The 288,358-nt window shown below is 43.3% G+C and overlaps 5 protein-coding genes across 8 annotated transcripts; all 5 read left to right on the forward strand.

The window, feature by feature from the left end:
• The first annotated feature begins 11,033 nt into the window (after nucleotides 1-11,033).
• Nucleotides 11,034-133,637, forward strand: ERGIC1 (endoplasmic reticulum-golgi intermediate compartment 1). 2 transcript variants are annotated; one of them, XR_014788370.1, is made up of 11 exons: nucleotides 11,034-11,246; nucleotides 47,963-48,024; nucleotides 75,707-75,779; nucleotides 106,990-107,084; nucleotides 109,107-109,231; nucleotides 113,501-113,605; nucleotides 116,377-116,437; nucleotides 118,146-118,246; nucleotides 121,411-121,533; nucleotides 130,830-131,640; nucleotides 133,001-133,636. XR_014788370.1 is itself a non-coding variant. In XM_084838695.1 (10 exons), the coding sequence occupies exons 1-10, from the start codon at nucleotides 11,227-11,229 to the stop codon at nucleotides 130,935-130,937; spliced, it is 873 nt and encodes a 290-aa protein (XP_084694821.1). In that variant the 5' UTR covers nucleotides 11,040-11,226; the 3' UTR covers nucleotides 130,938-133,637. The 2 variants fall into 2 exon arrangements, 1 of the variants encoding a protein (XP_084694821.1); XM_084838695.1 differs by having other exon boundaries at nucleotides 11,040-11,246; nucleotides 130,830-133,637.
• A 5,583-nt stretch (nucleotides 133,638-139,220) lies between these two features.
• RPL26L1 (ribosomal protein L26 like 1) lies at nucleotides 139,221-150,406 on the forward strand. 2 transcript variants are annotated; one of them, XM_084838697.1, is made up of 5 exons: nucleotides 139,221-139,255; nucleotides 140,939-141,055; nucleotides 141,807-141,979; nucleotides 144,033-144,173; nucleotides 150,233-150,406. In XM_084838697.1, the coding sequence occupies exons 3-5, from the start codon at nucleotides 141,812-141,814 to the stop codon at nucleotides 150,359-150,361; spliced, it is 438 nt and encodes a 145-aa protein (XP_084694823.1). In that variant the 5' UTR covers nucleotides 139,221-139,255; nucleotides 140,939-141,055; nucleotides 141,807-141,811; the 3' UTR covers nucleotides 150,362-150,406. The 2 variants fall into 2 exon arrangements, with proteins under 2 accessions (XP_084694823.1, XP_084694822.1); XM_084838696.1 differs by lacking the exon at nucleotides 140,939-141,055.
• Nucleotides 150,407-154,368: 3,962 nt separating this feature from the next.
• On the forward strand, nucleotides 154,369-170,293 carry ATP6V0E1 (ATPase H+ transporting V0 subunit e1). Of its 2 annotated transcripts, none has more exons than XM_084838701.1 (4): nucleotides 154,369-154,440; nucleotides 157,273-157,293; nucleotides 159,482-159,529; nucleotides 169,879-170,293. In XM_084838701.1, the coding sequence occupies exons 1-4, from the start codon at nucleotides 154,396-154,398 to the stop codon at nucleotides 170,014-170,016; spliced, it is 252 nt and encodes an 83-aa protein (XP_084694827.1). In that variant the 5' UTR covers nucleotides 154,369-154,395; the 3' UTR covers nucleotides 170,017-170,293. The 2 variants fall into 2 exon arrangements, with proteins under 2 accessions (XP_084694827.1, XP_084694826.1); XM_084838700.1 differs by lacking the exon at nucleotides 157,273-157,293 and adding an exon at nucleotides 167,528-167,654 and having other exon boundaries at nucleotides 154,438-154,589.
• A 2,002-nt stretch (nucleotides 170,294-172,295) lies between these two features.
• Nucleotides 172,296-220,777, forward strand: CREBRF (CREB3 regulatory factor). Its single transcript, XM_084838698.1, has 9 exons — nucleotides 172,296-172,443; nucleotides 199,649-199,836; nucleotides 208,329-208,454; nucleotides 210,254-211,322; nucleotides 213,013-213,207; nucleotides 214,069-214,258; nucleotides 214,797-214,870; nucleotides 215,467-215,589; nucleotides 217,807-220,777. The coding sequence occupies exons 2-9, from the start codon at nucleotides 199,723-199,725 to the stop codon at nucleotides 217,920-217,922; spliced, it is 2,007 nt and encodes a 668-aa protein (XP_084694824.1). The 5' UTR covers nucleotides 172,296-172,443; nucleotides 199,649-199,722; the 3' UTR covers nucleotides 217,923-220,777.
• Nucleotides 220,778-233,119: 12,342 nt separating this feature from the next.
• Nucleotides 233,120-251,340, forward strand: BNIP1 (BCL2 interacting protein 1). The gene is made up of 6 exons (XM_084838699.1): nucleotides 233,120-233,211; nucleotides 234,870-234,962; nucleotides 237,295-237,386; nucleotides 239,063-239,164; nucleotides 240,836-240,954; nucleotides 249,852-251,340. Exons 1-6 carry the CDS (start codon nucleotides 233,128-233,130, stop codon nucleotides 250,046-250,048), a joined length of 687 nt encoding a protein of 228 aa, XP_084694825.1. The 5' UTR covers nucleotides 233,120-233,127; the 3' UTR covers nucleotides 250,049-251,340.
• The last annotated feature ends 37,018 nt before the right edge of the window (nucleotides 251,341-288,358 follow it).

Consider the following 288,358-nt stretch of genomic DNA (forward strand, 5'->3'; position numbering starts at 1 on the left):
TATAGTATGGTTGCCCCCAGTTCTCTTGTTTACCTATGTGTGGTGCTCTCTCCTAGCACCCCCAGTTGTATGAGTGGAGTAGGGTTTGTTGCTGGGTGTTACTGTTTGTGTCTGGAGTCCTGAGGCAGGAGACCTGTTAGGGTTCTGGGAAAAGAGGTGTTAACAAAGTGGTCAAGTTCCTACAAGTGTTCCGGAGACAGCCTATTTGTGCATCGCATTCCCTTTTTGTGCAAATTGGCCTTCCTTCCTGTTTCCCATTACTAGGGTTCCCCCTTGTGAACACTAAGTGTGCATGACATGGGGCCAGAGACATATAGACTGATGCTGCACACTCTCCCTTGATTTGTGGTCTCCCTGTGTGGGGGAGATATATACACACACACACACACACACGCTAAATGGTGGTGTGCTGCGATTGGGTATTGAGTTACACCACATCCTGTCCTCTGTAATGGTGATGTGGGGGTGGGTGGGGGGCAGGTGGCCACTGATGCAGCTATTTCCCCTCATCCCATTGGGTCTGGGGCTGGTGTAAGGTTGCACTGTCAATGGGGGCATGGCCATGGTCTTCAGAAGTATATGCATATGGCATAAGTGTGCTCCTCCTTTGTGTTGCTCCCATCCCACCGACAACTCCATTTGAGCTGTCCCACCAGCATATCTTTACCTGGAGAACAGTTACAGCAGCAGAGTGTTCTGCTGATGTATCTGAGGTGTTCCACCAGCCTATTTGTCACAGCAATGGCATATCCTGCATTCCTGCTGTGGCAGGGCATCTGCCAAATCCTATTGTCCCTAGCTGGAATAACTTGAGTATAGGATTGCTCTGTTAAGCAGGTGTTTAACTTTCCCACTGAAATCAATGGTATTAAAACCTCTTTGTTTGTTTGTTTCTTTCTTTCATCCAACATCCATGGTTGCATACAAAGTTAAAAATTAAGAATGAATGATTGCTCCATTTATTTTTAGCGGTTTTAATTTAGAAGAATAATGCTGATTGCTGACTATGCCATTATAGAAATATTTAATCCTTATATCCATCTAATCATTTTATGAACTACACTTGAATAATAAAGATATTTAATTTTTGAAATTACTTGTTACGCAATGAAACTACCTGTATCCTCAAATTTTTGGAATGAAGTAGTTACCAACCACTGACAAAACTTGGAGGTATGTGGGTATGTTTTATGCATCGACTAAAAAACTCAATTCATGTCAGAAGATTCAACAGTAATTTCTGTAGCTTGAAAGGAAACAGAATCTTGGTGAGCTGTGTGGCAGTTGATGAATATGATGGTTGACAGTTTGATCTGAGACTCTGATATTGTAGCTATGTTATGTTCTAACAGTATCACTGTTGCCTTGATGCAACTGAAATAGAACATAACAGCACAGAGGAAACTGTGAACAGACTTTATGAATAGAAACAGCCTCAAACATCCTTGGAAGTGCATATATTTTCAAATGGCCCTTAAGTTTTTTGTTTACAATTTTTAAAAATTTAAATGTAGGTGTACATATTTAACCAATGGTTAAATAAAATGCAAAACCCAAAACATTCAAAACTGTACTTCAACTTTTAAAAAACTAGTGTCAAATTCTCAGGTTTGTATTCTCACTTTTTAAAAAAGTAAATCTCTGTAGATAAGATGGTCTGTTGATGGTCCATCAGTGGGTCAGAAGATAGTTTCCTGATAGCAGGGGTGGGAGGAATGTGTGGGGTTCAATGGTATGACCCATGAGAGAAGTTGGAGAAGGTAACACCTTACCTTCAGCTAAAGGGAGGGGGCAGCTGTAGTGTGTACATGTGTGTAAAAAGAGTAGTTTGCAGTTTGGGGTAGAAAGACAGAGAGAGCATGCTGAGTAGAGTAGCCATGGGTTCTGCTTTACTGAGGACTGTCCTCTATTTGAAGGCATCCTCTATTTGAAGAGTTGTCCAGTCCAAGTCCAGTTTCAAGATAAAGATTTTAGATTGTAAGCCTGCAGGCAGGGACTGTCTTGTTTTTACTGTAAGCTGCTCTGGGAGTGTTTTTGGCTAAGGAGAGGGATAAAAACATATTTAAATAAATAAACCCCCATAAGAATGGAGAGCAGGGGCCTTGAAGGTGCCCATTATTTGTCAGCACTCAGACAGCAGACTGAGCAGGCACAGAGATCAAAGCCTTCCCCACTAAGGTGAGATGTATTATATTTTTATTGTAATGCCAGTAATGATTTCTAAATCTCTCCATCTCTTTGTCCATCAGCTTATTCAAATGTGTTCTCTTATTGGTGTTCTCTTTTGTGCTAATGCATTTCCTCCTTTTTGGTGATGCATAAGTGGCTACCCTAGCTGAGAGTTCACTGTAGGCATCTTGAGAGGGTGAAAGTTCCTTCTTTGGGTATCTGCTATAGTGGGACTTGATCTGCTGTCTTTTCAGAGCACCTGCCATTTGCCTCCACCTGTGCTCTGCTTCTTTATTTGTAAATAAAGCAGATGTTATAAAGATGCTGTATGTCTCCAGTGCTCTCTCTCATTTGAAGTTTACTAGCATGGCTAGTAAACATTCCTACATTGCTGGAACAAAATTATATGGGAGAAAATTACAGAAGAGTGGTAGCTTTCTAAAGTATGAATCAGCCCTTTTCAGTTGGCCCTTATTCAGAAACAGAAAGAGTTAAAAATGTGGCTTCTTTTGCCTTTAAAAAAATGTAACTGTTCATGTGGGTCAACTCTATGATAAATGATTCCTTTTTCTACTCACCTGTTCTTGTTCTGCTTCTGCAAATTTATTTTGTGATGAGCTATGGTTGGAACAAATACATAATTACCTAAATAACCTTATTAAAGGGTGAAAGACAGTGGTGTAGTGGAGGCAGGACTTGCAGAGATGCAGCCCCAGCACTTTTCCATTAGCAGGGACTCTGCTGTCATCTGCCACCCCTCTCAGAATTCCCTCTTCCCTCTAAGCATAGCTGCGATCCTCACTGTAGCTATGGGGGGAATGAATTTTCCAAACAACAATATATTGTTCCATGTTGGAATGCAAAGTATTCGGGATGACTTGGTCTGGAATGGGGAATTAAGACCTATTTGCTTTACCAAAGATGTACTCCTGGTGCAAATGTAAACTCCTAGAACTGGTTTGTTGATATGGATCGACACAGCTGCCTGACATTTTTGGACTGTCCTTGGAGACTGTCACAATGAGCTCCTGCATTTCCAAATTTATCACTACACCACTGTGTGTGCATGTGTGTGTGTATGTAGTTCAATCCAGCTGGGTGTGTGGATGTTTCTGTTGGAGAGGGAGGGGGAAGATACAATGAAGGAGCTTAGGGAAGGCTAATGGGTAATGTTGGGGAGCTAATGGAGTGTGCAAAGGGGCTGTTTAAATGAGAAGGGATCTGTCCATGAGGGCTGAGCAGAGAGGGTGAAGCTTCCATAGAGTATCATATTTTGAAAACCTAAAATGTTTGTGTGTGAGTGAGTTGATGAAAAAGATTTTAACACTCCTACATTTTTTCTCAGACGTCCAATTGAAATGCCACTGCCTTACTCTCAGCTGCACTGTTTTTGGGTCCCAGTTGAAGGCTGTATTTCTTAAAAGGTGCTATACTCTTAGGAGGGGGCGTGGCTGTGAGGGGACGTGGCTGTGGCTGTCACGAAGGGACCCTGCACTTCTGAATTTGCCACTACTACTGGTGAAAGGTGGACAATGTGTTCCTTTTTAGTGTACTGGTGAATATTTCTGCCTGTCACACTGAAGTTCATTTCCTTGGTGTGAGACATTCAATTTCGATCCAGCGTGATGTAATGGCTAATGTGTTGGATTTCGATGTGGGAAACACAAGTTCTAAGCCAGGGGTGAGCAACTTGTGGCCCTCCAGATGTTTTGCCCTACAACTCCCATCAGCCCTAGCCAGCATAGCCATTGTTGAGGGATAATGGGGATTGTAGGCCAAAACATCTGGAGTGCCACAAGTTGCCCACCCCTGTTCTAAGCTCAAATAACTGACGTAGACAAATGCTTTGAAATGATAAGTTGTAGCATCTCCTTTGCACTGATTAATTGTGTAATCTCTTGCCAGTGCCAGGGCTTGTGATAGAGGAAGATTGCTATAATTTCCTCTCTGTGGAGAATGTTTTAAACTTTGACGTCCACACTATACTAAAGGTTGAAGACTATAAAAATGCCTGTGGCATGCAGCAAACATGGATGGTAAGGGATGAATTATCTCTTGACCAAATAACTAAGGTCACATAATCAGTTCTGTTAAAAAGGGGTGTAAATATAGCATCATGCCTAAGGCCACAATTTATGCATGGTTACTTGAGACTAAGACCCAATGAACACAGCAGGACTTACTTCCAAGTAAACATGCATAGGACTCAGCCGTGCTGGATCAGACCAAAAGCCTATCTAGACTAGCATTCTGTTCCCACAGTGGCTGATCAGATGGCTCTGGGGAAGCCCACAAGCAGCACATGAATATACCATCCCCACTCCTGTTCCCCAGCAACAAGTATACTGAGGCTTGCTGCCTTTGATACTGGTGGTAATTTATAGCCATCATGACTAGGAGCGACGGATCGCTTTCTCTGCCATAAGGACCGTAAGTGTAAGGTATGAGCCAGGACATTATTTGGGTGTTTCCAGATGGAGGGATCAGAGCACTAACAATCAGAAGGCATTGTGCAGCTATTCTGTCATTTCTTCCTTAACAGATTTTTCCATGGTAAGAAATAAGATAGGAGTAGTGGGAAAACACAGGAGGGCTATGAGTGGAAGACGATGTCTGGACCCCTTGTAAAATTCTGTGAAGGTGGCAAGGCAATGGCACAATAAAAGCCTTGTCTTGAAGCATCTTCTACAGTAAGTAGTGTATCTATTTCTATTTCCAAGCCTTTAATTCTATATGCACTTTGAAATATTCCCTATATGGTTTAGGTCAAACAGCCCTTTTTCAAAAGGTCTAGCCTTTAACAGTTGAAAACTTTTTTGATCTTGTACCTGTTTTAAATCAGACTGTTATGGCAAAGGGTTCCTCTGTATGTGAGCCAGGAAGTCAAGGTCAGCCCAAACCTATGCAGAATTGGGCAGTGATTTCAGTGGGCTTAGGTATGCCTAACTCTGCTTAGGATCAGGCTGACTGACCTCAGACAAGGTACTATCTTTCAATTCCAAACTCAGATGAGAAGTTTTGAACGTCTTTGCATTTATTTAACATACATGTTAAAAAAAAAGAAACATATAGCAGCTGTGAGTGTGTGTGTGGGGGAGGCTGATTATTGGCATCATAGCAGGCAGGGAGGAGTTTAACCGCTTTCTCCTGTAATGTACTGGCCCTCCTGGTTTGCCATACCAGGCAGTGCCTGAGACAACTCTCAGGCACTGCACTTTCCGTTTTTGTTCAGTCTTGACCGCAGCAACATGCTGCATGGCCTGTTCTCAAATGAGCTTATTATAGTTGTGTTGGTTTTATATCATCTGTGTAGCCTTCTATTCACGACACACTTCATCTCCCCTGCTGCGGTCTTGTCTTGACGAAAATCCCTACTTTGAAACTGCTATTTGCGTTGGGAGGAAAGTCTCTGGCATCCCCAGGAAGTGCTTTTTTTAATGTGCACATTAAAAGCAAGGACAACTTTAATGTCAAGTTTAGATTGTCTCTCAGCTCCCCATCTGCAATGTGGGGATAATAAAACTGATTTGCCTTATAGGATTCTTGTAAAGATTACTGAGGTAACAGATGTGAAACATTTTGAGCTCTCTGAAGTGTAATATACATGCTAAATATGATAATGAATTATTTTCTGGCACGTTTATCTCACAAGCACTTAACACTGATTACTTAGCATGCTCCAGGAGAGAGCGCAGGACAGGAAGGCCTGGCGTGCTATGGTCCATGGGGTCACGAAGAGTCGGACACGACTGAACGACTGAACAACAACAACAACTTAGCACTAGACAATTTTGAACATAAACTTTCAGGGGAGATTTATTTATTTATTTATTTCATTTCTATACCGCCCAATAGCCGAAGCTCTCTGGGCAGTTCACAAAAATTAAATCCAAGCAACACACAATAAAACAATTTAAAATATACAGAACATTAAAACCACAATATAACAATACAACCACAATAAAACCTAGCAGCAGTGCAGGAGTTTAAAATACAGATTTCAAACAGCAAAGATAAAAATTTAGAAAGCTAAAATGCTAAAATGCCTGGGAAAATAAAAAGGTCTTCACCAGGCGCCGAAAGGAGTACAATGTAGGCGCCAGGCGAACCTCACTAGGGAGCTCATTCCAGAGCCGGGGTGCCACAGCAGAAAAAGCCCTCCTCCTAGTAGCCACCCGCCTCACTTCCTTTGGCAGGGGCTCATGGAGAAGGGCTGCTGACGATGATCTTAAGGTCCGGGCAGGCACATATGGGAGGAGGCGATCCTTCAGGTAACCTGGCCCCAAGCCGTTAAGGGCTTTGAATGTTAACACCACCACTTTGATTTGGGCCCAGAAATGGACTGGCAGCCAGTGCAGCTGGAAAAGTACTGGCATAATATGAGCTCGCAGGCCAGTCCCTGTTAACAATCTTGCTGCCCTATTTTGGACCAGCTGAAGTTTCCGGACCGTTTTCAAAGGCAGCCCCACATATAACGCATTGCAGTAATCCAGACGAGAAGTTATCAGAGCATGGATAACTGTAGCAAGGCTATCTCTGTCCAGATAAGGGCGTAGTTGGTATACCAGCCTAAGCTGATAAAAAGTGCTCTGTGCCACTGAGTTCACCTGTGCTTCAAGTGACAGTTCTGGATCCAAGAGCACCCCCAAACTACGAACCTGATCCTTTAGGGGGAGTGCACCCCCTCCAGAACAGGTTGAATAAGATGCAATTCTGTGCATGCTTACTCTGAAATGCATCCCAGTGTTCCCTAGGGTTTATTCCTTAGCAGTAGGTGGCTTTTCGATTGCATCTATTCACCAAATTCCTTTGCATATCTCCTCAGAATTAAGCTGTATTGAGTTCAATTGAATTTACTCCCATGTAACTGGACCTACCCATTCATGGATCACTGCCTTGTTGTGGCGAAGGGGCTTGCGTAACTCAGTGAAGCCATAAGCTATGCCGTGCAGGGTCACCCAAGACGGACAGGTCATGGCGGAGAGTTCTGACAAAATGTGGTCCACTGGAGAAGGAATTGGCAACCCACTCCAGTATTCTTGCCAAGAAAACCCCATGGAACGTATCACAAGGCTAAAAGAGATGACGCCGGAAGATGAGCCCCTCAGGTCGGAAGGGGTCCAATATGCTACTGGGGAAGAGCAGAGGGAATTTCCAAGTAGCGCCAGAAAGAGTGAAGTGGCTGGGCCAAAGCCGAAAGGACACTCAGCTGTGGATGTGTCTGGTGGTGAAAAGAAAGTCCGATGCTGTAAAGAACAATATTGTTTAGGAACCTGGAATGTAAGATCAACGAATCAAGGTAAGCTTGATTTAAATTATTTTAAATTGTTTTATTGTGTGTTGCTTGGTTTTAATTTTTGTGAACCGCCCAGAGAGCTTCGGCTATTGGGCGGTATAGAAATGAAATAAATAAATAAATAAATAAGCAAGCTGGAGGTGGTCAAACATGAGATGGAAAGATTGAACATCGACATCTTGGGAATCAGCGAACTAAAATGGACAAGCATGGGCGAATTTAATTCAGGTGACCATTCTATCTACTACTGTGGGCAAGAATCCCTTAGAAGAAATGGAGTAACACTCATAGTCAGCAAAAGGGTGGGAAAAGCAGTACTGGGGTACAATCTCAAAAACGATCTCAGTACGAATCCAAGGCAAACCATTCAACATCACAGTAAGTCAAGTCTATGCCCCAACCACTGATGCCGAAGAAGCTGAGGTTCTTCGGTTCAATGAAGACCTACAACACCTTCTAGAACTAACACCAAACAAAGATGTCCTCTTCATCATAGGGGATTGGAATGCTAAAGTAGGAAGTCAAGAAATCACCAGGATAACAGGCAAGCATGGCCTTGGTGTACAAAATGAAGCAGGACAAAGGCTAATAAAGTTTTACCAAGAGAACACGATGATCATAGCAAACACTCTTTTCCAACAGCACAAGAGGCGACTCTACACATGGACATCACCAGATGGTCAATATCGAAATCAGATTGATTATGTCCTTTGCAGCCAAAGATGGAGAAGCTCCATACAGTTAGTAGAAACAAGACCTGGAGCTGACTGTGGCTCAGATCATGAGCTTCTTATTGCAAAATTTCGGCTTAAATTGAAGAACGTAGGGAAAACCACTAAACCATTCAGGTATGACCTAAATCATATCCCTTACGAATATACATGGAGGTGAGGAATAGATTTCAGGGATTAGACCTGATAGACAGAGTGCCTGAGGAACTATGGACGGAGGTCCGTAACATTGTTCAGGAGGCAGCAACTCAATCCATCCCCAAGAAAAAGAAATGCAACAAGGCCAAGTGGCTGTCTGATGAGGCTTTACAAGTAGCTGAGGAAAGAAGGGAAGCGAAAAGCAAGGGAGAAAGGGGAAGATATACCCAACTGAATGCAGATTTCCAGAGAATAGCAAGGAGAGACAAGAAGGCCTTCTTAAATGAACAATGCAAAGAAATCAAGGAAGACAATGGAATGGGGAAGACTAGAGATCTCTTCAAGAAAATTGGAGATATCAAGGGAACGTTTTGTGCAAAGACGGGCATGATAAAGGACAAAGAAGGCAGGGACCTAACAGAAGCAGATGAGATTAAGAAGAGGTGGCAAGAATTCACAGAAGAATTATACAGGAAAGATCTGAATGTGCCTGATAGCCATGATAGTGTGGTCACTGAACTTGAGCTGGACAACCTAGAGAGTGAAGTCAAGTGGGCCTTAGGAAGCATTACTAACAACAAAGCTAGCGGAGATGACAGTATTCCAGCTGAGGTATTTAAGATGATGCTGTTAAAGTGCTGCACTCAATATGCCAACAAATTTGGAACACTCAACAGTGGCCAAAAGGCTGGAAAAGGTCAGTTTACATTCCAGTTCCAAAGAAGGGCAATGCCAAAGAGTATTCGAACTACCGTACAATTGAGCTCATTTCACATGCTAGCAAGGTTATGCTCAAAATCCTACAAGCTAGGTTTCAGCAGTATGCGAAGCGAGAACTACCGGAAGTACAAGCTGAGTTTCGAAGAGGCAGAGGAACTAGAGATCAAATCGCCAACTTTCGCTGGATCATGGAGAAAGCAAGAGAATTCCAGAAAAGCGTCTAGTTCTGCTTCATTGACTATGCTAAAGCCTTTGATTGTGTGGATCACAACAAACTGTGGCAAATTCTGAAAGAGATGGGAGTACCAGACCACCTTACCTGTCTCCTGAGAAACCTGTACGAGGGTCGAAGCAACAGTAAGAACCGGACATGGAACAACCGATTGGTTCAAAATTGGGAAAGGAGTACAACATGGCTGTATATTGTCGCCCTGCTTATTTAACTTATATGCAGAGTACATCATGAGAAACGCCAGGTTGGATGAATCACAGGTTGGAATTAAGATTGCCAGGAGAATTATCAACAACCTCCGATATGCAGACGATACCACCCTAATGGCAGAAAGCGAAGAGGATCTAAGCACCTCTTGTTGAGGGTGAAACTGGAGCATGCAAAAGCTGGTTTGAAACTCAACATTAAAAAAACGAAGATCATGGCATCTGGCCCCATCACTTCCTGGCATATGGAAGGGGAAGAAATGGAAGCAGTGACAGATTTTATTGTCTTGGGCTCCAAGATCACTGCAGACGGTGACTGTAGCCATGAAATTAAAAGACGCTTGCTCCTTGGGAGGAAAGCTATGGCAAACCTAGACAGCATAGTAAGAAGCAGAGACATCACCTTGCCGACTATAATCAAAGCTATGGCTTTCCCAGTAGCAAGGTATGGCTGTGAGAGCTGGACTATAAGGAAGGCTGAGCGCGGAAGAATTGATGCTTTCGAACTGGGGTGCTGGAGAAGACTCTCACGAGTCCCCTGGACTGCAAGGAGGTCAAATCAATCCATCCTAAAGGAAATCAACCCTGACTGCTCATTGGAAGGACAGATACTGAAGCTCAAATATTTTGGCCACCTAATGTGAAGAGAAAACTCCCTGGAAAAGACCCTGATGCTGGGAAAGATTGAAGGCAAAAGGAGAAGGGGACGGCAGAGGATGAGATGGCTAGATAGCATCACCGATGCAATGAATATGAACTTGAGCACGCTCCGGGAGAGAGCGCAGGACAGGAAGGCCTGGCGTGCTATGGTCCACGGGGTCACGAAGAGTCGGACACGACTGAACAACAACAAACTGGATTGCATTCTAGGAGCGATAAGAGGGGCACTGTTTCCCAATCTTCCACTGCATGTATTTCCATACGTGTGTGTGTGTGTAAAAGCCGTGGCAATAATTCTGGAATAACCGATCCTGAATGTGATCAGATCATATATATACCGGTGTCATTTAATACATGCATCCCTAACCGATGCATATCTACTCAGAAGAAAGCTTAATTGAGTTCTATGGGACTTACAGTGCAGTCTTATACATGTCTACTCAGAAGTAAGCCCCACTGAATTCAATGAGACTTACTCCTAGGTAAGCGTGCATAAGATTGCGGCCTTACTCCCAAGAAACGTGCACCAGATTGCACCCTTACCGTGCAAGCCTATACAAGTCTACTCAGAAGTAAGCCCCACTGGGTTTAGTGGGACTTACTCTCAGGTAAGCAGCCTTAAACCCATACAAATTACCCTCTATAGAAGCATCCATCTCTGCGTACTTCAAGGCATAACTCTCCGGCTCTGGAAGTTTAACCGGTTCAAGCAGCTAGAGGCTTTCTCCATCGTTACAGTTCCATGCTCGAATGTCTCATCTCAAGCACAAGCGGCCGGCCGCCTCTTCCCAGATTCCACGGGGGATCGCCGCCCCCTCCCCGCGTCGCTCCCATCTCTTGCTCCGTCCTTGCGCCCACCTGCCCGCCCCCTTTAGCTCGGCGGCGGAAGCGGCGCGGCGGCCGGTCTCGGGCGCCCAATGAGTTTGTGCAGCGCGTCTTGCGGCCTGGCCGGGTGGGCCCGTCACTTCCTGCCCCTGTAGCCGGCACGACTGAGGCTGAAATCCTGGGAGGAGGAGGAGGAGGAGGAGGAGGAGGAGGAGGGGGGCGGGAGGTTGCGCTGCGCTCGCCACCAACATGCCCTTTGATTTCAGGAGGTGAGTGCTGCGACCCCCAGGGGGGGAAAGGGGGTGCGCGCGCGCGCGCGCCCGGGTGAGAATGAATGAAGGGCATCCTGGCGCATGGGCAGAAGAGCGGAGATCCTCACGGGGAGGGGGGAAGCACAGACGCCCCCTCCCCCGCTCCTGCCCCCTCCAGCTCGTGAAACTGTCACTTTTCTCCTCCATGTGTGGGCACAAGCAACGTTCCCCGGAGTGCAGAGCGCCCCTCTGCGGTGCACGGTGGGATGGGGCCGGAGTGGGGGTGGGAGAGGAGCTGGTGTGGGCGAGCACAGCCATTTGTGACCAGGCTGGGCAGTTGGCATCGTAATGCATGGGGCTGCTCAGGTTGTACGAGGCAGCCCTTGTAACTATGAGTGGCTTCCCGTCTTGAAGCATGGTTCTGAGGTACATAGCTCAGTGTGACAGAGCCCCCGTTTTGCATGCAGAAGGCCCCAGGTTCAATCCCCAACATCTCCAGGTAGAGCTTGGAAAGAATCCCGCCCCAACCCTGGAGAGCTTCTGTCAGTCAGTGTTAACAACACTGGACTAGATGAATCAATCGTCTGACTCATCCTAAGGCAGCTTCCTATGCTAGGAGGAGTAAGCCGCTTTTGCAGGCCCTGGGCCAGATCTGGCTTGAAGAAGGGTGCCACCTGGATCCCCCCCGATGCTCACCGATAAAAGAGGGTGATGGTGGGAGGCAGTGCCTATGGGGAAAAAATGGGCTTGACTAGCTGTTTATGTTGGGGTGTTAAGAGTTGGTCCCTTTCTTCCCCATCCTCTTTTCAAAAGTGGCTCTCTGGCAAAACTCCTTGATGATTAAGGGCTGTAAAAGATGCGCAGAGACGAATGTCAGGCAGTGCAGTCCTAAGCACCTCTTCTTAGAAATAGAACTCTTAACTGAGTTCCATGGAACTTGCTCCTGAGATTGCAGCTGGAAGGAATGGAAGTGAGAGGGAATGCCCACTAGCTGTTTTGTGGCTTGAGAGTCTTTGGGCCTCAAGCTAAATTTATAGGGACTCGGAGGAGGACACTGGGGTACCAACAGGCTCATCATCCTCATAGGAAGTATCTCCTGTCAAGGTTGGAGAGGGAAATAAAGGAGTGCAGGGGAGAGCAGGTACAAAGAAAGTCCAATACCTGCTGTGCACGTGTGTGTGCGTGCACGCATGTATGAGAAAGGGGCTGAGATTCATCACAGCTACAAACTCTTCTTAGATGGCATGCTAATATCCCTATTGACAGTCTGCCAAAGCGGGCCTTGCTGTTACATCAGCTGCACTGGTTGCACTCTCACTGTGCCTATAATACCAAAATGGTGCCATGTGTGCATAGGCATAATTCTGTCATTCTCATCGCCAAGAAATTATATGCTGTCATTTTATGCTCCTTCAATACTTGTCCTGATACCCTTCTTCCATGCTGTTTGAGCCTTGCCAGCCTTCTTCATTATTTTTTTTAAGCACTTGCTGCCATATCTTATGTCCCTTCTATCTCCGCCTCCCCCATTCCTCCCTCTTCTCATTCTACCTGATGTATCATTTCTATTATGCAGTGCAATCCTTGTGCTTTCTTTAAAAAAAAACACCTATCATGGCAAAGTGGCATTTCCTTTCAACCTAGCTATCCTTCTGTCATTGATCCATTATCTTATTAGATCCCCAAATGGATTAGTTGAAACTTGTTATTGCAAATTGTGTTGGTATACAGCAGGAGTGGGCAACTTGTGGCCCTCCAGATGTTTTTGCCTACAAGTTGCCCACCTCTGGTATATACATTGCAAGCTTTTCTTCTTTTCCTCCTCCTCCTTCTTCGCCAAAACAGTTCCATTTTCTGGTAAATGGTAGATGCCCCGAAACAGTTCCACTTCTATAACAGGGTGAGAGGAGTGATTCAGGTTCCCTAGCTGTTCCGCTGGTAGTCACTCTTGAGAGAGCAGTTTCTGGTTGCTTGTCTCAGGCTGTTTGCTTTAAAGGGTTCCACAACCAAGCTTTGAAACATCAGTTGCTCTCATGCTATGAGACAATGCAGTTTGCTGAGTTTTTCCTCCCACTTGCCCCTTGAGAGGGCTGAAGGCACCACCTCTGCATGCATTTACTTAGGGTGTTTACTTCCTTCTCTGAGCAGGGAAAGCACAGGTTGGGATGTCCTTATGAAAGAAAACATGCCTGCTATTATATTACACCTCAGGTGCACCTGATCCTTTGTGAGGTCCCTGCCCCGAGTCCTTATGACATAAGTTAACACACAAGCAACAGGCTTAGAGGGAGGGTGTTGTGGCCTGATAGGTGGATGTAGAGTGGTGGCATAGAAGGTGTATAGAACTTGGGAGGCTGTTCCAAACCTGTTATTATTATTATATAATGTTGTTATATTCCTCTTCCCTGTCAGATACTTCAGGGCATCTGGGTGTGTTAGAGATGGGAATCAGAGGGTTCTATTTCATGCTGCCTTAAATACATTGGGGGTGGCAAAACACTATTATTTTCCAGAAGACAAACAATTACAAGGGAACACTGGACAATGGCGGATGATGTGCTTTTCTTCTCGGTTGGCAGAGGTGCATAACATCTAATCTCCGCAACATTTGATTACCAAATATTACAAACTTATTTGGGAAGCTGTCCAGGTATAGTATTCCTGTGTGCAACTGATGCTGCTTGTGGTGCTCAGTACAAATTATGATGTAGTTTCTTTTGAGCAGGAAGTGGCATATCAAAGTATCAGCCTTTGAGTGATCCAGAATGGTTTTGCTCCTCTTGAAAAAGCATGTATGCTTAGGGGGGCATCACTCTGTGTGCCTTTTGAGTAGTTTGAAACTGATGTGTGGCTGAGGTTGCAGATTCATTCTTGTTTCCTTTCCTGAACATGAGACTTTATCCCCCTATCTCAAATTCTATTTTGTCTATAGATATAAATGCATTTATATCTTTCCTTAAGGAGCTCAGAATAGCAAACATGGGAATATCCAATTATATCCCAAATCAGCAGTATAACTCTTACACAAGAACTCTTCTGAATTGAAACCAGAAGTGAACAGGTAATCCATGGAGTTACAATACAAGCTCTAATAACAAAGGAAACAGTATTATGCCAAGTCAGACAACTGGTCCAATGCATTCAGTATTGTCTACACTGATTGACCATCACGGATTTCAGAGAGCGGTCTTAACCAGCCCTAACTGGAGATGCCAGAGATTGAACCTGAGGCAGTCTGCTTGTAAAGTTCTACCACTGACCTATGGCCCTTCTATATTTCGTGTCATCCAACTGCACTCTATACTGAATGAAACTTCGGAATATTCTTCAAGGGCTGTCCTATGTGGAGTAAATTATAGTAGTCCAGCATATCTGGTTGGTGACAGAGGTAACTTGCCTCTTAATCTTAACCCATTTCTGGTGCTAAGCCAAAAAAGGATAATTATTGGAGGTTTCTCCCCTCTGCCACCAATATTCCTTTAGGGAGCAATCCTATCTAGATAGGCGTCTGCCTCTGAACTCTGAACTCATATCCGAAGTAGGACAGGAGAAGCACAGAGGGGATCGTTCCCTCCATGCTTTTCCTGCCCTGCTTTTTCAGCTAGACAGCCGATTGCGGTGCTGTCTAGCCGCGGGAGGATGGAGCGGGGAAGGAGGCTGCTGTATGTCACATAGAATGTGTTGTACAGGCAGTTACACTCTCCCTGCCCCGGAACGCCCCCAGCCATGCCCTTTTCCGGCCGCTCCACACTCCTCTTGCAGCACAGAAGTGAGGGGAGGTCGGTTCTTTGGGAACCAACCTCGGAGTGTGGGCTCCGAGGTTGGTTCCTGGAAAACAGCATATGCTATGGCCGTCTAGCTGCTGTCTAGCGGCCATAGGATTGCTCCCTTAATCTTTTTATATTTGGAAAGGGTTTGCTGTTTCTTACTTAATTGCACAATCCTGTGCATGTTTACTTTGAAGAAAGCCCCACTGCATGCAGTTTGCTTACTCTTATGAAAGTGTGTACAGAATTTCAGTCTTAGAGAGCTGTCTTAAACCCCTTGTTGATGGATGGAGGAGGTAAGGATGTAATGGAAGTGGCTGTCCACCAGCCTCCGTCTGGGGAGAAAAGCTCTGCTGCGTGTGGGTCTTCACTACAGCAGAGCCATCTGTTTACCAGAAAACCACTCTTGTATAGCTTGTCTGTTTCGTCTACTTCAGTCGGTTACTGGATACAACGGGAGGAGAAGGGAGAAACACCATTAGCTCCTGTCTCTGAGGTATATAAAGAATGCAAAGGCATGCCATATTAATTGTTCATAAATAACTTGGCCAAAGGCCAGACAATCTAGAGGCAATCTAAATGGAAATATTTTTACCATAACCAACGACTTGCATATGCCGACCCAAAGCATGAATCAAATTTCATATAAAATCCTGCATCTGAAAAGTCTATACACCTGTTGTATCCAGTAACTGACCGAAGTAGACAAAACAGACAAGCTATACAAGAGTGATTTTCTGGTAAACATATCTTTATCAGTTCAAGTTGTGTGTTTAATTTAATGAAAGTGGCATAGGGTGACTGTAACCTGTTGTCTTTGTCTTTGTTTTTCTCTTGCAGGTCTGATTTTGATAATTAACAAAACTGAGTGTTTTGGTGTTAGTTATGGTAACACTTTTCATCCCACTGACAAAGACCATTGGGGTTGAAACGTGTCTGGGACAGGTTGATGTGTATTAGTATAACTTACTATATGATTATTATAAATCAGGAATGTCAATATGCTTTTGGACTGTTGATTTTTCATTTTGGTACAATTTTATGTGGTTAGTTATATAATTAAATTTTATAACTACTTTTTAACTTTGTGTTACAGATTTATTATTTTATCAAATGTTATTAACATATATTTAATGGTAACTCCATCCTAATCTTCCACTTCACCAGTTCTGTTAAACCCATTTTGCAATGTCTGTCAAATGCTGGATATTGTCAGATCTTTACAACTTGGGTGGGAAAGTGTTCAGATTTTATTGATTGCACACATAGTTTCTTGGGTCTAGCAGAGTCGGATCAGGAATGGCATAGGGCCATTCCAGTTGTCCAGTTGTCATCTGAGGACAGAGAAAGAGTTCATGTATACTCCTAGGACTTTCCTTCCTTTCCTCACACAAACACACAAACAAACTCAGATTTGCCACCAAGTTCACTCTTAACAGGGAGTTATGCCCAACCACTTGTATGATACATGAGTTTGTTGCATTCACTTACTACACTTTTCAGTGTATACCTAAAAAAAACCCTTAGGTGTATACCCCATCCCCACAAATGTACTGGTGAACTGGACCTGGGTGAGTGTATGTGCGAGAGAGAGAGGGAGAGAGAGAGAGAAAGAGAGAGTAAACATTTCTTAAATATTTTCTCTGCCTTCTGAATCTTAGTGGAGCACAAAAATGTTTTTTTGCAGTCTAATAAATAGAGAAAGCCAAGAGTGGTGGGAGAGATATTGTAACTTGTGCATATCTTCCCAGTGCACTTTCTTTTAACACAATTATCTAAAGTGTGTGTGTGTGTATGCATCTCTCTCTTTCTCTCACACACACAATGATAGTGCCCTGTTAAATCAAACACTCTTTTTGCTATCCCTCCTGCACTCCCCCTTCCCTTATTTGATGTCCCTATCCTGGGAGGAAAATCCAGCTTATCTGGACCCAGCTGACCATATTTTCTGCTAGTAATAACAAAGAATAGGGAAGGAGAATCTTAATCATCTAATGCCATAATTTTCAGTTGTGACATCACAACTTCTGATGTGATGTCGTTGTTTCCAGGGTATCGTGCTTTGGTAACATCTGACTCTAGTCAGGAGTCTTATGGTGTGGGTGAAGGTGAGTGTGAATGCTAAAGAGTTTATCTGTGTTATACATAGGCATGTGTGTTTGCTCATGGAAAATAGCGAAATGTCTCAATGATAATCTTAATCGAATGCACAGTCATGCGTTAGAGTACTTTTTCAGTGACTATGTTGCTAAATTTACTATGCTTCTGAAACAGTTTTCAAAACAGTCACTTTGGCTAGTGACCAGTGCTGTATGTTTGGTGAGTAAGCTGGTGGCCTGAGAGAGCTTGTCAGTAAAATACAGAAATTCATTACAAAGATACCAATTTGAATGATGATGTGATGAATCTTTTAGGGTGCAGTCCTATCGCCCCCTCAATGATCGGAAGCCCCCGAACTTAGAGGCTTCCGATCATCCAATGCAGGGTAGGAGGAGTGATGGAGGTGATCTTCACCTCTCTGTTGTCCCGCCCTGCATTTTTTGCCCCATGTAGTGAGGGCACTTCGGATCGGGAAGGAGGGAGGCTGGCTGGAGAGGCCTCAGGGTAGCTCGTATCCTGGTCTCTCCGGCCACCGAGATGCCCCTTTTCCCCCCTCTCTGAGGTTGCTTTTCCAACTTCGGAGGGCAGCCAACATGGTTCTTTTCACACCAGCTGTGAAGGGAAGGGGAGTTGGTCCTCCGACCCCACCTTCTGAGGTTGGAGCTGGGGAATCCCCAGTACCCTATGGCTCTTCAGACAATATCTAGGGGTTATAGGATTGCTCCCTTAATCTGGTTGCTGAAGTGTACACGGATGGGTTTTCTAAACAAAGTATATTTTTATTTTGTTGTTGTGGCTGCCACAAAAAATAGTGCAGTGGATGAGAAACCACTTGACTCTTGAGTGGGTTCTCTAAATGTCTATGCATTTGCATTAATCTAACGGAGTTACTGTGATTCATAACAAATAACACCATCTCATATTTTGCCTCTTTTGTATTTTTGTTAAGGCGTTATCAGGCTTTTGGCTTGCTTTTTACCAGGGAGCCTAAGGCAGCTACTCTGAAATTACTATGGGGCAGCCCTTAGACAATGTTGTTCCAATGATATTAACTGTGCTTCTTATTCAGCCTTGAATCTAGGCGCTATAGGGACCTGATTCTCATTTCAGGCTGATGCTAATTTGGTAGAAACCTCTGTATAGTGAAATAGAAATCTGAACTCAATTAGGGGGTCTCTAGTAGTATTTTTATTATTGGTTGGTGAAAACTGAAAAAGAGCCAGCTGCCTCCCTCTTTTTACCTCTGCAAAATATGGATGACATCATGTTGGAAACGTGGGTTGTAAACATGTCTGAAAGTCACGTTGTGGTTGACCTGAGGTAATGCTGTGTGTGTGTGTGTGTGTGTGTGTGAGCGAAAGAGGGAGAGAGAGACAGACAGACAGAGAGTGGTATTTAAGGGTGTTTCCCATTGTTCCCTTCCACATGAAGTATATTAGTGTTCAAGTGGATTGCACTGTGTGCATTTTGGGGCAGCATTATGGTTTACTAGGATTTGTAACAAATATCTGTCCTTGATAATGAAAGAGAAATACTTTTGTAGCTGTTCTTCCTGATATGATACTTCTCAGAATGATATTGTTTAGCTCAGTATCTCCTAATGTCCTATCTTTACCAGGACATAAATAGTGCTAAGTTCCTAAAGTAACACAAAAGTAACTTTAAGTATTAGCTATCTACACCTACAGAGTGACTCTTGAGGTTGCAGTCTTATACCCTCTTACCTGGGAGTAAGCTCGATTGAACTCAGTGGGACTTACTTCTGAGTAGACATGTATGGGATTGTGTTGTCAGAGGGAATGTATCTAATGTATGTTTGTAAATCACTTGGCACTGAACCAAGAATGTTGTTCCACCACAATACTATTTATTAAAGAACTCCCTGAAATGAGATTAACTGGAATATTATGACATGGGCTTTTGTAGGCTTTGGTCTGTTTCATCAGATCCATGAAGAGATTGAGAAGATAGCAGGTGAGGCTTAATGTAAGATGCGTTGGACTGAGTCATGAGGGTATCATAATTGTTAGGGCACTCCCCCATCAGCTAGAAAACCGAAATTTGGCACACACATAATCCAAGAACATTTTCTTACTACCGAAGTCTGATAATAGGAACAATTTTCTGTCTAACAGTTGAAATTCAGGACATTACATTTACTTTATAAGAGAGGCCAGCATTGAGGGTGTCCATATGTCCCACTTTACAGAGGGCAGTCCTCTATTTGAAGTGCTGTGCAGTCTAAGCCAGTTTAAAGATAAAGAATCCTAAGAAGGGAGAGCGTGGGGCCGGTGGTGGTGATGGTCTTGAAGTTGCCTATCACCAGCAGTTAGTGTCTGAACAGCAGACTAATTTGTGCAGTTTTAATGCAAATTGTATGCAAATCTGTGTCCTCTTGTCCCCCTTTTTGGTGATGCATGACTGGCCACCCTACCTGCATTCCAGTGCAAAGTAAGACAATACGTGGGGCAGATTGTAGTGCAGTGAAAGCCTAGTCTCCCTTTCAGCCACTTGAATCAGCATCAGATTTATGACTGGGAAGGATTTCCAGTGGTAGCTACAAACAGCAGCTTGCACAATGAAAGCTGAATTTGTTAGTATATATCAGAGTGGAAGTACATTGGCTCATAAGTCAAATTTAATGTGATGAAAACTGGATTCATCCTCGAGTTCAGTGTCAAGGTGGATTAAAAATGCAGAATTTTAAAGGAGAATAAAAATCCTGGTTTTTAAATATGATTAAAAAATTAAATTAGGCTTTTAATTTAAATATATTACATTATATTCCTCTTTTAAAAAAAACAACCCAGCTTAAAATAAAATCTGAATTTAATACAAACCTGTGGAAGTCTAATCTCTGATCACTTAAAACTAAATCAATTACTCTCTGACAAATGTAGTGAGTTAAATCCTACTTTTCCATGCAAAAAAACCAAAACATGGTGGTAATATCTGACTTGGTCAAGTACCATAAATTATAACGGAACAGATAAGTAATTACTTTGTATCTAGAGTTGCCCTTTTACGAACAGAAAGGCTAACTGCATTCAATCCAGTGGAGGGGCAACCCAATGGTGAGTGGGGGGAGGAGATTTTTGCTCCTTCCCCATACAGTCCCCAGCACCCCCCCCACACACACAGTTTCACAGGGTTCTCTGACCCTCCAGAGCAGATTTTCAGGGAGCACAAGGGGCTACAGTAGAAAGGAGTCTTCGATGAAAGTTGCCTCCCCCCACACCTTCTACCAGCATCTCATGAGTGGGGTTTCACTTGTGGAGCTTAGGATCCAAGCCATTGTATTTATAATTATGTCAAATTATGCATATTTATTACTGTACCAGCCAGACAGCAAGAACATTAACAATCTCATGGAGAAGCTCTTGTATGCTCAGTCAGCTACCAGCACTTGCTTATGGAAAGTTCTGGACCTTATCCAGTATGAAAGAATTACTGCCTCTTCCCCATCCCTGTGTTGCTTGCTGCCCTCAAGCTATAATAGAGGCACATCTTAATGTCCTCTATGGGCGCTTCCTCTACCCTTTCCCTCATGATTGTTGCAATAACACATGAGCTGTAGACCAAAATAGGTGACTTGGTTTCTATTTCACTATGGCAGCAACTTTAGTTGTGTCGCTACCTTGAATTAAAGGTTTAGTGAGATTCAGGTGATGTCAAGTTAGCACAGGATTCTGGTGAGCACTGGTGCCTATTGCTTTATAATCTTCATTTTTTAGAGCCAACTGGGAGCTGCTGCTGTTTGTTGTCTTCATTCACTGCTTCACTTGCAATGACGTTATTAGCTTTCGGTCCAAAAATGGGTTGGTCTCCTTGAATACTTCTCCTGTTACTTGAATATATATTTTCCTCTGCGGTGATGTAACCCAAGTGGCTGGCTGCCTTAAAGGGGGAAAAATCCAACATCATACATATATTATTTGTTTGCTCTTACACTCTTGCTGTCTATTAGGAAGGACAGAAGTTTGGCATCAAGCACAAACTGAAGCTGCAAACTTCCATTGGAAAGTCAAATTTGTCTAATGTGGTTTTTCCCCTCAGGCAGGGGTGGGGAATCTTTTCCAGCCCAAGAGTCAGATTCCATTTTGGAGAAGCACTTGGGGTCTGTGTCTGGGTGGTAGGTGGCACCAAAGGCAAAAGTGGGTGGGGCTGAAAAATCCAACCCCCTTTAATTCCATTCCAATGTATAGTAGGAAGCATGTCCACTCAGAAGGAAGCGTGAGCACCATGTCTACTCACAAATAAGCAGGATAAGCCTCTGCATGTCTACTCAGAAGGAAGCAGGAAAGAATCATGCTGCAGCACTTTCAAGTAGCATCCCAAGCCTCTGCATTTCTACTCAGAAGCAAGCAGGACAAGGCTCAGAAGGAAGCAGAACTGAATCACTCAGCAGCTTCCCCTCTGGCCCAGGCCCCACCCCCTCTGCCTTGTAGGGAATAGCTCTTATCTCGGATCAGCAGCTGAACAGAGATAAGTCCTTTTCCCTGCTAAGCCTTGTGAAAGGGAGTCTTTTCAGAACTAAGCCAGGAAAGCTAAATGGCTGCTGATTGGAGATAAGAGCTTTTCCCTCTGTTGCAGAGGGAGTAGAGCCAGGGGAAGAAGCTGGCAGGTTAGATGGGAACCCCATGAGTCTGATAAGGCTCACAGGCCAGAGGTTCCCCATCTTTGCCTTAGAGGAATGGGCTTGCTTTTCTTTTTGCCCCTTGTCCAATCCATTTTAATTTGAATTTGGAAAATATTCTGATCAAGCCATTGGAAGGGTTCTTCTGACATGCCTGCAATGAGGTTCAGAGTATAATGTGTATACATTCACATGCATACTCAAAGACTGGTCTAGCCAAACCCCTAAAGTGCAACTGGAAGAACAAAAGAGAAGGTGTAATGTCAGTTTTATATATAACTTTGAAAGCATGAATACACATAACCTGCTGTAGAGTGGGGGAATTCTTTTTTCTGTTAAGTTGATTGTGAAAATAGTATATGATTATACAGTATGACCCAGAGAGCAGTCAGCAAACTCTTATCAGGCAAGTCTTTGAATTTCAGCTGGTTTAGTCCCTCTGAAAAAAATGGTAGGTGGTTTATGGAGTACATCCATATATAGTATGGAAACCCTTTATAGAGAACATTCCTATGGAATTTTTCAACACATGTGTTCTTCTTCAAGTAGCACAGCACTCATGAACAGCCTGGGTTGATATGGCCACTACTCTGCATAGTAAACCATTAAAACTGAAGGTTTAGTGTGTGCAGTTTAGTTTGCACCAAGAATGAATGTAGGAGACCTCGTGTAACTTTGTGCCTTTTGGTGGAGGAGAGTGGGGTCTTGTTGCCCTCATTTCCAGTTTTGTCAAGTGTGAAACCAGGACTGCAGGTTTCATCTGCAGATCCTACCATAGCAATACATGTACACTTAATTGGCATGGAGGTTGCATTTTGTTTGGATGGAGAAATAGCTCCAGGGCTTGCATTTAAAGACAGTCTGCATCTTTTGGGCCAGTTTGCATATCAGGGCAGTGAATAATGGGTTAATTAATTACTTAGCCTACAGCTAATTAATTAATTAACCCACAATTTGCTGGGATGTGCGCTTTGTTTTTGGTAAACAGCCTCTGATCAGTTTGCGAGCAGAACGTATGAACCAGGACTGATGGGTTGTTTATAGAGGCTAAACAACCCAGCAGTTAACCCAACAACAAACCATAGGTTAACCATTGAGTTATTTAGCCCCCATACAGTCCATCAGCCTGGGTTCGCCTCTCACACTGATAACCTCCAATCGAGCTGATTGGAGATTGTTTACAGTAAATGGAAGTGTCTTGCAGGCAGCGCGCGTCCCCCAAATTGTGGGTTAAATAACCCATAATTTACTGTTGTGACATGTGAACTGTGTCATTGTTTAGCTGGGCATGTAAGTGGCCACAGCCTTTACCTCTCCCACACTCTTCTTGAGGATATACCTCGTTGGTGTTCTGTTGCTCTGTTCTACTCATGTGATTAACGTGCTAGCTGTTTTTCAGCAGAATGTGCTAGTCCCATGTAGCGTTATATCCTGGTTGGCTGGCAGTCAGCACTCCTCCTTGCTTGAGAAACTTCCTCTGTTAATTTCAATCAGGTTTTGGAACTGGAATTAAAAGGGAGGAGTTGACTGTCATTGAATGATGTTCCGGTTCCTCAGTACTGGAATTCAGAGTGGGGCTAACCTCTAAGTAACAATGCTGACGGAGTTAAGGACACTGGAAGAGTGTTCTTATTTTCATCTTATCAGTTTGATGGATGTTAATCCCTTAGTCACTTAATAATTGGTTGGCATGTATAATAAACACTTCATTCATCCTGCTTTGAATAGGTGTTTGGTCAGCTTCATCTAGATTCCTGGTCAAGCTTTCAAAGAAGAACTTCCTATGTTTGTCTTCATGCTTACGCAAGTCACAGCTGTGATAAACCAATATTTACATGCAAGACAGGGCTGCTAAAATAATGACATATTTCCAGTGTAGCATAGTGGCTAAGAGCTATGGATCAGGAAGGTCTCCGGTTCAAATCTTGACTCTGCCATGAACTCACTAGGTGGCTTTTAGGCAAGTCATTCCCTCTTAGCATCTGTTCCCCTACTCTCCATCTGCAATGCAGGGGATAATCCTGATGTACCTTACAGGATTGTCGTCAGGATTGCAACTAGATCATTTATTTATCTATTTATATTTAGAACCTGCTCTTCATCGCAAGGAATCTAACGTACATAATGCACATAAAGCCTTTTGAACACTTGGAAGTGCTACACAAATATTATGTTGTTATTACTTATGTGTAGGAAAAAGCTTGAAATCCTTGGTAATTTGTCATGTGTGACAGCTGCACATCTCTGTATTTCACTGCGTGTACACACACTGGGATGTTGTGTTCAAAACTTAAAGTACTTATCGCAGTGTACAATAAAGTTGTGGAATTTGTTGCCATGCAGTATGGTGATGGCCACAAGTTTAGGTGTCTCTAAAGTAAATATAACAACATCATAGAGAATGAATTTATCAGTGGCTGTGTATCCATGATAGCTAAATGGAATCTGCAGTCTACTGTCTAGAAGGGTCTTCATATTACTTTTATTTATTCATTTGTTTGTTTGCTTATTTCATTTTTATACTGCCCAATAGCTGAGGCTCTCAAGGTGGTTCACAAAATTAAAACCACAAAAATACAACAGAAAATACAATATAAAATATAATAGATTAAAACTACAGAATAAAAATACAACCAGAGTAAAACTAGCACCAGTGCAGATATTTAAAATGCAATAGCAGATTTAAGACAGCAGAGCTAAAAAACTGGAATGTTAAAATGCTGCAGCTATAGAAGAGCTGCTGTGGTGCACGCTGGAGTTCTGCACTATTGTGCATCTCTCTGCCTGCACCCACATGATTTAAGTAAATAGTCAAGGTGTTCCTCCCCTGCAGCTCGCAGTTATAAAGTAGTCAGAGTTCTGTTGCATAGTAATATTTCAGTAAAGCTGCCTGATCTGCTTTCTCCTCTTTTTCTTCTCCTTTGATTTCATGTTGTTTCAAACAGGATTCCTATAATCATATATTCTTTTGGAGATGTGCATAGGTGGTGGTGGTGGTGGTGGTGGTGGTGGTAGTGGGTGGGTGGGTGGGGGGCATACAAGCTGTTGTGTAACCCCAGGAACTTCCATTAGTGCACTGTAGTTCTAAAAGGTGATGTTTTGCTCAAAGGGGCACACAGGCCCTATTCACAATCTTCTCCATTTTTTAAGATGCTGGGGTTTTACATAGGACAGTGAGGGTGAGGAGGAGTCGAGTCTGCAATTGTGCCGGTAATTACCAGTGTGATAAGCAGTATCGGAATCTACTCCATAATACAGAGCACTATGAAAGAGTTCTTTGGCAATTGTGTTTGGCTTTTTGGAGCTGTCTTTTGTAGTTCTATATGACAAATCTGAAAAATCCAAAATGTCTGCCTCATAGGAAGCTGATTTATACTGAGGGCACCTGAGTATAAGGTGCCCTCTGGATGTTTTATACTACATCTCCCATAAGCCCCACACACCATTAATGATCAGGGATGATGGGAGTTGTAGCCCATTGGAGGGCTCTAGGTTGCATATCCCTAGTCTACACTGGGTAGGTGTGCACGTCACTTTAAGCCATGGTGGTTTATAAGCTACTCACAATAGCTTATAAGCTACTGTATCCCACACACAATCAGACAAATAAGCTACTATGCATAGCTTATTTCCCCGCCCTCGCCCCTCCTCTCTCTACAGTCCTCCCACTTGGCCGGGATGGTACCCAGCTTTCTTTGTGCTGGATACCATTCCCTGCCCTCATGCCGCATTTCCTCTCTCCGAGCCAGCCAAAGAAGTGAAAAGCCCGTTGGCACCAAAAAGGGGGTGGTGTCTATAAACCCTTGGAAGTTTGCAGGATCAGGTCAAAACTTCACACACAGCTTCCCTTAGTAGGGAGGCACCTGATGCACCACCAAAAGTCTGCACGATTACACGCACAGGAGTGAAAACCCCGTTTGCACCAAAAGGGAGTGGCGTCCATAAACCCTCGGAAGTTTGCAAGATCGGGACAATTCATACACAGCTTCCCCTAGTAGGGAGGCACCTGATGCTCCATCAAAACTCTGCATGTCAGGACCTGACTTCCCAGAGACAAAGCCTGCATCTTGCCATGTTGTCCAAACAGACGAACTAATGTTAATCTTAACTATCGTTAGTGGAAACAAGCCATCTTCACACCATAGTTTATGAAGCCTGATTGTTTCCACTAACCGTAGTTAAGATTAATCACTTTTTAGCAGTGGTAGGTAACGTGGCAACCATGGACACCAGTGTGTCCCCAGATACCTTTCTTGGTGCCCACCAAGATGCCCTACCTCTCCTGTTGCTTTAAAAAAAAACAAAACTCATTTTCTTGCCAGCATCTGGGATTGCTTCAAAGCAAAGTGAGGGCCTCTAACAGCTGCCATCTTCATTTTCTGTGAATGCCTCTGGGCTACACAGTGTCTAGCCTTTGTAACTAGGAGTGCCTTCCAAGGCATCCATTTTGTGGTGGTACCCAGGACAGTTTCTCAAATTTCCGAATGTGCCCATGGGCCCACAGAGGTTACTTATCCCTGCCTTTTAGGGTTTAGACAGCATGCTAAACTGTGGTTTATCTAAAATGGAAGCAGAAGCTTCCAGTCTTCTCCTTGTGGCTGTGCTGGAAAGGGAGAGTTAGGCTCATTCTTGTAGTGTTACGTTTGAACGGGGCCTGTGAGAAATTCGCTTGCATATGTAAAACATGGAGTAGAGTAACTTTTTATTTTTTTGATGTTAGTCATTGTGCTGTTATGCATTGATTGTAACAATAATAGGTGCTAAGCCTAAGGCAGAAGTTGATAATGACCTATTTATCCAAGCAGCACTGTGCTTGTGAATGGTGGGCTATTTTGCTGAAGCTAACCCCATAGTTCTTACGTCTCCTATATGACTCAGTTTAGAAAACGACCTTACAGAAGTGTGAAAAATAAAGTGGATATTTTAAGATGATGAATAATTTAATGTGTTCTGCGTAATCAGGATAACAAATGTTGCAGCTTTAGTGTGTGCTGTGGAGGGAAAAAAAATTAAATTACTGTAGACTCCCCACCTCTTTATCTGGGAGGAGATGAACAATTATCATATGGTAGCTGCTCGTAAAACTACTTTGTAAAACATTTAAATTGGAAAGGTAGAATGTCAAAACTGTTCATCCTGGAATGGCTGAAGATCGAAAATATTTGTAAGGCTACACTGACTGATCGTGAATTGCCCAAACTGAATATCCATATTGGAACTCTAACAGAAGCAAGACTAGCACAACTCGGTATCTGCATGTGAAGTCAGCTATACATTTTATTGTGGCAGGTACATTGGTGACTTTTGTTGATATGGTATAGGCTTAGTGGCTGGTAATTTACCGATACAGAAGATTAAGAAATAAATGTCATAAGAAGAGCTCTGCTGCGTCAGATCAAGGGCCTATCTAGTCCAGCATTCTATCCCCACAGTAATAATAATATACAACTATTTCTGTGACCCAGTTCAAATAGCCATTGGACATTCTTGATCTTGCCCAGTCTACGATGGCCAAACATAATGGGCTGTGCATCATTATCTGGTCCTGTTGTTGCATTAAAATTGCCAAGGAAAAACAATTTGGGATGTTGGAAAGTCGTTGCAAGAATTTGGGAAGCCCACAAGCAGGACATGAGCATAATAGCATCCTCTCACTTGTGTTCCCCAGCAACTGATATTGAGCGACATACCTTCTCTAATACTGGAGGCAGCACATAGCCATCATGATTAGTAGCCATTGATAGACTTATAATCCAAGAATTTGTCTAATCCCCTTTTAAAGCCATCCCAGCTCGTAGCTGTCACTACATCTTGTGGAAGCAAATTTCATAGTTTTAACTATACGAATGGAAATATCTTGATAATGAAAACTCTGTCATAACTACCAGAATGAACATTCCAACTTTGTATGATCAGTCCAGGAGGAAACATTTAGTTTTATAATCTGTCTGAGAAGATACGACTAACATGTTGTCTTTCCTTGGCAATTTTAATGCAACGGTAGGATCAGATGATGATGCGTGGCCAATAATGCCTTGGCTGTCATGGCATGGGCAAGATCAGGAATATCCAAAGATGATTTGAATTGGAGATCACAGAAATAGTTGTGCATTATTATTACATTGTTATGTTTGAGGAATAAGAAATGGAAGATAACTTTTTGTGTCCATAATGGCCACTAAGCCTATATCAAATACACAATGCTCATCAACGTTTTTGCCACTACAGTAAAATGTATAGCTGGCCTTGCATAGACAGCATGTGTAACTCATCTCTCTTCCTAGAAGGACCATGGTGGATTTAGCTATTCCCTGTCTCAGCCTTCCCCAACCTGATGCCCTCCAGATGTTTTGGATTACAATGCCCATCAGCCTCAGCCAATATAGCTAATGGTTGGAAGTGCTGGGAGTTGTAGTCCAAAGATCTGGAGGGCACCAGATTGGGGAAGGATGCCCTGTCTTAATTATAGGAGGAGTTAACATGGTGGAGGGAAAGGGAAGTAACCTTTGGTCCATGGCTAATATATGCTCTTAATATCACAATGACTTAATGACTTAAGTGGCTGTGGTCGCCATGCTTACCCCTCTGACAAAATAATTTCTCATTTTTTGTTTGCTTAGCAGAAAACAGGGATTAACAGGAGGAGGTAAATGGCTGTTAATGGGAAAACTTTTTTTCTCCTTATTTCTAAAGTGATATGGATCTAAACATGGAAGGCCTACAGTTCGTCAGTTCTTCCAACATAAAAGGTGTTTGACGTTTTCAGAGAGTATTCAGCAGGCTATTTAATGAAAGCCTGCAAGGGAATTCTTATGGCTGATCTGGGAGTACCATTCAGTTCTGAACTGTTAACAAATACGCTGATTTTTCAAGGCTGTCTTCTCAGTACCCTACTATGTTGTGGAATTAATGAACCCCTTTTAGTTGGGGTTCATCGCAGCTTGTTCTGCATCCTTGGCATATCCTGGCACAGTAAGAGCACTAATGTGGTCATCCTGTAGCTTGGGTAAATACATGTGATGCAAGATGGATGAAAAGATCCTCTTGTAATTGTGACTTAATACGCTTGGGCATCTAGTGAGTGAGAAGCTCAGATAAGGGATAGGAACACATGGCATCACAGACTCTAGGTGCTACATAGAATTGTAGCTCCTATAGTCCCTGAAGATATGTGGGCATGGTGTCAGTAATATTCTTCCTGGTTAAGTGTGCTGATGTTGCACACCTGGCAAGTCTTGCTTAATCCAAGATATAGCTCTTTAGTCCCCAGAAGTAATATACTTTAAATTAATCCAAATCATGCAAAGGCATGGTCCAAATCTTACAAAGACTGACGGCTGTCATTTATATCTACAGGTAAACTGACAGGTTGTGCATGCAACCACATAGGCAGCTAGTTGTTCATTGCTTCTGGCAACGCGTTGGGGCAAATTTTACTATGGCTTTGCTACAGCAACACATGCCTGATCACGAAGAACACTAGCATTCACCATGAAGTAAAGGTGGATTGTAGTTACCCTCTGTAAAGTGCTTAGGAGAGCAAAAATTAGGCAGATACAACAGAGTTTATGAAGGAACTTTTAAATTCGTTTTATTTTAAGCTTGAGTGATTTAAGCCATCTCTGTGTCAGAACATAGTGATCTTGCTAGTCCCTTGGTATTGTTTCTGGCTGTCCTTACTGTTTAGGATTTGAGCGCTGTTGACCTAGCTTCACTTAAAAAAAAAAAGCAAAGATAAAATATCCCATGGTCATTGTTTCAGAGCAGTGATCTAGGGAAAGGTCGAAATTTGTTGGTTATTAAATAATTTGCTTCTTAATAGCCTTGATGTTGGGCATAGTTAAATGTTCTCCTTTCTTAAGGGCGCAATCCTATTCAGATAGGCGACCACCTCTGAACTCGGAGGTGACTGCCTATCCAATGCAGGGTAGGAGAAGCACGGAGGGGGTTGTTCCCGCCGCGCTTCTCCTGCCCTGCATTTTTGGCTAGACAGACGATTGTGGCTGTCTAGCCGCAGGAGGGCTGAGCGGGGGAGGAGGCTGCTGTACGACCCATTGGATGTGTCATACAGGTATTTCCGCCCTCCCTGCCCAGGAACGCCGCTTGGAATGCCCCTTTTCGGCTGCTCCATGCTCCTCTTGCGAGTGTGGAGGACAGGGCTGTTCCACACTGCCTCAGAGGCAGCGCAGGAGTGGGAGGAGGTTGGTTCTCTGGTAACTGACCTCGGAGCATGGGCTCCGAGGTCGTTTCCCAGAAAACCAGATATCCTATGGCCATCTAGCCGCTGTCTAGCAGCCATAGGATTGCTCCCTAAATGAAGGATTGTGTGGGCTTCATTTGCTTAGCCTTGGAACATGTTTCCAGTGCTAGGCTTTAGTAACAGAACATACAAAAGAGTGAATGTCCCTGACCATGTGGAAATTGCTATTACTGCACCACTAGGGGATCAGAGTCACATCATTTAGGATTAGGGGGATGGACTTGCAAGTCAAGCAGCATGAACTTCAAGACAGACATACCTTATTTTATAAATGAAGCACATGGATTTGTGCATGCACCATGTACCTCTCTCACGACCCCTCTGATATGAACACACACCCCTACACACACACACACACACACACGCTTTCTAATAGGTTTATGTGTTTGGCAAAGAAGACAGCTGTGAATTTAGACGTATAGTCTGTGAGATCATAACAACCTAAGTTTTGTTATCTCTTACAGCTAAAGATATTGACAGTAGAGGAAGGAAGTCTGCAAGTACCTCCCAATATCAGCGTTCCAAAAGCAATAGTATACAGCAAGCTACTATAGGTAATGGAGCTAAGAAGTCAAAAGTTTTTGTATTGTAGCAGAAAGGCTGGAAGAACAGGTGTTTTTTTATCATATGGCTATAGACCAACCTTCCCCAACCTAATGCCTCCATATGTGTTGGACTGCAACTCCCATCATTCCCAGCCACCATGACCATTGCTGGCTGGGAAAGATGGGAGCTGCAATCCAACACATTTTAAAAGCCCCTTGGCTATTTTATCTGTGTCTTCAAATGACTTATTTGTTGTGAAAAATGCATGGATAGTTTCAGTTTTAGCATGTTTGATTTGCCTTTCAGTAGTTTTTAGCTGAATTTACCTTGTTTGAGAGGATCCTTTCATAGAATCACACGTTTTAGAATTAAACTTCTGAAAAGCCACCCCCACCCCACACACATATGCCATAGTGCATGGCCATTTACCCATCCATCACCCTCCTCCATGTCAACCCACACAACCCAATCCACATTACATTGAAAGCAGGTTCATTTCAGAAAAGGTATCTGCAGAGCAAATAACTCTGGGTGACTCAGCTTCTGTGTCTTTGATCCAGGAGATGACAAAATCGTATTTTCTTCTGTAGCAGATGTGCGTTTGTATGTTAAATATTACCGTACTACTTGCTCAGGGAGAAGAGAATCAAGTATAAGTAACAGTGTGATATGGATTTAATAACCCATTTTAAAATCTGTTTTAGGCATTATGTAGCATACTCTTCTGTGATAACTTTGAGATCACACACAATCTAGCATTGTCCTTGATGGCTGTTTTTCGAACACAGTCGTAGCTAATGTAGTTCCATTTGTCATGTGGGCAAGGGCCTGAAGCCAAACCAGTTCTAAGAAGTCTTTTTAACCAAAGTGCGCCTCTTGCTTACTCGCTGTCCTCCCCTTGTCTCCCCTGCTGGCCCCATACTGGCAAGAAATTCATGTTTGGTTGGCTGGAACAATCTCCTAATGTGCCTTTGTTTTGCATTGTGGGGTGTGGAGTTTACACCATGCAATAACAGTCATCTTGCCAAGCTTCACAGTTTTGCTTTCTAGGGATGTAACTGGGCCTGCAGCATGAGAACAATTCTAGCCTTTCTGTTAGCCTTTTCAGAAAATCTGATGTTCTTACGTTCTCTACCATTCTGCTGCCTATGAATGAAATATCCTTATATAATAGACACTGCAAGAAAGGAAGAACCAAGCCGCCTCTGGTATGTTTGGGGCCAGAGATTAGCATTGAAGAGCTCTGTTGGATCAGATTGTAATGGTATTCAAGTGCATAAGCATTGGTATTTCTCTTCTGGTTCCATTCAGTTGTGCATGTAACACAATGAAATGGCTTTCAATTCCCCAGGAATCCCTGCTCTTAGTGGATTTACCCCCAAGTTTGAAAAGATTTCTAATGAGCAGGATGCTTTGATTAGTTCCAGCAATAGTGTACACTACTGTTGAAGTTCTACTTGGTTGTCTCAGTGTCATGATTGCTCTCCTTTTCTTCCGTCGATGCCAGGCAACCATACTCTCTTAGCAAGAACCCTTTGTTAGGCAGCAGTCTGTAAATACACCTACTCCAACCCGAAGGTATCCATTTCTAATTTGCCCAACGTAGGATATGCCTGGAGTTGGCAGCCTGAAACAGATTGGAGATTATACTAATGTGTCAGCTAAACTGCTGCATAGCTGAATTCTTGACTGAACTTGCTGAGTTGGTCTCAGAAATGATGTACAGGACAGCCAGAACTATTTTCCAGACTGCTACACATCACTGAGTCTGGCTGTGTAGGCCTAATATCTTGAACTTCATAATATCAGAGTGGCATGTGGGATAATAACTGGCTTGAGAACAAGTGACAGTTGTAGGGCATATATGCAATTTGATGTTCTTCTTTGTGCTGCCTGTGAATTGTTGTTCAGTCGTTTAGTCGTGTCCGACTCTTCGTGACCCCATGGACCATAGCACGCCAGGCCTTCCTGTCCTGCGCTGTCTCCCGGAGCGTGCTCAAGTTCATATTCATTGCATCGGTGATGCTATCTAGCCATCTCATCCTCTGCCGTCCCCTTCTCCTTTTGCCTTCAGTCTTTCCCAGCATCAGGGTCTTTTCCAGAGAGTTTTCTCTTCGCATTAGGTGGCCAAAATATTTGAGCTTCAGCTTTAGTATCTGTCCTTCCAATGAGCAGTCGGGGTTGATTTCCTTTAGGATTGATTGAATGGACCTCCTTGCAGTCCAGGGGACTCGTAAGAGTCTTCTCCAGCACCACAGTTCGAAAGCATCAATTCTTCGGCGCTCAGCCTTCCTTATAGTCCAGCTCTCACAGCCATACATTGCTACTGGGGAAAACCATAGCTTTGATTAGACGGACCTTTGTCGGCAAGGTGATGTCTCTGCTTCTTACTATGCTGTCTAGGTTTGCCATAGCTTTCCTCCCAAGGAGCAAGCGTCTTTTAATTTCATGGCTACAGTCACCGTCTGCGGTGATCTTGGAGCCCAAGAAAGTAAAATCTGTCACTGCTTCCATTTCTTCCCCTTCTATATGCCAGGAAGTGATAGGGCCAGATGCCATGATCTTCGTTTTTTTTAATGTTGAGTTTCAAACCAGCTTTTGCACTCTCCTCTTTCACCCTCAACAAGAGGCTCTTGAGATCCTCTTCGCTTTCTGCCATTAGGGTGGTATCGTCTGCATATCGGAGGTTGTTGATAATTCTCCCGGCAATCTTAATTCCAACCTGTGATTCATCCAACCCGGCGTTTCTCATGATGTACTCTGCATATAAGTTAAATAAGCAGGGCGACAATATGCAGCCTTGTCGTACTCCTTTCCCAATTTTGAACCACTCGGTTGTTCCATGTCTGGTTCTTACTATTGCTTCTTGACCCTCGTACAGGATTCTCAGGAGACAGGTAAGGTGGTCTGGTACTCCCATCACTTTAAGAATTTGCCACAGTTTGTTGTGATCCACACAATCAAAGGCTTTAGCGTAGTCAATGAAGCAGAAATAGACGTTTTTCTGGAATTCTCTTGCTTTCTCCATGATCCAGCGAACGTTGGCGATTTGATCTCTAGTTCCTCTGCCTCTTCGAAACCCAGCTTGTACTTCCGGTAGTTCTCGGTTCGCATACTGCTGAAGCCTAGCTTGTAGGATTTTGAGCATCACCTTGCTAGCATGTGAAATGAGCGCAAATGTGCGGTAGTTTGAACACTCTTTGGTGTTGCCCTTCTTTGGAACTGGAACGTAAACTGACCTTTTCCAGTCTTGCGGCCATTGTTGAGTGTTCCAAATTTGTTGGCATATTGAATGCAGCACTTTAACAGCATCATCTTTTAGGATTTTAAATAGCTCAGCTGGAATACTGTCATCTCCGCTAGCTTTGTTGTTACTAATGCTTCCTAAGGCCCACGTGACTTCACTCTCTAGGATGTCCGGCTCAAGTTCAGTGACCGCACTATCATGGCTATCAGGGACATTCAGATCTTTCCTTTATAGTTCTTCTGTGTATTCTTGCCACCTCTTCTTAATCTCATCTGCTTCTGTTAGGTCCCTGCCTTCTTTGTCCTTTATCATGCCCGTCTTTGCACAAAACGTTCCCTTGAGATCTCCGATTTTCTTGAAGAGATCTCTAGTCTTTCCCATTCTGTTGTTTTCCTCGATTTCTTTCCATTGTTCATTTAAGAAGGCCTTCTTGTCTCTCCTTGCTATTCTCTGGAACTCTGCATTCAGTTGGATATATCTTCCCCTTTCTCCCTTGCTTTTTGCTTCCCTTCTTTCTTCAGCTACTTGTAAAGCCTCATCAGACAGCCACTTGGCTTTCTTGCATTTCTTTTTCTTTGGGATGGATTTCGTTGCTGCCTCCTGAACAATGTTACGGACCTCCGTCCATTGTTCCTCAGGCACTCTGTCTATCAGGTCTAATCCCTGAAATCTATTCCTCACCTCCATTGTATATTCATAAGGGATATGATTTAGGTCATACCTGAATGGTTTAGTGGTTTTCCCTATGTTCTTCAATTTAAGCTGAAATTTTGCAATAAGAAGCTCATGATCTGAGCCACAGTCAGCTTCAGGTCTTGTTTTGACTGACTGGTATAGAGCTTCTCCATCTTTGGTTGCAAAGGACATAATCAATCTGGTTTCGATATTGACCATCTGGTGATGTCCATGTGTAGAGTCGTCTCTTGTGCTGTTGGAAAAGAGTGTTTGCTATGATCAGCGTGTTCTCTTGGCAAAACTCTATTAGCTTTTTTCCTGCTTCATTTTGTACACCAAGGCCATGCCTGCCTGTTATCCTGGTGATTTCTTGACTTCCTACTTTAGCATTCCAATCCCCTATGATGAAGAGGACATCTTTGTTTGGTGTTAGTTCTAGAAGGTGTTGTAGGTCTTCATTGAACCGATCAACCTCAGCTTCTTTGGCATCAGTGATTGGGGCATAGACTTGAATTACTGTGATGTTGAATGGTTTGCCTTGGATTCGTACTGAGATCATTCTATCATTTTTAAGATTGTACCCCAGTACTGCTTTTCCCACCCTTTTGTTGACTATGAGCGCTACTCCATTTCTTCTAAGGGATTCTTGCCCACAATAGTAGATATGATGGTCACCTGAATTAAATTCGCCCATGCTTGTCCATTTTAGTTCGCTGATTCCCAAGATGTCGATGTTCAATCTTGCCATCTCATGTTTGACCACCTCCAGCTTACCTTGATTCATTGATCTGACATTCCAGGTTCCTAAACAATATTGTTCTTTACAGCATCGGATTTTCTTTTCACCACCAGACACATCCACAGCTGAGTGTCCTTTCGGCTTTGGCCCAGCCGCTTCACTCTTTCTGGCACTACTTGGAAATTCCCTCTGCTCTTCCCCAGTAGCATATTGGACACCTTCCGACCTGAGGGGCTTATCTTCCGGCGTCATCTCTTTTAGCCTTGTGATACTTTCCATGGGGTTTTCTTGGCAAGAATCCTAGAGTGGGTTGCCATTTCCTTCTCCAGTGGACCACATTTTGTCAGAACTCTCTGCCATGACCTGTCCGTCTTGGGTGGCCCTGCACGGCATAGCTTATGGCTTCACTGAGTTACGCAAGCCCCTTCGCCACAACAGGGCAGTGATCCACGAAGGGGTGCCCGTGAATAGCGCTACAATAATGGCAAATGCTGAAGTAACGCTTTTCATGTCTTTGTCTCATTACCTTCTGGTGAAGGCATAAATTCCTGGTCAGGAATGGTGTTCACCAAACCTTCTGGTCGGATAGATTCACTGCTTCCTTTCTGACCTAGCAACTGTCACAAATTCCCTCTTAACCTCAAGACTAGGCTATTAATTCCCTCTTTGTGACATTAGGGCCACTGTACACCTGGAACAGGCTCCCAGCTCATGGCCCCCTCTCCCCCAACCAGTCACAAGTACCAGACAAATTCAAAATGATCATCCTGACTTCTTGATACTGTATAACAATTTGTACTAGGTTTGTTTTAAAAGTTAAAAATATAAAGTGGTCATCACCCCAGGTTGGCTTTTTCGAGCAGTGACTGGGGCAAAACAAGAACAATTGTGTGCCAGCATGCTACTGAAATTCCAGGTTCTCATTGCTTAGGATAGAATGCTCGTGCTGCTTGCTGTTCGGTAGCACGCCAGCCCAGAAGCTGGGGTGGGGAATGCTGGCAACTGCTGTGCAATCAGCAGTAGCTTGCCGGAACCAAATGTCTTGCATTCTTTCCTTCTATAACAGCAGTGTTCAATTACTGTCTTAGGTTGCAGAACCAAGCCACTCAAAAGCTGCAAGGATAGCCTGCTGACTTTACTGAGCCTCCCAGCTTGTTAATATCTGGCTTTTCATCTGCTCCCTTGAGAATATGTCTGATCAATTCAAACTGAAAAGAAAACATTGCATACTGTAACGTTATTGTAATAAATATAAATAAATATAAATATGACTTTTTGAGCCCCTTTTTGCCCTCCTGCCCAGGCTGTGCCTCTGTTTTCCCACCCTAATTATGCTGCCCTTCCTGAGAGCATAGAACACCAGTATTCCAAGGTTTTCTATGATCTTCCTTCCAGCTGCAGCTCAATGCGCTGGTTTATGCCTTGAATGCCTTGGGCCCTATGTACTTAAAAAAACTACCACTGGCTCTAAGGATGCTTCTAAAATCTAGATGTTGGCCTTCATAGTACTGTTGCGCCATGCTGTTAGGCTAGATGCCTGAAAGCCAACATCAGTTGTGCTGATCCCTGTATGACTGCTGCTAGTTCAAAGGTACTAGCAGGGATCAAAGCAGGTGGCATCTGTGTGTAATCAGCAATGGTTGTGTAAAAGGAGCTATGGTAGCGCCACATCCCCTCTTCTATAAGGTACTTTTATTTAGCTGATTCTATCTTTGTGGTTACCATTACTGGGAAGTATATCTAGAAGTGCCTTAAGGTGAAATCTGTGCACAGTTACGTAGGAGCAAGTCCTATTGAACTCAGTGGGGCTTACTTCTGAGTAGACGTGTTTATTATTGCACTTTAAGTCTTACGGATTATGTCTGCTTGTACTACTATACCAGCTATAGAACAGTATTGGGTTGCCCATTGGACATGTGGTGCAAGTTTCATTTGTTGTGTTGTATGTACTAAGAGTAGAACGAAAAGGGATAATGCTAACTTCATGATGGTTTCCAGGAGACCGCTTGAACATTATAAATGATGATAATTTGTGGTGTTTGGCAGCCAAAAGCTCATAGTTTTTGTATTTATGTATGCAAAGTGTTTTACTATGATAAGAAACTAGTTAGTATTAAAGGGAGAAAAAACTATTGGCTTTCTTTCTCTTTCAGTCATAATCTTGAATCGTTGTTTGCTCAGGCTTAGTCCTAGTTCTCACAGTCTGTGTCTGGGCAGTATCCTACAAACTCACATTATGTGGAGGCTCAGATGAATAAACACTGTAACATAGTAGACAGTTGGTTGCATACAGAAAACTAGGTGTTGTAGAGAATGGTTCTACTCTACATTTGGAATGTTTTTTGTGGGGAGCATGTTATCATGTGAGCAGTTTTACGTGGTACTGCCCAGACACAGGCTTACCACTTCATCATCTGCTGCTTGGGAGAACTAAGTCTTAGTGGCATGTCATAAATGGGTGTCAGCTAATTGACATCAGAGATTTCATTCTCAGATGCCTTGCTGTGACAGTGGCTCTGTTTGCACATAACAAGCCAGGATTTCTGGCTTTCTTTGAACAAGTGGCATGCTGGTACACACCGCCCATTGGCTGCTGCTTCACCTGTCACATTTGTGGTGACAAACCAGAAATGGATAGCTTAGCATAACGCTGTAACTCAGAGGCCTGCTTTGTTGCTGGTTTGCGATCCTAGCTTGTTTGGGAGCAACAAACTAGGATCTCAGATTTGGATGTAATGCTAAGCTAACTATTTCTGGTTGTTGCCCACTCTTGCAATCGGGAGGAGCAAAGCAGAAGTGAATGAGCTGTGTAGACTATCATGCTGGCCATCTTCTATCTTCTTCTTCTCTCTCTCTCTCTCTAAAAGAAAGTGTTTGTTTGTATGTCCTCAATGGACTTGAAAATCATACATCCAATTGTTAGGAAATTTTCAGGATTTGTTCTACCTCTATCTGGGATGGTTTAGGCATAGTGAAAATTTAATCCCGCATCTTGAAACCAAATGACGGCCAATGAAAATTTTTAAAGATGTACTGCTTCAGTGTAACTGTTTGTATGGCCTCCAAGACCTTGAAACCTAGACGCCTGAAACTTGCCACGCAGACTAAGAGGACCTTATGGGTGTACGCTTCAGGGTTGTTTCTTTAAACGCATTACTTATAATTCATTTAAATGGCTCTGTGAGGTTGAAGCCTGCAGTACCATATTTATGCAGTACATGGCAGACTTTCTTAACCAGGACATAGTTCTGCAGTTCACACAATTTTAAGCCAAGAAGAAGTAGTTTGAGGGAAAGAGCTATATGGCTGTCCCCTCCCCTCTTCTGCTGGGCAGCCCCCCCTCAGGGGAATGGACAGACCCCTCCCTCAAGGGGCTATGGCAGGGGCTGTGCCTAGGGGCCAGGGCAGGCATAATGTATCCAACTCAGGCAGCTGCGTAACTGCTTGAAGGCTTTGCTGTATCAAATGACATCCAGAACAAGTAGTCATCTGATAAAAAATAATAAGTAATGGTTTTAATAGCCTAACTTAACTTTTGTGATCTCTCTAACTGCTATCCCTGTCAGCTCCCACCTCTAACTCAACTAATTCTCTCTTTTAAACAAACTGCCTCAGCTCCTACCCACTAACAGACTTTCCCAACTGACACTAATTTCACCCATTATTCCATTTTGCCCACTGCCACCGGCATGTTTCATCCTCTTCCCTCAGCCTCTTTCTCCTCCCTCAGGGGGCTATAGGGGCGCACCATGGCAGGGGCTGTGCCTAGGGGTGTCAGTGGGTGAGGCGTCACTCAGATATGGGTGGGGGGAACAATGTATCCAACTCTGACAGCTGAATAAGTTTGCTTGAAGGCTTCAGTGTAACAACATCAGGGCTATTCCCACCCGTGCAAAGCCGGGTCCGTTTGCTAGTTCACTCTAAGCCAGGAATCCTGGCTTATTGTTATGTGCAAACGTGGCCTGTATTTCCCAGTATCCTCCTTCTCTGTACTTACTGTGGATCAAACTAGACGTGACACCATTCACGCACTTAGCAACTGTATGAATGGTTTTTCAAAAGTAAATAGCAGGTCTGACACTTCACCCCCCACCCCCCCCTTATCTGTATCAGGACTCTGAGGGGCAGGATTAGGGGGAATTTGCTCTCTTCTGCAGTCCTGATCTAGAAGAAAGCAACCATTGGTGTGACTGGGAGCTTTTGATCCAGTGCAAATAACAGATGTTGGGGACCTGATCTATATCAGGACTGCAGTGGTTGGGGGGATTAAAGCCCCCCCCATCAGAATTGGATACCCCACACTTGATTTTTACTTTAGCAATTCTGTGAATGGCTTTTTTAAAATCGTGTCTAGTTTGGCTCTGAGCGAAACAAAACCAGCCATTGTAAGCTCAATCTATTAGAAGGGGGTGAAGAGAGAACTGAGGCTTAAGATTTCTTCTCTCCTTGCCTGCCCTCCATGCTGCAAAAAAAGAAAAAAAAAAGAATTATGGAAATGATATGGGAAAACAAAATCCAAATATTGAATCCTTATCCATGGTTCATGTAAAATAAAGAATGTGGAACTGCCTTGTTCTGTTAATTCACTTTTTTCATATTTTCAGTGCCATGCTTAACAGTTTTTCTGTGTCTTTGTAGAATCTAAGATGCTTTATTATATATATAAAAACTTGAGATGTGAGGGGGGTAAACTGTGAGCTCAAAAAAATAGTCTGAATATATTCTGTTGTAGAAATTTCTCTTCCTCCACAATTCAGCAAACAAGGTTTGTGTGTAAGATCTTCCCCGTCTCCCTTTCTGCCCCTCACACACCTCAGTTTTGTCTGAGAACTGGAGGAGTGTAGGTGGCGAAGGAATTTTGTGTCTTCAATGACTCACCAGAATGATTCACTTGTATGTGGAGAGAAAAAAACGACCTGAGAAGCAGTTAAGTGTTGTGCTGTGTTCAGAATGCTTCGTCTGGGCAGTGTGTACGTGCAGTCCCATGAACCCTTTCCTTTCTGAAAGCTGCCACTCTTGCCTCCTTCCACATCTACCTCTGTGGGGGAGGTATGTCCTAATGAACGGGTTGTGAGTTACACTATCACATTCATTAATGACAAGAGGTCATGTATAACCCTCCTCAGAGACAATGTTGAGTGGACTGCAGTATTTGACAAAATTTAACAAGCTGAGGTGTTCATTACTGGCCCGGCCCAGATCTGACTATACTGTTCTTTATCACAGGCAGCACAGTTGCTTCCCCACTTCTCTTTTGTATGATCCAGATGACTTACAATAGCTTTAATTTGGGCTTCAGTTACCTCAGTGTGGCAGTAGTAGCCTAGTGGTTGACCATATCCCATTTCAAAGCAAATGGCAGGAAAAATGGTGGAAAGCAAACAGTGTTTCCTAGACTTTGGATAAATAACATACTCTTCCACCTGAAGTTGTTTATTTAATGTATAATAATGAACTCAATTATCTGAATGTAGATCTTTATGTAGCCGAAACAGCACCCCACCCCCCCCACAACACACACACACAAAGTATAAACAAGTTTGAGGGAACTCGAAGGTTTGCAGAAGTACAAAAAATCTTTAGGGGGGAAAAAACAGGGTTTCAGGGAATCAAAAGCAGCCCACTGACTGAGCATGCTCAATTGGCACATAGAAAAGGTAGGATATACATGTAATCATACATAAATAAATATATTTTAAAAAAAAATGCTGATGGAGGAGGCATGGCTGGCTGATTAGAAGGAACCCTGAACAGGAGCGCTCTGAACTGCAACTTTTTGTTGCAGGTTCCACTTGGAGAGTATTAAGATTAAGACTTACTTGGTCTTGGAGGAACTCATTATCTTTGTTTCTGTGTGAGTCATTGTTCTGGCCATTCCTTTTCATTGGAAGGAGGCAGAGCCAGAACAGTAACACATGCAGCGATGCAATGAGCACCCTCAGTTGGGCAATTCTGGTGTATCTCTGCATTGTTCAGTCACTCCTAATGATCAGACTGATGCAGAGCTGCACCAGATTTACCTGGTCTCCATGAGGGCTGACTGAAAATAGGCAAAGCCAGAGCAGCATGAACACAGCATCGACTGTGGATTGGCTGCTTTGGGCTTACAGCAGCCTCTAAATTTCTTTATTTCTTGTGTCCAATTAGCATGTTCTGCTACCAAGTTTGAGAATTGTATTGGATTAGAATAATCATGAGGGCATTGGTCTTAAAAAAATATTCTCAGCTCGGACAATGACTGTCATAGATTCCCCAACCCACTTACCCACCCACCTTAGTGCTTTTAGCTTTCCTCAGATGATGTTGAAATCGTGTAGCACAAACCACTATGGCACCATTTTGTCCTTTCTCCCTAAAGCAAGGGTAGGCAATTGGTGGCCTCCAGATGTTTTAGACTATAATTCCCATCAACCACAGCCAGGCTGGCCAATGGTCAGGGATGATGGGGCAGAGTTGTAGTCCAAAAATCTGGAGGGCACTGGTTGCCTGCCCCTGCTGTATAGTGTGTGTCTGTGTCTGGTCTTCTATGAATACAGTTTTCTAAGCCACTTTTCAGTCCTCTGTGATTCACTGTTGTTTGTTTGTCTGCTTATTTATTTATTTAATTTGTACCCCACCTTTCTACCAAAAAATGGCACTCAAGGCAGCTTACAGAAAGAATAAAAATATTTTAAAATGTATGGCAATTCATCGCAACTTTCTCAGGAGGACTTGTTTCTCAGGAGGTTTCTTGTTCTACTGCAAATCCTTATCACCCTGTCTTAGGGACTCTTAAGCTATGTTTGGATGTCTTGCATAGTGTAATGTGACAAGAACGAGCTGCTCTGAGCATCAGGTTTGCACACTGCTCCCCGCCCCTTATGCTGTGACAAGGAGTTCACATTAACTGCGGTTTGCCATGTCATTCAAACACAACAAACTGTGGTTAATCTTAACTATGGTTAGTGGAAAGAAGCCAACTTCAGACCATGAGTTACAAAGCTACCTTATTTCCACTAGCTGTAGTTAAGATTAACTAGTTTAGGTTTGGGACATAATGCTAAACTGAAGTTAATGTAAAATGACAGTGGAAGCTTCTGACCTTTTTGCAGCCTCACCAGAGGAAAAGGGTGTGCGTGGGCAAACTTCAGGCTCTCTGTGGCTCATTCTCATCATGCCAAACTGTGGTTTATTGTGATGTCTGAAAGTAACCTAAGTGGTCTCATGAAACTTTTTAGGTGGTTGCTGAGGCCACAGTGAAAATAGCGGAGGAAAACATGGAAAGCTTTTTCCAAAGCAAATAATGCTAAATGAAAACAGGACTGGTTTTTTTAATCGAACTGTATTGTGAAAAGAAAGGAGATGGCAGGTAGGTTGCTAGCTGTGCATGCTCTCTATGTCAAGATGACTAAATAGTAGTACCTCTTGACTGACAAACATCTCTGGGAGATGGGGCATATGCTGGTTTGACAATGCATATCTGCTAAATAACCATGCTTCCCATTTCTCTTCATCCCACATGATTTATTAGGGCTGCTTGGGAGTGCAGAAAGAATTAATGTGGACATGTTTCAAGCAGCCTACCATGTGAAACTATAACTTAAGAAAATGCAGTGGGCCACAAAAAAACAAGCCAGCCAGCATAGTGGTCCTCAATACAAGTTTAAGAATTGCTACCTTATATGAATTCATCATTTGTGTTGTATTGTCCAACCCAAAACATGTTTCCTTGGAAGTAAGCTGCATCAAGTTCAGTGGTGCTTACTTCATGGCTTAGGATTGCAACCTCAAGAGCTTGGATATTGGAGACATGATTGTTTTACTGGTAATATGTTTCACTGAAGTATCCTGAGCATAGCAGCTGGAACAGAAAGCTCAATGTAAGCTGTTAACCCAGCAAAGGTCTGTGTGAAAACTGAGGACTTATGCTCTCGCTGACCCTGATGCACCAGTTGCAGCTGGGTCTGCTTCTTCATTGGATACAGCTGGGTTTTCCTCCTCACAAGTAGACCTTTGCTCCCAAATAGATCCTCCTGACTAAACTCTGGGTGAAAGGGTTTCCTGGCGGCCAGGTGGGTTCTTTGACGACAATATGAGCTTGGTCTGTCACTGCCAGTGATCTGAAGAGCTGTGGGACAAGGGACGAGAGTCAGGAACCACAGCTGGGCTGGGGTCAAAAGGGATTCCTTGTGACCTCAAGCAAGGCATCCCTGCAACAGGACTCCCCAGGTTGCCCCATGTCTGCTGTGGGAGTGGGCTGTGCTGAGGGATTGAAACCTCTTCCTCTGAAGAGGTCTCCCCTGGGCTTGGGTCAGCTGGGAGCCAGGCCTAAAGTCTTTAAAGTCTGAACTTAGAATGTAAACATTATCAAAAGCTCAGTTATAATGTAGCTCTGGAATCTCACAGTTTATCTGTTACAAAGCCAGGTTTGGTAGCGACTGAAACAGAGGAGCAAATGCCTACAATATATTTGACAAGCCTTTCCCTTCCTTTTTGCTTTTAAAATACATAGTTATGACCAGTAGATAAATGCAGCTGATAGACCACAAGTCAGCTTAATTTTGTTGTTCAGTCGTTAAGTTGTGTCCGACTCTTCGTGACCCCATGGACCATAGCACGCCAGGCCTTCCTGTCCTCCGCTCTCTCCCGGAGCGTGCTCAAGTTCATATTCATTGCTCAGCTTAATTACCTTTTCTTTTTTAAAAAAATTATCCATAAATATTATGTAATAAATAGAATTAATATGTGTCCACATTCCACAGATGATAGTCATTTAAGATGATTTAAATGAAAAGTACTGAGAAGAAGCTGCCTTGTTCCCAGAGAAGGCATCATCCTTCTTTTTAAACCAATCCCAAAATGTTGACAACACATTTCTTAAATCTTGAAATGGGTTGTCTCTTGCTCCAAGAACATGCTTCCTTTTATAGTATCCACATGGTGTTATTTTTACTGCCTTCAGCCTAGAGCTATTTCCTGTTTCCAATTATTTAGTTACACTCCATAGCCCCTCTCTTTCTCCTCCTGGCTTCCTTACCAGGTTTGCCAAGGCATTATTGTCATTTCAGTGAGACGACGCCAGTGCTGAGGTTTTAATGGGCTGTGAGCAGGAAGTTTAGCTATTTCCTCTGCCTGTGAGGCCATGATGTCATGAGCTGCTATGGGGCTCTTTATCATATGCTGCCGTTGCTGTGGTCTGTGTGGAAAGAATGTAAACAGTGCTTTCCAGATGTTCCCAGGGAAGCTGCGGGTCCATAAATGGGCCATTTAGTTCAGGATTATTATTATAAATTAGGGGAAAGATAAATCAGGCTATAAAAAAGTATAGCTCTGAAAATATCAAATGCTACAGGCTTTGTTCAGGTGGTAAAATCCTCTTGTGGGAAATGGGGACCCCAGTTTGTGTGTGTGTGATTTGTTTGTAAGTACATCCCTGCATGCACACTCATAAAAACTGTGTCATGTTAGAAAGCTGAATATCCTTCCTGACCTGGTGAGTTCTGCACCTAGAGGTGCTTTCAGAAACAGGGCTCTCATTTGACATCTCAAGAATGGGTTCTCTGTTTGGAAACTACCATGAATTGCAGAAGCTTTTCATGGCATTCTGGTGCCATACTATTGTGTCTAATTTTATAGGCTGTTTTCACACAAGCTCTGTGGCTTACAGTGAAACAAATACTACAAAAAAGAGCAGAATAATCCCCAAACACATGAGACCTTTTTGAAACAACAGAAGATAATGGCACCCATTGATTTCCAGCTCAGCTTGTAGCCTTTACCAAGACAGGTTAAAAGCCATCCCACATTGGAATGTCTTGAAAACAACCTTTCTTAAAAGCAGCCAAAGAACTGCAACCTTGTATCTTGCAGGAGTGGGGAGGTATTATTCCATAGCTTCAAGGCCCTCACTCTAAAGGTCCTGTTTCTCGTCCATAGTTCTTACTTCCTTTATTGATAGAAGAGTCTAATTTTATTAATGGGATTAGCATGAAATCTGATACAGGGAGAGTCAGACTGATTTTCTTTATCAGATTCCATCTCAGGCATTAAAGGGCTTTAAAGAGTAAAATGACTACCTTTGAACTAGGCTTGGAAACATGGTGGTAACTAATGCAGATGATACAACAAAGGACGAATATGTTGATGCCCCCCTGAAATTCATAAGGAGGTGGGCATCTATATTTTCTCCTAGCTGAAACATCTGGGTGGTCTTTAAGGAAAGTCTCATATAGAACACATAATAGAAGGGAACACACATAGACAGGAAGTCCCATATAGAACAGTAGTAAAAAATGACCACTACAGAAGGTTCAATCAGAACAGTAAGTTGCCATCTGTCCAAGAAGGGCTGGAGCTGACACAATAAATATAGTTGGTAAAAAGCACCTTTGGCTACCACAACCACCTGCCCATGAGGTGCTGGGTCTAGAAGCATTTGAAAGTTCCCTGTCTGTTCAGGTATGGAGTTCACAGATGAGCCAATCCCTTTTAGGGCCTGTGGGTGACCTGTCAGCATAATCTATCATGTATGGAAATGGGTAAATCTAGAACTGTAAATTATACACTTGTGCCTATAGTATGGAGATAGTTTAGATCAACATGAAGGTATCTCCCCTCTATTTTTGTAGGCTGACCCACTTCCCCAATTGCCCCCCTTTATTTGTCCCACACTCTGTAAAACAGGGAGCGGCTGGGATGAGCTTCTGTCATGAATGCTGCACTTGTAGCTGTTCTCTGTGTTCTGGAAGAGACACTTGGAGCTATTTGCTTTCCAGACTTGGATCTCTGAGCTCTAAGGCTGGAAGAGACACAACCTCTTGTACATCTTAATGCACAGTTTGATTGGGTGTTACATAGAATTTCATTCTGGAGAAGCTGCATGTGGAGCTTTTTTCCCTTCCGCCTTTGGTGCCTGTAGCTTGAAGGAATTAAGGAAAGAAGGGAGGGACGGAGGGGCTTTCATTTGCAGCCTTTAGAGCAGAGCTGTGTTCTGTAGGGTGCAGCCAAGGCAGTCTTTCTGGAAGGGGAAATGGGCCTTGCCAGGGCAGCTGAATGTAATTATTTCTTGCCATAGGTGACTGTCAAGTGGCTAACTGCAAGCCTGGCTTAGAGGGCCACTGATTGTGCTGAAGCTGTGTTTGGTAACAAGACTAAATGTAGAAGACACCATTTCCTAACTTGGAAAAAGTCCCAAATCTCGCTTCTTTCATGGATTCGGTAGACTTAGTCATTTCCGTATTTTTTTTTTAATGGGGGAAGTGTTGCTGATTATGAGGTTCTTTAAGGGTATTGTATGGAGTTCCTATTTGATGTACAGTGGGCTCAGTTTACTTCAGACTTCTCCAACCTGGTGACCTCCAGAAGTGTTGGACCACAACTCCCATTGGTCATGTTGGCTGAGGAGTGATGGGAGATGCAGTTCAAGAGGCACCAGTTTGGGAAAGGCTGTTTATACCTACTTAAGCTGACAACCTGGCCCTAGAAACCAAAGGATGCCTATCTGCTGTAATCATTAGTTTTTAAGTCCGCTATAAAGATGTGCAACAGTGTGTGCAATAATCTTGCTGTAGTGCAGAAACCTGTGGAAAAGGAGGTAACATGGGGCAGAGAGGGGGTGGAGAAAAGCAGATATTTCATCCGTAAACTCTACCACCCAAGGGTCTCTTTAATGACACTGCCCTTAGGCCTGAAATGTCCTTCCAGAATACTGATGTGATGCCACTTCCTTAAAATCCATAAAGCCTTTGGCTTAACCTCTTAATCCTCAGCCCCAGCTGAAATGAAAGAAGTACATATAACTGCATTTGTTTGTGGTTTTCTTTTACCCTTGCCTGTATCTCCTGTCTTTGATGTCCTCCTTGCCCAAGCTAAGTTTAGATTATAAAATCCTCAGGGTAGGGACTTTTTTTTTTGCATGTTACTCTTCAAGATACTATCTCTGCCAATGGTGCAATATAAATAATAATCTCTAAATATTCTAGCCAATTCTCAGCATTCTCTGATATACTCTCTCACTCAATAAATTAGGCTCTTGTTCTCACAAATGGCAGATGAGGTGGTAAACCTGTTTCTAGGCTGTAGCACTTTAGACTACAGGTGGAGGTGTGCATGTCTGAATACTTTTCCATACAAAATCTCTGCACATAGAAAGCTAGCATGTCAGGGAGAAGGGTTCTAGCCAGCATTCTTCCTGTCATGTTAGTTTTCTGTATGTGGGTTTTTTTTTTTTTAAGTACAGAGGAGCATTCAGTCATGTAAACCCCAACCTGTAGTTTGAAGTCATACAGCCCAGAAACATGTTTACCACCTCCTGGGTTGTTTGTGAGAACTAGATGTAAGAAATAGGACTCAGAGCAGGGGTCTGCAGACAGAATGGGGCTATGCAAACAGAGGCTGACACTGAGAGTTCTTGGTGGTGCCCATTGAGTCTTGTCATGGAACAAAGTGAATGGGATTCAATCTTGAATGAAGTTAAGAGGTCTGCTTTTCTGTTTGGTGAGTCAGGGTGGAGAAGTAGGGAAAAGAACTTGAATTCTCCATCTCTCCCTTTCCTTCCCCCATCCCACCTGTCAAACTTGATTGACCTTTAGCTAGGAATAACCATAAAAAAATAGTTCACTTACATAATGAAAAAAGATTTTTTTGCTCTGTGGTGTAAAATGAAAAATTATGTTGGAAACCTTAATGGAAGTATTTTCAACATCATTCAGTTCTATGGATTCTGAATAGTGAAATGCTCCACCTATTTTATAACATTTGTGCTTTCTTTTTGGTGTGCTTTTCAGGTTTGACATCTACAGGAAGGTGCCAAAAGACCTTACACAGCCAACCTTTACAGGAGCAATTAGTAAGTATTCTGTGTGTGTGTGTGTGCATGACTTTGCTTTTGCATATCTCAGTCTAAAATGAAAGATCCTTCTGGCCTCTCCTTTAGAACAGTATGATTTTGTTCTGTAAGCTCAGCAGGTTGTAATGCAACAGCTTGCTGTGCTTTTGTACTGAAAGATCTTAAAGGTAACTGGAAGAGCCAATGTGAGCCTGCAGGTAGCATGTTGGTATTTGACCTGGAAGACCCTGCTGAGTCATGTCATGCTGGATGGCCTTTGGCAGGTCTTTCTTCTTCAGGTTTGAGGCAGTGGATGAAGCCAAAAAGATTAAATTCAAGGTAGAAGACAGCTTAACACCAATCATTTTTTTTGCTTATTGCATCTTTGTCCCCGGTCTACTTTGTCCACACATAGCATAGTTGGGGGTGGATATCACCTTTTTACTTGGGACTTCATCTCCTTCTTTTCTTACTTCATTTCAAGACTGAAGTTTGTTGGCTGAGTAATGTAATTCACACCATCATTGCTAGTGAGTGTGTTGCATAGAGTAGTACATTGGATCGATCCTGCCAGGCCCGTAATTAGATGCCTAATGTTGCTTTCCTGTCTTGTTGCACACTAGTTTCCTTTAAGTAAGTGAGCCCCAGTTTACTTATTTTCATAGCTTGGGACAGTGGCCTTGTATATCCTTGCTGATGTGCACAGTATCATGTCCCTAGAACTTAGTAATCCTGAATCATGAAGGTTACAGTATAAAGTAACGGAGAAGAAATGCTTGACCAAAGATGAGATGTTCTACCAAATATTTAGTGGTGATAAGTGGATTATTTTAGAATGTCACTGCCTACTCCCTTTCCCCACTTTGCTCATCTAGTCTTTAAATTACTGCTGTCACCATACTGCAACTGTTCAGATTAGTCATGAGGTGTAGGAGAAGAACGCAATGCAAGTGGCTACTTCCCTTTAACTTGCCCACTCTGTGGTTATGAAGATAAATGCAAGAACTATTATACATGCCAGTTTTAGCAATCTCAGACTTATTTTGGGAAGAGGCAAACTTATTAGACCCTTCTGTTCCAGAGGAAGACAAAATCTAACGCTTCATTTTGATGTCAGGAAATTCAGCAGAAATTTTGGGCCTAGCTTTTCAAACAGGGTAGTGCTTTTTGTTTTTTTAAAATACTGGAGATCATGACCCTATTTATTTATTTATTGCATTTATATCCTGCCTTTTTTTCCTCTTGCAAGGAACCAAAGGCAGCTTACGTTATCCTCCTCCTCTTCCTCCTCCTCTCCATTTTATCCTCACAACAACAACCCTGTGAGGTAGGTTGGGCTGAAAGTCTCTGACTGGCCCAAAGTCACCCAGTGAGCTTCCATGGCCGAGTGGGGACTAGAACCCAGATTTCTCAACTCCCAGTCCAACACTCTCACCACTACACCATGCTGGCTCTCTCTAATGAACTGTTGGTTGTCACCTCTGCTCTGCCTGCTGACTGCTTGAAAGTGAAATGCTTAGCTGATGATGCCCATGATCTCTCCAGTTTGATATTCCAAAATCCTCATTGCATCAGTACTTTTTAAAGACAAGTCAGGAATAAGAAAAAGCAATTGTTCTGTTTAGAATATAATCTTGCATCCTAAGAGATGCAAGATTTTATATGGATATTTCATCTCATTTAGGTTGCAACATGTTTAAAGAGGTTTAAAATGTCTCTTTGTGTAAGAAGTTATTTGGCAGGGATGATACTAAAGAAAATAATAATAAAGAAAAAATCCATAGCATCCCAGTTTCCTCCTTTTTATTATAGCAACTGGGCTTGTCAATGGAGGAAATGCAACCTATAGAATATACTTAGTGGGCTTCAGAAAGGCTTATGACTTAGCCCTGGGTGACATCTTTGTAAGTGAGCTTGGAAATTGTGGCCTAGAAAAATTCACCTACGATAAATTGGCTGAACCAGTCATATGCAAAAGGAAGTAATAGACTAACATCAGATTGGAAAAATATACAGTGGTGTTCTGTAATACCTTGCATCTGGTAGTGTTCAGTATCTTCATACATATCTTGGATGCAATTGTGGCCAACAAACTTTTTAAACTGGCAAATGATAGAAAATTGGGAGAGAGTGGTAGGACTCTAGTGGATAGGCTAAATATTCTTATGATTTTAAAACACAGGAAAGCTGAGGAAATTACAAAAAACTTGAAAATCAAAAGCCCAGTTTGCACACAGTGGTTTAAAAAATGCTGGGTTACCATTGTAGGCAATAAGGACAAATGTAAAGTATTACACATAGGAAAAAAGGGCCAAATGCACAAATATAAGATTCAGGGACTGAGAAGTAAGTAAGAAGCAGGACTTCAGAGAGAAACTTTTCAGGGATTTAGTGGCAACAAATCAAACATGAGCCAAAAATCAATGGATAATGCAGTTTTAGATTGTCAACAGGGGTGTGATTTCCAGTATTTTGAAAGCAATTGCAACATTCTACTCTGCACAGATGAGAGCAAGTCTGGTGTTCTGTATTCAATTTTAGGAGCACAGTTTGAGGAGAATAAAAACAAATGGAAAATAATTCTGAGGAGAGCTACCAAAATGATAGAGGTCCTAAAAGACAAATCCTACGAGGAAAGGGTGGTGGTGGTGGTATATGCTCATGGTATTCAAACATGTAAAGGGATGCCCAAAAGAGGAGGGGTGGCACTTTCTGAAATGGATGGGCTATTAGGAAAGGATGTCCCGACTGTCAGAGCCGTTCAGCAAAGGACAGGATGCCTGGGGACATTGTAGAATCCCCTTTTCTTGGAAGGATTGGATTGGAGACTTTCAAAAGATGAAAAGGGATGATTTTTGGTATAAGCGATCCTGTCTTGGCACAGGGGATTGGACTAGATGATCCTCTGAATCCCTCCCATCACTGTGATCCCAAACTCTTTGCAGGCAGACTGGAGTTCCAATAAAAGTTGAGGAAAACAAAATGTGGGGAAAGTTGGGACTATCCTCGAGAATAAGAGATGGAGGATTTCACAGAGATTATCCTCTCTCAAACACATGAACATTCCAGAGGGTGAGTTGATTCACACTCTAGGCAGCAGATGCATTCACCAAACTGAACACTGTAATGTGTGAACACCATCACACATCCCACCCCAGCTCTGCAGCGCATGTCCCCCGGCTTACCTGCACATACTTATCCTCTTTACGATGTTCAGTACAGCAAATGCATATGTTATGTAAAGTAATTAACTTGCCAACTCCTTAAATAAAAATTCCTTTGTTATTGGCTTTTCAATAGAAGTGCTGTTCTGTCGAGATTGCAAAGCCATCTTTTTGTACGAAACCATTTCTTGCACACCGTACATGGGAAGTGTAGTGATTGTAGTAATTTAGAGACATTTCCTTACAGGAAACATTGGGATGGGAATTTGGAGATGATCCCTGGAGAGTGGGGTGAGGGGGTGGAGCCTGGACTGGCTGGGAGAACTCCAGCAAAGAATTGCTTGTTGTCACAACTCATTTTAATAAAAACCACCATGTTATCTTCTTAAGATATGGACCCAAACTTATTATAGGAAGTTGTTTTATATGAAGTCAGACCACTGGTCCATCTAGCTCAGTACTACCTGCACTAACTGGCGGCAGGTCTCTAGGGTTTCAGGGAGGATTCTTCCTCAGCCCTACTTGGGGATGCTGTGGTTGCACCTGGGACCTTTGGCATGCATCACTGAGCCCCTTCCACTTCAGTAGGGTGTAAGAACTGTGGAACCATCCATTGAGAAGGTGGTATAACTCTGCATTGCTGGGCAGACTGAAATATGTAACGTCGTTGAACAAGTTTCACTTAGCCTCCCAAGTGATACTGAGTAGATTTTAATGTTCTGTTAAAATCCTCTTGCTAAAACCTTTAGCATGTGTTGAGTCCGGGGGTCATTGGCACAAATAAGCCTTCTCTGTTTTATTAACCTGTGCTTGTCAACTGCTGCATGCCTTTCTGGTTTTGTCCTATATAGTGCCTACCAGTAGCTGTTCCAAGAGTGCAATGCATCACTGTGCCAAACTGCCCATGTTTGGGTATGAAGGTTGCAGTGACATATGCCCTGGCATGTGACAGTTATCATCCCAGTGGCATGAACTATATGACATATTGAGAGGCGCAAACAGTCCAGACAGCTGTGCTGTCAATCCTACAGTTTAACAATTCATGCGGATGTGTTGTACATACACATAACAAGATTGTGTAAAAATACTGTAAAGCTGTGTAGACACATGGCTTCTAGATATATACTATAGATTTTAAAATTTTATTTACTACATTTATTTCCATTCATAATAGCCTCGCAAGGTGCTTTTACAAAAAATAAATAGACCAATTCACAATTAAAATATATGATTCATATGGCTTTTGCGATAACCTTGTATTATTATTAATTATTACATTTTATACTGCCCCATAGCCAAAGCTCTCTGGGTGGTTTAAGTTAAAACATTAAAATACATTATACAAAGTTTAAAAAGCATTTACATAAAAACATACAGATAATATATACAAATAACATATAACTAAAAAAACTTAGAACTAAAAACAATTTGTTTTAAAAATCCAACAGTAAAACACAGCTTAAAACAACACTGCTTAAAAATAGTATACAAGAGTCAGTGAAAGGAACAAGAGTTCTCAAAAAGGAAGGCCCGCTGGAATAACAGCATCTTTAATGCCTGCTCAGAAACCTTCAGCGAGGTCGGCAGGCGCATTTCAACCAGCAGGTTGTCCCACCACTGAGGAGCGGCCAAGGAGAAGGTCCTGTTGCATGTGGCTGCCAGCTTCACATTAGGCAGCCACAGCAGAGAGCCCTCAGAGGCCCTGAGGTGGTGGCCTGGAACGTAGGGGAGGAGGCGCTCCCTCAGGTACCTTGGACCTAGACCAGGGAAAGCTTTAAAGGTAAGAGCCAGCTTTTTATATTTTGCTCGGAAACAAATTGGCAGCCAGTGTAAGATTTTAAAATCAGTGTAATATGCCCTCCACGGGGTGTGGAGACCATTGTCAATTTCAGGCAGTCCTTTTGGCATTTGAGCCCTTCTACATTTAGGCTACTTCAATTTAATTTTCTTTTCTGCCTGGACTGCAGCTCCTTCTGCTGAGCCAGAGGCTGATCCCAATTTTCCACAGATTTCAGCAGCAACTTGTTGGATGGCATAGGGAGCTCCAGTTAGAAGAGGGGGTTCAGAGGCTCCTCTGCAGATGTGGCGTTCCTCGTCCTTTGTATTCTTATCGTAATATTATGCTTTTAGGTAAAGTAGCTTCTAAATCTTAACTACTAAATCTTTATCTTCTAAGTCAAGTACTGTATAATATATTTTGCATACCCCACCTTATGCAAAGTACTTCAAAGTAAGGTGAAGGGATGGGGAGAGTGTGGGATGATATGGTTGGATAGTATGAAAAGGCGCGAGGCACCATGCTTTCTGCCCTGTTATTTCTCCTGTTTTTCTCTTAGAGACGAGACTAAAAGGCTCTGTCAGGTATAGGGCTGGCTATTTAAAAACAAAAAACTGCAGAGCTTCTCAATGCAGCAGTAGTGAAAAGTTTGCTGTATAGAATCTTCCTAGAATGTTCCTCCTCCTCCCCTACCCCCTGCCTGAGTCTCAGCTGTCCAGAGGAATTGTCTATTCACAGCCCTTAATTCAGGTCTTGGTCAATATTTGGGAAGCATAACTCCCCTTAGTGCCTTGGTCTTACAGGCAGTTAAAGGCTAGGTTTGCTGCCCCCTAACCACCTTGCCCCACTACAAAAACATTTGTGACATATGTGGGAGAGGATTTGGCTCTTGCAGCCAGTATTGGAAAGCTGCTAAACAAGCATTACGCCCTTAGGATCCTCGATCCGCCAGTGCTGATGTATTGTAACCTCTGTGAGGTATGACACACAGTGGTAAAGTGTCGTGTTGGCAGATTTCTATAAAAACTGGCCCAAATTAGTCCTTGCAATCCTTGTGGGAGCACTGCAAGCATGCCTGTTCCTGCAATGAAACGAAGTGTTGCAATGAAGTGGTTATCTTCATAATCTGCCTCTAGCTTTTAACTCCTGCTCCAGAGCACAGTGCAGATGTGTGGCTGACGGAACTGCGTGTTTGTTCACAACGAGGCAGATGACGCCCATGCTTACAAAGTAGCCAACTAAAGGGAGTTGTGCAGTTATCCCCTCATCATGTAGGTACGTTATGTGGCCACTGGAAAAGAACGTGTTCTATTCCTGGAGCTTTTGTCCTGAATTAGAAGCAACAAACACTGATGTACACAAATTTTTCTCCCTCCTAGGGAAATTTGTCTTCAAAAAGTATGCAGGTATACTATCTTTAAGCTAAGTGGTCTATGTTCTAAAAAGGAGGAAATGTCATTTCCTATCAGATAACCAAGATAACTTTCTAATAATTATGCCCCTTTAATTAAGAATGTGGTATTTTTCCCCTCTCCCTTTTGGGCTTGTAGCACCTCAATAGAGCTGATTTATAATTATGGAGTTGGCATTTAGTAGTTCCCAAAACAATCCATCTCAAAGTTAGCTGAAATGCTCTACTAAGTGACTTCAAAGCTGAGGTCAATATAATTTTACTCTAGTACTAATGCTAGATGTGATGGGGCAACTATGTGTATTTTTATGCATATGCCTGCCTTGTTCATACACAAAGTTGTGTGTGTGCATGTCTTGGCATGTGTGTCCATTCTTGACATGAAAATAAGGGGAGGCAAAACCCTGCCTCCTCCCTCACCTTGCTTTGCTGCACTGCATTGTTTTAAGCAGTTTTCTTTCAGCTCCCACCCCACATGCTCCTTTTTATGTAAAGAATAGACCCCATCCCCAAATTCTGCTTCATCTGCGAATGGGGCAGTAATGTTGACAGCAGCCCCATTGCATCTAGTTTGGTCCTAAGTCAGTAATGGGCAACTTGTGGACCCTCAGCCTAATATCATGTGATCCATGGCCTAATTTCAGTAGACCTCTGCAAGTGATAAGACCTCTTGCAAGAATAGTCTGCCCCTTCCCTGGCAGCCCACTGGGTGAGGAAAGGGAGAGAAGGGGCTGTTGGGAAGAGAGACAGTCAGAAAATGGTGGGTCAGAGAGAGAAGGGGTGATGGAGAGAAAAGGGGCAGCCCTACACTTTTGGCTCTTACCCTGCCTAACATTGGTATGCCCCCACTTCCCCCTGTAAGATTAACCCTGAGGGAATGCAGCCCTCAACAGAAAAAAGGTTGCCTACCCCCATCCTAAGGGAAAAGCTATGCGCTAAAACATATTCCTTCAAGTCTAAGGAAAAATAGAAGTAAGATTTTTCCAGGATGTGAAGTTGTGCAAAGGTAAAAGTGGAGAATGAGGTTCTGGAAAAACAAATGGGAAAACAAACTGCAGTACAGGTTAGTATTACACTGTAAAGAGAAAGGGACCTAAAAATGAAATTGGATGGAGAGAACTGATAGTAGATATGCCCAAGAGGGGGAGAATGGTATGGCTTTCAACAGAATCAAGCTGATAGTAGCCTTGTATTATTACTTCAGTGCTAGTTAAGTTCTTGCTTGAGTCACTTTGTTATATATTGTGTGCCTTTTTTCATGCTTTGCTGGGGACTGATGACCCTATCAGAGACACAATCTTTTTGGTCTTTGGCAGTTATGAGTTGGAAGGATCCTGACTGACTGGCTTGTGCAGCTTTGAACTGGTTTGTTCTGCTTCTAACCAGCCTGAAACAATCCCTGCATTCAGTTGTGTATACAGGCAGAGTCTTAGAAGAATGTCACTGTATGCCTATTAGTTCCTTCTTTGTGTGGCTTTATGTGGGTTGGCCAGTATAACACAATTTTTCTTCCTCAGGAATCGCTTTGTATTTTGTGGGCTCCTCACTTCTGCCCCCTACCTCATCACATGGCCATCTTTTTTTATCTTCTCCCAGAAATTCTAATGTGGTGGATATGGTCTTTCTCTAGCTGAAAGGACTCTTTCACATTGATCATATTCAGTAGGCTTCTTTTAAAGGGCATTGATAGCAAATTATTGTCCTTACAATAATTTGAGGAGGAATGAGGGATCTTTCCCTCAGGTACTTGGTTCCTGAGGCTATGTGTTCACTCCTTGTGGAACTCTGGGGCTGGTAACTCTAGACTGTTATGTGCTATACGACTTACGGGAACTTTGCTACTTCTTGTTTCTTTGGGTTCTTGTGCTATGTTTTGTCATAGGTGGTAGACAAGGGTCATGCCAATCTCTGTCTCTTAACTCAGGTTATCTGTGGGAACCATGTTAAGGGCATGGGTGTGGTGGTATGTGAGTGAGGTGTCGTATTAAAGCACAGAACAAGTAGATATCCTGGAAAATTGTAGTTTGGCCAGTTTGGCCAAAAACATTATAAGAATGTGAAAAGGGGCAAAGCCTGATGTGACAGCTTGCCACAGTCAAGGGCTGAGGACTGCTATGTTGCAAAGGCTGGCATGGTTGGGCACCTGCTGAGAGTCCACACCCCAGCAGAGGCCTACTGAAAAAAGCTCCCTGAGGTTCTCCTTGTCTTCACCATTAGCGCCTGCTTGTTCAACTGCCTCTCACTCTGGCCCAGACAATGATGGTGGTGAGGAGGAGCAGTAGATGCCATTGCCTGCTTGCTCATTGGCTCTCTGTCTGTCAAGCAAGCAAGTAGTAGCAATAATGAGAAAGAGGACAAGGAGCAATAGCAGCTGGTGACAATGGCAGTGATAAGTTAGACTAACTAAGGGAAAGGGCCCATTAAGGGTATCTTGTCCAAGGGCCCTCAAAAATCTCAATCCAGCACCGCATGTCACAGAAAACAGAAGATTAGAGCTGCTAGAGTTCTGGCTTCAGTTTATTGAACAAGCGCTTCCTAAGTTATTTGTTGAGTTGTTATGATGTTAGTATTTTAGCATAACAGAGGTCCTAAATTGCTAACAGAGGTCCTAAACCTGATAACAGCAACCTTGCTGAAGCTAAGCAGGTCTGGATCTGGTCACTGCCCAAATGGGAGGTCTCCCAGGAATCCCATGTATTCCTCCTTGAGTTCATAGAATAATGGCAGAATATAAATATAATAAATAAACAATAATATTCATAAAAATTTTAAGTGCTCAGGGGTAAACTGTTAGTAGAAAGGATGGGTATTGTTTGGAATTTCTGATATGTCTGGGGTTGCCACCTTTGGCTCCAGGCTTTCCTGGAGAGCCAACTGTAATCCAACTAAGGAGAGATGCTTACGAGAAGCCTGCTTTCATGTGTGTATCATATGTGCGGGTCAAGAACCATGGGTGTACATTGGATAAGCATCCAAATGCAAATTGGAATGTGCAACCAAGTGTGGGTGCTGTCTGTCCTTGTTGCATTGGATGCATATTCTAATGCACATTTGAATGCACATTCCCCACCCACAATCTGGCAAAACTAGTCACGCAAGCATTTTTTTTTTTAAGTGCAACTAAAGGCAATCAGGGCAATCAACCTTAAACTGTGGACATGATCCAGAGTCAAGGCCTTGTCCCCCACACATAAGAACAGACAGCGGGAGGCCAGGAGTGAAAGTGTTTCTGGAGATGGATGGAGAATGCTGAAAATGAAAGGTATTAGCCAATGCAGGATACTTCCTCCTTTTCTTTTCCTGAGACCAGCTGTATTGAACAATAGCAGGAGGAGGTTGTAAGTTCTGGGCTAAATGGAGGTGAGGAGGAACTTCCTGGACTGGAAATCATTTTCTACCTCCACCCCAGCTACCCTTTCACTCCCATCTTCCTGTCATCCACATACATGGACTCTGTAGCCTTCCACGCCACCTGGGAGAGGGAGATCTGGATTATGCCTCCAGTTCTTTATATATTTTATTATTTACTTACTTACTTACTTACTTACTTACAATATTTATATACCACTCCACATCAGAAGATTTCGGAGCGGTGAACAACACAGTAAAAGAATAAAACAGCAAGTTAAAAGGGTGAAAACATTTTTTAAAAGTCAAACCCCAATAAAGTGGAATTTAACAAACCACAGCTGGTCATGCAAGGAAGGCCTCTTGGAATAACAAAGTCTTCAGGAGGCGCCAGAAGGAACACAATGTTGGCGCCTGCCTGACCTCTAAAGGCAAGGAATTCCACAGGAAGGGGGCCACCACACTGAAGGCTCTTTTTCTGGTGGACTCCAACTGGGCCATGGGTCCATGTGGAACCACCAGGAACATGCCCTCTGATGACCTGAGTGACCGGTCAGGTTGGTAAGGAAGGAGGTATCTCTCAGGTATCCTGGTCCCAAGTTGCTTAGGGCTTTGTACACTAGTACCTTAAACCTGGCCTGGTTGTGAATAGGCAGCCAGTGCAGTTCCCTCAGCAGAGGAGTTACACGCTGAAAAGGGGCAGCTCCCGACAACAGCCGAGCTGCTGCATTCTGCACTAGCTCCAGCTTCCGGACCAGCCTTAAGGGCAGGCCCACATAGAGCACATTGCAGTAATCCAGTCTTGAGGTTACTAATGCCTGTACCACTGTGGCCAAGCTATCCCTGTCCAGTACAGGCCATAGCTGGCAAACCAGCCAAAGCTGGTAAAAGGCACTCAGAGCCGCAGCAGCCACTTGGGCCTCCAGCAACAATGATGGATCTAGGAGTACCCCCAGACTATGGACCTGATCTTTCAGAGGAGTGCAACCCCATCCAGAACAGGCAATGAGCCTATCTCCTGGACCCGGGAACCACTCACCCACAGGCTTCCATCTTGCAGGATTCAGCTTCAGTTTATTGGCCCTCATCCAGCCCATTACAGAGTCTAGGCACTGATTCAGGACTTGCACAGCCTGTCCTCATTCAGATGTCACAGGGAGATAGAGCTGCGTGTCATCAGCATACTGATGGCATCTAGCTCCAAATCCCCTAATGACCACTCCTAGCGACTTCATATAGATGTTAAACAACATTGGGGACAAGATGGTACCCTGCGGCACCCCATAGCTCAATCGCCAAGGGGCCAAGGAATAGTCACCCAATGTTATTCTCTGAAATTGGCCCTGTAGGTAGGACCAGAACCACTGTAGCACAGTGCCTCCAATACCCATCCCACGGAGTCGATCCAGGAGGATACTATGGTCGATGGTATCAAAAGCCGATGAGAGATCGAGCAGAATTAACAGGGTTACACTCCCCCTGTCCCTCTCTCGATAAAGGTCATCCATCAGGGCGACCAAGGCTGATTCAGTCCCGTAACCAGGACGAAATCCAGATTAAAATGGGTCTAGATAATCAGTATCCTCCAAGAGTGCCTGCAGTTGGTCCACCACAACCCTCTCAAGCACCTTCCCTAGAAAAGGGGTATTTGCAACTGGGAGGTAGTTGTCTAATACTGTTGGGTCCAGAGTGGGCTTCTTCAGGAGCGGCCACACTACTGCTCCCTTAAGGACTGCAGGGACCACCCCTTCCCGTATGGAAGCATTTATCACTCCCTGGACCCACCCAGTCATACCCCCTCAGCTAGCTTTTATCAGCCAGGAGGGACAGGGATCAAGAGGGCACGTGATTGGTCACATTATTGCAAGCATCTTGTCCACATCATCAGGCTGTAACAACTGAAACGTATCCCACAAAATTGGGCAGATGGTGGTATCAGACACCTCGACTGCTACTGCACTAACAACAGCATCAAGTTCGCTGTGGAGACAAGCAATTTTGTCCTCAAAGTGCGATGCAAAAAGGTCACAGCAGGTCCTCGATGGGGCCAGGGACCGATTTACTGGGGAAGATGTTAACAACCGCCAGACCACCCGGAAGAGCTCTGCTGGATGGCTACTTGAGGATGCAATGGAGGCAGCAAAATAAACCTTCTTTGCTGCCTGCACTGCCACACAGTAGGCAGAATTATGCACTCCAGAGCGTGCTCGGTTGTCTTCACTTCGAGTCTTGTGCCATTTGCGCTTTAGCCGATGTCCAGCTTATTTCATTGACCACAGCTTCCCAATATACCAGGGAGCAGAACGGGCTCTACAGTACACAATGAAACACAGAGACAACAATGACAGCAGGTGCCAAGCTGCACAATTTCACACACCATGTTCCATACATTTTACTTCAATTTAAATGCACATTTGTTTTGATCTACCTGAAGTATCTCTAGGTTCTGACTTCTGTAGTCATGGAAGTCACCACAAAACATGCCAGATATTTAACTTGTCCTGTTACTCTGCCTTTACTGTATTATCTTGAAGATGGTTTCATTCATTTGGCCAAAAATTACCCATTATGGAGAAGACACTCTTAACAGATACTGGCAATTATGTACTGCACAGCTTGTAAAAGTTTGGTACAAAGAAAGATCCATATTTTTTCAAATTTTTGTCCATCTATCTTTGTGAATTTTCACTAGTGTCTGTAATGTACATTACTTGCTTTTACACAAGTGAATTTTGAATATAACACACATGCTAAATGTACGTGTGTTCTACTTTAATTTCTGTCAAGAGATTTGTACTGTGAGATCAAGGCTTTAGAGTTACATTCTGAAATGGAGTCATTCATTCAGTGCAGATGAGCTGTGTGGGGATGGGTGGGATGCTGATGCTCTTTCTTCAGGTTGCAGGTAAGCTTCAGGAGCCCAATGAAGGCCTCTAGCCCATATTCCCATAACAACCTAGCCTAGCTTCTCAGAAAGATTAGGCAAATTGTTATAGGATAAATCTATTAGGAATTTCTATAACCCGTGATAAGCTAAATGAAACATCCAGGTTCAGAGGCAATATCTCTCTGATTGCCAGGTTCTGGGAACAAGCAGGAAAGGCCTGTTAGCCTTATGTGCTTGTAAGCTTTCCAAAGCCATCTGGCTAGCTGCTGATGCAAAAAGATCACTTGATTACATGGCCCCTTGATCTGGTATGGGAGTGTTCTTCTTAACCTTCCACCAACCCTGGAGGAAGGACTGAATGGCTGGGAAAGGGAGTGGATTGGTTTGGGCAGTGTTTTCCTCTCTGATCTACCTTCTGCTGCTGACACATGACTCACTCAGGGTTTGTGCTGCCAGGTTCCTCTTTCTCTGACCACAGACCAAGCAGAGTGAGCATGAGCTGAGTGACAGCATAAAGGGGTAGGGTGGAGAGGGGAAAACATGCCCCAGCCCTTAACCAATGTACTCTGTTTTTTTGTCTCTCTTTGCTCTCCTTCAAATTTCCATGTGGAGGTGAATGACATAAGCATGAACCCTTAGTGGCAGCTGGTGCCCACTGTGGCTGGTGGGGTGGAACAAATAATATTCTCAGAGCAATATAGAAAAGCATTCTTTTGAATCCCCAACAGGCAGCAACCCATTACACAGAAAGGGGAAACCAAGGCAGATGAACTTCGCAATCATACCTCCAAACCAGAATGTGATGGTGGAATGGGGTGGGATGAGATAATAATAACCTCAGAGCAACACAAAAAAACACTTTATTTTGAACCCAGCAGCCAGCAACCCATGGCATGGAAAAGGAAAACTGAGGCATATGAACTTTAAGACCATGTCTGCAAACACAGGATGGGGTAATTGACACAGAAATCTTTTGAATCCCCAGCAGTACAGGGAAAATGAGGCACATGAACTTTAAGATCATGCCTGCAAAGCAGAATGTGAGAAGTGGGATGATGATGATATGATGTTGTTGACAGTGCCCTCAGAGCAACACAGAAAAGTTGTCTTTTTTTAATCTTTAGCAGCCAGAAATCCATGAAACCATCCAAGAACACTCTCCACATTTCTCTACAATCCATTGCACAGGAAAGGGAAACCAAGGCAAGTATGTTAGTGCAAAGATCAGGACTGCAAAGCAAAGGTTAGGTTTAAAAAAAAAATAGTCCAAACCTCAAACCAAGGCTTTAAAAAAAGAACCAAAACCCCAAAGACACATCTAAGAAAAATTTCAAGAAGGAAGTTTGAAGGAGATTAAAATACCTCCCCCAGCCCCCCAGTTGCCAACATTTTTTTAAAACCTGCTTTCTGAGATGGCTGATGCTTTGCATCTGGGATTTGATGAGCTGGTTGGCTGATTGACAGTGCAGGCAGAGGTTTTCCACTCACCCAACAAACAATAGAGACTGTTGGGTATGAACACTTTAGTGGATGCCCAAATTCCCAGTATAAATCCTGAGGTCTGCTCAGGCAACCCAACCATGCCTATGCTTAGTATATTGTTAAGATGGGGGAATGTTCTTAACATGTGCAAGCTACTACATACGTTCAGTAGCAGACAGCAAGGTTCTAATGAAGTGAGGGGGAGAGAAGACAGAAGAGGACTAACCACGTCTGGTTATCAAGCTAGTAATTTGCTGGGGCTGGGCTGGGGGGGTCTTTTAAGGACTGGGAGGGGTGGGGGAAAGGCAGGAGTTGCCCTCTGACACACATAACGTAGGGCCACAACTGTATGAGGCCTGCTATGGGTCAGTCAAATAGCAGCAGAACAGGGCTGGGCAGAGAGGGGGAAATACTATGCTAACCAATCTGGAAACTTTTGACCCCTCTTCTTGGCTGGCATCATGAGAAGAAAACATAAGATAATTCATTTGGGTGAATTCCTGCATCCATGAATTTTCACAGGGTTGTCCTGTGATTACAAAGCTGGTACTGCTGTGATGCATAGATACATTGAAACAGGCCCAGATTGTGGTGGTAGGATGGATATTGGAATGTCCTCTCATCGTGAATGAACAACAAAAAGTGTAGAGTCACACACTTCTTAGGTGTGCCCCCCCCCCCCCCCGTTATCCTGAAGTTTGAGGCATTTCTTTCCTGGTTGTTTCATGGTGATTCAGCATGAAGTCAGTATGTGGAGCATGGTTGATTTAATTCATCAGTTAATACCAACCCCGCCCCTTTGGGTTACTGTTTTTGCCACACCCTCAGCACTCACATCTCAATCTGTTTCCCTCACATACAGCAGGTCATTGCTTTGGTGACTGCTTTTGAAGTGTATTGGGAGCTTTCCGGCAGGGATATCTAATAATACGCCAAAGCCAGGCTGAAAAACATAGGATTATGGTTTCCTCCTCAGCAAAGCTTGGATTATATTCATGTTTGGAGAGAGATAATAATCAGAGTTGTTGTGACCTGCATGAACTGTGGTAGAGGAAATGGGCTCCGCGAGTTCTTATGGGTGTTCTTATACTCATTTTATGAGGGGAAAAAACATAACCGTAGCTTGGTTACATTACATTTAGGCTATTGCAATGCACTCTATGTGGGGGTACCCTTGAAGAGTGTCTGGAAGCTACAGTTGGTGCAAAATGTGGCAGCTCAACTGCTCACGGGCACAGCATCAGGACCATATTACACCTGCTTTGAAAGACCTGCACTGGTTGCCACTTGCTTTCTGGGCTCAATTCAAGGTGTTGGTTGTAACCTTTAAAGCTCTAAACAGCTTAGGACATTGCTATCTGCCTGTCTCATTAGCACCCCACCTGGGTTTTAAGATCTTTAGGAGAGGTCCTTTCGAGTGCCCCATTACTAGGTATTAAGATCTGCAGGAGAAGCCCATTTGTCAAGCACAGGGGAAAAGGCGTCCTCCTGTGTCCCTGCTAGGGCACATTCCTATGGCTGCTAGATAGCTTCTAGACAGCCATATGATTTTACAGTTCCCAGAAATCTGACTACCCCCCCCCCCCGTCCCCTGCCACCTCGTAGGAGGTGCAGTTTGTCCCCGGTTCCGTGCTCAGAAGAGCAGTGTGGAGAGGCTGAAAAGGGGCATTCTTTGTGTGGGGGGGGACTGGAGGGGAATGAGAAGCGGTGGTACGACGCATCCTATGTGCCGTCCAGCCTCCCCCACCCCCACTCTGAGGTGCCCCGGTTAGACATCCGAACTTGGCCATCTAGCCACAAATGCAGGGCAGCCGAAGCACAGAGGAGATCCCCTCTGTGCTCTGCCCGCCCTGCATTGGATAATCTGCCACCCCAAGTTTGGAGGTGGCTGGCTATCCCCATAGGATTGCGCCCCTAGAGACGTAACATTTCTGGAAATTTTGAAGCCATGGGGGGGGGGGATTCTGGGGGGTTTCAGAAAAAAATGGAAATTTTGGGAGAAATTGAAAAATAAGCAGTAGTTATTTTTTTTTAGTGTTCTTTACAGACCGAAGTCACTTTCTTGCTTTAGCTTTCCTCATTTTTGGATTTCAGCTCCCATTAGCCTCAGGCAGCATGGCCAATGGTCAGGAATGCTGGGCACTGTAGTCCAAATATCTGGAGGGTATCCGGTTGGGGAGGGCTGCTTTAGGAACATAAAGCAGCCTTTCTGTTCCTAAAGTTATATTATGTATATATTGGTTTCCTCATAAAATTCTCATATTTAAAAGCATTTAAAAGTAAACTCGGTTAAGGTGCAATACTATGCATGTTTAGAGTGGGAAAACAATCCTACAACTCCCACCATTCCCCAGCCAGCATGGTTGGCTGGGGAATGCTGGGAGTCGTAGGACTTTTTTTTTTGTCTAATCATGCATAGGATTGCAACCTTAATACATTTGTAATTATTATTTGAATAAACTATGGTTTTAAATTTAATATACCAAACATGATAATTTTATGAGCAAACCAAGATATACATAACATATTTTGGGTTCCTACTTTATGTCTGACCAGAGGGAACATCAACAAGTAGTCACTGAAACATCCGAATCATCGTAGAAGCCAGAAGAAGCAGGAAAATCTGGAGGTAGAGGAAGATTGATGTACAGCATCTGTTGCTATTTGTAAGAAAATTTAAGGATATTCCTAAACCTATTTCTGTTTGTGGGGTGAAGCTTAGGGAAATCTGATCTGAAAGAAAAGCTATAAAGATGTTATTTAGCTGGGAAAGACTCGGCTTAGGAATGCTAAGCAACCATATTTAATTTAAGAACCTTTAAGCCATCTCAACTTATTATTTGAAGAGTGACATTTTATTCACTGTTGTCAATAATTGCTGTTAATAAAGATTTTATTTTTTGTTCATTTTGAAAGGTGGTCTCTAGTAGTAGTGTCAGTCCCATGCCAACACCATAGGAACCAGGCTACTGAGTTTGTTTTAGGTAGAGAGGGTTTATTCTACTGGCAGCAATTTAAAAGGTTTTATAGCTGAGGTCTAACTGAGAACTTCATTAAAAACTGGCAGTGAGTTCTATAGACGCAAGCCTCAAAGTTAATTTTAAAAAGAAAAAGAAACATAGGTGGGATAACCCATACGTATGTTGTTCTGTTGCATCTGGTGACAGTGGTGGGATAACCTACCCGGTTTATTCATACGTGGATTTTAGATTAGAACTACATTAAGATTAGATTAGATTAGATTAGATTAGAACTACATTACATCTACAGCATCTAATTAGAACAAACCTCAAAACACAAGGCTCTGTAGAACAAAACCCATACTGTCAAGAATGCACATTTTCTTCCATATTGTCATATGGTGACTGCTCACGTGTTGGGAAACTGAGCATGACTTGGAGCATCCCTAAAATGGCTATTTGTAAAAGATACATTTGTTAAATAATTTTAATAAGGAATGGAAGAAATAACTGTTGCCTGGAATCTTACAGAGAGGATTAAAAACATTTTCCCCATGGCTTCATTATTTCCAGACATTTTACATCTCTAGCCTTTCTGTAACAGTGTTCTCATTACGTACTTTATAGAAATCAGTTGCGGGGGAGTAAAGGGTAGGTAACAATATATAAACACCTTGTCTTAAATTCTAAACAAAAATATTTCATAACCCAAAGATGTTCAGTTTTTCCATTTTTTTCAGAAAAAAAAACAAAAACAGTCCTTGGAAAGAAAATGGGGTGGGGGGGAACGACAGGTGTTTTTCTGATTTTTCTGGGTTTTTTTTCCAGGTCTTCGCATCTCTAGTCCCTCCCAAACTGTGGAATGCTCTCCCTCAGGAACTACGATTGGACCCCACCCTCTTGGTTTTTACAATGTTTGTGAAGACATATTTTAACTTAGTTTTTAAATTATATAGTTGTTTTAGAGGGCAATCCTATGGTCCCTAGACAGAGACTAGGGGGCCATAGGTTAGTTTGGATTCCTGGATCTGAGATCAGAGACAGTGCTCCGACTTTGGGCCCAGGAGTCCAAGCTCCCCTTCCCCGCCCCTTCACAGCCAGTACAGAGAGACCCACACTGGTTGCCTCTCCAAGGTCGCAAAGGCGACCTCAGACAGGAGGGAAAGGGGGTGTTCCCAGGGGAGGGGACTGGGGAGGCTGGCTTACACCGTATCCAGAGGCCTCCCTAGCCTCCTTAGCCTCCTTCCCTCCCCAGCGCCTCAGCTAGACGGGCAAAAACGCCTGCCTAGCTAAAATGCAGCGTGGGAGGAGCGCAGAGGCGAAGATCACCTCTGCTGTTCCTCCAGCTCTGCATTGGATGTCCATAAGCCTCCAACTTCCCCTTCATGCATCACTGCCTTGTTGTGGCGAAGGAGCTTGCATAACTCAGTGAAGCCATAAGCTATGCTGTGCAGGGCCACCCAAGACGGACAGGTCATGGCAGAGAGTTCTGACAAAATGTGGTCCACTGGAGAAGGAAATGGCAACCCACTCCAGGATTCTTGCCAAGAACACCCCATGGAAAGTATCACAAGGCTAAAAGAGATGACGCCGGAAGATGAGCCCCTCAGGTCGGAAGGTGTCCAATATACTACTGGGGAAGAGCAGAGGGTATTTCCAAGTAGCGCCAGAAAGAGTGAAGCGGCTGGGCCAAAGCCGAAAGGACACTCAGCTGTGGATGTGTCTGGTGGTGAAAAGAAAATCCGATGCTGTAAAGAACAATATTGTTTAGGAACCTGGAATGTCAGATCAATGAATCAAGGTAAGCTAGAGGTGGTCAAACATGAGATGGCAAGATTGAACATCTACATCTTGGGAATCAGCGAACTAAAATGGACAGGCATGGGCGAATTTAATTCAGGTGACCATTATATCTACTACTGTGGGCAAGAATCCCTTAGGAGAAATGGAGTAGCACTCATAGTCAACAAAAGGGTGGGAAAAGCAGTACTGGAGTACAATCTTAAAAATGATAGAATGATCTCAGTACGAATCCAAGGCAAACCATTCAACATCACAGTAATTCAAGTCTGTGCCCCAACCACTGATGCTGAAGAAGCTGAGGTTGATCGGTTCTATGAAGACCTACAACACCTTCTAGAACTAACACCAAACAAAGATGTCCTCTTCATCAAAGGGGATTGGAATGCTAAAGTAGGAAGTCAAGAAATCACCAGGATAACAGGCAGGCATGGCCTTGGTGCACAAAATGAAGCAGGACAAAAGCTAATAGAGTTTTGCCAGGAGAACACGCTGATCATAGCAAACACTCTTTTCCAACAGCACAAGAGGTGACTCTACACATGGACATCACCAGATGGTCAATATCGAAATCAGATTGATTATATCCTTTGCAGCCAAAGATGGAGAAGCTCTATACAGTCAGTAAAAACAAGACCTGGAGCTGACTGTGGCTCAGATCATGAGCTTCTTGTTGCAAAATTTCAGCTTAAATTGAAGAACATAGGGAAAACCACTAAACCATTCAGGTATGACCTAAATCATAACCTTTACGAATATACAGTGGAGGTGAGGAATAGATTTCAGGGATTAGACCTGATAGACAGAGTGCCTGAGGAACTATGGACGGAGGTCCGTAACGTTGTTCAGGAGGCAGCAACGAAATCCATCCCAAAGAAAAAGAAATGCAAGAAAGCCAAGTGGCTGTCTGATGAGGCTTTACAAGTAGCTGAAGAAAGAAGGGAAGCAAAAAGCAAGGGAGAAAGGGGAAGATATATCCAACTGAATGCAGAGTTCCAGAGAATAGCAAGGAGAGACAAGAAGGCCTTCTTAAATGAACAATGCAGAGAAATCGAGGAAAACAACAGAATGGGAAAGACTAGAGATCTCTTCAAGAAAATCGGAGATCTCAAGGGAACGTTTTGTGCAAAGACGGGCATGATAAAGGACAAAGAAGGCAGGGACCTAACAGAAGCAGATGAGATTAAGAAGAGGTGGCAAGAATACACAGAAGAACTATACAGGAAAGATCTGAATGTCCCTGATAGCCATGATAGTGTGGTCACTGAACTTGAGCCGGACATCCTAGAGAGTGAAGTCACGTGGGCCTTAGGAAGCATTAGTAATAACAAAGCTAGCGGAGATGACAGTATTCCAGCTGAGCTATTTAAAATCCTAAAAGATGATGCTGTTAAAGTGCTGCATTCAATATGCCAACAAATTTGGAACACTCAGCAATGGCTGCAAGACTGGAAAAGGTCAGTTTACGTTCCAGTTCCAAAGAAGGGCAACACCAAAGAGTGTTCAAACTACCGCACATTTGCGCTCATTTCACATGCCAGCAAGGTGATGCTCAAAATCCTACAAGCTAGGCTTCAGCAGTATGCGAACCGAGAACTACCGGAAGTACAAGCTGGGTTTCGAAGAGGCAGAGGAACTAGAGATCAAATCGCCAACGTTCGCTGGATCATGGAGAAAGCAAGAGAATTCCAGAAAAACGTCTATTTCTGCTTCATTGACTACGCTAAAGCCTTTGATTGTGTGGATCACAACAAACTGTGGCAAATTCTTAAAGTGATGGGAGTACCAGACCACCTTACCTGTCTCCTGAGAAACCTGTACGAGGGTCAAGAAGCAACAGTAAGAACCAGACATGGAACAACCGAGTGGTTCAAAATTGGGAAAGGAGTACGACAAGGCTGCATATTGTCGCCCTGCTTATTTAACTTATATGCAGAGTACATCATGAGAAACGCCGGGTTGGATGAATCACAGGTTGGAATTAAGATTGCCGGGAGAATTATCAACAACCTCCGATATGCAGACGATACCACCCTAATGGCAGAAAGCGAAGAGGATCTAAAGAGCCTCTTGTTGAGGGTGAAAGAGGAGAGTGCAAAAGCTGGTTTGAAACTCAACATTAAAAAAAACGAAGATCATGGCATCTGGCCCTATCACTTCCTGGCATATAGAAGGGGAAGAAATGGAAGCAGTGACAGATTTTACTTTCTTGGGCTCCAAGATCACCGCAGACGGTGACTGTAGCCATGAAATTAAAAGACGCTTGCTCCTTGGGAGGAAAGCTATGGCAAACCTAGACAGCATAGTAAGAAGCAGAGACATCACCTTGCCGACAAAGGTCCGTCTAATCAAAGCTATGGTTTTCCCAGTAGTAATGTATGGCTGTGAGAGCTGGACTATAAGGAAGGCTGAGCACCGAAGAATTGATGCTTTCGAACTGTGGTGCTGGAGAAGACTCTTGCGAGTCCCCTGGACTGCAAGGAGGTCAAATCAGTCCATCCTAAAGGAAATCAACCCTGAGTGCTCATTGGAAGGACAGATACTGAAGCTGAAGCTGAAATATTTTGGCCACCTAATGCGAAGAGAAAACTCTCTGGAAAAGACCCTGATGCTGGGAAAGACTGAAGGCAAATGGAGAAGGGGACGACAGAGGATGAGATGGCTAGATAGCATCACCGATGCAATGAATATGAACTTGAGCACACTCCGGGAGAGAGCGCAGGACAGGAAGGCCTGGTGTGCTGTGGTCCATGGGGTTACGAAGAGTCGGACACGACTGAACGACTGAACAACAAGCCTCCAACTTTGGAGACTTATGGCCATCCCCATAGGATTATGCACTTGATGTTATAATGTCTTACTATTTTTAATGTTCTTATTTTTATTGTGTTAAGGTTTTACTGTTTTAAATTGCTGTGTACACTTTGATGGCTTTTTAGCAAATAAGGCAATAAATAAATACATTTGGAGCTTTGTTAGTTGCTGAGGCAATTGCAATAATGTACACACCCGCAGAATGCTCCAAATATGCAAACGTTAAGAAAATATTGAGTTGAATAAAACTGCTTCTACACCAGCCCAATTCAAAATGTTGTTATTAACTTATTAAGCCCTATATCAATGGCTACTAGTCATGATGGTTATACATTACCTCCAGTATCAGAGGCAGTATGCCTCTGAATGCCAGTTGCTGGGAAATATGAGTGAGAGTGCTATTGCACTCATGGTCTCCTTGTGGGATTGGCATCTGATTGGCCACTGTGGGAACAGAATGCTGCACATGATTGGTCTGATCCAGCTTGGCTTTTCTTGCATGCATATGTTCTTACATGGCTTGGGACTCAAGTACCTAAAGCAATGCCTGTTCCCATGTCAGCCTGTCCATATATGCAAATAATTTCCTGAGGTTTTCCTCTGGGCGTCTCTGCTGTTGGAGGTGGGGTGGATGGTTTATTCATGGAGGATAAGGCTGTCAGTGGCTGCTAGTCATGACAGCTATTAGCTACCTCCAGTGTCGGTGGTAGTATGCTTCTTTATAGCAGTTGCAGGGGAACATGAGTGGGAGGGTGCCACCGTACTCATGTCCTACTTGTGGGTTTCCTGTGGGCAGCTGGTTGGCCTGTGTGTGAACAGAATGCTGGACTAGATGGACCCTTGGTCTGATCCAGCAGGGCTCTTCTTATGTTGACGAGGGAGAGGGTGATCTTGACTATAGTGTGCCATCTCTAGAATTCCCTCCCCAAAGCAGTTCACTCAGCACCTACTTTGCTATCCTCTAGGTATCAGGCAACCCCCTTTTTTCTTTCAAACTTTTAGCAACTATGTTGGTGTTTTAATTATTTTAAATACCTGGTGTTCTTGTTTCCTTGTTGGATTGTTGCTATGCTTGTCATTTTCTGTTATATGATTGTACACCATCCTGGGATCATTTTGATGAAAGTGCGGTATATAAATTTCTCGAATAGAATAAAATATGCCCTTGTGAAGAAAAAAAGCATCTAATAGAGCAACAGCAGCAATTGTGGGCAGAGGAAAAGGGCAGAAGCTGTTCAGAAGAGAAGGGCCACTTGACCCCGTTCTAGTGGCAGGACTTTACTTCCTTTTCCTTTTTTGGCCTGGGTGTGCCTTCAGTGCCACAGCAGCCTCAGCTTTCCTCCCTTTGGATACCTGGCAGCTGCACAGGCAGTCAGTAAACTGGTGTAGCTTGGGGAGAGATGGGTTGGAGTCAGCTTGGCACGCTGCAAGGTGACAGGTTTGTGTTGAGCGGTCAGAGAGAAAGTGATGAGAAGCTTATTTCTCCCTCCCACCACTTTTTTTTTTTTTTTTTTTTTTACCACGTTGCTCCTTCCCTCTCTGAGCCTGGTGGGAAGGAAGGCTCCACTTCTCTCCCATTTAGTTCCTTTTTGGAGGCTTCTCACCTGCCCTTCCTTTAAGATTCCAGTAGGTCATAACAGAAGATTCAGACAGCAGCACCCCCCAAAAGCTGCTTTTTTGGAGGGCAGGGTCAATGAATGTTAAATCATGTGCAAATGTTAAATCATGTGCAAATGTTAAATCATGTGCAGTTGTCACAAAACCAGTGTAACTCCAAATGTAGCATTAAAAAAAGAAAGAAAATAAGTTCTTTTGTTATTGTTTGTTGTTTATTCGTTCAGTCGCTTCTGATTCTTCGTGACTTCATGGACCAGCCCACATCAGAGCTTCCTCTTGGTTGTCGCCACCCCCAGCTCCCCCAAGCTGGAGTCCGTCACCTCCAGAATATCATCCATCCATCTTGCCCTTGGTTGGTCCCTCTTCCTTTTGCCTTCCACTTTCCCTAGCAATGACCATATTCTCCAGGGTATCCTGTCTTCTCATTATGTGGCCAAAGTACTTCAGTTCTGCCTTTAATATGATTCCCTCAAGTGAGCAGTCTGGCTTTATTTCCTGGAGTATGGACTGGTTTGATCTTCTTGCAGTCCAAGGCACTCTCAGAATTTTCCTCCACCACCACAGTTCAAAAGCATCTATCTTCCTTCGCTCAACCTTCCTTATGGTCCAGCTTTCGCAGACATAGAATACCATTGCTTTAACTATGCAGACCTTTGTTGTCAGTGTGATGCCTCTGCTCTTAACTATTTTATCAACATTTGTCATTGCTCTCCTCCCAAGAAGTAAATGTCTTCTGATTTCCTGGCTGCAGTCAGCATCTGCAGTAATCTTTGCACCTAGAAAGACAAAGTCTGTCACTGCCTCCATGTTTTCTCCCTCTATTTGCCAGTTATCAATTAAGCTGGTTGCCATAATCTTGTTTTTTTTAGGTTTAACTGCAACCCAGCTTTTGCACTTTCTTCTTTCACCTTCGTCATAAGGTTCCTCAGCTCTTCCTCGCTTTCAGCCATCAAAGTAGTATCATCTGCAAATCTGAGATTGTTAATGTTTCTTCCAGTGATTTTAACTCCAACCTGGGATTCATCAAGCCCAGCACGTTGCATGATGTGTTCTGCGTACAGGTTGAAAAGGTAGGCTGACAGTATACAATCCTGCCGTACTCCTTTCCCAATCTTAAACCAGTCCGTTGTTCCGTGGTCTGTTCTTACTGTTGCTACTTGGTCATTATACAGATTCCTCAGGAGGCAGACAAGATGAACTGGTATCCCCATACCACTAAGAACTTGCCCCAATTTGTTATGATCCACACAGTCAAAGGCTTTACAATAGTCAATAAAACAGAAATAGATGTTTTTCTGAAACTCCCTGGCTTTCTCCATTATCCAGCGGATATTGGCAATTTGGTCTCTAGTTCCTCTGCCTTTTCTAAACCCAGCTTGTACATCTGGCAATTCTCGTTCCATGAATTGCTGGAGTCTACCTTGCAAGATCTTGAGCATTACCTTACTGGCATGTGAAATAAGTGCCACTGTTCGATAGTTTGAACATTCTTTAGTGTTTCCCTTTTTTGGTATGGGGATATAAGTTGATTTTTTCCAATCTGATGGCCATTCTTGTGTTTTCCAAATTCGCTGGCATATGGCATGCATCACTTTGACAGCATCATCTTGCAAGATTTTAAGCAGTTCAGCTGGGATACCGTCGTCTCCTGCTGCCTTGTTATTAGCAATGCTTCTTAAGGCCCATTCAACCTCACTCTTCAGGATGTCTGGCTCTAGCTCACTGACCACACCGTCAAATCTATCCCTGATATTATTATCTTTCCCATACAGCTCTTCCATATATTCTTGCCACCTTTTCTTGATCTCTTCTGCTTCTGTTAGTTCCTTGCCATCTTTGTTTTTGATCATGCCCATTTTTTCCTGGAATTTACCTCCGATGTTCCTAATTTTCTGGAAGAGTTCTCTTGTCCTTCCTGTTCTATTATCTTCTTCCACTTCCACGCATTCCTTGTTTAAAAATAATTCCTTATCTCTTCTGACTGATCTTTGAAATTTTGCATTTAATTGGGCATATCTCCCCCTTTCACTGTTGCCTTTTGCTTTCCTTCTTTCTTGGGCTACTTCCAGTGTCTCAGCAGACAGCCATCTTGCCTTCTTCGTTTTCTTTGGGACGTTTTTTGTTGCCACCACCTGAACAATGTTGCCAACTTCTGTCCATAGTTCTTCCGGGACCCTGTCTACTAAATCTAGTCCCTTAAATCTATTCTTCACCTCCACTGCATAATACGCCATAGGAATATTAGTGAGCTCATATCTAACTGATTTGTGGGTCTTCCCTATTCTCTTTAGTCTGATTCTAAATTGTGCAATAAGAAGTTCGGGATCTGAACTACGGTCAGCTCCAGGTCTTGCTTTTACCGACTGCATAGATGTCCACCACCTTTGGCTACAAAGGATGTAGTCAATCTGATTTCAGTGTCAACCATCTGGTGAAGTCCATGTATAAAGTCGTCTTTTAGGTTGTTGGAAGAGAGTGTTTGTTATGCACAGTGAGTTGTCTTGACAAAATTCTATCAGCCTATGTCCTGCTTCATTTTGCTCTCCCAGACCATGCTTGCCTGTAATTCCAGGTGTCGTTTGACTACCCACCTTAGCATTCCAGTCTCCTGTAATGAAAATAACATCTCTTTTTGGCATATTATCCAGTAGGTGCTGCAGATCCTCATAGGACTGATCTACTTCTGCTTCTTCAGCATCTGTGGTTGGGGCGTATATTTGGATCACTGTGATGTTAAATGGCTTACCCTGCATTCGAATTGAGATCATTCTGTCATTTTTTTGGATTGTATCCAAGCCCTGCTTTAGCCACTTTATTATTAATTATGAAGGCTACTCCATTTCTTCTGTGGTCCTCTTGTCCACAGTAGTAGATCTGGTGGTCATCTGATGTGAAGTGGCCCATTCCGGTCCATTTCAGTTCACTGACACCCAAAATGTCTATATGTAATCTTGACATCTCCCCAGTAACCACATCCAATTTGCCCTGGCTCATTGATCTTACATGCCAGGTTCCTATTGTGTGTTGATCTTTAGAACATTGGATTTGTCGTTCACCACCAGCACTGTCGGCCGCTAACTGTTCTTTCGGCTTTGAGCTAGCTGCATCATCACATCTGGGGCTAGTTGGACTTATCCTCTGTTCCTCCCCAGTAGCATTTTGACCATCTTCTGACCTGGGAGTCCCATCTTCTGATGGTATACCGACATATCTCTGGTTGTACTGATCCATTTAGTTTTCACGGCAAGAATACTGGGGTGGGTTGCCGTTACCTTCCCCAGGGATCATATTTAGTCTGACCTCTCTGCCATGACCTTCCCATCTTGGGTATCCCTTCACGGTTTAGCTCATGGTGTCATTGAAGTGCTCAAGCTCCAGCACCACGACAAGGTACCGATCTCCTTTGCTGGAGTTTGTTATCACTAGGAAACACTTAATGAGAACAGCAATGCATGTGGAATTGTGGGGGTCAATGGAGGCTTTTTTTTTAACTGCTGCGCTGCTCAACGGGTGGAAACAAGCAGCTGCGAGGGGTCCTGCATTCTTAGTTGTAAGTAGAGAGAGAGAGAGAGAGAAAGGCTAAGCTGCATGCTACATATTTAATGTATGTTTTAGTTTATCCCTTAGTAACCCTGGAAGGGCAAGTGCCTTGGAACAGCAGCAGGGACTAGGCATGGGTGAATCTGTCAAGCTCAAGTGCATTGAAGTTCCTGTTTTTCTACCGCCAAGCTCATTCCGATTCACGTCTGTCTCGGACTGCAAGCTTTCCCTGCTCCCCCCCCCCAGTGGTAATTTGTATGTATTTCTGTATCCACGTTTCTAAAAATATGCATTATTTGTATGCATTTCTTGAATGTTTGTCTTTTTCTCTGTCAAGAAAAGCAGGTTTGTGTGCATTTTCCAAACATACACATTTTTTGTGCACACATTTCAAATGTACACTTTTTTTTTTGGTATGCATCCCCCTGCTGAAACTCATCACAAGCCTAGGAAATGTACAGATTTAGTTAGCGAGATTTCTTCCATTCCGTGTTTAGTCTTAGGCGGTATGAATTGGATATTAATGCGTAAAATGGCAAACCCAATGAATTTCTCCCCCATCCCTAGCAGGGACTCTCCAAAGGCAAGGGAGAGAAATGAAATTTGCTACAAGCCCTTGGAAATCTCAAGCCTGTGTATCGCTCCAGCTTGGCCTTTGTCTCCCTTTTCACCCAACATGGTCACATGAGAAAATAGGAGGCAAATCAAGGTATAAGAGAGAAAGGGGACAAGGAAGGGTATTTCAGAGGAAGGTCTCCAGCTGCTGTACTCAAACCATGAAAGAACAGTTGTTTGATAGCAGGGCTCTTGTGGAGTCACGCTGTTTGAGGACAAAACAAATATTGTCAAACCTTTGTCAGGGAAGGCTGAATACTAACTTTTATCCAACTGTGTCTTTTCTAGTCTCTGTCTGCTGCTGTTTCTTCATACTGTTTCTCTTCCTGTCTGAGCTAACTGGATTCATAGCCACTGAAATGTAAGTACAAACCATTGCTATTGGCAGTTTTCACATTTTAAAAAAGTGATTATTTAACCAAATCATTCGTTTGTAGCTCTGATAGCTCTAATTTCACTGTTCCAGTGGGTATCGAACCCATATGTTTTGGTATTTACATGTTGCAGTCTAAGGCCCTGTTTAGACGTGCTGGCAGCATCTGTCAGCAAATTGTGGGTTAATTAATCCACAAATTCTGGGGATGTGAGCATTCTAGGGTTGTTTCCGTGATGTCTGAATAGGGGCACTTGGGGCTGTTCGTGGGTTAAACAACTCCAAGTTAACCCGTGGCTTGTTCATGGCTCAGGCGCTGCAAGCATCCCCACAATTCATGGGTTAATTAACCCATGATTTGCTGCTGTATGCTGCCATTACGTCTGAACATGTATTGATATTGCTTCTTGGTGTTGTTTGTGCCTTCCTACTCTGGGTCTTCTTTGTACTACCCAAGCATAATGCGGGAAATCTTTTGGATTCGACATGATTTGTTCCATCCATATTCACATATACTGACTTTCCTAGAGGATAGAATTGGGCTAAGTAAATGAAGTGACTTCTTTCTGTATTTACATCTACAACTTACGGGTAATAAATTACCCTATCTGTGAATCTTTTTTGTTTAAGTTTAGGGTTTTTTGTAGGAAAGAGGCTCTATGAATGCAGATACTGCTGAAAGTGAAGTGTGTGAACTGTAAGAAACAACTTACGCTTGTTACCCGAAGAGCATCCTTTCGAATTTACAATCTGTCAGCTAAGTCGAGACAACCACACTTCACTTCTAAATGCTGAATGAGAGAGCCTGATTCAATCTACAGTTCACACGCTTCACTTTCTGCAGTATCTGCATTCATAGAGCCTCTTTCCTACAAAAAACCCTAAATAAAGGTGAACATTTCTTGTCCAGCTTAACAGTTATCCTGTTCAGTTTGGGTACACATCGGTTGCTATAAACTATCCAGAATATTTCAGTAATTACCTACAACATGGTTTTGGATACTATGAAGAACAAGAGCTTGAAGTACTTAGGATTCTGTACCAAATGCAGTTACTGAAAGTCATTAAGAGTGGATCCATGAAGGTGTGCAGAGCTGAGGCTACACAGACATGAATGGCAGTTGCCAGTTCTGAACTGTGTATAACTGAAAGTTTTGTGTTGGCTAGTTTTGTGTTGGCACTGGCTAAAGTAAGATTCCCCATGTACTTCACTGTCATTTTGATTTTACTTTGTGATCTGTTTATGACCTGTATATATTGTCTTGATCATAAAATGTTTTCATTTGTTCTCTTTCCCTTCTTTTATTTAATGTGTAATTCACGTGTAAACTAGTTACTGCCTATAACTGAAACAAATCTAACTTGAGTTGTAGAGACCTGTGGCTTTCTTGACAGTGGCTGCAGCCTGGCATTCCAGTCTCGGCAATGTGTGGACTACTACAGGGCTCCAGACTTGAGCAAATAAATGTGGTGGAGTCTCACCAATGATGGAGTCTCTTGCTACAGCCCTTCCTTTCCCAAATCTCACAAGGCTTGCCAGGCATTGTTACTTATGTTTTACATGGATTCCATTTTAATTGGCTTGCCTTCGTTTGGCCCCTGACAATGAAGAAGTGTGTGTGGTTAGTGTACTGAGACCACCCCCACAAAGCTCTGCATGTTCTTGCTCAGTGGCATCTTATATACAATGAACAGGGTAGGGTATAGGAAAGAACCCTGTGTTACCCCATAGGGAAGATCCCAGTATGGTGAGTAATCATCCAGCATTGCCCTCTGAGACCTTCCTGTCTAGACCAAGTGCTTGAACTGCTGTTCTTGAACTGCTGTTCAAGAGCAGTTCCCTCAAATGCTTGCCAGTTCATACAGCCATGACTCCATCGATCAACAGTAGTAGGGACAGCTGAAAGATCTAGCAGTAGCTCTGTTTTTTTAACCTCACTCCAGTTCATTAAGTGATGGTTGGAAGGTGTAGCTGTGACTTTTATCCATAGTTTCCTTCGACCTTTGTCTTTTAATAACTTTTCATAAAGTTGCTTTTACTGCTGCTAAGCTACAACTGAGAGGAGGTGGGAGGATTGTGTGCTTACTGCCATCTGCTGCTACCATGCTGAAAGAGGAGGAAGAGGGTGGGCTGGAGCTGTATGGGGCAGATGCCATAGTGCTGGGGGAATGGCTTGCAGCATCTGGCATGGATCAGTGTGCTTTGTCTTCCTCCTCAGATTCACACCACCACTGGATTGATTATAAGTATTTGGAAAGAACTGTTCCCTTGACAGACACTCTGAGTTCTTTATGAAGCAAAATGGGAGCAGTAATTAAAATGGCAGAGAAGGGAGTATAGATTAGGAACACCATTGTAAGGTCAAGATACTAGTTGCTGACACAAGCTTATTTGTTACCAATCTGGAGGTCTCCTTTGCTTAAAATCAGAAGTGGAGAGGAAAATTTTAGCCTTGAAGCTTAATCAGAAGTGCTTCAGATCAGTATTCTAAAGCAGAGCTGGGCAGGCTTCCTGATGTAGATGTTCTTTCTTACAAGTGGCCTAAGTGTCTTTGGAGATGTTTGAAGGTCTACATATTGGGAATAATACAGAGTTACTGCAATTTAATTATCAATCATTTATGTTTAAAACTGAGAGGCACACTCAGATATGGGACAAAATATCTTTGGTTGAGAAGGACAGATTGGAGGTAAAACAGCACTTATTTTTATATTTGGAGATTCTCCTTCAACATTTCTGGGAAACAATTATGAGGTATATAATCTTGAGGCTGATCAGGGTCCCCAACATCTTTGGGTTGTACTGTCAAATCCAGAATGCTATCTGTTTCATTACTTCAGAGGCTCTAATAGTCCTTCAAGGCACAGAAAACAAATATGCTCTTGTTTTATTGCTGCTAAATCCACATAATCAGTGAAGGATATCAATATCCCAATGTCTGGCTAAGGTTTGGGAGCTGTGGATTTTGGCAATGTTGACACCACTGGAGAGTATCACAGGACCAGACTAAACCAGGTGATTTCCTGAAGAGGTAGCTCCTGTTTCTAACATACATAGATTAGGTATGGATTGTCCATTTGGCAAATTTAAAAACATGTTTGGACCAACATAGTTTGAACAGACTTCCTCCTTTCTTCTTCCCCTCTGCGGTCCCCCCCCCCCCCACACACACACAATTTGCTCCAGAATATCTCCCAACCTTCCAGAGCAGATTTTTAGGGCACGCAGGGGGCTGCAGGATGGAGGGGGAATAGCCCCCTCCCAGTTCTATGACTTAAGCAGTTTTGTTAGCGGAACTACTTCACTGAATTCCACCCCAACATTTTTGCTCTGGCTAGCAGCAGCTTTTCAATGGCAGAAGTAGTGCTCTTGGGATTCAAGATTTCTCCCAACTTTAGAACTTAAAGATTGAGACTTACTATTTGTTTTTGAGGCTTGTGCCTCATTATTGTTTACTGGAGGGATGGGGTTAAAGTTGCACACAAGAAGTAGCATAGTATAATCTAATAGACACTACCACAGCTGCCTGAGGTTTAGGTTAATAGCTATGAGAAGCCGGGCTTCCTTTTGGTGGCACCCATCTTCTGGAATTGTCTCCTAAGTAAGGCTCATCAGGCTAGCTCACTGCTGGCCTTCCAATGATGAAGGCTTTTCCAGAAGGCCTTTGAGTGAGTTGTGAGATTTTAGCAGTTTTAGTTTTGTACTGGTTCTGGGATTATATTGGTGATTACACTGTGATTTTAGAGCTGATTTTAAAACTGTTTGGGGTGTATGTTTTGTAAAGTGTTAATTTGATTCGGAAATGTTACAGTATTGTTTTGTAAGCTGCTTTATGGGCTTTGTTCAGGCCAAGGGGTGGGATAGAAATGAATTTAAATATAGCTGTTTGCAATAACATTAATATTGAAAACATTTAAAATTTATGTTTAAAAACAAAATCACATATGTTCATTCCCCAGACATTAACATATTCATTTCCCCCTTGAAGTTCTCTTCTTACTAAACAGAAATCAGCTTCAGTTAGTGACACTTAACATGAACGAATCTGTCCTGGGTAACGAATTACTCATTGGCATCCGGTGAATATCATGATGAGCTCACTGAGTTGCCCATGACACACAATTCCTTGGGTATTAGACATGAATGAATTACCCTAGAAGAGAGCACTTGAACAGACAGACTGGGACATTAAGCCAATGGGAGATCCTACTTACCTTGGGACTCGATGATGGCAGAAGTAAATAGATGGAGAAAACTGTCCTGCCTATGTTTTCTGTCTTCCAAATAAGTGCTGTTTTTCACATTTCTGTGAGTCTGTGTTGATATAAATGTGTCTCACTCCCCTTTGGATTTTATTTCCATACCATCCCTGTATCTGATCTGATCTTTCGAATCTTCAGTATTTCTCTTGCCAGAAAGTTCTCGAAAGATGAGTGAATTTCTAGTTACTGAAAAGACAAGTTGTTCTTGGTTCTGCTTTTACTAAAAGCATGTTGGAATACGTGCATTTTTAACAGCTTGAAATAAATCCTATCCATGAGCATGAGTTCAAGGAAATGTATTACACTGAGCATGCTTCTTAAAATCCTTTTTTCATTCTGATTGTTTATTCTCTTAACTCTGTCTATATATTTTTTAAAAAAACACCAAAGGTTCTATTTGTGTGTGCGCGTGTGTGCGCACACTCCTTGAAATCTGTAGTGTAGAAGGGAAAAATACTAAGCACATAGCACTAAAAGCTAAATTACACATGACATGTGCAGGGTTTGTTTATTTTTGGACAAATAGTATGGGGTGTCTGATCCAGATTGGAACCTTAGTGTGTGTTTAGGGATAGGGGGTCTTTAACCCCACCCCACTGTGGGCCCAATCTGGATCAGGGAGACTATACCTGCAATTTGCATTGGGGGAAAAGCCCCATTCACTTCAATGGTACCTTTATTCAATGCAGTTTTCAGGCATGGGAGGGCAAAGGGTTAAAAAAAACTTCTATTCCCATGCTAGGGCCTCAATTCAGATCAGCCCTTCTGCACTGGCTATTTGAAAACAAAACAGACCCCCAACACCTGCACTTAACAGTCAAGCTACATCACATATAGTTTCCCATAGGTAGCTGAATTTGGTAAGGAAAGAGAGAGAATTTCCTGATTTAAAACTTTCTATGAATGAATTATCCATGGCCCAGCAATTTCTGTCATAACAGAAGCACCTGCTGAAGCATCAGATGGGTAAATAAGTGGTGCAAATTCCCCTAGGTAAATCACAGCATCAGGAAAGGCCCTTGACATCTGTCACATCATGGGATTATCATCAGATCCCTGTTTTGACGATGTTGCACTTGCCTGAGGAGCTGGCTGGTAAAGATTCAAGGCTATCTCCTCAAATAGTCCAGTACTGTGCTTGGTTGTGTAGTTGTAGTGGAGCATAGGACTGAGCATTAGTCTATCAACACTGACCAACAGATGCTTTGCTCTGATGCTCTTGCTCAGCCCTTAAACTGGCGTAGCAGTCATTTGCTGGTGTGCAAACGCCTGCTATTCCAAGCTATAGAGCAGGCTACAGTACCCTCAGTGTGTGTCAGGGTAGGCAAAAGAGGTGAAGGGGCTGCCACAGGCGCATTGTACCACATTGTAAGGTAGCCCTCCCCAACCTGATGCCCTGCAGATGCCAGCAGGGGATGATGGCAGTTTTAGTCCAACACATCAGGCGGTGCCATGTTGGGGAAGGCTGTTCTAAGGACTATGTGGCTCCTCTCCTTGGGCCCAGCATAATGACAATCCAGCAGATCAGTGTAGCAAGCTTACACTGTTGTGGGTAGATATAAGTCAGGGGTGGAAAACTCAGGCCTGGGGGCCAAATCTGGCTCACCTGGGGTCCCAATCCAGCCCCTTGGGATTCCCCAGATGGCCACACCCCCTTTCTCCCAACCAGTTGTTTGGTGGTTTTCTGGCTTTTGTGCAGTTTTTTCCTAAATGCCTCTTGAAAGGTGTATTTACTAACAGGAAGAGCTTTAAGCTACAATATGCTGGTATTTTCAGAATTTTGGCTCTACCCCCTTTGCCTTTGGCCCCACCCATCACTGGAATATTGCTCCCAAGAGCTTCTCCAAACGGGAATTTGGCCCTTCAGCTGAAAGAGGCTCAACACCCCTGATATAATTGAAGGTTGGGCAGAGCTTGGGAACTGACATTTAGCTCTGTGGTATAGACTGTGTCTAGGAATCTGGCAAAGCTTTTGCTGTTGTTCCTGGAGTCAACATATTATATATCCCTCTAGAAAAGCTTTTCTACCATTTCATTGGTACATCCAGACTTTTTGCAATTTGAGTGACACACTGTGTGTGTGGCCCCCAACTCCCCACCCAATGCCACACACAGCCCTTGGGACCCTATAAGTTGCCCACCTCTGGACCAATGGAAAGATTAAAGGAGCACACTGTAGATTGGAATATCAACCCTAGGAATAAGAAATATCAGGCTGGTGTGATTACTTATCCCCCCCCCTCCTTTTATCTGTCAAAAGAAAAGAAAAAGCAGTACAAAATAACCTAACCTCACAGGACAGTTGTGAGGCTTAGCTAATAATAAGGCACTTTAAATATGGAAAGCATTATGGATAAATTGTTTTAGTTCCGCCTAGTATTGTTACCCTTCAGGCTTTCTGTTTTCATCTTTTGATTTTGTAAAATCTCCCCAAGCAAATCTTTCCTCCATCTCTCCACTTGAAATGGTATACTTGCTCTTAGTTCTAATTGGTATGTATGTGCTTGTGTGCTGCTTTCCTGCTACCAGCTATATATTGAGACTATACTGGTGTTTTTTCTCTTGTGCAATTAAAGAAAACATTTTCCCAAACCAATAACATTCATATATGAAGTGTAGTAATGTGGAAATAACTATACTCTTGTGAGACCTAGAGCTTTAAGCCAGAGGCATATATAAGCCTCCAATCACTAAATTCTAATCATGTGTAAACTCCACAGGTAGAATTCTGTTTTCCTGGCCCCAAGCAATGGATATCCTTAGAAATTCTATCGACCGAATCTTGATTTGCCTGGTCCTGTGTGCACTTTATAGTTTGATTAAATGCATAATCATTTCACAGAATCTGGTCCCCAGATACTGTTGTGCATGTGATTTGCTTGCAGTTACACACATCAACATGGTTTGCAAGTGGATGAAAACATCATCTGGACCCCCACCCTCCTTACTGTTCTGTGAATGAGGCAGGCCGATAGCACATTAAAAGTCTTGTCTAGAAGCATCCCAGCTGCCTTTGGCTCTTCTTTTTCATCTGTCACCTAGCAGTAGCCATTCCATCAGGTTACCTGAACTGTTTTTATACCAGCTGGTTGTTATAAGAACTGTAACTTTAGGAACTGGTGCCTGAATTTGCTTCCCCTCCCCTGTGCCCTCTCCCTATCCCTTTTTCCTTTTGTGTCTTTCCTTTTAGATTGTAAGCCTCTGAGCAGGGATTGTCCTCCTCATTACTATTATTATTAGTCTGTAAGCTGCTCTGGGATCCTTTTCTGCTTAAAAGTGGGCAAAACATGGTTTATATAAATAAATAAACAATTAGCTGGTTGCAGATACACTGTTTTCAAGCAAGGTGCTCCAACTTGTGTTTGCATACATTTGGATGATAGTGATTTGTCTTGATCCGTTTCAATCAATTCAGCCTGGGTTTGGCAAGAGAAGAACCGTGGGAATCCTTCTCATTCTCCTGGACCACTTGGTGGTTTTCAGTATGATCAATTATGAACGGTATTCTTCTGGACCAGTATTCAAGATGGGAATTGGAAGTTTTGTAATGGTTCTGTTCCTTTCTTTATGGCTGCTTCCAAGAGGTGACAGATGTTTGCTGTGCCCCATGGCGGTTATGCTACGAAATGCCACAGTGCTCCATTTTGTCCCCTCTTCTATTTAATATCTGCATGAAACTGCTGAGTGAGATCATCACCATACTGATGATACCCAACTCTATTTCTCCTTTTCATTAAGTTCATGTGAAGCTACAGAGGTCTTGAACCAGTATCTGAAATCAAGGGTCAAGTGAATGAAGCAGAGTAGGGTAAAACTGTATCCAGACAAAATAGAGGTGATGTCAGTTGGGAATTGCTATGGTTTGGGCATTAGCATTAGCATGCCAGTGATTGATGGTGTTTCTGTAATCATTTCTCTCTCTTTTAAAAATGTGTATCTTATTTTATTTTCAAAAATGTAAGTAGAATAGAATTATTATTATCCTCATCATCATTATCCTCATCATTACCATCATTATTATATAGTAAAAGCAAATCTACAAACAGTATTTGAATATGATATAGTGTGTGTGAATTGGTGCAACTTCATCTTGACAGCATTGTGTCAGTTTTGTGATGGTATATTTCTAAACCTGTCCCCTGCAGAATATGCACTGTCCCATTCCCTTGTTGCTGTAAACATTCAAGCTCACTTCCAGCATGACATTTTCCCCTTCTCTCCCTGTATTTGAAAGCCCATCAGTAACTTCTTTAAAAAACACACACCATGATTTGTATTAGCATACAGTGGTTTGGATTTGAAGGGCCTGGCAATTAATAGGTTATGCTGGAGATTTAGAATGGCTTTGCTGCTCTTTCTCTCACACATCACGACTCCAACTCTTCAACCTCTGGCTGTGCTGCAGTACTGCTGGTTTCAGTGGCATTTATCCAGATTTCAGAACAGGGTTTAGGTTATCCAGCATGTGAGATTCTTAAAGAATCAGAGACCTGTGCTGCACAAGAGTAGTTTGGACTATTGACAAGGAGGTGCATGTTGTGCAGGGCCCGTTTGATCTGCACTTCAGCCGCCTGCCACCACCTTCCCTGCTGCTGTCTCCCCACAAGGGCTTACAAACTTAGCCAGAGCAGGAGAAGCGGGAGGTAGTGGTGCTGAAGAAGGGGGTGGGCTCTAGCTTCTCCTTTGCTGCCTCCCCCTTTTCCTGCCCCAGGTAACTTCATGACCCCTTTGGGGCATAGAGAGGGAGGCAATGACTGACACTTTAAACACCCATGAGTATTTTGCATGTGGTCCTTTGGAATGTATGCAAAGGATCAAGGCCTGTTGGGGTGAACATTCCTACAGAAGAGGCATGCTTAAGTACTGAAGAGAGAGACTTCCTGAAATGGCAGTCTCTATATCTGACTATGGTGAGACTGAGATTCACACCGATTAGAAAAGGCCCGTGTTAATGTATTTTTTAAATTATTAGTTCAATATCTCACTTTTCTTCTAGGAAGCTCTTCTAGGGTTCTCAAGTGGTCACACATCCAGGCACTGAGTAGACCCAAATGTGTATTGTGTGCCTTATTTTCCCAGAGCACTGCTGGCTGTTGCTTGGAGTAGAACAAGAGAATTATGTCCAGTTAAATGTGTGTTGTTGTTTTTTCGTTGCTCCCTCCAATTGAGACAAAATATCCCAAAATAAATTGTGTCGGGGTTGGGGTGGGGATAAATCAGTATCAAAACTTTGGTCAGAGGCTTTCAAAAGCATGTTGATGAGCATGTTCCAAAGGAAACGTCATCTTTCAGAGCTCTTATTTTCTATTTACATGTAAAAGAGCAAATAATGGGGATGGAGAACTCTGACACCAAGGGACGGATAAAGGAAATGAGGTCAGTGTTCCATATTTGGATTTCTCTGAAGTTGACAGTCACAAACAGGTACCCTGTTCCACTAAGCGAGTGACTCAAATGGTTAGGGAAATGAAGCTGTAAGTGTAAATGCCTTTGGTATTTCCTGGGCAGGATTGGTGGCCGGTTGAGATCCATCAGAAGACACTCATTGTAATTTTTAACGGCCTTCCCTACCTCATCTTGCTGATACATCATAAATCAAATAGCCTCTTTCGTAGTTAACCCAGATCTGCAGCCTAACTGGTGGCTGCTGTTATTGTAATAGTCTAACTGCTGAGATACTAGTCATGTACCTTTTGACCTAATTAATACTCTGTAGAAGTGACGTTAAGAGTCTTTCCGTATATTCCTCAGTTAAGGAGGAATGAAGTAATTAGGCTGGTTGATGCCACAACTAATTGATAGTTACACAGTGAGGATGTGGCTAAGTTTGCGGAGTTGCCATGAATATGGCAAATGATCAAATAGTGCCACAATTGTTTTTTCAGTCAAGAGCACCTTCTTGCTGCTAGTTATGTAATTGTGAACTACCTCTCATGTTTCACATTGTACTGATTTTTTTAAAAAAAGCTGAATAGTAATAGTGCACTATAAAGTGGTTTACTTGGATGAGAACAGAATGTAAACAAGTGGCTGCAAGTCAGTTGTTCAGTCCAGAACTGTGACAGCACAAATGATGCAGAGCACGAACAGTCTTTGTATATCTTGTTTTAAAAAATCTAGCATTAGCTGTGCACCATGTAATAAATAGTGCCTATAGTGTTGTTGTCGTTGGTTTACAATGGAGGATGCACAGAGATCTGGGGTGTGTTTCCACACTATCATCTTCACTTCTTTTCCAACTTCGTTGTGCTGTTTCCCCAAGTGCATTTTCTCTTGAGCGTGTTTCCATGTCCCAAAAGGACCCGGTTTAGCATCGTTGTACCCTGGCGGGCTGCCCTGTTTCCAGAGAGCCCTCTGGGTGGAGCCTTTTTGGAGTGAGTTGGGTCTGCTTACCCCATCTGTTTTCCCACCTCCTCCTGTTTCCAATTCCCCCCTCCCTTGCCCCCTCTGCCCCGCTGAAGTTTCCCACTCTGGCCAGTCTCCTCCTTGCCTTCCCAGCCCTTTTGTTTTGCTTTAGAGAAGGAGCGAAAAATCAAAGCACTGTGTCTAGAGCATCCCCTCCCCACTTAAACCTTCCTTGTTGCCCCTAAAATGGAGATTGAAACCACAAATGTGCATTAACAAAGGGGCAAAAAATCAAAGCGCTGTGTCTGGAGCATCCCCCCCCCCTTTAAACCTTCCTTGTTGCCCCTGAAATGGGGATTTAAAGTGCAATTGTGCATTAATTAAGTGGCAAAAAACCAAAGTGCTGTGTCTGGAGCATCCCACACCCCTTTAAACTTTCTCTCTTGCCCCTAAAACAGGTGCTTATGCATGCATCTTTTCATCTCTGCCTGACTGCTCCCTCCAGGATCATCTCCCCCTCTCCTTCACACAACATATTTCCAGGGCAACAGAAGGAGAAGCTAATGGAAGAGTACCGGATTTTTAAAAAGGCTTTCCCCTTCTTCCCCCCCTTTCTCCTTTCCCCTGAAAGTCCAGATGCACCTGCATTTCAGGAGCAAGCCTCACTGAGCACAATGGGAGTTACTTCCAAGTAGACACATATTTGTGCTGGAAAGGGGGGGGAGAACGCAAAGAGGGAAACTAGCCCCCATTTTAACCCAGTGTACCTCACTGACCACAATGGGCGTTACTTCTGACATGACAGTAATGGGTTTGTTGTGGGAAAGAGAGTGAAACCAGCCTCCATTTTAATGCACAGGATCTCTGTTTGGAAGATGTGAAGGAGTTACATCCTAAGTCAATAGACCAAAGCTTCAAGATCGCGCTTAATCGCATTTAAGGAATTGGGCTTAAAAGTGTGCCATTTCAATTGAGGGGGAATCTCTGTAAGTTCTGATGCAGGCATTAAAAGGCAAGCCTCATTCAGCACAATGGGAGTTACTTCTGAGGAGACACTAATGGGTTTGTTGTGGGAAAGAGAGTGTCAGGATTCCCTTTTGCCCTGCTGAGAATTCCAATAGCCAAATCAACACTCAGACAAGAGGCTGCATTTCCAAGGCTTTAATTCCATTACCCTAATGAGGCATACAGATGCAAATTTCTAGAGACTCACAGACTACAAAGGAAAAGCCTTCAAAGAGTTCAAAGGGAAGTTACGAAAGTTGATCTCCGTTTGGGAAAAAGGCGGCAAACTCTCTTAACTTAAGGGGTGGGAGGGGAAGATCTCCCCCTCTCCCGTAACACCTCTAGGTGCAGCTGTTGATGCTGAGCCAATCGGGCAGAGTGCCTAAGCTCAGCCCCTGCGATTTCCTGCTTGTGCCTGCGTCTGCGCCTTGCATCTAAGAGTTCAGGTTGTCCTTCCCTCGCCTCCCACCGTTAGCTATCACTCGCAGGGATGTGTGAAGGGAGGGCCTCTCCGTCCAGCTGTGCCTCTGAAGCCTGGGAAAGTTCCTCCCCCACGTGTTGCAGCTCTTCCTCAGAATCTGAACTGCTCTGACACTCTACATGCTCAGAGGCAACCCTGACAGAGAGCAGTAAAGACAAAGAGGGAATCCAGCCCCCATTGGAACCTGCAGGATAGCTATAATGAAGCGGCTAAGTAGTTATGTCCTAAGGCAATTCATTGGAGCCTCGCTTGGTTGCTTAAATGCATTTTAAGCAAATTGGGCTTTAATGTGTGCCATTTCAATTGAGGGGGAATCTCAGCCTCATCCACAGCAGTGGGAGTTATTTCTGAGGAGACACTAATGAGTTAGTTGTGGGAAAGAGACTGAAACCAGCCCCCATTTTAAGGCACAGGATCTCTGTTTGGAAGCTGTGAAGGAGTTGTGTCCTAAGGCAATGGACTGAAGCCTCAAGATTGCGCTTAATCACATTTCAAGAACTGAGGGCTTTGATATGTGCCGTGTCAATTGAGGGCTTCTCTGTCATTTCTGTGGTCACTGAGAGGGCAAGCCTCATTCAGCACAATGGGAGAAAACACCCCTTGACTGGGGTCATAGGCTGTGTTCTAGTGCTTATTTTCAATGATGTTTTAAAAGTTGCTCCCTCGGCATCTTGCTCCAAAACGACAATGAAACTTCCGGAAAACAGGGAGGGAAAGGGTTGTGTCACTGAGGTCAGAGCGACACACCCACAAAGTCCGGGCTACATGCCCCATGGGCAGGGCTAAGGCAGCGAAACCAGTGCGATTGTGGAAACAGATCAGTAATGGAGCCGCCATAACCGGGAAAAGTTGGACTTTAAGCAGTCTCAGAAGAAGCGGGTTTTCAGTGATAAAATGTGACACTGGGGCTGAATGGCCACGATGTCATGAAACCACAGAGACCCCACGGCGCAGGCAGGTTGGAGTAAATCGCTGGTGGAAACACAGCCATAGGTTCTTTTGTGTGAGATGAAGTGATGGTGCAGCTCTGCTAACTTGTGCAGCTAAAAATTATGGTGTGTCCAGATCTGTTATCATCCCATATCATTTCATTTCACCTTTGTCCTTTACTGTCTTTATACTGACCTTTACACTTCCTGTAAAGTGTATATGTACTATTTCTTAGAATTCTGGTCTTGTGGTTTCTGTTTGTTTTTAATTTTCTTTAATAAAGTTGAAGGTGCATCTAATACCAAGCAATTTGCAGACGTTTGTGCAAAGGGCGAAAAAGTACATTTGTAGGAAATCTGCAAAGATCATGGGGTAACTGGTTCACATGATCATGAAGGAGCCAGGCTTGGCTTTTGTGAAAAGAAATTAGAAGATGTCTTGTGAATGGGTGTACAGGTGCTGTGGTGCAAATGTACTCTTAAGCATTAAAAGAAAACAAAAAGGCTCCAGTGATTGGGGGGAGGTGTGTGTGTGAGTGAAGCAATAGTCAGGAAGAAAATCAGTTCAAGACCTCTTCCTAGATTCATCACTTTTAATGACCTTGTGATTTTGCACAGTAAAAGCAGGGAGCAAGGCAGCTGAAGGATCATATTGTGGACTGTCATCTTGCAAGTATCTTAATAACAGATCATGCGAATGTACCATTAACAGCTGGGGTATACGATAGTAGTAAAAAAAGACTAACCAATTTATTATGGGATAAGCTTTCAAAGATTTGGTGTTGACTTTTCTGCCAAAGGACCTTCGTGTGTCTGCCATGGAGTTCTTGATTCTGCAGTATACTTTTAGGGTATGCACTTAGTTTACATGGTACACACGTAGTTTACATGCATGAATTGAGAGTATGCCCTAGAACATGTCATACATCCTCCTGCTGATGTACCTTGCAGGGAGAGATCAGTAGTGGTGGGCAAGCTGCCTTTTAGGGAAGCTTATCCGCCAGTACTGATCTTCTGATTTGGGAACCCTGGGAAGCTTCTGAAGAATCCCACAGTTCCATGGAACATGGTTTGAGACCCATTGCCTTAGAGCAAGTGTTAATTGTTTTAGTAGAGGGAGTGTGATTTAATAGCTTGAACAAAATGATGCATTTGCCTTCTAGATTGCTTTCCTAATGTTATGACTGGCAGACTTTGGATAAATAACTTTGTTTGTGTTCATTATTGTGCCAAGCTTTAAAATGAGAATAACCATATCTGGCTGTCTACTTCCTCAGCTTAATTAATGCCTGCTCAACACTTTTGAGATACTTTAATGAAAGGTGTTGCATGATTGTTGAATTGGTAGGGTCATGCCGTTCATGCTCCACATGTATGTGTGTGGGTTAACAGGAAGCAGAAGGCTATGTGCAGTGGTGACAATTACAATGGCTGACTCAAATGAATGTTGACATCTCTAACCTTCATTTTCTTTTGTACTGGTTTGAGAATGGTAGTTCTTTCCTTAGTAGGCCAGTCTGTTTTGTACATTCTTGATCTGAGCAACAAGGAAATGACCAAGATGCTGGGCATATTGTAAGCCTCAAAAATAGCAAAGCAACCCTATGTCCTCTTTTATTTTTATTTTACTTGCCTTGGTTCCAAATATAGGCCTAGAAACTAGGGCCCTGCGTTGTGTCAGACTTACCCCTCCCTTAATGAATGAGGAGCCCCAGGGATGCACAGGTCTACACTGGCAAGGGCTATGACGGGTGTGAAATGTATCTGCGACACTAACAGAGCAATCCCGTGGAGGTTATGGGGGGTATGTGTGTGTCTGTCCATGGCAGAGGAACCACCATTTGCCAAGCCCTGGTGGGCTCATGCCAGCTAGAGCACAATGTTCTTCCTTTTTTCATCCTTTTTTGTCCTATTTAAATTTCTCCTCCCATTAGTTTCAGTGGGAAGCCAAATAACTGCGCCAGCTCCAGGACTAATATAGATTTTTCCCCTTGTCAACGGAATGGAAGGGCACTGGAGCAAGAAGACCCAAGACTTCCCCCAATCTGCCCCTGGCACAGCCCTTTTTGCCCTCTGCTGCCTGAGTGGGACAGCAGAGGAGTGATGGCAGCAGAGCTTTCCCTGCTGCATATGAAGAGGCCTCCAGAGGTGAACTTCTCTCTCCATGGGCAGAGTGGTTGGTCTCCAACATCCCACCCTCTCCAGGACTTCAGGATTGCTCGTAAAGTTAGCTTGAACATAAACCCACTTGTTGGCAGTGGTGTTTAATGGCAATCCCCCCCCCTCCGGTATTGGTATACAGGAGGATGAGCTTGGTAGCCCCATCGAGGGCACCTGGGTTAAAATAAATGCAGCAAAGAATAAAAGGAACATGGTGGTCAGAGTCTACTACCAGCCACCAAATCAAGGAGAAGACGAGGATGAAACTTTTGAAAAGCAAATAGCCAGTGTTTCAAGGAAGCATGATGTAGTAGTAATGGGGGACATCAATTTGCCCAATATTTGTTGGGAGACAAATTCTGCAAAACATGGCCCCTCCAGGAAATTTCTGACTTGTGTGTCGGATAACTTCCTCCTACAGAAAGTAGAGGTAGGAACTAGAGGATCGGCTATCCTTGACTTGATCCTAACCAACAGAGATGACTTAGTGGGTAAAGTAGCAGTTACAGGAATTCTGTGGGAAAGCAACCATGTTATACTTGAGTTCTTGGTTCTAAAGGAAGCAAAAGCCAAGTGTAGCCAAACCCGTACCCTGGATTTTAGGAAAGCTGATTTTACTAAACTCAGAACAATGATCAGTAAGGTTCCATGGAAAGCGACTCTAATGAGAAAAGGAGTCCAAGATGGGTGGGACTTTTTTAAAAGGGAAATTCCCAAGGCACAATTACAAACAATTCCAACAAGAAAAAAAGGAGGGAGACAACAGAAGAAGCCAATGTGGCTTCACAAAATCTCAGAGATGACCTGAAAACCAAAAAGTACACATATAGGAAGTGGAAAGAAGGCCAAGCAACAAAGGAAGAGTACAGGCAGATAGCATAGAATTGCAGGGATGGCGTCAGGAAGGCTAAAGCTGAGAACAAGCTGAGGTTAGCTAGGGATGCTAAAAGCAACAAAAAAGCTTTCTTCAGCTACGTGCATAGTAAAAGACAGAGGAAAGAAATGGTATTTCAGCTATTAAATAAGGATGGCAAAATGATAACAGATGACAAAGAAAAGCAGAAGTGCTCAATTCCTACTTTGGCGCAGTCTTCTCCCAAAAAAGGGTCTACGACCCCCCTGGCAAAGGCGAAGTACAGGCTGAAAGGGCAGGATTGCAGCTCAAGGAACACCTAATTACTCTGAATGAGTTCAAATCTCCAGGGCCAGATGAACTGCATCCTAGAGTAATAAAAGAACTGGCAGAAGAACTCAGAACCACTGTCTATTATCTCTGAGCAATCATGGAGGACAGGTGAAGTGCCAGATGACTGGAGGAGGGTTAATGTTGTTCCTATCTTCAAAAAGGGTAAAATGGAGGAACCTGAGAACTACAGACTAGTCAGTCTGACATCAATCCCTGGGAAAATTCTGGAGCAGATGATAAAGTAATCCATCTGTAAGCACCTTGAAAACAATGCAGTGATTACTTAAAGCCAACGTAGATTTGTCAGGAACAAATCCTGCCAGACGAATCTGATCTCATTTTTTGATCAAGTAACCGTCCTTGTGGACTGTGGGAATGCTGTGGACATAATATACCTCAACGTCAGCAAAGCTTTCAACAAGTGCCCCATGATCTCCTGATTAGCAAACTTGCTCAAAGTGGGCTAGATGAAACAACGATCCGGTGGATCCACAGTTGGCTACAGAATCAGACTCAAAGAGTGCTTATCAATGGGATCTTCTCAAGCTGGGGAGAGGTAACGAGTGGGGTACCGCAGGGCTCAGTCTTGGGCCCAGTGCTCTCCAGCATTTTTATTAATGACTTGGAGGAGGAGGTGCAAGGAATGCTGATCAAATTTGCAGATGACACAGAATTGGGCGGGATAGCTAATACTTTGGAAGACAGAAACAAAATTCAAAGTGATCTTGATCGACTGGAGTGCTGGGCAGAAAACAACAGAATGAAATTTAATGCATGCCAAGTTCTGCACCTAGGAAAAAGAAACCAAATGCACAGTTACAAGATGGGGGATACGTGGCTCAACCACACTACAAGTGAGAAGGATCTTGGAATTGTTGTTGATCACAAGCTGAATATGAGCCAACAACGTGATGTGGCTGCAAAAAAGGCAAATGCTATTTTGGGCTGCATTAATAGAAGCATAGCTTCCAAATCATGTGAAGTACTAGTTCCGCTCTACTCAGCACAGGCTAGGCCTCATCTGGAGTACTGTGTCCAGTTCTGGGCACCGCACTTTAAGAAGGATGCAGACAAGCTGGAGAGGGTTCAGAGGAGGGCAACAAAGATGATCAGGGGACTGGAAACAAAGCCCTATGAAGAGAGACTGAAAGAACTGGGCATGTTTAGCCTTGAGAAGAGAAGACTGAGGGGAGATACGATAGCGCTCTTCAAGTACTTGAAAGGTTATCACAGAGAGGAAGGCCAGGATCTCTTCTCGATCATCCCAGAGTGCAGGACACAGAATAATGGGCTCAAGTGACAGGAAGCCAGATTCCGGCTGAACATCAGGAAAAACTTCCTGACTGTTAGAGCAATACGACAATGGAACCAATTACCTAGGGAGGTAGTGGGCTCTCTCACACTGGAGGCCTTCAAGACGAGGCTGGACAGCCATCTGTCAGGGATGCTCTGACTTGGATTCCTGCATTGAGCAGGGGGTTGGACTCGATGGCCTTGTAGGCCCCTTCCAACTCTACTATTCTGTGATTCTATGATCTTTTAAAAGAGATGGGGAAAACCCCCATGTTCCATAAAAGTGAATGTTAAGTTGGTAATTTCCCCAATTATGAGTTGTAGGGGTTTTGTGAGTAGATCTTGCACTTGCAAGCACTTTGAAGCAAGAGACCTCTATTCTAGTCCCAGCACAGTTATAATGATGTAAATTATGTGGGAGAGTCGAACAAGACAAAGAAGTAGGACCATACTGCTTGGAAAAACATGTATATGAGAGGGGCTTGAGTAGAGTCGTGATAATGCGATGTCCGAAGAGACTGAATTCTGAAGAAGGTGGAAGAGACCAAAATTACACCTTTTTTTTAAAGGAGCCATTTAGAAAACCTTCATGGAAGCTGTTCTAAACTTGTCAATTATTGTTAAGTATTGATAATGTCAACAGATGTTTAGATTTCTTTTCTTTATTCATCAATAAAGAAACTTTAGAGAGTGGACATTAGTGGATTTTTATATTATTTTTTACCCAAAGTCACATTTTTTATATTGAAAAAGATGCTTTACTGTTTTACTGTTTCCCTCGAAGCATGAATAAGTGAAGGAGTAGAAGTTATGTGGAGTTGTTAGCTATAATTAGAAAGCAGAAGAACAAGAATGTTCTGTAAATGTGTTTGTGACAGTAAAGCTGCAAGGCATTTGTCTGACTTTTTCTTTTTCTTTCTCAGGCATTGAAAGATGATGAGATTTAGATGTGTGGAAATGTTTTAATGTGACTGATGAGGAAAAATATGTGCAAATTCTCTTCTATTGACTGTTGTCCCAAAATGTCTATGACAGAGGCATCACTTCAGAAAACAGCTTCTCCTTCTCGGGTTAAACCTATGAGAGATGCTGAACTCCTCTCTTACCTAAACCCCTCTCTGCAGCTGCTGTGTAATTTGTAAAGGGTGAAAGACTGTCCCTGAAAGCTCCTTATAATGTGCAAGTTGGGTGAGTCAGCACCCCACCCCCTTTCCAAGTCTGGCTCAAGGAATCTTAAGTATTTAAAGCCAACTTTTTCCAGAAGCTTCTACCACATATGAAGGTTTACCTCATTTATCTAAACTGCTGACTGGAGGCTCTGGAGAAGAGAGAAGTGTGTGTCCACAGTCTCTTCCTTCCTTGGCAGTTTCTTTGGTAGCTCAGTGGAGACATTCTGACAGAAAAAGTCCCCTAATATGTTGTGCATTTGAACTCTCTTGATTGCTGAAGCATTGCCTGATTCATGGGTTTAACAAAAGAATCCTAATGTTTCGTGATAGCTAGAAATTCTTTGCCTCTGCCTTTGGAATGTAATGGCAGGCAGGCAAATCAATAAAAGTGGCACTGTGTTAACATAGAGACCTAATTCGCATATAATGAGAAGCCTCCATTGGTGTACTTCCCTGTGGGGCTTTTTGTTGTGGTGGCAGCTGCCATTTTGAATATTTGAGCCATGGCAGGGGGGGTGCTGTAGCTTGTTGTTATGTGTGAACCCGGTGAGGGTGGGTTGTTAGGGTGGTTGACAATCCACCCAGAACCCATGGGTTGTTTTAGGGTCGCGGGTGGCTTGTTAACCACCCCAGCAATCTACCCTCACTGGGTTCTCATGTAACGACAAGCTACAGTGCACTCCTGCTGCAGCTCAAATATTCAAAATGGCAGCTGCCGCCACAACAAAAAAAAACCACAGGGAAATTCACCCACAGTGGTTTCGCATTATGTGTGAACCGAAGCAGAAACTGAGATTAGAACCCAATTTGGTTTCTATTGATTTTTTAAAACCTAAATCCATATTAGAGTCATACCTTTATTAGGCCAAGCAAAAGATTATCAAAACTATGCAAGCTTTTGAGATTTCCACATCTCCTCATCAGGCAAGATGTTACAAAAAGATTTGGCAGGGGGAATGGGGAGGGAAAAACCCTGACTTGATGCTGATGCTGATCTGATTTGCATGAGCCAACAGCCCACCGTGGGTTAATTTTAATATTGTCTGTGCATACTTACCCAGTTATTCTAAAACATTCTAAAACATTCCTGCAGAGATCTCTGAAAGGTTCATTGCCAAGATGAGCCTTTCTGGGACAGAGGATAACCAAGCACAGTGGTAGACAACAATTTTAATAAAGCCTGGCAAACAAAATGCAATGATCCTCTGAAAAATAGAAAGTAACATCTTCTAGCCAGCTAAACTGTAGTTTGACATTAAATCACGTGACAAATAGTTTTCAGGGAAGCATTAAAAAGAATTGGCACATTATAGAGAGCATCATCCTTGTGGGCACTGTGTCTATTGTAAATACTCTTGCAAGATGACGTAATTTGAAGATCTGGCTAACTGAAAAAGATGCCCTGAGACAATTCACGACTTGTGCTACAAGCTGTGTGATGTATGCCATGCAATGCCCATGCAGTAAACTCGATGTGGTGAAAATGTCCAAAATTCTTAAACTATGAATAGGAGAGCATCTGTGCAATATTAGAAATAAGAAGTAGGGCTCCCTTTTGGTAGGACATTTTGTAGAGCAAAATCACTGCAAAAGAGATTAGATTTTGGCCATTGCAAAAACTCTCTAGGGATGGTGAACGAGTGATGTTCGAGGTCATCTCGCCACTTGTCTTGTGCCCGCAATCACTGCTCACTTTGTGAATGGGAGATTTGCACAAATCTCCTGAAATGTGCACAGATTTCCTTCATAGACTAAAGCAGGTTCAGTCTACCAAGGGAATTTGTGCAAATCAGGAAATTTAAACAAATTGAACTGGAAATTGGGAATGAGACAAATGCAAGCACATGTTCAACAGTTTGCTTACACTTGCAGGGCATGCTTGCGTATTTTGCAAGCAAAAACAAAATTCTCATACATCCCTACCCTCTACAAATGACAAAATCCTACTGAAAAAATAACTCAAATGGATTTTAAGGTTAAAAACTCTGACCCCTGGGGTCTTAATGAAGAACTAGAATTTCTGCCTCTTTTGTAAAGTACAGAGTTTTTGAGACACTCCCTAAGAATATGGTGGATGTCTAGAAGCGAGAGACCTTGCGCCTAATTAAGAATAACAGGGAGACAGCTGAAATGTTGCTGTGTGTGTGGTGTGTGTATGAACTACTGCATATTAAACATGTCACCAATCATATGATTCATCTTGGAGATAAACCTTTCAGAGATCTCTGCAGGCATTTTTTAGAATAATTGAGTAAGTATGCACAATTAGTATTGCAATGTAGCTTATGTACTGATTTTTAACTTGACTATTTTATTTCAAAATACATACTTAGGTGTTTTATTGTGCCTTTCTGTTTTCACTTTAACCCTTGAAGAAGATGCAGTTACATGATTCAGGGCTGAAACAAGTTGGGCTACTTCAAAGAAAAAAACGATATATATTTGTTCAATATCCTGAGACTCTGTCTCTTCATTCCTTTGAGTTATTTTGGATGTTCTCCAGTTTTGTTTGATGTGGATTTTGGATTTTTTTTTCTTATGGCCAAAACAGCTGCTTTTGCTTCTTGTGTGAGATCAGAGAGTTTTTTTCTGGAGTTAGCTGAATACAGAAGCAGCTTTGGAATTGGGAAGGAACTTAATAAAGGGTTGTCATCTGCACTACTTGCCTGTAGGAGTACATTTTGCCTTTCCCATGATGTACATGAAAATATGTCAATAAAGCCAATATTACGACAGCACCATATATCTCAAGTGCTGTCTCATCAAAAGACAACTATATCCTGTGCTACTACACTTGGACCTTCTCACAGTCAGGGAAACAGAGCAAGTGCATAATAATGAGCAGCATTTGTTTACTGTGATTCTCCAAGACAAACTTGCAGAGGAACTTGGACTGCCCTTTAGGAAGGCAGCAGCAGTACAAGCTCTCCTGCCATCTGAGGCATGAGATCACCTGAGGCACTGCTGCACCACACCCCCAATAGCCGCCACGACCCACCTGAAACACTCCCCAATTGCTGCCACAAATTGCCACCACCATGACCCCGTCTCTCTTCAGAGAGCCACCGAGACCCAAATGCCTGGCTCTGAGATGGTCCTTCCTCAGAGCCAGGCATTGTGGAGACTGCCTGGAGAAATGTTTCATTTCTAGTTGTTTCCTAGGAATAAATGTTTCATTCCTAGTTTCCTAGGACATTTCTCCTTTGAAATAGTCACCGAGAGTCCTCTGTTGAGCCAGAGCCACCTTGAGAGGGTTCCACCCTTAAAGGCAGCCTATAAAAAAAGATGAATGGATCAATCGATTGATCAATCGATAGACAATCTCTTCAGACACCTCTCCTTGCAGTCTCCCCAATGCCAGAGAGCTTGCTTCCCTGCACTCTGCCTCACTCTGAGGGGGTTCTTAGAGCAAAACAAAGGGTGGGCAGCTGCTGTACAGAGCCCCACCAGCTGATCTACTCCTGCAGCATTTGTTGCAGCAGGCGAGGGCTGTCGGAACTCTAGAGCACCCACAGTACTGCCATCACCTCACAACAGCAGTACAGCAGCAGGGAGCCCTCCTGGGTGGTGGTGGTGGTGGTGATGGTGGGGGGAACATGCAGTTCTCTGCTCCTCCTGCTATGCTGCCAAAGGCAAGGGGATTCACTCCACTTTATGGAGCACCGAACCTGTAGGAAGGGAACATAGGAAGCTGCCTTATGCTGAGTCAGACCACTGGTCCATCTAGCTCACCATCGTCTGTACTAATGGCCAGTTGCTGTCCAGAGTTTCAGACAGGAGTCTTTTCATCCATACTTGGAGATGCCAAGGACTCCGCCTGGGACGGTGTGCAAAGCATGTGGTGTATCACTGAGTTATGTGCAAAGCATGTGGTGTGCAAAGCATGTGTGCAAAGCATGTGGTGTATCACTGAGCTATGGCCCTTCTCTGCTGTTGATTTTCTATCTGCACCTTCTGTGGAGGGCATTACTGTTTCTCTTGGCCTGAATAATTTTGCAGGCCCGTCTTTGAGGGACTGATATTCAGAATTGAAGCTGATGACGCTGTTATCCTATAATCTTTAAACGCATCATCCTTTGAATCAAAATGCACATCTGTTGTGATGTTCTTTGCAGAACTCCACTTCTGCAATAGGTTGTTCCATCAAACAATCGAGTAGGTAGCTACAGATAATTCCTTTCTTGTCCTGGAGATTAGTGTGGGCTGCATGGAGCCTGATGGAAAGTAAAAAAGACCAGGCTCTGTCTCTTGCTCTCTCTCTCTCTCTCTCTCTCTCTCTTTCTTGCCGTGTGTGTGTGTGTGTGTGTGTGTGTAGAATTTCAGTGTCCTTGTTTTCCTGAAGTACTACCTGCTTACAAGCATATAGGTAAGGTAACATTTTCATGTGTGTGTTTTATTTATTTAGATAATTTATTTACATGTATTCATTTAGATTATTTATGTACTGCTTTTCAAGCCAAAGCCCCTTAGAGCTGTTTACATACATTTTAAAAACAATACATCAAGGTGGTAAAAGTAAACAGAAACCAACAGCAAAGAAAATAAGTCGGATTAAAACAATCATTAAAAGCTGAGCTGATGAAAACACCCAGGCTAATAAAAAAGATCTTCATATGACACCAAAAAGGTATCAGGCTCAGCACGAGGTGAGCCTTGCTGAGAAGAGCATCTGTCAAGGGCTCCTTGGAGGCCTCTCTCAGTCTAATCCAGTAGCTAAGTCCAGACACAGACAAAGGGATTCTTTTCAAAGCTTTATTCTTCTTTTACAACTTAACAACTCTACTGTTAGCAACTAGATATGAGCAGCAGAGTACCTATGCCCTAAGTTGGAACAGTTGGTCCCCGTTTGAAAGGGAATCACTGGCAGACCCTGAACTTAAGGGCTAGGGAGAGTCCCTCCCCTTTTCCCTTGGATCCTCTGGGCGCAACTGTTGTTTGCGCGCCAGCTGGGCACTTTGCCTCCTTTCCGCGCCCTCCATTTGGCGCCGCTCTCTGTGTCGGCGTTGCGCGTCCAGCAAGTCTGCTTCCCGTGCTCTGTCACTCCCAGGACTGCTATCTAAGCTAGGAATGCCGGTGGGAGGAATCTCTGTCAGCTGTTGGCCCTGGGAAAGATGAGCGCACTCCTCTCCTAGGAGCGACTCCTCTTCCTCAGAATCAGAACTACTCTGGGATTCTATGGGCTCAGTGTCCACCCTGACATCATCCTACCACTGGGAAACAAAACGAAGAAAGCCCGAACACCCATAATTTCCTTCTCCTCGCACAGTGTGGGCACTCAAACAAGGGCCTCTGAGGGAGATCTCAATAACTGGGTAAATGCACATGGGGTCTAAGAGGAATTGGGACCTGAAGAGAACCCGGCTTGGCAGGCTGAAAATGTTGTAGGAGAGGGGTGATGAGTATAGTCTGGTTCAAATATGGCTCTTGAAAGAATGTAAACAGTTGTGCTGCTAGTCCCAGTATTCTGGACAGAAGTCTGTGGCCCTGCAGCTCAGAGGGCCGCAAACAACTGTCAGAGACAGGCAGCAGCATCCCTGAAAACAAAAACAAAACTTCTATGGCAGCCATGTGCGGCCCAGAGGCACTTAGTCTGGGAACGGGGATGGGGTGGGGGGACAGGACTGATGTTGTGGGAGCTGGCAGGAACTTTCCCTGCTGATGTGATATTTCTCCTTTTCTTTTTTCTTTTAATGTGGTGGTGCATGTGCTGTTGAGCCAAGTGCCAGCCAGTTGGTTGGTTAGCACATCTTCCTTTGCATTACTGCTTTTTAAAAGGTAGAAAAAGGATGTCCCTAGCATTTATTCCACCATCTCTCCTCCCCTCCCCACCAATTTACTAGGTAATGTCAGAAAGGGGTTTCTTTTTCTGCTTTTTAAAAAAGTTCTGCTACTGTAGGCATGCCCTTTTTAAAGAAAAAGAAGAAAAGGTATCCCCTTCCTGATGCCACCTGGGAAATTTTTTGGTAGAGCAGAGTGAAGTGACTGGTGCAGTCTGTGTGTATGTGTGGCGGGGGGATGGGACTGGGCAGCCATGCCACAGCGGAGAGCAGCTGCTGTGGGGAGAGGCAATTCCTGGAGGGGCAGCTTGCTTCAGGCCACTCCAACCTAGCAGCACTCCTGTCTGCAAAAATAAAGGGGCAGATAAATTAGAATCTGTGCTACAAAGCACTAAATTGCAGTGAAGCTGTATTGTTATCCAAACAGACTTTTTAAAAGGCGTACAACTGGGAAAAAAAGGCTAATCTCAAAACAGATACCTCAGGAGCTTTGTTGTTGTTGTTCAGTCGTTAAGTCGCGTCCGACTCTTTGTAACCCCATGGACCATAGCACACCAGGCCTTCCTGTCCTCCCCCCTCTCCCCGAGTGTGCTCAAGTTCATATTCATTGCATCGGTGATGCTATCTAGCCATCTCATCCTCTGCCGTCCCCTTCTCCTTTTGCCTTCAATCTTTTCCAGCATCAGGGTCTTTTCCAGTGACTTTTCTCTTCGCTTTAGGTGGCCAAAATATTTGAGCTTCAGCTTCAGTATCTGTCCTTCCAGTGAGCACTCAGGGTTGATTTCCTTTAGGATGGACTGATTTGACCTCCTTGCAGTCCAGGGGACTCGTAAGAGTCTTCTCCAGCACCACAGTCCGAAAGCATCAATTCTTCGGCGCTCAGCCTTCCTTATAGTCCAGCTCTCACAGCCATACGTTACTACTGGGAAAACCACAGCTTTGATTATACGGACCTTTGTCGGCAAGGTGATGTCTCTGCTTCTTACTATGCTGTCTAGCTAGGTTTGCCATAGCTTTCCTCCCAAGGAGCAAGCGTCTTTTAATTTCATGGCTACAGTCACCGTCTGCGGTGATCTTGGAGCCCAAGACAATAAAATCTGTCACTGCTTCCATTTCTTTCCCTTCTATATGCTAGGAAGTGATGGGGCCAGATGCCATGATCTTCGTTTTTTTTAATGTTGAGTTTCAAACCAGCTTTTGCACTCTCCACTTTCACCCTCAACAAGAGGCTCTTTAGATCCTCTTCGCTTTCTGCCATTAGGGTGGTATCGTCTGCGTATCTGAGGTTGTTGATAATTCTCCCGGCAATCTTAATTCCGACCTGTGATTCACCAAACCCGGTGTTTCTCATGATGTACTCTGCATATAAGTTAAATAAGCAGGGTGACAATATACAGCCTTGTCATACTCCTTTCCCAATTTGGAACCAATCAGTTGTTCCACGTCCGCTCCTTACTGTTGCTTCTTGACCCTCGTACAGGTTTCTCAGGAGACAGGTAAGGTGGTCTGGTACTCCCATCTCTTTCAGAATTTGCCACAGTTTGTTGTGATCCACACAATCAAAGGCTTTAGCTTAGTCAATGAAGCAGAAATAGACGTTTTTCTGGAATTCTCTTGCTTTCTCCATGATGCAGCGAATGTTGGCGATTTGATCTCTAGTTCCTCTGCCTCTTCGAAACCCAGCTTGTACTTCCGGTAGTTCTCGCTTCACATACTGCTGAAGGTTAGCTTATAGGATTTTGAGCATCACCTTGCTGGCATGTGAAATGAGCGCAATTGTACGGTAGTTTGAACACTCTTTGGCATTGCCCTTCTTTGGAACTGGAATGTAAACTGACCTTTTCCAGTCTTGTGGCCACTGTTGAGTGTTCCAAATTTGTTGGCATATTGAGTGCAGCACTTTAACAGCATCATCGTTTAGGATTTTAAATAGCTCAGCTGGAATACTGTCATCTCCACTAGCTTTGTTGTTAGTAATGCTTCCTAAGGCCCAAGTGACTTCACTCTCTAGGATGTCCGGCTCAAGTTCAGTGACCGCACTATCATGGCTATCAGGGACATTCAGATCTTTCCTGTATAGTTCTTCTGTGAATTCTTTCCACCTCTTCTTAATCTCATCTGCTTCTGTTAGGTCCCTGCCTTCTTTGTCTTTTTTCATGCCCGTCTCTGCACAAAACGTTCCCTTGATATCTCCAATTTTCTTGAAGAGATCTCTAGTCTTTCCCATTCTATTGTTTTCCTCGATTTCTTTGCATTGTTCATTTAAGAAGGCCTTCTTGTCTCTCCTTGCTATTCTCTGGAAATCTGCATTCAGTTGGATATATTGCCCTTTCTCCCTTGCTTTTTGCTTCCCTTCTTTCCTCAGCTACTTGTAAAGCCTCATCAGACAGCCACTTGTTTTTCTTGCATTTCTTTTTCTTTGGGATGGATTTCGTTGCTGCCTCCTGAACAATGTTACGGACCTCCGTCCATAGTTCCTCAGGCACTCTGTCTATCATGTCATACCCCTTAAATCTATTCCTCACCTCCACTGTATATTCATAAGGGATATGATTTAGGTCATACCTGAATGGTTTAGTGGTTTTCCCTACGATCTTCAATTTGAGCTGAAATTTTGCAATAAGAAGCTCATGATCTGAGCCACAGTCAGCTCCAGGTCTTGTTTCTACTGACTGTTTGGAGCTTCTCCATCTTTGGCTGCAAAGTACATAATCAATCTGATTTTGATATTGACCATCTGGTGATGTCCATGTGTAGAGTCGCCTCTTGTGCTGTTGGAAAAGAGTGTTTGCTATGATCAGCCTGTTCTCTTGACAAAACTCTATTAGCCTTTGTCCTGCTTCATTTTGTACACCAAGGCCATGCTTGCCTGTTATCCTGGTGATATCTTGACTTCCTACTTTAGCATTCCAATCCCCTATGATGAAAAGGACATCTTTTTTTGGTGTTAATTCTTGTAGGTGTTGTAAGTCTTCGTAGAATCGATCAACCTCAGCTTCTTTGGCATCAGTGGCTGGGGCATAGACTTGAATTACTGTGATGTTGAATGGTTTACCTTGGATTCATACTGAGGTCATTCTATCATTTTTAAGATTGTACCCCAGTACTGCTTTTCCCACCCTTTTATTGACTATGAGTGCTACCCCATTTCTTCTAAGGGATTCTTGCCCACAGTAGTAGATATGATGGTCACCTGAATTAAATTCGCCCATGCTTGTCCATTTTAGTTCGCTGATTCCCAAGGTGTCGATGTTCAATCTTGCCACCTCATGTTTGACCATCTCCAGCTTACCTTGATTCATTGATCTGACATTCCAGGTTCCTAAACAATATTGTTCTTTACAGCATCGGATTTTCTTTTCACCACCAGACACATCCACAGCTGAGTGTCCTTTCGGCTTTGGCCCAGCCGCTTCACTCTTTCTGGCGCTACTTGGAAATTCCCTCTGCTCTTCCCCAGTAGTATATTGGACACCTTCCGACCTGAGGGGCTCATCTTCCGGCGTCATCTCTTTTAGCCTTGTGATACGTTCCATGGGGTTTTCTTGGCAAGAATCCTGGAGTGGGTTGCCATTTCCTTCTCCAGTGGACCACATTTTGTCAGAACTCTCTGCCATGACATTTTGTCAGAACTCTCTGCCATGTCTGTCTTGGGTGGCCCTGCACAGCATAGCTTATGGCTTCACCGAGTTACGCAAGCCCCTTCGCCACAACAAGGCAGTGATCCATGAAGGGGACCTGAGGAGCACTTTAACGCTAATGGATATCAAGTTTTGCGCCTAAGGTTGGTTTAGCCATTTGCACTGGTAGTGTAAACGTGAACTCTGCAATGCTTGACTGCCTGGGAGTGAGTTTTGACAGCTCTTTTCATTTCTTTTTCTTTTTACCAAGTGTAACTGACAGGATGGGTGTGGCTCTGATCTCATAGCTCCAGGAAGAGATGGGAAGGAGGGCAACAAGGCATTGATATTATGAAACGGGCTGTCTGGCAAACTGGCACCTAGCAGGAAGCACTACTTGAGTGCAGATGGGTACATTGCTAATAAGGATTAATGCTTCTCCTGGCTGAGGTCATTCCTGGGAACTGGGAGGGCCAAATTACTTAATGCTAAAGACTACATAATCAGCCATTGATAAACTATACAAAAGGCTTATTTCTGCCAATCGGGAAGGAACAGCTGCAGTGAGGGCACATCAGACCGCATCATCCATGAGTAGACATGCTCCTCCCCATGTGTCATATTTATTAATCACTTTGAAGATGTGTTAAGCAACGCTTCTCAACACATTTTCAGCCCAATTCTAAGAGAGATGAGGCAAAGGTGAGCCAGGTAAGCTGAATGAGAGTGGCATGTTGCTTTGAAATGAGCCCTGACTGAACTCATCAGCCTGACATTTATGATCTTCCTGTCACTTGTAGTGACCTGTGTTTCTCCATCAAGAATTCTGTCCCTCCTGTGGAGTAAGAGGAGTATGCCACCCACCAACTGAAAACTTTTTATCCACACACTCCCAGCATCTGGACAAGGAAGAACTCAATGTTCCCTTTTGCCTGCCCAATGCTTCTGTTTGCCTGTTTGATTGTAAACTTGTTTCCGTTAAACCATGTGGCCCATTTTGGGCACTTAATAATAAGGAGTTTTGCCATTCAGTAGTGGAGATAATCCTTTTTGAAATCTGAGATGGGCCGCCGTAGAAATTATGAGAAATTGCCAGCAAAGTATGAAATCCCTCCTGTTTTCTTCCAGTGAGTGTTGATTGGGTCAGGAGACAGATTTTGTGTACCTGCTCCAGGCAGTGTCTTCCTCAGGCTGCTAGTGCTGGAAAATAATGTGACATCTTTCTGTTTTCAACAAAGTTTTGGTTTTCCAAGAATTCATATTCCCCAGGTATCCATGTGGCCCCACTTCCCCCCACATGGGGCCCGAGGAAAGAAAATCCATTTTGTGTGAGAATCCATTTCCTTGGTGTTAGATACAATTAAGGAGGCTTGAATCTTTGTCGTTATCACTTATAAAGGTTCTCTGTGACAAAATTTGGAAATCCCTGTTATAAGCAGAAGTTGATCAGGAAGTTATCGGGAATGAATGTGGCATGAACTGAGAGGAAAAGGTCAACATTGTCAGAAGAAGTGAACAAGATACAATTGTTGTGAGAGGATAAAGAGAGAAGCAGCAATCAGCAGAAGTGAAATGGGAAAAGAATTGTCAGGAAGGAGGTGTGACCAGGATGAGTAAGCTGGGAACTGAGCTACATCATATAGGTGCTACTCATATGCGATTAGTTATCATTTCTCAATTTTTGTGTACTTAATGCTATATATCCTCGTCCACAACTATGTGTGTGTGTGTGTGTGTGTGTGTGTGTGTGTATATAAATGAATCTCCTTTCTTAAGCTTTTTATAAGTCTCAGGAGGGCTATGTTGAAATTTGGTTCCCGAATCTTAGCCTTTATATAAGTAATACTGTAATCATAGCTCCCTATATTTAATGTATTATGTATGTTTTATTGTGATGTTGGCTTTTGTGGATTTATGTTATTCATGTTGTTAAAGTACCTATGTATAAATAAAATTTAAAATAAAATTTAAAACATAGATCTTTACTCATAGGGCTTGCATATCTTGTGGCCTGACATGCATAAAGCCTAATTCTTGACCAGAAAGCCATTTGCATGGCATTTAATCCTTGGACTGTTGAAACTATGTTAGCCCTGGTCAGGTAACACATATGGGGATATGAAGGTGTGGACTGTGGAGCAGGATTGTGTCCCCTGATCCCTCCATAAGTTAGTTCTGTTCACCAATGGTTGGTTATTTTCACTATGATCGCATAGAGGGATGATGGGTTAGTCTGTGTAATCCCTCTGCTCCTTCTCTCGCATTCATAATATGATGAGTGTACAGGGCTACTTTGGGAAATGATTGCTTCTCTCCCCACCAGCTTTCAAACTGTGAGGACCATTTATAGGGCTGTTCCATCTGGAAAACTGGCTGACTTGGAAACCTACAATAAGCATCACTTTTAGTCTCAAGAGATGATGTCAAAATTGGCATTGAGGAGGTCATGCAGGCTGATCATCTTACCATAAAATAATGTGAAACAGTCACTTTAGGTGTAATTTTTAACAGTGAGCTCTCAGGGAAAGTGTGTCATCTTGACCTTTTGGTCCAGTTGTTTAAATATCTAAGGCTGGCGCTGATGAACCTTACTTCTGCTTACAGTGTGTTCTGACTTTTGATTGAGGTAGTATTACATTTTACTTTTCATTTATAAAGTACCACATTTTATTTGGGTTACTAGGATCGTTTAGCATGATTGCACATTCAAGGTTATTTTTCTCCCATCTTTCATTGAAAGCAACATCGCTTTAAATCACGATCTTTAAATCATTACAGTTCTACGTTATGTATATCTCTTGGAGATTTTGTTAGCATCTCCTTTTTGACGAATGGTGTGATTATTTCTACGCTTGTGTGAACAAGTTCCCATTTTTGTCCTCTTTCTGCGGAAATGTCCCATCTCTCCCAGATAATGGGTTTGTACTGTTCCTTCTAAAATGAAGCCACGGATCTTCCTCTCCCCTGCAGTGTTAATGAGCTCTACGTGGACGATCCAGACAAAGACAGTGGTGGCAAAATAGAAGTTAATTTGAACATCAGCTTGCCAAATCTGCACTGTGAATGTGAGTACGTCTCGGGGCTGGGTTTGCAGTAGTGGTTGAGTAAGCATCACGTTGGCTTCATGCTTCACATTCAGAGTGCTATGAATAATTCCTTTTCTTTTCTAGGAAAAAATGAAGGTGCTTTGTTTTAAAGTACATTCTTACTTTTATGAATGATTTCTTTCTGCTATTGCTAAAAACTTACTTAGATATTGATGTGCTAGGCACTGTACTAAAGCAACATGGTCCCTATAAGAAAAGCATTTCTGGAACAGTCTCCAGCCCTCCAGCGGGGGCAGCTTGCTTGGCGCCTACACTTATGTCTTTGTGGCACCAGGCAAAGACCTTTTGATTTTCCCAGGCCTGTTAAACATCAGCTGAACTGTGTTAACCTGCCTCTGTTATGGTGCTATGTTTTATCCTACTTCTGCTGTTTTACGCTTTGCTTTTACTGTTGATTGGTTGCTTTATTAATTGTTTTTAAAATGATTGCAATGCTGCTCTGGAGATATTTTTTACTGAAGTCATGGGGGTATCAATAAAATTGCTGCCACTGACTCAGTGTTGTGAAGTGAACTGCACAACCTGCCTTGAAATTAATAGACATGGGGCAAACAACAGTTGGTTGATTGCCTCTCAGTGATTCAAAATAAGCAAGTGAGGCCAATCAGTGTCTGTTGTTCAGTGACATTTTCCTAGGCTGAGAAAGGGAAGGGAAGCATCTCTTTGTATATAAATATATCTGTCACTATCCCCAGGCATATCTGTACAGGCTATCGGGCAGGCCATTTACAGTCATAAGTGCATTTGGAATTACAGGAGGGACAAGCTACAGTGATGTAGTAAGGCTGTCCTCACGCTACGAATTCATGTTGCTGCCTTATTCTGAAACTGGCCCATTGATCTACCTAACCCAGTTTCTTCTGACAGACAGCAGCTTTCCAGATCTCAAACAGAAAACTTTTCTAGACTTGCTACCCATCTTTTAACTGGAGATGTCAGGGATTGAACCTGGGAGCTTCTGCATGCCAAGCATGTACTCTACTGCCTACCTCGCTAGCCTCAAAGAAGCAAGCATGAAATACCTGCCTCAGTCTCTCCACATACAAATGTTTTGACTTAGTGGAAAGGTTCAGAAGGTTACTCCTTGGTGAGCAATCTGAGTGAGGAACTTTTGTGCCTGCACGCTTGAAGACAGGGTGGTGTTTGTTCTCTTCATGTATTATTTATTTATTATGTATTGCATTTATATCCCGCCTTTTTTCCTCTTGCAAGGAACCCAAGGCGGCTTACATTATCCTCCTTCTCTCCATTTTATCCTCACAACAACCCTGTGAGGTAGGTTGGGCTGAGAGTCTGTGACTGGCCCAAAGTCACCCAGTGAGCTTCCATGGCCAAGTGGGGACTAGAACCCGGATCTCCCGGCTCCCAGCCTGTCACTCTCACCACTACACTAGACTGGCTCTTCATGGAGATAGTGTGTGTCCCATGTAATGTCCTACCAACTGACTCACTCTCTAGGCCTTATCCTTGCCTTCACCTTTTCTCCCCACTTATGACTTCCCCTGGCAAGAGAGGGTAACTATATTCAGTTTGTTTTCACTAGGTAACACCAGACATATTTTCAAGGCCAAGCGCTTCTGCTTCAAGTTTCAGGAGAGGTTCTTCTTTGTCATTTGCTATGAGGTTTAGGAGAGAGGGATTGATATCCATATCCCAGCATTAATTCACTAAATATTTGCAATGGAATTCACTCGAATACTTAAAAGTCATTTGAGTCCAGACTAGGAGGTGAGCAAATCATCTGACAGAGACCATAAAACTAAATTAATATTTTGAAAGATGAGAAAAAACTTGCTGATAATTATGCTTTCTGATTAGCCCAATAGCTGTTTAATGAAGGGAACTTTTTTGTACCCTAAGGGGAGGAAAACACAATACACAAATGTTTCTTGAGAGAGAATTGTGAATGCCTCATTATATTAGATTATTTTTAACACACTCTCTCTTTTCTTCCTTTGTCCCCAATTCTTGAACATGTAGTGATTGGGTTGGATATTCAAGATGAAATGGGAAGACATGAAGTTGGCCATATTGACAACTCGATGAAAATTCCTCTGAATAATGGGGATGGATGCAGGTTTGAGGGTCATTTCAGCATCAACAAGGTAAGTTGAAATAATATTCCTATCCTGGGGAAATATTGGCAAGCTTTGACAAGAAATTGTTGTGAGTCTGTACAATCAGAAATGCTGCCAGGACAGTGTACTGCCTCTGGTTGCTACTCTGCTGTGGGAGGAGGGAAGGTTATGGCTGCCTGAAGAAAAGAAAATCAGGAGGAAATGATCTCACATAAGGATAAGAAAACAGATTTGGTGTTGAGGCCAGCACTTCATGGTCTACAGGTGTGTTTACAACAACTTTTTCTCACCCAGCATATGCCCCAGGATATTCCAGAAACAGCTGATGCAGTCTGCACCATGTGGTTGTGGCATTCATGCACAAACCACGTGGGATAGCAGCATAAGGAGGGTGTGCACAGGGATATCAAAGAAATATGAGAAGAAGTGCTAGCGCATACGCACACACACACCCCTGCACACACCCACACCCACAGACATATCTACTTACCATTGATTACCTGAAGGATCACTAGCTGCAGGATGCAGTTCAAACAGCAGTGCAATTTCGAATGCACACCACTTGTGTTGGAAGTAGAGCTGATACCTAATTAATAGACTTATCAATTAGCATGAATTTGGATATGAATAAACAATTGTCTTTGGTGAAAAGCCTGTGTTTTGTTGTAGGTTTTTTGTCACAGCAGACACAGTTTTAGAGCCGTTCCCTCTTCTGTGTGATATGGAAAAATTCCTCTTCTAAGATGCCCAGTGCCACTTGCAGTTTTTAGAAGTACTTATATTATAAACAGTTAACAACATATTTGAGAAAATTATTGCTTGGCTAATCGGGGACACATTTTAATCCATTCATCTAGCCTTTTAATTGATCAAATGCAGCAGCTGTAGCGTAGAATGCAGCAAAGAGAGGTAGATATTTTCATGGGTGAATACTATGACGGAAGGTGGAAGTAATACTGCACTAACATGTTGTTCTTTTCCTTGTGGTGTGAATGCCAGGAGAGTGGTTAAATATGAGATCTGGAAGTGCTTCAGAGTTCTTTGTGGCTTATTGATGAGCACAGCATGTCTGTGTATTGCTTTCTTCTCTCCTCCCAAAGTATTGTACCTCTAGCTTGTGAGTCATTGCAGTGAAAAGGGCCATAGCCCAACTCTGCATACAACTCCCTTCTGTCCCCAGAGCAATGCCAGCCTGGCAGAGAAAGATCTTGGTATGGAAGAAGAGTGACTTTGCTTTTCCTGTCACTGCAGAGCCCAAATTTCTGTCCTGGCAGCAATGAAAAACCAGGCCTGGAGTCAGGGAGGCCACTTTGTGGGCTGGGTGTGTCTGGCCTTGGGTAATCTGGCCATGTAAGGCAGCCTATGACTCCACAGGGTAGGAGAAAGGATATGCTGCTGGCATAATAAAGATGTAACCCAAATTCACACCTCATTTTTACACCGCAGGCTACAAAATCATGATGCTTCCTCTTCCAACTAATTCATGTTAGAGCATGCCTAAAAATAACACACAAGAAGACCCACCCTTGCTCACTCTGCAGTATAAAAATATCTGTGGATACCTTATTATGTTGTTCCATAGAACATGATGGCTTTTTCCTTTTCAGTTGCTTTTCATGTTGGCTAGTGTGGCTGGTGACTAATTGCAATATGTGAGGGCGGGAGGGCAGGGGGGGATATAATGCAGTTTATTGTTTACTCTTAAGACATAAAAGTTCACCAAAAGCTCCTATGTGGGATTATACTTTGGACTGTTGCTTCCCTTCCTCCCAGCCCCCGTCAGCTCTTTATTATTTTGGGGGGTTGTGTGTGTGTTTTCTCTGATAGGAAACGTCAAAGCCCTGAATTTCAGCTGCTTTGATTCAGTCACACTACAATTAGATACTCCCCCCCCCCCGCCCCGAAACAGGCTTTATGTTCATTAGCCTTATTGTCTTGTGCTAAAGAAGTACTTGCTTGCTTCCCTGGCATTTTAGGAGGAAGTGGACAGACATTGAGAGGAACATGGCCCCTAATGAACTGTTTGCTTGAAACAACAGAGTAGGGTGCTTATGAGTAGGTGGCCTCACAGACAGACATTGCACCATTATATCATGACTGGAACCCTTCCTGGCAAGCAGATCCTGATAAGCAACTTCTAGTCCAATCTGTTTCATTCCGAAAGAGGGGGAAACCCACTTGACTAGCCACTTTCACCCTCAGGAGTGAAAGTAACCAGACCGGAAGCTGAATGCTGGCAAGGATCTGCTTGAGAAAGAAGGCTGCATCAAGTAATTGACCAGAGCCCTCCCTGCCAGCAGATCAACTTATGACTAAGGTCCCTAACTTTTTGCCTCGCATGGCAGAGAGCACTTGATTGCAAGTAATTCCTGTTTCTATTTGCTGTGTGAACTTTAGACATGCAAAGACTAGAGCAGGAACTGACTGGGATCAGGAGCAGCAATGCTGGGGAGGGGGCAAAAAAGAGGAGCACTTATGCAGACAAGGCCTTACTCTTAGGGCTTCTTGACCTGATCTAATTGGAGAGGAAGAGTCCCTACTTGCTCTTATCTGCCAGTGCTTGGGACGGGACTGGGATTTCCTATACTAATAATGATTAATAATAATGTATTATTTATATCCCACTTTTACACTAAACATCCCCAGCACAGTGAACAGCATAATCATAAAACCATACAATATATTCAATAAAAATACAGGTACAACTAATGAGGTATATATAATAAGTTATATAAAATCAGATTTTTTTTAAGTGAAAGTGATGGATACTCACTGTGATCAGTGAGTACACCTCCAGTGTAGCTTTTGCTCCATCTTTTACAGGACACTGTTAGCACTTAACATTTCCTCAGTGCATGAGAAGCCAAATATTATGAAAGCATCCCCCTATACACGCGCACGCACACTCCCTCTTGTGTTTTGCCTGGTTAGCGTAGTAGTGGTTAAACGGATCCTTTTAAAACGCTTTGTGATGTAGTCCCCAACTACCTGCTGATTCCAGAGTGATCCAATCACAAATAACATCAGAGCTTAACTGCTCAGCATTGCCATGGCAACTGGAACCCTCAGGTGAAACCTGGGTGTTTCAGAACTATGTGTACGTGCATTTAACAAGGAATAAGTTTGTTTGGGAAGGTGCTGCTATAAAAGCTGGAGCCTCGTTGTCATTTTAAAAAACCTTTTCATTTACATTTGGCTTCAGCTAGACAATTCTTTTGGCGCTTGCCAGGGCAACCAGCTATAACAGGCCATTTGGCCTTCAAGTCCACAGCTGCAGCAAAAGGCACAGTTGTGCTAAGTTCCAGCTGCTTCAGCCCATGCCAAGCTGGTTGCTTGGATTCAAACTGGCTGCAATTGCATGTCTTGGCACATGGATTTGAAGGGGCAAAGTCTCTTCCTGCATTGTCACACTTTGTGGTGGTCATGTTAAAATGTGCCTAAATGAAGGAGTGAAGATAAGGGACAAAACATCTTGAAATGAGGGGTGTAACAAAAGCCATAAATATGGGGTCCTGAGTATTCAAAAGTGTCTAAAGAACTGAGCTGTGACAGTATTTCACCATCTTGTTAACAAATGTGCCTGCTTAAAGATAAGATATACGGACACATCTGTGTGGTGGTTGTCTTGGTGGCTGAATGTGCAGATGGGAGCGATTCACTGGAGCCAATGCCAGAAGCACACCCTGCACTATCCCAGGAATGGTGTTAGCTCAGGGTGTTCCCACCACAATTTTGTATCATTTGGAGGAGATTTCCATCCTTCTAGCTTAGCACTGTAGTGCCGAACAAGACACTTGACTCAGTGCCCAGGCAGATGAACCCTACACAGTGGGGGATAATCTTGAAATCAATATCATTCCTGTAGCGCAGCAACTGATACACAATTGCAGTGATGTGTATTGCAGATCGCATAAGGTGGTTGTATGTAGGAAGAGTTTGGAAAATAAGTGTCACTTGCCTAAGAACGTCTCATTTGATCTGGGTGAATAAGCAAGAGTGCTGTAGATCTCTGAGCTTTTGGTGGGAGATCTGTTATGGTGCTCTGCACTAAGAGAACGTGAAAAGGGGGTAATTTAAGTATATAAATGCATCTGGACCTGGCCTTGCTTACTCCTCTTCCTCAAGGTATTGTAAGGCTATTTTAGTCCTTGACTTGCGCATCAGGTGTTGGTTGGTGCTAGCTAGATGTAGGAGGCCAGTTGATGTAAGTCAGCAGTCTTAGCCTTGTTTTTTGCATCATACAACTCAGTTGGTGTTGTGAACTTTAACAAATGCTGAACTCTTGACTGCTTTTAGGTTCCGGGTAATTTTCATGTATCAACCCACAGTGCCACTGCACAGCCTCAGAATCCTGACATGACGCACTTCATCCACAAACTCTCCTTCGGTGACAAGTTACAAGTGAGTCTAGGGAGGTACAGCTCTCAAGAGGCTGGGAGAGACACTATGCTTGCTAAATATTAAACTTTGAAGTATCTTGCTGAATAGTTTGTATGTGGCAAAAAAAGGTTGCAGAGGGTGAAGAGGTTACATTTTCAATGTGATGTATTATTTCAGTATGTACTATGAGAAGTGAATGTAGTTGGAAAGGGCCACTGTTTTACATAGTTAATGCAATACACATGATTGGCGCTTACAAACATGCTTATTGTAAGATGGGAGTCCGCTTAATATGGCTTTGTGAACTTGTTTCTTGCATGTGAACTTGCTTCATTCAAGTGGCTTAATGAACTTGCACAATGCAGTCAGTTTAGAATGAGCACATTTATGCCAGCCCCTTTTATCTTTTAAATATAGCTGCTTGGAGTACCTTATTATGTAATTAAGTGTGATTTGGGATGTCACTTTACAATTGAAAAGAAACTGGGTTGGATAGGATGAAAACTGAAGTTGCTTTATTTAGAAAAAATGTTATTTCATGTAGGGGGCTGCATTCTGAAAAGCATGCATACTGCTGCAACACACTGAAGACAATAGCATTTGCTAGTGTAAAGGGCTCAGGCTGCAGCTTAGTTATTCATTAAGCTGTGAAAGCACTTGTATTCAACTAATGCAATGGATTCTTTGCTCATTCACATTTGCCAGTGGAGACTCTCTGTAGTTCTTTGTGCTCTTTGGCTGGCTGGCCACAGTATGTTTGACTGGTCTGTATTGTACATGCAGGTTGTAGGAACAGCTTTGTAGAGTTTGTGGTTCATGTTCATTTCTGTATCATGGCAGTAGATGATGACATTCATAACACTTTCTGATCATTTGTGGCTTATGGGACTAATGGAGGCTTTATCTGTCCTAAGAAGGGTAGATGCTATTGCTAGTAGGGAGAGATGCATTCCAAATACATGCAGGCAGCCCTTTCTGTCAGTCTTTTTGCAGGATAGGCTTTGACTTCATCTCTGCATCGCTTGCTTCTGCTTGGCATGGCGTTGGTCAGGTGGAAGGAGAGCAAGTGAGCAGAGAAACAGATCCTCGTCTTAAAACAGGTGTAATGCAATGTGCTGTTACTCAAGAGTATCACTACTCCGTCTCAGCTGCGCCCACTCTGCCCTCATCCCTACAGAGATCCTGTCTGTAGTTTCATGTGCATACCCACGTGCTAATTACAGTACCAGTTGCCTTCCTCTTTTCCCCCCTTCAGCATATTATGACATGGAAGAAACAACTAGAATCCACTCCTACTAGGATGTCGCAGTGCTGAAGCTTGTCTTTAATGAATATAGGAAGCTGCCCTATACGATGTCAGACTATTTGTCCATTGTCTGTTCTGACTGGCAGCACCCCTCCAGGGTCCCAGGCTTTCACATAATTTGTTGCCTGATCCTTCTTTTTTAAATGGATGTGATGCCTGGGATTGAACCAAGGTTCAAGGCTCTACCACTAAGCTATGGTCTGTCCCTCCCCTTCCATTTGGCTGATTGCTAGTGGTGTAGGCAGAAGTGTTGATATCTATAAAGCTTGAATGTCTTCACCAGTGATATGTGGTATTAGACTGTGCAATATCCATCTTGGATAAAAGCTCGCTAGATGGCTGGCTTTCCTGAGGCCCAGAAAAGAGACACATTGATCATTTGGGTGCTTCCAAGGGCATAAGTGTTGGAGAAAGCAAGCTGCCTTAAAATTGTCCCAAAAGAGCTCTTTTCAGTTTTTGACATACTGTGTCCTGATGACATGACAGTTCGAGACCTACACAGACCTGGATTTAATACTGGCCTTGAAAGACTGTTGCTACACTATGAGAAGTGCCATATTTCAGGTGAAATCATTCATTGATCCCATCTTCGTAATGCAAGATGGACTCCTTAGCCCACAGAGTTGAGATTATTTCTGTTGAAAAATGCTGCTTCTTAATAGACTGTTCTTCTGATGGCACATCTGTGAATGAGGTTCTGTCTAGTACAGAGCTGTGGTCGTGTCTCTGCATAATCCTTCAATTGATACTTTGCCACTTGGTACAAGATAAAGCCCCTTGAGTTGCTAATAACTTGAATGACACCATAGAAAACCTGGCTGTGCCATCCTTTTATATTTGACACCCTTGTGTGTCATGTCCCTTTTGGTGTAATAGCATGAGACTTGTGTGAGATACAAGGAAGTCAAATTATGGGTGATATGAGTCCTAATGACTAAAATGGTACTTTTTGGATTTTATTTTTTTAACCACATTGTTATTCTGTGAGGCTTTTTGATCATTTGTACATTCAAGACTTTATATAAATGTTCATATACTTCAGTCTGAGCCTTAGAAAGTGACACTGATCTACTACTTGCGAAGTCCTGTGCTGAGCGGGTTTAGTATAGGATGTTCCATTTGCAAGATCTATGTAAATCTGAGAAACCTGTTCCCAGTGAAGATGAATGATAATATCAACATTAAATTACACAAAATCTAGTGAAGAATGACGAGGTTCTTTCTCTCTCCTGCTCCCTTTCTCTCCTTCCTACCTGAAGTGTTGAGGCTTTCAGTGTTTAAGGATGCAATCCTATGCATGTTTAGACAGAAAAAAGGCCTATAACTCCCAGCATGCCCCAGCCAGGCAATTGTAGGACTTTTTCTGTCTAAGCATGCATAGGATTGTGCCTTAAGTTAGTTTATCTTTGGAAGCATGAAAGAACACATTTAATACAAAAGTGTATTAAATGTGAATTAAATGTAACTGTGCTCATTCTCTCTTTAGGTCCACAACATTCATGGAGCATTTAATGCATTGGAAGGAGCAGATAAGCTCGGCTCAAACCGTATGTATTTTCCACATTTTTTCAGGGCCTTTTCTGGTGTTAGTAAAGAATCCTTGATTGTGGAATCCCATAGGAGCTAACCAAGCTTAATTTGTTCCACTTAATGGTAGCTGGTGGCAATACTAATATTATTATAAGCTAATATTACAACAGCCAAAGGGACTTGTAATATATGAATTGGATTTCACTCTTTCCCTGGCTGTAGGCCAGATAAAAAGATCTCTAGTTTGCTAACTTGCCTGGAACCAAGGTTTTAGGGTACAGTTGATGTTTTGTCGTGTTGGTGTGCTCTGCTGCTAGGACATACGTCTACTAAAGCTACCTAGAGTCCTTAAAAAACTCCTTTCTCCCATATGAACCTGCCCAGTCCTTAAAATCTGCTTCAGAGGCCATGCTCTGGCTGACCCTCACCCTCAGAGATTAGGAGGGTAGCACCTGGGGAGTGGGCCACTTCAGTTGTGATGTCTTGTCTCTGTAATACACTCCACAGTAGATTTGTGGGGCATCACGCTAATGTTCAGGTATCAGGTCAAGACCTTTATGTTCACCAACTTGTTTAATTTATGCTCTTTCTGTCCTACTGGTTTTATTGCTTGTTGCCCTTTGACTTTATTGCTGCTTGTATCTATTTTATTGCTGCCCATCTACTTCATTTGTGCTAGTTGGCATTAAAAATTGTATTGTTTTAATTCTGATTTAGCGTTCTAGTTTTGGCAGTGTTTGCCTGTTAGCTGTTTTGGAGACTTTTAATGGAAAAGCGATTTATAAGTGTTTGAGATAGACAAAGACAGAAAGGAGCCAGGGCAAAGTGAAGCTGAGTGGCAAGGGCTTTCTGGGATCCTGTGTCATAGCCAGGAAATGAGCCTGATCTTAGCCAGCATCTTAATTCCTGGTATTTCCTTCCTCTGTGTTTACTTATTGGCTGTCATGAATTAGATTAAATTGGGGATGTAGTATCTCTCTGCACAGTATTTGCACTACTTCCACCTTGTCATCAGGGACAGAATATTTCCTGCCCCATAAAATTTCCCCTCTCTGCCCTGTGAAGATATACTTCCCAGGCCCCTGCTTTATCCAGGACATTCTAGCACCCAGCTTGCACCTTGCTGTCAGATGCTGTTGAGACTAAGAGGTTGCTCTTTCACTCATCCATCGGTGAAAGTGACCATTGCCAGTGATATGATGGATGAAATAAATATAATACTTAAATATTTGAAATCCCAGTGGGCAAGACTGAATGTATGGAGAGTTGTTTTACACCATCCAAAGTGCATTCTGTACTTTAAGCTAGTGTTGAGCACTTAAGTTACGAGCTCCAACTCATAATAGATCTTTCAACACCTGGTCAAAGCAGCTGTTTACAGTATATTGAAAAGGTGCAATGAGTGCTGTGGAAAATCTGGAAATTCCAAAGGAAAGATGCGCCTCCCAAGAAAAGTCATGCGTGTATTTTGGTGGGCTCTGAAGCATTTGGTATTATGGGTTAATCAGCTTTTGTACTGAAGAAGATGCAGATAGGCAAAAGTGTGTTCCCGGCTAGGGATGAGCGTAGTAGAGGATGGTACACGGTGGAATAAGCCAATTTGAAGACTTCTGCTTTTAAATTTGTCTGTTTCAGAGCAGTATTCCCAAGCATGATTCTGTGCTGTGATTTGATGTGGGTGGGTTCCACAAAATGGGCACATCCTGTTTTCTCTCGTTTACACAGCCCTTGCATCTCATGATTATATACTGAAGATTGTTCCCACTGTGTATGAAGACATGAGTGGCAAACAACGGTACTCATACCAATATACCGTAGCCAATAAGGTAAGGATACTACATCCTATTCTAGGAAGGCTTGATATGATTTGAGACCCTACTGGGCAAGCCTTCCATTGCAAGTCCTGTTTCCATTGCTGCTCTTTCATTGTGCTTGCTGTGTTTGAAGTGAGTGCAATAGCAGCCCCTGCTGGAGACATAGGGAAATGAAAATAAAAAGGGAGGCACTGCTGCTACTGACTAGGGATGCTTGAAGAATTTGATCTTTGCATGTTCCTGTACACACTGACCTGATCTGCAACTCCTGGACTAATATGCAGATTGAAACTTGGTTATTCACTGGCTTTCCCACTTCCCAAAAGTTGTGCTGCAATTCTCGACTCAAAAAACACACACACCAAGAGACAAACATAGGAAGTATTTTAGACATGTATTTTGAGAAAGAATACATTTAAATGCAAATGTTCATGCATTTCGTGTGTGTGTGCATGTGTGTGTGTGCGTGCGTGCACAGATTAAAGCAGAAATGGGTCTGGAATGAAATGGTTTTATGTGTGAACACATGTGAAAATGACACAGATTGATTCACCCATTCCTACTTACTTTGCTAGCAGCAATCATATAGAACAAAACATGCTCCCATGACTTGCCCCTTGGCTCATGTCTTCCCAGACAGAAAGACAATGTCATGATGAGCTTCTGGAGCAGAGTGGTATGATAATGTAAACAATACATTTCTGGTATGGGCATTCTTCAGTTCTCTCCAGTACATATCCACATGTGGTGGTTGTAAATGGTTCAATATGTGTTCAGAATGCTGGATTGCTCAGAAGTTTCCATACTATATATATATATATATATATAAAGGGGTAGGATCCAATGGTGCCCTTGCGCAGGTGGCCAGGGCTACTGGTGCATGCGCAGCTGGCTCCACTGGCCCTGGTGCATGCACAGCCCCTACCACTAGTTTCTGGAAGGAGTGCAACCATCCCATTCAGAAACAACTGTTTCTGCTTGTTTGGGGGCTTGCCCCCAGAAGCACTATGTCGTGGCCGCAAGTGGTAGGGGCCATGCACACGCCAGGGCCAGTGGAGCCAGCCATGCACACACACTATGACCGGCAGACCTGGCTACCTGTGCAAGGGCACTCTTGGATCCTGCCCATGGTCTCCAAATGCGGCCTGGCCCTTAATCTGAACATTCATTCATTCATTTATGATGATGTATATTCAACCTTTCAGGATAAAAATCCTTCCAAGGTGGCTTACGAGTAAGATAACCATTAATAAAAGCCACTATAAACAATATTAAAAATTGCATCTCATAAGGATCCATCCCACAAGGCAGTGGATGGTAGAAAATCCTGTGGGGGAAGAGAGGGACAGTTCAGCTGCAGCAGGGGCCTGAGGTGATCTTCTCCTGCCCACCTCCCTCTCTTCTGATTCACTCATGTGATCAGGGTGCAGGTGAATATCTATATGGGATGGCTGGTAAAAATAATCTCATGGAAGAACAAAGTCATTGCTTGAATATACCCTAACTAGAGTGGAACATTTTTTAAGGGAGAAAAGAATTAAACTCTTTCCAATCTCAAGAACACTTTCACATCAGCCAAGTGTTGTTGTTGTTGTTTGGAGGGGGGCAGGCATGATCTCTTCCAATAAATGTTGTGAGTAGCTTGTGCCATCTCCATCTGATACATTCCCTTTTCCACTGAATGCTTTGCTTCTGGTGTAAGGTGGCCATTATGAATAGTCAACTGGACAGACATTTAAAAACATGCCTTGACATGGCTATTGTCCCACCGCTAATTCATTATGAGCCTATATAAGCAGCTTAGACACTGAGCTGTAAACCAGGAAGCCCAGTTCAAATCTCACTTCTGCCCAGAACTTCTTGGTGGTCTCAGATAAGCCATTAATTCTTATACCACCGCCCCAATACCATCTCCAAATGGAGCTAATAATACCTACCTTACATGATTGCTGTAAGACTGCTGATATACTGCATGTGAAGTGCTTTGAACATTATAAACTACTACATAGACTTTAGTTGGTTGTGGTGATGGTTGTTACTCCTCCAACTTTATTGGCATTTGTCTCTTTGCCTGCGTGCGTGCGCGTGTGCGTGGCCGGCCTCATCCGTTCACCTTGTACAACCCCCTAGGTAAGCCATTCTCAAAGAGAAGTTACACCATTTTAAAACTTGCAAAGAGCATCAATGTTGGTGTAATCTGTAGGGGATATACAGCTGTTTGTGTGCTTATTTGGTGTTGTATAAACAAGTGCAGGCAAGGGGAATGCGTGTATGAAGAAAGCAGTGACATGAAGATGGAAAAGGCAGCAAGTTAAGCACTGTGACCTCCTGTCTGTACTTAGGATGCTGAAGTAATGGGCTTTCTCTGGCTAACACTCTGCTAAAAATCCACCATATAATTTGGACACACTGAGAGCTGAGCCTCCACTCTTCGTGCTTCCATTGCAGGTGTATAAATGGGACATTTAGCCAAGCCAAGACTCAAATATTGCAGAAAGGAAAAAATAAGGTTGGGGTTTCAAAGACTTTTTTATAACCAGAAGGTCTGTTTTGTGTGATCCTACTGTCTCTCTTATTTAATTCGTAATCTGCTTCAACCTTAGTACCTCACGATAAAAGGAAAATTGGCATCACTGGAATAATTTGGTGCCGATTTCTTAGCACCATGACTGTGCCCTGTTTCCCTGTTCTTCTTCCATTCAGCATTTCTGAAGATCTCTTTAATATGCACTCCAAAATGCTGAGCTCTGAAATTACTCCAGTCCTGGACAGGGCTGCCATATCTAGCCACGGGAACTTAAAGAAGAAAGGAACACCAGTTGTACTTTGGGATTCTTCTCACAGGGCTGCATGACCTCTTTGATATATCTGTTCTCTCTGCCAAGTCCAGAGTGATGTGTTATGCTATTTTGATGGATGGGAGTTGCTAATGTTTCAACATCAATAATTAAGTCATTGGGTTGGATCCAGACTTAATCATACTTTGATCAGACCCATTCAAATAAATTAATGGCTAACTTAAGTCTCAGTGGGTCCATTCTGATTAAGTCTGGATCCAAATCATTGTCTTGAAGAGCAAAAAGTAGCTGAGGGGGAAAGCATCTGAATGGAGTGTCGTAAGATGTCTGTGGTCCACAGTTTGTGCCTTTAATTCCTTGCCCTGCTTCCCTTTTCAGGAGTACGTAGCATACAGCCATACAGGGCGCATCATTCCAGCCATCTGGTTTCGCTATGACCTGAGTCCCATCACAGTGAAATACACAGAAAGGCGACAGCCCCTGTATAGATTTATCACAACGGTAAGTTTCCGTCTTCCTCTCTTCTCAACTTTTATGTTGCTCCCATATTTTCCTTATGTGTACGTGGAAGTCATGTGCTAGAGAGCTAAGTCAGAAAAGAACCATAATGCTGAATAAATAATTTCAAACAAAATCTGAATCTACATTTATATATCATCTCAACCTATGCCAAGTTAATCCTCCCCCAAATCACTCCTCAAACCTGCTTGGCTTGAAGTACAAGCTAACGACACCATGTGAGCTTCTGTGCTGTTTTTGGCTCCAGCCTCCTGTCACCCTCTGTAAAAAGAAGCAGGAAGGAGCTGTTGGCAGGTCAGTTAGCAGTGCCATCTGAAAAGAGGAAAAGCCCTGCTGGATCAGACTTGAAGGCCTATCTAGTCCAGCATTCTGTTCCCACAGTAGCCATTGGAAGCCCACAAGCAGGACATGAGTGGAACAGCACACACACACTCCTGCATGTGTTCCCCAGAAACTGGTATATAGGGTTCTGCTGTCTCCGGTACAAGAGGCAATATATAGTAGCTATTGATTTATCCACCATGAATTTGTCTAATCCCCTTTTAAAGCCATCCAAGCTAGTGACCATCACTACACTGGCTAGTCTAGAGCTCCTTACCTCTGTCTCACCTCTGAGCTGCCTTGCTTGGCCATCTCTTTCCTTTTGCTTGCTCTGCCCTGACCCTCTTTGAGTCTGCATCTTCTCTGAATTATACGTGGTCCATTTTCCTGTTGCCTGCCTGTTTTACCCTTAGCTTTCTTGATCAGTCTGATTCTACATCTTCAGCTCCCTGATCCAGTCATGCTGCCCCACTCCTGGCTTGCTCTCTGACATCAGCAGAGCAAGCAGTTATAGCCCAATGGTGTCCCAACTTTGGAACCAAAGTTTTTCATCCAGGTGATGGACTCTAGTCTCCTGCACAATCTAAGCTCTAGTTATACCTGTCTTGTTTAGAGGTACCAATGCTTTTCTGTCTCTACTAGAAATCCCCCACCAAAAGGCACACATGCCTTGCATATACCGTCTTTGCAGCTCTACAACATTGAGACACTAGTCATCTTGCTAGCATTGAAACTAGAGTGGAGCAGACAGGGCTGCTATACAGTAGGATGTACCCGTCTCAAATCTTTCCAGTCCAGCTCAATGGCTCTCTAGCCTGTCATCATCCCTGCTGTCCCAGCTTTTGCTAACACCACCCGCTTGCCCTTCTGCATCATGGTTGCCCTGGAGACTGGCTAGTCGTCACTGCTGTGGAGAGGCTACAGCCTTCTGGCCCAGGGAGAGATTAGCCACTTGTGGCAGCTGGAGTTATTGTCAAGTGGGGCAGGCCCCAGAAGCACCCTGGATCTCGTTAAGCAGCAGATGCTTAGTTAAAAGCTACAAAGGAGGCCCATGGAAGCAGCACCTGCTGTTCCTTTTGTTGAGCAGCTTGTTTACCAGGCTGCACCCATGCAACTGTCACAGAAACAGTGGCATTTACTTAAGTGTGTTCTCATGAGCACAGCTGGAAAAGGCCATAACAGGCCGTGAGAGATTTTATCAGGGTTGGAAACGTAAAACTTATTATTACAGCAAAAGGAATGCAGTGTTTCAGTGTTGCACTCTGTAGGCACTTTAAGCATGGCTGTTAGGAGGAATAGTATTGATATGGGCACATGCCTGGTCACTTGGCTAGGGCTCTATGATACTTTGTGTCTATTTTGTAGTAGGAGTGACATAAATGGGTGGATTCGTCTATCTTGGATGCAATTTCTATTTTGGTTCTACAGTGCACCAAGGGTTTGCCTTGGCATGCGTAAGAGTTGTTGGTAAAATAGTGGAGGAAGGAATAGTATCGCTAAGAATGTGTATTGCTTTGTCCACATACCCAGTGGCTAAACAGAAGAGGAATGAGAGAATAATTACTAAGGAGGAGAGGCCCGTGGGGCCGGATGGGATGCCTCTGAGGGCCACATCTGGCTCACGGACTATAGCAGCCTTCCCCAACCTGGTGCAGCTCCCAGGAGCCCCAGCCAGCATGAGCAGTGATCAGGAATTCTGGGAGCTGTAGTCCAAAACATCTAGAGGGCACCAGGTTGGGGAAGGCTGAAGTATAGGTTCCCCATCCCTTGTCTAAAGAAAACAGAAGCCAGCAGACTGCGTGAGTCTGTCAGATAAATCTATGGTTGGGAGCACTTGAGACATGGAATGTTGGTGGGAGGAAGGGAACATGAAGGGCAGGGGGAGGGGGGGGGTTAGATTTGCTCATGCCCCAAATAGCATATAGTAAGTATCTGGGGGTAGGGGATTAGGGTTTGGAAAATGTGTGTCATGACTGAGGTTAAACTCCGCTCTTCGCAGTATGCAGGGATGATTCAGAGATGAAGGAAAGGTAAAAGGGTATCTGTTCCCTTTCCTGTTATCCCGACTCCCTCCCCCTGCTTTATAGCAATAAAATGCTCAGATTCAGGGTGGCAGGCAGCCCCAAATCCTATCCCTTGAGAAATATATAGCACAGCAGAATAAGGCCTTCGGCATGGGAGGGGGGAGAAAGTGCTTTTTTCCCCTCCTGAAATCCCTCCCCCTTCCTGGAGTGACTTGAACAGCACTACAAGCCTCCTGTTCCAGTTTGAGTGAAACCCTGGACAGGAGCACTCATCTTACAGGGTGGGGATACAGTGCAACATTTTGTTGCAGGTCTCACTGGTCACTGTCTAAAATATATGTGTAGTGATGCCATGTATTGACCGCTGTGCTTTTGAGTAGCAAGCCCTTAGCACCAACCAGTGAGAGATGGATCACTTGTATCTCCTCATTTTCTGGATCTGGCATAGTAACAGTTGTCTATATCAAGGGGACTTCTCTACAGAAGGGGAACACTTCTGCACAGAGAATCTCATTGCTAGCCTCTTGAGGAGAGTCTGTTTCCCATAAATACATACATACATACATCCCCTGCCCCCATTCTCTCACTGTATGCTCCTACCTTTATTTTGATCACGCCAAACTCAAAGGATTTAAGTGTGTGCAGAGGAGGCAGAGACTAAGCAGGTGCCAGGTACATGTGAGTCATAAGCGCTCAGTGGTGCAGAGCACTACAAATGAATATGCTTTTCTCTGTGTATTTTTCTTCTTGTATTTGCTGCTCTGAAGTCATATTTTCCTGCCCTCGATGCACAAAGTACACCCCCCCCCCCTTCTTGTGGTATAAAACACATGTCAGCTGATCTGTACGGCTTGAAATTGCCTAACTCATTCTGCTGTCATTTTCCCTAAAAGGTAACTTTGCATCACTCTTGGTAGAAGGGAGAATAGATGGATAGGGAGGAGTGACAGTGGAAGCCATACCCATTCTAAAAAGAATATTAATTGCACAGGAGTTGATTTGCTCCACTTTTTGTGGTTTTCATTCCCTAGAATGTCAGTTGTGCTTTGAAAAATGCATTTACCTAGATCAGCCTTCCCAACCTAGTACCCTCCAGATGTATTGGGCTACAACTCCCATCACCCCCAGCCAGCATGCCCCCCAGCCACCATTGGCCATGGCGGCTGGTAATGATGGGAAATAGAGTTTAACACATCTGGAGGATGGCAGGTTAGGGAAGGGTGACCTGTACTTTCTGTCACTGAAGCATCTTCCCATTTCACTGAGCTCATTGGACATAAATATTTGAGTTAAAAATACACATAGAAATGAGCAATTCCTCCCTCACTGCTGCTGCTGCTTCTTGCTATTAAAATCCTGTCTACTCATATTGCCCAGTTCCCTTCCCAACTTAGCCACTGCCATCTCTGTGTCACATGCTAATAGACATATTTGGTGAAAAGTGTATGTGTGCTCGGGTAGGTGGTGGGGGTTGGCTTTCCCTCTCTGGAAGATTTAAAGCTTATTTTTGAGCTGCTTTACAGCCCAAGTCTATAATATCTATTCAGAAGCAGGTCCCACTGGGTTGAGTAGGATTTCAGTGGCGAGAGTGTTGGACTGGGAGCTGGGAGATCCGGGTTCTAGTCCCCACTTGGCCATGGAAGCTCACTGGGTGACTTTGGGCCAGTCACACACTCTCAGCCCAACCTACCTCACAGGGTTGTTGTTGTGAGGATAAAATGGAGAGGAGGAGGATAATGTAAGCTGCCTTGGGTTCCTTGCAAGAGGAAAAAAGGCGGGATATAAATGCAATAAATAAACAAACAAACACAATATTCTCCATGTCTACTCAGAAGTAAGCCTCACTGAGCTCAAAGGGACTTGCTCCCAGGTAAGTGTGTATAGGATTGCAGCCTTAAAGGCTTAATTATTTCCAAAGTCTGTTTCTTTTACTTTTATCTCTAGGATAACCTTGTATTTTATCAGACTTTGAGAATTTCTTCAGGCTCTCCCCACTTTAATCAATATTTTTCTTCTCATCCATTTTGAACCTTATGATCAAATCTACTAATAGGCTTTAATATCTAGTGGCTGAAGTGTTTGGATTTGCCCAGGCACAGATAACATCATCAACTCCCTATATAGGAAATTAGAAAAAGCTCCCAACAACAATCTACTATGATGATGCCTGAGATAAGGATGGCATAATACTATGTATGCTAGAAACACTTTAAGAACATAAGAAGAGCCATGCTGGATCAGACCAAGGGTCCATCTAGTCCAGCATTCTGTTTACACGGTGGCCAGCCAGCTGCCCACTGGGAAGTCCACAAGCAGGACACAAGTGCAACAGCACCCTCCCACCCATATTTCCCAGCAACTTGTGTACATAAGCATACTGCCTCTGATACTGGAGGTAGTGTCAAGGATTCTAAGCCCTCCCTCTTAGCAATCCACAAGCTCTTTATTCAGTTAATAGCAATTCTTCACACCTAAAGTGATTACAAAGGCTGAGAGCTGCCCTCTGGGCCTAATTAATAAAATAGAACTTTTGTTAAGAGAACTACTAAAACAGGGAAGTTGCCTTTCAACTACTGAATGGATCTTTCACCATGCTCCACAAGCTTTGGGCTCCTCCCTTCAGGGAGGGTCCTCTTGACTCAACTTCTGATGGGCTGCCACTCTGGTGGAATGCCTCACACCTCCTCTCAGCTTTGCCCGCTTAACTAGGCAGCAGACTCTGGCATCTGTCAATGCCCATCCTTCCTCCCCCTCCGAAAGAGGCCAGGTTGCCATGGAGAGGGGGGAAGATGATCTCTGAGCCTAACCCTCCTAGTCGATAAGCCTCTGGTAAGGTTCTTCGCTGACTCCTAGAGAGTCTTGGGGAATATCCTCCCCTGCTCCCTGCCCTGGCTGAGCTTCTTCTAGCTCCAACTCCGACTCTGAATCTGAGTCAGAAACCAAATCAGGGAGCCTGGGCCCAATCCTGACAGGTAGCATATAGCCACTGATAACTTTCTCCTCCAGGAATTTGTCTAACCCCCTTTTAAATCCATCCAAATTGGTGGGCATCACCACATCTTGTGGTAGTAAACTCCATAGTTTAACTATCCACTGTATGAAGAAGTGCTCCCTAGTACCCCAGGTTCTAGTATTATGACAGAGGGAGAAAACTGTCTCCCTATCCACATTCTCCACACCATGCATAATTTTGTATACCTCTGTCATGTCTCCCCTTACTTGCCTTTTTTCCAAGTTAAACAATCCCAGATGTTGTAACCTTTCCTCATAGGGAAGTTGCACTAGCCTCTTGATCATTTTAGTTGCCCTTTTCTGTACCTTTTCCAGCTCTACAATATCTTTTTTTAGGTGCAGTGAGCAGAACAGTACACAATATTCTCAGTGTGGTCACACCATAGATTTGTATAAGGGCAACATGATATTGGCAGTTTTATTCTCAATTCCTTTCATAATTATGCCTAACATGAAGTATGCCTTTTTTACAGCAGCTGGGTTGACATTTTCTTCGAGCTGTAGCACATTGGGTTGACATTTGCATCACACCATCCACCACAACCCCAAGATCTCTTTCTTGGTCAGTCACTGCTAGCTCAGATCCCATCAGATTATACTTGAAATTGGGATTTTTTCCCCCAACGTGCATCACTTTACACTTTGTTACACTGAACCGCATTTGCCATTTAGAGAACTTTGATAACTGATTAACCAGGAAGTGTAAAAGGGATGTGGGTTCAGTGGGCAAAACAGCGAGAGAGTGGTTAAACTCTTGAGCTTGCAATGAAAAATGAGGCAAGGAGATGTAGACTGGCAATTGTTTTGCCCTCAGCTGCTCCATTAATCCTGAATCAAATTGGCTTAAATTGGGGTTGCTCTTGTGCTCTGTGCAACACAATAGTGTGGGTGTGCTTGCTTTTCACATTGCATTTCCCCAAAGTGAATTAGTAGAATTAATGAAACAGTACTATTTCATTTTGCTCTCTAATTGTAGAAATCTACCATTTCATATGCATTGAGTGACAATAGTATGCTAGGTCGCTGCACAGAATATGTAAGCAGCTTGACCCTTTCTCCACCTAAATAGCTTAGGATGCAGTCCTAAACAACAAAGAGTCTTATAGCACCTGAAATACCTTAACTGCTACAATGCAATCCTATGCACACTTCCATAGGAACTTCCTTTATCTTTATGGGACTGACTTCTGAGTAAACAAGCATAGGATTGAGCTGTTAAGCCTAGTTCATATAAACAGCAGAAGTGGTGATAAAACTGTTCCTGGATTGTGCCACTTCAGACTGCAGGTGCGGGGTGGCATGTCTGGATGTTTCCCAATTTGGCAAGGGCAATTCCTCTAGTTAGGTCTATCACCAGCTGTTCTAAGAGAATCATGTATGATACTAGATATTTGTCTCCTTCTGGTGAACCGAACAAGCATTCACCCAGTCTATATGAAGGTAACTGAAGTCACCATTATTATACTTTCTCCTTTGGGTACCTCCCTGATTACTTTCTCTAGCACAAGATGGAGTGCTGCACAGTTATGATGGCGTGAACATTGAAAGTGGTACCGTGTAGATGGCCCCAAAGAAATTGCAGAGAAGCTGAATAAATTATTTTCATTGGTCTTCACTGCAGAAGATATAGGACAGGTAGCTGTGCCTGAACTGATGTTTTCAGGACAGGAGTCTGAGGAACTGTGGCAAATAGTGGTGACAAAAAATGAAGTTCTCAACCTTATTGATAAACTGAAAGCAAATAAACCGCTGGGCCCAAATTGTATCCATTCTAGAGTTCTCAAAGAACTCAAATACAAAATTGCTGATCTTCTAACCAAAATATGCAGTATGTCCCTACAGCCTCTGTACCAGAGGATGGGAAGATGGCCAAAGTAATGCCAATTTTTAAAAAGGGATTCAGGGGGGATTCAGGAAATTACAGGCCAGTTAGTTTAATGTCTGTTCCGAGTAAGTTGGTTGAAAGCATAATTAAATATAAAATTAGTAAGCATATAGAAGGACAAGCCCTGCTGAAAAAGAATCAACATGGCTTCTGCAAAGGTAAGTCCTGTCTCACTAACCTTTTAGAGTTCTTTGAGAGTGTCAATAGACATGTAGACAGGAGTGATCCAGTAGCCATTGTTTACTTGGACTTCCAAAAGGCTTTTGACAAAGTCCCTCACCAAAGACTCCTGAGCAAATTTAGCAGTCATGGAATAACAGGAGAGGTCCTCTTATGGAGCAGTAACTGGATAAAGAACAGAAAGCGGAGAGTAGGAATAAATGGTCAATTCTCCCAATGAAGGGAAATAAATAGTGGGGTCCCACAGGGATCTGTATTGGGACCAAGGCTTTTTGACTTGTTCATAAATGATCCGGAATTAGGAGTGAGCAGTGAAGTGGCCAAATTTGCTGATGACACCAAATTACTTAGGGTGGTTAAAACAAAAGGGGATTGTGAGGCGCTCCAAAAGGATCTCTCCAAACTGGAAGAATGAGCATCCAGCTGGCAAATGCAGTTCAATGTAAGCAAGTGTAAAGTGATGCATATTGGGGCAAAAAATCCCAACTTCAGGTATAACCTGATGGGATCTGAGGTAGTGGTGATGGACCAAGAAAGAGATCTTGGAGTTGTGGTGGACAGTGAGAAAGGAGATCAAACAAGAGGATATCAGTTCTTCATCTAGAGAATAGGCCTTTTCTAAAGGATCATTGCCCTCTTCCTCATAATAATACCCTCCTCCCCTGAGATTCTCACTCTTCGTGACACAAGAGCTGCTCTCAGCCTTGGAGTGGGACACCACTATTACATCGCTGAAGATCTCATCTATATACCTCTCTGCCTCTCCCAGCATCTCCAGATCAGCTACCTTTATATCAAACCTGTTCCCCAAGAGCCAGGAACTTATTACATCAACCCCCCACAAACATACACAATGTCTACCCCCACTAGCAGATGGTACTACACATGACACTCTGTGCAATACACTGGATACCTCCCTGGTGACTTTCTACCTTCATAACTGATTGTTTTTCTTTATTCTATAGGATTTGTTTACTTGGAAAGCTAAGACGTTTGGGGATCAAAGGGGAGTTTACTGCCCTGGCCTCCTTGCTGTAACTATCTTGGCTGCTTCCTATTTTCCATGACACTTTGTCAGAGGTGTTGGGACAGTTGTTGCCTGGGGCACTCATAGTGAATGGCAAAAAGGAAAGGACAGGATGCAGTAGTGAAGGCACACTGGCAATTTATCTTATTATAGACCACTGATTTAATCCCAATGCTAGGTGCTATTCAAGTGCTGAGCATAGAGGTAATATGGTCTGTGCCCAGTGGGCTTCTAGTCTAAAGAAGACAAGAGGACAAAGGTAAAGGGTAGAAAAAGGAGCTTGATCAAGACATAGTGAGGACTGATTGCAGGCCCCCCTGCTACCTCATACACAACCCTTTCTTAAATACCAAAGCACAATATTTTTCTGCACTTTCTACTACTGGTTAACACACCCTAAACCAGGGATGGGCAACCTGTGACCCTCCAGATGTTTTGGCCTGCAGATCCCATCAGTCCTAGCCAGCATAGTCAAAGGTGAGGGGTAGTGGGAGTTGTAGACCAAAGCATCTGGAGGGCCACAGGTTGCCCACTCCTGGTTTAGGGTGTGTTAACTAGTAGCAGAAGGTGCAGAAAAATATTGTGCTTCAGTATTTAAGAAAGGCTTGTGTATGACCTAGCAGCTAGAGTTGTTGGATGTGAAGAAAGCAAGGTTCAAATTCACAGTCAGCTCACTGGGTGACCTTACCTTCAGCACTCCACCTAAAAACTGCTGAATGCAAACCAAGCAGACCCCTCTGCATGGCTGAGGAGGATTTTCTTGGTCATTCTTGGGGAAAAAAAAAACCCAAGCCATACTCATAATTTCTTTTTTCTTTGCACATCTCAGATTTGCGCCATCATCGGAGGAACATTCACTGTGGCTGGGATTCTTGACTCCTGCATTTTCACTGCCTCTGAAGCCTGGAAAAAGATCCAACTAGGGAAGATGCAATAGCAAAGCAACTTTTATCCGGGTCCTGCAGGAAAAAGCAAAGAACGAGAAGCCCACTGCTATCCATTGTTCTCCTTTGTATCAGTTTCAATTGGTATATGTCACTGGTTAACTCCTTAAAAACTTTTTAAAGGAGCAAAAATACCCCAAACAAATCCAAGTATCTGAAAGTTGGCAGCATTAACAAGGGGGTATTGTTCTCTATGTTCCACCCTCTGAAAATGATTTTTGAGGTTAGTTACCTTTATGTTTTAAAGTCAAATCCTACAGATCTGACTAGTATAATTATTTTTAAAACCTCACAGGTGCTGAAGTCAGGGCAAAAACTTAGTTATGACTAATTTTTCAAATCAAATTTTCTCTCAAAATTCTGTAATTGGACAATCATATTTTATGATAAAATTATGCATTAAAAAAGCCAAACTAGCCTGAATATTCAGAACAACAAAAACAATAGGTCAATTGATCTGCTGTGAAGTATTTGTTTTCATCATGAATAGGAACAAGTTAGGGGATATGGCGCCATTGTCTTTTTGATGGTGCCTGAAAAACTCCCCTTTGCAAGCATGCCCTCTCCCTGGGTGACATTATTAAATAGGATTAAATGCTATCAGTACCTGATTCTCTAGCACAATTATAATTAGGGAAGAGAACCATCTGTTTCTTTTACTCTCCTGGACTGTTACAGTATTTTCACTTCTTTCCAGCAACTGAATATCCAGTCTTAGTGTTTACAGTTGGCATAAAGTGACAGAAAAAGTAGAATAAGGGCACAGTCCTATGGGTTGCACCCTCACAAACCCGGAGGCTTCCATGTAAATACATGCTTGCCGGGCTGAGGTTGGCAGGGTGGGAGGAGTGGGAGAGGTGATCTTTGTCTCCCCGTTCTCTGATTGCTGGGTTTTTCGCTAAACAGGCTTTTTTACTCATCTACCAACAGCGCTTCAGACAAGGAGGGAAGGAGGCTGGAGGAAGCTCAGCATAGCTCATATCTTGGCCTCCCTATTCTCCTTCCCTCCCTGCCCACCAGAATGCCCCCTTTTCCCCTCTCCAAGGTCGATTTCCGACCTCGGAGGGCAGCCAGCGCGGTTCTTTCTGTGCCGACTGCAAGGGGGCTGGATCTCTGATTCCCCTTTCTGTGATCTGAACTCTGTCTCCAACCTTGGGGGCGGGGGGAATCCCCACTGTTCTATGGTCTCTCAAACAATGCCTAGGGGCCATAGGATTGCTCCCTTAATGAATTAAGAATATAATATGTTGGTTTTGTATATAGAGGGGAGTATCTGTCCGTTTCTGAGTTTTTGTTACTTTCTCCTGCCTTTTGAAACACATACTAGCCAGCTGCCCAGGTTAGAAATGTTGCGTTGAAGGAAAGGAAAACACAGGACAAAGCTCTCAGTATGAGAAGCCCAAATCATTGTGCAACTTTTTCAATGGTTTGCTTATCTTTAAAATAATGTTTGATAGTTAATATTTGCCAAACCGACAACCATAGTGGCGAGGGCATATTATTTACTGATTTATAGAAAATAGGTAGAGCACTGTGAAAAACAAGGCAGGGAAATACAGACGTTTTCTTGCTGATGTATTTCAGTCTTAAGTATAAAACAATAGTTTGTTCAAGCCCACAGTGAGTGGAGGGAAGGTAGAAATACTGCCTGGTGTAGTTTTTAACATGCTGTTGACATTGGTTCATAGGGAACTAGAGTAAGATCCACCAGTTAATTTTCATAGACATCAAATAGCTCTTCGATATATGAACCAAGTGATAATTATTGCATGCTTTGTACATTTTATATTACCTAGGATTGCACATCAGCTGTGTGTTCTCTAGGTTTTGCAGCAGTTCTTAAACACTAAGACTGGGTTCACACAACATGATAACCCTCACTCAGTGGTTGAGTATGGGTTGAGTGTGGGTTGTTGTTGAACTGTGAGTTATCGTGTTGTCTGAACCCAGCAGATTTTCCGCAGGGTGGGTCATTTTTCTTGGTTTGTTTTGGGGTTGTGAACTGTGGGTTGTCTGTGGTTAACAAGCCATAGTTTGTTAGCATGGCTGGGTTCAGACAACACGATAACCCATGGTTCAACAACAAGCAATAGTTCAATGATAACTCACACTCAACCACTGAGTGTGAGTTATTGTGTTGTGTCAACCCAATCGAAGTCCATATTTCAGTTGCAGAGGGGGGAAGCATTATTTTACTGTTGGAATAATGTGTGGTCCTTTAAGGTTTACCTTCGTAAAATTTGAAAGTGTCAAATCAATACACTCTGACTAAATGACTTTGGTCCCGAAGTATTTTACAGTACAATTCTATGCATGTTTATTTGGAAGTAATGCCATTGAGCTCAGCGTGGTTTACTCCTAGGTGAATAGGTATAGAATTGCAGTTTCAGTCTACCCAGTATATCTGTTGAAACTTTTCACTGTATTATGGTGTAGGGAAGATAGTCAAGTTTTCTCTTATTAAATTTCTGCTGATTGTCTCACCATCCTTTCTTTTCTGATTTTCCCCTAGTCTTTTTACAATGTAAAACATCTTCAGAATTTCCCCCTACTTTTAATATGAAATGATTTATTATCTTGGTGTAAAACTGGACCTTGTAATTTCCTGTATCTTGTTTAATATTTGAATGGATTTTATACATTTTTTTCATTCGCAAAAATCAAGTTGAAAATAATACATGTGTATTCATTTATGGTTGTCTGTACCTTTCTCACATGGAAATAAGGATGGGTCCTTCTGGTGTGGAAATTTGAGTTTTGTCTGCGGAAGTGTTATGACAATTTCACTCTCTTAGAGAACAATCCTATGTCCCCTAGACAGCATCTGGGGGACATAGGATTTTTTTGGTTTCCCAGCTCTAAGCTCGTAGACAGCACTACGAGCTTGTAGCCAGGAAACCGTGCTCCCCCTCTCCCCCTCGTAGCCAGGGTGGAGGGAACTGCAACAGCTGCCCCTCCTGTCTGTCCGTGCTCATAACACGGAGCATGGACAGGGCGAAAAGGGGACGTTCCTGGGGGTGGGGAGGGGAGGAGACCACAGAAGCTGTTTTAGACAGCTTCCTATGCTGTCTCCAGCCCCGTTCCCACGCCCTCCCCGAAGCCATGCTAAGACACCCAAAATCAGGCATCTAAGGAAAACTGCAGGGCAGCCAGAGCATGGAAAGAATCCTCTCCTCTATGCTTCAGCCACCCTGCATTGGATACATGGTCGCCTCCAACTTCAGAGGAAGTCAGAGGTGACCGTCTATCTCAATATGATTGCGCCCTTAGTTATCATTAAGAAAACAAAAACAATTTGAGGCTACATTCATATTTAAAGAAGATACGTGTTTACTAAGGTATTTGAACATTGTGAAGAGAGTACCCATTTTGAAAATTTTCTAAGTAGAGCCTATGGAGCCCTCAACTGAGTTTTGTTATTACTTTGTCTAGATTTCAGGTTGTTTTGTTTTTGGAATAATCCATTCATAACCTAGCCAAATAACTTGTCCATTGTAATAGCAATGACACTGTGTAGATTTCTAATTTCTCTGTGTGATGAATGAGCAACAGCTATTCCAAGAGTACCTCTGCAGTGTAGATGCTGGTAACGTATCCTGTTCATTAAGAACATATGAAGAGCGATGATGGACCAGACCAAGGGCCTCTCCAGTTTAGCATTCTGTACACACAGGGGCCTGTCAGATGCTGATGGGAAGCTCACAGCAGGACATGAATGCAGTAGCACCCTCCCGCTCATGTTCCCGAGCAACTGGTATTCAGAGCATACTGCCTCTGATACTAAAGGGAAAATGTAGCCATTGATAGCTGTATCCTCCATAAATTTGTCTAATCCCCTTTTAAAGGCATCTAAATTGGTGGTTATTACTACATCTTGCGGTAGCAAATTCCATAGTATGCTGTATGAAAAAGTACTTCCTTTTATCTGTCTTGAATCTCCTTCCATTGAGCTTCATTGGATGACCTCAGACTTTAGTATTTTCCTCTTTCTCCACACCATGCTATTATGTCCCCCCTTACTCACCATTTTTCTAAGTTAAACAGCCTCAAACATTGTAAGCTTTCCTCATAGGGGAGTTGTCTCAGTCCCTCGACCATATTGGTTGTCCTTTTCTGCACTTTTTCCAGCTCTACAATCTCCTTTTTGAGTTGTGGTGACCAGAACTTTATACGGCATTCCAAGTGTGGTTGCACCACAGATTAGCAGTTGTATTTTCTACTCCTTTCGTAACTATCTCCAGCATGGATTTTCCCTTTTTCACAGAAGCCACACACTGGGTTGACATTTTCATCGGGCTATCCACAACAACCCCAAGATCTCTTTCTTGGTCAGTCACTGATTTACTAATGACCCCATCAGTAAATATGTGAAGTTGAGATTTTTTGCCCCAGTGTGTATCACTTTACACTTGCTTACATTTAAACACATGCCATTTTGATGCCCATTCACCCAGTTTGGAGAGATCCTTTTGGAGCTCTTTGCAATCCCTTTTTGTTTTAACCACTCTTAATCATTTGGTTCCATCAGCAAACTTGACCACCTCACTGCTCACCCCTAACTCCAGATCATGTATAAACAAATTAAAAAGCACTGGTCCCAATACAGATTTCTGGTGGACCACACTGTTTATATCCCTCCACTGTGAGAATTGCCCATTTAATCCTACTCTCTTTCTGTTGTTTAACCAGTTACTGATGCATAAGAGGACCACTCTTCTTATCCCATGACTGCTAAGTTTGCTCAGGAGTCTTTGGTGAAGGACTTGGCAAAAAGCCTTTTTGAAGTCCAAGTAAACAATGTCTACCATATCACCCCAGTCCACATGTTAATTGACACTGTCAAAGAACTCTAAAAGGTTAGTGAGACAGGACTTACCTTTGCGGAAGCCATGTTAATTCTTTTTCAGCAGGGCTTATCCTTCTATATGCTTACTAATTTTATATTTAATGATGCCTTCAACCAACTTACTTGGAACAGACATTAAGCTAACTGGCCTGTAATTTCCTGGATCCCCCCTGAATCCCGTTTTAAAAAATTGGTGCTACTTTGGCTGCTCTCTAGACCTTTGCTACAGAGGCTGACCTCAGGGAGATGTTACATATTTTTGTTAGAAGATCAGCCATTTCACATTTGAGTTGTTTAAGAACTCTCAGATGGATACCATCTGGACCTGGTGATTTATTAGCTTTCAATTTGTCAGTAAAATCTAGAACTTCATCTCTTGTCACCACTATTTGCCTCAGTTCCTCAGACTTCCTTCATGAAAGTATCAATTCAGGCACAGGTGTCTACCCTACATCTTCTGCAGTGAAGACAGATGCAAATAATTCATTCAGTTTCTCTGCAATCTCATCCTCCTCCTTTTATCCTCCTTTAACTCCATTGTCATCAAATGGTCCAACTGCCTCCCTAGTTGGTTTTCTGATTCTAATGTATTTAAAGGATGTTTTATTGTTGGTCTTAATGTTATTAGTGATATGCTGCTCAGAATATGTTTTTCATCCTTTATTGTCTGTTTGCATTTCCTTTGTGGAAGTTTGTGTTCTTTTTTTCTTTTCATTTCAGCAAGACTTCTAGTTTCTAAAGGAAGCCTTCTTTTCTCTAATAGCGTCCTTGACACTTCTTGTTAACCATGCTGGTGGCTTCTTAGAGTTGGTGCTACCTTTCCACTTACATATAAATTAAATTTGATGGCACAGGGATCGCTGTTTCCAATTGGATCAACAACACACATCACACAACCAGTTCCTGGGCATTATTGAGGATTAAATCCAGTCGTTTCCCCTGTGATTGGTTCCATGACCAAATTGTTCCAGGACACAGTAATTTAGGGTGCAATCCTATGGGTTGTGCCCTCGTTAGACAGAAGCCTCCGAACTCAGAGGCTTCCACAGATCCAGCACTTTCTCCTTTGGATGCTTCCCTGATTTTGTTGCCCATCTCAAGATCATGCTAAGCATTTTGATCAGGGGATGATAGGATGTCCCCAGTACTACATTTTGGTGGTTTTCATATCTGCCATTATTATGTATGTCCAGTCAGACTAAATCAGGATGAGTGTATTTTCTGACATAAGGTGCCTTTACTCAGAAGTAAGGGGGACTGCCAACCAAACTGAGTCTCTTGCTGGTCAAGCCTTAGCCCATTCTCGTCCTTTTTACTTCCTATTAGCTTCAAGTCCAGTACTGTGACCCAAATGGTCTAGGTGGGTGAGTGGAGAACTCTCCCTTGGGGTCTGTCAGGAATTCACTTCAACCTGTATTACAGTACCATCCCAAGATGGGACTGTAATACAGTAAGCAAGCAAGAACACTTGCTTATCCAATTAAAATGTACAATAGCAATTTAATCCTAGATTATTTGTACAGTGCCATTAGTATAGACCAGAAGTGGGGAAGCTCTGCCCCAGGGCACGTTTGGATCCACCCCATGGCCTCTCGTCATTCTCCCCATCACCTTCCCTCCCCCCCTCCAGCAATTAGGCTTAGAAAAAACCCAGTCCCATTTGTGTAAAATGGATTTTTTAAAAATAAGGATAATTACTGTTTGGGGGCTCATAGCTGGGGAGGGCTAACCTCCCTATGCATTGAAACCGCCGCCCCATTGCTCAATAGCAATCAGGCTTAGGGAAAAGGCCCCTTTTGGTGTCAGTGGAGCTTTTTTCCTAAAGCTTAATTGCCTTGCAGGGTAGGCAAGGAGGGAATGGCAGCTGGGAAAAGAGGCAGGGGAGAGAACAGAACGGATGTGTGGGTTGAATGGATGATTGGTGTGTGTATATTTGTGTGTCTATGTCAGAGAGAGAGAATGGAGGGATGGGGTGTAGGATAATGGAGGGATGAGGGTGTATGAGGGAGGGGCAGGGCAGGGCAGGGCAGGGCAGGGCAGCCCTTACTCCCCTCCTGAAATGTAGCCCTCACTCCCCTCCTGAAATGTAGCCCTCAGGGAGAAAGCACCCCCCCCCCATAAACAACCAGGTCCTTGCCCCCAAAGAAGCTTATAATCTAAAATAGACAATGTGGAAGACAAAGGGGTGGAAAAAGAAAAGTGAGTAAATACACCTACACATATTTAAAATTGGTTAGAGTTGGGAATGAAGATTGTAGGTTAAGATTTTATCCAGCTGAACGAAAATGCTGAGGTTGCTTTTGGAAATGCGCATGTTTGGACACTGACTGGGTGTCCTGGTAAAGCAAGCTCTATAACTGTGGACAAATCACCAAGAATCCCTCTTGGCATGCCCTTATGCTGTACGCTTGACATATGCTTTGTTTTAAGCAAGATGGTGTTTTCCTTTGACCTAGCTTTCTGCCCTTATTCACCGAACCGCACTGGCATTGCTCCCCTATCTTCAAACTAAAATCTTCGGTACAAAACGTCTCCTATTCCCTGCCCCCTCTCCCGTATCTGTGTTAACAGACAGGTCTTGTGGAGAAGGTTTGAGCTCCATAAAGGGTGCATGAGGGAGGGAGTAGAGGGCAGCTGCTTCAAATGTAAAAACACTTTTGTTTGGTGGGAACAAACAAAAATCGAAATCAAAATAAACAACAGCCATGGGTGAAGGGGTCAGGCCATTTATAGAGAGCAGAATCAACCCCTCCTCTCCTGCTGCTCTGCCATCAAGCAGAGTGAGGAAGCTGATCTGGGGCGTTTTGAAAGGGCAGGAAATTGTTAGGTATTTACTTTATGACTGTTGCATTTTTACTGCGAGGGAGCGGTGGAGGCGCTTGTGGTATTCCCCACCCGCGGCCAAAATAACTTGGCTGGCCTTGTTCCCTTGGCTGGGCACGATGCACACCTTGACTTGGGTTGGAGAGGCGGGTGGCATCTCAGGTAGCACAATGTTTGGGGCAGGTTCTGGGTCGAGGTTAAAACTTACAGCGCCATCCTATGCCAATCGACTCAGAAGTAACTCCCATTCACTTTAATGGGACTCTCTTCCAGGTAAGTGTGTCTAGGATTGCAGCCTTTCCCTTACGGACGAGGAAGCTGGGAAAGGAGCAGCACCCTCATCCCCTGCAGCAACGGACGTAGACCGTAGTCGCTTCGACTCCCGCTTTTTCAGACACCGGCGGTACGAAACTAGCACGACTCCCTCTTCACACAGCAAACTGGGGACTTTCGTTCGAGCGGCGGCGAAACCAGCGGTTGCTATTCCGCCTGAAGGACGCCCGGTGGCGCTAGCGACCCCCCTTCCCCGCTCCTTCGTTCTGTCAACGAGGAACGGTTCTCGCGAGAGCGGAAGTCTCACTAGTACCGGCGGAAGTAGAATCAATCCCTCTTTCCGGGCGGCCATAGCCAAGCCAGCAGCTGGTAAGCGCTGGGAGCAGAAGCGGGTTTTGCAATCCTTTATCATCCGTGTGGTGGCGGTCCATGCTCCGTTGCAGTTCGCGGGGGGAGCCAAAGGATGGAGGGGCTGTTGTGGTGGCGCCTGCATTTGAGGCGAGAGAAACGCCGAGTCGGTCATTTCCACGTCGCTTCTGCTCTCCCCCACTGCCTGCCTTGGCTTATTTGGGGCCTGTGAATATCTGGCAGGGTTTTGCCCCGTGATGCTGTCTGGTGGAAGTGCTGCCCGAGGAGAAACGGGGGGAAGTCGATAAAAGACGGGACAGTGGAATTGGTCGTCAGGCTACTGCCGAATTTGGGGGTGTAGATATGAGGGCGATAATTGCTCGAATACTTTAAATCTCGAATGGGTGTCATTTTCGATCAGTAGTAATTGATATGCTTGGATGCTCAACCAGGGGTGGGCAACTTTTGGCCCTCCAGTTATTGTGGCTTACAACTCCCATCGTCCCTCACCATTGGCTATGCTGGCTAGGGCTAATGGGAGTTATAGGCCAAGACGCCTGGAGGGCCACAAGTTGCCCACCCCTGCAGTCTATCCTGACAAGGTTCTGCCAGCGTTTGACCGTGATTTTCTACATAGGTGTTTACATCTTTCAGGGCTTTTGTTGGGGTATTAATGAGATCTTTTAATTTGCTTACTTTTTTGTTCATTGTCATTTGCTGCTTGTCCTGATTATCATTTTAGTTTAACAGTTTCTGCTGGGACTATTCTAGTGGTCACTGTTGTAGTCCTTCGTTCAGATTACAGTCCTGTGCACATTTATTAATAAGGCATTCTGAACATAGTGGAACTTACTTCTGAACAAATCTGCATAGGATTTTTCTGCAAGACTGATCAGTACATTGCTCCTAGTCTTGAGTTCATAAATAAGCAACCTGTGCTTAATACATGGGAGATAATGGAGAATGTGCTTGCAGGAATATAGCAAGGTCCTGTTTATTTTGGCCACAATAGAGTCAACCTGGCTAAGCCAGAAAGTTTCTGTGCTAAGTTCCTGTTATATTGGCCTTTAGGAACATTGCATTGAAAGCTGATGACCCTAGTGCTGTGGGGGACATCTTTCAGGGCACTGTTGGACCCCAATAAATGAGTTTTATATGTCTTGTAAGCCTAGCATTTGAATGTCCTGGCCCCCACCTCATGTGTCTAGACTGCAAGAGCAGATTTTAAGATTCAGAATTTGGGGGCAGGGATAATAAGACATCCTGACAATAATTAAGGCTGACTTATGGTAATGGCTTAGATACATTGCAGCTGTATCTCCTTGAGCTCCAGTTATTATTGGCAAATGCTTGTCTGTCAAGTGTGTGTGTGACTTGACAGTATTTGCTTTTCCTGGATAGAATTCAGTCTGAAACTCGGATTTGAACAATTTCAAAATCCATACTGGGATAATATTTTTATTAGACAACTGAGGGTCACCAAAAAATGTGCAAGCTTTTAAGATCTCCAGGTCTTTTCATCAAACGAGATGTTACAAAAAGTGGACAGGTAGGGGGAAGAAGACAGAAAAGGCTGCCTATGTTGATGTCATGAAGTCTGCAGGGTCAGAATCTTAAGATGAAATGTAGGAACAGGCTGCAGACATTCAAATTAGGCGCTGGCAGGTGATCTGAATGCTCCAGGTTTCACTTTGGGCTACCTAGGACTGCTGAGACAAAGAAGCAAGCAAACCATGGCTGATCCCCCATTTCTGAAAATATAACATCTAGCTGTTACTCAAGAGTTGTCTCCATTGTTACGTGAAACACACAAGTTCTATGGTAGGTGGAAAACAAGTAGAAACTGGACACCTGTTATGTTACCAAAGCTAGATATAATTTTACATAGAATACTAGGTAAAAAAAAAAAAAGTAGGTGCCGGAGGGGATGAACCCTCAGATAATGACGTTCCAGCTTCAGGTAGTACAAGATTCTCTTCCTACTGCGTAGGATTCTGCTACTGAATGGCTAAGAGAGCAATCTTGTGACCACCAGACCGCGTCAGAGGGACATAGGATATTTCAGTTCACTGGATCCGAGCTCGGAACCGGCAAAACATGCTCCCTGCCCCCTCTCCATCTCCCTTGTAGCCAGTGCAGAGAGAACTGCGCCAGCTACCTCTCCACGCATGGAAAACGGAGCATGGATACAGGGAAAGGGAGCGTTGTGGGGAGCAGGGAGGAGAGTGGGGCAGTAACCATACCATGAATCCTATGCCCCTCCCCTCGAAGCCTCTGCTAGATGGGAGAAAACACCTCCCATTCTGCATAGGATACTCATAAGCCTCTGGTATCATAGGCTTACAAGTACCCAGGGTGCCATCCCATAGGATAGCGCCTTTAAGTTACACAAAAAGTGAAGATAGCTTTGATTATTTGAAAGAATACAAAATTTAAGCAAGATACCTAGTCTTAATGAAAAGCTCTGTGTATGCTTTTCTTGGAGTGGTGATTATGGTCACGTTGTCAATGCATGCAACTTTATTTCTCAATAAATATCCTCAAGTTTGGTGTATGTATTTTTTCTCTCCAGTCAAAATGAAGTTCAATCCATTTGTGACCTCGGACCGCAGCAAGAATCGCAAACGGCACTTCAATGCGCCATCTCACATTCGCAGGAAGATCATGTCTTCTCCCCTCTCCAAGGAGTTGCGGCAGAAATACAATGTCCGTTCTATGCCCATCCGAAAGGATGACGAAGTCCAAGTATGTGTTTTATGTATCCATTTCTTCTGTGCAGAATAATCAGTGATGTGGGGTATTTGGAAAATTTTGAATCAGAAAATTTTCCAGTGCAAATTGAGTTAATTTGTAGTGGAAAAATTTCCAGTGCAAATTAGGCTAATTTGCATACAATATTTTCCAGTTTGCATTGGAAAATGTTCTGATGCCCTACAGCAGGGGTGGGCAATGTGTGGCCCTCCATATGTTTTGGCCTACAACTCCCATCATCCCTCACCATTAGCTATGCTGATTATAACTGATGGGAGCCGTAGATCAAAACGTCTGTAGGGCCACAAGTTTCCCACCCCCTACCCTAGAGAGATCTAATTTAGCATGTTTATTTTACTTGTATTTAATAAACAAAACTAAAAAAGTAACCTATGTTATTTTTTTATCCCTTTACACCTTAAATATTTGAGCAAAAAAGTTAAAGCACTCTTGATGTTATATTATGTAGAACATTTTATTGGAATACTTGTAAAAATGTAAAGACAATGTAAACAATGTAAGGAAAGTACATGTAAGGGGGTAATTAAAGGTATTGAAAACTGTTGACACACTAATTTTAGCAACCCAAAGAACTGCACATGGAAACTACTCATCTATTTCAGCAGAATTCAGTTCTCTTCCGCTAATGTGTGCTAGGGATAATCACCTGAAAAACATTAATTACAACTTTGAAACTGTCAAGCTTGACTAATATTGTATTTCCAATTGGCATATGTTAATTTTTACTAATGAACTTCTCAAATGGAAAAAGAAAGCACTGGAAAAATTTCTGCCGTGCATAACTAAGAATAATAAATTGGGGGATGGGGAGGGTTCAGCTCATAAAGGCTACAGAAGCCAGCAAGATGAGTGGCTAGATTTGAAAGCAACTTCCAACTAGTGTCTTGGGTTCATCTTTATGCATCAGGCACCCTAATACTGAACTGCATGGAGGTAAGGCCCAATTTGCTCAAGCAGCAGTTTTGGGTGGCCATCTGCAATGCAACTGCTGTACCACATAAGAAGTTGATCGAGTGAGTTTCCAGATGGGTAGCCATGTCAGTCTATCAAAGCAAAAGCCAGAAGAGTGTCTGCAGCACTTTAAAGGACTAAGGAATTCCTTGTGGCATAACTTTTTGTAGACTCTGGTCCATGAAATCTTATGGCTCTGTACATTTGTTAGTCTTCTACATGCTGTGGGGGTCTTTGGATCAAGTGGCTTCCCATATAGTTTGACTAATTTCATGCCATCACAACCTTTCTCTTTCAGTATGTATTTGTGATTCATAGTTCAAATCATTAAAATTGTGGGACAAATCAGCTTGCGCTCTTCCCTCCCTGGTTTGAAGTGGATTTGCCTGATTTAGATGTCATAATGGACTGTGTATTGCAAACCAGGAGAAGAATTGGCATGCAGGGAGGGAGGGAGAAGCCCCTGCCCCCATGGTATATTCTCAGTCTCCAAACTGTGATTTTTGAAGATTGGAAATGTGGTCTGAATTGAGTCTGAGAGGGAAAAGGAAGCAGCTACCATTTAGTACTATGCTATAGAAAGCACAGCGTTAAAGGCAGCATGTAATCATCCCAGCTTCTTCTCTGTCTTTGGAAAGGGAGGAGGCACTGGAACATTGGGGGAAAAATTTTGGCAAGTGGCTCAGAGTTTAGGAAAGGCTTCTTTGGCAGGGCTGGGAACTGGTGATAACCTGATGTGCAGATTAATTCCTGTTTGGACTGAAATGAATAAATGCATTCAGTTTTCAGATAAGCAGTATACTATATGTGCTTTCAAGAAAGCTGTGTTTTGAATAGTAAATATTATTTAACCACATCAGTCTAATTAACTATCCTGAATCTAGTTTGCTGCCTGAGCTATGCAAGAGAGAGCGCCTTTTCTGTCACATCATGCATTTTACTTGGTATATGAACTCTTGTGATGTATTCAGAGGAGGTCATAATTCTTCAGTGTGTACTTCCTGCTGTGAAATATGATGATGATAATATAAGTATGAAGATACCTGAAAATGCTAAATGTCTTCTGTATTCTTAGGTCGTCCGGGGTCATTACAAAGGGCAGCAGATCGGCAAGGTAGTCCAGGTGTATAGAAAGAAGTATGTCATCTACATTGAACGTGTACAGCGTGAAAAAGCCAATGGCACAACTGTACATGTGGGCATTCACCCTAGCAAGGTAACTTTGGTGCAAATGGTATCTATTTTCTAAGCAGCATTCTCATATTTCTAGAAGTAACCTGTTAAATATGTAATCCTGGTAGCTGTAGAAATCGGTATTGGCTGAACTTAGTTTTATAATTGTGATAGTTGAATATATATGATCCTCAAAGAAAGGAGACCTTGCAGGAGTCCAGAATGTGGAACACTCCAAAGCATAAACTTGTATATGTTACATTAAAATAAGGTAATACATAGAAAAGTTAACTATCTCTTTTAGAGCAGCAGTTAATAATATGCTTCATTCAGTGAATAAGTGTGCAATCCTATGCATATGGCTGGCTGGGGAATGCTGGGAGTTGTAGGATTTTCGTCTGTCTAAACAAGCATAGGGTTCTCCCTAAAATGTTTCATACTTGTAATGTAGGGCATATTGTGTTGTGTCAAGAGCAGAGTAGTGCAATGTGGAAAAGTACAGAATCATAAGTGAGAACAAGGCACCTCAGGTTTTTCTACGTGGTCACAAGAACAACCTTGTTACACCTGGCACCAGCCAATCTATAAACTTTGCGTATATCTTAGGAGGTAACTTTAATTTCAGTACAGAATTAGTGAAATTAAGAACTTGTTCAGAAGCAGAATTTAAAGCAGGCATAGCAACAATTTTTATTGCATTGTAAGCCAGGCAACATATAGAAATAGTCTGAGGTGAAATCAGCTTTAGTAGACTGATCTTACACAAGCTCTCAATCAGTTATTTGCTGGGTGTGAGTGTGGCATGGGGAGGGGGATTGATCAGGACAGTGGTAAAAATATGGTTGGTTAGGACCATTGATTGGTTCCTAGCAGGTTATCTGGATCTGTCATTAGAAAATTGTTGGTAGGGATACTGTTGCAAGAAGAGCTATATGGAAGATGATTTCAAGTTCAAGGTACTGTATAGAGAGGTGGGTCTCAAGCAAAGATCTGTTATGTTGGTACTACTTTGAGTAGTTACTGTCTCTAACTTGATGTACCACCAACAGCTGCAGTGAGTGGTATATGAATCATTCACTGCTATTAGAAAGGATCTAGGCGTCCATCTGACACTTAGGTAATATAGTAGAATGCTTCCTTTCCTTAAAAGTTATTTTCTTGGTATTGGCAAAACACAGTCTGAGAAGCATTTATGTGTCTGTACCTATGTATCTATGTGGAAGTTCTGGAATTAAAACTTGCTAACTTTTCAAGTTTGCTTTTGTTCACATACTCAACATGTTTAGAACAAAGCAAAGCATCTTAATGATTCCTGCTGAAACTCAGTATTCACAGGTGTGTTCTTGATATTGGTTGGTTAAGACCATTTACTGTTTCAAGGGGGAATAGTATTGGTGAGGAGTGGTACGAAAAGATTGTACCTGGGGCAGAAAGCAGAATTTCCATAGCAGTAGCACAGTTTGGTCTCGTCTACTCTACTCTGGGTCTGCATGACAGAATGCCTCCTGGCTCTTGTGTGGATAATGAGAAGCTGCAAGAGTTCAATTAGATACCCCTTCCTGGAATATACTCACTAATTCTTTCCTCCCCATTTCTTGAAATAATGAGATTCAGAGCAGGATGTGTCATCATTGTGCTGATATATGTTCTACCAAAGCATTTTATAATAATGACACCAAACTTGGGCACTACTTTTATCTGATTCAGATCCCAAAATTAAAAACTGGATGTTACTGACCCAGTTTGCACAATCCAAACAAGCAGCAGTGGCTTGTGGTGAGCCCTGGTATGTGCCGGGCGCGATTTTCATAAACATAAACCACCCGGCTGCAGCTTAATTGTATCATCTGAACCCAAGCAGCATGGCTTGTTGGAAGGTTTAACAACCCTCAAATAACACTGCAACAGCCTGTGGGTTATTTGAGGGTTGTTAAACCCTCCAACAAGCCATACTGCCCAGGTTCAGACAACACGATAAGCCACAGCTAGGCAGCGATTATGCAGATTGCACCAGCAAGTGTGATTTGCACTTGCAAACAAACCACAGTGGCTTGTTTTGATCATACAAACTGGCCCACTGAGTCTGTTGATTCCAGCAAGATTGAAAGGTCATTTATGGTATTCTTGATCTTTGGTGCTTTGATGAGAGAAGTAGCTAGAAGTAAGAAATCTACATCAGTGCTCTAGGGACTGCACTGCCTTTCCCAGACTTTTAAGTTCTGACAATGTTAGCATTTTTAACTTAGAGCAGTTTTTATTTTACTGTCTATTTGAATGGATGGCTGCTGTTTTAGTTTTTATTAAGACTAAAAACTAAGGCTTTTAATTTTTTATTGTGCTTTTATTGTTATTTTGTTAGCTGCTCTGGGAACATAAACTTACGTTGAAGGTGTGGGATATAAATGATGTAAATAAAAATCACACTGTTACTTGGACACCACATCTTGGAAATCTGTCTCTCTTCCTGTACAGGCAGAGAGCTAGTGAAGAGCAGCTTAATAATGTGCTCCAAAAACTTCCCCTTAAATGAAATACAGACAACAAGGGCATAGTCATGCTGCCTATATGTGTTCTACTTCTGGAACTTCCTTAATTGATAAATCTGCTAGTTCCAGACCTGAACATCTTCAGTATATCTTTTTTTTCACACTTTGTGCTTTCCCAAAATCAATACAAACAAAACCCCTTTTCTTGTACTTTATCAGTTTCACAATTTTCATGTTGTTCTATTCCCAGTTCAACCATTGATCTACTTTCAGATTGAGATTTCCAGCAGGGAGCAGTCTCTTCAGTTGTAAGAAAAATGTGGTGGTAGCCAGAGTTTGTTAGATGTACTAATAGTCATAGATATGAACTGAGATTGTGTTTAGTTAAAGCAAGTGTTAGTAATTTTTTTTGGTATTTACAATATGTTACGGTGTCATTCAAATCTAATTGCTGGTGCTGTGGGAGCTGCTTCCCAGTGATGAGATCCTGTACTGTTACAGTATTCATGCAATTGCCTGCAGCCATAGTTTCTGAATTCAGAGGCTTACTGCAGTATTATAGGATCTTGCCACAGAGAAGTAGCTCCCAGAGCCAAAGTCAGTCTATGATGTAATCCTTCATGGAGAAGTGAACCTTTGGCAGCTAGTAAGAATAACTACCCACACCACCCACCTCCAGTTTTAAAGGATGAGAGTATCTGTCGGTACCGCTTTCTAGCCTTCTTGAGAGGTTTTATTCTTGTATTACAGCTCAACAGAAATGCTTGAAGATCTTGCTGACCGTTGACTTGAAGCATCAGGATTAGGTGTTATGAATAAAGGCCCTAAATATCCTAGCGCCATATCCTACCTCAGTGTATAGTGGCATATTTTTCAGGCCTTGTTTGAAAATGTTCCACAAGGAAAAGGGGGAACATATGTGCATTGTCCTCCTTAGTAATAAGTCATTTTAGGTCATTTTCAATTATGTTTTAAGGCTCCACTGTAATTTAGATTAAAAGTTATTGCTGTGAATCTCAAACTGCCGTGAAGAGTCAGTGTGCTAGACTGGGAGACATGGGTTCAGGATCTGTTGAGCCATCATGCTTGGTTTGATTGGGTTACTTTGGGCCAGTGATTATCTTTCAGCCTAACCTAGTCTGTTAGAAATGTGTTTATTTTATTTTATACCTTGGCTGCTTAAGTAAGGTATCCAACTTTATATATTCCCACTTCAAAGTTTGATCTTGCTCAGCAAGAAAACTAACTATGGATGTTATCCCTCTAAAAGAGTAGTATCTGCTACCAGAGACATGATGGCTTATTGGGAGAAAGAGCTGCCTCTTCCTTCTGGAAATGATACCCAACTCTATTTCTCTTTTCCACCTTATCCCAAGGAGGCTATGGAAGTTCTCAAACATTCAGTCTTTCGTTGTCTGAGAGACTGAATATGGGTGAGGCTCAATCCAGACAAAGAGGAGATCCTGTTGGTCAGTAGACAGGCCGACTCAGGATCAGGAGTACAACTTTCTCTGGATGGGTTTGCGCACTCTCTGAAGGCTTAGGTACATAATCCAGGATGCTCCTGGATGGTGAGGTAGTGGCATTGGCTGGGAGTGTGTCCCTTCCTGGGGAAGGCAGATCTGGCCACAGTGGTTCACACCTTAATCATTTTGCATCTAAATTACTGTGTGGGACTGCCCTTGAAAAGTGTTCAGAAATTATACTAGTGCAAAACACAGTGGCCAGACTATCTGGTGTGCATTTTATATACTACATAACAGTGGACTTGAAATTGCTTTAGTGCATGCTTTCCTCCTGTCTGAGATGGGAGAACATATGTGTACCCCCGTCTCCCTCCACCACTGTGTCTATCCCCCACCGCATCTCCCCATGCCTCCCATCCCCACAGCGTCTCCCCACCACCACATCTGCCTGCCTGTGTCTCCCAGCCCCCCACCACATCACCTCCCTGCCACGTCGCCCCCTCCCCTCCCATTGCTGCTGCTGCTACTGTTCTCTGAAGAGCCATGTCAGCCATAAAAAGTGGCCGCTGCAGCTCTTCAGAAAGCCAGAGCTGGCACTGCACAAATGCCTGGCTCTAAGGGGGTCCATCCTCAGAGCCAGGCAGTACTGGCTATTTCATGGGACACCTCTCCCACAATGCCTGGTTCTGTGGAAGGACCCCCTCAGAGCCAAGTGTTTGGGCCTGGCCAGCTCTCTGAAGAGCCTGCTTGCCTGCTCTCTAGCTTATGCTGAGAGGATTCTCAGAGCAAGCCAGAGGGCAGGCAGCTGCTCCAGAGAGCCCTGAAGGCTGTGCTTGCGCTGTGGCATTTGCCACAGTGGGAGAGTGGGACTGGCAAGGCTCTCCAGAGCAGCTGCCTGAGTGGGTGGCTTCTTCAGAGAGCAGTGCTGGTCCCCGTCTCTGATTGTGGCAGATGTCGCAGTGGGTGAGCAGCTGCTGAGGCTCTCCAGAGCACCTGCAGGAGGCAGCGGTGGGCCCTTCCTTGTTTTGAATTTCAGAGGTGTAAGGTAAAAGCACGGGCAGAGGCTCAGTAGCCAGACCTGTTTGGCTACCAAGGCCAACCACAGTTTGTGCATCCCTCATAATAACTTCTTAAATTTTATAATTAGAATAACTATCAAGCGTATTGCTTATGAAAATGTTTTTATTTGCATAAAGTTAGTGCTTTAAAAATCTTTGACAGTATTTGATATTTGCCCAGTTGGCCGGAGGGTTCTTCCCTCAACAACCCAAAGTTCCACTTTCAGACATTATGATAAACAACCCAGTGATGCAGCATCCTTAGATTGTTTATCACAGCAGGAGTGAGCAAGAACTAGGATGCATGCTCACTCCCACTCATTCACAACTACCCATGGTTTAAACAACCCATGATGTTATGGCATGCCCAGGAATGGTGGTTACAGGCTTTGGGTAAGCTCCAGAAGTTGTGGCCTAGAATAGTTGTGCTCTCTTCTGTCCCCTATTCTGATTAATATCTTGAAATTGCTGAGAGGGGCTTTTTGATGTGATTTATCATCATCATGCTGATGACATTCAACTTTTCATTGTGGATCCAGGAGGGGCAGTGGATTTCCTGAACAGGTGTTTGGTGTCAATAATAGGCTGGATGGGTACTAATAAGCTCAATTGGTAGGTCGTTCAAAAAACTTCTTTTTGATGGCGTTGCATTCTCCCTTAATTATCAATTTTGCAGCTTTTGAGTGGTATTAGAAACTTCAGCTGATCCAGAGTACAGCAGCCAAATAATGCAACTCAGCAAGTTCCAGTTAAAAGAACTTCTCTGGTTTCGAATTTATTACAAATCAAAGTTTTCGAGACAGTCTTCTCTGTAGTGGCTGGTGCCCTATTAATGGAGTGCTTTCCCCAGGGACCCTGATTTTATTGTCTTCTAGACAGTAACTTAAAATGATTTTATTCTTCCAAGCATTTGATGGGTGATCTTTTCTTATTGCTCCCGATCTGTTCTACTTCAGTGTAGGCTTTTACTGGATTTTTTGGGTAGGGTTTTATTTTTTATGTTTCAGTTGTTTTTCTTTGTGAGTTGCCTTGAATTTTTTTTAAGCAAAAAGGTGGACATAAATATTTAAAACATTTATTTGTATTCCCTAGGTGGTGATCACAAGACTAAAGCTGGACAAGGATCGTAAAAAGATTTTGGAACGCAAAGCAAAGTCTCGCCAAGTAGGCAAAGAGAAGGGGAAATACAAGGAAGAAACAATTGAGAAGATGCAAGAATAAAATGGACTCCTCTCTGAAAACCATTAAAATTCTAATAAAATGTAACCTGCGAGTGTTCTGATTTTTGTATTTTTAACATAACAAAAAGGGGGCGGCAGCACAAATTGCATAAAAATTTGAGACCTTACCCTGCCAGCAAGAATTACGCAGGTGCAGGGAGATGTCTAGCAGATGTCTTTTGGCAGGGAATTAAAAACCTATTCAGCATTTGCCTTAATCTTACCTCTATAAATACGTCTTCACTGCAGAAAATGTTTAACTCATGCCTGAATATTAAATAGATGTGGTCAGAGGTTATGTTCTGTGGCTAATTGACAAATTACTTTTTATATGCTTAAGGGAGCAATCCTATGGTCGCTAATCAGCAGCTAGACAGCCACAGGGTATGTGGTTTTCCGGGTACCGACCTTGGAGCCTGTACTCTGAGGTTGGTTCCCGGAGAACTGGTGTGCCGGGGCGGGGCAAGCGGAAATATCAGTACAACTCATCCTATGTGTCATCCGGCAGCCTCCTCCCCTACTCTGCCATCCTGCAGCTAAGACAGCTGAAATCGGGAACAATCCCCTCCGTGCTTCTCCTGCCCTGCATTGGATAGGCGGTCACCTCCGTGTTCGGAGGTGGCCGCCTATCCCCATAGGATTGCGCCCTAAGAAACTCAAATGCAAAATTGTTGATTGAACAAAAATATACAGCTTATCACTAACATCTTCAAAAAGAAGGGGCAGTAGTAAGTCCAATGGGCCAATCTAGAAGGGAGCTAGGAAAGTACAGGCCTATGGTTGGATCCAGTGTTGTGTGACTAGACTTCTGCTCATCCAGTGGAGCTTTCCCATCCTTCTCCTGCAGCCCTCTACACATGTCCCAAATCTGCTCCAGAAAGCACCCAGCCTTCCCAAGCAGACTTGGTGTGTTTGCAGAGGGCTGCAAGTGGGGGTAGAAATTCATTCTGCTAGCAGATAACCAGCGTTCAATCCAACCCCTATTGTCTAACATTTCTCCTGGTTAAATTTGTGGAAAGCTTTGTTAAAGAGACAGTTATTAAGCATGTAGGAGAAAAGAACTAGCCTTACTGAGCAAGGATAGTCATTCTTCTGCAAAAGGAAGTCCTACCTCACTACCTTATGTGTCAATAAGCCTGAAGAGTTCTTGTAGACATTATACACTTGGATTTTCAAAAAATGCTCCTGAGTAAACAAGGGTTATGATATAACAGCATGGGCCCCCTTGCTGATCTCTAACTGGTTTAAGAGCAGGAAGCAAAGGAGAGGAATACATGAATAGTTTTCACAATGGAAAAGTAGTAAGCAATGTGTTCTCCAATGATCTGTCAAGGGACTGGTGCTATTTAATGTATTGGGGTGAACAGAGAGGTAGTCAAGGCTGCAGAGAATTCCTAATTCAAAATGGTGAAGACCAAAGCAGACTGCATAAGGGCTCCCAAAGGATCATTCTAGCCTAAGAGAATGGGCAACAAAACAGCAAATGAAGTTCAGTGTAACTGCAAAGTGATACACACTGGGGAAAACAACCCCCCACGCAACTTCACTAACATACTGATGGGATCTGTATTGGCTGCAACTGGCAAGGGAAGAAAGCTAGGAGTTGTGAATAGCTCAATGAAAACATGCCATGTTTGGATTTACTAGAAAAGTGGTTGAAAGTAAAGCAGTATCACCATTTGAAATGTTCTGTACTGTTTGGTTGCTCCATCTGAAAGATTTTGTAGAGGTGGAAAAGATGCAAAGAAAAGGAACCAAAATGATTGGGGTTGGAGCACCTTCCCTACAAGGAAAAGCTAAAGTTTTGTGGGGAGGGGATGACATAATCAGAGATCTGTAAATTATGCATGGTAATGGCAGAAAGCAGAGAAACCTTACCCTCCAAATACTAAAATTAGAGTCACCCTATTAAATTGATTGATAGATTCAGGATGGACAAAATCACTCTACATAATGCATAATTGCTACTGCAAATTGAATTAGAAAACTTCATTGAGTGCTTCACATTAACTTATCTTGTAATACAACAATGCTAAGGGATGGCACTATTATCCCCACTAGCAAAATACCAATCATGAAGGGTGGTGTGGGGAAAGAAGACTTGTAACGATTGCTCTATTGTCAGGGCCATGCCATCCTACATCCTGCAATATGCCCAAGTGTAGTTCTTCACTTTTCCTCAGAGTGAATGGAAATCGGTTATATTGGTGAAAATATAGGGGTAGTATTTGTGGGACACCACTAGAATGGGGGATAAACCTGCTTTCTATTAAATCAAACTAGATTCCACTAAATCAAACTAGCTTCCCTCGCCTTAGCTCTACCTTTGACATCCCCCATCTTGGCTTCTCTTTTTGGGATATCTAGAGTGTGAATATGTGGAACTGGCTTTTATTGACTGAGCGATGGGGTGGGGGCTGAGCATGACAGCAGTTTGAAGTTATCTAATGAGTTAATGGCAGAGCAGAGGGTGATGGCCCCTTGTCGAAGGTGAGGTTAAGCTGGGGACAAGAACTGCGATGTTCTAGGTGTCTTTCTGATCCTTTGGGATTCATTATTGTGGATGACTGCCTTTTTCAGTGTGTTCACGTCTGCTAGGTAAGGGCTACCTCTGGGGCCCAATTCATGTTATACAGAGGAAAACTCAAGAGGATTTGCTGCCAACCATACACTGGGCAGGGAACTACGTGTACATAAGCTGGAACCGAGGTGTGGCAAGCAATCTTGCTGGGCCCCTCCGGTCAACTGAACGAGTGGCATTTTTCGCATACAAATTATAGCCAAATCATTAAGTGGAAATTCAAATGTTTATTTAAAAGTTAACTCCATCAAAATCAATGGGACTTCAGAAAACATCTGTTTAGGATGGGGGTTTTGTTGCGAATTATACTTTTAAAGGTAAAGGTAAAGGTGTCCCCAACCAGTCGTGTCTGACTCTAGGGTGCGGTGCTCATCCCCGTTTCTAAGCCGAAGAGCCAGCGCTGTCCGAAGACGCTTCCGTGGTCATGTGGCCGGCATGACGGAACACCGAGGTGCACGGAACGCTGTTACCTTTCCCGCCGAGGCGGTACCTATTTATCTACTTGCAATTTCTTGCCTTCGACCTGCTAGGTTGGCAGAAGCTGGGGCTGAAGACGGGAGCTCACTCCGTCACGCAGCACTCGGGTCTCGAACTGCTGTCCTGCCGACCTTCCAGTCTGCAGTTAGCGTCTTAACCACTAAGCCAATACATCTGTTTAGGATGGGGGTTTTGTTGCGAATTATACTTTTACACCTTCAGAAATCTGAAGAGGGGGCAAAGCTGCCACCGCCGGGAAATACATTTTGCTCTTTCTGTGCCCTCAATATTTTCCCCCCTGGTGGTTGCAACGCTCGTGGCAGCAGTCACGACTCCCTGACGAATACCTCTATAATACCCGTCGGCTGAATTCATGATATTTTTAGGCACAGGCTTAATATGTATTAATTCGGCATATAAAAAGACTAACATGACTGGCTGGTTAGGCCAGAAATAAGTACATCCCCTATCATTCGGGCGGGGGGGGGGGTGCGTGTGTGTGTGAGAGAACAATCAGAAAAATGAGGGAAGGGCTGTGGCCAGCAGCAGAAAGGGAGCGGGAGAGAAGCCGCAAGGCTAACGAAGGTACGAGCGCTCTCGTCACAAAGCACAATTGCGTATTTGTTGCCGTCAGTCTGATGCGGCAGTTTCCAGCACGGCTTATAACACGAAGAGCCACCCTGGGGTGCCGGGAAGAAGCGGCGGCCTGCTGGCTGAACTTGCGCATCTCATCTGGGAGACGGTGAAGGGGCAGGCAGAGCGACGCAGCCATTTGCAAGAGGGCGGCGGCTCCGTCCTTAGAGGGAGGATGGGGCTCCCTCTGTGGGCACATCGGAAAGACCTCCCTGCAAGCCAGGAGGGCGCATGCGTCCCGTTGCTCCCCTCCAACTCCGCCGCCCATTCGCTCGCTAGCGAAGGGGGCGAGAGAAGAGGCGCTCGCGCGCTCATACGGCGAGGGGCTGATTGGATGAAGCGCCATGGAGGGCGTGGCTGGCAAGGCGGAACAGCCGTCGGCCTTCGCGGTAGGAAGCCCGAACGCGGGTCGGCCGAGGGAGAAGGGACCGGCCATGGCGTACGGCGGCCTTGCGGTGCCTATCATCGTCATGAGCGTTTTCTGGGGGGTGGTCGGCGGCGTCTTGCCGTGGCTGGTGCCCAAAGGGCCTAACCGGGGGTAAGTGGCTGAAGGGGCGGCGGCGGCGAGCTGAGATGACGAAGGCTTTGCCGTGCGGTGCTCCTGCTAGGGGCGACGGCGAGGGGCCTTTCCCGCCTTCCGCCCAAGAAGGGGCCTGGGTGCCCGCGGTGGGAGCCGACTCTGCTGCGGCCTTGTGGGAGTCGCCTCCCTCTGCCCAAGGGGGTGAAGCGAACAAACGGCCCAGGCCGGCCTGGAGCTCGCATTAAAGGGCCTGTCGCTCAGCGTTTCGGGGGATACGGCGCAGCGAGCTACCTCTGTCACCCAGGCAGCCGCTGCGGCCCTTCCTCCGCCTTCTGGGTTCTGCTCAGCCCCGAATCCCGTGTGAGGGCTACGAGGTGATCGGGAATAGCCATCCTGTGGAATAGCGGCAGCTCCCTCAGGTTTCCCTCAGCTAAAACGAATCACGCACCGCGCGGCACCTGTTTGGTTTTTATATATCTCCCGCGTTCCTTACGTGAGCCGCGTTTCAGGTGAGCAGCTGTTGGGCCAAACGCTCTGCGCTGTGTATGTCCCGAAGCGGAGTATTGCGGAAGATACCGCTGGGACGTGTGCTTCCCATAAGAGAGGCTAGACGGGGGTCAGCCCTGGCACGGTCTTGTGACAGTTTCTTCTGTCTGCGGAGTGTGCAACTCTTTCCTTATCGGAGGGCTATGAGATGGATAACCCAGACCGGTCTGCAGTTAAAAACCATTAGCATAACAACTGGATTCCTAACTGCTTGTTGGTTGTTAGTCATTTGTGGTTTTGTGTGTGATTTTGACAAGTGTTCCAACTGTACCAGCTTTTGTTTCCAGATAACTTCCTCTTCTAGTGCTACTCTCATGAGATCTTTTTTTATTCTGCTTTTCCAGTACTAGTGTTATATGTCAAATATATGATTACTAATAGTAATGCTAGTTTGTTTTACTTACTGGTTTACTGGTTGTATAAGCTGCTTTTCAGCAAAACAAAAACAAAACCCCCAAACCCTCCCCAAACAATGTATAATTGGGAGTGGGGGTGGGGGAGGAATACAGTGAGTAAAACATAAGGAAGAGCAACACAATAGCACACAATTGATAGTAGAGCTAACTATGTTCAATCATTCATGGAGTGCTAGTTAATGCAATGCGAAGACCTACCTAAATAAGGCAGTCTTCATTAGCTACAATAGCTTAAAAAAGAATGGGCCTCCGGAGGGAGGGAGTTCCAAAACCTGGCTGCCGCCGCTAAAAGCGCTCTGTCCCTCATACTCAGCAACTGCAGTTCAGATGGAGGAGGAATGTAGAGCAAGGCCTCCCTGTCAAATCTCAAAGGATGAGCATGTAAGAACAGACAGTCTTTTAAGTATCCTGAACCCAAACTGTCCAGGGCTTAAAAGGTAATAACCACTATGTTGAATTGAGTTCAGAAATGCATTAGAAACCAATGCAGATCAAATAAATGGAATTGCATGCTCCAAGTAATGCCCCAGCTGCAGTTTCTGAGCACTCTTCAAAGGCAGCCCCATGCAGAGCATGTTGCAATAGACTAAATGGGATCTGACCAAAGTATGGGCAATAATGGCCAGGAAAAGCCTCAACTGGTGCAGCAGCCAAAGCAAAGGCTCCCAGCCTTGTAACCCTTTGTTTAAGAAGCTGTATAAAATGCCGAAATACCTTCCATTTCATTTGAGCATTTCTACTTTTGTATTGGATCCAGTTGCCATGTTCTTGTTAAATTGTTTTCATACTCCCTGAATCCCTAGAAGAACTCTCTTTGTATGGTATCTTGTCACTTGTTTTATATCGTTCAAACACTGGGGAAACTAAGCTACACACGTATACTGTGGCTGAATCCTTTCCGTGACCAAGTCAATTAGCATTGTATGTGTGATCTAAGTTGAACTATAATAGAAGATATCAGGGTGAACTTAAGTTGACCTGAATCATGTTTCTGGGTTGGATCTAACACTGTCTTTCCACAGAGAGAAGCAGTTTGGACACTTGGAACCAGGAGGGGGGTGATCCCCTCCCTGCTGCAGCCCCCTCAAGATCTGCTCCAGAGGGCAGGGAAACCCTCCATAGCAGATTTTTGAGCAGTGGGGGAGGCGGAGGAGGAGTGAAGGAGAGAACCCCATTGCACTAGCAGATCTAGTGGATCTAATCCTCTATTTCTAACACAGGACATGATTTTTGGTATTAAGCCTGAAAGTAACTTCCGGTGGTAATTATGTTTACATTTCTAAACATATTCAAATGGCATGGCCTGCATTTCTGAAACGTTTTTCCATTTGGTGTTCCTGACTTCACAAGTTTCATGGGAAAAACTAAACATCTTCACATACTTAGGGTGCAGTCCTTTTCATGTTTAGACAGAAAAAAAGGTTGTAGGCCCTTTTTAATGTCTAAACATGCATAGGATTTTGCCTTTAAATGTTTGAAATGATTATTTAACTGCATCCTGTTTTTGTCTTAAATGGGTGATTCAAACCTACAACTTAATGAACTGTGGGCTATACTGACTGTAGCCCAGCTCACTGTTGCATGATAGGATGCTTGTGCATAGGTGTTGGGCAGATACATCAGGGCAAAATATTGTTCCTTCATAAGAGAGAGAGAGAGAGTGGGCATGATGCTAAAGAGTGGTTCCCAAACATATTTCTTATGATATCCAACAGAGGTTCACCTTTATCCACCCACAGGTGTCATCATCTGATCTGAAGGTAAACACCTGCTTCTTCCAGTGTGATACATCATTCTTAACCTTGGTACCAGAGGCCTGATCTCTCACATATATGGCTCTGAAATCCTTGTTGGGTAAAAATCTACCACTTGGACATGCAGGCGGAAACAACAACGAGCTTAGATGCAAATATGCTGACAAGTGGTGCTTTAGGATTTAATTCTGCTCTTCTTGCAAAACAGGTAGGGATGTTAGAGAATTCCGCCATGGATCTCCGTGAGGCCGAATGCACGGGGGTATCTGTGGGGGGATACCACTGCACTGGCATTCGGCCCCCCGAACTCCGTGGAGGAACGGCCTGGCACCCCCCCGCCCCCCCACAGATCCCCCCCGGGACGAGACTTACCTGGGGCGGATGTTCTGGGTGGCAGCTGGTCTTCCGACCGGCTGCCACCGCCGCCATTTGCAGTCTTGTGGTTTTTTTTTTTTTTACAAGACGTGATAGGCTACGTAAAGATTTACGTAGCCTATCATGGCTGGGTAAAAAACAAAACAAAACCGTGTACGCAAATGGTGGCGGCTACAGCCGCCGCCATTTGTGTTCCTTATTTTTGGCCATCTTAGTCTACGTAAATATTTACGTAGACTATGATGGCGAAAATTAAGGGGAACGCAAATAGCGTAGCGGGCGCTTTTTGCATCCCTTTTTGATTTGCCGTTTTAGCCTACATAAATATTTACGTAGGCTAAAACGGTGAATCAAAAAGGGACGCAAATAGCGCCTGCTACGCTATTTGTGTTCCCCTTTATTTTCGCTGTCATAGTCTACGTAAATATTTACGTAGATTCAGACGGCCAAAAATAAGGAATGCAAATGGCGGCAGCCGTAGCTGCTGCCATTTGCGTACGCGGGTGTTTCTCCCCCCCCCCCCAGTGCCCTCTGCGGCCGGAAATCTGGCTGCAGACAGCTCTGGCCTGGCCTGGGCCTGGCCGGCTGCTCCGCGGAGCTGCCGCGGAGCACAGCTGGCCGTGGAGGATTCCGGGGGGGAGGAACGGATCGCCCCCCCCCGTCGAGGATTCCGGGGGGAGGGACGGAACGCCTCCCCCCCACCATCAACATAATCCGCGGAAAGTTAAGTGACTTTCGTACATCCCTAGAAACAGGCTACTTTCCTAAATCTGCATAGGCAACTTATGGTCTGTGTGGCATGTACTGATTCTCCAGAGTCCTTTGTCTAGAAGAACATTTTCACCTCTCATTGTAAAATCTTGAATCATCCAGTGGTATCTGCATAGGCCTCAAGGGCAAGAGGAAGGCCTTGGCAGATTGGATGGTAATTCCCAGGCATACTTTGCTGCCTTCTGTGCTGGATAAAATCTTGGTGATGAGGCTTTGCAAGCAACAGTTATTATAGTGTTAGTAAGTTTACTTTTTCTGGTTTACCAATAGTACTAGAGCTGTTGTTTAGCAGCATCTGAATACTGCATGCCAAAAAACAAAACAAAAAAGAGGGGACCTGAAATCTGTTACTTTATAAGTTATATAAATGTGCATGGTTTTCTTATTTTGGATTATACAAATACTCTGTACCCTGGCTGTAGCTCTTGAGATTTCATCAAGCATTGCCCATGCATACTTTAAGCCTGCATTTGAAGGTAGTAAAGGTCTGAAATATGCTTCTTAATAATGAGGTGAGGAGAGGAAAAAGTGAAAGCGGAGTTTCTTAGCATGCTAAGTATTTTCACCTGATACCAAATTCCACACATGTTGGCCCATGGAATAACCAGAGTCCTGGGTACTGATTCAAAGGAGTTATACTTGCTATCTAAGAAACTACAGATGTGGGATGATTTTTCATTTATTGCAAGTATTTTAGTGGCTGAGAGACTGAGTTGCGAACCTAGAAGTTGCTAGTTCTAATCTTGCCTCTACCATGAACTTACTAGATGGCACTGGGCAATCTACTATCTCTCAGCCTCCCATCTGCAGTATGGGGATAATAGTTACCTACCTTACAAGTAAGGATTACAGAAATAATATACTTAGCATTTCTGAAGTAATTTAGAATGTTCAAGTACTAGTATTAAAATCACTTTACATTAGATCATCCTCAGCCTGCATCTGATAAAAACTGAAAACTATTTCTTCCCTCCTCCCACCCCTTCTGTTCATTGCCAGTCTTTTACTTCCATTTTATCAGCCATCTCTTTCTCCCTCTTTCCTGCAGTGTTATCAACACAATGCTGGTGACATGTGCGGTCTGCTGCTACCTCTTGTAAGTATCAATGTCTATCCTTTCAGTCCAGACATGGCCAACCAAGTCTGTGATATTACAAGGATTTTTTATTTTAGTATTCTGATTGGGTGTGGGGCATGTGGAGAAGAACATATTGGCTGAAAAAAGTTAATATGAACCTGCAATGTAGGATATACAATTTATAATGCAGGCATGTATTTAGTGGTAAATCATCTTTTTAGGGCACAATCTTACGCATGCTGGCTGGGGAATGCTGGGAGATGTAGGACTTTTTTTCTGTCTAACCATGCATAGGATTGCATCCTTAATCTTAAACCAGATACTGATCCTTGCTGTTTTAGACTTTGTTCCTAGTTGGAGTTTGGCTCGAGTTGCTGTATGAAGAGTTAACTCGTTTCTACAATAGAGTTGATTGTATGTGTAGTTTGTGATGCAAAAATGGAAATATATGCGTTCTTCTGATTTCTGTGCTGTTACATACGTTGCAATCTGTGCATTCCTAATCAGATATTTGTCTGGCATTTTCTGAATTTCCTAAGTAGCTCCCTCCTCTTCTGGGTAATGTGTTGAAATCGTTTAAACTTATATTCATGATCTAGAATGGTGTTTCAGAATGCATGTGGGCTGTACTCCTTAATGATAAAGAGTATACCTTAGCAAGCTGCTAAGCTGGAATACTAGCATGCATTGCCAGTCTTCTTTAAGAATTTGCCTCTACATTTCCCTGTATAAAGTCCAGTTCGAGCATCTTACATAGTTTACAGTCAACATGCTTCAAACAAGTCCTGCTTTGCTGTAGCCTGGACTAGCCTAGGGCATGAGCCTGTTTGTGTTTGGTTTAGTGCTAGGGCAAGCAGGTTTCATGCAAGTATATCCTGCTTATTTATGTTTCAGCAAACCCAAAGTCTCATGAATGTGAAACTGTGACCTGGATGACTTTTAAAACACACCAGACCAGGATGTCTTTGTTTCCTCTTTGCTTTTATTCGAAGCATAAATACAAGTATGTAAGCAGTAAATATTCAGACAACTTAAAGTTCCTGCAAGATTAGCCTGCCTTTAGGCATGGGTGTTTCCTCTTTCTAGCTAATGAGGTAGAGAGAGTAGGAAGCTGTATTATCTTAGATTCTTGGCTATCATTAAAAATTCCTGTCAGATGGCTTGACATTTAAAAGTACTTTCTGCATAAAATGATCTGGAAAGTGCTTGTCGTGGTGATTTCTTGTCTTGTAAATGACTAAGTGGGGGTTGATACTAAACCAGAAAAAAATATAATTGGGAAGGAAAATAAACTTGGTGTATACAGACAGGCTGAGCATCAGCACCCAGCATGGTGGGGCATTTGCAGATCCTCCAGCCACCAGCCTCTCTGCTCACTTGTGATTAGGATGACCTAGTGACCTTGGCACTGTAGAAGGGCCAGAAACCCGGTGACTGCTTGGCTTCTGGCCAATTACAGCACCAGTGCCACTGCTGCAGGATGGGTCTACACAAGGGGGAGGCTGGTAGCTGCCCCTCCCCATTGTGTTCGGAAGTTGTGAGGCATGCCTGGCGGAGCTCAGTAAGCTGGTGGGAGAGGAAGGCGTAGCAGCACTGCCACCATGGAGGTGGAGGGGGGGGAGTGGTAGCAGGCTCGAGGACGGCTTCCCCAGGGCTGGTCTCATTTCACAGGAGCAAATGCATAATTTGAATCTTTAGCTGCGAAGCGCAGCTGCGTTAGAGATACGAAGGTAACCCTTTCATGCCTACCAATTTGTTCTGATTTCCTGTGAATACAGCTTTAGAAATTAACAGAATGTTTCAGAACACATGCCTTAGACGGCATACATATGTTTGTCAATGGAAAAGGATTTCAGCACCTTGGATTTGGGCAATTCATGGTCACACCCACAGCTTGATACCCTTAGGATCAATAACCTGGTGCTAACCTGGAAGAACAGGAAGCACAAACCAGGCCTTGAGGTGCACAGGGCTTTATGCAATAATCCCTCTGTATAAATTGTGTCATCCATTAAAAAAAAATCCAGGTTTTAAAAGCTCTCACATAGTAGTCTTGGCTCTGCAGAACTGGGATTTTTCTTTGGAAAAACAAATTGTTTATAGGACTAAGGGGAAGGGCATGCTAGTAAGTATTTTGAAGAGGGAGCAGCAGTGGAATGGAGATACGGAGCCATGGGAGGAATGCTGAGGTCCTGTCTAGTGAAAGCTCTTTCCTTCGCTCTTGCCCACCCACCAGTGTGGCTCTTCATGGATCTGTTACCATCTAAAAAGAAATCACTAATGAACAGTAGTGCTTTAGCCATAGCTTCAGGATAGTTTTCCACCATTTTGAGCATGAACACATATTGGGGCTGGCTGCTGTGGAGGCAAAACTATTTGTGGCAGTCCAGTTTGTACCTTCCAACCAAATTGCTTGATACAACTGCATCACAGGCAAGGCTTTTTTGTGCAGCTAAGCAGAGCAATGTGTCCACTTTTGCAGCATAGAGTGATAAAAATCACATCATGCAGTGTGGGTCCAGGATTATAGCCAGGCTTCTTCCATGGGGGTGGCCTTAGCTCTATTTTGTAGCTCCACAAGGTCTTCACTTGTAAGCTGAGCCATGGGATGAATGGTGGGAATGTTGAATATGCTTTCAAGAGCCTGATGACTAGCTGTGTCAACCTCCTGAGTACCTGAACAAGATTAAATGCTTTCATAATAACCACCTTTAGTAGGCACACAGCGCTGTGTGCATAAATAGCTGTACAGCAAATTGATTTAATCTAACTTTGCCTGATAGCTCCACAAATAATCATATTCTTGATTTTTTTTAAAAAATTGAACTCAAACATTTTCAATATCTTCTGTAAATCTAAGAAATGCAGCATGTACCAAAAGTGTCACTTCAATAAAGATGGAGGAAGGCAAGGTTCTTAAAACTAAGAAAGCGATTCTATGGTCCCAGGGCAAGCATCCCAGGGTCCATAGGATGGCTCAGAAAGCCCCCTCCGAGGTCAGAGATCCACCCCTGACCCCACCCCCTCGTAGCCAGCTTGGAGAAAACTGTGCCACCTTCCAGTCCAAGGTTGGAAAATCGACCTCAGAGAGGGGTGGAAAGGGGGCATTCTGATGGGTGGAGAGGGGAGGAGACTGGAGAGGCCAGGATACAATTTACCCTAAATTTCCTTCCCTCCCTGCCCAAAGCGCCCTCAGTAGATGGGCTGAAAAACCCACCCAGCAAAAAACTCAATGATTGGAGGATGGGGAAGCAAAGATCGCTTCCACCACTCCTCCCGCCCTGCTGGCTGCAGCCCAGCAGGGCATAGGAATCTAGGAAGCCTCTGAGTTTGGGGGCTTCCAAGCAGTGAGGGTGCAATCCATAGGATTGTGCTCTAAAGCTTCTGTTGGTATTCAGACTGCCCCTAACTCGGCTTTCCCATGACCTTATGAACAGTCAGAATGTAGAAGAATGACAGCAGTGTGATGCAGAATTTAGGGTGCTGAGCAAGATAGGCAGGGCCAGCTTAATAGTAGAAGCTCAGTGGCCACTTTCTGTCTAGCTGAGTTTTGGGCTAACAAAAAAATTGTATTTCAAGTCATATTTAGAATGAAATTATAGGACCATAAGACACTGTCCGTGTTCAGACAATCAGTAGGAGAAACAGTGCAGTGTTGATTGTTTCCCCCATGCATGCCAGTCCCGTGACCAGGACTTTCCTAATTACCCATGCCGCGGGTTGCTGTGTTGTCTAAACCCAGCATGTGGCTTCCAGTATGGGTTGTAGGGTGGATGAAAATGCATATGCCTGCACCTGGTTCAGACAACATGGCAACACGCAGCATGGGTAATTAAGATAATCCCAGTCATGTGATGGGCACATGTGGAGGCAGTGGAAACAACTGATGCTGGATTGTTTCCCCCACTGATCTGAATAACCCCACTGCCTTATACTGAGTCAGACCATTAGTCCATCTAACCCAGCATTGTTGGCACTGACAAGCAGTGGCTCTTCTTGAGGGTTTCAGGTGGGATTCTTTTGTAGCCCTGCCTGGAGAAGCTAGGGATTGAACCTGGGACCTTCTGCATTGAAAGCATGTGCTCTGCCACTGAGCAGAGCACATATCTTCCCTATGTAATTATGATCATTATGTATTCTCTTCCCCACCCATAAGTCAGTGTGGTGACTATTTCATAATGAGCCCTTCAATTTTTCCCTGATCTAAATAATCCTGATATTTACTGCAAGTGGAAAATTTGGTATCAGAGAAGCAATGTGTAGTTTTGAATGTCTGTGCTTTTTGACAGCACTGTGAATACTAATGTAGGTTTTGTATTCTAAAGATGATTTTGTTGCTGCTATTGTGATAGCTAATTGTATCACTATATGCTCTCTGTATCTGTGGATACATGAAAGCTTCAACAGCAGTCTTGCAAAGAACACAACTTTGTTGTTATACCCTTGTTCTTCTGTTCTTGGTCTTCTCTTCTTGGGGGCTGCAGACCTTCATGGGCATAACAAAGTCAGAACCTGGATGCTGCTCATTAATGCTGCTTTGTAATTTCAGTATTTAATAATGTTTCAGAAAGGTGGCTTTTGAAACTGGCACAGCTTTTACCTGGTAGCACAGTTGTGGGTGGTGAAAACTGTATTCAGAATGCATTTCTAATTTGTTTCATCTTAGTGGTCTGAAGTCATGGGAGAATAGCAAAAGGCCTGGGAACAGACTAACACAAGGAGCTCTCCATCATATATTTACGCACATTTATTCTCCTGACGTTGGTTCTCCTCTGACATATGTTCAGAAAGCTGCCTTCTGCTCATCTCAGGGGTTGTTGCTACTGGTGCTCATTATATAGTTGAGTAATGGTGAGAATACTACTGAAAGTATCATGGTAAGCTTACTTGAAATTTGCAGGAGTCAACTCTGGCATTGCCTAAAACTGCCCAGTGCTGGTCACACAAAGCATCCCTTTCTGGTTCCAGGTGAGAGTGACTAAAGCTGCACTTCAATATGGACTTTAATATTGGGAGTAGCTTAACCCCCACCTGGGATATAAGCTTTGCCTAATATGACTAGGGTTTGTGGAAGCTGAGTGGCAAAACTGGAAATGGAATAACTTACCTCTGGATAACAGAGTAGGCAGCATATTAATGATATTTCATTAGGGAGGTTCAATATAGTAGTTGTACAAATTGTCCTCTTATGAAGATTTGTATTTTTGCAAGTAAATCTTTGCTTTTTAAAAAGTCTTAGGCACTTCATAACAAAGAATGAAAAGTAAAAGGTTCTCTGATTTGAAGAGACCAAATGTCCAGCTCCACAAGGGCTGCTTTAACTCTTGCACCTTATAAGCCTATAGAAATATGTTCTCCCCCCCCCCCCCCCAAAATATCCACTTTCAGGGAACCCTTTCCACAGTCATAGGCTTGGTTCTCATATAATGACAATCCAGAGTATGGGTTGAGTATAGGTTGTCATTGAATCTTGGGTTGTTGTTGAATCATGTGTTGGTGTTAGATGCGAACCCTACACTATGGTTTAATTAACTACAAACAACCCAGAGCTCACAACCCTATGACAAACCATGGGTTCTTTTCCTGTGTTGTTCGTGGTTAACAATCCATAGTTAAAACATAATGCAGGGTGTTGTAGTGGTTAGAGTGTTGGACTGGGACTCAGGAGATCTGGGTTCTAGTCTGCACTCAGCCATGAAGCCCACTGGATGACTTCGAGCCAGTCACTGACTCTTGGCCCAACCTACCTCATAGGGTTATTGTGAGGATAAAATAGGGAAGAAGAGGACCGTGTAAGCCACCTTGAGTTCCTTGCAAGAGGGGGAAAAGGTGGGATAGAAACATAAGAAATACAGTAGTGCAGGGTTTGCATGTAATGGCAATCCATGATTTGAGAACAACTCATACTCAACCCATACTCTGTCATTACATGTGAACCAAGTCATAGAATTCCTGTGTGCTGCAGAAAACACATTCCACGCTTGGTTCAAACAGGGATATGTAACTGGCCAGGCCTGTTGGGCTTAATGACTGCCCTTTGTGAACTGAGCATGCTTCATAAAATGCATTCAAAATTCCCCGCAGCTGCACATTATATAGGTAGACTGAGAATAGCAAAGAAGCTTTGTCTTTCAGGAAAGCTTGTCTGCCCTTACTAATAGCTTCTGAGAAACCTCATAGCTTTTCTAGAACACAGTTTGAAACCACTGCCCTCCAGGAAACTCTGAGAGAGCATTTGTACCCGATAGTGGTACTAGGAGAGCAAATCGTAAGCGAACAAGCAAAGATGCACTTTGGCTGTAGAGGAAGATGATGTATAATATAGATGTTGCTAAGGCATTTACCATCTGGTCTGGGTAAATATTCTTTTCTAACCCACAATACAGCGATTGAACTTCAAACAGGGAGTGATAATATTTGTAAAGTCATTCCAGGAGAACCGGTTCTAGAGTCCAAGAGGATGCCACCCTTAATCTGTAGCAATCTGTGATGAAAATTCTAGCTTCCGCTGGGAGTATAAGCAGTCATTTTGCCTTAGCTCTTACTCTATTTAATATCTAAAATTATAAGCAATAGTGAAATTGGACTAAAAAAATCTAAAGAGGATTAATCCTGTATCTCTTGTTTGTGGCTGCTATGGCTTCTTTTTTTCCAGCTGACCTGCATTTCACTCTCTGGTCCAAGCATCCAGGTTTGTGTGGAATTTTCCATGACTGCCTAAGCACTCTGCATTTGTAGCAGCTCCCATTACAAAGCCTCTTCGCTCTTTCTCCTCCTTCCAAAGCATTCTAGAAATAGCAGTTAGATGTGCCTGTGTGTTTACAAAATCACGTTTACTGAACATTTAATTCTGCTGTCATTTTGTACAAATTAAAGGGATTCTGAAGCCCTTTTTGTATTTGCAGTTAACAAATCAAATATGTAACTCGAAAATAAATGAATTGCATTTTCCTGAGTGTTTTCCATGCTGCAAACTGTATTGTGTCCTCGCTCTGCCTTCTGCTTGGTTAATATGGCCACGGCTTTGTGAACTGTAGTATATGTATTTTGTTATAGATCCATTGCTAGTGGCTTCACAAAGTCTTAACAGTTGTCTTGCATAAAGCTGACATGAAAAAATATGTGGGCAGGAGACAGAAGCCTTTTCTCTGTAAGAGATTGATGTGCAACTGAAAATGGTGAACTTTTCTCTAGTAGTTATCTTTTGTAGCTAAGCCACTAGCAATCTCAATATCGGAAAACATGCATATCCCTCAAAGCAGGACACATTAACCCAGCAAAAGCTACAGCTGGGACAAGATAAATTATGGTTCAGGGGAATAGGGCTGCCAGGGTAGTATATTAGCGATCGTTATGTTGCGTTTTAGAAGGGCCTTTAATATTAAAAGGAACAGGTGGACTTGCAGCAAAATGTTGCAGTATGAATGGGTCCTGTTCACTGTTCCAATATGCCATGCCTTCCTCTACGATATTCCAATTCATTATCTCTCCACCCCACCCCCCAGTTTTCCATTTCTTTCCTCCAACAGTCAGCATTCTGTGGCTACTGAGCATGCTCAGTCCCATTGCTAAATATTTTCTGTCATTCTCCTAAGCCTGCTGGTACTTCCCTCTTGTGTGTGGGTGATGCCATTTTGGCTACATAAACAATGGCACTCCCAGCCTGAACACTGGAATTGGGAGGTGAGGGAATGATGCTGATACATCTGGAGCTACCTGGGTGATAGGATGTCTGAGCACTTCTAAGAAAAGCAAAAATGGAAGCGAGGCTGCCAGGATGAAACATTAGCATTACTTGAAATGGAACAGGGTCATTTCTAGTTAAAATAGCCCTCCTAGATAGCCAGAATGGTTTGAACACCTATCTCCTGTTTTGAAAGCTTAATTTTGTTAGCATTTCATTTGAACTCTAGACACATTTAGCTGTGATTGTTCTACCTCTCTCCTCACAATAGCCATACATGCTAGCCATACATCCATTATCCATCCTCTTAATAGTCTGCTCTTGTCTTGCAGCTGGCTGATTGCAATCCTGGCTCAGCTGAACCCTCTGTTTGGGCCACAGTTAAAAAGTGATATAATCTTGTATCTAAAGGAGCACTGGCCTTAATGATCCCCTCTTCTGTTGCAGTTTGTGACCTAGGTAAATATTGATTTTTATTAGTATTTATTACATGTAAATTCCACCTTTCCTCCAAGGAACTCCCAACAACCCTGTGATGTACGTACGTGTGTGTGTGTGTATGATCACAGAACATGCAGTGGCATTTTATCGAGCTCAGGATAGTTATCTCACAAGAGGAAACCAAATTGCTTTGCTGAGAAGATTGCAACAATAAAATCTGTTGGTTTTGCCATAAACATTACTTTATGTGTGACCCTTGTAAAGAGTGGGGCTTCGACTCTCTGACCTCAACCACTAGAGTTTAATTGCAAAGCAGTGGGCATTTAGCATAAATGCTTTTTTAAAACTGGAATTTTGTGATTGGTGACTAAGATTGAAGAAAAACCGGCTAGCAAGAGAGAGGAGATTGAGGGCCAGAAGAAAGGACTAATAGTTGTGTTAAGTAACCAATCAAATCAGTACTCTGTTAGCACGTGTTCAATCTTTCTCTGCTGCCACTTTCACTAAAATGAAAACTTGGTTTCAGTGGATTTGGCTTGTGCTGCAAGATTTTTTGTCCCTCCATGTCATATTCTCCGTCTGTTTCAGAACCATAATAATGCAGGTTTCTAGCATGTCTAAGGGGTTATGGTGATCTTCATGTTTTTAATACTAAGCTCTTTGGTTCCTACTTAATATCTTATGTACATTACATTTTCATTTTGAGAAGAATGGATATCTTTCTCGCAGGTTACAGAAACCTGCTAGTAACATGGGTCCTCTTTGACTGTTGAAAAGATCTGTCTTAAATAAAGTCCAGAGTTTATGAGCAGGCACAAAGCTTATCAAAGAAAATGGCAAAAATGGACAGCCCTTCATCCAGAAACACAATCTTGTTTGGGTCAAGTAACAATTGTTCATAAGCAAGCAGACAAATGGCATTGACTCTCTCTTCGTCCTGTCTATTGCCGTATTTTCTAGAATCAAAAAGAGCGTTTGCCATCCATAAGTGGAACTAGTTAAAAACAGTGCTCATTCTATCTAACTTTTTAATATTGAACAAAAGAGATGTGCACCAAAACCTCTTATATTTGGAATGCAGTGTATAAGGATGTATACAGTATCACTAGTTCAGTAGTTGGGCATTGTTGTGGAAATGTTGACTAAGGTCTGACAAGGCTGTTAGTTTTTTGAATAGAAGTGCTTGGGCTGTTTCGATATGTTGGGCTTGAAATTGAGAAGTTTACCATGCAAATGATTGCAGCAAGGACCAAATCCATGAGCTTGGCTTTGGTAGTGATGAAACAATAATTCAGAAAGGTTCTTCCTGGCTTTTTATCCTGCAATTCTGATTCCCCTTAAGTATAATTTTCTCTATTAGAAAAAGCTGAATAGCCGAGGACAAATGATGGCTGATGTTATGCTTTTAATTGTCTGCTGTTAAGCTTTTTGGGACAAAGCTGCAGTGTTTTCAGAGCAAGCATGAAATGAATTGGGATACCGACAGACTGCAGTGTGCATAGGGGTTCTTGTTTCCTTTTTTAAATTATTTTTAGCAGCTCATACAAGTCACCAGTAGCTTTCTGTTTTACAAAGAAAGGCCTCCTGCAACAAAGCAATGATTTTGGATTTATTCGTTTGTTACAGTGCTCTGCTTCCTGGCAAGTAACAACCTTGACTTGGAAGTAGAAGGGCTGGCATGTCAATAACTAGGAGATTGGAACTGGAATTAACGCTGACAGGATCAGCTTAGTCTTGTTAGTTGAAAAGAGTATTCTGGCACTAGGTATTCAGTTCCCACTTTTTAGTCCTAACCTGTTTTATATATAGCAAATGTCAATGGACCCTAGCTGACTCTTAGGGTGCAATCCTATCAAGAAAGGCGGCCTCCTCCGAACTCGGAGGCGACTGCCTATCCAAAGCAGGGCAGCAGAAGCACAGAGGGGGGGATTGGTCCCTCCACGCTCCTCTGCCCTGCAGTTTTTACTAGACAGCTACTTTCGGCTCCCATAGTTTATATTGATTTATTACTGCATTCATCACAATTTGACCAGGTTTTAGCATGTGTATTGAAAGCAGACAACTTTTGAGGATCCAAATGTATCTGCTGTGATGGCTAATATAAACTTGTAATACTTTATTTGCAATAGCTCTGATGCCTTGCATATTAACCCGTCCCCTCAAGAATCTAACAATTGTTAAATTGTTGACTTGTTAATTAAAATGCCTATGAAAGAGACTAAACTGCTTTTTTGCTTTACAGGGTATGAAGAGATTTTCTCTATGTAAAGCTCCGTTGATCCAAAGATGCCCTTGTCATACTCTGAATATAACCAAATCTACTTTAATGCCTTACTGTTTGTTCTGTTATGAGAAATGTTGGCTAAAATATTTTCTGTGATTTTTTTACACCTCTGAAAGTGCCTAATGGATATCTTGCACCTCTTCTCCACTACAACTTTGTGCTTGAATTTCAAGTGTTATGAAATGTTCCATCTCTCTTCTCTCCCCTGCCACAATGGCTAGAGGGAAATGAGAACTGCCTATCGCACTCCAAGCATTATTTGCCTTACCAATTTTCATACTACTGATTCAGTTTACAAGTATAGTCTGAATGATGTCTGTTAACATAAGAGTATTGTGTTTCTTAAATCTGGAATAAAATTTATCCTGGTTAATGTCTTCTGGCGTTCTTTAGACCATGTTAATCTTGTATAAGTTCACTAAAAACTTGAGCTCCTAATAACTCATTTGTGACCTCTGGGATGCTGTGCATTTAAAGGAATTATTTTAACACCTCTGCATGAAGCAGTTCAGTGAGGCTACACCCAGTTAAGTGGTCATTGAAGTTCCCTTGCCCCCTTCAAAAAGGTTATGCTTTGTGAAAGGTTATGCATTGTGAGAAATATCTACTACTGCGATGTAACATTCCTAACATTTTTGCTCACTTTTAATTTCCAGGCCCGTATTCTACTGGGAGATGTTGACTTGTTTATAGCTAGCACATTTATAAATTAAAATATGGGAGCTTGCATTGTTTTATAGGGTTTTGCAGCACCCATAATAAAATTGTACCCTAAAACCCACTGTCTAATTATCTAGATTATAAAATAAGTGAATGACAAGACACCATTGTTGATAATCTCAATTTTGATCTATGGAAGTATTGAGATGACTTCTGGGTTTGAACCTTTTGCTCAAAATACTGTTGTATTCCGGATGCAAACTTAGATCTTTCTATGACTTGTTTTTAAGTTCAGGATGGGATTTACAAACATTTGTGAAATAATGCAGGTGACTGGGTAGTATAATGACTTCATGTTTACTTAGCTGTTTTTCTAGACACATGGATTATGAATGAATATGGTTACAAAGGGCCATTCATGACATACTAGGAGCCTATTGGATCATACAAGTGCCTCCACATTGAAATATACATGAGGACTGCTGTGCTTCCTGGATATAATTCTGATCAGGATCCTAGGATTAGTTCATATGTGCATGTTTGTCACTTGTTTTCTCATCACTGGATGACTTGCATCTGCATGTGGGAGCAGACTCTGCTGGAGAGCACTGGCCAGGCTAACACAAACTTTCTGTCTGGGGTGTTCCAATCTGTTCAGGTTCATTGTACCTGTATAGAAACCAATCCTTAGAGGGGTTAAGGTCCCCTTTAACCAATACCACTCTAGAAAAGTTACAGAGATGATTGAGTTCCCATGTGAGGTTGTGGAGAGGCATGTTCCGTTAACGAGTCCAGACGCAAGGAGCTCGTTAACAGCCAATGCATACTCAGAATAGGAAAAAGGAGCTAACAAACCTTAGCATTATCACGATAGTCACATGGAAGTTTGCAGCCACGGACTTGTTGCTTTTAATAGTTCCAGTTGTGTAGGCTGGAAAGCAGACTACAAAAAACACCAAGCCATAAACCTGGGCAGGGACTTCTGTAGCAGAACGGGGACGGGGTGTGCGTGGCGAGGGGCAGCGTGCTGGTTTGCGAAGCAGCGTTTGCGAAGCAAAGCGAGAGTGCTCATTCCTGCTCAGCAGCATCTCCTCTGTACGTATCCTTCAAACACACCCATCTCTGCTCTTGCAGTTTTCCGCCTAGTTTACTCCATAGTAAACCCTCCTGAATTAAGCACGGTTGTCAGCTCAAGTGTGTGGAGGCAGTTCAGAAACCTCAGAAGCGAGCTTTGGCCGAACAGAGAGAAGAATTTACTGAGCAATCCTATACCTATCTTCTCAGAAGTGAATCCCGCGGAATTCAGTGGGACTTACTCCCGGGTAATTGTGTTTAGCATGGCAGCCTTTCAGCCCAAACTTTAGCTGCTCCTCCTCTCTCCCCGCCGTGCCCCGTAACCCTCGCCCTCTGGGGAGTCTGCGACGGCCACTGCCGCTCGAAACTAGCAGCCGCCTTTGCTCGCTCCCCCGCCCCTTCGCTGAATTCCCGCCGCCGTCCCCGTCAGCTGAGAACAGAACATTCTCTTCCTTCCATCCTCCCCCGCCCTTCTCACTTCAAGCTGTCACGTGAGAGGGGAAACCAAATTCTGCGGCTGTGATTGGCCCTCGGCCCTGCACTCTGATTGGTGGCATTTGCTTCCTCACTTTCTGCTTGTTCTTGGCTTTGCTCTTCCCTTCCCCCGTTTTTTTTTAAAGCCCACGTGATGGGGGCGAGTCACGCGATTTCCGGGAACCCGTCAGGAAGGGACATAAACAAAACAAACCCCAGAGCGGCATGGAGGGGCCGGGCCAGGGCTACAGCCTCAGCAGAAGCGGGCCCCCGAATTGAGACACCCCCTATCCCCCCGCTGGGTCGGGGCGTCAGGTAGGAGGCCGAGGGTTTGGGCAAAAGCTCCTAGAGCCCCCAGGGCGAGCGGGGCAGGAGCGGTGCGGGGCGGTCACAGTGCCCTAGCTCAGTGGGAAGAAAAAGAGGGAGAGTGAAAGTCTCAACAGTTCCCTCGAAGAGTTCGAGATGTGGTGACCCCGCTGCGGACAGAGGGGTGGGTGGGTTGCTGTGTGTTCCCTTTTGGGGTGGCTGGGGAAGAGTTTGTCTTACTCCTGCAGTTGTGGCGAAGATAGTCATTTGGGGTGGAGGCGGCTGCACTTTGGCAGGAGGAAGGAGAGATTGTGTTAAAAGAAGGGAGGAAGAGAGAAAGTTGCTGTTCCTTCTGCAGCAGCGTTTGGTTGGAAAGGGGGCGTGGAGGCAGCTGCAGTAGAAAGTATTGGCAGAAGGATTAGATCAGATATCAGGGCTGCACCAGCCTCTGCGTAAGTAAGAGTGTTTATGTTTATGTATGTGTTCCTATAATCTCAGCAGTGAAGTATAGAGTGAGTGCCCTGAATTAGTTCTGGTTTCTTTTGGCTAATCGTCTCTACATGGAAAGGGATATGGAAGAAAGGGGCGTGTGCTTGCTTGTCTGCCTAAGATGCTTTCCTTTCTCCTAGGACTGCAGAGGAGCATGGGAGAGGGAGGTGGGGATCTTTAGTTTTTTTATTTCCTTTTCCTTGTAAGGTGTAGGAGGTAGTTGATGGTAGGTGTGGCCTACTATAGACATCTCCGCTGTGTACTTAAAATAATTTGGTATTTTCTTTCTGCCCCATCTGCACCTTGAGAGTCCCAGTTTAACTTCGTGTCTCAAAAGATGGGTGTATGTATTTGTAACAAAGTGGGAGAGTGCATGAAAAAAGCTATTTACTTCCGTTGTTGCAGTTGTTTGCACCTTTTTCCGCTTTCGTTGGAGGAATACAAAATGTGATAAAGGGGAGCTAGGGTCTTGTTCAGTTTGTTTTGTCGGTTCAAATTCTTCCTTCCAAAAAAAACACTCTGCATCGCTTATGTGTTAAAGTGTTTCCAGGCTGTCGTTATAGTAAAAAGAATCCGTAACTATGAAAGGTTATGAATAGCCGGCATGATGGTGAGAGAGGAACTTTCAAAGAGCTCCAGCTGCTTTAAATCAGGTTAACATCCGAAGCTTACACGTGTTCCCATTTCATTGTCTGCTTAGACTGCATGGAAGGGAAGTGAAACCTCTAGAGGATTTGGCTGAGTCCTTGTGGCTTTGTCCAGAAATAGCTGTGGAGCGAGGAAGCCAAGTAAGTGGCGTGGGCTCCAAGAAAAAGGCTTGTGGCTTAAGCAAGATAGGCATTCGTAGAAAAGGAAGATTTTTCTGTCAGTTTTGTCTTGTGATACTCGATGGCTGGGTGGGGTGCGAGAGGAATCCTTATATTCGTTGCAGTGTCAGGAGTTCGTCAAAGTGGCAACCGGGTTCAGCTCTAAGAAGCAGAGGGCGGGTTCTGAGACTCCAGGCCCCTCTCCCTTTCTTTACATTATTTAGGGGACACGCAGTCTCTCCGATCCCCTACATTCCTCCAGTATTTGCATCCCACTATTTCCCCACCCCGCCCACATAGGCAGGTCACGGCTGTCTCCCCACGCCCGTTTAAAAGAGTGATCTTGTGTCCTGAGAATGGCGTTGTCGTCCCGGGTCAGATGCAGAGGGCTTTCTTTCCTTAACTCCCTTCCTCGTTCTTGGCTTGTGGGATGGGCGTGGGCCGGCAGAGTTCCGATCAGTTCGGAACCTCCAGAAAGTGATTTGTTTACATGTCGCCTCATCCTAGCTTGAGAGGGGCCGCTGGGCAGAAGGAGCGACGGCGGACGAATCCACTGGCAGCAGGGTTTGGGATTAGGCGGACCAATGTGACGAGGCGCGGGGCGGCGCTTAGTGACAACTGGTTCGGCTGTGTCTCAGTGCTGTTTCGTGGGGCGGCCATGTTGAATGGGAGGTGTGTTAGCGGGTTAGCCTAGCAGAGGGGGCTGAGAGGGTCCAAAAACCGGGGAGGTAAAAAAAGAAAAAGCTGGAATTGAGGGACTTAGGACGTTACTGAGAGCTTGAAGGAGAAGCTGTACGCACGTCCTGTAGAGCAAGCAGGGACTGGGCAGGGCACTACTTTAGCAGCTTGGAGGAACTATTTCTGTTTAGTGCTACTTTTCCTGCAGTGACAAAAGTCATGCCAACTCTGTCGCTGCCGCCAAAGTGTGAAAGCGCGTGGGGACTCTGAGCAAGAAGCAGGCGGGATCCAGCTTGGGTTAGTTCAGAGCTTCCTCCCCTGGGTTGAGAGAGCACATTCCTAATATAGTGTAGGTTCCCGATCCATCTGTCACCATTCTCTCTGGATTAGGCACAGTTTCGTCTTGCATGAAAGCATTTAGGATTCACAAAAGTTGCAAAAACTATGTTCTGTGTAATGTCTAATATTTGGAACATGGGAGAAGTTTCTGTTTTCAAGCTGTCTTGCCAGAGTAGTTGCAATTGCTCCACTTTGGGTTTGGCCTCAGCTTTGTGCATCTCTTTGTAATTGATTGCTTGAAAGAGGGGCAGTGTGTTTTAGTTTGACAGAATTCAGCATGGTAATGTCTTGTTAAGGGTAGATAAAGATGAATGCAGTCAAGTCATTTAAGTGATGGGATTCTGCACATGTTCTGATCATCATTAGAGGCTCTGTTATACATCCCACCACTTAGAGAAGCTAGATTGGTGGATACTTGGAAGAGGGCTGTTTCTGTAGCAGCACCCTGATGGTGGATCCCTCCTGAGGGAGGTGAGGTTGGCTTCCTCATTAAGATGTTTTGGATGGGTAGTAAAGACTTTTGTTTATATGCTACTTGATGTGTTATCTTGCTGTCTAACTTTCATTTTAATTGTAGTACTTGGGTTTTATTTTTGGTTGTGTTCTATTTGATTTAAGATGTGAAGTTTTATTGGTGGGTTTTTGTTTTTAATATATCACCCTGGCACCTGTTAGGTAGAGAGTGTGATTCAGAAATGTGTTGAGGGTGATTGTGAGGGCACAATCCTATGCATGTTTAGACATTGCTGGCTGGGGAATGCTGGGAGTTGTAGGAGTTTTTCTGTCTAAACATGCATAGGATTGCACCTAGAATAAATTTAAAAATTGTGGGCAGAGTACTGATTCCATAGTCACAGTTTCCCTCTTCCCCAGTACAATCTCCTGTGTGTACACAAGATTTGTTTTTTGGTTCACTCTGCTTTTGAAGGTTTATTTCCTGTGGAAGTAAAGTAACTTTATTCAGCTATAAGTTATGTCACAACTTGAATAACATGTTGATTAAAAGCACACACAACACCATAGAGGGTAAATCGGTCGCCTTTTCTAAATCATGACAAAACACATGACCAAACCCAAGGACTAAATAAAAGGAATACAAATAAAAAGAGCGTAACATTATTGCGTATATATTGCTATAGTTCAGTGATTTTCAAGGTGTTAACTAAAAAGGCTGATGCTTCTTGCTTTTAAACATCCTAGTGTTCTGTTGTGATAATGAGGATTGGCTGCCCACTTTTCTGCCCCCTGCAACCGGTACAAACCAGAAGACGTTGTCTCTGCTGGAATCACTTGGGCAACCTCAGGCTTTTTGCACAGGCTTTTTGCTTTCCATGGGTTCCCTTTTGATATCTTATAGATCTGTATACACCACAGTCTTCCAAATGAAGTTTGTCCTTTTTATATATACTTGAGGAGGTCCAAACAGCTGCTTTACTTACGGGATTTTCTTTGGCAGGATCTGAGAGCTGTTGCCCATGGCTAGGGCTATCAATTTCTTAGGAGCTGCTGCTTTGATCTTCAAACCTTCCTCCATGCCACATAGATAGCCATTGTTGCATGTGGTGCTGCAGTTCCTAAATGGAAAGCAGGAGGTTGAAGATCACTTACTTTATACTGTGGAACTTCTCATTACTTGGTTCCTTGCTGCCTTTATCTTTTCCTCTTCTCTCCCTGTTTTTATTAGCATTTCAAAGTGAGCATTTGGTGGAGTCTGGTGTCATTTACTCATTTATTTTAGTATTTTTCATGTTGTCAAATTAGAATTACTTTCAACCTCTATAGTCTCACTCCCAGAAACAATATGAGTAATAGCAATTTTAACTTAACAGATCAAGCCTTTAATTTAGGATAGTCTTGGGACCACTGGCTTACTGCTACATCAAACAAATCAAGGATACTTGTTAATACAGCCCTCTGGAACTTGTGACCCACAAATGCAGACATAGCTCACCAGTCTCAAATTGTGGCCTGCTGTGTTCGTGTTCTCTCTCACGTGCGTACACGCGCGCGCACACACGCACACACACAGAGTGCCTGCCTTGGGCTGCAAAAGGAGGTCTGTTGATTCCAGCATGGGCCACCATACAGAGCTAGCAGGCTGCATGAGGCTGAGTCAGAAGTTGTATGGACCTACATTAGTGATTTCAGCACAAAATAGGGTAAGTCTAATTAGGGGGGTTGATGGGAAAACACTGATTATTGTGGTAGAGCCAAAGTACTGCAGTTTCTCAATCTTCTTGCCTTTGTTTGATGATAGAGTACAGGATCTAGCCTCTGATGCATCTAGTTCCTCATGTCCTAGTTGCAGAGATGTGAGGTGCTTTTGGTACAAGTAATACTGAGCAGGATGTAGGCTTTAACTACAATAGTCCAACCCTTAAAAGAAGCTGAGTGATGCTGAAAGTATTTGTGTATTCTCCTGCTTCATCTGTGGCACTTCATCATACCTTTTACATGAGGGTCTATTGATAGGATGTAGAATATACAGATGATCCTGCTTCTATATGTATTGTGGGGCTGTAGCAAGGAAGGATTTTTCTGTAAGAATTGCAGTCCCAAATTACTGCAACTTCAAAATAATTCCTGTTCCCTCACTTGCACCTTTTAGGCCTCCCATAGCAAATTACCTTATTCCCAGTTTGGGAATGGAGTGTCTGTATGTGTGAGGCAACCAGGGATAAGCAGTATAGTGTAAAACCAGCTTAAAACATTTTTCTTTAGTGCCAAAGTCCTGGATGGGGGAAAGATTTTAAGTGGCTTGATGAAGACAGTAAAGTACAGCACTCAGTTAAGAACAAATCTCTCTTTTTGTTTCGGAGGAAAAGTGGACAAACCTTTTTTTATTGCTGTATCTCACTACCCTTCTGAAAACACACCTTCACTATTTTCTGACAAAGGTGTACAACCAGTTGCTACCCTCTCTTCACTATAGTGAAGCAGATGTGCAGAGGCGTAACAATAGTGAAGCAAGGATTGTTCTTTTTCTTAGGAAAGTAGGAGCTGTAGTGCCATTAGCAGAATGACTAATTAGCTAAACCTTTGTGTCAGCTTCAGAAAACATTTCCAACCATCCTGTATGAAGTTATGTTCATCCCAAATGATACTATTCAAAAGGTATTTAGAATGGTTATATAGGAATAGCTATTGAATTGTGTAGCTCCAGAGACTTTAGTGGTAGCAGCAATGTAGAACAAAATTGAAGTGTCCATTCCAAAATATTTGTTAATTTATCTGTTCCCCTTCAAAGTAAGCCAGGGCAGTTCACAAATACAAACAGAATAAATGTAAAAATGTACCACAATAGCAGTGAAATCTGAGCAACAGGTAAAAGCAGCATAAAATGTTAAAGGGCTATTGTTAAACGTTGTTAAAGGCCGGAGAAAATAAAAAGGTCTTTGCCTGGTGCTGAGAAGACATTAGAGTAGATGCCTGGCAAGCCTCCCTGGGGAAAGCATCTTATAATGGGGGTGCCATAACTCAGAAGGCTCTTCCCTCCATCACCACCTGGCTCACTTCAAGTGATAGGATCACCCAGAGGAAGGCCTGCAGTGGTGTATGGCATGGGTTGGGAACATTTTTTTTTCACTCCAAAGGAAGAATTCCAGTCTTGCAAATGTCTTGGGCTGCATTCCATCTGTGGGCAGGGCCAAATGCAAAGTGGGTGTGGCCAAGGGCAGAGTGGGCAGGGCCAACATATGATTCTTGCCTATTTTAAGCTTCATAGAAGTAAGCAGGACTTTCAAATAACATTCTAGATACCAAGCCACTGTATATGTACCCAGAAATAAACATGAGGAGCATGTCTATCCACTAATAAGCAGGGCAAACCTCTGCATGTCTGCTTGCAAGTTAGCGTAACTGAATCACTCACCATCTTTCCCACCTGCACCTGCCTCCTCTCCCCTGCAGGGAAAAGCTTCTATCTCCAATCAGCAGCTGATCAGAGATAAGAGCTTTTCCCAGCTGGGAGTGGGGCCTGGGGAAGACCAGATGGGAACCCCCATAGGCTGTATTTGGCCTGCGGGCCACAGGTTTCCTATTCCTGGTGTAGTGGATGGGCAGACTCATGTTGGGGAGGTCAGAGGACGATCCTTCAGGTACCCAGGCCCCAAAGCCACTTAGGGTTTTATAGGCAGACACCAGCCAGCACTATGAATTGTGCCTGGAAATGTGCCGGGAGCCAGTGCAGTTGTTTAAATGCTGAGGAAATATGTTCCCAACAGATCCAAGTTAATAGCCAAGCAGCAGTATCTTCAACTAACTGTAGTCTTCAAAGGCAGCCCCAGATACATGTTTCAGTGATTTAGTACAAAAGTTACCAGGGCGTGGATAATAATGGCTAGACTACCTCTGTCCAGGAGGAGTTGTAATTGATGCACCAGCCTCAGCTGTGGGAAGGTTCTCTGTGCCACAGAGACCACTTGAGCCTCCAGTGATAATGTTGGATCTAAGAGTACTCAAACTGTAAACTTGTTTCCTCAGGGGGAGTGCAACTCCATCCAGAACAAGTTAAATCCCACCTCCCTAGTCCAAGAAACCACTCACCCAGAGCACCTCCATCTGGATTGAGTTTGTGTTTTGGCTCTCATCGAGTCATTACTGCTTCCAGCACTTCCACTGCCTTACCTGACTCAGATGAAAAGGAGCATTCGAGCTAGGTGTCACCATGTACATGTTAAAGAGTATAGGAGATAGGGCCATAGCTCAGTGGTAGAGCACATGCTTTGCACGCAGAAGGTCCCAGGTTCAATCCCCAGCATCTCCAGTTAGGGCTAGGAAAGAATCCTGCCTGAAACCCTGGAGAGCTGCTGCCAGTCAGTGTAGACAATACTGGGCTAGGTAATTCAGTATAAGGGAGTTTACTATCTTCCTATATGAAAACCTGCAGGACCCCATAGCACAGATGCCACAGGACTAGCACCACCTTCTGGAATTGTCCATTCTAGAACAAGAAGAACTACAAGAGGAACTGCCACAATGCAGTGTCCCCAGTTCCTGTTTTGAAGAGCCTATCCAGAAGGATACTGTAGTCAATGGTACTGAAAGATGCTGAGAAGTCTAGGAAAATTAGTAGGGTCACACTCCTCCTGTCATTCTCCCTTCATAAGACATCATCAGGCTGGTCAGGGTGGTTTCTGAGCCAAAATGAAGCCTGAAGCGGAATTGAAATTCCCTCCAGCCCTAATCAGTATGGCCAGTGGTCAGGGATGATGGGAATTGTAGTCCAAAATATCTGGAGGACACCATGTTAGAGAAGGCTGATCTAGATAATTAGTTTCATTGAAGAATCCTTGGAGGTGCACGGCAACTGTGTACATGAACACCTTGCCCAGGAAAGGGGCATTAGCAACTGGCCAATAATTATCACAAGAAACTTAAAGGTGCAGATAAAATTGATATTAATTATCTACAAGATATTTGGAATAATGAACTTGAATTTTATGTTCTCTTAAACCAATGGTGCGTTGCTTTAAAATAGTGAAATGAGCATCTTTTGATCTTAAAATGAGGTTAATAAAACAAACTAATGTTTGTATTGGGCACCTCAGAGAACATTTAATAAGGGCTAGTTATGAACCCCTAGTTCCTGGAGGTATATTTCAGGACTTGGAAAGCTTACTTGTATAGTCTGGGCTTATCCTACTATTCCATATTCGTCTAACATTGACAGGGTTGTTAATTGATTCTACAGCTATCATTGTTAAAGATGCATATGCTGTCTTAGTCTATATCCATAGTACATGGAATCTGTCCTCATGTCAATAGTTATGGACACTTTGAGCATGGGTGTGACTAGGAGTATTACTGTGTTGCATTGGAAGGACAAATACACTTCAAATTTGCAGCAGTGGATAGTTGATATGTATTCTTTGTCCAAACTTGAATTGGGTCTTTTTCGATGGAGTGGCAATGATGAGGACTTTCACGCAACTTTGTCTTAATTTCATTGAGTTGCTTACTTTGTAATTATAATTTTTTTTATAGCTAATTTTTCTTTTTGCTCAGTTTCTACTCATACATTATATTTTGATGTATCAGATATTGGGTTTGTAGTCTTTGTTAATTTACATTATATTTGTCATCTAATACTTCTGATGCATTGAAGTTGATACTTGTATTTATGTTGTCCCCCTCTTAATATTTGTTGTAAGTTTAATAAATTTAAAGGAAAAACAAACAAAAACCATGCAATATTCTGGGTCTAGAACAGATTATTTCAGGACAGAAGCTTTCAGCAGCAGCCTCATGACCACTTCTTTCAAGGCAGCCAAGACATTCATCATAAAGTGGTGCTCACTACCCCATGGACCCTAAGGGTCAATCCTTACTTGATATGAACCACCAGGTGCTAGGAACACCTGGATGCTGGGTTGGATGCTGTTTTATTCTGTTGTGCTTTTAATTGTATTTTAATGCATTTGTTCTATTTTAATCAAGTTTTATTTATGATTTCAACCCACCCTGAGTGCCATTTCTTTTGGTAGAAAGGCAGGATACAAATCAAATAAATCAATACTTAGTCCTGAATCTCCCCAGACAAAATCTTAGCATGTTGTGGTCCCCCACAACCTGATGTCCTCAACACCAGGTCCAAGACCCCCTTCATGAACTCAGGCAGGGAGATTGTTTAGATAGTGTTTGTACACTATCAGATTTCCCAGCACAAAGTACTAACACTAAAAACAGGAACCCATCCAGACTGGAAGCCTACAGAGGGAGATGAAAGCTCTATAGACCAGGAGTAGGCAACCTGGTGCCTTCCAGATGTTTTGGACTAAAGCTCCCAGAAACTCAAGCCAACATGGTAAATGGTCAAGGATTATGGGAATTGTAGCCCAAAATATCTGAAGGACACCAGGTTTCCTACCCCTGCTATAGACCATGGTATGCCCATTCGTCAAGCCAGTGTTGGTGCTGCACAGAGTAGCCAGCTGTGCACAGTGGAGAGAGATCCACTCCTTCCAACTTGTCCATCCAGGTCTTGGTGATACAAGCCAAGGCAGTCTCCTCATCCATAATCTAGTTATGAATGAGGAATATTTTATTAAGCATTAAGCAGTAACATGCTTGTGTCCAAGTGCAAGTTGACAGGGCAGTTTGGGTTACTGTAGTTTGGAAAAGGACTTGGAAAGGAGGGACAGACAGTAAACATTTGACCTCCCTTCCCCTCACCTGGTGCTCACAACCAATCCATCACCATATTTCCACTTGCCTCTAATGACTGGAATGGGGAACCCCTTCTCCCCCAGATTGATGGTTACTAAGTTCCCTGGGTTCATCATGTCCAAACCAGCAAGAGTAGACAACAGAATCTACAGCATACAGTTAAAAATGCAGGATAAAAAGTAGCAGCCTCTCAGTATTTAGCAGCAGAATTAGAGCGCAAACTGAAAATAATCTGATAACTGAAGATTCCCTGCTTCTAAATTTTGTTTCATACTAGATTAATCTCTAGTCTTTATTTCTAGATCATGCATCCCTTGCAAAATTGTTCAGGTGTTTCACTTTCTGTTCTGGTTTGGATTTGATGCCTCTTAGGAGAAATAGCAAGTGCTTCCTGTCAGAGCCAGGATAAATTGCTCTGTTTCCATAGTTTTATTTCTACAGCACTTCTTCTGTTAAAAGTATCGTACAGTAATTTTCACTGCTACTGAGCAAATACATGGTGTTTTCACTACATGGGCTTTCCCAGGCTGTTATTGGCCAACAAAAGCTGCTTTTCTTTATGAATGCTTTAAAGAATACATTGGAATCTGTAATTCTGCTTCAAATCATTCTTAGCTCTTGTAAATAATGATGAGAAAAATATTGCGCTTTACTGAAAGTGGTTTTAATACATGGACTTTCACCTTGGGCCATGAAGGGTTTATCGAGCCCAACTTTGAATTGGGCTTGGAAAAAAGCTGGCACTGCTTGGATATGTTCCTGCCATCCCACTCCAGTTAAATAGTGCATTGTAGCATTCTGCATTTTAAAGAAAATTCAGAGTAAGGTGATAAGATGACAAATGGGTCCTTCCTGTTCGCTGCATAAAGTACAAGACTGAATGGTAGGAATAAAGGTCTAAATAGAGGGAAGTAAATAGTGGGGGGTGGAGCGCTAAGAATCTGTATTGGTAGGTACATGTGCTGCTTATTCACAAATAATTTAAGGTGTAAATTTTCCCTTGACAAAGTATATTTAGAATATTCCAAGCAGACTGAAGAATTCCAAAAGGCTTTCTCCAAGTAGTGTGGCTGGGCAATGGAATGGCAGATGAGATCTAAGCTAAATGAACAGTATTAAAAACTGGGATAACTTCACATATACTTTTGGATTTTTAAATTTGAGGGGAAAGAGACCTTCAGGGTCATAGTAGAAAATTTACTCTGAAAACATCAGCTCAGCATTCAGTACTGCTGCCTTCACTTGCTGCTTCTCTACTCTAAATTTGCCTCCTCCAGAGTTTTTCACTTAAGTTTTTCACTTAAAAAAAAAAAAAAGCTTCAGGGCTCAGTTACATGCATTTGTATATAATGTGTGGCAGGCCCCTTAGCTACTCTTCTGGCCCCTATACTGTCTCCTATTCTTGCACCATGCAGTTTTAATCTTTAGCCTCAATAGTGTATGCGTCTCTCTCTGCACATTGGGCTGACTTCTGCTGTGAGCTACCATCTGCACCCAAAACTTTCCTGACTGCTACTTTATGCTGCTGTAGTGGTCACATTTGAACTTTATTGCTTAGGTTATCAGTGCTATAACTGCCATCATATTCTCAGGAATTTCTTAATAATATACAAATGCTGATAGAAGAAAATATTATGCATGAAATTAGGCCTAGTTCCCACAAATGGCAGAAGAGGTGGTAGATTCTGGATGATTAAAGTGCAGATAGGGATCATGGCTGAATGTGCCTCGACTTTCTTTAAAAAAAAGATTTTGGAGGAAAGGGTTGTGGCCTAACCTTTCCTCCAACTTCCTCGCTTTCTGTAGGCAGGGATTTTTTTTAATGTGGAGGAAATGGACCTTTCTAACACCCACCTGCAGTCTAAAATGTTGCAGCCCAGAAACGGGTTTGCCAAGTCATCTGTTTGTACAAAGAAGGCCTTGGATTTAGTCTAGTGTAGGGATAGGCAACCTGATGCCTTCCATATGTTTTGTACTACAACTCCCATAATCCATGCCAGTTTGCCACACTGACTGGAAGCGATGGTAATTGTATCTTCAGGAATTTTTCTACAATACTGGGGGCTAGAAAACTTCATAATGAAAGCAGAGAGCTTCACGCGTATTATGGAAGCAAAAAGGTGAAATTTTTACTGTTTGCTATGGTGACTACAGGATTGGGAACTGGAACTTCTGATTTTTAATAGTCTGTCAAAGGTAACTGGCAGTGAAATAGACTAGTATTTGGCATCATGCTTATGTAATGTGCGGAAGCAAAGTATCACTATAGCCGGTGAGTTACTTGACATAAATTCTTGCATAAGGACACATTCATAACCAGAAACAGTTTTCATAATCTGGCAACATGGCCTTGAATGCCAAAGTTACTTGTCAGAGCTATTAATAGAGCAGATGATTCTTTTGTTCATTTGAAGTCTGCCTTGACTCTAAAGTCTTCTGTACACCAGGCAGCAAACAGAAAAAGAAATATTTCTATAAATACCACTCTCAGAGTTTGAAATGCCACCTTCTGGAAGACAGTGGGGAAAAAATGTGGGAGCAAGAACTCAGACAGGGGCTAGAAAATCTGGAACTTGCTTTAGTAGAAAGTCTGTAATTTTGAACAAAGAATCCTTATGGTCTTCCACATCGTCAAAAAGAAGAAAAGGGATGTTTTCCAAGAATAAATCAGCAGGAAACTTCATGTACTTGTGACAAGTAGGGTGAGCAGATGCAATGGACAACAGAGCTCCTGTATCTTCTATAGTTGTGAAGAAGATGGAGTTTCAGCAGATGTAGCTCTTCTCCCCATTCATGACAAGCTGAACCTGCCAAATTCCCTCAAAAGCTGTTATCCTCCTTTACATCTGGCCACCCTAGCAGCAGTTTTCCTCCAGTGCAAGAGCTTAGTGCAAGAGCTTAGTGCAAGAGCTTAGTGCAAGAGCTTAGTGCAAGAGCTTAGTGCAAGAGCTTAGTGCAAGAGCTTAGTGCAAGAGCTTAGTGCAAAACAGTGCACTACTGCCTTTTTCAGGTGGAAGAGGTATACATATGAACATTTGAAAATCACCCAGGAGAGATGCTCACAAAACCCAGATACAGCAGGTAAGACTTACTGACATTTAATAAGGCTAATCATGAATACATTTGAATACGAATTATGGTGAAAGACAACTCTGGGATCAAACAGATTTGTGGTACAGCCACATATGCATACAGTTCTGGTCACCCCGTCTCACAAAGGATAGTGTAGACCTGGGAAAGATATAGAGATTATTGGGGGAGAACACCTCTGTGAGAGATGGGATCTATATAACCTATTAGCAAAGTTTCTTCAGAAAGGTATATTTAAATGTCCCAAATGTGATGGGTCCCCTTGCGATAAAGATTACGTTATGCAAATTTACTCTTGAATAGTCCTGTTGACTTTAGTCTTACCTGTTTCATCTGGGCTGTGTGAGAAAGTATCTCCTGGGTGACCTGCAGACTTTCATACACGTACAACTTCCACCTGAAATATGTGGCTTGTTCATTATTTTGGCCACACCTTATACTAAGCTCCTGCACTATTCTAAAAGCTCTCATGCCAAATCCACAAAGAGTATTTTGAATTCCGGGAGTTTAAAGTGTAGCTTGGGAGTTCTCCAAGGGCTAAACTGAGCATATTAATTGTGAATGTGTCTTCTGAGAAGGAAGGAAGTTCCTGGAAAACTTCATTAGCAAGTATATCTTGTGTTCTCTATTTCAAACACGTATGTCTATCTCCTTCTAAAAACAATGTGCTTAATCTGTAAATTTGCAAAAGGAAAGCTCATGTGCATACACGCATACATATTTTTAAGAAATGCTCATATTTTCTTTTGTCTTTAGCTTTGTTTTCAGCCCATTAATTTTTAGGATATATGCATACATATTGGAAATAGAGATTCTGCTTTCACTACCCTCAGCAAAAGTTGAGTTGAATGTATCATTCCATTTGAACTCTGAAAAGTAGGTTGTAGTTGGTTATCTGTAATCATCACAGGTTTTGAAGCTACAAAGACAATGGTGAATGGCACATCTGTATTGCTCATCCTGAAAAGATTTCCAGGGTCAACTGCTTGAGTGAAAATCCTTCTGTTGGTTGTTCTCTGAAAGCAGGATACCATTAGTTTTGGGGTGATAGGTGAGATATACATAAGTCTGTTTCTGCCATGCTCATTATATATTTTCTGAGAGTAATAATGGTACTCTTTAAATGGTAACATCCGTTGTTTCAAAAGCCTTGAAAGACCACTGCTAAAGATCCTACAACATGTAAAAATTTGGCCCTTCCAAAAGATGTATTTCAACACAGAAAAATTCTGTGCTCTCAATATGAGGTTGGGAATAGCAAAGTTTTGGATATTGGGGTGGTGGGGTAGGAGTAACGAATGGGAGAGGAGGTACCGGAAAGGAACCATGGGGAAGGAAATGATCTGCTCCAGTGCATTTTTCCACCGAAAATCAAAGTTGCACAATTATCCAGTAGTGCATGTGGTGGCTCTCTGTGAGGATACCCCGCATATAAATTTTTGCCCCCATTCCGGCAAACCTTCAAGGAATTGGAGCCCCCATCCCCTTTTTGATGCACAAGGCTGGAGATAAGGAAGGGCTTGGGAAGCGGGGTGGCTGTGGGTGATGAGGGAGGATCAGGAAGGAAGGCCATGAGAACCAGGACAAAGTGGGGTGGGTGGGGCAGTGCGGGTGCAGGGAAGCAGCTGAATCAATGCTACATAGAGAACAGCGGGGAGCTGTAAGAGACAGGAGACAGCAGAAGACACCCCTTGCATACAGCTGGCCAGTCAGAGGGAGGGAGGTGGGTGATCTAGCAGCAGCACAATGGATAGTAGCATATGGTTTCCACCTGAAGGAAGCTGGGGTACCTACCTGGCCAGGCGGGAGGACTACAGAAGGAGACGGGACCGGGGGGAGGGGGAGAATAAGCTATGCACCGTAGCTTATTCATCTGAGCATGTGACAGGCACTGCAGGCTGTTTTTTTTAAAATAAGCTACTGTGAATAGCTTATAAGCCACCATGGCTTAAAGTGATATGTGAACCAGCCCACTGTGTATAGCTGGTATGGCTGTTGACAGGAGTTCTTTGTACTAGAATTTCTCAAACTTGGTTGTGGAAATAAATGATGGGCATTAAAAAAAATATGTTTTGCACAGCTTGTTTTGTCAGAATTAGAAATGCCAAGGTTAAATTGTTTTGGACAGGAAAGAGTTTGGAACTCAGTAGGAAGAAAAGTAATAAGGGCAGAGTCTGCGTTCTATAGAGAAGACCCACTAAGGGCGTAATCCTATCGAGATAGGCGGCCGCCTCTGAACTCGGAAGCAACTGCCTATCCTAAGCAAGGCAGGAGAACCACGGAGGGGATCGTGCCCTCCGCACTTCCCCTGCCCTGCTTTTTTGGCTAGACAGCTGATTGCTGATTGTTTCTAGCCGCAGGAGCACAGAGTGGGGAAGGACGTTGCTGTACGACACATTGGATGTGTCATACATATAGCTACACTCTCCCCGCTCTGGAACACCCCCAGACACGCTCCTTTCCAGCTGCTCTGCACTCCTCTTGCGACCGCAGAGGATAGGCCTGTTCTGCACTGCCTCCGAGGCAGTATGGAAGTGGGGGGAGGTCGGTTTTCCGGGAACCAACCTTGTATTGCGGGCTCTGAGGTTGGTTCCCGGAGAATGGCATGTCCTATGGCCATCTAGCTGCTGTCTAGCGGCCATAGGATTGCTCTCTCCATGTTATAAGCAGAGAACTCCCTCCCTTGTGTACCTGAAATGTTTCTCCAGGCACCCTGTGGTTTCTAACCATGGCTCTACACTGTGGCTGGGTAAAGTGTATATGGGTTTCTAAGAATGTGCATCTGTCATTCATGCGTCATGTGTTTACTGCAGGTAACATGTATAGTTTCAAAACCTATGTTGATTAGTAAACCATGGCAAATTTGATTGCTGCATAAAGTGTGGAGCTGTCTATGCTTATAGCAGAAGCAGCTAAACTGAATACGAGTATTTATTTATTTATTACATTTCTATATTGCCCAATAGCCAAATCTCTCTGGGTGGTTCACAAAATTATCTGTAATTTCATTTTGAACTGTTTAAAATCCTGCTCTACTTGTGGGTCTGTACAAGTTACTGGATTTCACAATGGAAAACATTTCATTAATCTCAGCTGGAGTCCCACTGCTCGGACCTTATGACTTCAAATTATTATGTAGTGCTCAGTGTTCTGCATAGGCAAACTTTCCTTCAGGTTATGATTCTTAGGCTGTATTTCAATTGAACAGTGGAAATTATTTGATCCAAAGAAGCTGGCAAACAGCTGCAGTTTTGTAAAATAACGTTTGTGAGAGCTATGTCTATAGTATTGTGGTTTGTGAGCATATTGGTGGCAAAAGGATAAAATGCTTCAGTGGAGTCATATTTCATGTGAATGAGGTCTAGGACATGAATTACATCCTGTTAACCAAGACATTTAGCTTAGCTAAAGCTTTCTTATGGAACTAATAGAACTGATGTAAATGGTCAGAACTGAGCATGCTATCCCTGTGCAACTCATAAGAACATAAGGAGAGCCATGATGGATCAGACCCAGGGTCCATCTAGTCTAGCATTGTACTCACACAGTGGCCAACCAGCTGTTGACTGGGAACCTACAACCAGGGCATGAGCACAACAGTACCCTCCCACCCATGTTCCCCAGCAACTGGTGTCCATAGGCTCACTGCCGCCTTTTGCCTGCCTGCTGCTGCATGGCTCAGGTTTTTAATCTAAACTTAATTCTTGTAGTGCATTCACATGAGTTTTCAAGCTGATCTGCAGCATCCTTTAATATAATACTTCATTTTAGCCTTTTATTGGAAACAGACTTAATGAGACATGTAGAGAGTGTATTACTAAATGGAAATAGAATATCTGAATGATAGGCATGCTGACTTTAATTTATCAACAGTGTCTTTATCCTAGCAGAAGAGTTATGCCGTATTATGACAATCATTTTCTCTGTCACCCTGCATAAAAAGTAAAGAACCTTAAGAGGACTTATTTCAGTAAATCAACTTAATTGTAGGGTTTTGCTTCTGGAGTAACTAATGAGCAAACTTATTTCTGCTACCCAGTATGAAATGTCACAGCACTGAGTGGATTATTCTATAGATGTTCTTTTGCATAATCTTGCTGTTTGTGGTATTCTGAAGTGCACAGTTGGTGCCCTGAGGCAACCTGCCAGAAAGCTTAAACATCAAGTTTGCCAAAATAAAGCTGCAGTAGCTGGAAACTCTAGGACGAAGATTAATACTTTACTTTAAAAGACTAATCTATTACATAGGCTCTAAAGAGTAGATTTATGGAAAACATATAGTATTACTAGTATTCTGTTTTTAATTATTATTGAGGTATATTGTGGGCTTTTGGGTTTTTTATTGAGGTTTTATTACTGAAAACTATTCCTGCTGCAGTCCAAAGTGCTCATCAAATTATTTTCTTCTGTATGCCTAAAGTTTGTTTGTATTTTAATTATTTAATGGACTTTTAGACCACCTTTCAGGATAAATTATCCTCCCAAGGTGGTTTACAATAATATTATACAAAAAGAATAATATTAAAAAATTACTATAACAGCAGCGCATAAATTAGATAGATCAAATAAAAATCAGCAGCAGATGAAACATTTTAACATAGCGGTAGTGGATAAAACAGTTACCGCACCATAAATCATGCAAAAGCCAACAAATAAAAATGTCTAGGTTGTTTAGAAATTTGATATCAAAAACAATATTTTAAATTAAACTTGGGGGCATACTTCTCTTATGCCTGAAAAAGTTTTGGCTTTACAGTATGCAATAGTAGCAAGAGCTGTCCATCCTCTTCTAGTTCTGCATGGATTCCAGGTGTACTCCCTCCAAGAGCAGTTAATGCTCCTGCATCAGGAGAAGTTAGATGGTTCAATCACATATTTGGTAAAATTATCAGCCCCCAGAAGAAGCTGTTTTGGAAGGAGACCACCCCAGAGCAGTTGATCATGCAGAACCATTAACTATATGCGGGAATTCAAAATGTGTATTCATGGAGGGGAATGGGACACATGCTGTGATTCCACTCACAACCTTCCCACATTTACTGGAAGGTCTGAAGGGGAAATGAATCTTTGTTCAGGTGAACATGGTTACAGAGCTCAGCACAATCAGGAACCCTGGCTTATTAAGGTTCCTGCTTGATTAGTGTTCCCGAGCACAATTATATTTCCCATAAATATGGGAAGATCGCAGTTAAGGGGGTGTGGCTGTGGCACATGTCACCATTCTCCTTGATGGATACACCTCTTGAATGCCTGCATAGGGCTATAGTGGGCAACCTCTTCTGTGATTAGAGATGTGAAGGCCTGGAAAAAGAAAGGAGAAAAATTGGGAAAATTTTGGTTTTTCTGTTTTCTCTGAGAACTGTTTTTGGTTTTTTATCCAAAAAATTAAACAGCTTTGGATTATGAAATATTTTCTTTTAGAATTTAAGACAAAGTATTTATATATTGCTACCCGGAATACTCCCCCCACCAAAAAAATGATTTCTAAAGACTATGTAATAAAAACACTTTTATAGAAAGACTAGCAGTGTAAAATACCTGGAAATAATGAAGCCATGGGGAAAATGTTTTTTAATCCTCTCTGTAAAATTCCCAGCATAGTTATTTCTTTCATTTCTTATTAACATTACTGATCTAAAGTATATTTTACTGATAGACATTTATGCTCAGTTTCCCAGCATGAGAGTCACCATTGTTAATTCTTGACAGTAAATGTGCATTTTTTACATTTTGGGGTTTGTTCTATAAAGTCCTACATTTCTGATGCTCTAGCAGTCATTTAATGTAGTTTTAATCTATTCAGACAATAATTACAGATTTACTGAGTTTACTTTAAAAACTTTTAAAATGTAATGATCATTTTATGAGCAAACTAAGTCATACATGAAATAATTTCAGGAACAGAAAGGCTGCTTTATGTTCCTAAAGCAGCTCCCCCGCCCCCCCCCCCCCGGTGCCCTATGGATGTTTTGGTTTATAGTGCCCAGCATTCCTGACCATTAGCCATGCTGCCTGAGGCTGATGGAATCTGAAGTCCAAAATATCTGGAGGGCACCAGGTTGGAGAAGGCTGTCTTAAAGCAACAAAGTGACTTTAGATCTGTAAACAACATTAAAAATATAAGTATTGCTTATTTTTCATTTTTTCCCAAAATTTCTGTCCCCCCCCCAGAAAATCCTGAAAAAAGCTCATCTTTTTTCCATGGCCTCAAAATTTCTGGAAATTTTACATCTCTATCTGTGAGTGGGTATTTTTGGATTCACATAAAAACTTTATTTCTCATGGGGTTGTTGTTGATCAGTCGTTAAGTCGTGTCCTACTCTTCGTGACCCCATGGACCATAGCACGCCAGGCCTTCCTGTCCTCCTCTCTCTCCCAGAGTGTGCTCAAATTCAATTCCAGGTTCCTAAACAACATTGTTCTTTACAGCATCGGACTTTCTTTTCACCACCAGACACATCCACAGCTGAGTGTCCTTTCAGCTTTGACCCAGCTGCTTCACTCTTTCTGGCACTACTTGGAAATTCCCTCTGCTCTTCCCCAGTAGTATATTGGACACCTTTCGACCTGAGGGTCTCATCTTCTGGCGTCATATCTTTTAGCCTTGTGATATGTTCCATGGGGTTTTCTTGGCAAGAATACTGGAGTGGGTTGCCATTTCCTTCTCCAGTGGACCACATTTTGTCACAACTCTACCATGACCTGTCCGTCTTGGGTGGCCCTGCACGGCATAGCTTATGGCTTCACTGAGTTACGCAAGCCCCTTCGCCACAACAAGGCAGTGATCCATGAAGGGGTCTCATGGCATATTCTGTGGCAATTATTGTGTTAGGGAGTACCATCTCTCAGAAGCATAAACATTTGGCCCTATGTTAGAACTTATACTAAAATATTAAAATGAGGTGCTGTGCCTCCTCTTGAAGAGAGATAGCCTGACTACAGTCAACCATGTCCTGGTAATATCCTGTTTGGATTACTGCAATGTGTTCTACACAGGGCTGCCTTTGAAGACTGTTTGGAAACTTCATTTGGTTCAGAATACGTTGACTAGATTACAGAACTGGACTAGGCAAATGGAATGTATCTTAAAACAGCTGCACTGACTCCTGTTTTATTTCCAAGCATAATTCAAAGTGCTGGTGCTAACCTGGGTCTGTTAGGGATGCCTTCTTCAAAATAAACTTGCCCAGGTATTAAGATCTTCCTCAAAGGCCCTACTGATAAGCCTCCCATCCCCCCCCATTTCCCCCCATTTCCTGCCCCCTCCCCCGCCCCTGCGGTGGGGACGGAGGAGACCCCAATGCAGCTGGGAGCTACCGGAGCCCCGCTGCCGCCGGAGGAACTAGAGCAGCGGTGCGCGGAGGGCCGATGCTTTCAGTGTGGAAAGCTGGGACATTTCGCCAAAACCTGCCGCGCTAGACTCGCAGCCCCACTGCCTCCTCCTCCTCCTCCTCATCCTTAGGCCTGACTAGGCTGCCCCCCAAGCCTGTTGGGGGTCTCCAGTGTGGGGGTTGGTTCCGCACCTGGTGGGTACCTTCCGCAACCCCCCCCTCCCATCTGCTATTGCGTGTTCACCTCCGCTCCTCCCAGTGGGGTGGGGTGGAGGCCCTAGCTTTAGTGGACTCTGGGGCTACGACCAGTTTCATGGAAGAAACGTTCACCCTCCTCCATAAGATTCCTACCCTGCCTCTTCCTGCCCCCTTGGCAGTGGAGACCATCGATGGGCGTCCTCTTTCTTCAGGCGCAGTGACCCGGATTACAGCGCCACTCACTCTGCGCACCCAGTCCCACGTTGAGCAGATTCAGTTTCACTTGGCCAAGGTTCCCCACTACCCAATCGTGCTGGGTGTTTCCTGGCTTTCTAAGCATAATCCTCAGATTTCTTGGGGGCTTCAGCAAGTGGAGTTTGCGTCTCCCTACTGCTGGGAGCATTGCCTCCCAACCGAGGCGCCAGTCCCAGCCTAGGCCTTAACCCTTTCCTCCCCCTCCTCGTCTCCTTCTAGCAGTTCTTCAGCTACTGTGATACTTCCTAGAGAAGTATGCAGCTTTTCGGGATGTTTTCGACAAGGAGGAGGCCGACCAGCTCCCCCCTCACCGCCCTTTTGACTGTGCCATTAACCTCATTCCTGTGGCGACCATCCCCACTGGCCAGCTGTATTCGATGTTGGAGCCGGAACTTCGAGCTCTACAGGAGTTTTTGGACACAAACCTCAGACATTGGTTCATTCGCCCCTCCTCCTCTTCCTGTGCCCCTACCATCTTTGTGTCCAAAAAATCGGGAGAACTCTGCCCGGTGCACGATTACAGAGTGTTGAATTTGGTCTCGATCCTTGACAAGTACCCCCTCCCCCTCATACCTGAGATGCTGGAGCACCTGGGGCGAGCCAAGATTTTCACAAAGTTGGACCTGCGTGGCGCCTACAATCTGATTCACATCCGGGAGGGGGATGAGTGGAAGACCTGTTTTGGCACCCGGTACGGAGCATATGAATACGTAGTGATGCCGTTTGGGCTCGCCTGCGCCACCCCCCCCCCCACGTTTTTGCGTTTTATGAATGCCATCTTCCGGGACTATTTGTACACTTTCCTCATTGTGTATCTCGATGATTTACTTATATTTTCTGAGGACCCCCACGCCCATCAGCACCATGTCTCTGCCGTCCTCCAGTGCCTCCGCGAGGACCATCTGTATGCCAAGCTGGAGAAATGTGTGTTTGACCTAACCTCTTTGGACTATCTCAGCTACATTATCTCAGCTGACGGTATCAGGATGGATCCTGCAAAGGACTTGCATCAAGAAGGACTTGCAACGTTTTCTGAGGTTTGCTAATTTTTACAGAAAGTTCCTGCCCAGCTTTGCTTGGCTGACATCTCCTCTCACAGACCTCCTTAAGGGCAGGAAATCTCCTTTTCATTGGACGGCATCTGCCCAACAGGCTTTTGAGGAACTTAAGAAGCTTTTTGGTTCTGAGCCGATCCTGTTACATCCTGACCCGAGGAAGCCTTTTGTAGTGCAAACTGATGCCTCTGACTTTGTGGTGGGGGTGGTGCTTTTTCAGCCAGATCAGGCGGGCAGCAGGTTGCAAACGTGCGCCTACCACTCCAGGAAGATGAACATGTCTGAGAGGAATTATACCATCTGGGAGAAGGAACTGTTGGCCATCAAGTCCGCTTTGGAGACCTGGCGTCATCTGCTGGAGGGGGCGCAGCACCCAGTTGAAGTTAGAACCGACCATCGCAACCTGGAACATCTTCAGACAGCCCGTGCCTTAAACCAGCGGCAGATTAGGTGGTCGCTTTTTTTCCCCATTTCCACCTTAAGATTTGCCATATGAAGGCCTCCAACAACCTACAAGCAGATGCTCTTTCTCGTAAGCCGGACCTTCAGCCAGGGGGTGAGGGAAATCCCCCCCTCTCTGATTCTTCCCTCCCCAGAGCCTGGTGGCAGCTGCGGTGCCTCGCTCTTGGGAGGAGCTCCTTCACTCTGCACAGGCTCGGGATGCTTTTGTTCGCACAAAAGTGGAGGAATTGGGGCTAGCCTTTACCCCCCCACACTCTACCCCCTTCTCTTTGCAAGGTGGCCTGCTTTACCATTCCGGCTGGGTGTATGTGCCTTCTAGACCCCTCCACGAGAAGGTCCTCCATCAGTGCCATGTCTCCCTGACCGCTGGGCATCTTGGTTTCGCCAAGACCCTGCACGGAGTGACGGGGGATTTTTGGTAGCCTCGTGTGTGTCGGGACGTCAAGACCTATGTTGCCTCCTGCCCAACCTGCCAGCGGGTGAAGGCCCCCTCAGGCAAGCCCACAGGCTTGCTTCACCCCCTGTCTACCCCTCAGGACCTTGGAAACTGCTCTCCCTTGACTTCATCACTGACTTGCCTCGCTCACATGGTAAGACCACTATTCTGGTGGTGGTGGATTTGTTTTCTAAGATGGCCCATTTCATCCCCTGCTCTGGGTTGCCCACAGCCAGGGAGACAGCGGAGCTTTTTTTAGCGCATGTCTTCCGGCTCCACAGATGGCCCGAGGGTCTCATTTTGGATAGGGGGGCCCAATTCACAGCCCATTTCTGGAGGGAGCTACTTGGGCTTTTCCATGTGATGCTCCATCTTTCCTCAGCCCACCACCCACAGACGGACGGTCAGACCAAGCGCACCAGTGCGACTCGGGAGCAATATTTACACTGTTATGTCAATTACCAGCAAGATGACTGGTGTTCCTTGCTGCCTCTCACAGAATTTGCTTATAACAATGCCTGCCATTCTTCCACCCACCAAACTCCATTTTTTGCCAATTTTGGTTACCACCCCAAGGCTTTCCCGTCCACCCTAGCTTCCTCTTCAGTGCCGGCAGCCCATGACTTCTTAGAGGAGTTACGAGCGGTACACCACCTCTTACGGGACTCCCTCGAGCAAGCCAAGTCAGCCTACAAGGCCTCTGTGGACCGGCGGCGCCAGCCGGGTCCGTCTCTGCAACTGGGGGACTGGGTTTGGTTGTCCACCCAATACCTTCTCTCTCACTCGCCCACAAGGAAGCTCACACCTCGCCGCACGGGGCCTTTCCAGATTACGGCCCAGATTAACCCTGTTGCTTTTCACCTGGCTCTCCCCCCCCCTCCATGAAGATCCATCCTGTTTTTCATTGGTCCTTGCTGTCCCCCCTGGTTTCTGGCGACCCTCATCGCTTGGCTGGCTCCCCCCCACCGCCAGTGCTGGTGGAAGAGGAGGAGGAGTTTGAGGTTGCAGAGATTCTGGACTCCCGCCTTCCTTGCGGCCGCCTGCAATATCTAGTGGACTGGAAGGGGTACGGGCCAGATGAGCAGTCCTTGGAACCCACAGAAAATGTGCATGCTCCATTGCTGCTGAGGCGCTTCCACCAGCTGTACCCCCACAAACCCGGGGCCCCAGGGGAGGAGCACAAGGGGGGGCCTCATGGGAGCGGGGATGATGTCAGGGTGGAAACTGAGCTGATAGAACCCCAGAGCAGTTCTGATTCTGAGGAGGAACAGCAATCCGTGGGAGAGGACCGCACTCACCTCTCACAGGCACAGCAGCTGGCAGAGATTCCTCCTGCCAACATTCCTGAGATAGTGACGCTGGCAGTGAGAGAGTGAGGGAGGGGGGCTTGCTGGACACTCGACGCCGATGCCAGGAGCGACGACAGCTGGAAAGGAGGCGTAGCGCTCGTTTGGCGCGCAAGCAACGGTCACATCCCGAGGACCCAAGGGAAAGAGGGAGGAACTCTCCCTAGCCCATAAGTTCAGGGTCTTCCCATGATTCCCCTTCAAACGGGGACCAACTGCCTAACATGGAGCATAGGCTACTCTGCTGTTCCTTGCTTAGTCACTGGTGATTAGCCTCTGAAAGAGTCATTAAGTTGTAAAAGGATTAAAGCCTTGAAAAGAATCCTTTTGTCTGTGTCTTGAGTTAGCTATTGGAGTACACTGAAAGAGGCCACCAGGGCGCTCCTGACACCTTCTTTCTCTGGCTACTTCCAGTGTCTCAGCAGACAGCCATCTTGCCTTCTTGGTTTTCTTTTTCTTTGGGATGTTTTTTGTTGCCACCTCCTGAACAATGTTGCGAACTTCTGTTCTTCCGGGATCCCATAGGTCTTCCGGGACCCTATCTACTAAATAGTCCCTTAAATCTATTCTTCATGTCCACTGCATAATACGCCATAGGAATATTAGTGAGCTTGTAACTAACTGATCTGTGGGTCTTCCCTATTCTCTTTAGTCTGATTCTAAATTGTGCAATAAGAAGTTTGTGATCTGAACTACAGTCAGCTCCAGGTCTTGTTTTTACCACCTGCATAGATGTCCGCCACCTTTGGCTACAAAGGATGTAGTCAGTCTGATTTTGGTGTCAACCATCTGGTGAAGTCCATGTATAAAGTCATCTTTTAGGTTGTTGGAAGAGAGTGTTTGTTATGCACAGTGAGTTGTCTTGGCAAAATTCTATCAGCCTATGTCCTGCTTCATTTTGTTATCCCAGACCATGCTTGCCTGTAATTCCAGGTGTCGTTTGACTACCCACCTTAGCATTCCAGTCTCCTGTAATGAAAATAACATCTCTTTTTGGCATATTATCCAGTAGGTGCTGCAGATCCTCATAGGACTGATCTACTTCTGCTTCTTCAGCATCTGTGGTTGGGGCGTATATTTGGATCACTGTGATGTTGAATGGCTTACCCTGAATTTGAATTGAGATCATTCTATTTTTTTTTGGATTGTATCCAAGCACTGCTTTAGCCACTTTATTAATTATGAAGGCTACTCCATTTTTTCTGTGGTCCTCTTGTCCACAGTAGTAGATCTGGTGGTCATCTGATGTGAAGTGGCCTATTCCAGTCCATTTCAGTTCACTGACACCCAACATGTCTATATGTAATCTTGACATCTCCCCAATAACCACATCCAATTTGCCCTGGCTCATAGATCTTACATTCCAGGCTCCTATAGTGTGTTGATCTTTAGAACATCGGATTCGTTGTTCACCACCAGCACCGTCAGCCACTAGCCGTTCTTTCAGCTTTGAGCTAGCTACGTCATCGCATCTGGGGCTAGTTGAACTTATCCTCTGTTCCTCCCCAGTAGCATTTTGACCATCTTCTGACCTGGGAGTCCCATCTTCTGATGGTACACCAACATATCTCTGGTTGTACTGATCCATTTAGTTTTCACGGCAAGAATACTGGGGTGGGTTGCCGTTACCTTCCCCAGGGATCGTATTTAGTCTGACCTCTCTGCCATGACCTTCCTGTCTTGGGTGTCCCTTCACGGTTTAGCTCATGGCATCATTAAGGTGCTCAAGCTCCAGCACCACAACAAGGTTGTTGTTGTTGTTCAGTCGTGTCCGACTCTTCGTGACCCCATGGACCATAGCACGCCAGGCCTTCCTGTCCTGCGCTCTCTCCTGGAGCGTGCTCAAGTCCCTATTCATTGCATCGGTGATGCTATCTAGCCATCTCATCCTCTGCCGTCCCCTTCTCCTTTTGCCTTCAGTCTTTCCCAGCATCAGGGTCTTTTCCAGAGAGTTTTCTCTTCGCATTAGGTGGCCAAAATATTTGAGCTTCAGCTTCAGTATCTGTCCTTCCAATGAGCACTCAGGGTTGATTTCCTTTAGGATGGACTGATTTGACCTCCTTGCAGTCCAGGGGACTCGTAAGAGTCTTCTCCAGCACCACAGTTCAAAAGCATCAATTCTTTGGCGCTCAGCCTTCCTTATAGTCCAGCTCTCACAGCCATACTTTACTACTGGGAAAACCATAGCTTTGATTAGACGGACCTTTGTCGGCAAGGTGATGTCTCTGCTTCATACTATGCTGTCTAGGTTTGCCATAGCTTTCCTCCCAAGGAGCAAGTGTCTTTTAATCTCATGGCTACTACAGTCACTGTCTGCGGTGATCTTGGAGCCCAAGAAAGTAAAATCTGTCACTGCTTCCATTTCTTCCCCTTCTATATGCCAGGAAGTGATGGGGCCAGATGCCATGATCTTAGTTTTTTTAATGTTGAATTTCAAACCAGCTTTTGCACTCTCCTCTTTCACCCTCAACAAAAGGCTCTTGAGATCCTCTTCGCTTTCTGCCATTAGGGTGGTATCGTCTGCATATCGGAGGTTGTTGATAATTCTCCCAGCAATCTTAATTCCGACCTGTGATTCATCCAACCCGGCGTTTCTCATTAAGTACACGACAAGGTAACGATCTCCTTTGCTGGAGCCTCTCTTCATAAACTTTCCATATATATATTGGCAATGTCACCGTCAACTCAGTTGTAGTCTTGTCTTTTACTATTTTCTCCCCATATTCAGTCCATTGCCAAATCATGTCATTCCACCATTTACGCTACTGCAGAAATACGACCCTTCCTTTCTTGGTTTGGCAAACACTCTGGTTTATGTCCTGGTCATCTTTCACCTTGACCACTGTAACCTTCTCCTGTCTGGTCTTCCATTGTCTCACTTTGGTTGTCTCACCTCTGTCCAACACTCTGCTGCCAAAATCATTCACTTCTGTCATTGCTCTGATCACATGACACCCCTCCTTAAATTCCTACACTGGCTTTCTGTTAGTCTCTGATCCAGTATAGGCTCCTCCATTCTTATGTTCAAAGCCCTGCATGGCCTTGCACCCCCTTACATTTCCACTCTTGATGCATCCCTGCCCACAACCTTTGCTCCTCCAGTATCAACACTCTCAGCTGTCGGAAGATCTCCTGTTCCCTCCAACAACTCCACCCTTTCTCTTACTTCCTTCTCTCTTCAAAAGCTTTCTTTTCTGTAAAACCTTTTGCACAACCCCCTAGTTCCCATGCCCTACTGTAACTAAGCCTAACTACATATATCTGAAACAAAAATTCTCTCCCTGTTCACTCATTTCCCTCCCCTTCCTCTGCATTAAGTTTTAGATTGTAAGCTCCTTGGAGCAGGGGCCTAGCGTCTTGTACTTTGAAAAGTGCCGCACATGCTGATTGTGCTATATAAATAAATAAATAATAAACGGGCTAAGCCTGGTTGCCTAGTGTTGTTCTAGCATTAGGTTGATGGTTATTAGGTAGTGGAAAGTTCCCTTCTTCAGAAATGATCAAAGAAAGGATCCACATTTGATGTACAATACATTTTTGCTTTTGTTTTTATTTCATGCAGAAAGTCCCTAGAGAAAGAGCTCCATGTAGTCAAAGTGAAGCTTTTTCTAGAAAAACTCTGTAACTCCGCATTGCATGAATTGTATGCTGCCTACTGACCCTGAAGAAAAGCTGGAACAGAATTTGCAAGGAAAGAAAAGAAAAAGGTTGGAATTTGATTTGGAGGACCTGGGCCTGGAAATGCCTCAGGTAAGTGTCCAGTATTTGTATTTACTTACCGAAAGCAAGAAGTCAAGAAATTGTAGTCGGCTTTTTATGGAGGGGGTGGTGAGAGAGAAGGGGAGATGATGTGTGTGGTGTGATTGTGGCCATGCAGATCTCCACACCTTTTCATCAGCAAAATAACAGCTTAAACAAAAGCCTGCACAAAAGCAGAATCTACTTCCTGGTTAAGAAATAAAGTATTCTTTTTGCATCATGATTATTCTTTCAAAGCAGTGCATTTTGGAAATTCGTTTAGATCAGGGATAACCAGTTTCCATAGCTTTTGTGGCTGGATGTGTTTGTCTTATTTTATTTTATTTTATTTTATTCAGTTAAAGCATATATATCCTACTCTTCCAATCCATCCCCTTTATGGGAAATTTGGCTGAGCAAGCTGTGTTTGCATTCTTGCTGTTGTTCAGTCGTTTAAGTCATGTCCAACTCTTCGTGACCCCATGGACCATAGCATGCCAGGCCTTCCTGTCCTCCACTCTCTCCAGGAGTGTGCTCAAGTTCATATTCATTGCATCCGTGATGCTATCTAGCCATCTCATCCTCTGCTGTCCCCTTCTCCTTTTGCCTTCAATCTTTCCTAGGATCAGGGTCTTTTCCAGTGAGTTTTCTCTTCGCATTAGGTGGCCAAAATATTTGAGCTTCAGCTTCAGTATATGTCCTTCCAATGAGCACTCAGGGTTGATTTCCTTTAGGATTGACTGATTTGACCTCCGTGCAGTCAGCACCACAGTTCGAAAGCATCAATTCTTCGGCGCTCAGCCTTCCTTATAGTCCAGCTCTCACAGCCATACATTACTACTGGGAAAACCATAGCTTTGATTAGACGGACCTTTGTCAGCAAGGTGCTGTCTCTGCTTCTTACTATGCTGTCTAGGTTTGCCATAGCTTTCCTCCCAAGGAGCAAGGGTCTTTTAATTTCATGGCTACAGTCACCGTCTGCGGTGATCTTGGAGCCCAAGAAAGTAAAATCTGTCACTGCTTCCATTTCTTCCCCTTTTGTATGCCAGGAAGTGGTGGGGCCAGATGCCATGATCTTCGTTTTCTTAATGTTGAGTTTCAAACCAGCTTTTGCACTCTCCCCTTTCACCCTCAACAAGAGGCTCTTGAGATCCTCTTCGCTTTCTGCCATTAGGGTGGTATCGTCTGCATATCTGAGGTTGTTGATAATTCTCCCAGCAATCTTAATTCCGACCTGTGATTCATCCCACCTGGCGTTTCTCATGATGTACTCTGCATATAAGTTAAATAAGCAGGGTGACAATATGCAGCCTTGTCATACTCCTTTCCCAATTTTGAACCAATTGGTTGTTCCATGTCTGGTTCTTACTGTTGCTTCTTGACCCTCGTACAGGTTTCTCAGGAGACAGGTAAGGTGGTCTGGTACTCCCATCTCTTTCAGAATTTGCCACAGTTTGTTGTGATCCACACAATCAAAGGCTTTAGCGTAGTCAATGAAGCAAGAAATAGGCGTTTTTCTGGAATTCTCTTGCTTTCTCCATGATCCAGCGAATGTTGGCGATTTGATCTCTAGTTCCTCTGCCTCTTCGAAACCCAGCTTGTACTTCCAGTAGTTCTCGGTTCGCATACTGCTGAAGCCTAGCTTGTAGGATTTTGAGCATCACCTTGCTGGCATGTGATATGAGCGCAATTGTGCTGCAGTTTGAACACTCTTTGGCGTTGCCCTTTGGAATTGGAATGTAAACTGACCTTTTAGCTTCCACTAAATCAAACTAGCTTCCCTCGCCTTAGCTCTACCTTTGACATCCCGCATCTTGGCTTCTCTTTTTGGGATATCTAGAGTGTGAATATGTGGAACTGGCTTTTATTGACTGAGCGATGGGGTGGGGGCTGAGCATGACAGCAGTTTGACTGAAGTTATCTAATGAGTTAATTTTGAGCATCACCTTGCTGGCATGTGAAATGAGCGCAATTGTACGGTAGTTTGAACACTCTTTGGCATTGCCCTTCTTTGGAATTGGAATGTAAACTGACCTTTTCCAGTCTTGTGGCCACTGTTGAGTGTTCCAAATTTGTTGGCATATTGAGTGCAGCACTTTAACAGCATCATCGTTTAGGATTTTAAATAGCTCAGCAGGAATACTGTCATCTCCACTAGCTTTGTTGTTAGTAATGCTTCCTAAGGCCCACTTGAATTCACTCTCTAGGATGTCCGGCTCAAGTTCAAGGACCGCACTATCATGGCTATCAGGGACATTCAGATCTTTCCTGTATAGTTCTTCTGTGTATTCTTGCCACCTCTTCTTAATCTCATCTGCTCCTGTTAGGTCCCTGCCTTCTTTGTCCTTTATCATGCCCGTCTTTGCGCAAAACGTTCCCTTGAGATCTCCGATTTTCTTGAAGAGATCTCTAGTCTTTCCCATTCTGTTGTTTTCCTCGATTTCTTTGCATTGTTCATTTAAGAAGGCCTTCTTGTCTCTCCTTGCTATTCTCTGGAACTCTGCATTCAGTTGGATATATCTTCCCCTTTCTCCCTTGCTTTTCGCTTCCCTTCTTTCGTGAGCTACTTGTAAAGCCTCATCAGACAGCCACTTTGCTTTCTTGCATTTCTTTTTCTTTGGGATGGATTTCGTTGCTGCCTCCTGAACAATGTTACGGACCTCCGTCCATAGTTCCTCAGGCACTCTGTCTATCAGGTCTAATCCCTGAAATCTATTCCTCACCTCCACTGTATATTCATCAGGGATATGATTGAGGTCATACCTGAATGGTTTAGTGGTTTTCCCTACGTTCTTCAATTTAAGCTGAAATTTTGCAACGAGAAGCTCATGATCTGAGCCACAGTCAGCTCCAGGTCTTGTTTTTACTGACTGTATAGAGCTTCTCCATCTCTGGCTGCAAAGGACATAATCAATCTGATTTCGATATTGACCATCTGGTGATGTCCATGTGTAGAATCGCCTCTTGTGCTGTTGGAAAAGAGAGTTTGCTATGATCAGCGTGTTCTCTTGGCAAAACTCTATTAGCCTTTGTCCTGCTTCATTTTGTACACCAAGGCCATGCTTGCCTGTTATCCCGGTGATTTCTTGACTTCCTACTTTGGCATTCCAATCCCCTATGATGAAAAGGACATCTTTTTTTGGTGTTAGTTCTAGAAGGTCTTGTAGGTCTTCATGGAACCGATCAACCTCAGCTTCTTCGGCCTCAGTGGTTGGGGCATAGACTTGAATTACTGTGATGTTGAATGGTTTGCCTTGGATTTGTACTGAGATCATTCTATCATTTTTGAGATTGTACTCCAGTACTGCTTTTCCCACCCTTTTATTGACTATGAGTGCTACTCCACTTCTTCCAAGGGATTCTTGCCCACAGTAGTAGATATAATGGTCACCTGAATTAAATTCGCCCATGCTTGTCCATTTTAGTTCGCTGATTCCCAAGATGTCGATGTTCAATCTTGCCATCTCATGTTTGACCACCTCCAGCTTACCTTGATTCATTGATCTGACATTCCAGGTTCCTAAACAATATTGTTCTTTACAGCATCGGATTTTCTTTTCACCACCAGACACATCCACAGCTGAGTGTCCTTTCAGCTTTGGCCCAGCCGCTTCACTTTTTCTGGTGCTACTTGGAAATTCCCTCTGCTCTTCCCCAGTAGTATATTGGACACCTTCCAACCTGAGGGTCTCATCTTCCAGCGTCATATCTTTTAGCCTTGTGATACGTTCCATGGGGTTTTCTTGGCAAGAATACTGGTGTCAAGGGCTCCTTGGAGGCCTCTCTCAGTCTAATCCAGTAACCAAGTCCAGACACAGACAAAGGGATTCCTTTCAAAGCTTTATTCTTCCTTTACAACTTAACAACTCTACAGGTAGCAACTAGATCTGAGCAGCAGAGTACCTATGCCCTAAGTTGAAACAGTTGGTCCCCGTTTGAAAGGGAATTACTGGCAGACCCCTGAACTTAAGGACTAGGGAGAGTCCCTCCCCTTTTCCCTTGGATCCTCGGGGCGCAGCCGTTGTTTGCGCGCCAACAGGGCACTGCGCCTCCTTTCCGCGCCCTCCATCTGGCGCCGCTCTCTGCATCTGCGTTGCGCATCCACCAAGTCTGCTATCTCTGCTCGGTCACTCCCTGGACTGCTTTCTAATCTAGGAATGCTGGTGGGAGGAATCTCCGTCAGCTGTGGGCCCTGGAAAAGAGGAGCTCGCTCCTCTCCCAGGAGCGACTGCTCTTCCTCAGAATCAGAACTACTCTGGGATTCTATGGGCTCAGTGTCCACCCTGACAACTGGAGTGGGTTGCCATTTCCTTCTCCAGTGGACCACATTTTGTCAGAACTCTCCGCCATGACCTGTCCATCTTGGGTGGCCCTGCACGGCATAGCTTATGGCTTCACTGAGTTACGCAAGCCCCTTCGCCACAACAAGGCAGTGATCCATGAAGGGGGTGTTTGCATTACCCAGCAGTAAAAGCTTTATGGTTATGAAGCACATGCCATTGGGTGACGCTGGAGCAAAGCATATAAAACCCAGGGAATGTAAGAAAAGCCCTGCTGGATCAGACCAAAAGCCTACCAAATGCCCACAAGCAGGACACAAGAGCAGCAGTCCTCTCCTGCTGTTGTTTCCCAGTAACTATTGTTTGAGAGGAATGCTGCCTCCATTCTGGAGATCACACATAGCCATCATGACCAGTCGCCATTGATTGCTTTCTTCTCCATTAATTTATCTAATCCCCTTTTAAAGCTATCTACGCTGATGGCAATCACCACATCCTGGTAGGGTTTTTTTGCCCCCAATGTGCATTACTTTCTACTTGCTTACACTGAACCACATTTGCCGTTTTAACATCCATTCATCCAGTTTGGAGAAATCCGTTCCGAGCTCTCTGTAATCCCTTCTTATTTTTACCACCATAAATAATCGGGTGTCACCAGCAAATTTGGCCATCTCACTGCTCACCCCTCACCAGATCATTTATGAACAAGTTAAAAAGCATTGGTCCCAGTACAGATCCTTGGGGTCCCCACTGTTTACATCCTTCCGTTGTGAGAACTGGCCATTTATTCATACTGTGCTTTCTCTTCTTTAATCAGTTACTGATCCATAAGAGAACCTCTCCTCCTATCCCATGACTGCTAGGTTTGTTCAGGAGTCTTTGGTGAGGGACTTGGTTAAAAGCTTTTTGGAAGTCTAAGTATACTGGGCTCGGATCAAATGCTGGTCATCTGCAAGCAGAATGGATTTCCCTTTCCCCTAACACTCCACCCAAATCTACTCCAAAAGGTTGAGGGGAGCCCTCTGGAGCAGGTTTGGGGCATGCATGGAGAGCTGCAAGAGGGAGGCAAGGACGGAAGTCACTGCCGGCAGAAGTCAGTTCTAGTGACATTGGATTCAACACACAGTGTCTACTGGATCACTCCATCTACATGCTTGATGACACTCTCAAGTGTAAAAGATTAATGGAACAGGGCTTTTCTTTGTAGATGCTGTGTAGACTCTTCTTCAGTAAGATTTGTCCTTCTATATGCTTGATCATTTTATCTTTAATAATGCTTTAAAATAATTGTTTTTTTAATAATAGAATACATATTACAATAATATTTAATAATGCTTTTAAATAATGGAAAATATTATTACTCAGAACAGGTGTTAAGCTAACTGGCCTGTGATTTCCTTCATCTCCCTAGATCACTTTTTAAAAATTGGTGTTAGGTTGGCCATTTTTTCAGTCCTCAAGTATGGAGGCCAATCCTAGGGACAACTTGCATATTTTTGTTAGAAATTTAGCAAATTCACATTTGAGCTCTTGAAGAACTCTCAGAAGGATACCATGTGGCCCCAGTGATCTGTTAATTTTTAGTTTGTCAATTAGATCTACAAATTCATCTCTTGTCATCACTATTTGCTTCAGTTCCTCAGACTCCCTTCCTGAAAATGTTAGTGCAAGCATGGGTGTTTGCCTACATTTTCCATGATGAAAAGAATTCATTCAATTTCACTGCAATCTCCTTATCCTTCTTTACAATGCCTTTAACTCCCTTGTCATCCAACAGTCCAACTGCCTTCCTAGCTAGTTTCCTGCTTCTGGTATATTTAAAGGTTTTTATTGATGGTCTTAATGCTTTTAGCAATAGGCTCCTCGCATTCTTCGTTGTTGTGGTTGTTACTGCTGCTGCATACCTTATTGTCTGCATTACTTTTTCCAGTGTTTGTATTCCTTTTTGTTGTCATTTGGGCAAGAGGTCCATTTTCTGAATGAAGCCTTCTTCCCTTAAATAGCTTCCTTGACTCTGCTTGGTAACTCTGCTCGCGTCCTCCTCGACTTGGTGACACCTTTCTTGATCTGCAGTATTCCAGATGAACTTACTTTATTGTGGTTTTGAATAACTCCCAAAGTGTTTTGGAGAGATTTGACCCTCTTGAGTTTCCCTTTCAGCTTTAAAAAATGTGACTGCTGGCCTTCCTGGGCACGTTCATGCGTACATATACATGGTATCTGATAGTACTGGAGACATGGTTTATAATCTGTTCCACAACACTTAACATCTTACACTAGGTTCCAGGTGCCAATTAGTCCAGGGTTGCCTCTCCACTGGTTGGTTCCATGACCAGCTGTTCTAGGGAATACCCATTTAGGGTACCTAGACATTTTACCTCTTCACTGTGGCCTAAACACACATTTACCTAGTCTGTGTGAGGATAATTTGAAGTCACCTGTTATTTCAAGATTTTCTCCTTTGGATGTCTCCCGGATTTCATTCTCCCTCAAGATTACCGTGAGCATTTTGGTTTGGGATGGGGGTGGTAATAGCTTGTCTCCAATACCTAATTACTTTTGGAATATAGTATTGCCATCCACAACGGTTCTATGGAGGAGTATACCCCTTTTGAGATTTCAGTTTTGTTTGACTCTATGTGCTCTTTGACGTTCAGAGCAACTCCACCTCCAGTATGTCCTTCCCTGTTCTTATTTAATTAATTAATTAATTAATTTCTTAATCGCCCACCTGGCTGGTCACCCAGCCACTCTGAGCAATGTACAATTTAAAACAGTAAAATTATACATTAAAACATTGTTTAAAAATACCCTAACCCACCCCAAATGCCTGCCTGAACAACCAAGTTTTCAATGCATGGTGGAAGCTCATTAAGGAGGGGGCATGGTGGAGTTCCTTAGGGAGGGAGTTCCACAGAGTGGGGGCCACCACAGAGAAGGCCCTCTCCCTCATCCTCACCAGCCTAGCTGTGCTGGCTGATGGGACAGAGAGAAGGCCATCCAAGGCTGATCTTGTTGAGTGGCCTGTCTGGTGTTGCTGGAGGCGCTCCTTGAGATAGGCAGGGCTGGAACCATATAGGGTTTTAAAGGTCAAAACCAACACCTTGAATTTTGCCCGGAAAACAACTGGAATTTTTATCCAGAGTTGAGTGTATCCCACTGGTTCTTGCCATTCCACCCGGTTTCCATTATGCCCGCTATGTTCTCCTTTAAAACTAAGCACTTCGTCTCCCAACCTGGCTCAGAGGCTTCTAGTATTGGCATATCATAGAATCATAGAATAGTAGAGTTGGAAGGGGCCTACAAGGCCATCAAGTCCAGCCCCCTGCTCAATGCTCAATTGAGCTCAATTGCTCAATTCAAAATGCTCAATTCTCCGCCATACCCCCTCTTTAATGAGCTTCTGCCATTAAACTGAGTTCCTGTTGTAATATCATCACATATACACAGTGTCCCTCTCCAAATGTCTGACATGTAGCACAAATGTATAGAATATTCATTTCACACAAACCTTTAAATGACTTCTGAGGCTTTTTATGACCCCCTGCCTCATGATGTGCAGTGGGTGGGTACCACAGAGAGGGCCTTTATGTTTGCTGTGCTCAGAATGTGAAATGGTCTTCCAAGAGGTTTGCCTTGTCACTTCATTGCTTACGTTTAGACAGGCTCCGAAAACAGTTTGATGCCAGTGGTCATTTCTAAGATATGGTCTGCCTTAATGTCCTTCTCTTTTTATTACAGTGCTGCTTTTTAAACTACATTTGTATATTGCATTAAACTTGAAATGCTGCTTTTAATTGCATTTTATTGTGTGCTATCTTGGGTATATTTTGATATAGAAGGATGGAGTACAAATTGCAGAAATGAAGGTTGTGTTTTTTATTTCCCTTTCATGTGAAACTATGCAAAATCTTAGTCATACTTTGATTAAAATTTGGTTGAGGTGCTAGAGGCTAGATTGATTTGCTTTGTATATAGTTTGCAGGGCACCAGTCAGTGTTCCGTTGTTTAAATTAAAAATAAGTATAGAGCATGCTAAAAGGTGGTTAGACTGTCACACTGGATCCGGAGTTCCTGTTGTAATGAGATGCTATTATTTAAGGGGAAAGAATGGGAAAATATGTGACATTAGAGGGAAATGTTTAACTATCACCAGATAGGACTGATATTTTTGTTATAAAACTGGGGTTGTTTGTATTTCAAACTAATAATAATGTATTATAGCCTAGTGTGAGTGGAATGGACCCTCCTTTTGGGGATGCCTTTCGAAACCACATGTTTTCAGAACAGACCTTGATGAGCACAGATCTCTTGGCTAACAGTTCTGATCCAGATTTCATGTATGAAGTGGTAAGTTATTTTTATTTTCCTCTGACCACATAAAGCATAGCTTAGCCTTTCTCCAATGAGAGGAGATATGCCTTCTGGAGATTGGTTCATTTAAGGCCAGTTTAGTGTGCCTTGCTTCTCTATTAAATTTAACCATTCATAAGCTCAGCAACAGTGGCAACTCGCCAATGAAAGGCTGACAAAGCTGACTAAGAAAAGAAAAGCATTGACATACCTTCTAGCGAGGAGCTGCTTCCTGAGCAGACTTCAAGTCATCATTTTCTTACAGTACTACATCTAAGGGGAATTGGAAGTGGTTAGGGATTAGAAAAGTCATTTATTCTTTTTTTAAAAGAAAATAAGTGAGAAGCAGAATGAGAGATGGAAGTTACCCAGTGGATTATCTAGTCCAGACCTGTGTAGAGCCTGTTGTTCCTAAAGAACCCCTATAAAAACTCAGTCCTTGAAACCCTCCAACTTAAAAGCTTCCACAAGCTTGCTTGACAACTCGTTGCAGTGCCAGACTGCCCTTTCTGTTGGAATGTTTTTTCCTAGTATTTAAAAAACAATGCTACTTGTCCTGTATTAGTACTGTTTATTTAGGGCAACAATGTGTTCCTTAAGCTAATCATGTTTGGGCCCTTCAGCATTTTCTGACCAGAACTTATGGCTAAAATAATTAGGCTTTTATAAGAAGGCTACTAAAAAGTAACTAATAAGGACATAAGAACAATCCTCCTGGATCAGACTAAAGGTATGTCTGGTCCAGCATCCTGTTTCCCAGAGCAGCCAGCCAGATGCCTCCAGGAAGCCCAAAAACAGGATATGAAGGCAGTAGCCCTCTCCTGCTGTTCTCCAGCAACTGGCATCCATAGGTATACTGCCTCTGATCCTGCAGGTAGACTAGTAACCATTGATAGCAATATCAAGTTCAAGTGCGGGAATCATGACTAGTACCCACTGATAGTGTTATCATCCATGAATTTGTCTAACCCCTTTAAAACTGTACACACTGGTAGCCATCACCGCATGTTGTGGCAGAGAATTCCATATTTTAACTATGCACTGTGTGAAGTACTTTTTGTCTGTCCTCAATCTCTCATCATTTAGCTTCACAGATGACCGCAGGTTCTAATACTATATTATTACTATATGAATAATACTATATGAAAGTGTTTTCTCCACACTGTGCATAATTTTATAAATCTCTATCATATGTCCCCTTGCTCACCTTATTTCTAAATTAAATAGCCCAAACATACAGTAACCCTTTCTCATCAGGGAATTGCTTGAGACCCCTGGTAATTTTGGTTGCCCTTTTCTATTCTGCCAGGTTTTTGTATTTTATTAATCCAACAAAAATAGGGTTCTTGGGAGTCCGGATGTTATGGGATTGTACTTGACTAATGTGGGGGTCTCTTATCCTTTTGTTTCTGGTACTAATTTACCCAGTGTCATTGATAATTGGCTTTTCCAGTTTAAGAGAGAACTTGTTTGTGGTCAACTAGAATTTATGGGGTTTCCTTACTGGTAGGAACTGCTGACTTCTCAAAAGCCTTTGATTCAAAGCTGACAAATAGCATATTCCTATGCTTGTGTTCAGGGACTTACTCCCTAGTAAGTCTGTTTTTAGGATTACAACCTTAAATGATTTGTATTATCCTCCATTTAGATACTTGTAGGTTTTGAAGAAATATATGATAACACTTCAATAAATTAGCCTTTTAAAAAGTGTGGTTAAGGCTGGAGGGTGGGATGAGAACCTGGAGAGAAAACAAATTTACCATTATTTACTTTCATTTTTTAACCTGTTTGTGTAGGACAGAGGAATGGATTACCAGCAGAGTTCCAGGGACAACCTCCTTTCTGCAGAGGACTGTAAAGATCTCGAGAACTTGGAGTCTTTTACAGACATTCTGGATACTGAAATGTCTTTCTCCGGAAACTGGGAGCAGTGGGACACTTACTGTGAAGATTTGACGAAGTATACCAAATTAACCAGCTGTGATATTTGGGGAACAAAAGAAGTGGACTATTTGGGTCTTGATGATTTTTCAAGCCCATACCAGGACGAAGACGTGATAAGTAAAACTCCAACTCTGGCTCAACTTAACAGTGAGGACTCTCAGCCTGTCTCAGATCCACTGTGCTACCCAGAATTGCTGTTCAGTGTAAAACAAACCCAGTTAACTTCTCTGCCAACAAAGAAAATTGCAACCAGAGCAGCAGCTCCAGTTTGTTCATCTAAGACTGTTCAGGCTGAGGCACCTTTATCAGAATTTGCCCAAAAAGCAAGCAAGCCCAATTCAAGCACACAAATCATGGTGAAGACCAATGTGTACAATAACGAGAAGGTGAACGTTCATGTTGAATGTAAAGACTATGTTAAAAAGGCAAAAGTAAAGATAAATCCGGTACACCAGAGCAGGTCTGCCATGAACCAGGCGAACACTGACGCTGCAAAAGAAAACACTTGCTACTGCGGAGCTGTAGCAAAGAAGCAAGAGCGGAAAGGGAATGACTCCCTCCTTACTCACAGTGCTCCTGTGTTGCCTTTTAAAGAGACTCAGGCTCTGCTCCTCACTCCACCCCAGGAAACTCCAGGACTAATTGCTGAGGGGAGCAGCCTCTCTGCCAGCACCTCTGTTTCAGATCCTTCACAGAAAAAAGAAGAACATAACTATTCTCTCTTTGTCACTGATGGTTTGGGTGAGCAGGCAAGCAAAGCTGATCCTGATGAGGATGAAGATGACGAAGAAGAGGTGGAGGATGAGGATCACGATGAAGGCTTTGGAAGTGAGCATGAACTGTCTGAAAACGATGACGAGGAGGAGGAGGATTATGAGGATGACAAAGATGATGACATCAGTGATACTTTCTCTGAACCAGGTAATTGTTTGTTGTGGTCTGGAGCCAGGCTGCTGCAAGTAGAGGACCGAAGGGGGGCATTTTTATGTTGGCAAGGATGATGACCCACATAGCTCTTTTTGTAGAACAGTTTTAAATCACTTTGCAATCCTAACTCTGCAGGCAATACACATTACCATATAAAGAATTTGGTGGCCCCCTCCCTCCAGCTAAACAGACTAGCTTGTATCCCTGCCTGAGGTGACTGAAAGAAGAGGAGCCTAGAATGCAGCAGTGTTGTCTTGTCAGTCCTTTCCCCTAACTTTAGTGTCTTATCTAGAACTAACTAGGATGGTCTTGTTTGGTAAGCTGTTGAATAGAATGCATTATTAGACTCTTTAAAATTTCCATTCAGAGTTGCTTTTTGACCTGTACGGAAAGACAGTTTTGTCTTATGTAAGAATTTGGTAGATCCTAGCGATTATTGTCCATAATATACTTCATAGTCATTGTCATATGTAAAGAGGCAAGGGCACTTGAATAAAATTTTCCTAAGTAAATGGCAGGAAAAGCATTTTGTTAAAGGAAGGAGCAACTGAAACCTTGAAAGCGGATACAACACTGCCTGTTGCTGTAACTGGCTAAATGTTGCTGCTTCCGAAGTATTGAGATAAACTTATTTGTTAACATCTAAAATATGTGGCTCTCTTTCTGGTGCACAATAGGTATAAAGCAGGAGTTAGGCCTAGTGAGAATCATTCATGAGCTGTAGCCCTCTAGCAAACATACACATGTATACCTCAATTTAACTTCTATTTTGCATGAGCATAACAGATGCCAGGCACAAATGACTTTTTGTGGAATGGGCATGTTGCATCTCTTCTGTGAAGCCATTTATACATTTTAATATGAGACTAGAAAAGGTAAAATGCTGGCTGAGAAGGGATCGTTGAGAAGGAGGCAGAGGAGCTAGACAGGGCTCCCCGACCTTTTTGGGTCAATGGGCACATTTGGAATTTTGAAGGCGTGTCATGGGTGGCTGTCATGGGGAGGTTGCCCATTCATAAAATGGCTACCATAGTGAGCATGGCCAGTTACAAAATACTCATTTCCCAGAAGGCAAACTGGTAAGATTAAAGTAACTTTCTCAAGAACCTAAGTACAAGGCAAAGGTGGAGGTCTCAGTCCAAAGTACAAAACTACTTTTTTGAACCCAAATAAAGATAATGCTGGAGGGCAGCGCTTTGCTTTGCAGCATGCCAGCCTCCCAATTTTTTTTAAAAGTGTAACTTTTAAAAATCTTAAGACATAAAATAAAGATCAGGAGAGACAGGGGGCCTGATGGGCACCAAGAGAGATGTTCCCACAGGCTCTACATTGGAGACCCTAGAGCTAGGGAATTGCTGCTGGCTTCAGCCTCCACTTAGGAACAGAAAGGCTGAGAGGTTTGCCTAATAAAACCTCTGACAATTCTTCATCAGCAATCAACTTGAAGAAAGGTTTAGATAATGGGTTGTATCCAGTGTTGATCCTACTTAAAGTAGACCCATTGAAATGAAATAGACTTAAGTTAGGCTAACATTGGAAGAAACTGGCAAGCTCCAAAGTCCCATTTCACCCTTTATTTCTATCCCCACTCTTTACCCTTTGCTTTGAATGGAGTCTCTTTCCTCCATCCCTGCCCCTCTTTCTATGGGAAAACTGTTTAAACGAGAACTTTATGCACTTTTAGGATATGAAAATGATTCTGTAGAGGACTTGAAAGAAATGGCTGCAATATCTTGTCGAAAAAGAGGCAAACGGAGATACTTCTGGGAATATAGTGAGCAACTGACCCCATCACAGCAAGAGAGAATGTTGAGGCCTTCGGAATGGAATCGAGATACATTACCAAGTAACATGTATCAGAAGAATGGCTTACATCATGGTAAGAGCAGTAGGTGCTGTAGCTTTCATTCTTCCTGAAACTTGTACAAACTCTTAGCCTTAAATCGCTTAAGGAAGATCTTCCTCAAGCAATCTAACTTTATTTCCGGTTGGGTTGTACAGTTAAGAAGGTAACTTGGACTCCCTTTAAAGGGAAATTGAAGCACTGAGAAATTTAGTTTCTGAATATTTATTGGCAGTATTCTGAAGCCTCTTCAATGCAGCTCCTATTTATTTTGCAAGTTAGTCATGCATCTCACTTTTGATCTCTTTCCCAGTAACCATAGTAATTTGTTGAAGTAATGGGGATGGGTGGCAAGCTACTTCAGCTTGTGCCACCTGGAACACAGTTCATTCTACCTGTAGCAAAGGAAGTTTTTCCCCTGCTTTCTTGTGCCCTCTGCTGTATCTGATGAGTGTTTGTTCTCAGCTTTCCCTTTGTGAGTAAGGACTACTAAAGGTCTGCATTTCTAGGCATTACATTTGGTGGTGATGCAAACCAAAAGTTTAATCGTTGTAGTGGTTTTATTATGTTGGTGGTAGTTTTTTTAATTAAAAATAACTGAAGTACAGTTTTAAAATATATAAAGGCAACATGACCTAGAGTACATAGACATGTCAGTTACTTTCTCTGTCCACCTTGCATCCACCACATTCTATATTTTTCTCCTTTGTGCCCAATTTCACTGCTAGCATATCTTATCCTGATCTGCAGTATCTTTAAAATCCAAACAAGCCTCCCAGTTGTATTAGATTATGAACCAAGAGAGATTGTAAATTAGAGGGTATTTTTACAATTTGAATGTAACTTACAATATTCTAGCAAGTTAGCAGGTAACCTGCTATTATTTTTACTTAATAGGGAAATATGCTGTGAAGAAATCACGAAGGACTGATGTAGAAGATCTTACACCTAACCCTAAAAAGCTACTACAGATTGGGAATGAATTGAGGAAGCTCAATAAAGTGATCAGTGATTTGACCCCAGTCAGTGAACTTCCCTTAACAGCTAGACCAAGGTCAAGAAAAGAAAAAAACAAGCTAGCTTCCAGGTAACAAGGTTTTTAAAATAAATTGCTAGCTGATAAGATGATGCCCAGTCCATGTGAAGGGTTTTCCCTGCTTGACAAGCATTTTCAGGCTGGTGTATAAGAATGAAACCAAAGCATCTGGTTTATTTGTTATGCAAGTCATATCTTTGTACCTTGGAAGATGGCCTACTTAGAATGGTTCTCAGGATTGTGCCTGAGCGTATGGGTATTTTTTTCTCTCTCCCTCCCCACCCTCCATGGCAAACTTGAGGTATCTCTGATTATGATATGTACAGATTGCATAAATGGTTTTAATTGCATAGCTTTGTGATGGCAAGGTTGCCATATATACCTATAGGGGAGTATGATTGTTTTGTCAATGAAGAGAGAAACATGTATTGGAAGTGGGAATTATCATGCAGTACCTTAGCTACTAGATTTTAAGATCTAATATTTTGTAGCACTGGTGACTGCTAGTGCACTTGTTTGGTGTATACTCTGATACAACTAGATGAATATTCTCATTTTCATTTCTTTTTCCTGCCCTCCAACATCACAGGGCTTGTCGACTAAAAAAGAAAGCCCAGTATGAAGCCAACAAGGTGAAACTTTGGGGTCTCAACACTGAATATGGTAAGCCTTTAAAGAAGAAAAAGCCTTCACTACCAGTCTTGTTCCTTGAAATAACCACGTGTGCCTTGTATCAATTTATCAAGTCCCTGAAGTTTGGTAGCTTTCTGTAAGTGTGCTGTCTGGACCTCAGCCCATGAAGTTTCAAAGCCACTGGTCTAAATAGATAATTGGTGGGTTATTCTCTCTACAGAAAATGGTTTCAAGATTTTGGAACAATAACATTAAAGGCTAGATATGTAATGGTGTTCAAGACCTTTGTCAGGCCTACTGAGAGAGACAGGGCAGTTCCAGTCTCACTTACGGAACTCTCTTTGCAAGGAGGCTTGCCTGGTGCCTATACTAATGTTTTTTGGGGGGTTCCAAGCAAAGACATTCTTATTTTCCCAGGCTTTCAGCCTCTGTTGTATTTCTTTCCTTTCTATGATTGTTTTTAAGCTCTGCCTTTCATTGTGTCTTTGTTAATTATTGCAAACCACCCTTGAAAGGTTGAATTGATGGTTGGTATAGAAACATTTTTAAATAGGGGGGTGTGTTCTTTCCTCCTGAAAGGGTTGCATTCTGGAAGGCCTCACACTGTTCCTTGGTCTCTTCTGCAGATAACTTGTTGTTTGTGATCAACTCTATCAAACAAGAAATTGTGAATAGAGTGCAGAGTCCTAAAGATGACAGAGTTACCAATATGGGTCAGAAGCTTGATGTACTTATTAAAGATACTCTTGGTGAGTAAACATCAAATGCTTATAAGCAGCAAATAGCCAGAATTATCTTCATTTTAGCATTTCTAAATCCTGAAAGCAGTGCTTGCTCTGATACCATGATTATAGACCAGAAATGGGCAACTGAAATTGGGCAGTGGGCTGGATGATCTCCCCTCACAGCCCTCCATGAGCCCCCTTATGTTAGGGGGTAGAGCCATGTCCCCTGATGTCATTTTATCCTTAGCCGACATGCTAGGTGGATGCTCCACTTGGTCAGTTGGCTGGAAACTGGCTTTGCCTGCCCTGCACCTCCCTCTCATCGGGTGAGGATGTGAGGCAAGCAAAGGGCACACAGTCAGCATTTGCAGGAGATCTGATGAGCACCAGTCGAATGTGCAGCCCGGCTTTGCTCTTGCTTCTCATTCCCTGTGTGGGGAACTAGAAGCTGGAGCAAAGTGCACTCGGCCAGCACATGCAGGACTTCCTGTGAATGCCAGCTGAGTGCGCAGCCACCACTCCCCTAAGGGAAGCTACTTGTTATCTCTAATCTGTGGTTGGAGATAACACGGGGATTTCCCTTTGTGCCAGGTGCCCTCTCATTGGGTGAACAGTGCACAGGGGAATCCCCTTGTTTCTGGCCCCAGATCAGAGATAACGGGGGATTCCTCTCCCCACCTGCTTCCCAAGACCTCAGTAGCCTCCAGGCCAGGGGGCAGGGCTTGCAAAGTAGATGGGGCCCACCGAGAGTGCCCAACCCTTCCTAGGCTGGATTGGGAACTCTCATGGGCTGGCAGCACTGCATGCTTTAGACAAAAACCTTTTGCTCTTAATATACGCAGGAATCAGAGTGAGAAATGTGCTGCTGATCTAGTCCAGTTTTCCCCAATCTAGTGGCTTCTAGATATTTTGACTTCAACTTCCATCAGCCCGAGCCAGAATGGCCAATGGTCGGGAATGCTGGGAGTTGTAGTCGAAAACATTTGGAGGGCACCAGATGGGGGAAGGCTAATCTAGTCCAATCCCTGCTCTGAGGCAAGATGGTACCTAAATATTGCTGATTGGTTCCTGCCAAATTAAACTTTAAGGAAGAATATTGCATAACTTCAGCAGAGAGCTTGCTCCACTGCTGAATGGCTATTTTAGTGGGAGCTTCTTTTCTGTTCTTAAACCTACATTTTTCTGCCTTGTAGCTTAGATCCTTGATTTGTTCTGTCTTCAGTGCATAGTAGAAGCTATTGTTTTGTACCCTTTGACACTTCAGTAGTTTGGAGACTACATGGTCCCCCCCAAGCCCTATGTAATCTTTTCTCTTGGCAAGACATGCTCAAATAATTCAGGGTTTGTTTTCCTGTGTTTCTTCACCGCTCTAGTTCTCCCCTGAATCCTTTCTAGTTTTTTAACATCCTGTTTGACTCCACAGCCACTACCCCTAACATTGTACATAGTACCTAAAATGACTTGACTTCTTTCAAAATCTCAGGTATCTTGCTTTTGTTTATACAACCTGACATCAAGGCTGAAAAGGCCTTGAATGAATCAATGGTTACACTCAGTGGGTTGTATCCTACGTTACCTTTGCACTAGCAGAAAGTGATTACACTTGTGCAATCCACTCTGTGCCATATGCAGCCCTCTCTATGCTATATCCCATACTGTTCTTGAGGATCCCCCCAGGAGCCACTTTTGGGGGGCACATGGAGCTGTAGTGAGTAAGGGATAGTGGTGAAAATCAGGTCCCCTGCCTTAGATGAGTGGAAGCATTTTCAGCTAGCGCAAAGCCATCACTTGATATAACTCAGTTTATTTTTTTAAATCCTTCTGGACAGTGCTGCTGTCTACCCAAGTCCCTCTCATGTATATGCTTGCGTATTTACACTTATTTATTTATTTTATTACATTTTTATACCACTCAATAGTCGACGCTCTCTGGGCGGTTCACTTCTTTTTCACTATTGGCACAGCTTCCTAATTTTTGAGGTCACCTTCCATTTTTAACTGGTCCCCGAACACTTCCTCCCAATTTTGTCCTGTCCATGGATTTGGTAAGTGTATTGTCCATTCCCTCATCACAAACAGTTTGTGTAGATGTTGAGTGCCACCAGACCCAGAACTAATCACTGCAAGAATCTATTTGATACTACTAGGCACTGTGATAAATCTTGAATTAATGAGTGGAGGGCAAGGAACATGTATGTTCTTAGTACTATTCTAAAGATGTGTCTTCACCCATTCTTCCAGGGCCACCTGTATCTGGACAAACATCAGAATTTGTGAACCAGGTTTTAGAAAAAACAGCAGAAGGAGATCCTACAGGAGGTCTTGTAGGGCTGCGAATACCAACATCAAAAGTTTAGTAGACATCGCTTTATCCATTCACATTGGTCGGAGCTCTGCCTGTGTCATGTACTACATTGTAAAATTAATTCTGGTCTGCATGTGAGTTTAGCATTATATAAAACACAGTTTTAAGATCCATCTTTTTTTCCTTTTTATAACAATGTAGTAAGATAAATGAAAGCATGATATAAAATGCTTAAAGGCATTTTGGAGCATAAACCTTGTAGTTTTAAATCTGCTTCTGGCATAAATGTGGTGGCTACATATTCATTTTTAAATTAAGTTTATCTAGGACCAGATTATATAACTTATGTAAGAGCAAAACATGTTTTTGCAAGTAAACATCCAGCAAAATGCCAAACATTATGGCAGGTTTATGCTCAAGTAAAATAAAAATGTAAACTCAAGGGTTTTTTCAAGAATTATTGCTCTTTTGTTCTAAATTAAACAATAAGTTTTCTTTGCAACCATAACTTGTACATAGCACACTTGGCAAGAAAGCTAGTGTGCCATATAAAAAATATATAATTTTCTGAGCTTGATACGGTATTTAAATGTCTGTGCAAGTAAGAAAAAAATGTATACTCTTTGTGCCTTGTATTGGGGGAGGGAGGGTGGGGGACGTGTAACTATAAAATGGTAAAGACTGTATGATGAGAAACCCTTGCTGGGGAGAAGATGTATAGATGGTCTCATGGATTTTAATGTATTTGTTCCAGCTCTTACAATTTTTTGAATGTATATAGGAATATGTTGAAAATGTAGATATGCCACAGAGTCTATGTATTGTATAAAAGATGGCTCTAGAAAACTCATTTTCGGTACTTGACCGGAAGAAAACAAATACTTGCACATTAATGCGATTGTTTATTTTTGTACCAAAGACAAATGCAACTGATATGGCAAACTGCCAGTTTAAGTAAAGTTTTGCACAGCTTACATGATACTGTACTGAATGTATAAAAAGAAAAAAAATCTTAAAAGGTCAGGGTTAGGGATCTTACTGAACTGTGAATTTCTTTCTTTCTCTTTGGGTCCAATTATCTACAGAAGGAGCATTCATACATAACTATTATTTTGCTGTTCCTCTAGTTCGCTTCATAGTAGATAAGTTGGCCATCTAGAAGTCTGTAAATCCTTTTTTCTGCACTTACAGTAGAAGTTTTAATATATTTGGATTTTAGTAAGCTATTGGTAAAATAGATTTCAACTTTGGGAATTAAAAATTTAGCTTGTAGTATACTTCCACCAAACAACCAAAATGAAATTATTTTTATTGTAATGTGTATATATGTAAAGAAAAAAGAGCTACAAATATCTAATTCCTTAGTTGCCACTTTTCCAGTTGTTGTATTATTGTGCATGTGATGTTTCCAAGGATCAACACAGGCTAAAAAAAAAAGAATTTATAGATTTTATATTTTTGTACAGATATTTCAACTAGCTTCAAACTTCTATGTGACTTATTGTTAACTCGTAGTTTCTATGATTGGGGGAATACAAATGCGTGTGCAGTTTGGCTCACGAGAGTCTGCTTTTAGTCAGTGTTAAAGTACCAATGAAAAGCTTTATCTCTTGATGAGAGTTGTTTATGTGAAGACAGAATCATTATCTGGTTTCATGAATGCATTTCTTCCCCTTTGTTTGATATAGAGATGACTTCATAACACTGTTTACTAAGAATACCAAATAATTCAGATGTAGCTCCAAGCAAATGCAAAAAGCTTATGAATCCCGCCCCCGGCCCCAATTCTCTGTATACATCTTGTAGTGCAATTCCTTACATCTAAATGGAGGTTTGGAATCTGCTACATTGCTGTAGTGTGCAAGGCATGTGTTGTTTTTAAGATTTGAAAGATTGGGGAAGGCCAACATACCACTACAGAATTGTTCCATCCCAAAGCCTTCTCTCCCCTTGCTTATTGCCACCCACCTATTAAAAATTATCTAAAGTATTTGCAAGATGTCAGCAGCAATTTGCATGTCATGATGGAGCAAAGAGCTTTTAAAAACATAACTGGTATGTTTGCAAGCCTGAAATAATGCTGGCATATCAGAGATGTGTCTGACTGAACTGTGGTTGTAGAACTGTGTCTTCTGAGTATTTTATATACACCTATCCCAATGTATTGAAATAGTGTTGATTTTCATTGGTAAATGGTGTTTAAATACAGTTCATGCTAAGATTCTAACACTGAGTCAGCATGGAAAGATATATTCTACAACATGATACAGCTGTTTTGCAATCAGGGCTTGTATAGCAAGGTAAACTGACAGTAAGATACGATATCCCCTTTGTAGTAGCTCAGGCGTCTCTGAACTAATACTGCCTTTGCAGCTTTTATTGTGCATGTCTGAAAACCAGAATATGATTTTGATCTAGCATTAAAAAAAGAGACTTTGAATCTTTTTAGTGGATTCCATACCCTTGCATTTCAGTGTTTTCTATGTATTAAGTTATAGTCAAAAAGCTTTTAAATAGTTGAGCTTTTTAATGGTGACACTTTATTTTGTATTCTATTTATATATGTATGTATATCTTAGAAAAGCACTTTGTTTAAAAAAGAAAAAAAAGATATTGCATTTTATATGATTCCTGCCATTTGCTGCTAACTCTGGGCTGATCAGAATGCTGCAGCGATACTTGATCTAAATAAAACCTGGCAGTAAAATGTAGAGTAAAGTTAAGACCTTTGCTGGTTTAACCTTATTGTAAAGATGACATAGGCAAGCTGTGCAGCTTTACATTTTAACCAGGGGACTCTGTGGCATTTAAAACAGTCTAGAAATGGTTGTACTTTTAATGCCAGTAACAATCTGCTTCCTCTAGTGTCATTAAATATACGTTTAGTGTATAATTATCACAAAGATTAAAAAAAACCAAATGTTCATGTTTTGTTTGGGGAAATTGTGGCATGCATTTTTGGATGATTATCTTTGGAGGAGCTCTCTAAAGGTTCTCAGTGTTGATACATGGTATGTGGATCTTATTGAAGTCTTTGGTCACTTTCTGAGTGTAGGCATTGTGAATATTCTGATGTCATCCAAAAACAATTATACACTTTATTTTAAAAAAATAAGTTCTAAACTCTTTCATACACTGGATACTTTAGAGTTTGTTTCCATATTAAAGCATGCTCTTGCTAAAAAATTGTCAGTCTGAAATTGAGTGCCACACTTCTATTTTTGAATGGATATGATGAACTATTTGCTCTGTACCATGTATGGTTCTTGTCCTTTACCCATTTTCTCCATTGACAGATTATGACGTGGCTTTATATTGTGCCTTACTTGTATATTAGAACCAAGTTTATTTTTCATTCCCCAGGACTCCTTAAACCCTTGAACCCTTTTGGAAGCAAACTACAATAAAAGCATCATGAAGGAACTTCAAATAGATCTGACTTAAAGTTGTATTGATAGTTTGTACTGGCATAGGGTGACCAATTTTTCAGTGGTCTTGGAAGATAGGATTTTTAATAGTAATTCCACTACATCTCTTTACAAAAGCTTCTCTGCCTTTTCTTGAATTTATCAAGCACATCTTGATATTTAACTTTTGGGGGCTCATTAGTACTAGTCTTCTGGCTAGTTAAAAACTGGCTCTTTCCACTCTGCTGTGACATCAATGCAAACAGTGACACTGTTGTAGGAATTGGGCACAGATATACCAAGTCCACTAGTTTGGTCAGTAATTTATTTTTCAATGTAGACTGAAGTGTAGTGGGAAAGAGCAAAAAAGCTATTTCTATAACAGATTAAAGGTCTCTTGAATAATCTTAAAGCAACAGACATTTCTCAAATACCGTACTGTCAGTGTGGGTTTCACTTAAGTCTGTACCATTTTTCTGATGTTTGCCTTCATTAATAAATCTGCTTGTTTATTCACAAATGTCAATAACTGATGTATTGTTTCTCTTATGTAAGTCTTTTAAATATGGCTAGTTTTAAATGGTAATAGCCTCCTTACCTGTTTTTAATGGGTTTTCTTACCAGTTGCCTTCAGCAGAAATAGCATAGCCAGTCTGTTCCTTGACTTATTTAGCAGTCTTCCTGGAATTCTGTTGAGGCACAGTCAAAGTACATAATACAGTAGTTCAGGGCCTTCAGACCTGAATTTCACACGTTGAATCATGATTTCTTTTTTGAATATAAGGCATTAGCTGCAGAATCATCTAGTTTAGTCTGCTACCAGCTGGAAGCCTACATTTTGTATAGCTGAATCTTGCACAGAAGTGCAGTTTTTAATCTTTTACCTGAGGGATTGTGCAAAGAACACTTCAATCAGTTACTAATCCAAAAGCTGATTCTTCCCTTTTAAAAAAATTGCATTTAAGGGCATTACCACACTGAGAGAACAACACTTAGGGATATTTCCAGTGTAAATGGAATGCTTTGTCAACATCGCAGAAATGGCACTTTATCATATACTTCCTTCACAGCATTCTAAACTTGATTGGATTTCATTGATATAAGTGTTCTCAGTTTCTTTATTTTCCCCCAACTGATTTAGCATGGTAGAAAGGTGTTTGTACAATGTGATGCTCAGCCTCTAAGATGTTCACAAACTTCCACAAGAGCATATTGATCATGCCTTTTTCTCCCTAATCCTAAACATACTTTTTGGAAGCAAGCCCCATTTTATCTGGGAAGAAAGTACTTCTATGCTAAATGTATTTAGGATTGTAGCCTTAGTCTTTTGTTTTAAAGTAGAAAGCTTAACCCCCAAATAGACCTGGGTGAAAAGAACAAAATAATTGTCTTGTGAGATCAGGCCAAGGGTTCGTCTAGTCCATTATTGTCTTCAGAGTGATAACCAGATGCTTCTGGTGGTATGCTAAGTGATGGCTAGTTCCTGTTTATCCCAGTGTCTAAAACTGTCTCTGAACATGGACATTTCAGTTAGCTACTCCAGCTAATAACCATTGCTGACCTATTTTGGCTTTTAATTTTAAACAGGTCTTTCCTTTAGACAGATTGCTTGAAGTTGATTGGCTATACAAGATAACTATTGCTTAATACTTAAAGACCATAGGTTGGATCCAGATTTAGACATGCTTAGAGTAGACTCACTGAAATCAATGGGATTTGACTTAGGTTAGTCATGATGAACTTGTCACATTGATTTCAGTGGGTCTACTCTAAGCATGACTAAATCTGGATCCAACCCCACATGCTAGCTGCATCTAGGTATGAAGAACTAAGACAAATTGAGGTACTCAAACTGTTTGGGGATTTAAGAATAGTGGCGACTACTCATTTCACAGTAGTCTTCTATGCACTATTCTATGGAGAGTGTAACATTCATCCATTATTACTGCAGTATATTCCACAAATTGAGGACTGAATCCCATGTTACACTAGCAGAATTCTGCTTTTGGAACAGCACTTTCTCCTCCTCTCTGCAGCTCTCCATGGTGACTGTGAAATCTGTTCTGGAGCATTTCCTAGCCCTCTGGAGTAGATTTTCAGATCACCTGGGGGGGAAGGCAAACTGCCCTCCTCCCCGTTCTGCTGATGGAAGTAGTTGTGTCAGTGGAATGATAGCACTGGATCAAACTCTGGGTTTTCATCTTCTTATCCTATTTTAAACAGACTGAAAACCCCTTCATCCCTGTTTGTGATGAAGGACAAACTAAGGCTGCAGTCATAAGCATACTTAGATGGAAGTAGGTGCGACTGAATCAATGGGACATGCTCTCAAGTGGATGGCTTTAAGATTTGGATTAAAGGCTGATGGCATGTGCAATCACAGCAAAGCTTTTGAAAGGCAAAAAAGGTATATTAACAACTATGGTGACCTTCCAATGCTTGGGATCATGTTTGTAATGCTGTTAATGTTCTGTAGTCCATTTCCAACTGGAGCTCAGACAAATGTTTTGAAGGTCTTGTCTCTGTTTAGAAAATTTTATCCTGTTAAAAGCATGATCTGTTTGCAACTTTTATAATGTTTAATGTTGTGTAATTTTTCCTTTTTTAAAAAAGAGGCACAATTAAAACATTGATTTGTTTACTCTGTTACCCTTGAGCCCGAGCACTTCTATTCAGATACAAACTCATCAATGTATGCAACATCCTTTGTAATTGAAAATAAATTGTGAAGAGAAGTTCTGACATTATGGTGCCTTCTGTGTGTTTTCTGTCAGGGATGCTTAGCTCATAGATTGCTAAGTAAATGCAACTTGCACAAAGGCGCTTTTATTCTTCTGAAATAACAAGTTTCAGCACTGATTATTAAGATGTCTAATTCTCTCATTAGGAAGTATAGGTCATACTGGTTTGGATCCAGACTGTCATACAGCAGAGCCATTGGAACCAATCGGATGTAAGTTCAGGAATAATTTAAGTCCCATTGATTTCAATGGGTCTACTCTAAATATGATTAAGTCTGCATCCAGCCCATGGTTCAATATAGTCCTTCAACAAGGATTTCTGTCATTAGAAGAAAAAAAATTATCTTTCAGTTGGAAGCACTTAGTTTTGTGGGACGCAATTATGACACAAACAAGAACATACAGAGTGACAAATAGGCTAGACTACATCCCATAACTACTCAAGAAGTGTTTTACACCGTCCATTCTGAATCTGGATGAAATACTTCAGAAATGGTGTGTACATCAGGAGATGTCCCTTGCTATTTCCCCAGGCATCTTCTTTAAAAATAATAATAAAGCAGATAAGGCATTGGAAAACATGGGAACATATAAAGCTGTCTTATGCAAAGTCAAATTATTTGTCCATCCAGTACCGTCTACTCTGACTGGCAGCAGCTCTCCAAGGGACCTAGCAATAGAATTGGTTTCCCAGCCCTGCTACCTGAGATCCTTTTAACTGGAGATATTGGGGACAGAACTTGGGACATTCTGCATTGGAAAGCATAGCTATTTAAGGGGGAAAATAGGGTAGTAGTAGTGATTGTCAAAAGTGTTATAAAATCCTGCTCCAACAAGAATAAATATGTGCTATAGCAGTGTGCAAACAAGCTACCACAAGGGGAATTACTGTACTCATAGTCTCTAAAACAACCGGTGTATAAATGGTTACTCACAGGGCAAATGGTCAGCTCCTCAACCCTGGTCTCTTCCCTTAGAAGTTGATCCCAGATTGTGGGCTGGAGTCCACGAGGGCTGTGTCGTATCTTAATAAACTGAAAGTTCCTGTGAGCCTACCCTACACATCTACTTAGGGAGGTGCCTTCTGGTTCGTTCCTGATAACATTGCTCTGGCTATGGCTGTACAAGAACTTTGTTCCTGATTGTAAATCATGTGAACATATCCCTATTGTAACCCTGAACTCAAATGCAAGCAGGAATGCAATTCTCAGGAAATTTTTCCATTACCCAAACTTGTATTTGCATTTGAAGGTGTGCTGTTGCACAAATGCACCACCCACCCACCCTGAAATCTGCATTTTCACATTTTAGCAATGCACACGTCTAAAAATTAGAATTGTTCCCAATTGGAAACAAAAGATGCGGGCTTTTGAGAATGCAAAGTGAACTGAGCTTCGAGGACTAATTTGGAGAACCTCCATGAGCTTGAACATCACATGTTCATGCACCCCTAGTACTTCTTGTGCTGCCTTCTAATTAAGCCTCTGCTCTCTCTGCATTGAGAGTGATTTGATTCTTCCATCATGCCTAATGTAAAGATGCTACAGACCTACCCAGCCTCAGATGAGATTGCTTCTTGCCTTTCCACAGAAAAAACTCCTGTATTCTATATACTGCTTTTCAGTTGAAGACCTTTCAAAGTGGTTTACATAAAATTTTAAAATGGACAAATCTGTAGAAGTACAATAAAAAGAGGGGAATAAAAAGAACCCCAACACACACACGATAGATAATATAATAAAAATGGAACACATGGAAAGCCCTGGCCCAATAAAAAAAAGTCTTCAAGTGCTACCAAAAAGATACTGGATTCAGTGCCAAATGAGCGTTCCAAAGTCAGGGCGCCATAGTAATGCAGTACCTAGTGCAGGTCCCGTAGCAAAGTCAAAACTGATTTAGGTAACCATTTGCACCGTAGAGAATGCATGTGAAAGAACAGAAAAAACTTTTGTAGGCATTCCTATTTGCAGTACAGAATCCAGGAGGACATTGTCTTGTTAAAGACAGCCATCTTCATGCTGTCTTGGCATGCATTTTGTCCCTGAGTAACCTAGAAACATAATCTAGGTGTCTAATCATAGGCGTTTGATGTCAACAGAGCCGGTGGAAATGGTCCTAGTAACAAAGGGACAAATAATATTAGGTACTGAACAACAACAAAAAGAGGTTTACAGACAAATCTTTTGAAAATGGCAGTGGTGGCTTTGTTCTCATATCCGCAGCTGAGGCACACACAAAAATCAAGGCTTAAAATCATTTTGTGCTTCTGTTCTTTTCAGAATCAAGATTTCTGAACCTATAAATCATGGCAAACTATGTAGGAACAAGACAGGCCTGGGACATCAAAAGAAGAACAAAAACCACATCTTGATTTTTAAAAGTGCATCATCTGTCAAACTGATAATAAGCAGAAGACCATTACTGCTCTGAATGGCAGAAAATGTATTTTGGAACCATTGGGGCTTAGGCAAGACATTGTTGCAAAACTACAGACAACTGTCTGCTAATATGGAATTTGTATACCATGTGAACAAATAATGCTGTAAGCAGTAGACCAAACTTAACATAATTGCATATGAGGTACATGAGAAAGATCGCCATGACACTTCGAATGGCAGCTCTTCTGAAGAAGGAACACTGCAGTCTTCAGTGCAGCCAAGGGAACCTCAGCGCTCATCAGAATCAGTGATACTCCAAACTTCTGTAATTTGTGGTCATCAGAACCATCATAACATAAAATAAAATTTCTGAATGTGTCAAACTAAACAGGCAACTAAGGGTGCAATCCTATGCATGTTTAGACAGAAAAAAGTCCTACAATTCCCAGCGTTCCCCAGCCAGCCAAGGCTAGCTGAGGAATGGGGGGAGTTGTAGGACTTGTTGTTGTCTAAGTATGCATAGGATTGTGCCCTAAGTCTAACAGCTGCACTTCATCTCCAAGTGAAATTCTTCACTCATGCAGCAGATCTTTTGAAAAAGCAACTTTAGTTATCGGCCCCATGGTCTAAGATGGATATGGATTCACTTTCTAAAATACGTGGGCTTTAACAATTTTGCTGATTGTGAGATAAGAAATGATGAAATAAAGAGGTGATTACAGAAATACTATGAAGACAGTATACAATCGAGCACTCCAGATAGAAAAAAACTGAGCCTCTCGTGGTGTGTTCTGCCACTCACGCACCTAAGGCGCTAATTCAAGATGCAAAAAAGGTGGACACTCTTAAGACACATTGTGTGGGAAGCCCTATAGAAAGTAGATTCTGGATTGAAAGGCAGATTCTGCAATTGAAGAACTGAAATCTGCATAGTCTCAAACTAAGTTCCAAATTAACTTGTGACACTCTTCTCTGCCATGTTTAACACTGGGAAGAGAATTTGTTGTTGTTGTTCAGTCGTGTCCGACTCTTCGTGACCCCATGGACCATAGCACGCCAGGCCTTCCTGTCCTGCGCTCTCTCCCGGAGCGTGCTCAAGTCCCTATTCATTGCATCGGTGATGCTATCTAGCCATCTCATCCTCTGCCGTCCCCTTCTCCTTTTGCCTTCAGTCTTTCCCAGCATCAGGGTCTTTTCCAGAGAGTTTTCTCTTCGCATTAGGTGGCCAAAATATTGGAGCTTCAGCTTCAGTATCTGTCCTTCCAATGAGCACTCAGGGTTGATTTCCTTTAGTATGGACTGATTTGACCTCCTTGCAGTCCAGGGGACTCGTAAGAGTCTTCTCCAGCACCACAGTTCGAAAGCATCAGTTCTTCGGCGCTCAGCCTTCCTTATAGTCCAGCTCTCACAGAACAGTGAGAAAAAAATCCAGAATAAAATGGGCGTGATGAGACCATTGAAGAGGAAGCAGGTGGTGAAATCAATTTAAAAGTCCAAAGTGCTCTTCCAGATCCTGTATTACACTCTTCATAATGGACAAAAGAAAACTCCTCTGCATATTATGACTGGCCATGTAATATATGATAAATGCAAATGCAAGGAATTGGTAAGTGCAATGAACAAGTTAGTGATGATAGTTTTAATGAAGTACAACACAGCAGATGAAAACTGCCAGGATATATCGTTTGCCTGGCAGCATATACGGTTTGCCATTGGCAATGGCAACAATCCATTACCCAACCATTTCTGCAAGAAGAACTCATTGTATGCAACTGACAATTTCAATCCTGAAGACTATTCCATGATAGCTGGTATTCATAGCTGACATGATACAGTCACTGTTCTGATTCAGGGAAAGCCTGATTTACCTACCACACTCCAGCAAAGCCAAACATTTCTCAAATGAATGTTGCTGGAAATTGAATCAGTTTATTAAGCAAGCTACTAAGTCAGAAGTTTCAACATGGCAGAAAACCACATCCTTCAGTACCTTGTCTACCTGCAGGTTCTCAAGTAGAAAACATCTTGGTTCACTTCCATCACACAATATACAGTACATGTAAGAGTTTGTTCTTAGTCTTGTCAAGAATGGTACTATAGCTGGTGAAGCAAACTAGAGCAGAACTCTGATTTCTTGTGGCAATCACTGCAGACTTCCTTGTAGGCTTTGTACAATAAAGCAATTATTGGCAAAAGATGCTCAAATATTTCCTGGGCAGTTTTTGCATCCTTTTCCACAAAGGTGCTTTGTTAGCTGCTGTGCTGCATTGATGATGGACAAATACTAGTCAGCAGCTCTGACTTTCCAAAAAAGCATTCCATTTCATTTTAACTATTGCTTCTGATAAGATTTAAGAAGCCCCTGAGAGTCCACATGTAATGAGTGCCCTTCAAAATCAATTCTACAACATTTAGTCCAAGCATGCTGTACTGAACAAATATGTCTCAGAACTGCTGCCAGTCAGGTATTTCCCAGTGCTATGCATTGCAACTCTGGAGCAACAAATGTTTCCCATGACTGGGATTGTGTCAGTAAATTAAAATGGATTGTTCATTATTATCTCTGTGATGATGTGGAATACTCCCCCATCATTAAATACTAGAAAAGGCTGCCTGATATAGCTGAGAGCAAATGTTCTGGATGTTTTTAAGGACTATGTAGTAAACTATCTCATATGGAGTAACTGGTCCTGGGATGAAGGGCAGAATCCCAGCGTGCATCACCAGGATGAGTTTCCTGGGATAAGTTTCTTGAGCTCATCCACCATCCCCAAAAATCTCAAAGCAGCTGACGGAGAAAGAAATTAAGAAGGGCATCTTCAGGCTGTGCAGAATGTCCTCCCTTGTGTTCCGAGCATTAACTACCAACAATATGCATCCTGATACCCTGAAAAGGTGTGTCTGCTCCAAAAACAATACCCTGAGGCATTTTCAATACCCATTTGACAAGTCAGTACAGTCTCTCCAATGATCATGCAGTGCCAACGTTTGCTAGTGCTGAAGCAAAATAGGATGGGAAGAAAATGAACAAACTTCACTGCTCTACACTGAAAAATAGTACGTACTCTGCTTCTGAATTACTCTTGTGCATAGCAAAGGACAGAGGAGAATCACAATTGAAGTATAACCTTGTTCCCAGTACCTCATTATTTGAGGCAGATGGTTACTTAACTAGCTAAAACAGTTTTCTTAGAGGAGCTGGAGAAGGAACAGTAGTCTTTAGATTGCAAGTTACATCTGAAAAATAGCACCCAAACTGTGGTTCTTGTGGATTTCATGTCTCAAGTGCATCAAGTCTAATGCAAAGATATTCAAATGTTTGAACTATTTTATAGGCTCTGGACAAATGCTAACAATTTTCAGGACTTGCAAAGCATAGAGTTTTCATTTGATAGCTACTGGAGTAATCTCTGAAGGAATGTGAAAGACAGGAGAAAAACTGGTCAGCCTATTAAACTTATCAGACTATATGAAGAAACCCCTTTACCTGTCCAAATGGAAAGGTTTTGGAATTCCCCATGAAACTAAGGTGCTGTAGCTGTTAGCCAAATGACGTGTCTCTGACAACACAAAATATTTGAACTAAAACAACGTGGAACTGTGACCAGAGATTATGGGGACAGACACAGTGCCATAGCTACTGATCATGGGATTTTGAGAATGCAATCACCTGACAGTCCCTATAGAGGAGGGAGATGGTTGTTTGATCACCCCCTTGTCTGATGCAAAATCAGTAGGTTTCATGCATGCTGTAGTGCTGTGTAACGATGTGCCCTCCTCTGATACTTGTTTCAGCTGTTTGAAAAAGGACGATCTGTCTGAGCTTTGGATGAAAGTGGTCTTTAAAAAAAAAAAAGTTTGTTCCCCTTCATGCTGTGGTTAGGAAATTGGGTTCAGCAATTTGCAGTGTTCTCATAATGGCCCACATCCTAACAGGATATGGCATAACTAGCAAAGTGGGAACCAAATTGCATTGAAAGCATCACCAGAGAAATTCTTTGTGAGTTTTACTGAAGGTAGTACGCTCTAGGAGAAATTACTGGCAAAATAGAGAAATGCCTCATAAAAGTCCTGCAACTGAGTAATTACAAAACATTTGATGGAACTGCGTTATATAGAGTACAGAATGAAAGCCTTCCACCATCACAGCTTTTGCAGCTATCGCAACTTCCACCATCTTCCTTTCCATTTATAATGGATAGCTGAAAATATGCTTCTTCGAGTTATGAAAATACGTAGGAAGGATCAAACTCTCCTGCATCCATCAGATTTTGGATGGGGAGAGGAACCTGGTAGGAACTTTCTTTCAGCCAAATGCTTTCACACAGTCCCTGATATACTGATGATTGCTTGCAACTGTGGGATATGCAACACTTCCTGATAAAACACTGCTTTTTCCCCTTTAACTGCAAACATTAGCCATGAGAGCTAAGCCACTATTGTCATTAGAAGAAAACCTTCTGTCTGCAGACCTCTAATAACCCATTTTTTGTGTGTTGCTAGAGTCATTTCCAAAGGCTCTGTTAACTTCAAACATCTAAAGTATGTGTCTAGGCTACTCGGGAGAAAAGATGCATACCAAGGCAGCCATTTAACAAGATGGCACCCTCCCAGGTTCCATACAGCAAATGGGGATGTCCACTCACATTTTTTTCTGTTCTTTCACATGCATTCTCTATATTACAAGTGGTTAATTAAATCAGTTTTGACTTTGCTACGGGGTCTGCACAAGGGACAAGACTATAATAGAGAAGGCCCTGTCACAAGTCACCACCTGCCTCATTCCAGATGGGAGTGGGGCAAAGAAATTCCTCTGATTAGCATCTTTATAACTGATTGGGTTCTGGTGAAAGAAGGTATTCTTTTGATTCTTAAACAAGCAAAATGTTTAGCGTTCTAAGACTGAAAGAGTGAAACTAGCAAGGTGGGAACTGCATCAAAAGATAGTTATGGGGCATGTGAATAAGCATGCCATGCCTGAGTGGCTTGTGGAATGCATTCCAAATAGCATTTGGTCTTTTTTTTTTTTCTCTCCTTTTTTTTGTATGCCTCCTGTGGCACCTTTGTTGTGGTATGAACATTTATAGATTAGGTTTCATAAGCCAAAGAATGCATGAATGTGTATCAATGCCAGCTCTTCAAGGGCTGGCTCCAAATCAAAACGCATGTTGCATTAAGTACGATTAAAGTGGTGGAAAGAGCCAGCTTTGGAAAGAAAGGCGAGTCTGGACAGCAGCCAGAGGAGCAGATTTCTGTCAAACTGTGTCGTAATAGTTAAAGAGGGAGGTATTTGCTGGCTCTTGTGATGCAGACTACCAGATATTGTGGATAGGGGGCAGTGAGAGAAGGAAGGGGAATAATTATGTTGCGTAGGTGGTGGGTTTTATCCCGCTTTGCTGAGCTTTATAACTGGAAGCTCCTAAAATTCAGCATTCCTACAACTGAGGATTACGCCCTTAATTCTAAACAGTACTATGTGGAAGGAGGATCCATAGAAAGAATTGATACTTAACTGTGGCTTTGGGGTGGTTTTCTCTCACTTTCTAATGGACCAAGATGGTTACCTACAGTTAGATTACTTTCAACTATTACAGTTTAGGATAAGCATATAAACTTAAGAGACACCAGATAAATAAGGCCAAGTGCTGTCAGGGCCTTACTTGCCTCATCACCAGAAGGCTACCCCATCATTCTGGATCTATGGCTTGCATTCCATTCCCTCAAAGCTTCCAGCAGCTAGCACCTTAAGAATATCCCAAGTGAAACGATGCTTACAGCCTGCTGCTTTGCTTGTTTATATGGAAGTCCCACTGAGAGCAACCAGCTTAAGCAGCAATCCTACACATACTTATCAGGCATATTTATCTCAATGGAGCTTTCTTCTGAGTGCACGTGCATAGGATTGCAGGCAGCTTCACTCCGAAATAAATGTACTTATAATTGCAGCCTTAAAACAATTGCCTCATGGGTCCGTTCTCCAATCATGTGGGTGTCTTTACCATCTTCAATGGCCTCTACTCCCATAACGGGGGAAACTCCAGGTGAAAAGGCCTTTACTGTTTGTGTGTGTCACACTTGTCCATCTGGCCTCTGAGGGAAGAGGGGCAAATTCCCTGTTCCGTGCCTCTTCTCTTATGGAGCTATCTATCTATAGGAAGTTTGCAGCCTGACCACACTGAAGCAGGATCTGGATTGCGTTTCTGGCTACGGCAACGCCGGTCTTTGGCCGCCCCGCCCGCTCGCTTCTCCAGCTTCCAAGCCAGTTCCTCATTTAACTGCCAGAGGTGCAGCTGTGTTTGTTGTTCTGGCTGCGGCACAGATTAAGAGCCTGGCGACAACTTAAAAACGGAACACCTTTATTACGGCATCAGCTTTCGCGGACTTCGGATCCGCTTCCACCAGATTCATTTAGCGTCATCCTCATTTGGGCATATGTACGTATAAAGTGGGCACACAGGGGGGAAATGTAAGCAGCGAGGTAAATTCGGTGGAGTCGAAGGTGCCAGAAGACGAGCTTTTCCTCCCCTTCAACGCCGCCGCCCAAACCAGGCCGGGAGCCCTGCGAGACGGGGCTCCCCAGGACGGACGCCGGCGCCGCCGGGCGCCCCGCCAGCTTCTTCGCTTCGTGGCGCCGGCGCCGCCGCGAGGGCGGAGCGGAGAGGAGAGGAGAGGAGAGGCGGCGTCTCGAAATTCGCTCGCGCCCTCTTTCGCTCGCCGTAGCTCGTCGCAAGATGGCGGCTGCCGGTGACGTGCCGGTCCGAGTCTGCAACCAGGAGATTGTCAAAGTCGACCTGGAGATTAAAGCGGCGGTGCAGGTAGGACCACAGCTTCGCTCTGCGGCCAGTAAATCAAGATGATGCCGCACGTTTGCGCTTTACTCGTAGGCTCACTTCCGGGCTTCCTTTCTGGCCTGGGGCATACACACCCCTTCTGCTCGGGTTTGTACCTTTAGTTCTGCCAGTCTGTTCTCAGCTAAAGCTGCGAAGGGACTTGTGGCATCTGAAAGGGGAACAGACTGCAGCTGACAAAAGTGGACTTGAGCCCACGAGGGCTTATGCTACAAAAAGGGTGCCACCCTATGCATGTTTAGACAGCAAAGAGCATTCGCCGGCCGGAACGGCTGGGGAATGCTGGGAGTTGTAGGAATTCTTTGCTGTCTAAACATGCATAGGACAGGACTGCGCCCTGACTGTGTTATTCTAAAGGCTATCAATGGCTACTAGTCTTGATGGCTATGTGCTATCTCCAGTGCCAGACGCAGTGAGCCTATGTACACACCAGTTGCTGGGGAACATGGGTGGGAGGGTGCTGTTGCACTCATGCCCTGCTTGTGGGTTCCTGGTTGACAGCTCCTTGGCCACTGTGTGAACAGAATGCTGGACTAGATGGACCCTTGGTCTGATCCAGCAGGGCTCTTCTTATGTCACAAGACACTCTTGTTCTTGCTGTGGCAGATTAGGACGGCTACTCCTCTGGACGTTGTACTTCCCATATTTTCTGCTGTAGGGATGTCAGTCTAGACCCTAGAGGGGTTCCTTTGCCCTTAAAAAATTGCAAAGAAGGAATGATTCCTGCAACTGCAGCTTCTCCCAACATTCCTACACTGTGATGAGAAAAGCTGCACTGGGTTTGAAATTCTCTGTTCTGTGCCATTGGTAAAGATAAGATCTCTCTGGGTGTCGCTCCGATGGTGGGAGGCTCTTCTGCAATGCAGTTGTGTAAGAAGACTGCTCACGGATCATCAGGGAGTTAAGGAATAGTAATCTTTCAGACATGCCTGTGCCTGTGTGCACCAGTTACTGGGGAGCATGGGTGGGAGGGTGCTACTGCTCTCATGTTCTGCTTATTGGTTCCTGGTTGACAGCTGGTTGGCCATTGTGTAAATAGAATGCTGGACTAGATGGACCCTTGGTCTGATCCAGCAGGGCTCTTCCTATGTTCTTAAAATAAGAAGAGCCCTGCTGGATCAGACCAAGGGTCCATCTAGTCCAGCATTCTGTTCACACAGTGGCCAGCCAGCTGCCTCTGGGAAACTGACAAGTAGAACATGAGTGCAGTAGCACCCTCCTGCTCATGTTCCCTAGCAACTTATGTACATAGGCACACTGCCTCTCATACTGGAGGCAGCATATAGCCATCAAGACTAGTAGCCATTGATGACCTTATCCTCCATGAATTTGTCTAACCCCCTTTTAAAGCCATCCAAATTGGTGGCCATCACTACATCTTGTGGTAGCAAATTCCATAGTTCAACTGCTTTGTGTGCAGAAGTCCTTCCTTTTGTCTGTCTTGAATCTCCCACTAATCAGCTTCATGGGATGACCCCAGGTTCTAGTACTAAAAGAGATGGAGAAAAATGCCTCCCTATCCACTTTCTGCACACCAGCATTTTGAAGATCCAGCTGGCAATATACAATCCAAGAGAACATCAGTGCAACAATATGTTCTGTACATTGCTTGTTATTTCTTTTAGGATATCCGGGATTGTGTGGGACCTGTAAGTACACTTACAGAACTGAATGCCAAAGTAAAGGAAAAATTCCAGCATTTACGGCTTAGAATACAGGTGAGGAATATTTACAAAACACAGCAAGTATGTCAATCAGCCTTGTAAATAAGAAATTTTTACAAACCTGCAGGGGGCTGGCAGAGAAGGGGTAAAGCATTCCAGCTCTCCTGCAGCTGCCTACTGCATTTCTATGCTGTGTAAGGAGGGAGTTTCCTCCTCTGGCAACTCATTTGTTTTCTATGTTGGATGCAGAAGAGGGACAGAGTGCTCTCTCCCTCCTCTGCTAGCCCACTCAATAACTTGCATGCAGTTTCCTGTTGCCTATGGCTACCACACTAGTGTTTAGATACAAGACTGGTGTTAATGAGGATTTCAAAGAGGTTTGTGATATTTCTGAAGAGAGACGTCATTTGTGTATATCAACTACACTGAAGAATTGCATAATACATCCAAAATACCTCACAAGGGAATTGACAATTTCAGAATCTTACAAATGTCATTTTCATTAGTACTGTACTGTACTGTTTTATATTGGTACTTTTATGTATTAGTCTGCTTCCTTTAGTCTTGCTTTTTGACATGATAGCTACCGGCACATGGTGAACAGACACACATTGAAGGTTAGTATACTATAGCATTTAGCATTTTGTGGTTCAAAACCCATGTACTATCCAATCCCATGCTGTAGCATTCAGCCAGGTACTTACTCCTAATCATGCATCCTTTGAAGTATGAATGTCTGTGAATCAGCATTTCTTACTTTCTAGTACAGTTTTAATTTCGTCAAATTGACTTATTTCAGATGTGTGTGGGGGTTAATTTAATCCTTTGCTAATAAGTCTCAAGGTCTTAGTTTATAAGAGCATTGATGGATGCCTGGTTTCTGATAATAATTGTGTTTTTATATCAGTTTCCTTGGGAAGGATGGCTGTTTTCTCTTGTTGCATCAATATCAGCTGACTTTCTCAGAGTCGCTATGAAGGTTCCCTAAGCTATCATGTATATACAAATACCATTACACTATGGAGTCTGGCTATATAGGCTTGAGGGGTCCAAAGTCCCCTCTTCCTTCTAGGGCAGCAAATCCTTTGAGCTCCAAGCTCCACCAAACAAAGGAGACCAGATGCCCTGCCCAATCAGGGAGATAGGCTACACAGATCATTCAAGACCGAAGCAGTCCACTACCAGGAAGCTAAACTGTATGTGATTCATACTCTCTAAGGCTGGACAAACAGGCTGATAATGACAACCCATAGCTCTTGGCTTGGACATAAATGTATGACTGAGTAGAAGTAGGGCTGCCTATACAATAAAGCCTAGTGCGTAATTTAATCCCTCTTCCATTCCTGGATTAGAGATTTAGGGTGTCTCTGCATTAAGCAAAACTGCATCCTTACCGGGGCTTTCTGCTTTCGGTTTCTTTGCAGGATTAGGATGGGTTCCTTTACATGGCAGACACATGGTTTGAATCAAGGGAGCACCTCCCTCCCTGGCATGTGTGCAAAGGAGCAGGGGTTGGTGGTGGTCTTGTTTTCACCACTTAACTTGTGCTGTACTGTTTCCTTGCAGCCTCCAGGAAAGCTACAACTTACTTCTGAGTAAATGTAAGATTGTGCTGTAAGTCTGCAAACCCTCGGCACACTTATTTGGGAGTAAGTCCCATTGAACTTAATGAGGTGCTTTAAATCAACAGAGGATGTTGATTCTGAGCTTGGTGTGGTAGGGGATCAGATCTGTCTCCATTGCAAGGAGGCATTTTGCTCAAGCATTTACACGGCAGACACGTGGTTTGAATCGAGGAATGTCCTTCCTCAGCAAGTTCATAGTGCTATGCCAGCATTACACACTGCCCATATGGCGCTATTAACTTTTATTACTAGCTGATCTCCGATCTTTTTGAAAGCAGGATAAAGGGGGAAATGTGCGGGAGACATCCTGGAGGTTGACAACATCGTGGAAAGGACCCACAAATTTCTGTGAGTGAATAATCATGAGCATGCAATAAATTGCTTGTGTAGAGACACCCTGAGAAAGGCGTTGAACATTGTACCATGCTGCTAAGAGGACTTATACCCACTTTTCTCATGCTTTTCTCTGCATGTCTACGCACCAGTTGGAAGTAGGTTAATGAGATTTATAGCAGCATAAAACATTTTTGGGAGTCCAGATTGTCTTAAAAGCAACAAAAAATAAATAGCTTTACAGTGCAGTTCTATACATGTCTACTCAGAAGTAAGTCATATTGAGTTCAGTGGGGCTTACTCCCAGGTAAATGGGTACAGGATTGCAGCCTGTGTATGTGTGTGTTTAATAAATCTGTTTCCTTTTTTGTTACGGAAGAATTAATGATGAAAAATAATGTGTGTTCAATGTTTATGGTTCTGTTTAGGAACTTGAACAGATGGCTAAGGAACAAGATAAAGAATCAGAAAAGCAAGTTTTGCTACAAGAAGTAGAGAACCATAAGAAGCAAATGCTCAGGTCAGTAAAACTGTAACCGCTGTATTTTGAATGCATGCTTAGATAATTCTTTTTCCCCCTGAAAGCCATTCATAAAACAAGACAAACAGCTTTGTCTCACCAAAATGACATACACACACCTGCCCCAAAGTGAGGGTATTCACACAAGCCAGTGTCAAAACCAGGTTGATATTCCACTATTCTGTTTGTACACCCCACCCCCTATATTTGAATAGTAATTGTGATCATAAACAGAATCCATTTTGATCTGTTTTCAATCTACTATGTCACATTTTTATTTGTAGCAACTGAGACCAAAGAGAGACTAGTTTTCTGAGCCCAGGAAGCACTGCTGCCATCCCTCCATATAAGATTGGATGGGTTATATGTTTGGGCACTCTCATTTTTTCCTGCAGGCAGTTCCAAACTCATTTCAAAGAAAATTTGAATGGTAATTCTCACTTCTATAAACATCATAGACCTAATTATGCCCTAGCTATGAAGAATGTGAAAAAAAACAACTAATGTATACAACTGTACAATTACACTTGCAACACCAGTGAATGTGAGAGTGTATGATATAACATGCTGTAAGACCAGCCATTATCCACATAACGTGGCACAGTTATTGCATCTTGTCAAACAATTATTTCTTCCCTTTTTTCAAGGAACACATTTTTGTTACTTTAAAACTGTTCCTAAAGTAAACATTTGCCTAGGCTTTGTATAAGGAAGATGTAGAACATTTGTTACGTACTATTTTCAATGCGAGAGTTAGGTGTGTACTTAAATCTCCCCCATAGCAATAAATGAGACTTAAAGGTGCTTAATATCAACTGGATTGTGCCCTGTTTGTTTATAGGGATGGCAGGGGGAATTTCCAGCACATATTGCCCCCCAAATAGCTGTTTCACAATGAAACTTTTAAAATTAAAACAGAACCCTGTGCAGTGGCTGAACTGCATGAAATTGGAAGGGGTGGAGAGGAAGTGACAATGGAGCAATCAAGTTACAGCAATCCTGTGTCTAAAATCCCTGTGTAAAGTACTCTGGTGCACCACTACCACCACCACCCTGGTGTAGGCCAATGCACAGCCTATTGTACAGGACAATCTTTAGATTAGATTCACAGCACAATCCTATACATGTCTACTCAGAAGTAAGTCCCAAGAGTTCAATGGGGCTTTCTCCTAGGTAACTTGGTATAGGATTGCAGCCTCAGTCCATTTTTCATCCTTTTTATTATAGAAAACAATTCATCTGTAAAACATTCTATTACTAAAATTAACAATGACTTACAATATAACTTTTTAGAGATTACGCAACAGTTGGCTGGAAGATAATATGATTTAGGGCATCCATCCAACGCTGTGAGTGTCCCTAGCAATCTTCCAGAAGATAGCATGGACTGTTATTCATTTCCTCATGTATTGAGATCTATTCAATTCTGTATAGACCATTAAAGAAGAAACGTTGTTATGGTGCTAAGATAACAGTGGAAGATAAATAGATGAGGAAAATACATAATGCAGTTGTTAATATATGCTAACAATCATTGTTAGTTATGTCAAAGAATAATGGAATATTTTATTTGTATGCATTCAGTTATCTCAGTTGCTTTGTACATAATACAGACAAGGATGTTTCTGTCTTTGTGGTCACCATTGTTCTAAATTTCAGTATATTAATAATTTCAGCAATCAGACAGCCTGGAGGAAGGCAAACTTAGCTTGCAAAATTGCCATTGACAATGCTGAAAAAGATGAACTGCTACGAGGAGGAGACCCTTTACGACAAAGGTACATAATCATCCTTTTGTAGAATTTGGCCATAGGAGTTTCCAAAGCATTTCTGTCTAGCTCAGTTTCAAAAGGTCACTTTTCTGGGCCATCGTAACTTACACTACTCCTTTTAAATTTAGTGGGCCCATTGCTTGCCGCACAAGTGCCGCTGGCTCTTTAAATACGCAACCTTTGATCGGCCTGGTCATGGGTTGCTCAATGACATGTGAACCCAGGAACTATGGGTTATTCATGGGTTAAACAACCCAAAGCTAACCTAAGAACTCCAGGCCAATTGGAGGTTGAGTATTTAAAAGGGCAGCAGCACGCAACCCAGCAAATCGTGGGTTAATTAACCCATGAATTGTCGCCGTTATGTGCGAACTGGGTCAGCCACTTGGATCCTCCTCTGCGCTCCATTACCATTTGCGGCTAACTTTGAGAAGCTGTTGAAGAGCCAAGAAACTGTTTTTCCTTATTGCTCCCAGCCCCTAGCCTCTATTCCCTACCCTCTGGGATTACACTACACTGAGAGCCAGTGTAGTGTAGTGGTGAGAGTGATGGACTGGGAGCTGGCAGATCCGGGTTCTAGTCCCCACTTGGGCATGGAAGCTCACTGGGTGACTTTGGGCCAGTCACAGACTCTCAGCCCAACCTACCTCACAGGGTTGTTGTTGTGAGGATACAACGGAGAGGAGGATGATAATGTAAGCCGCCTTGGGTTCCTTGCAAGAGGAAAAAAGGCGGGATATAAATGCAATAATAAATAAATAAATAAAATTATCCAATCCACTTTGGGAAGTGTATCTAGTAGAAGATACATTGGTAGTCATGAGGTCTATATTTTTGGAATAAGGGTCTTTGAAAGCACAATCCTGTACCTGGCTTCTCGAAAGTAAGTCCCATTGAGTTAAGTGGGGCTTGCTCTCAGGTAAGTTAGTATAGGATTGCAGTATTAGCAAAGCTTTTTTAGCTGCGATAGCATCACCGATGCAATGAATATGAACTTGAGCACACTCCGGGAGAGAGCAGAGGACAGGAAAGCCTGGCGTGCTATGGTCCATGGGGTCACGAAGAGTCGGGCACGACTGAACGACTGAACAACAACAACAGAGTACATTATGACCGGTTCACAATATACTCTTGAATGTTACATTTTTCATGTACAGTGATAAGAACTGCAAGAGTTTAGATTCTCCCCAGTTTGGATATTAATTTTCAGTTGGAGGATATCAAGAGCGTTATAAGGTGCAAATCAGCCTGTGATCTACATGGCAGAGTAAGAATGGAAAATTGGTAATTAAACATCAAATTCAGCTAAATGGTGTTGTAGAAACAGGATCATCACCATGGTAGCTTGTCTTTGTGCTGTACTATAGTATCAGTTAGATGTATTGATATATGATTACATTTTAATCTCATCCCTGCAGCCAAATGGCCATTTTGGAAGGAACATTTCAAAAATATCAGTGGCTCTGAAAACTTGTACTGATAATATGCTCAAACCTCTAATGTAATACTTTATCTTGAAACAGCAGAGTAAAAGCACATATTTGCATTGTATGCATATCCAAATGCTGCTCTGGTAGATATCATCTTCCATCTCTATGCTCCCCCTGGCCTTTGAAGTATTTGTTAAGGAACATAATTTTACTTTTATATTAGTTTTATTTTCCTCTTCTCTTTTAGAAAAACAGCGAAGGAAAGCTTGGCAGAGGGGGCCAGCAACATCACAGAGAACCTGATGGGTATTAGCAGGATGATGTCTCAGCAGGTCCGGCAAAGTGAGGAGACCATGCAGACCCTAGGCAAGTAAATAATCAAGTAAATAATCCAGAGACTGGGGCTTTCCTAGCTTGTTCCTCACTACATCCCTATCCCCACCCACCCCAAGCCACTCCTGAGTGCTGAGTGACCCTTTGGATTGGTGTGTGATGGTACGCAGGTGACTGCAATGGGATGGGGATATCAGCAGAATTTGTTGAGACTGCCTTGCACAAGCAAAAGTGCCTTTCCTCACTCAAGACTTCTCGGGATCCAACCGCCTGTGTATAGTCCTAGAGTGAATTATTGCCACTTTATTGGTAAGAGCTGGATAATCTGTTAGTTAGATAAATGGTCTTTCAAGGGTGGCATTTCAAAGGCAGAGGGAGAAAAGCCACTTGGCACAAGCATCGGATAGTGTAGGAGGCCTCACACTATACCTCTTGGGGCCAGGCGCTTTTAAAAATACAATCCTAGCATCAGTTGGGCCCAGAAGTACATGTGCTGAAGTCTGAAGTGAAAGCGTCTTATTTTTTTTCTTTAAAAAAAAAGGTTGGGGGCAAATCCACCAAACGTCTTTCGCCTGTGTAAGTCTGGCTGAAATAAAAGGAGGTTGTTCAGCAGCCACTCTCAGTGGGTTTGTGCTGTACAGTTCTAGAGGCCTTGTAATGGTGTGGAAGATTTTGACAGTGGAACTGTCAATATGCTATATGTCAGGAACTGGAAGTTCCCGAAAGCACTCCCAAATTTGTCATGGTTCAAAACCGTAATATTTTTAAAGACCACACAGCTGCTCAGCTGACTAGGCTGTAGTCTCTGAACTCTGCTCACCCCTCACCCCACTTGTGTTTGGGTATCTATGACCAGAAATCGTGAAGAACAGGATTAATCCCATTATGATGCTTCATTCTACCATGAATATTATGATCCCAATATGAAGTAAAGCGTATTGGTCAATATATTAGATAGTACTCTGATTTGAAATGCAACATGTTTTGGATCAGTGTTCAAATGTCATACTTGACAGCGGTAAAAACAGCAATAGACGTTCTTTCTGAAGGGCCACATTTCATTTAATATTCTGAACTTGGCTGTGGATATCCACATGTAAATTATGCATCTACCACAAATAATGAAGGGCACATGCATGCTTCACATGTGGCTTTTCTCCTTAAAATGCATAGAACTCATGAGTGAGGGAAAGCTCTGTGCATCTTAAAAGGAACAAATGAAGCTGACCTGTACTGATCCAAACCACTGGTCTGTCTAGCCCAGGCCTTTGTACTCCAGCTGGCAACAGTTTCCTCAGGTCTCGGTCAAAACTTGGCTTCCCAGCCCTGCTTCTTGAGGTCCTTTTAATTGGAGATGTCATGGATTGAATACAGGACCTTTTGTATGCAAAATGTGTGCTCTACCACTAAGCTACAGGTCCTAGCCATAAGTAACATTCCAAATATGCATGTGCCCATGGTACGTGACAGGGTGGATAAAAATCAATGATTTTTTAAAATGAAATCTTTAATTTACATCAGATTTTCCAAAATGTACATTGATTTTTTATTTTTAAAAATATAAATAAAATACTACATTTCTCTCTTACTTAAAAATGACAAAGTTACAGTTAAACTTCATCATGCTAAACTTACACTTTGTTGTTGTTGTTTAGTCGTTCAGTCATGCCCGATTCTTCGTGACCCCATGGATCATAGCACGCCAGGCCTTCCTGTCCTCCGCTCTCTCTCGGAGTGTGCTCAAGTTCATATTCATTGCATCGGTGATGCTATTTAGCCATCTCATCCTCTTCCGTCCCCTTCTCCTTTTGCCTTCAGTCTTTCCCAGCATCAGGATCTTTTCCAGTGAGTTTTCTCTTTGCATTAGGTGGCCAAAATATTTGAGCTTCAGCTTCAGTATCTGTCCTTCCAACGAGGAGTCAGGGTTGATTTCCTTTAGGATGGACTGATTTGACCTCCTTGCAGTCCAGGGGACTCGCAAGAGTCTTCTCCAGCACCACAGTTGGAAGGCATCAATTCTTCGGCGCTCAGCCTTCCTTATAGTCCAGCTCTCACAGCCATACGTTGCTACTGGGAAAACCATAGCTTTGATTACATGAACCTTTGTCAGCAAGGTGATGTCTCTGCTTCTTGCTATGCTGTCTAGGTTTGCCATAGCTTTCCTCCCAAGGAGCAAGCATCTTTTAATTTCATGGCTACAGTCACTGTCTGCGGTGATCTTGGAGCCCAAGAAAATAAAATCTGTCACTGCTTCCATTTCTTCCCCTTCTATGTGCCAGGAAGTGATGGGGCCAGATGCCATGATCTTAGTTTTGTTAATGTTGAGTTTCAAACCAGCTTTTGCACTCTCCACTTTCACCCTCAACAAGAGGCTCTTTTGTTTAGTGGTTTAGTGGTTTTCCCTACGTTCTTCAATTTAAGCTGAAATTTTGCAAAAAGAAGCTCATGATCTGAGCCACAGTCAGCTCCAGGTCTTGTTTTTACTGACTGTATAGAGCTTCTCCATCTCTGGCTCCAAAATACCTAATCAATCTGATTTCAATATTGACCATGTGGTAATGTCCATGTGTAGAGTCGCCTCTTGTGCTGTTGGAAAAGAGTGTTTGCTATGATCAGCATGTTCTCTTGGCAAAACTCTATTAGCCTTTGTCCTGCTTCATTTTGTACACCAAGGCCATGCTTGCCTGTTATCCCAGTTATTTCTTGACTTCCTACTTTGGCATTCCAATCCCCTATGATGAAGAGGACATCTTTTTTTGGTGTTAGTTCTAGAAGGTCTTGTAGGTCTTCATGGAACCGATCAACCTCAGCTTCTTCGGCCTCAGTGGTTGGGGCATAGACTTGACTTACTGTGATGTTGAATGGTTTGCCTTGGATTCGTACTGAGATCATTCTATCGTTTTTGAGATTGTACTCCAGTACTGCTTTTCCCACCCTTTTGTTGACTATGAGTGCTACTCCATTTTTTCTAAGGGATTCTTGCCCACAGTAGTAGATATAATGGTCACCTGAATTAAATTTGCCCATGCTTGTCCATTTTAGTTCGCTGATTCCCAAGATGTCAATGTTCAAACTTGCCATCTCATGTTTGACCACCTCCAGCTTACCTTGATTCATTGATCTTACATTCCAGGTTCCTAAACAATATTGTTCTTTACAGCATCGGATTTTCTTTTCACCACCAGACACATGCACAGCCGAGTGTCCTTTCGGCTTTGGCCCAGCCGCTTCACTCTTTCTGGTGCTACCTGGAAATTCCCTCTGCTCTTCCCCAGTAATATATTGGACACCTTCTGACCTGAGGGGCTCATCTTCCGGTGTCATCTCTTTTAGCCTTGTGATACGTTCCATGGGGTTTTCTTGGCAAGAATACTGTAGTGGGTTGCCTTTTCCTTCTCCAGTGGACCACATTTTGTCACAACTCTCCACCGTGACCTGTCCGTCTTGGGTGGCCCTGCACGGCATAGCTCATGGCTTCACTGAGTTACGCAAGCCCCTTCGCCACAACAAGGCAGTGATCCATGAAGGGGAAACTTACACTTACAGTCTCATAAAAATGAAGTTACCTACCAATCAAACATGGACATTCATTTTAGTTTTTCATCTCATGAAAATGCCTCTGTCTAGCCTAACTACCTGCTCTTGCTTCTTGAAAGTTCTGGGCTTTCAGTTTTTTTGACTAAAGCCACTTGTGCAAAGGATTGTTGTTCTATCCCTATGTGGTGGTGGAGTTGGGCCAAGCAAGGCAGAGGAGTCAGTTAAGATGGAAAGACAATATAGCAGGGTAGATTAAAAAAATGATGCTTTAAAAAATACCAAAACTCAGATTTTAAAAAATGTACATTAGATTTTTTTTCCTGCCAAGTAACTATCAAACCTTGCATTGACCTATCACTCAGGGGCATTTCATTTTTATTTGCTATTTTGTTTTTTGTGAGGGGATGGCTGGTCCAAGACAGATGGAAACAGAAAGGAGCAATACTGGAAAGAAGAAGAGAAGACAAATTTATTTATTTATTTATTTCATTTCTATACCACCCAATAGCTGAAGCTCTCTGGGCAGTTCACAAAAATTAAAACCAAACAACACACAATAAAACAATTTAAAATATATAGAACATTAAAACCACAATATAACAATACAACCACAATAAAACCTAGCAGCAGTACAGGAATTTAAAATACAGATTTAAAACAGCAAAGATAAAAATTTAAAAAGCTAAAAAGCCTGGGAAAATAAAAAGGTCTTCACCTGGCGCCGAAAGGAGTATAATGTAGGCGCCAGGCGAACCTCACTAGGGAGCTCATTCTAGAGCCGGGGTGCCACAACAGAAAAAGCCCTCCTCCTAGTAGCCACCCGCCTCACTTCCTTTGGCAGGGGCTCACGGAGAAGGGCCGCTGATGATGATCTTAAGGTCCGGGCAGGCACATATGGGAGGAGGCGATCCTTCAGGTAACCTGGCCCCAAGCCGTTAAGGGCTTTGAATGTTAACACCAGCACTTTGAATCGGGCCCGGAAATGGACTGGCAGCCAGTGCAGCTGGAAAAGTACTGGCGTAATATGAGCTCGCAGGCCAGTCCCTGTTAACAATCTTGCTGCCCTATTTTGGACCAGCTGAAGTTTCCGGACCGTTTTCAAAGGCAGCCCCACGTATAACGCATTGCAGTAATCCAGACGAGAAGTTATCAGAGCATGGATAACTGTAGCAAGGCTATCTCTGTCCAGATAAGGGCATAGTTGGTATACCAGCCTAAGCTGATAACAAGTGCTCCGTGCCAATGAGTTCACCTGTGCCTCAAGTGACAGTTCTGGATCCAAGAGCACCCCCAAACTACGAACCTGATCCTTTAGGGGGAGTGCAACCCCCTCCAGAACAGGTTGAATATCACCTAGCCGGGCAGACGAACCACCCACTAACAGTACCTCCGTCTTGTCTGGATTGAGTTTCAGTTTATTAGCCCTCATCCAGTCCATTACCGTGCCCAGGCACTGGTTCAGAACAGCCACTGCCTCACCTGGGTTTGATGAGAAAGAGAGGTAGAGCTGGGTGTCATCCGCATATTGATGGCACCTCAGCCCACACCTCCGGATAACCTCCCCCAGCGGTTTCATGTAGATGTTAAACAGCATGGGGGATAGAATAGAGCCCTGTGGAACCCCATGGCACAATTGCCATGGCACAGAGCAATAATCCCCCAGCACCACCTTCTGGAATCAGCCATCCAAGTAGGAGCGGAACCACTGTAGTGCAGTGCCTCCAACTCCCAACCCAGACAACAAAATTGTCCATCTTCCTGCATTCCCTATATTAAGGCTGCAATCCTATACCTACTTACTGGGGAGTAAGCCCCATTAAAATAGTGGAACTGATTTTCTGAGGAGACATGTATAGGCTTGTGCTGGTAACCTCAAACAGTCACAGGTGCAGGTCATAAGAAAGACCCAAGACATTCCCCCTAGAGGTAAAAAAAGGAAAACATATAAAGTATATACAGTGAGACAAAGGGGCCCACGATTTGTCGCAGCATGTGCTGGGTCATTCCACAGCCTTCTTGAATATTCAACCCCCTTTTTAAATAGTTTTTGAATATTCAGCTACTGATTGTAAGTTAACTGTGGGTTGTTTAATACAATTAGCCTACAGTGTCAGGGTTTGGCTGTCATGTGGAAACCCTTGATCAAACCAATCAGAGATTGAATATTAAAAATGGCCATGGAATGCACCCAGATTTTCCACTGTTACGTGCAAACTGGGTCAAGGAGATGCAAAGTCTGTTTGCAAGAATGAAACTGTACATATTACTCTATGTAATTGTAAATTAACATGGCTTTACTGGTCAGATTTGCATCATTCTTCAGGAAAAATATGAGGAAGTTTCAATGGGAAACTTGATTTAAGTCAGGGATTTAAATTGACTTTTTTTCTTGCTGATTTAAATCATTGGCTTAAATCAACCCACCCTGGTACATGACCATGTATTTTGAACTCTCGTATTTGTAGCAAGTACAGAATATACCTTCTGGTGTCCCTAAGATGAAATGCTCTCATGACTTCAGTTTCAGAGCCATCCGTCTCAACTTGATGGCAATATCTGCAGAGAAAAACATCTCTTTTGGTTTAGCAGGTTACTGGATGATTGCTATGATTGGCAATGTGTTTTCTGAAATGCAGACTAACTTAGGGCACAATCCTATGTATGTTTAGACAGGAAAAAAGCCCAGTTCCCATTATTCCCCAGCCAGCCATGTTCTAGGATGCATGCATAGGATTGGTGCCCTCAAAGCGGTAATTTCAATCATTAGGGAACCCTTCCTCATTATTTTGCGTGCTGCCAGTGAACCCCTGTACTTCTGCACTGCAGAGGATTCTGGGACATGAGTGTGTTCTAAGGTGTATACGTGGTTCACATGGAATGCCATCCAAGCCTGTTGGGACTCATCACCCAGCTTGAATGTGGATGCATCTAGAGCACACCTAACACTCCCCTGCAGCTGCACATTATAAGGAGTATCAGCCGTGCTGGGCAAACTGGCTTTACTGCCTTTCTCGTTGGGGATCCCCGGTTGACCTTCCTTGGTATCCCAGGGTTTCCCGGAACATATTTTGAAAACCACTGATCTTAAGAAAGGAAAATATGTTTGTTAAGGAGCACTGGGCTATACTGAAAATCCTCTCTAAAAAAATAAATCTAAATTTGCTATAGTTTAAGCTGAAGAGGGTTTTGTATGATTAATGGTAGTTTAGGTGGTAAAAAAAAACAGTGTAAAATATGGCTCGCAAATGTGTGTATATGAGGTGCTACCAGAATATGCTGGACAATACAGGATGAATTGAAAAAAATAAAATCCACATTTTTTTAATCTAGTCCTCTGTCTGGCTGTGCGATAAATAGCCAACCAAAAGATTCAAACTGTCTGTCCACTAATGTACTTAATCTAATTTATTTTTAACCTGTCCAATCCTAGGAGTTCTGGGAAGGTAGCAGTGTATTTAAAGCCTGTACAATTGTAAAGTTACAATTAATAACACAAAAATACAAAGTTAATTCCCCATCCACATTAACTCCAGTCCAAATAAGGTCTCAAAACGCTTCCAAAAGAGTCTTGGCTTTGGCCTAGAAAGCCAGAAGTTGGCCTGGCAGTTTCCTTTAGCCCTTAAAACTGTACATCAAATATACTGTTGAAATTGACCAATCATGGGCTGTTTAGAAGGCAGATGTGGACCAGCTGAATGTTCTGCCTTTGCTTTGGTGGGGGAGATAGAAGGGATGGATTAAATAATATAGCTCTCTCCTCCCTCCAGAGCTGATGGCTGTCTGCAGCTCCTCAGTATATGCTTCCTATCCCGTTAAGTGACAGTCTTGGCAGGGTCTCTGTCCCCTAGCATCTGGTTAAAGAGCCCATCCTGTTTGGTTGAGGTGGAGCCAGCAAAGATCACTTGTCTTGAAAAATCCAGCTGTACTTAATCTACTGTTAAAAGGTTCCTGTTACACAAAAAGTTGGAGAAGTTCTTACTGCAGCAAGCAATCAATCTGAATTTGGGGTCAGGAAGTCCAGTGTTGTCACTTACCAGGAAAAATAGCCTCAATCTTTCATGTACCATATGGATGATGGAACTTTCTCTGTGAATGGAAGATAAATTTGCACAGTAATGGGACTGGTTATGATAAAGTTCCATTATTATTATAAATTTCATTTTTATACCCCTAATAGCCGAAGCTCTCTGGGCAGGTCACAACAATTCCAAGCAAAAGATATTTGCACATTTATTTTTGGGGCCAACTATGTAGTCACTTCTGATTTACTGCATTTACTGCTCACTTGTAAACATTTTGACATTAGAGCCTGTGTGTGTGTGTTTAAATTTGCCTCAAAGATCTGTAACTGAAGAGTAGTTCATTTCATTGGTACATATACGCAATTACAAAATAACATGGTTGCATCCAAGTTATAGTGATGGGCACATGCATGTTTCCAGTGTTGCTTTACTGAGACTGCAGCTAGGTGGGGGAAAGACCCCTGGTTTACTGACACTGAACATTGGGCCAACTCTCATGTGCCAAGGGAATGCCTGTGTTTTTCTTCTGCAAACACTGAACAGGTTTTGATCCACATGCTAATCTTATTTCCCCAAATTTGTTTGGAAATGTGCCAAAATTGTAGCATAGTAATCTGCACTTCCATCTGAAACTGTTCCTCTGCATTCGAAATTAACATCTGATGAAAAACTAACATTCTGGTGTTTAATCCAATGCATTACAAAATCTCACCAAGCCTATTATCAAATAACTTCAATATTTTGTGCAGAGAATGACATAGTATTATATACTGAATCTACATTTACTCCTATTAACAATTATTTCTTCTTTGCCACTTGTTATCACTCAATTGTCTCTCTTCCTGACTGTTTTTAAACAGGCCTTAAAGACTTGGATATTCCAATGCGCTTTTAGTTGCTTTAGTTTTAACTGCTACTAAAAATACATACTTTGTAACTTTTTGCATCCTGCTGTTTTAATTATTTAGGTGTATTTTTATTGTTTCATCATTTTGTCTGTGAACCACCATTTTTACCCTGAAACGCAGTAGCATTGTTGTGATATTTCGGCTGAGGAGAGATTTTTAGTTACCATGACAAATTTCACTTGTTGGCCTGTGCCAACTCTGATTCTTGTCTTCTAAGAATGGGGCTCCACAAGATAGTGAAATGTCAGAGGGCCCTCAGAAGACAGCAAATGCTGTCCCTGCCTGACTTGTTCTGAGCTTTTGTCAAATAGAAAAGTTTTACAGCCTACAAGGCTTTGAGCCAACTTACCTAGTATATTGTATAATTTTTTTACAGGACCCAGATAGGACACTCATAGTATGTGTGTGTGTTTTTTAGATGTTTTGAAACACTCTGGGCTGAAATGTACATTTTCTCTTTCAGTTAATTCTTCACGAACCATCGTAGATGCCAACGAGGAATTCAGATCCATGTCTGGAACAATACAACTGGGACGGAAGCTCATCACAAAGTACAACCGCAGGGAGCTAACAGATAAACTGCTCATCTTTCTTGCCCTTGCCTTGTTTTTAGCCACCGTGCTTTATATCCTGAAGAAGAGACTGTTTCCTTTTTTATAAAAATTCTCAAATGAGGAGAGGATGCATGACTGTGGGGAAGAAGGAATGGAGGACTTATTACAAGAACCTGACACTGCTCTAGTAGGGAGGGATTTCTGGAAGACAGAACTTTATACTGTATAAACAGAATATTAAGAACTGCTAACTTTTGTGAAAATCTAAGCTTACTTTAAGTAAGCTAGATGAGCTGCAGGTTAGAACATGGAACAATTAGAATGGGGTCAGCAGAGAAAAAAGTGTGATCCGTTGCTCTGAGAGTGGCAGGTGTCCATCTTAAACTGGATGGTGTGAAGCATCTTCAGCTTGTCTCCTGTCTTTGGCCTAAAAGATGTATTCCACTTCCTTCCTCAGAGAACCGTTCAGAGGATGCCCTGAGAGGGGTAGGAAGATATTACAGAAAATACATTTAGATACATTCCTTTAATAAAGTGTATTTAAATACAGATAGAGCAGGTAGTGTTATTTTTTAAAATCTCCAAATATTGAAGATGGCTATACTGCCTTCTGAGTTATAAAATCTTTATTTCAGTTATTTCCAGAAGTGAATGAAGGGAGTTCCAAAATCTCCCTTTGATTGGCATTAATGGAAGTATATCTTTGTCCCTACATATCCCTTGAGAGCATAGTTCAGGTAGGTTCCTTTACTTCATTCTGATGTTTGCTTTAAAGGCATAATGTTGCTCTCTGAATAGAAATGTAATTTGCTTGGGATGTCAGTTACTGAAACTTTCCCTTTTATGTTGTCTCTTTAATGTAAGAGTTAGGGGTGTCTTGTGAGTTTACAAACTAGTGGTATGATCCATCTCTTCCTGTGCTATTTCACTTCTTGTGCTGTACCATTTCTGGGCTGGGTGTATGGGAGGAGAGCCCCATGAAACACAACAGAACCCTTTTTTTCTGTCCTCCTCCCCATTGGCTCTCAGCACATGGTAATATGCATAGCCATTATTGCAGGCCAAAACCACATGTACAGGCTACTCTCACAGATTATGAGTAGCTTGCATGCTGGGGTCTAGACAGAACAGGGCCATTATGAGTGGCAAAGAGGGGCCTCCCATTTCAGGTAATGGCTGAACACATTGCTATGCACCCAGGACAATGTGTGCCCAGCTATGGGCTGCTAGAGGAGCAAGGGAGGCAGGGGACAAGTATTTATAATGTGTCATGGTGTCCTTTCCATGTGCACAGCTGCAGCCATGGAAGATGATGAATTGTGATTGTGCTGTAAGATTTGAGTTGACAATGTGAATGGAGCCCAGAGAAACCACAGCAAAATAAAATTGTTTTCAAATGCTTACTGTTCTCATTCCAAAGTGTTTCCCAGTATTACTCCTTACAAACAACTTGGGGGGTTTTTCTTTATGAATGCCCTTTTTCAGGGTTTTTCAAATATGGCATTGCTCAAAAGATGAAAGCACACATGCACAGGTATGCACTTTTTCATGGTAGTGTCATATATGTATTAAAAGCAAACATCAAAACAAATCCCCTCTCTTGGTTACTAGTATCTTCAAACCACTATAAACTTGAGTGTGTACAAATATATTTTCTTTTTGTAGTGCATCTATTTGTAGTTGGACAAAACACTTTTTCTTTCCTCTTACATGCCCTTATTGGAAAAGGAAATGAACCTACCTGTTGGGCAGAGCAACTCTACCTTGTTCTGCAAAGAGCTCCATTGTCGGAGCCTCTGACGAATCTGAAGCCCTGCTGGCGCAAGCCCAGCAAAGCAGAAAAGGAGGAGGCGTGGCATTTCTGTATCCCCCTTCCTCAGGCTGTGTTTTGTTTTGTTTACAAATTCCCTCTTACTGAAATTTATTTATTTATTTGATTTGTACCCTGCCTTTCTACAAAAAATGGCACTCCACGCGGCTTACAGGCACAATTCAAATTGATTAAAACAATACATTAAAATATAATAAAAACATACACACCCACTTACAAGCCAAAGGCCTTCTTGAATAAAGCGATCTTTGCTTGCTGGCAGAAGGACAGCAAAGAGGGAGTGAACCTAGTTAACCTTGGGAGGGAATTCCCCAGCCTGGGAACAGCTACCAAAAAGGCCCTCTATGTGAGGGAACTCATCTATGCCAGCTCCAGGGCTGGTATAGATCAAGAACCAGTTTTGAGATGGGTCTGGGGACCAGGAGAGCTGTGGATCCACAACCTCCCCCAGCATGCCCACTGGCCCACTCTTGGCATGCTTAATCCCCACCCCACCCCACCCCACCCCCCAACGTTGGAGCAATAAGGGCTGCAGAGGTTTCCGCAAGGGCTGGGAGGGGTTATCCAAGATCGGATCTCTGCAACTGAAGGTGGACGTCTCTCTCTGCCCTCATCGGGGGACATCTGAATAATCCTATGGCCCCTGGGACATGCCTCCAGGAACCATAGGATTGCAGCCTTATCCAAAGTTATAAACGTCTTCCAGTGCTACTTCATCTTGCCACAGCTAAAACACCATTGACAAAAAGCTGCCTTACTCAAAATCAAACCAATAGCCTGTCTAACTCGTTTCTGTGTCTTTGACTTGCAGTCCAAACCCTTTTCTCTTGGTTCTCATGCAAAGGATTGCCCCATCCTTAGTACCCAAAATCCCATCATTGCTGATAGGTGAACATGTATTCTCTTTGAACCATGGCTCCTGATGCTTATTTCAAATTGAACCCTGATTGATTTGTTTTATGGACGTCCAAAAGGGGCCAGCATTTGTTTAAAACTTGGAAGAGTACTTTAATATTTTTACATCTTTTAAATTTAATAAATGCACCCAGTTAGAAGTCTTTCATATATGTCAAATTCAGGGCTGCTGTTAAGATTATATCTTATTAGGGCCCTGCTGGCAGACATTGAGGGAAGAAATTACAGCAGTCAGTACTCTCTGGAAGAATACATTTAGCCCTGTTTTTGAGAAGATTTCTTCCTGAAGCAAGAGCAATCAGCTCAGAGAACAATCTGAAGGAACATGATACAGTTATATTGCTGAGATAAGTACATCTGGTTGTCTTAAGATGTCTGGATGGGAGACCACCTAGAAACCATAGGTAAGCTTCTCAAATGAAAAGCCAGATATATCTGGTTCTTCAGTTGAAAAGCAATGTAAGTGCAATAACTTATCCACTGAGCCAGCTGCAAATTGATTCATTAGTATTGCGATCCAGGCCATTCTTAGTCATAAGAACTGCCGTGCTAGATCAGACCAAAGATCTATCTATCCTAGTTTCTGTTCGCACAGTGACCAACCAGCTGCCTATGGGAAGCCCACAAAAGGATATGAGCACAATAGCACCCCCCACCCCCACTCATGTTCTTCAGCAACTAGTATTCAGAGACGTACAGCCTCTGAATCTGGAGGTAATATATCATCATCATCACAGTAGCCATTGGTAGCCTCCATGTCATGATTATTCTGATACAAAAGCAGGTTATCTACATGGCTCAAGAGGTAAAATTAATCTAGTCCATCAGTCTGGGTAATAAGCATGGAAGCTTTATCAAGCTGTGCAGCAACCCAAGCGCAACAATTCTGTTCTTGCTCATTTACCAGGAAGAATCCTCTTTGAATCCTCTAGATACTTGGTGATGTTTCTGAGGCATCCTCCATCATGTGATACCTTCACCTTACTGGGGACTTGGAGATGCTGGTCATCTGAATGCTGCACTATTCCATAAAGATGAAATAGCTTAGTCACATGTATGCATTTTATACTGTCTGCAATCTTGCACATACTAATGAGAAGTCCTGGGAGGATGCCTTTCATAGCAACATGGAAGATAAGCAGAAAATGAAGACTCCAGCCAAAATGTACAGTGTATCTGCTGTGTTGTCAGATTCGGAGAGAGGTGTCTGTTGCGCATTATCTCTATAAGCATATTCAAGATAATCTGATACTTAAAATTTCAAATAGTACACAGTGAAGGTCACTTAACATGACTTATTTACTCCTTAGCATACTTAAAACACCCATATGTAATAGCAATCATGGAAGTGAAAGAATGGAAAGTGCATCCCCCCTCCCCCCCCTCATTTTCACTGTCTGTTGGTGGAGTGGAAACTGCAGAAGTGTTAGGGCGCATGCGTGTGGAGGCAGGGCAGAGGTGAAAAGTATTCTGGATTAATTACTCTAAAGCCAGAGAGTGTGATTTGGTGTCTATGCCACAAGATAGCACTGTGGTACCAACTTATTTTTTTTTTTTACATAGCTGAGAAAGTTCTTCCTTTGCAGACCACCAGCAACTGAATCATGGGAAACATGTTGCCTTAAAGCAAAATTCCTGCAGGGGGCAAAACACACTGCACCTACAATATCTATCTATCTAGCAATCTATCTCTTCATCCAGAACCTGTGTACTGATTTGGGCAGTTTTACTATACCCATCTTACTGTCTTTGCAACCGTCTCACTAAGAAGGCATTTGTTGTTCCATTTTATAGGCAGGGAAACTGAGGCCAAAAGGTTCTTACAGGGCTGTGCATGTTCTGCAGTGCAACACAAGTGTACAGTTCAGTATTTAGTCAGCTTTCATTTATTTTTATTTTTTTAAACCACTTCTACAAAGGCATCCTGGAAAGCCGGTGTGCTGCAAGGGGCTAGAATGTTGGGTGTGGACGCATGGAACACAACTTCAAATTCCGACTCGCCTGTTAAACTTGCTGGAGCAAGCCACTGCCTCATACTCAGCCCAGCCTGCCTTGGCTACAAGGCTATGTAAGGTGGGGGGCTATGTAGGTTTTCCAGTTGTAACAGCTTTGGCACCGTCTGTAGCTCTGGGTGATTCACACAACTCTCCCATCCACCCCAATATACTGAAAGAATGTGGGGAGAGAGGGTAGCCATGCCCCACGTGCACAGCATGGCAAAATCCTTCCCCACTAGCTGTGGATTCGGAAAGGGAAAGGACTCTGCACATACTGATGTATGTGTGTAGAGCTCCTCCGGATGAGGACAGATCCTTTCCCACGCTGCCTAAACACATGGATGGCAGGGAAGCGTTTCTGCCCTGGGCAGCAGCGAGGCTAGCCAGTGAGGTGGCCCTGCAGCGCCTTGCACATGTTCTTTCAGTGCAGTATGTGTGCGTGTGCATGTGCATGGTTTGTATGAACCATGAGTAGAAACAGAATCAGTCATGCTGTGTAGACAAAGCCATTTAATTGGAATAAGTTATGGAGGCTGTAGGATTCTACGTTTCCTTGGCACAGAGAGGAGAACCCGTAACTTTAATAACACATCAGAAGAATAGTTGAACTGTTCTTTGAGCCCATTTCTCACAGAACCAAGAACACTCAATTCTCTGCATATGAGTTTAGCTCTAGTAGAAGTAGTAATGCATTTATATCCCACCCTTCCACTAAAATGTACCCAGAACGGCATACAGCCCCTGTCCTGGAGCTCTGACAGCCGTACAACTGACATGTGGAGAGTATGGGCTTGTTTACAGGCAGCTGGGTGAAGACTGGCAACCACTTTCCATAAATGGCCATGATTCAAGCTATAAATCACCCGTTTGCACTGGCAAAACATGTCCATTTGCACCACTCGCACGGGAGTGGAGGGGCACACTGTGCCCAAGGCAGTGCCTGCCTCGAATTAGACCAGCCTAAAGACAATAGAAAGTCTTGCGCGCAGAGAAGGAAGAATATGAATCACGCTGAAATGCGCTGAAGTGGGGAGCATGTGCGTACTGGAGAGAAATGCTTTCCACATTAAGAGGCTTCCTCCGAACGGGAGGGTGAGTTCATCGCTGCGGTGTTTCTAAAAATGCTGCCGTCAGAGGCGTGTGGTGGCTGTCGCCTGCCAAGTGGCCCAGGCGCACATGCCAGCTGGGGGAGGACTGGGCATGGCTGGCTGGAATCCACTGGGGCTGAGAATAGCCAAGGCTGCAGATGCAAGCTTGCCTGCTAAGTATGCACGGCTCCTCTTGAAAACAGAGAGAGGAAGCCAGGTGGGCCACCCGGTTGCTGCCTCTGCTATTTTTGTTAACTCTCATCACCACATCCAAAGGCCAAGTGCATTTTGAGAGAGGCTCATTCCCTGGAGACTTCCCAGAGCCCAAGCATGTGTCAGAAGCGGCATGAGATCTTTTAAGTTTAAATGGGTTTGGATCTCGCGGGTTAAAGCGGTAGGGGTGGGTTAGCATTTCTTACGTTTCATCTGTTTTGCAGCCTGATCCCATGCATGCTTCTCCAAAGGAACCCCCTTATTAGTAGGTCCAATGGGGCTTACTTATTTTTGATTGATTGATTGATTGATTGATTGATTGCACTTTTAAGCCACCCAATAACCCAAGTTCCCTGGGCGGTGTACAGTACATTTAAAACATAAAAGGCAAACAGTGAATAAAACCAGCAGCAAAGAGTAAAAACATGACAGCATTTGTTGTTGTTCAGTCGTTCAGTCGTGTCCGACTCTTCGTGACCCCATGGACCATAGCACGCCAGGCCTTCCTGTCCTGCGCTCTCTCCCGGAGCGTGCTCAAGTCCCTATTCATTGCATCGGTGATGCTATCTAGCCATCTCATCCTCTGCCGTCCCCTTCTCCTTTTGCCTTCAGTCTTTCCCAGCATCAGGGTCTTTTCCAGAGAGTTTTCTCTTCGCATTAGGTGGCCAAAATATTGGAGCTTCAGCTTCAGTATCTGTCCTTCCAATGAGCACTCAGGGTTGATTTCCTTTAGGATTGACTGATTGGACCTCTTTGCAGTCCAGGGGACTCGCAAGAGTCTTCTCCAGCACCACAGTTCGAAAGCATCAATTCTTCGGCGCTCAGCCTTCCTTATAGTCCAGCTCTCACAGCCATACATTACTACTGGGAAAACCATAGCTTTGATTAGACAGACCTTTGTTGGCAAGGTGATGTCTCTGCTTCTCACTATGCTGTCTAGGTTTGCCATAGCTTTCCTCCCAAGGAGCAAGCGTCTTTTAATTTCATGGCTACAGTCACCGTCTGCTGTGATCTTGGAGCCCAAGAAAGTAAAATCTGTCACTGCTTCCATTTCTTCCCCTTCTATATGCCAGGAAGTGATGGGGCCAGATGCCATGATCTTAGCTTTTTTAATGTTGAGTTTCAAACCAGCTTTTGCACTCTCCTCTTTCACCCTCAACAAGAGGCTCTTTAGATCCTCTTCGCTTTCTGCCATTAGGGTGGTATCGTCTGCATATTGGAGGTTGTTGATAATTCTCCCAGCAATCTTAATGACAGCATTTACTTTTGGGTAAATGTGCCTAAGATTACAGCTTTTCAGCCGGATTGTTACTCAGAAGTAACTCCTGCTTAATTCCAAGGGACGTCTCCCCAAGTAAATGTGTTTTGAGTTGTAGCCTTAGGCTATATACACATACATTGGAGTCAATCCCATTGAACTCAGTGGGACTTACTTCTGAGTAGACATGCATCAGATTGAGCTGTTACTCTGGGTTCCCCCACCCACCCACCAAAAACAGATGTTATGCTTTCTGTTTTAGCGTTACTCACTCTGGGTCTTTAGAAAGAGGTGGGTTTGATATTTGAAGAAAGGTTTTTAAAAGTACAGCAACATATCAGCAATTATGTTAGATGGAACTAATTCCAAAGCAAGATATCAGTGTATTAGGGCCTTGGACTAAGAGTGTACAATCCATCTGTAATTAAGCCACTTTAAGTCAGTTTAGTGCCATGGTTAGAGTGTTGGACTAGGACTGGGAAGGCCCAGGTTCAAATTCTGATTTACCTAGGAAGCTCCTTAGGTGATCCTAGGTCACTGTCTCTCAATCTAACCTACTCACAGGGTTGTTATGAGGGGGAAAGGGGGAGGGATCCAGGTATGCTGCTTTGAACCCCTTAGAGAAAGGTGGGCTATAAATGTATTTAATAAATACATGGAATATGTCTCATTAATTTTAATGGGAGAATTATGCACCTGCCACACTATTTCCTACTGCAGTCATTAGGACTTAACAAACGCCTGTCTGGCTGGAAGGTGCTGGTTTGGTGAACCATTTAGCAGATTAACAAAGAGACACTTTATTCCTGGTCTCTTTGTTAATCTGCTAAATGACTAGACAAGTTGGTTCACCTCTTCCTGTTCCTTTTCCATATTTGTAGATGTTCCTTTTCCTGGTTGTTAAGATAAGAGATAAATAAGAGTTGCTATTTTAGTTTTCTAGATAACTTGTGGCCTCAGTCCACAGATCCTTGTGTGTGGTGGTGGGCTGCATGCATACTGCTGCACAGAAGGATCTGCTCACATGCAGCGACCAAACAGAAGGTTAGACTGTCCACTTTAATAGTGCCAGTCAGTTGTACAGAGAGAGGCGGATCTGGTCCCTCACAAATGATTGGTACTGGAAGACCTGACAATCTTTTAATTGATTCACACAGGTCCAGGTACTGAACGTGGTTGTTTTATCTGTAGTGTGCAGTACACTCTTACATGTCTAAAGTCAGGATGGGGATCCTCCAGGCTGTGGGTCACATCCAGCCCACCGTGTCTGCCAGGGCTACTGCCACCACTACTGGCCACATGCCCATCCATGATGCTGTTGACAACAAGGTTCATGGGAGATTCTAGAGCAAGGGCGAGCAACTTGTGGCCCTCTGATATTTTGACCTACATTCTCCATCAGTCCTAGCCGGTATAGCCAATGGTGAGGGATGATAGGTGTTGTAGGTCAAAACATTTGGAGGGCCACAAGCTGCTCTCCTTTACTCTAGAGGACATCACACATAGAAAGTGGCATTACATGTGGATTGTTCTCCATTAATTGGGATAAATGTGCAGATACACTCTGCTCCTTAAATATTTTTTGATAGCGAAGTAGCTCAATGAAAGATGCATTAAAAACAAGAACACAGTGCCAAGCACATAAAAGTCTAGGCAGGCCAGCTGACTAAAAACAGATTCTAACTGGCCTTACTGAGGCTAGAATGAGCATTTCATTTAATACATAAAAAACATGTTCTGTCATGAGTTCAAAGCATTCAGCCTTTCAATAATTCAGCTGACCTTTCCTTGCAGGGTACACATGTTACATTTGATAATTTGCAAGTGAAGTCTTGGAAATGCAAAGTTTTGCATGCATTGTGAAACACATCCAGTTGTGTGTGTTGTGCATATGTGTGTATTTTTAAGGGAAAAGGAAGGTTTTGTTAATATAATGGAAGCTCTTAACCAATATTTAGCTAATTCCTTTGACCTCAGAGCTCACATTATGTTGACATAATTTTTGTGTGCTTCTAAACCCTCAGCCATGTGCACTCAACCATCAATGGTCAAAGTTAAAGAAAATGTTCTTATTTGCTTTCCTTACCCTCTGTCATTTCTCAAGGAATAACAGGTTAAGGGTAATGGAAAAATAACCATACATAGAATCATAGAATCATAGGGTTGGAAGGAGCCTACAAGACCATCGAGTCCAACCCCCTGCTCAATGCAGGAAGCCTGATTCCCAGGCGGTCTCCCATCCAAGTACTAACCAGGGCTGACCCTGCTTAGCTTCCGAGATCAGACGAGGTCAGGCACATCCAGTCCAGAAATTGCAAAACTAGAAAAACTAATTTAGGGTTGACTTTTTCATTCAGATTTTCCATAAACATTTCAGTGCTTAAGCTTGCCTTAATATTTGTGGAAAGTGAATGTTCTATTCAAGTAGTTGCTTAAAGCAAATTTCAAGTTTGAGTTCATGGCAGTTTATTTTAGATGCAGAGCTAATTAAATTAAAGATCAAATAATGACAAGTAGTGTGTGATTTTGGCATTTGCTGAACTCAAACCTTTCATGACTATTTATTGAGGGTTACACATGGGGAAACGGGTGGGGGGGGAAATACTAGTACAGTACAAATGGTTGGAGGGTCCATGAAGGAATATTGATAAACGAGATCACATATGGTTATGTTCTATCAGGCCAATGCAGGGGCCATTGCAAGGTGACTCATAAAAAGTATTCTGTAAAATGGAAGTAATTAATGTCTGGACTTTTCTCCACAACGCTATTAATTCACTGCATCTACTTTTGGTTTTGTCACAGAATTGAGATCTGAGCACCACACAAAGAATGTTTCCTGCCCTGCTTTTCCACTGTATAACCTCTAGGTGGCACTGTGGTGTAGCACAATAGTGCAAATACACAAGCAGAAGCAGCGTTTTCTTTCCGCCATCAGAAATAATACCCTATTTTCCCTTCTCTAAAGAACTTGCCAAAAGTGCTGTTTACAAACAGAAGTGCAACTGGAGGGTCACAATGTCATCTAAAGAACTTGTAAACAACTGTGAGTAGAGAATGGTGAGTGCACAATAAATGCCTCATGTAGAACTTCCTCCGTATCATAATGTTACCTGCACTCCATTTACCTGAGTAGTGAAAAGTTCCATGAGTGCAGTGGTTACCCACGTTTGGTTTCCTTTGGAAGGAGGTCCCTGGAGGCTTATTGGCATTTTGAAATATTTGAGTTTATTTGAAAATATACTGATTGAGCATAGGTGGAAGCCCAGAACTGAAACACTCCACTGCCCTATATCAGATCTCCAGAGAGGCAGTCCTCCCTGCAAAAGACACTTTTGAGAACTTGCTATCTCTGTCCCCCCATATGTGTCTCTGCCAAAAAGTGCAGTCTGTCTCCCAAAATGCTTCTATTGTTTCCCCCTCACACCTCACTTGCCTACCCCACTCTGGCTGAAGAGGGAAATAAGGGTGACTCATCTCTCCCCAGCCATCCCCTAGCCTTCTTGGGCCATTTACTATGGGATGGATCTAGGATCTGCCTTCTGCAAGAGGAAGGGCTCTTCCACAAGAGCAAGGGCTCTGTTCGCAGAAGGTCTCTCCACCTGCTTTTTGAGGATCCTCCTCCCACCACACACAACACCCCTTCAGAAGGGTCTCACACTCTGTATAGCATTTTCAGGTGGCTGCTGTGGGAATGAGGGGGTAGGGAAGTCCACTTCTACCAGTTAAATTGATCTAATCTAATCTAATCTAATCTAAAGGTAATATAAATGTAATAAACCCCCTACAATTTCCCTAACAGAAAATGTGCCTGACTAGTAAGGAACATTTGCAGTCATGCTGGCCCCATTAATCCTCTTTTGTCCAACGCCCCCACACTTATAACAATAAAATGGTAGCCCTAGGGCTTTTCTACATGAGGCTTTTAACCTGCCACTTTACTGCGGCTTCTGCTTCCAGATTCTTTGTGGGTTAAGATTGGCTCCTTTACATGTGTTTTTTTCCAAGGGTTTTCTTTCTCTGCCTTTCTATATGTTCTATTACATAACCACTAGGTAGCACTGTGGTATAGTAGAATTGCACAAATATGCTAGAGTTTCTTGCACCATTCACAAATATATGAAACTTTCCTCATTAGAAACACACACCCCACACACTAAAATGGTTGCAAAGCACAGAAGAGGTCCTGGAGGAGGATGACGTCATGTAAAACACCTCCAAACTACTGTGAGTGAGAATCATGAGCGCACAATTAATGCCTTGTGTAGAAAAGCTCTTCGTCTGCAGTGGGAATTGCCAGCCTGTCATTTTCCCTCAAGCTGAAAGTGCAGTGCAGGCAAATACTGCAATGCATTACCCTTGAAGACAACTCAGAAGCTTCGATTTGATCAGAATTTGGCTGGTAGAATTCTGGACTGGTTTCACCATATTATACCACTTCTTAAAGGTTTATACTGGCTGCCTGGTTCTAAATGAGATTCAAGGTGCTGGTGCTGAACTTTAAAGCACCAACTGGCTTCAGACCCAAATGCTTGAAGGAGCATCTCCTCCTGTATCATCCTACCCACGTATTAAGATCTTTAAATGAGGTCCTGCTCCAAGTACCATCACTTGGTGAAGTGTGTTGTGCTTGTACAAAGGAGAGGGCCTTATCTGTGGTGGCGCCCCATATTTGGAATACCCTCCCCAGGGAATTTGACTGCTGCCAACTTTATAATCTTTTTGGTACAAGTAAAGACATATTCACGTAGGCATTTAAAATGAGTTCCATTTTTTTTGTTTGCACTTTTATGGTTCTGTTGCCTCTCAGTTTCATCTTGTATGAAGGATGGTATCTTGTTTTAATTATCTTGTATTTTATTATTGTGTAACTCCCTGGAATCTATTGTGATGAAGGTCAGTCTAGAAAGTCTTTTAATAAATAAATAAACATGTAGGGTTTCATCACCAAAAATGTGGTACAGCAAGCAAAAACCTACAAAACCGTCTCATTGATTTTACTTTGATTTTTATTTTTACTTTGTACATTTTACTTTGATTTTGCTAGATATCATAGCCAGGATCTATAGAATTTATATGCTCACCCAGTGGAGAAAACCCCGCATGCAGCCTGAGCTTCATTTGGGGCGTGTGTGTGTAGGGGGGGGGGGCTGTGTGTGTGTGTGATGGTGGTGGTGTTTTGACTGCCAGAGAGACAAGCCACTTCCTAAACTGAGCAGTGGCCTGTCTTCTCACCAATAGGAACTATTTTGCCAATACCAAAAAAATGAAGTTTTGGCAGCACACAAGATTCTCTCCTGCACATATATCTTGCATCTCTGAATCCTGGCCTATATGCAAAGCCCCCAACTACATATGTAGTTGCAGTCTGCAGAATGTATCTGATTGAGAAACAGCCCAATTAGAAATTGAAAAACACATTTATTGTAATAATTCTCCTTATTAAAAGAGGTAGTGATGCTTTCTGTCCAAGCCAGGTGCTTTGGAAGCAACTTGTGATAGCAGTTTCAACAAAGTAAGCTGCCAAGAACCATAACAAATGTAAAAATATATACGACTCTCTGTGTAGTCAGCATAAAACAGATTTCCCGTTTCTTTCAGAGTTCTTGATTCCTAGGAATGTAAGGCCTTGAAACCAAACCCAGATCAACCTGTTATGGAAGGGTTTCGAATCTGATTTTCTCAGAAGATGGGGCAGACTTGTTCTCTGTTGTCCCAGAGGGCAGGACTAGAACCAGGGGGTGGAAATTGCAGGGAAGCAGATTTTGGCTAAATGTTAGGAGACCCTTCCTAACAGTAAGAGCTGTTTGACAATGGAACTGCCTGCCTCAGGAGATGGGCAGGGGGTCGGGGGGAGGCTCTCCTTCACTTCACTTGGCAGCCATCTGTCAAGGATGCTGTAGCTGCATCCTACATTGCAGATCCTGCATTAGCAGGAGGTTGGACTAGATGACCTCCAAGATCTCTTCCAACGCTATGATGCTGTGATCATCTGTTATGCCACAGGCTTTCCCAACGTTTGGTCTCCAGATGTTGTAGGACTACAGTCCCTAAGATCTCCAACCAGCATGGCCAATGGCCAGGGGTAATAGGAATTGTAGTCCAACAACATCTGGGAAGCCAAGGCTGGGAAAGGGTGTGCTATGGCATCTTAAAGCAAGTACTGGTACATCGTTTCTCAGGGCCAGCCCTGCCATGCAGAAGGTTGAAGCAACCTGCTTGAGGAAGCACCAGGAAGCAGGGTGGGAAGATGAAGGCAGAAACTGGTATCTGAATGGATACCAAAAAAGCAAGACTTTTACAAGTATTGGCCCTAGCTGTGGGGCGGGGGATATTTGGGCTCTTCTCCAGGCAGCAAGCTGGCTTGGGCCAGCACTGTCATTTTTCCCTTCTCCTTCCTCCTAGCAAGGTTTTAACAGCATGGGAGAAAGTGTGACATCGCAGTCCTGGCGACTGGACATGGGAATCGTCTCCTTCCTGAGTCATCACTCTTTCTAAACTACTCTATAATTCAGCCTTCCCCAACCTGTTGCCTTCCAGATTTGTTGGACTACAACTCCCATCACCCCAGCCTGCATGACCAATGGGCGATGGGGGTTATAGCCCAACATCTAGAGGGCAAGAGAAGGCTGATGTAAGTAATGTCAAGAATGCTCAAGAATGACCTTGGCAACTGGGTGACAAGACACCAACCCTCAGTATTTCAGTCACAATCCATCTGATTGGGATGTTTCTTTCTCTGAATATCTTTGAAGAGATGAAGGACCTGGGATGTCTTAAAGGGCTGCATATCCATATCAACCAGAGATACCCACTTTATCTGTTTAAGGAATGATGTGTTAGTAACGGCAATGAAAGTGTCCTCTGTGCCTCAGTAACGCAGGTGAGATGTTTCCTGCCACTCACTCCAGGCCCCTTTTTATTTTTAGATGCAGAATGCGATACTGATCAAGCGGGGCTGTTGTCAGCTTTTCTAATGGCACACCAAAAGCCCGCTCTCATCCCAGTTATCTCCACCTTTGCAACCCCGCCAGGCCCAGATTGCTGGCCAACGTGTAGTGTTGTTAGGGAGTGAGTCGTTTTGCTCTGCATTTGGTGTCACCTTCTGCATGAAAGGAAAATGCTGTGCGGAGCCTTTCAAGGCGATAATGCTACATGTGTCCCTCTGGTCCTGTGATAAGTGCATAGAGGGCAGGCTGGGAGACAGTCTCTACAAGGATCAGAGCACACCAGGCTCCACAGATAGGCCCACACAGATATATCTATAGAATAAGATGAAAGCCTTTCACTTCCCTCTATTTATCACAAACAGGGAAGCTTTAACCTGATCCTTTTAGGAGTCTGGTCATTCCTTGTCCTAAATCTCTGCCGCTCCACATGCTAATCCAAACTGAAAATGGAAGAGACACATGTGACAACTTGGATTAGTTTGCAGTGTTGATAAAATGGCTTCAGCAGTTAGAAGTCTTACCGTAAGATGGCAATAAGTAAAAAATAACAACTGTTTCGTGCTCCCCATTTCCCTGTAGAGTAAGAAGTCTCAGAGCAGCCTTTTACGGGTTTAAGGTGCAATCCTATGCATGTTTAGACAGAAAAAAGGCCTACAACTCCTGGCTGGGGCATGCTGGGAGTTGTTGGCCTTTTTTCTGCCTAAACAAACATAGGATTGTGCCCTTAGTGTTCTTGTGAGCAGGAAATGCTGGGAGAGTTATGGTGCTTTTGGTAACCAGCTATTCATTTACAAGCATAAAGGTTGCGCATATGTAAAGCAAACACACATGCAGGCAGTACCAGTCCCCAAACAACATCAGTCCAGCATTAGAACAGAAAGGTGAGCGGAAGGTAGACTGGTAGATCACTTGCTGGATCAGTTGCAGTAGATTAGAAAGAGTTTATGATTCCCAGTTGTTTAATAAGTACAACAACAAAATTGCTCTTACTTCCACCCTGTGATTAGACTGTTGAAATTTCTGATCTGTAGTAATACAGATGTAGAGTTGTACATGCATATGCTGATCATCCCAGTGCATGTGCATGGAATGCTGGGCCAAAGGGGAAAAGGGGTGGAGCGAAAACACCAAAAATATCAGCTCTTACTGCCTGGAAGGAAGCCTCAGGAGAGGCATTTCAGCCTTGCAAAAGGGGGGAGAAAACTGCAAAACACAGGAAACCGCCAGTTATCACGGACCAGAAGGGAGGTAGTGGGGCCCGGGGAAATCAGTGAGGCCATCTGGGGAACCTTGAGGGCCGGATTGGGTCCCCAGAGAGACTAGATATGGCCTTCAGGCCTGAGGTTTAACACCCTTTTTGGCAATTGTCTACTCTCTTGGAGCCACCATTTTGCTCTGGTTGGTGGAACTTAGGGGTGTAGTGTAAAAAAGAGAGTAGATCTTGAAAGCCCATAGTATGCCCACCCCAGACTTAGAAGTTGTGTCTTTGACAGCAAGAAGCTTCTGAGGGTCTAACTTCATGTTACATTAATGACAGGATTAGCAATCACGTCTTGGTTGTGTGTGTTTTTTAAATTAAGTACCAGGAAAGGTGGATTGTCTTTTGGGAATGCAGTGCAGTGACAGGGGAGGTTTACATCTTCTCTTCAGAGCCACAGTACTAGTGAAAATCACCTGGCAGCACAACGTTAGTTAGCTAATTGCAGATGGTGACTGGGGCGGGGCAGCGGGGATTTTCACCAATATCACAGCAGTGGAGGGAAGGCTTAAACCTCCCTTCCCCGTGTGCGGCATTTCTAAAGACAATTCCCCTGCACTTGGGTATGTAATTTTTAAAAACTCATAATATGCTAAGCATGTTATGTTAATAACATGTAGTTAGGCTGGCAGAATTTAGTCAGCTCAAAATTCAAACTTTTCCTTCTCTTTTGCCCACTTTCGAGTGACAAAACCTTTTTCATCCAGCCCACATCCAGGCAGCTGGGAATGGGATACAAGGTTCAGTGATTTGGAGTATATGTGGTGGGCATCAAAAGCTGTTGATCAGAAATCCTTTGCATGCCTTCAAACGTCAAGGTTATACTTTCTGTATAACCAAAGAATGGGCTTAGGATAATGCATGTTTTTGTTTTTTTCCCGGAGGGAACTTTTTCAACAGGGAACGAAAAAAATAATGAGGTGGATGGAAAATGTGCAGTAAAACAGTAAAACTGTTATTTTAAATTCATCAGGTGCAGAGGATGTCTGGGTAAGCCATCTTTCATTTGCCGAATTTTGAAGGAATTGAACAAGGCCTTTCCAGTTTAATGGGTTGCCCTAACCAGAACACTTGCTTGACAGATGTTGTAGGGGGACGCAGAGTCTCTTTCAGCCTTGCAAAGGAAAATAAGAACGATATCTATCCAGTGCTTCTAGATTATTAGTTGGGAACTCTAATCTCAGGACTTCAAAATTGTCCATTCTTATTTTGAGGGTGGAGGGAGAAACTCCAACTTTAAGCCTTCACTTGCAACAACCCTCCTCTCCCCACAACACCATTATGTGGCACTTCACCTTCACCTCAGAGGAAGGAGTATCGCTGCCACACTACTTGGGTGATTTCCCCTTCTTATCTCAGGCCTCAGGCAGTAGCAACCCCAGGCCTACCAGCTGCACTTAACACCTAATCTAGTTAAGGGGTGTAGAGCACCCTGTCGCTGCTCTCTTCTTCCCCACGTGCTAAAACACCAACAACCCTCAGCCTTTCCCAGTCCACGTCCCCAGAGGCACAGCACGAGGTCGGAAGCACCACAGGACTCAACTCAACCTTGGTGAATGGAGGAAGAGAGACAGGAATCCCCTTCCCTGTCGCCCAGGCCACTGCTCTGGGTCCTGCTTACTGCTGGAGGAGGGGTTCACAGTAGGGATTGTCTTTTCACAGGACAACAACAGAAAATCTCTCCAGCCAACTAGCCTATTCTACTGCTCCCTCTTGAGATTTTCTGACTACACTAGGAGCATTTCTACACCAGCCTCAAATCCTGCATTTAAAACGGGGCTTTCCGCTTCCGTTTTAAATGCAGAATCACAACTGATTCCCTTACGCACACTTCCTTCCCTGTAGATGGCCGTTCCCATAGCATTATGCTTCTGTGAAGAGGCATTACACACACTCCTGGTTCAGCGATACTTGCTCCTGGGTTCCTGACCCTTTCCCTCCCCCTGCACATTAGTGGTGGATGGGGACTGACATGCAGACAGCCCCGCCCCCAGTGATCTCCCCCGGCCCTGACTCCCTCTTCCATGTTTTTGGCCAGTCTCTGCCGCTCAGCCCCCTGCTGCTCCTCTGCTCTGCCGCCACCTCCCCCCGCCACCATGTGCTGCCGCTCTGTTTTGAACAGGCAAGCTGAAAATGGCGAGGAGCCAAAATGACTCGGGCACAGGAAGACTGGACACCCATCAGACCTTCGTCACCACCTTCGACATCATGACCGCACCCACAACAACCACACTCAGCGCTTCATTGATGCTGGGGGAGAAATACACGGGGAGGACATGGCGCTCCATTTGCACATATCTGGAAAAATACCCAATTTTTTCCGTTTGAGGAAAGCACGGGATAGGTGGGAGGAAATAGTGGAATAATGACTAGACAACGACGACATCATGTAATGGACCCGCACAATTCAGTGAGTGAGCAACCATGAATGTGCAATAAACGTGAGGTGTAGAGATCCCCTAGGAACCGCTCCCTAGTTAAAACTGCTGCACTGAGCAACCCTAAATTCTTGTATGTGTGTGCATGAGGGTGAATATAAACAGAGCCAACGCTGAGTCAGATCAAAGGCATATCTAGTCTAGCATTCTGTTCCACAGTGGCCAACCATTACCAATAGCTCCTAGTCATTGTGACTGTATGCTACCTCCAGTATCAGAGGCAGCCTGTCTATGCACACCAGTTGCTGGGGAACATGGGTGGGAGGGTGTGGTTGCACTCATGTCCTACTTGTGGGCTTCCCACAGGCAGCTGGTTAGCCCTTGTGTGAACAGAATGCTGGACTAGATGGACTCTTGGTCTGATCTGGCATGGCTAATAGTCCAGCCACTGGGAAGTCCACAGCAAGACATGAGCATAACAGCCCCTCCAGCTCCTGTTCCCTAGCAACTGGTGTACAAAGGCATACTACCTCTGATACTGAAGGTAATTTATAGCCATCATGAGTAGTAGCCATTGATATCTTTATCCTCCATGATAAGGACATAGAGTGCAAAAGGTGCCATATGTGCAAGAATCCTCGCACATCTGGTTGTATCTGTGACTACGAGCTTCTCTGCACCAGGGTTTTATCCCGCACCTTTTCCAGATTCTTTGTGAGATTAAGATCGGCTCTTTTACATGTGGTTACACGTGCTTTTTTCTGAGATTTCCTTTCTCTGCAAGTTCTATGTGTTTCATTATACAGCCACTAGATGGCACTGTGTTATAGCAGAATAGCACAATTACACACAACCTTCATAGAGAAAATAGTGGCTTATCCCCATTAAGAAAAAAAGCTGTGATAATGGTCACAAAGCACAGGAGATACCCTGGAGGTTGATGACGACATGTAAAGGACCCAGAAACCTCCGTGAGTGACCAATCACAAGCACGTGATAAAAGCCTCGTGTAAAGATTCCCTATGACTGGATGGCAAGACCATCACTTGGGATCACCCAGTTCTATACCCTGCAGCCCAATCCATTCTGCTTTGTGTAAGAGTGCAGATCCCTAGATGACTCTTCCGCACATCCTGGGGGCACTTTACCTTCCTCTGGATCTTAGTCTGCTGCTGGTTCCTTCTAGGTCAGGCTCAGCACTACTAACCCCAAGGCTCTGCTATACATATCAGCAAACCATCTCGGTGTCAGCAGCGCACATCATACTTCAGCTCTCAGAGGCACCCAGTGGATCTGCTTAAAGTCAAGGCTGGGGGAGTCACATTTTCCCAGTTCAGGGGTTTTGAAGTGTTTCCTATTCATAAAGATACCTTCCAGAGGCACAGAAAAATAAATGTGGGCCTCTCTAAGCATAAACAAGATAAATCAGAGATAAGCTGGATGGCAGTGCTCGCTCTCACCCTCGATCCACTGGAAGGAAGATCAAAGCCAAGGAGCCGTGTAGGCCAGCATCCATGTGCTTAAATCTCCCTCAAGGGTGGGTCCTAGGAAAGCAAAAAGCCCAGAACTGACTCCACTGTCCCATTGGCTCGCCATTCTGTCAGTCCTCTCAAGCAGCAAACAGTCTCAGAGCAGCTTGGGTATTTCATGGGAGTAGGTAGGCTGGCTTCAGGCCTCCTTGCCCAATCGAGACTAGCTAGTCGTAGACGGGGCCAGGGAAGAGTGGCCTTAGCATCTCTGGGGACCACCATAAGGATGCTGGTCTTCTGCTTTGGCCAATGCCATCAGTGCCAGTGGAGAGGAGAGTTATCACATCTGATTCCTGGGACTGTGACCTTTCCATGCCAAATGCAGGGTCATCACACAGATACAGCCTCAGCCACTTTAACAGCCTTCCCCAAGCTGGTGCCCTACAGATGTGTCTGCAACTCCTATCATTCCCAGCCAGCCAGCTGGGAATGATGGGAGTTGCAGTCAAACACATCTCAAGGACACCAGGTTGGGGAAGGCTGCACTATATGCATGAAGCCATTGGGATAACAATGATCAAGTGCACAGTGAGATCAAATATTTGCCATTAGAGATGCACAAGAGAGTCATAAGCACCTTCTGGCAGTCCGCAAAATGCCTTCTCCATTCCATTTTAAGATTGTTAAAACTGCACACTGAGGCTCCCATCGTGTCCAGCAAAAGCATTTAAAAAAACAACTCCCCTGACCTTTTTTGCCTTTTTGCGGAACAACTAACCTGCCTAAGAATTCTGGTGAATCCCAAAGCTGGCACACTACTTTGAGGTTTTTGGTTGAGCCTAATAAAGCTTTTTAAATAAATCCCTATAGGCAGGTAGAAATCACTTCTCCCAAAGCATTCCAACAGAAACAACGCAGAGAGTGAATGCAGAAAACACCCAGCCAAATAAATATTAATTTTTAGTGAGCGTCTGTCACTGCTGAAGCCAGAAAAAGCGGGGGGGGGGGTGTCTCTTCCTTTTCTTTTTTTTCTTTTGTACAGCCAAAAGCCAGCAGACATTAACAATCCTTTCTCCATCGACCCACAATCCTCCATCCTGACATATTGGTTATTTTTCAAGTGTCACTCTAACAATAACCAGACTTGTTTATTGCTCATTGAAATATTGGAATGTGGCTCCTTCTCAGAGATACCTTGTCTGCGACTCAAAAGGGGAAGAAAGTTCCTCTAAATAAACAAAGCTCTTTCCATTTGGCCTGAGCTCTGCGCAGTCCAGACATGCTACGCTGGGTCCCATTACGCTGGGTCCCATTTGCGGGCTGGCCTGGACTCCAGATGTGGTTGGCAGCAAGGAGCCACCGTGCCCTTAATTTAAAGAGGCAAAGGAAATGTTATACTTAGGTGGCCACCAACTGATAAACAGTCACATGCTCACATCTGAAACTGAAACAGGAGACTTGCAGAGCAGAAAGGTGGGAGGCTGTACCCATTCCAAACTTCAGAAAGGTTCCTTGAAATTCAGGCCGCTGGCTGGCTTCCTGGTATGTCTACGTAGGACTGCCATTGTCGCTTCTTAATCAAAGAGCACATCTTGATAGGCCAGGGAAAAAAGTTACAGCTGCGTGACAAGTAGGCCTCAGTGTAATGTTCCCCATCATTTCACCTGCATTGCAGCTGCTGAATTTCTACCAGTCATGGAACTATAATGAGTGTAGGAGCCCTGTCAGAATAAAAGAAAGGAAGCAGGCAACTTTACCTGCTAATTCAGGGGTGGGGAATCTGTGGCCCTCCAGCTCTTGTTGGACTACAAGCCCCATCATCCCTGACCATTGGCCATGTTGGCTGGGACTGATGGAAGTTGGAGTCCAACAATAGTTGGAGAGCCAGAGCTTCTCCACCCCTGTGCTAGTCACTTGGGGTTTGGGGTGTTTTTGTTTGTTTTTGCCCCCTTTATAGGGTGCATTTTGACTCACTTGTGTGAGCCACCTGACTTGCGTTTCCAAACTCTTCCTTGCCTGTGGGCAATTCTGAGTCTGCTTGTGGTGCACTGTAAGTTGAATTTTGTGAATTACCCAGAGGGCTTTGGCTATTCGGCAGTACCAAAATGTAGTAAGTTAATGAATGATGGGGTTTAGGGACAGCACTGGGTTTCCATTATGATTTTTAAGAAAGGGGAAACAAGGGGATAAAGCAGAAAGAATTTGCTTTCAACTGTGATTGCACCAAATCCCTGTTCTTAGGATACTTCCAGACAGCTCCTACCAGCCAAAAGGTGTTGTGCAGCTATTTTGTCATTCCCTCCTTAACATATTTTTGTGGTAAGAAAAAAGATGGAAGAAGCAGTAGGAAAACATGGGTGGATTAGGAGTGGAAGACGATGACATCTGCCCCACCGTAGTAAAATTCCATGAATGCGGCAGGGCGACTGCACAATAAATGTCATGTCAGGAAGCACCCTTGGTTGTTGTTTACTAGATCAAATTCCAGTTCTCCTGAAAAATAGCACACCTGTAGGATACGGGGCTGCAGTTGGGTGGCCAGTGGGAATGAAAAGCATTTTGCTTAATTTAGGGTGCAGTCCTTAGACTACAATCCTATGCCCATTTACATGGGAGGAAATCCTACTGAATACAATGGAACTTGTTTTTGAGTAAGCATACATAGAATTTCCCTTTTAGGGGAAAAAAAAACACGGTTCAAAGCAATTATGTCCTTACCATACCCACAATTATAATTTGCTGTCTATATTTTTAAATCTATTGATTGTGTTTATATCCCACCTTTTGCTGAGAAGCTCAGGGCAGCATGTATGGAAGGTTTTCCCTCCCAGGTAGTCTCCCATCTGGGCATTGATCATCCCTAGAAGACTTGCCTGCCGTTCAGCTTCAGCAAGGTTGCTATATCAAGGGCCCTCAGGCCCTGCCTTGTGTTGACAAGACGATGTTTGATACCTACCAAATGTGATTCACATGCTTTTGGTCACTAGGTGGCAGGGCAATATTAAGTTCAAGCCAAGCCAAAAAGATTTTTAAGTACTTGTCCAGAGCAAGTGCTGGAAGTATGTCAGGATTTCTGGGACTACCGTTTTTCTGGCCTATCCCCTTTCATAAATCCCATGGAATTCAATGGCTTCTTTCTGAGTAAATGGCCAGGTGACCTGAACCTAAGTCACAGGTAACCACCATGGTCAGTCACCACTCAGTGAAACCCTCTGCTCTTGTACAGGTGTGCAGAAGTAACTATTGTGGAAATAAGCAATGCAAGGAAAAAACCCTGCATGTCATTGACCAATGTGTTCCTCTCCTGGCATGCAGCTCCGCATGGACAATGCAACTTAAAAAAAAAGAAAACCCGTGAAAACGACCTCCCCTGCAGGTAGGTGTGGCACTACAATGTGATCCTTTAAGGAGGAGACCCCTCACACATGACTCCACCCACTTCACGTGCGGTTGATGCCATATGGCTCTGAATATGGTGCACAGTTGTGTCAAAGCCCCATCACATGCTGCATGTTATTTCCTACAATTACGTGTGTAAAATATAGCAGCACAGTGGTGCCTCCATAACAAAAGGGTGCTTGGTGTAGACCTGCCCCTGGATTACAGCGATCCAAATAAATCAGAAGGGGAGGTGTGTACAACACATTCAACCCTGCTAGGGACTTTGGGTCTGGGAGTCTCCACTCCAAGTTGATTCCTCTCACCTGGCTGAAGGTGGCTCACAGGCAATGATATCGAAAAGGGCACCGCTTCCCATGCAGTTTCTATTCCTTTTTGGAGGAAGCAGTGTGGCAGCTACAGATGCCCCCAGCTCGGTAGCCAAACTGAACCATGCCGAGAATGTTCACAGTCCCCCTCCCCGCCCCAGACACATTTTTATTGGTCCTGGCAAGTCAGTGTGCTTGTAAACGATTCTGTAAATGCTAAATAAAAGCTCTACAGGGAGAGGGAAAGAACCCTTTCAAAAAAGGTGAAGCTTTGCTAAACTCTCTCCACCTGGCACCACTTCTTGCTTTAACCATAAATAGAGCAAGGAGATCAGCATGCAAACTGCAGGAGTCCTCATGCATATCCTGCTGTACAACTGCATTTCAATGCTCATCTGGGCATCATTGAGCTGGCTGAGATCAAGATGTGCATCCCTGTCTGGTCACTGGTTACATGTGACTAGAGTTGGATCAGAACCAATGCATGCATTTCTCACAAATAGTCACTTCTTTTTAAACTGGTCCTGTTCTGATGCTCTTATGACCCCTTGAAAAAACTGCTCCTCTGCTACTGAGTTCCTGCAACTCTCACAAGGTGGTGCTTGGCTTCCTATACTAATGTCTGTATTAAGTAGATGCCCAAGAAGGATAAAATATCGATACATGAAAGCGCTTCACATTTGTTGCATGTAGATACGGCCTGGATCTTTTATGTTCTTACTCCATTTTATGTTCTTACTCCATTGTTCCAAAGTTATGCCCTATGTCAGGGATGCAGAACCTCAGACCTTCACTGAGGGCCAAATCTGTCTGTCCAGTGTTCACCAAATGACCATACCCTTTCCCCAACCACTGGTCATTTGGTGGTCTCCCAGCTGTTGTGCAGTTTTGTCCCCATTCTAAAAGGCTGAAATGCCTCTCCTAAGGCTGAGTTGCTGGCAGTAAAAGCTTTACGCTAAAATATGCTGATGTTTTTTGTCCCACCCTTTTTGTCCTTGGCCCCACCCCCTTTTGCTTTCAGCAATGCCCACCACTGGGATGCAGCCCCACAGAGCTTCTCCGAAATGGAATTTGGCTTTTGGGTTGAGTAAGTTTCTGCATCCTGGGCCCTGCTGACAGGGGTGTTGTTGTTTTTTCCTCTGAAAGACTGCAAATGATTTCCCCGTCCAGTCTTCCCCAACCTGGTGCCTTCCAGATGGGTTGGACTACAACTCCCAGTATGCCCAAGCCACAGCTGGCTGGGGCATGCTGGGAGTTGTAGTCCTGCCCATCTGGAAGGATGGATTAGATTGTAATGTTTATTAGTTCACTTACTTCAGCATGTGGTAAGCCAGCTGTGCTTCGGGGGGGGGGCTGCTCATTCTGCTCAGTGGGGCCCTGGACTTTAGCCCCCAAATCCTGCAGTGACAGCACTACTGCCCATCACTCCAGCAAAATAAAATTACAACACCAAGGCATCACCTGTTGCTCTAACAATGTCAGCTGGCACTTTCTACAAGACATCCACTTCAATCTGGTTATTTGTGTTAACCTCTGCTTGGAAGTACTGGGATGTTTGCATCTCCCTGAGGATATATAGCGACCTTCAACTGGCTTGGATTGTTAGATCAATAAACCTCTGGCACCTGTAGATTGACATAAACTTGACCTCTAGACTCAGCTGATCCATCACCAGGAGGATTGCTTTGAAAGGCAACAAAATGGTCACCATTGAAACAGCAGCTAAATAACCATGTCAAGAGTGATAAAACAAAATAACCATCCGCTTTAAGTGATTGGCTTTTAAGTGTGATGGTTTTATTATTGATTGGCGTGGCAAGAATTTACTGTTTTTGGTGGGCTCATATATCTTCGCTAGTATTTTGACACGTTAAAAACGATCAATAATAGTGTGCCTAGTTACATGATATATGCAAGAATATTATATTCTCAGACCAGAACATCTGGCATGGCTGAAGATTATCACTGTGGTTGCAGTCTTATGCAGACTTACCTGAGAGTAAGAGTCACTGAATATGATGAGACTTACTTCTGAGCGTACATTGCACTGTCTCTCTTTTCCACATGTTGATTTTGGAATTTCCTGTAATCTTAAACATAGTTACCTAGAAGTAAATATAAATGGAAATCCGTGGCACTTCTGAGTAAATCTCTTTATGATCAGAATGTATGAGACTCTGTCTGGCTATATTTGCTTTGCTGACAGCTCAAAATCATCACAGAATTTCTGGGTGGTTGTTTTTTAAATCCCAAATTTAAAGTTATTTGCCTAGCAACAGGTGCAACTCTGAACAAATGTACTTGTTTTCTCTTTTCTCATTCTCTTGCTTTTCCAAATTTGTGAAGTGCCCATTTTTGTCCTTGCCAGGACAAAGTCAAAATTTGAATCAACTTCTACTCCACACATCATCAAATAAATTTTCAAATACGGTTAAGGGAGAACATATGCGTCCTTTGTTGGTAATGTTCCAGGGGGGATTTTAATTGGATTTAAGGCAGTTTACATTTCCTCTACTGTGATTTCTAAGGTCTTGTCTTTTTAATGGTATTAAGAGGAAAAGAACACTTACTATATAGGTAAATGCAGTGTGTATGCTCAAAATGTGATGGTTTCTTAGAGTCATGCTTTCCTAAAGCATTCTGTGGTTTATCTTAAGGTACTTCATAGCGCAGAAATATCCTTATTTGTTATCAAGCAACTTTTAACAACAGGGCATTTCTGGTGGTGTGATTCCTGCAGATTCCTGAATTTTGAGCACTAATTTGCTCCCAGTGTCCAGATGGTATCCTGGTATCTTTGTTGATACAACATCAATGGGAAACTCTCCCAGAGGAAACCATTGGCTCAAAAAGATCTGCCTGCCTAATGCATTCTTAAGAGGGTGATGTTCTTCAACTAGCACATCCCTCGAAACCTGCAACATTTCTGCCGTAAACGCTTCAGATGAATATAAAATGGAACATGATGGTATAAGTGGGGACTAATTGTTTGCACGGTCTCTCCAGCCCTTGACACCTGCCCTTCTGTTCAGACTTGACCCCTGATCTCAGCATGACAGAGTTGGCTCTTGAATGGAAACTGAGCTTCAACAGCTTGATCGTGCACTGTTTGGAACAGCTGTATGTAAGAAACATGAAAGGAGCAGGTCTCTGGTGTGAGGAACTTAATGGGAGGGGAGACACATGCTCCAATTGTCTATTGAAGTACATTTTCTCCTGCCTTCTAAGATAGTTATAAAAGGGCCATATAAATGTTGGATAGCAGGAACAACTGCGCATGCTTCTAGACATTAGGGGGCGACAGAGAATGTCTTGTTGGCTGATCAGTTCCTGTTTCCTGGTCCTTCTCCTTCCTCTTCCTTCTTCCTCCTTCCTCTTGCCTATGCAACAAGTGCTATACAGTCTATCCCTGAAGGAAGCAAGTAACCATATCTCATGCCTTCACTCACTTACACCCACCTTTAGGGGATGCTTGTAGCTAAACAGTGTTAGATAGGCTTCTCTGAGATGTATAAATGCACTAATAAAGTTGATCTGAACTTCTTTTAAATTGGCTCTACTCTGTGCTTATTGCCTCTAATACTAAATGTTGTGTTACCACACTTTCTCTGTATAAGGCAACTCTGCTGTAAGTCACACCACACTTTCCAACAATAAATAGTACAAGAGAACTTATTCCTTTTCGCTCCCCATCCGCTCTTCCCTTTGTGTCATGTCTTTTGTAAGCCTACGGCCTTGTTTTTATCAATTATTTGTAAGTTGTTTTGGGATAAAAATGGGATAAAAATGTTTGAATAAATAAGTGGGATAAAAATGTTTGAATAAATAAATAATAGAAAATGAGAAGGCAGGTATCTCAGAATCCTGATCAAAGAATGGAACAGAGGTCCAGTTATTAAGAATGTTTCTGGGACCTACAGTCACTTAACTTCAATGATACTCTTCCAGAGAATGTGATATGTTGCTTTCTCCAAAATTGGCCCCTAGAAGCCAAAGGGACAACTTTAGTGGAGAATATTGCCTTAAAATAAAATTTAAAGAAAGAAAGAAGCAGCAGAAGCAGGGCTGTCTTGGAATAAAAAGTTGCTGAAACCGCAGCTGTTCCTTGATGTGTCAACAGATGTTGCCAGGTGCTGTCTGAGGCCTGTGCAAAGCTCCTTGCAGAAATGTAACACTTAGCAGAGAAGTTGAATATTGAATAACTCTGGTAACTGAAGAGGCAATGATCTGATGGTGCAAAGTTCTCGTGTCTCTCAAGAACGAATGTTCCAACAAATGCTGGAGTTCGCAAGACATGAATATGCAACATGTCTGTCCCAGAATGCTGTGTTAATTAGTGAGCAAAGTGGGGTGAGGAAGTTCCATGCATTTGTCAAACATCTTTATAGAAATCCTTACAATGTGAAATAATATCAAAGTATTGAATCCGAGATCATAAACACTGTTACTACAATGGATGTTATTCTCATAAAGTTTAAAGGTCTGCAACAATTGTCATTATGCTCTCTGAGTGTGGCTTTCAGATGTAAAACATGTTCCTCTGAGACTGCAGTCAATAAACTTTAACCTCATGCAATTCCTTATGTCCTGTAAAGGTTCAGCATGGGTTATCTACATGTTATGTGTCAAATATCCATCATCCCCTCTCCTGCTCTTGTAACTTTGTCAGATGCATGCCTGGCAATTAGGATATGCACTAACGAAGAAAGCCTAACATGAAATAGCTTTTCCTTAGCTAATTGAAAATAGAGAGAAGTTCTTAGGGAAAATAGATAAAGTAAGACACTTAAACTAACCTTGACCCCTGTTTCCCAAATGGGTGGGCTTTGCCAATGTCCATCCCTAAAACAGATATTAGAAAGAAAACAACAACAACAACAAGTGGGACCTACAACAAAACGTTGCAGCATGGAGTGGTTTTGTTCAGGGTTTCAGCCAGCCATGCCCTTTTCAGGGGTACTCCATTCCATCCCTGAACCCCACAACAGCCAGTCAATCTTCTGTGGCCACTGAGTATGATCAATTGAGGGTTTCTGATTTTGAAGGTTTTTTCCATGCTTTAGGATCCCCTTGCCCTCCCCCTGCAAGAACTTTTGGACTTCTGCAGCCTTTAGGGTTTCCCCAAGCCTGGTGATATCCCCCTTGTGTGTAGATGGTGCCATTTTGGCCACATAAGCACAGGCACTCACCTCTACACAATGGAAATATTAGGAAAAATAGATGCTATTGGAATCCATAGGCCAGTGACTTTAGGGATGCCAGCTTATGCACATTTACTCTCTAGTAAGTCCCACTGACTGCAACAGGACTTGATTCTGAGTAAATATGCCTAGGATCACATTGCATGAGGACTATTGTTTTTATTACAAACGTTTTTTACCCTGCCTTTCTACGGAAAGTGCTCAAGGCGGACAACAGCACAGAACTAAAAACAAGAAAAACATAAAAATAAACTACAAGCAAAGCACTAGAAAGCAGTCCCCAAAAAAGAACAAAGAAGTACAAGTAGCATCAGAGAGAGCTAAAACAACTTATTAAAGGTACAAACCTATGCATGTTTAGACAGAAAAAAGGCCTGCAAATCCCATCATGTCCCAGGATAGCTAGCTGGGGCATGCTGGGAGTTGGAGGCCTTTTTCCTGTCTAAACATGCATAGGTTTGCACCCTAACAGAACTAACTCTGCCACTGTTGATTTGTTTTTTTTACAAGTAGCAGCTAAGCTCCACGAAACTCAATGAGAGACTTTGGAGTGAACGTGCCCTAGGGTTGGGCTGCACACCTTGTATCAGTCTTCCCCAACCTCATGCCCCCCAAATGTGTTGGACTACGACTCCCATTATCCACACAGCCAATAGCCATGTGGGCTGTGGATGATGGGAGTTATTCAACACATCTAGAGGGCATCAGTGCCCCCCACACACACACAACTTCCAGGTAACTGCAGCTTTCCAAGCCAGGTCCTCAACTCAAGTGACACCCCCACCTCCTCCCTCAATGTCCTCCTTGTACTGCTGCTCCTGTAGTGCCCCCCCATGTCTCTCCTTTCCCAGCTGATTCACTCATCCTCCTCATACAGCCTATAATGCAGGTTAGCCCCTGAATGAGACATGTCCCCTATTGGATCCAACAGCTGACCGTAAGTAGTGAATAGGTAAAGCTGGTCAGGTGGCAGCTGTTGGGACAGAGGCCTCTCTTGTCTCTGGAGCCTGATTAATGCCCCTGCATGCATTCCACTTGCTTCTGTCTCCCAGCACTTGCAGATGAAGTCTCTAACAGGGCCCCCCTCTACAGGACCTTGATCCCCTGCCAGGTTGAAGCTGTTCTTCCAGCCAGCTGCAATCCTGTCCTCGCCCTCAGTCCCTTCCTGAGCAGGCTCCACTCTGCCTTCCACTCCCTTTTCAAGTCTCTTGCTGGCTCTGTTGTGCATCTGTTTTGGGGATGGAATTCCCACAAGGGGTGGAGGGAGCAAAATATTTTTGTCTTTATGTGGGGAGGGGTCGAGGGGTGGGTGGGCAAGCCGGAACAAGTGAGCCAGCAAGCCGGAACAAGTGAAACACTTCTCCCCAACAGTCTTTAGGAACGTAGACATGCTTGCAGGTTCCATTTTGCTCCATGCCCTTTTACAACGCTGGGGATTTGGGGCAGAGCGATCTCCTGTGCAGTGTGGCTTACTCCCAGATAAGACGTGTGCACAGGACTGCAGCCAGAAGGCCCCCAAAGTGCTATGCTCTGCCTCACTTCGATGTGCATAAACAAAATGTAGGCTCTAAGAAAGGTGTTCCACTTTAAGGTGCCACAAGACAGTGACCTGGTTCCCATGATCATTTCAACCCACGATGGCTTGAATAAGCCACTGTGGTTTGTGCAACAACCTTAAAACAGCCCAAAGGTTCTATGCGGTTTGTTAATCATGCCAACAACCCACCCTCGCTGGGTTCAGATGACATGCCAACTTATGAGCAGGGCTTGGGTTATGGAAGGTGCCTGCAGGTGAAGAAAGCAGAAAATGATTGTGCGAACTCAGCCTCTGTGTTGTTTTTTGTTGCAACAGACCAACGTGATTACCTCTCTGGAAAACTGTTTTGGTGAACAGTTCATAAAAAAGAAAAGAAAAGATGGGGAACTCTACAGGCTGACTGGGGGTGGGCGGAGAAATCACCTGGGCGTGATGAGGTCAGCCCTTTCAAGTTGCCTGGAAATGTTTTTTGTTGTTTTTTTGCAGAGAAGGTGGGATCTCAAGGCTTTGCAGTTTTGTATCATGGAAGAACAGCAGTCTGTGGTGTGCTTTTTCGAGGAACCCAGTCTGTAGTAATAATGACACGAATATCATGTGTATATAGCACTTCTTTTTTGCTTTTCTTTTTTAGTGTTCAAAGCACTTCACATGTATTATCTTAGTGATCCTTGCAACAACCTTGAAAGGGAGATCAGTGTTATGCCCATATTGCAAGTGGGGAGCTGAGAGCTAAGTTACAACTAACATTAAACGTGGCTTTGCATTTAACATGCACATTTTAAAAAGGCAAATAGAAGTGGCTGCAATCCCTATCATGAACTTCACTCCCCCCCTAATGATAATTATGTAGATTGCAGAAGGTAGGGAGGGGTGTACTTTGTCTTAACCTTCTCTTCTCCTGCTGTGGTCCTGCTGAAAAGTATTCCTTTGATTGAAGCTGCTATTTGCAATATGGGAAAGCTCCTACCAGCATCAATGAGTAATTTCCCCACCCCCTTGCTTTGGAGGAGCTATTTTTCTAAGGACTGCAGCAGAGGAGGAAAAGGTTAACATCTCCCTCCCCACTTGCTGCAATTCCAACATTTATCAGTGCCCCAGCATCTTATCTTTGCATATTAAAAGTGCATATTAAAAATGCAAAAGATGCATTTTACATCATGGAGAACAACTTACCTAAGGATGCTTAGTGAGTCTGGGGCACAGGAGAGAAATGGAGTAGGCAACCTGGCGCCCTCCAGATATTTTGGAGTACAACTCCCAGAATCCCTGACTATTGGCCATGTTGGCTGGCGCTTATGGGAGTTGTTGTCCAAAACATCTAGAGGGCACCAGGTTGCCTACCCTACCTATACTACCTCTCATGCTGTGTTCTAAAGTGAAAAGCGGGATTTTGCTTAGTGACAGAAATCAAAGGAAACCTGATTGAGATTGAGGTATGGACTGAGAGGCAGATATGCAATCTCCAATCAAATAACTGGCACCCTACAGCAGCACATTATTATCTGAATTAGAGCTGTGCTCGGATCACACCGTATCATCATCTCTCATTTAAATATGCCTGATTTTTGTTTCAAGTTCTCTTCCCTGCCTCCCCCAGCCCCCTGCTTTGGTTACATATGGATAAATCCCTCCTTGTGGAAGCTTGAAATGCTGAGTCTGTATTTGAAGCTTGAAATGTGCTCAGTCTGTATTTGCTGAGTATAACATAGTATTGCAAGAACAAACAGGGAGAGATTGGACAGCTCTATGCTAAGGGAGGAAGGGAGGGCAAGAGCTGTTTCACCAGCTACGGGTTCAAGGACAGATGGAGGGCAGGGCCAGCCCTTACATTAGGCAGAGTATGGCAGCTGCCAGAGGCAGCAGATGCTGGGGAATGGTGAGGTATTGGAAGCCAGAGCTATGTGTGCCACATGGTCTGCCCTGCACCCCCTACGCTAGCCGGCTGCCCTCAGGTATAGTGGAAGATGCTGTCCTGTTGACAGTACTGAAGTAAGACTTAGCTACCAGTCTGGTTGGCTTCCGTACATATTTTTTTGTGTGAACCACCCAGAGAGATTTGGCTATTGGGCAGTATACAAATGAAAATAATACTAACCCTAATAATAATTTGGGGATGAGGCACCATCTTTCCTTTGCCTCATCCTCACCCTGGTGGATGGTGATAATAATGCAGGCACGCCCTTCCAACTGAAGTGTTCTTACTGAAACTAGTTAGCCTGAACTTTGTCCACATATAGCACCATCTCAGGAATGAATCTGCCTGAGGGAGGGAAGGAAAATGACTGGTTAGAATAGCTAGAGCCTGTAACAGATGGCACACTGTGTCAATATTAGCAATTCGCCCTAATAACTTACTCCAAAATAGCAGATACAGAGATTTGTTCTGTAAATCACCTTGAGTTGTTGTTGTTGCTGTTGTTGTTGTAGTTGTAGCTGTAGCTGTAGCTGTAGTTGTAGTTGTAGTTGTTGTTATTTGTATCCTGCCTTTCTACCAAAACATGGCACTCAAGGCGACTTACAGAGACCATTACAACTGGTTGCCACATCTGAGTCATCCCTACTCTGCCCAGGCTTCTTTGGCCATTTCTTTGCTCAGCACGAGAGCACAGCTACTGCAGTGAGGTGATCGTCTGGCTTTGCATGTGACATTAGTGTGATGCCTCATGATGGGACCTTATGCAAGACTCATGATGGCTGTTGCCTGTCCTGTTCCGCTCCCCTGAGGTTCCCATCCAGATCTTGATCATTTATTTGTAAATGCAACAGCCTTTGGCTGCGAGAGCTGGACCATAAGGAAGGCTGAGTGAAGGAAGATAGATGCTTTTGAACTGTGGTGCTGGAGGAAAATTCTGAGAGTGCCTTGGACTGCAAGAAGATCAAACCAGTCCATACTCCAGGAAATAAAGCCAGACTGCTCACTTGAGGGAATCATATTAAAGGCAGAACTGAAGTACTTTGGCCACATAATGAGAAGACAGGATACCCTGGAGAAGATGCTGATGCTAGGGAAAGTGGAAGGCAAAAGGAAGAGGAGCTGACCAAGGGCAAGATGGATGAATGATATTCTGGAGGTGACGGACTCCAGCTTGGGGGAGCTGGGGGTGGCGACGGCCAACAGGAAGCTCTGATGTGGGCTGGTCCATGAAGTCACGAAGAGTCAGAACCAACTGAACAAATAAACAACAAACTAGACTGGGCCTTAAATCCCAGGTAAGAAAGAGCCAAATGCTCAGTTTCATTCACTAAAAAGGAAGCACAAGCATAACAGTCAAAGCAGAGGGCCGTCTCTATGGGGCATCCTGAGTTTGGAGTGCCCTCCCAAAGGGGATGCAATTGGCACTGACAGACTTTGTTTTTCTTTTTCAGTGCCGGATTAAAACATTTATTTTTGCCCAGGCATTTTAACAGTTTAGAATTTTAAAAAATATTTTATTTTTTCACTGAATTCATCACTGCGTTTTTGTTTGGCTTGCTGGTTGAAGAGTTGTTGTTATAACTGGTCTTTCACTGTCTGATTGTATGGTTTTTATAGTGATTTGGGGGGCTTTGTTTTAATGTTCTGGACACCACCCTGGGATCCCTTCTGAACAAAGGGCAGTTTACTCATTTTAGAAACAAACAAATAAAACATTCCAGAAAAATGCCCTGAGAAATCCTGATGTAATGGCCATCTTTAAAACGGATAGTTGGCCAGTACTAGATTGGAGACCACCTGGGAGGCTTAAGGACACTACTCTAATCGGCTTTAAAAATGAGCATGATTAGAACTTCAGTAAATGTAATAAGATTGAAATATTTGTAAATTAGGGCTTTTTGTACTATTTAAAAACATCTTCATCTTTCCCTAGAACAATGTAAAACTTTTTTTAAAAAATAGTACAATGTGCTTCCATTGAATAAAATCCTCTGCTGTAAAGGGGGGAAGGGGGGAAGATGGGTAGAAAAATAAGAAAAAGGCCACATTAGACATTACCCTTCCCTCTGGCTATCACTGCTTTTCCCCCAACTGCTGCTGAAGCAGGAGACAAAATGTGGCATGGTGTTCTACCTTCTCTGAACAATCAATTACATGAGCTAGAGGAGGGATCAGCAGGAAACAGTTTTCTTGGAGCATCTGCCATGGGTCTTCATTCTTGTTAAACAGCAACCTTCTTTTTTTAAAGCAAGGTGTGCATTTGCGGGGATAGTGGATCCAGACAGTATGCATGGCCTCCCAAAATACCTACTTTACACCCCCATCCTGTGCATGTTCAGTGGGATTTACTTCCAAGTAAATGCGCATAGGACTGTAGCCATGCAGTGCAATCATACACATATTTACTCAGAAGTAAGTCCCACTATGTTCAGTGGGGCTTACTTTCTTGTGTTTAGGATTGCAGCCTTATTGCTAGGTCTATTCTCTATTGCTCTCACTATATCATAACATTTTAAACTGCTGCTCGTTTTATTTTGATTTATATGTTTAAATTAAAGCAGCATTTTAAAATGATCCTTTCTAACTTGTTAGCTGCTTTCTTTTTAAAATCATTTAAAATTATTGTTGTTGCCATTTCTAAATTATTTTATTTCATTTTTGTTATATGTTTTATCACTGGTTTGGTTGTATTTGTTTTTCTTATATATATATCACCCTGAGAGCTTCAGCTACAGGGTGACTCATAAATTGAATGAATGAGTGATATAATATGATATGATATGATATGATATGATAATCAGTGTCTTGCCTTAAACAACAAAAGAGTACTATAACACCTGCATTTTGCAGACAAGAGCCTTCTTCCTCAGAGATACAGTACTCTGTCCTTGTGTTCAGTGGGCATCCACTGGAAGTCATAGCTAAGGCCGAAAAAGCCTTAGGAATAAGAGAGCAAATGCAAAGGAAATGACAAATGGAATCTTGCCCGGACAAATGGAATCTTGCCTGGCTTAGACCGGGATGTACGTTCTTGCATTATCCCAGCTGAACAAACTTTCACCTGCTCCAGCAGCTCTGGGCCTTGTACCCACCAGGAGCACTATGCAACTTAACTAGGAATGCTCTTGCTTAGCTTGTCTTTCCCTAAAGGACAAGTCCCTCCAGCTGGCACAGAACGGTCTCCTCAGCCTGACCCCTCCATTACTACACCATACCCTGACATATAATTATTTAGTGTTTGTTTATTATTTGTTGTCAATAGATAACAATCAACAACACCCTCATAGCATGAGAACTAAAACCCTGGGCTAAAACAAGTATACCGAAATCACATAAAAAACATTATATCCTGCCAGAGAGGTCCACAACAATTTGCCAAATTGTTACTAACTCAGGTCCCCTTATAAGGGACCCTTGGAATGGAATGGGCGTGACTGAAACTTTGGTTCACAAGTAGGCCTGCCTTTCCTTGAGGGCAGAGGGTTTTTGCTGCCTGGAGTCTGAGGGCGCCTTCAAACCGGGCTTTTATCCTGTGTTTGAGATTGCTCCTTCACGGACTTTTGTGGGCTCTTTACATGACGCCATAGCCCTGCCCTGACCCTCCTGCACTAAATGCCCTTTGTTCTGTTTTTAAATCGATCACAGATAATGAGCTATCAAATTACCTCACTGTGTTCCCCTTCAGTTTCCTCCATGAAAAGAGTAAAAGCAGCAAGAAGAGGAGTGAGATCAATGAAAGAAAATAGAAGACTCAGATACGGGGAGAAGGAGGGGGGAAGCGGGTGTAAAGGGAGTCAGTTGTGATCCTGCATTTAAAACGGAAGCAGAAACTCCCGTTTTAAATGCAGGATTTTAGGCTGGTGTACTGATGCCCTGATATGCAGTCAGTTATGCTAACAAAGCTGTGGTCAAGTTGTAGAACCATGGACCAGTATGAGAAGAAGTTACAGTGTTTGTTACTCCTCACAGCCAGCAGCTCCCTGAGTCAAGAGTGTTCCCCTGTACTTTGATAAGGCGTAAGGTTACATCAGCCCCGCAAACAATGGAAAACTGTCCTTGCAGGTTTCTCCCTCCTGGATTACCTACCCCTGCAACATGTCATTCACCAATCCAGAACCAAATCTTCCAGTTGGCAACTAGGGAGAAGGGAAAAGGGCCAATCAAAAAGCAGAAAAATTAGGGGAGAGTGGATCAAAAAGCAAGTGCACCCTACAAGAGGGAATTTGTTCACTTCTTTCTTTTGTTTTTTTTCTTTTTGCATAGTTCTGGGTTTTTGCTAACAAATTTTTGCTAGTTTGCGGGCATTTGGGCCATAGTTTGCACATTTGCCTTCTTTTGGAGACAACAAAGAATTCCTTACTTTTACCATGTCCCTTCTTCAGTTTTTAAGGCTGCAGCTGAACTTGTTTCTGAACTTGCTTTTGAGGGCTAGATGTTTGGCTCTTGAGTAACTTGGAACAGATTCAGTTTTTCCCCACTATTTTGTTTTACTCACTGGTTCAGCTTTCACCACCCTTTTTAATTTTAAAACATTTTCTTCACTTCCTTGTGGAGTCCTACATCTTGGACCCTGGGAAAGGTCTCCAATTTTCCTCTGGGTCTACAAATGCCTGTTCCTCAGATTTCTGCTTGAGGTAGGTACCTATAAGTTTTCTTTTCATTTCCCCTTTCTTTATTCCTAAAGGTTGAACTACAGTGCTGTATAGTTGTATGGTTGGAAGCTTTAAACATTGCATTTAACTGGTCTGGACTGGTGGGAGTTTAAGGGCACAATCCTATCTGAAAACAGAGGCTGCCAACAATCCTATGCAGGGGGGCTAGGGCACAGAGGGGATCCACGGAGGGCAAAGACAGGACTTCATTTTTGCAAATGACTGAGAACACTGCAGGGTTGACTAGATTCTGTTTCTTGGAAATTTTTATTCCTCTGTCAGGTTTTGTCCTTTTCCCTGCTGTCATTAAATAGCTCTAGCACAGTAGAAGTGGGAACAGTAACAAAATGTTTCAGTTTGTTCCTGTTCAGGGTCCCAGTCAGCCCGTCTTTCATGCCTACTGAGCATACTGGGGTATCTGTTCTCCCCTCCCAGGAGTATTTTCCCTAAAGATTTTTCTACTTCTGCAAACCTTGGGATTCCCCCAAGCCCGCTGATATGGTCCTCTTGTGTGTGGATAGTACCATTTTGGTTGCATAAGGATTTGTTTATTTATTTTATTAAGTTTTTTAATCGCCCATCTGGCCGGTCACCCAGCCACTCTGGGCAATGTACAACAGTTTAAAACAATAAAATTCCACATTAAAACATCGTATTTCTAAAACACCCTAACCCACCCCAAATGCCTGCCTGAACAACCACATTTTTAATGTGTGGCAGAAGCTCACTAAAGAGGGGGCATGGCGGAGTTCCCTAAGGAGGGAGTTCCACAGAGTGGGGGCCACCACAGAGAAGGCCCTCTCCCTCATCCTCACCAGCCTAGCTGTTCTGGCTGATGGGACAGAGAAAAGGCCATCAGAGGCTGTTCTTGTTGAGCAGCCTGTCTGGTGTTGCTGGAGGCAGTCCTTGAGATAGGCGGGGCTGGAACCATATAGGGTTTTAAAGGTCAAAACCAACACCTTGAATTTGGCTCAGAAAACAAGTGGTAACCAGTGCAACTCCTTCAGCACCGGAGTAATCTGATCATGCTGGTGGCTGCCTTTAATCAGGGGAGCCACTGCGTTCTGCAGCAGCTGCAGCTTCCAAACCATCTTCAAGGGTAACCCCACGTAGAGTGCATTACAGTAGTCTAGACGAGACGAGACCAGGGCATGTACTACCTATGGGAGCAGAAGGTTGGGAAGGTAGGGGCGCAGCCGCCATATCAGATGGATCCATCTGGGGGCTCTTAAACTGCTGCTCAAGTCTGACACTCTCGTGGCTGGGGTGGGGTTGGGTGAGGTGGGGGACGATTGGCCACTTCACTTTTTCTCTACCTCACTTATCTTATTGGATTGTTGGGAGATGAAAATGCCACTCCAGGCTCCTTGGAGGAAAGGAGGAGGGATATTGATGTATAATTTTAAAAAATTTGTATTAAATGTTTAGGTAATTTTTTCTACCCCAAAGGGTCCTCAGAACAGATGCAAACATAAATAAATAAATTAATAAAAATATAATTTTAAGATCAGCAAACATTAATCAATAAACATAAGGGGCCAGAGCAACAGAAGAAAACCCTGCAGCCTCAACAAAACCAATAGGGGTGACAACTAACCAATACTGAAGGCATGTTAAACTAAGACAGTCTTTACTAATCCATATAGGGTAAGAACTTTATTAGGCCACCTCAAACATCACAAAAAATGTGCAAGCTTTCAATTTCTTCATCAGGCAAGATGTCATAAAAAGCAGGTTGCTGGGGGTGGGGGGTGGGTAAGGGGCAGAGGGGCGGGACGGGGGAAGGCTGATTGTTATTGTAGTCAGTCTGTCTGGATGGCCAGAATTTTAAGATGATACAGAGGAGGAGGAGCTGCAGACATTCAAATTGGGCTCTGCCAGGTGATGCGATGGTTTCAGGTTTCAGTGCCCCTAGGACTACTGGGAAGAAGGCAATTGTAGATCCTCCATTTTTAAAAATATAACATTTAGCTGTTAACTCAAAACTGTCTCCACACTAGCTGACCTATATAGGTTCCTTGGTTGGTTGAAAACTGATCAGCTACGC

This window comes from Heloderma suspectum, chromosome 2, assembly GCF_057233095.1.
Source record: "Heloderma suspectum isolate Gila_16-S chromosome 2, 16-S_ref, whole genome shotgun sequence".
Classification (NCBI taxonomy): Eukaryota; Metazoa; Chordata; class Lepidosauria; order Squamata; family Helodermatidae; genus Heloderma; species Heloderma suspectum.

What these genes read in the sequence shown, in the direction of transcription:
- BNIP1 (XM_084838699.1), top strand. Translation starts at nt 233,128, where the DNA reads ATGGCGGCTGCCGGTGACGTGCCGGTCCGAGTCTGCAACCAGGAGATT. An exon ending in GGAGACCCTTTACGACAAAG is followed by an intron (nt 239,165 to 240,835) that starts GTACATAATCAT and finishes CTTCTCTTTTAG; the next exon opens with AAAAACAGCGAAGGAAAGCT. An exon ending in GGAGACCATGCAGACCCTAG is followed by an intron (nt 240,955 to 249,851) that starts GCAAGTAAATAA and finishes TTTCTCTTTCAG; the next exon opens with TTAATTCTTCACGAACCATC.
- ERGIC1 (XM_084838695.1), top strand. Translation starts at nt 11,227, where the DNA reads ATGCCCTTTGATTTCAGGAG. An exon ending in AACCTTTACAGGAGCAATTA is followed by an intron (nt 48,025 to 75,706) that starts GTAAGTATTCTG and finishes TGTCTTTTCTAG; the next exon opens with TCTCTGTCTGCTGCTGTTTC. An exon ending in TGTATAGATTTATCACAACG is followed by an intron (nt 121,534 to 130,829) that starts GTAAGTTTCCGT and finishes TGCACATCTCAG; the next exon opens with ATTTGCGCCATCATCGGAGG.
- ATP6V0E1 (XM_084838701.1), top strand. Translation starts at nt 154,396, where the DNA reads ATGGAGGGCGTGGCTGGCAAGGCGGAACAGCCGTCGGCCTTCGCG. An exon ending in AACAGCCGTCGGCCTTCGCG is followed by an intron (nt 154,441 to 157,272) that starts GTAGGAAGCCCG and finishes ATCCACCCACAG; the next exon opens with GTGTCATCATCTGATCTGAA. An exon ending in TGTCATCATCTGATCTGAAG is followed by an intron (nt 157,294 to 159,481) that starts GTAAACACCTGC and finishes TCTTTCCTGCAG; the next exon opens with TGTTATCAACACAATGCTGG.
- CREBRF (XM_084838698.1), top strand. Translation starts at nt 199,723, where the DNA reads ATGAATTGTATGCTGCCTACTGACCCTGAAGAAAAGCTGGAACAGAAT. An exon ending in TGATACTTTCTCTGAACCAG is followed by an intron (nt 211,323 to 213,012) that starts GTAATTGTTTGT and finishes ATGCACTTTTAG; the next exon opens with GATATGAAAATGATTCTGTA. An exon ending in ACTTATTAAAGATACTCTTG is followed by an intron (nt 215,590 to 217,806) that starts GTGAGTAAACAT and finishes CCATTCTTCCAG; the next exon opens with GGCCACCTGTATCTGGACAA.
- RPL26L1 (XM_084838697.1), top strand. Translation starts at nt 141,812, where the DNA reads ATGAAGTTCAATCCATTTGTGACCTCGGACCGCAGCAAGAATCGCAAA. An exon ending in GAAAGGATGACGAAGTCCAA is followed by an intron (nt 141,980 to 144,032) that starts GTATGTGTTTTA and finishes CTGTATTCTTAG; the next exon opens with GTCGTCCGGGGTCATTACAA. An exon ending in TGGGCATTCACCCTAGCAAG is followed by an intron (nt 144,174 to 150,232) that starts GTAACTTTGGTG and finishes TGTATTCCCTAG; the next exon opens with GTGGTGATCACAAGACTAAA.